The following is a 215,724-nucleotide window of genomic DNA, read 5'->3' as shown; positions in this document are numbered from 1 at the left end:
TCCTTTGTTAAGTGTCTGCAGTCATTCCAGATCCTCTTAGCCCATACACCTATTTACTGTAAAGTCCTAGTAAGGTAACAAGAAAGCTGTTGCAGAATATTTGAATGGCAGTGACACCGAGTTGTGTACCCAGGATACTGCCTCTCGTGTTCTCTCATCTAACTGATTTTCAGTATGAAATTTAGGTTTATGAAGCTCCCTTATTAATTGAAGTCGTAAGATCTTCTTCTTCAGGCCTAAACCTCTTATCATTCACCCTTCCCCACTCACCCTGCTTCTTTCATTTTCATAAAAAAGTCCAGGCAGGGTTGAATTCTTGTGAGCCCTCCTAGAATATAATCTTGGATTTCAAGTTTCTGGGCTCTTCTCAAAGACTGATTATCTAAGGACTGATTATTGCTGTGTGATCTGGCCTTCCAGGTCTCCAAGATCTTTGTGAAAACGATGCAGAATGCTCCCTCTTAGGACGCATTATTAAGCTATTCAGCTTCCTCCTGTTGTCAGATTTATTTTTTAAAGGCTGAACCCTCAGAAATCCTTACAAATGTGCTCATAAACTTAAAATGATGAATTGACTTCAAATCTAGGGTGATTTTATTTTGTTTGTTTCTTTAATCTGCTTTAACTCCTTGAAATATACTAACAATACATATTGGGAGTGTTTTTGCTGACATTTTCTTTCTGTTACATTATTTCTGTCCCCATTTGTGCCTACTATTGCCTCATCCTTAGCGTCAAGCAGGCTATGACTTTAGTGCCTTGGTTATCAAGGCAGCTGATCCTGACATGAAATGCTCCTCAAGGCTTTTTGTCACTCCTGCCACAAATTCTACCCTCATTTGTGAAAAGAATGCTAAAGGCTATTGAGGCAAAAGGGAGAATGTGTGAAAACCAATGTGCTCTTTCCATGACTCCTACTTTAGCATACCAGCAAAACTGCCACTGTGGACATAAACAAACACAAACTTCTGAAATACTTACACTACCTCCACAAGAGAGCTCACAAACTCATCTGACCACAGAACCAGATGATTCACAAAAGGCATAGCCCTACTCCTCTAGGGAACAGGAAATGGGCTCATCTCCTCAACATTGTATTCCAAAATCCGTTTGCTCACTGAGGGGCTGAGATTTAGCACTAAAAGATGGCTGTATTTACTTCCTTTCAAATTTTATAGTTAGTGTTTCCCCATATTTTGAGAAGTTCAGAACTCCTGGTGATCTAATCAGAATACTTCTCACCTGGAGAAGACCAGAGAATGAGCTGGAACTCTAGAATTCTAGTATCCAAATATTCATCCTGTGCAAATTCAAATATGGAAAGATCTACGCACCAAATTAATTAGAGGGAAAGACAACTCTGTACTTGCACCAACACTGGACTTTGTTACTGTATCTATCAAATAAAGGTGAGGCAACTAAGTTTGGTTGAAAAAGCATAACATCTCCCATTTGCTCTTCTGGGCTTTCTGTTTGCTTTGATTTTTTACGACACAGCCTCACTATGTAGAATAGGCTGACTTTGAACTCATTATTTCCCTACCTCAACATCCTGAGTGCTGTTTCAGGTGGGAGCCACTGTACGCAACTAACTCCCTCTGATTCTTGAATCTGAACTCAGGACCTCAGCACTGTCCCTGAATCCTTTTGCTTAAACCTAGAGCTCTACCACTCTGGGGTGTGTGTGTGTGTGTGTGTGTGTGTGTGTGTGTGTGTGTTAATTGGAGAGCTGGCTTCAAATCTCGATCCTCAGATCTCAGCCTCCTGAGTAGCTAGGATTATATGCATGAGCTCCCAGCTTCAATTTGATTCTTACTGCTGATGGCTCAACGCAGGTCTTACAGAGATCCCTGTAAACTCTCAGCTTTTCTCAGTCAAGTCTGTCTCATCACTGGATCATGACCTGGGTGAGGAAAAATCAATAAGAGCAGATGATATAGACAGATTTGATCTACAAAAGGAGGAGGAGAGGATAGAGAAGAAATGGAAGATAAAGAAGAAATAGAGTTATAAAAAGAAGTAGAAGATAGTAGGAAAAATACAGGGAAGGAAAGATTAAAATATGACAAGCATGAAAAAGAGAATATGTGTTAACTCCCTTGATACTGTGGTAGGAGTATTTAGATAGATGTCCATTTAATCATCACTAAAATAATAACAAGGTTCAATATTTCCCCATTTCAGAAATAATAATACAGAATAAAAATATTAACACCAAGTAAATAATAGTATATCAGGCTGGAACTTACACTCAGGTATGGTCTTAATCCCCAATTCTAACCTTTTCTTCTCTGTGGTAGGGTAAAAATGGTCCTCACAGATATCAGGTTTTAATCCCTAGAACTGGTATTTTCCATAGCAGATTTGTACAGATATGATTAAGGAGGATTATTCTGGATTATCTGTATGAGCCTTAAATGCCTTTTATGTATCCTGGTAAAAGAGAGCAGAGGAAAAATTTTCCAATACAAGATAAGGCAGTGTGAGAGAGTAGAGAAAATGGAATGATGCCAGGAAAGAAACTTTCTTTCCATTTTCTTTTTCTTTCTCTCTCTCTTCTTTCTTTCTTTCTTTCTTTCTTTCTTTCTTTCTTTCTTATCTCTTTCTTTCTTTCTTTCTTTGTGAATAGTGGCACTTAAACTGCAGCCTGGGTTCTGTCCCTTAGTTTATTGGCATGAATGGAAAAAAAAAAAATCTATTAATTGAGCTTCCCTTTTTTTTTTTTTGCAGGGATGCTAGTTAATTGGACTTTTCTTTCTGGCATGGCTTTACACACCACTCAGTGCTCAGCTTCCTCAATAGCTAGCTTTACAAGTGGGAGCCACTTGTGCCCAGCTTGACAAGGCTCTTTTAACTCTAGATTCTGCAGCCATTTTCACTCAAGCTAGAGGGACAGTATTTCCTAGTGGCACATTAGAATGCATCTGATTGGTGTAAACATAGTCCTTCATTTGCATAAAGGTCTAGTGTGATTTGTGTGATCACCTTTACACACACACATTTGCAAATGCCATTACTACATAAATGTGCTTTATGACTCTATAAGCTCTTCTTTACAAGTCAGCCAGGAATCACCTTGTTTTATCACCTGCCTGTGTTGCAACATTAGGCATAAGCAGGGTCTTGTTTCAAAGGGTCTTTTGTTTGGTGATGGGGATTGAACTCAGGGTCTTGAGATGCTAGACGATTGCTCTATCACTAGAACCGCATCCAATCCTATGCTCAACCCAGCACATCCCTTTCCTTTATGTTTTGTTGTTAGGATAGGGTCTTGCTGGCTTCTGGTTGACCTCAAATTTTCAATCCTGCCTCAACTTCCCCAGTAGCTAAAATTACAGACATGAACTGTAACTCATGACTCAAATGTTCTATTCTACTCTACTTTCACTTTTAATCATTAGTCAGGTGGGCTGAGCTTGTAACAAAGACAGGAGAGTAGAAGCTTCCACGGAGAAGAAACAAGGGGGCAGGTGCCAGCAGTAGCTGTACTGGCAAGAAGACAGCTGAAGAGTTTCAGAGAATAGAACAGAAATGACAGGGCGCAGAGTCATTGATGGATGGCAGGAGTAGTGAGAGCAGAGAGAATTGAAGGAAAGTCTATGAGAAGCCAGAGAAGAGGAACTGCAGGTCCTGATATTGGAAAAGGTCTAATTCTTCATAGTTCAGGGTCCTAGACACTGGTAGGCACAAGAGCTAAAACACTAGCCACATGAGGGGTGAAGAAGCATTCGTTTCTGCTCCTAACACAATAGACTCAGAGCAATAAGCCTCTAAACTGAGCACTTGGGACGGGTTAATAAGCCCTCAGCTCTCAAGGCTGGTAACTGTAAGCGCCCTGTGTCTGCCAGTCCAGCCCTTAAACCTCAAATGTGCAAGGACCCAGAACTTCTAGCACTAGAAAAATGTCTTGCCTGCTCATGTTTTTGTTTTGTTTTTTAATCTGGTTAAAGCAAAAAGATCCCAGCAGGTAGCCTAGAACTATTGTAGAGTGTAGAGTCCCCGCCCCCACCTCTCTGTCTCTGTCTCTGTCTCTGTCTCTGTCTGTCTGTCTGTCTGTCTGTCTGTCTGTCTCTCTCTCTCTCTCTCTCTCTCTCTCTCTCTCTCATACACACACACACACACACACACACACACACACACACACACACACACACACCTTTTCTTGCCTTCCCTTTAGTGTGGGTGGCTTAAATTCCTGTCGTTGGCCATGAATATAGTGTATTCTCCCCCACACCTCCTCCACCCCATTAAGGCCAGAGTTAACAGACAAGAACACTGCCTAGGGAAGTACACATTATTCCTCTCCCTACTTCCCCCCTCCATCTTCCAACACACAGCTGTCTGTAGACAAACCCTTCCAGATTCTGTGTGTCAGAGTCAGCTGCTTAAGGCAAGGCTCAGGTTTAGGGCCCCAGCTAGCATTGACTAATGTTAAACCCCAAGTTTTATTCTTGCTGGAGAAGGAGGTCACAAAGTGACAAATGAATCCTCAGTTACTTTTATGTGTTTTTAAACATATATTGTGGGAAATTGAACCCCAGCTGTAGTGAGTCAAGTGGGTTTGAATAAAAACTCCACTTACAGTGTAGTGTAGTGAGAGCCTTCAATACCATGACAAAGATTGTAGACATAACAAAGACATAACAAATTAGTTAGCATTACTGGTTATGTGCCAGTAGAGGGTTATCTAGCGTAGGTTTTGAGTATCAAGGTGTAGAAGAAGGATTAAAGTGGAAGAGCCATTTGGAGACTAAGTAGAGGCTAAGATTCTTTAAGAGGATAAGCAGGAGGTAATTTCAGCTTCCAGAAAAGAACCTGTTTTTTAAAATGTGATATCTGGTTTTGGTGAGGTATAAAATGAAGGTAGCAAATAGCTGTGAGAGCGTCCGGAAGGTTCCAGAAGTGTGACCTTCTGTTGAACCTAAACTCTAAGAACTAGTAAAGAACCTATGACATGTCTCCTCTGTTTTTTAATTAATCATATAAAGTTTATATTATTACAGACCAGTGATTTAGATGAGATTCAGAGGCACAAAGAACAATTTCTCCAAAGTCATAGTGTTTGGGAATGATTAAGGAATAAAGTAAATTGTTCTGAGACTTATAACTTATAAGCTGAGATAAATGGGGAGGGCTGGAGAAACAGCATGTGTGGACAGAGAGATGCATTAGAGCTGCATAGCTGCCCTAAAGGAGATTTGTGACTTGGTAGACCTCTGAGACTCCGGAATCCAGATTAGAGACCTCTGTGAACAGATCAGAAATCTGAGCTGATAAAAGCTTCTATTTTAGCCAGGTGGTGATTCACGCCTGTAATCCTTGCTACTCCGTAGGCTGAGATCTGAGGATCGCTGTTCATAAGCCAGCCAGAGCAACTAAAAACTGTGAGACTCCTTCATGGTATTTAGTGTCCTGGCTTGCTTTGAATCTCCATCCTCAGATCTCAGCCTCCTGATTAGCTAGGATTACAAACATGAACCACTGCTTCCAGCCAGTTTGTTATTTTCACACATTCAACAAGCCTTCTGGCAGACCTTCCCAGTTCTTTGTCTTAAACCTAGTAGAAGAAGTTTGAAGGAAAGCAGTTGTTGAAACACTCTGCCTTTCTTGAAAGTTCTCATTTGTTGACATGCCTACCTTATAATTATGTTCAAGCTATTTAGATTACCACTCAGATAGGTGATTTTTTTTCTGTTCTTGAATTGGGTATCCTTCCTTTTCCTCTTCCAGCAGAGGTATTCTATTTCACTAGACACTGAGTACTTTGAAATAAAAAACTTTGCATTTTTTAAAAAAAAATTGTGAGACTCTTATCTCCAATTAATCACTAGAAAAGGGGAAGTGGGACTGTAGCTCAAGGAGTAGGGCAGTAACCTTGAGCTGAAGAGGTCAGGGACAGCACCCAGGCCCAGAGTTTAAGACCCATGACCCACCAAAAGAAAAAAGAAAAAGCTTCTATTTTCCAAAAGAGCCCATGAATGTCCAATCTCCACTACCATGAAGAGTAAACCCCATCAGATTTCACGTTGAAGGAGGAGAAAGAAGCAGATTTTGAGTATGGAAGAGGCAGGGCTGGTGGAGAAGGAAGGAATTTAGGGCTGGAATGGAAGAGTTTCTCGTTTCTGTAAACATGGGAGCTCTGTAAGCTGAGTTTCCTGTTCATATCGAACAGGGGAGAGGAGACAATATGGGAAATGTGATAAAGAGAAACTTCCAGATTCTTTACTAATCCAAATATTTTTTTCAGCCTGTGTTGTTATTAACTCAGATTGCCACTTTTACAATCTGGAATATCTGTTTCTTTTCAACTTCTTTTCTCCCAACGGTAAAAAAAAAAAAAAGCGTCATTAGATTGAAGACAAAAAAAATAAACAAAAATAAAAATGAATTCAATTACAGAATCCTTTATAACCTAATGACAACAAAATGTCAGAAACTTTAAAGGTAAATGCAAGAGTTTGAAACTAAGGTCCCTTTAAAGCTTAAAATCTGATAGGGAATATGAAAGTTTTCAAATATGAAAGTAGTATGCATATTGAACATACTAAATAAACCTAAATAGTGAGGAAAAGGAAGTGGAATTTGGAAATCAAAAACAACATAGATAATGAGATGAAAGTGAGACTTTTCAATGACAAATGGTCATGAATTTAGGATTATAATTCATTCAAACCATGAGCACTTGAGGAAAGAAAAAAGAAAAAAGCTCTTGTGTAGAGGAAGATCCTGGCCAGACTTCCATTGTATTAATAGTAGGGAGTAACTGTGCTATTTACTTCAGAAATCCATTTATCAACCCATTTATTCCAAAGGACTAGGAATAAGTGTTGAAAACTATTACTGAATGGATGGGGGCTTATATACTGGCTAAGATGTAAAACATCTTTATTCCTAGATGAGTTTGCATTTCATTTCCATGTTTTATCTTAGTCCTTTTGCTTTCTAGGGTTACAGAGAGTGTTTGCAACTTCCTGAAAAAAATACGATTATTTCAAAACCCAAAGTTCTAAAAGTTATTTATTTTTTAAGAAGTACTGCATTCAGAATAAGTTGCCTTCCCCAAAAGTTGACAGTATTTGTATTTTCCCAGCTTCTGCCTCGTGTACACAAGCTTAGTGAATAAGAAGACTGCACCCAGCCTGAGCACCATCTTTCCTTTTAACTTTTGCCAATCTGATAAACACAGAACACATCCTTTTAAAAATTCAAACTTCTTTGATTATTGGTGAGAAAGAACATTACATCCTACCACAGAAGCCATTTGATTTCCTGTCTGGTTCCCATTTTTCTGTTGGTCTGATGGGTTTCCCCCCTCACTGATTTATAAGCCCTTGAAAATATTTACATAATAAATATATTAATGTGCTGTGATGACCCGCCCCCTTTCTATCCAGTTCTCCCAAATAGATCCTAGGTGGTCTTTCTGTGATTTTTTTTGTTCTGTTTTGTTTGTTTGTTTGTCAGTCATGGGGACTGAACTCAGGATCTGAGCACTGTCCTTGGGCTTTCTCAAGGCTAGAGCTCTACCACTTGAGCCACAACACCACTTCTAGCTTTTTTCTACGTATATGGTACCAAGGAATCGAACCTAGGTCTTCGTGCATGCTAGGCAAGCACTCTTACCATTAGGCCAAATTCCTGGCCATCTGTGATTTAAGACAAAAAAAAAAATATATATATATATATGTATGTATATATATATATATATATATATATATATATATATATATATATGAGCTGGGTGCTGGTGGTTCATACCTATAATCCTAGCTACTCAGGAGACTGAGATCTGAAAACTGAGGTTCAAAGCCAGCCTGGCCAGAAAAGTACCCATGAGACTCTTATCTGCAATTAATGACTCCAAAACCAGAAGTAGTGCTGTATCTCAAAGTGGTAGAGCACTAACTAGCCTTGAGCAAAAGAACTCAGGGACAGCACCGGGGCCCTGAGCTCAAACCCTACAACTAACAAAAATAGAGATATATGTTAGGTATAATATTTGGGGGTGGTGGTGTTCTTGTCAGTCGTGGGCCTGGGCTCTGTCCCTGAATTCTTCAGCTCAAGACTAGTGCTCTACCACTTTGAAGCACAGTGCCACTTCCAGTTTTCTTGTGATTAATTGGAGATGAGTCTCACCTATTTTCCTGTCCAGTCTGGCTTTGAACTGCAATCCTCAGATCTCAGCATCCTAAGTAACTAGGATTACAGGCTTGAGCCATAGGCGCCCACTGAGATATAATATTCGTATTTTCTGTTTTCCTTTGTTCATTTTGTTTCACATATCAAACTTGGGGTCTTAAGCATGCTAGGCCAACACTCCACTACCTAGCTACATCTCTAGCCCTAGAAATATCTGGGATGTCTATGAGGTGTTGTTTGCAGGAAAGTCTGGAAGTCTGTGTCTACATCTAGACATTTCCATCCACTCAGGAAAGACACACAATAGTTCCCAAATGCCTAAGAGGGCTCGCTATCACCATATGATCATTCTGCCAGAATTTCTATCAGCTCCAGATTCTCATGGCACCAGTGATCACTGAGTGTGCCTGGGCGGGTATGCGTAGGTGAAATATGACTTGAGTTTTCTGGTTGTCACACATCAAGAGTCCTTGTTGCCCTGTCATTGGTCTATAGGGGCTTGGGCTAGTCTCTGCCAAGGTATCAAAAGACAGTAGAGATACTGAGAGAACTCTGGCCTCAGACTAGTGATTTAAAGTACTAGTCCTGATGGCACAGTTCAGAGTCTCCTATCTATCCCTCCTCCTCCTAGCTGGATTTTCTGACTTGACAAATTCCAAGCCAGAGAAAATGAAGGTGAGTAAGATGCAGAGAGGGGTTGTGGATTACAGTATGGCTACTCTTCTGTCCTACTTCTTCTAGAGCCTCACCTGCAGTCCTTTGTGCATGAGTTTTATCTGCTTTCTTCCTCCTTTGTGCTTCATACACCTCTGCTCTCTTTTAGACTTCTTCATGTCTGTGGCTGGTCCTTAAATGTATATAGAGAAGAAAGATCTCTTCTGCTGTGAGATCCTTTCTCTGTTCCTTCTCCGAATGGAGACCATCTAGATCCCTTCTCCCCAGTTGCATCAGCTAGGTCTTCAAGCCTGGGATTTAGAGGAGAGGCTGAGCCAAGTCACCTGAGACAAGGCATGGAATTAGGAACAAGCATGCATTAATTCACACAGTAAAGTTGTCTCTTTCGTATTCTGAATAGAAAGTTATCCCTCACTAATATATGGATAACAATACCTTCTTATTATGCCATAATAATTATGCCTATAACAGCAGCTTTGAAAAGATTTTCACTCTGCTCTGAAATTGACTAGAAATTTACACCGATGCCAAGAGTGCTTGGTACTACTGATATCACAATTTGAAAACATCTTTCAGATGGATTGCTACAATGACCTGAAAGGCACCATCTATGACTACGAGGCCTTCAGCCTAAATGGGAACGAGCGTATCCAGTTCAAGCAGTATGCTGGCAAGCACGTCCTCTTTGTCAATGTGGCTACTTTTTGTACTCTAACAGCTCAATATCCTGGTAAGAAGTCAGATCTCTATGCCTTTGGGACAACGTTTGTGATTTATATTCTAACTCACACTTGGTTTTATGTCCTAATTGTACTCACATGCCAAGGTTGATACTAACAATTAGGTGACTTCATTCTTCAATGTCAGAAGTCAGCAAATGACCAGAGACTGGTGGCTGATGCCTGTAATCATGGCTGGTCAGGAAGCTGGGATGTGAGGACTGAGGTTGGAAACCAGCCTGGAAAAATAAACCTGAGAGACTGTTATCTCTAATTAACCAGCAAAAAGCCAAAAGTGAAGGTGTGATTACAATAGGTGATTATAGTATATTACAGATTTGGGAAAACCTGTACCAGAATACAGGACTTTGGAGAGTATGTCTGTAGACCTGGTTTCAGCCATGGCCACTCACAGCCACTCTGATCTAGAAATGTCTTCCCCTTCCCGGCCTGTTTCTTTCTCTGTAAAATGAAGAACCCCAGGGGTCTTGGTCTGTACTGAGGGTCTCAGACCAGGCTGCCATGCTGTCCCTTTTCTAACCACAGAACTGAATGCACTCCAGGAGGAGCTGAAGCCCTTGGGCCTGGTTGTGTTGGGCTTTCCCTCTAACCAGTTTGGAAAGCAAGAACCGGGAGAAAACAAAGAGATTCTTCCTGGGCTCAGGTAAGCGCCTGCTTGGAACTCAGTAGGGCTCTCCTTGTCCACTTGTCCTGTTTGCAGCCTGATCTTCCATCTTGGGAACCTTCTGGCTTGGAGGGATGGGGGTGGGGTTGATCAATAGGCTCAAGGTTAATTGCAAATTGCCTTTAACTATGACCTGTGTGCTGATGATGTCTCTGATAATGTCCAGAGATTCTCTCCACCCTTGCCTGAGACCTGAGTAGACTGTAGAAATCCCTGGCACAGTGAAACACAAAATAAATCAGGAAGCCCAATGGCCCCGTCTATCCTTATTCCCCTCCCTCCTCTCACCGCCCCCCCAACCCCTCTCTGCCCTTTCTGTGACTTTCAAATCCCAGCCGTGCCATTATAGCCCCTCCCTCATATCCTGTAGCCTCCTGGGAACATTTGGCTTGTTGCAGGTATGTCCGGCCTGGGGGAGGATATGTACCTAATTTCCAGCTTTTTGAGAAAGGGGATGTGAATGGTGAAAAAGAACAGAAAGTCTTCACCTTCTTGAAGGTGAGTGAATTAATGCCCCTCCTTTTCCTTAATGCTCTTCTCTGTTTGTTTCTGGGAGACAGGGTCATGCTTTGAAACCCAAGCTGGCCTTGAACTCACTCTGTAGCTCTGGCTGGCCCTTGCATCCTTCCACTGCCTCCCAAGACCTGGGATTACAGGCATATACCATACTGTACACAGCTTTCCCCTATGGTATGATGCTGCTGGGATTACAGACATATGTCACCGCATACAACTTTTCTCTAACATTCTTTGCAGCTGGTGTGGTGGGAATGGACCCAAGGGATCAGGCCTGGAGTTGGAATTATCTCTGTCGATGAAATCTCCAGATCAGCATAATGACTCACTGCTCCTCTCTTGCCCATTGACACTCAATGGTTCACTCACTTACGGAATATACAATGTGTCTGCTATGTACAAGGCAAGCTAAATAAAAGAACACAAAGATGAACGAAGCAGGCAATCCCAGATAAGATTATCCTAAAGAGCGAGCTAGAAATCAATAGATATAACACCACGTAGTAAGTACCTTATTTGACATTGACTTTTAGACATTGACAATGCCTGCTCTGAAAAGGCCTCAGAGATCATGAGAGTGAAGTATTCCTAAATACTGGACTATAAACCAATACCAGTCCACTGGTAACATGTTTATGTAGTCTCACTCAATAGTAGACTAAAGAAAATAGAACAGTATTAAAGGAGATCTCATAAAGGACTGGAGACACGGCTCAACTAGTTAAGCCTGACTTAGAGTTCAAATCCCAGTACCAACAGAAAAAAAATAAAAGGAGGGTCTCAAAGACATCTAACTTATAAGGCTGCCCTTATAAAATTAAAATATTACCTGTGGGGGGGGGGTATATGTATTACTTTGGATTTATCCCCAGAAATTTGTTCTTGGTAGGCAAGTACACTTTCACTTGAGCTACACCCACAGCTCGTAAAGCTCGTTGGTTTTCTCTTTCTTTCTCTCTCTCTCTCTCTCTCTCTCTCTCTCTCTCTCTCTCTCTCTCTCTCTCTCTCTCTCTCTCTCTCTCTCTTTCTTCTTGGTGAGGGGGTGGTCATGGGGCTTGAACTCTGGCCTGGGCACTGTCCCTGAGCTCTTCAGCTCAAGGCTACCACCCTATATCCTGGGGTCTGGACATTGTTCCCTAATTCTTCAGTTCAGGGCAACTGCCCTACCCTTGAGCCACAGCCCCACTTCCTGTTTTCTAGTGATTTTTGGAGATTAGAGTCTCTCGGCTTTAATTCCCTGGACTGGCTTTGAACCATGATCCTCAGATCTCAGCCTCCTGAGTAGGTAGGATTATAAGTGTGAGCTACTGAGCCCAGCTCATAAAGATCTTTCTAAAATTAAATGATGTTGTCTTAATTTTTTCCTTATTTGGTATAATGTTAATAATTTTAGTCATTCCCCAAAAGATATTGAAATGTTACTGACCTGGGAAACCACATTCTAAGCTAAATCCATCCCTTGGCCTGAAACAAAAATGAAAGCTGCATAACTGAAATAACTTACATGGTGACGTAATTATATGACGGAATTCTGGGGTCAGAAAGAAAGAGAGAAGAGCTTGGTTCTATTATCTGCAAATTCTTGACAGTTGCCATGGTGGTAATTAGGAAAATGTATGGCATTTACTAGAAATCAAAGGAAATAAAAAGTCCAGCACAGAATAGGTAAAAGTGCCTCAGATCATCTGAGAAGAGAAATGATGTTGCTGTCTCTTTTTTCTCTCTCTCTGCTTCAGCGTTCCTGTCCTCACCCCTCTGAGACTATAGGTTCCTTGAAACATATCTCCTGGGAACCCGTGAAAGTTCATGACATCCGATGGAACTTTGAAAAGTTTCTGGTGGGACCTGATGGAGTCCCTGTCATGCGCTGGCTCCACCGCACTGCAATCAACACAGTCAAGTTAGACATTCTGATGTACCTGAAACAACTCCAAAGTAAACAGCAAGGATGAGTTTTGAGCAGAAGCCATCTTGCTTCCCATCTGAAGACTTGTTTTGAAAAAATTTATCTTCTTCACCAGATACTTTTCTAAATGGCTTCCACTTGACTATAAATCGCCTCCATACGGCTGAAGTTTGTACTCTTTACCAAATGGCATTTCTCCTGGAAAGCATATGTGGATGAAGAATACAGAATAGAATCCCTCTGTTAAAATAATGAATTATTTATAGCTGTGAAGAGAAGATGATCCTGCCAGGAGAATGGCTCAGTCTGTCACATCTCCAAGAATACCTTAGCCAATCTGATTCCTCCTCTTTCTACCCTGAAGATGTAGAAATAGTGATGGAGTATTTATATAATGTAGCTTGTGCTTCCTGACATTTTTGTTCCCTAGAAAAATTATGTATTTTCCTTTTCCAGGTCTTCATTTAGGACACTTGTTACTTGCCATTTTCCTGTGGGGATAAGGGAGAAAATGAGAGCACTGATTTAAATCAAGGGAGGCATCACCATGTCATTGAAACTTCCCTCTATTTAGCTTTATACACGCTTTGTGTTATTTCCTGAACTTTAGTGTATTCAGGTTATGCCTGCTGGAAGAGTTTTTCTTTTATCTTTTGAAGATGACATTTTTTTCGTTGAATCCAAAATGTATCAGCTTCAGAACCAACCAGTTACTGACCCAATAAATTGTTTTCTGTAGCATCTAAGATCTGTGTTGTTGTTTTAATCCCATCGTACACTTGAACACATCTTTTATTTATTTATCTTTACTTCTTTTTTGTACTAGTACTTGGGGCCTAGCTTCTGTTCCTTAGCTTTACCAACTAAGGCTAGAGTTCTATCAATTGCACCACAGCACCACTTCTGGCATTTTGGTGTAAGTTGGAGGTAAAAGTATCACCCGGGGCCAGGAGTTTAGCCTAGTGGTAGAGTGCTTGCCTAGCATGCACAAAGACCTGGGTTCATTTCCTCAGTACCACAAACATAGAAAAGCCAGAAGTGGTGCCATGGCTCAAGTGGTAGAGCTCTAGCCTTGACAAAACCCAAGGACAGTGCTCAGGCCCTGCATTCAGTCCCCAGGTCTGGCAAAAAAAAAAAAAAAAAAAAAAAAAAAAAGAAAGCAAGAAAGAGAAAGAGAGAGAGAAAAGAAAAAAGTATCACAAGTTTTCTTGCCTAAGCTAACTTTGAGCTTTGCTCTTCAAAGAAACTCCTGAGTAGCTAGGTGCGAATCACTGGCACTCATCATAACGCCTTCTCTTGCTCAGTTTACCAGTGTTGTCATAATGCTGATTACCCAAACTAACCCATTCAGAATGGTTTGCCTCTCCAGATATCGAGATAGCTGCACCTAATGATTCTGATTATGAGCTGTCTTCAGGGTTTGCCTCAGGCCAGCTTTGGTTCCTGATACCTTTTGTGTTTGTATTGCATCCCAATTTTCCCCTTTGATAAACTCTGATTCCCTTTCTAGCTGTGTATTCTGTTCTCTGACCAGGATAACTACCAAATTCAAAATGGAGCCTCATTCATAGCCCCAGGTGTTAACCCAGAGGTAATGACCTAGAAAGCATTTGGGGAGTAAAGAAGTTGAGCTCAAATTCAGAGCTACACACTTGCTAAGTAAATGTTCTACCATAGAGCTAAATCCTCAATAAATCTATCGTAGACTCTATTGTCCAGGAAGCAATTGTTGGAACAATAAAAATCTCAGAAAGAAGATGCTAAAATTGCACTCTTTAAGCTGAATTATCCACAACCTGGGTACTAATGACAGCAAGCGATGCACAAAACAGCCACAAGCACAAAGTAGCAAATTGGTGGCTCTCTCCTATAATTCTAGCTACTCAGTAGTATGAGATCTGAGGCAGGAAACTCCGGGCAACTCTTATCTCTAATTAGCCTCCTAAAAACCAGAAGTGAGGCTGTGGCTCTAGTGATAGAATGCTAGCCTTGAGCAAAAAGAAGCTTGGGGGCAATGCCCTGAGTTCAAGTCCCTGACTGGCAAAAATAAAAGTAGAAGAAGGGACTATATTGGTGAAATAGTGAGAGGAACCACTCTGCTCACACTGAGTAACTTAAATAACCATTTCTACTTAATCTGTAAACCTGCAGAGAGAAAAGCCTGAAATGAGAAACAACAAATGTGAATAATGGATCTCTTGATATATGACCACAGAAAAATTTCAAATAACTACATTGAAATGAAGGTCTTTAGATTATTGATTTTAGTTGACCTGTACTGCCATGTATACACTTACAATATTTTTTCTATTATTATTATTACTATCACTATTGTTATAATTATGTATTATGTTTCTGAAGGTCTAAAACTCCTTTATTTTCTCAGGTGTCACATGTCTTTTTATTCATTTTAGCCCCATACATCTATTTTATTTTTTAAAGCCTTCACATTGTAATAGATCTATCGTAACCAAGAACTGACCTTTGTATCACTTGAGAATAATGCCACTTTCATTTCTTCCTTTTCAACCACTTTACCTTTCTTCCTTTTTCCTTTCTTTTCTTTTTTTTTTTTTTCCATTTGCCTGCAATAGGCAATGAGTAAAGAATACAGGATGGTCTCGATTGGAAGTGGTGAAAGCTGGCACTGCTAATTTGTCACCAATCTCAAACTGAGTGCTTTCAATACTACATAAGCATATTATAAGATTAATCTTAATTTTTAAAATTACTAAATATGTTATTTGCCATGTTAAAGACATTATCTTCAACTGCAAGAATGCTTGGATATTAGATAATTATTGAATGCTTCTTTATATCATTTTTTCAGTTGAGATAATCACGTGCTTGTTTTATTCCTAATATGCATAATTCAAATGTTTTATTTTCTAATGCTAATCTAAGCTTTCATTCTTGGTATAAACTTGAGAACAAAATGATTAATCATTTTAACATAATTACATGCAGTTCTTTTTTCTTTTTTTTCAGGATAAACCTTCATCTAGGCTCGAGAGTGAGACCGTGTAACTTACCTTGGTTATACATCATATTGTTCTCATGTGTCCGTTTCATCTAAATATTGTAATGCATCTGGCCGGACTCTCCTGGAGAAGCTGGCCTCTGTCTTCTCATCTTTGCCTGTCTTTCTTTTCCTTTCTTTTTTCTACTTTCTGTTTAAAGCTAATTCCTCGGATTTTGAGGATAGACTAACTCACCCAGCAGGGTGGGAGAATGCTGGAGCAGACAGATGCATCATCACGTAGCCCCTACATCTACCTGAATGTTTGTCCAGGTCCAGCGAAACGTGGTAGTGTTTCCTTTCGAAAGAGGGCGGTATTGTAATCGACTAAAAACGACAGCGTTCTCAAAATACAGAAACATGTGCATGTCTGCACTGCACCTATGGAAGAATATGTGGGTCCCCCAGCACGAGGTGGGGGTACGGGGACGGAGTCCTTTAGTGCGGTCGGGCTCCCATTTACTGAGCCACCCCAAGCCACTCGACGAGTACCCGGGCTCCCGCTGCAATGCCTTTCAATCACATCTCATATCATCATCTCTGCAGCCGGGTATCTTAGCAAAAATTGAACACCACACTTTTCTCCCGCTGGCTATCTTCTGGCATGATCTTATTTGAAGTAATGCAATTTTTTTTCTTTTTTAAAAAAAGAAATGTACAAGCGAGTGCTTGAAAACAGGAAAAAGTTGCTCAACCACGAAGGGATTCGAACCCTCAATCTTCTGATCCGAAGTCAGACGCCTTATCCATTAGGCCACGTGGTCCCACGCGGGAGTGGCTGTGGAAAAGTGTTATAAATGTCTTAAATCTTAGCAGTTGGTCCACTATGCTATTTTATGAAACTTTAATAGAATGACGCAATCTTTTAATTTTTACTTTAAGAATTTTGTACTTAATACTCACCAAAGCAAAATAACTTCTCCAACTTTACACCAAAATGGGACAATACAACACGCAAATTCCAAATTTCTAAAGATGCCTCCCCTTTACACAAAACTTTACCCTAAAATTGTGTGAAGCACCACAGTGCCTCTCTCAGACAATACCATTAACCATAAGGAACTAAGGAAAAGCATTAAACATCTCATGGTAATCATGGCTAGCAATGCATGAAACAAGAAAATATCTTAGTACACAAAAAAATGATCTCCAGGATGCTCAATAGTTACAAGTAAAAAAAAAAAAAAACAAATAAAAAAACTAAGAGAATTTGGAACACATAGATAATACCAGGAATTACCATTTCCATTCCTTATAAGGCAGAAGTAGCCAACACTAATTCATACTAAACTGAACATACTCAGAAATGTGTCCACCCTACACAAATTCACCCTATGTGAATAAAATCCCCACATCTTTGTTTCTGAAGAGCATTGCTTTGCAATCTCCCCCCCCCCAGTGTTGTCCTTACTTGTAATAAAACTTTTTCCCCAATTTTATCTCCTAGTCCAGCTTTTCTACCTTGCACCAGGATGAGACCGCAGAGTCAGATATTGTGGCAATCTTAGCATTTGGGAACGTGAAGTAGGAGTGAGAGTTTCTGGGCAGCTTGTACTGAAAAGAATTCCAGATCTGTTTCAGTTACATGGGGAAATGAATCTTTTTCTTTTATTTTTTGTCACAAAAGGTGGTGGGAGCCTTAAAATTATTGGAGGACAAGTCCATGGAATAGATTCGAGATGCTATTTGGTACCCATGAGTTCTCAAAAGTTGCTATAAAAGTGAGCCTGCCCCATGAAATTGCTGAGTTTTTGTAGTCTTACTATTGTGAAGCAGTGGTTAGAACTTCACTAGGGACTAGAACAATGCACCTATCACCACCAGCACCCCAGCCCCCATCTTGAACTTGGAACTTCTAAACAATGAGTTCAGTAAACTTTTCTTTACATTTTTAGCCTGGCCCGAGAGGCTCTGGGAACCTGAGACTTTAAGGTTTGGCAGCACCCCGGACCTCTTCCAAGGCTCACACTGACAGCAGTTTCCCCTCTTCAACTCTGTTGTCTCTATTACCTGTGCTCCTCATTCTGAGACACTCTCTGGAACTCTTCAGCTGCCATCTCACAACTGCCACCATCTTTTCTTTGTTACCTGTAAGCAAGGGGGAACAAAACCCATTGGGAAAAAGCCTTTGATTGTATGTAATGTGGGAAATACCCCAAGTTGTCTTTCAGGTGATTTCAAAAGTGATCTAAAGAGCCTACTTATACAGTGAGGAAAACAAGCACGAAAAGCAAGAGAGTGCTTGTATCAACCTTTGCATTCTTTCATGCAAATGAAGGGCTGTATTTGCGCCAATCACCGCACAGTCAGTCATGCAAATGAAGGACTGAGTTTGCACCAATCATCGTTTTGCTGTACCTCCTGTGGAAGTGCTCCCTTGTGGCTTGGGTGACAATAATTGCCAGAAATCGAACATAAGAACTATTTGAAACATAACTTGGATAGTGCCCGTCTGGAGCCTGAGTCGTGCTTTGGCAGCAAGCGGCTATGGTCTTTATGTAGGCTTTTCCCCAAAGAGTTTGCGCAGACAAACTTTCAGTAACTTGGCTGATCTGATCATCCTCTATTCAAAGCAAAAAAGGCACCAAGGAACAGCTTCTCGGTTGTTATTTAGGTTGTCAAATCACTGTGCTCACCGACGTCTAAGCTTATTTAAAGAAAAAATAAATATTTCAGTACCAGAAGTTATACATGTACATTTCTCGTATGGTATCTGTCGACAAACTGACTTGTAGGCAGATTTTACCTTTAGGTTTAAAATGTTTGTCAGTATACACCAGTTGACACATTTTTACAGGTCCTATTACATCTTACATAGGAAATTCCTATTGCCCATAATCGGGAGGGAGAGAGGAAGGGAGGGAGGGAGAAGAAGGGAGGAAAGGAGAGGGGAAGAAGGGAGGATAAGCAGGAGGGAAGGAGGGCTAAAGCTGGCTTTGGACCGTAAGGGTAGGAAAGGCAGAAACCCGGAGTATAGATTCATTCGTGCCACTAATGTATTAGTTTAACACACAGCCCACAACAAAAACAGCTGAGAGAAAAAGGGAAAGACAGAGCAGGTCGTAAATCACCCTGCTTCTTAGTTTATTGAAAAGCAGCTAGAGCCACAAAATCCCAGAAAAAAAAAAATCTCAAAAATACTTCTTAAGGTTGGTCGCAGTTCGAAGCCACAATTCTGTGACAGTCTCCGGCAGCCATCGGACCGCCCAGCGTTTGGAAAGGCTGGCTCCATTCTCTCTGCCATAGTGATCTAAAGGGGATCAAAGCCGCTTGACTCCTCCACACACTCTCCCGGACAGAAAGTTAAAAAAAAAAAAAAAAAAAAAAAAAAAAAAAAAAAAAAAAACTTTTATCAAGTTAATTTGCCTCTCCGTTCTGTTTTTCAGGGAGAAATTTGTAGATCTTTTAAGTCAGATCTGGGGATCTTTTACGGGCGTAACGGGGCGGGAAAGGAAGGAGCCTAGAGCGGGATACAATAACCAGGGTTTTATATTCTAGAAATGTTTACAAAAAGATACTACACAACGCCAAAGGCCCCACTGGGATTCGAACCCAGGATCTCCTGTTTACAAGACAGGCGCTTTAACCAACTAAGCCATGGAGCCAAACTGTCTGTTGTCTTAGAAAACTACCTTTATTTAATTTCCCATGACCATCATTTGTTCATTGGAGTTTTGATACATTTAAAAATCATCTACTTTAAATTAACTACATAAAGTCGTTTGATTTTTTTTATCTTGTATTATCCACGTGGAAAGGTGCGGAAAGCCCGTGCAAACTGTTTATCCATAAAAAAAAAAAAAGCACCAGACTTTGAGATGCTCCTTTTCCGCCAGAATTGGAAAAGGGCCATCTACCCAGATCCTCTTTAATACCTTCTTTCATGTTCCACAGTATTCCTGCTCTTATCATCCTCCACTCACAGAGAACTCTGCAGCTCCTGATATTTTTTTGAGTCCAGTGATCCTCAGGGGGACCCCCAAAACCACTGGCAAGCTAAGGACTATCTTTTTGTTTCTACTCAGTATTAATATCCATTCTGTTAACATTTCATCATCCAGCAGGAGTCTAACTGTAGGTAAAGCCTGATACATGTGGAGTGGCGTTGGGTAACTTAATGGTGGAATATTCACCAAATACTTCTGATAATCTACCAGGACCACCATCCAGTTCTCTGAAAGGCTCAAGGTGGATCCCTCCCTCAACCCCCAATTGTCGTCAGTGTTTCTACCCGTTGGAAAGAGTGTGTTTTTGAGGAGTGTAGTTTTGAAAACAGAGTTTTGTAAAAGATAAGTCATTCTTTATTGTGAGGAGAAAGAAGATTGGCAAATAACACTATGCAAATTACTCCTAAGTACCAGATGAGGTTAAAGTAATATTAAGCTAAATAGTTGTGGGTCTAAAATGGCCACTGCATGCCCATATGTTAAAGGTTTGGTCCCTAGCCTGGGACCCTACTGAGAGCTATGGAGTCATTCATTCAGTGGGGACCTAGTAGAAAGAAAGTCAGTCGTTAGAAGTATGCCCTTAATTGATATTAGGACTCCTTCATAAGGTGAGCAGCTTTGCTCTAATTCATGCTCCCCACTCCCTCCAACTTGGCCGCAGGTTCAACGTAATCAGGACAACTGACCATGTACCGAAACACCTCCCTTAAAGCTGATCCATTAAGCGATTTAGTCAGAGCAATGGAAATCTCCCTGACAGATAAAGCTGTGCCCCAGCATCATGGAGTTGAGCAGGAGTATTTGCTAAGATGAGCAAGAAACTGGCCTTTTACATTTGAATAGTAACTGTCTTTAGGACTTGCCAGAAGAATTACAACTGTTGCATACATGCTAACTAAAACTGGGTGTGTTCCTTGCGGTTTATATTGTTTCCTTATAAACTGTGTGTGTGTGTGTGTGTGTGTGTGTGTGTGTGTGTGTGGTTGTGACACTGGGATTGCACGGCTGAACCCCTCTCGCCCCAGGTGAGGGCGACCTGAGGAAGAGGGCTGATTCGTCCCCTCGCACACGACCCCATTCCCTCGGCCACAGCTTCCAATCCGGCGCTCAGACCCCGTCCGACGTGGAGAAGCGCGCCGGCGAAACACTTCCGGCAGGAGGCGGGACTCCCCGCCCGCGCGCACAGGAAGTCCTTGCGGGACCGGGAGACTCGCTCACTTCCGGTCCGGTGTGCGCAGGGCGTCGTGGCTCCTCGAGGCAGCCGCGCTCCGCGTGTGTGGACACTTACTGGTAGAATCCGGGAGGCGAACTCTCGGGGACCTACAGACAGACAGTGAACTCAGGAGTGAAGCGAGGCATCTGTCGTGCTGAGGAGGAGTGTCGCGCCCTCAGGCTGCTCTGGGTTTTCCTGGCATGGTGATTAAACCATCTGTGGCCCCCCAGCCTGGCAGCTCTCCTCCCACCCGTCTAAAACGGACCTCCAAGGCATCCCCCCTTCTCCTAGTTAATTGCCAGACCTTCTCCTCCGCTGTTCTCGTTCATTTCCAGCCCTACTCTCCATTCCCCATCACTGTAAGTCAGACTTGGGGGAAAGGATTGTAAGGTCTAGTCCACAGGTGTGAAAACCCAAGACCCATTAAGAAGCTTTCTTCTGAGTAGGAGCAACCACCTCTGCCACAGATGTTTGGAAAAGTGGCCCCAGAGAACAAACAAATAAATTCTGGGTGGATTTTTCTGAGCTCCGTATATTGCTGTGAAGTTATCAGACATTTTCTGCGTGGCCCATGATTCTTCTAGCATTGTACGCACTCAGTCAGGGAAGGTATTTGGAGGTGATGGGGACCAGGCAGAGCTGAAGGGAAAGCATTTAACCATACTGTTGAAGACGGAAGGGTTATAACCTCGGGCTTCAGTCAGAAGAAGTTTGGAAGCACGAAAAGCCTCCTCCAACAAATCCTTACATTCTCATCTTCCCCTTCACCTCCCTGCGCCTTCTGAAGAGTGCTAACAAAAAATAGCAAGTGCCCAGCACTTATTATTGAATGGCTCTGCTTTCCCATTCTCTCCATCTTGGGTCATAATCTACACTTGGGTTGTTACAGGAAGATCAGGGCAGCAAGAGAATTCAAGCAAGTCACCAAACATAAATATGTTAGTGGAAAAACAGATTCAGCTTATACAGTTTATTGTTGGCAAGATAAACTGATAAACCAAAACTTGCCTGACCAGGAGGGCTACAAAACTATGAGGAAGTAACAAGAACCAAAACAAACAAAATCAAACAAAATAGAATCCAAAGTGAGGAAATTAGGGGAAGACAGCAAATCTTTGGTGTCACAACCTTACAGGAAACACAAGTAATAAGAAAGGCATCCAGTTCCCATTTTTTATGGTCAGGGATTCTGTTGTCCTCATAAGTAGTCTGAGGCACCATAGAACATGTTCTGAGAAATTTACTGTTATTGTTGTTGGAGACTGGGACTCAAACTTCCTATCTGCTGCTTTTGTTTATTTGCTGACCTTCTAATCACCTGAGCCATGCCTCCAATCCCCAAAAGGTTTGGTCATTTCTTATTCTAAAAAATGTTTGTATAATTTTTAGAAGAAAAAATGGATGGTAGAGAAATTATTTTAATAAATATTGCTAAACTGTATCCAATAATGGTTTTATCATCAATCTAAAACGCCCCTCATTTATAGGGCCCTTTCCTTGACGTTGGGAATATGTTTTTGCAAAATTTGTAAAAGTATATTTTAATGGTGGAAATAAGGACAATTTCTCTACTCCAATTTGATCCTCAATACTCCATATATAATATTATATTCCTAAGGTCCATTATTTTTCTTAAGGTGGACCCCTGAAGTTGCATAAATTGCAGACCTTACAAAATCTAAATTTTCCACCCCCTTCTCAAAGCGAATTTATGCTCCTAGCATAAGTGAGTGGCAGTCAATGAAGTATAGTGCTCATTGCCTCTTGTGCAACAACACATTAGCTCTATCATCGTCTCATCACTTTGCGGTTGTTCACTATCAAGGATATATTTAACCAAGACTATTCTTCTTTTTATTGTCGGTCCCATGGTGTAATGGTTAGCACTCTGGACTTTGAATCCAGCAATCCGAGTTCGAATCTCGGTGGGACCTCTCCTGGGAGAACCTTTTATAATTTCTGGGTTGACATTCTAAATGTTGAAAAACTCGTTCTTCCACTCCATACATACGCGGTATTTGGCGCTCCTTCACTACACAGAAGCAACAAGTAAGAGCTTTCTAAGTGTACCAAGTACACAGATTACTGGAATATTTGCTGAGAACCTCACCTCCCTGGCATCAGACTCCTCTTCCCAACCCCAGCACCCGCTTCCCTCTCGTCATTTTCTTTGCATTTACGTTTCCACTACTGCCACGTGGATCTTGCAACTGTTCTCCACAGCTCCCAGCCACCGAGCTTATTGGGTCCCCGGTGTCCCAGGCCCCAGATCACCTCCTCAGGCACCTTGAGGAGTGCCCTAAAAGCAACATTGCCACGTGTTGGAGAGAGAGGGATGGGAGGGTAGAACGACCTCTGCTTTGCCGATTCTTCAGAAATCTTATTGCACCCTGCTCCTGCACCACTGACTGCTCCTCCTTCAAAAACTGCCAAACCAGTTCTTCTGCAGACCCCGGGAAACAGGTCCAGTACCCCAGAACCCTCAGTGTTGTAGACAAGAACCGAGTCATAAATAATGCTGATCAAACCTGAAAGGACACTCCGAAAGCAGGAGAGGGAAACGTGGGGGAGAGGGGAGAAAGATTTGCCCCAAAAGGAAAGGAACTAAAGTAGGAAGAAAAACAGTAACAATTGCCTGTGCTTCATACAAATAACCATTCCTATGTCATCAGAATCTTTAAACTGAGTGATCTATTTTCGCATTTATTCCTTACTGGTCATGTTATTTTTCTCTGCAAAACAGAAAAGCAAGTGGAGTCCTCTCATCAAGTCCTGGAATTTATTATAACATAATTCATTAGCACATACTACGAATTAAAACTGGTTACAAAGAGATGTTGTTGCCAATTAGCTCAAAGCTTGTAAAAACAGATTCTGTCGATTCCTGTTATGAGTAGCTTGATTTAACTCCCATGTTTTTTATTAGTCTGTAATTGTGCTAATTGAATTGTGAGGCAAATGATTGCTTTCTTGTGCTAGTTTTTGCTTGTCTTAGCAGATGTGATCCTGTCTTCCACTTTGTTGATGCTGCTGTGATGAAATCCAAGCCAACTATTCTCCCTTTTCTGAATCCTGAGCCCGTGCATGGGGGGAGGGAAGAGGCGGGAGGGAAGGGAGCTCCAGCACTGGTTTCCTACCCCAACGTTGAGTTTTCAGATCCCAGAGTCCAACCCCAAACTTTATGGAATAATACAACAGAAGAAAGAAAGACCAGTCTTCAAACACCGAGAGGATTTCGTGGATATGGGAAGTTTTGTGTGGCAATAGTACAGGTGATTTAAGAGGAAAGTTCTCCTTTGTATAGACCATGTGCCCTCAGAAGGGATTAAATGTTGTTCTCGTAGAAGCTGTCTCAAGCCTGTGTCTTTTGCTTTCCAGGTTACCACATGAATTGGGAAGAACAGACTGAAGGAATTTTGCCCACACTGCTACCATGATGCTATCTGCTATGAGGTAACGAAGTCAGAGGGACCTTCACCAGATTCTGTTCCATTTAGATTTTCAGCTTGGTCAACACTGTAAACTAAATAACTCCCTTATCTAGAAGTTGTCCTGCCTTAGGTATTTAGTTACAGTACTAGGAAAAATAAACTAATATGTTACACGTTTGTATACAAGGATATGGAGAAGTCAAGCAACACAATAGCAAGAAAATGACCTAACTTAAAAGTGCTCTGGACCTGGGCTGTTTCTCAAATGAAGTCATACAAATAGCCAACAGGTACATGAAAACATAACCAGATCAGGGATCATCCAAGAAATGTAAATTAAAATCACCATGGATAGCCTAGTGTATTTAAGACTGACTTTTATAGAAGAATGATAGTTAATGTTGGCAAGGGTGTGGAAGGAAAGAATTTCTTCTGTATCACCAGGGAAAATGTAAATTGATTTAACTACTATAGAAAATTATAAGAAGGCTCTTAAAAAAGCATAAAAATTACAACTGTTGCCGGGCGTGGTGGCTCACACCTGTAACCTTAACTACTCAGGAGGCTGAGATTTGAGTATCAAGGTTCAAAGCCAGCCCAGGTACAAAAGAACTCAAAACTATCTCCAATTAACCTCTAGAAAATGGAAGTGGGGCTTGGCTCAAGGCTAAGGTGGTAGCCTACAGCTGAAGAGCTCAGGGACAGTGCCCAGGCTGAGTTCAAGCCGCATGCCCCCCCACACACACAAAAATAGAACTATATGATCCAGTAATACCACTTCTGAATATATATCCAAAGGAATTGAAATGAACAAAGAGATCTCTGAATTTCCATGCACTGATGCCTTAACTGGGAATCAACCTGAATATCCACTGAAGGATGAATGGATAAAGAAAATGTGGTATAGTTGCACAATAGAATACTATTCAGCCATGAGAAGGATGGAAATTCCGTCAATTGCAACTATGAAGACAAACCTGGGGATCATTATGCTGAGGAAAATAATCTGGACATAGACAATCAAGCACTATATGATTTCACTTTTATATGGAAAAAGTGAATTCATGGCAGTAATGAGTAGAATGCTAGCTACCAGAGGTGGGGGGAGAGTGGGTGGCATAAAATGGAGAATTGTTGGTTAAAGAGGACAAAGTTTTGAATAGATAGGAGTAATAACTCCTAAAATCAGCTGCACACATTAAGGTAAAAAAGCATGAAAAAAAAAAAAAAGCCAGGTACCTGTGGCTCACACCTGTAATACTAGCTATTCAGGAGACTGAGATCTGACGATCACAGTTCAAAGCCAGCTTGGGCAGGAAAGTCCATCAGACTCTTATCTCCAATAAACTACTACTAAAAAAGAAAAGAAAAGAAAAAAGCCGGAAATGGTGCTGTGTCTCAAGTGGTAGAACAGTAGCTATGAGCAAAAGAAGCTGAGGGACAGTGCCCAGGCCCAGAGCTCATGCTCCAGGTCCCAGAAAATAAAAAAATAAAATAATAAAATAAGCATAATAAACATCTGATACTTTCTTAAATCAAGAACATATTATTGAACATTGTAATGCAATGGATTAAGATTAAGGCTCAGAATTCTTCATCCAAACAAATACATGCTGTCATTTCTGATAAACCAAACCAGGATTATATCTCAAATATCACTCTTAGATTTTGAAAACTATTAAAATTACTAAAAGCAGAAATAATTCTATCTTTTCAATGTAATAAATATTGGAATGTAATTTAAGAAAATTAAAATTAAAATTGTACTATGATTTACTTTTCACCTACTAAATGAGCAGAGACCCCCAAATTGGTCAAATACTATATTGAAGGAGGGTAAGAGAAACAAAGTTGTCAATTATTGCTGATTGAGAATATAGATTAAATCTCTTTGGCAGACCATTAGACAGAATCTATAAACATTCCAAATACAAATACTGGAGGACAGAATAAACCTATTTCTAAATAGGTTTCTATTGTGCAAAATGATGTGTATGTGTGCTATTTATTGCGGCATAGTTTTTAACTGTAAAAGATGAAGACAATCCAATTTGCCCAGCCCAGAGCTGGTCATTTGAATACCAGGCATCTTTGGTAAAGAATAGGCTTCACTTTTTTGTGATGATTTGGAGAGATGTAGTAGCAAAAAAAAAGGGCAAGTAAAAGACCAGTGTACATAATAATGTTATTATGTGTGCTATTTCTTTATGAGATAAAAATAGAAATATTGAGCCAGGTGCTTACTTCTTACACCTATATAATCCTAGCTACTCAGGAGGCTGAGATCTCAAGATTGAGTTCGAAACCAATCAGGACAGGAAAGTCTTTGAGACTTTTATTTCCAATTAACTACCCAAAAACCAGAAAGTATGGCTCCAATGGAAGAGTGCTATACTTGAGCAAAAAAAAAAAAAAAGCTCAGAACAGCACTCAAGCCCTGAGTTCAAGGAATAGAACTGGTGCACGCACGCACACACTCACACACATGCAGGCACACACACACAGAGGAATAGAATTATTTATGCTATATAATGTATATTCAAATATTCTTAATGAGAATTTTGGAGGAAATTAAAAATTGCTTATCTGTGGGGAATGCAATGGGTATAAGATGTTTTTGTATTTTTTCTGCAACAATATGAAGTTAAAATTTTAAATAAAAAGAAATATATAGTCCCCTCCCCCACAAGGTCTCAACAAATGGAGATCAGAAGACTATAGATGTAATTAGGAATGATTAATCTAATTAGGAATGGAATATGGAGTACACTTTTCATCTGTCTCAAAGTAGAAAAGCACACTCCTTTTCAAAGCTAGAAATTCTCAGGCCACAGAATGTTTTAAGTTAGCAAATATGTTGAAAAGATGATGTATGGTTAACAATAGCTTGAAAAATAGCTGTTAAGAGTAAGTATATTCTGCAGTGCTTGTTTATAGTACAGGATTAAATTTTCAATTTCTTACTCAAAAGACCACAGACTCCGTGTAAACCTCCATTTAATTATTTACCTGCCTTAATTTACAATTCTGAGTCCTGAAAACTGATGTACAGCACAACAAAGGTGACAGGAAATTGAGAGTCAAAGAGGGATTAAACACATCACAAGGAATAAAGAAAATCACTCCACATCGACGAGGATGGGATTCGAACCCACGCGTGCAGAGCACAATGGATTAGCAGTCCATCGCCTTAACCACTCGGCCACCTCGTCACATGGCTGCTGTGGCAAAATCGTTGTATTCCTCCAGCAGTTTGTTTTGTGCTAATCCTTTTTCTGGCTTAATCCTTATCTAGTCCTCACAACCACACCCAAAAGTGCATCATTTAAAGTACATTTCACAGCAAATGTAGGTTTGAAATGACAGAGTGATTCAATTACTTTGCGAATATGAAGTGAAAAAGTCAAAGCGGTGTGCCCAAGGCCCCAACGTGAAGGCACTAATTAAATACGACCATCAACACAGACAGCATTTCTCTGCGGTTGGCTGACCGCGCTTCCAGCCAGCTGCCCAGTATTCTCGCAGAGACTGGACTCCCTCGGTCCATCGCTGCCCTCTGCATTCGGGAAACCGATTCCCTGCCTCCGACTGAGAATCATCTCCCGGGATTCCAGCGTTCTGAAAGGAGAAACGTTGACGATTTAAGAGAATCATCCCCACTCTGGGATTCCCCATGGTGGTGGAAGGCAACTGTGACCCGGGAAGTTTGCTGGAAGGAACCCGTAGAGGGTTATTCTAAAAACCCTAGCAGCGCTAATGGAAGCTTCTTTACTTTGGAAACATTGTATGGAAACAGACAGATACCTGTGGTATCAAGTTACATAAGAATCCGGCTAGACTTCAGGAGGGGGTGTAGCTCAGTGGTAGAGCGCATGCTTAGCATGCATGAGGCCCTGGGTTCGATCCCCAGCACCTCCACTTGTTTCTCAACGTTGTCCTTTTGTGAATTGCCATGGCTTTTGGAATTGATAAATTAATGCTAAATACTTAATCATCAGCAAAAAGCAGTCCTTGCTGAAAGAAACTGAGGCTGAGGGAAGGTAATTTCTTTTCAAAAGAAACCCTGAAGCAATTTTCAGATCTCTAACTTCAGCTCTCTTCCCCCTACCTAGCTATGCCCAGATCAATTAAAATAATAATAATAATAATAATAATAATAATAATAATGCTATGTAGGACAAAGTCTAGAAAAAACTGATGTCACAGCAGGGGACTCATTTCCATGCTTGGCTTAAAAGAACAGACGTGCAATGAACTTTACAACTTAGGAGGCAGAAGGGGAAAAGGAGGAGAGAAAGTGGGAGTAAACGAGGAAGGGGGTTAACACTGTTTGAAAAGAAATACCTGATTACCTTACTAATGTAACTGAACCTTTCTGTACATCACTTGTACATTAAAATTTAAAAATTAAAAGAAATAGCTAAAGAAATAAAACAGGTGTGGTGGTGTAGGAAATAATAGGAAAAGAAAAAGGAAGTGAAGGCTGAGAAGCCCCTAAAGTCATATCAACCCCAAACCAGGCAGAACTCAAAACACTGCACCCTTTTCTTCCTAAGCCAGTGTTTCCTGTGCACTTTCACTGCCAAACTCAAATGATACTTTTTTTGCTCCAGAAGCAATGTCTCAAGCCTAAGAATTTCTCAAGCATAAGATAAAATTGCTACACCTTGCCCTTGGAGAGAACAAAATCCTGTTGGTTCCTGAGGCCTTTCATGTTTGAAAAACTCATTAAAGTGAGTCTAGATGGAAAAGGGGAAGAAACGGATTTTACAGAAGTTTACTCCGTGCAGAATGAGGCATAACCGTGGGGATGGTGGTACCCCAAATCGGTAAAGCTCCAGAATGCCAAAACTGATAGATGGTGACCACACATACTGCACTTTCAAAAGCAACTGGAACAAGTGCAAAGAAGCAGCTCTGCACAAGATGCTATGCCCATTGCCACCTCCTAGGAACAAAGATCATCAGATCTTCTCTATGACTCAAGCAACGTATGTATATCACACATTTGTCCCTGTCAACCTCCTTTGGAATCTCATTTTCCCCCCTTTATTCTAGTGCTGTGTAGGGCTCAGCTGCAATCTTCCATAAACTAAAATATTGTTTGTTATATTTCACCCGGAATTTGGTTAATCTTCAAGAAATACTAATTTATAAGTAGTAATCTAGAAGTAATCCAATGAATAACCACAACAACAGCAGGGGGTGTAGCTCAGTGGTAGAGCGCATGCTTAGCATGCATGAGGCCCTGGGTTCGATCCCCAGCACCTCCAGGTTTGTTGGAGATCAGCATCTTTTGACAATCTGAGTATTCCAAACTAAGGGAATTACTAGAAAGCTAAAGGGAAAGAAGAAACTAAAAATCAAACTAAAAATCTTCAGTGCTGATAACTCCTCTCCCTCTTTCCCAAAAGCTCTTGGAGCAAACATACCTGTGGTTTCCTTCTGAGTCTCTGTCACCTTTTACTTTATACTTTCTTGAGTCATTGTATATGGACACAGAAGCCCCATTATTACTGTGAGAGAACAGGTGCCTGGAGAACAATAAAAATGCTGCCTGTCATACACACACAAGAAAAGGGAAGCTGTAGAATGGTGGCTTGGATCAAGTGGTAAAGTATCTACTTAGATCACTCAAGATTCTAAGTTAGTCCCTCCAAAAACAAAAGCAAAAAACAAAAAGTATCAAAAGTAAACATAAATGTTAACACCAAGTAAAGTGAGTCAAAATTGAATCGAATTACAGGACACCCTTATACAGCTGATCGCAGACATTTTAGTGATCAAAGGAATAGCATTCTACTTTTATCATTGTTAATGTCATCTGTTTTCTTTTTAATATTCTGCCTTGTATGGATTGTGAGAATACAGAAATACCCCTAATCCACATATTCCACTCACATTTACCTTTCAAGGGTACACAACAGCAACAACAACAACAAAAATCCCTCTGAGTATAGCAAAAGTTGCTATAAAAAAATATTTCTACATCTGATTGGGAGCAGTGACTGACCACTGTAATCCTGGCTACTCAGGAGGCTGAGATCTGAGGATCAAGGTTCAAAGCCAGCCCAGGCACAAAAGGACCTGAGCCTTGGCTCAAGGGTAGAGTGGTAGCCTTGAGCTGAAGAGCTCAGGGACAGCGCCCAGACCAAGCTCAAGCCCCATGATCCAAATATATATATGTATATATGTAAATATTCATATATATTGATATATGTAAATATTTATATATGTATATATATATATTTCCACATGTACAAGGATGTGGTGGGATTTCATTAGAATTCCCCATATATGAAGTGGCTTAAATTCACAGTTAGGATGCCCAAACCTGGAGGTGAATTTTAATATGCAGAATATTTATTAGAGAGTGCCTTGGGGATCCCCATCTCTGAAAAGCAGAGGTGGACCCAGACTGAGTAGGAAAGTCAAGCTGAGATGCAAGCCTAACAGCCCCACAGAACATCCAAGGAAGTTCTGAAGTTAAAGTGGCTCACCTATCCCTCCAATTTGAAGCCTTATATTACTACTCCTTCTGTTACTTAATTATACAGTTTTTGTTGTTGTCTTTGTTTTGAACATCCTTTCACATCTTTCTTAGTTTCTTGTATCTCTGCTGCCTGCTGGTTGAAAGACCACAAGTTGAGATCCATGATCCTATGTTAAAATGTTTCCTAAATTATTATAACTCAGACTCTTTTGCGTGTCCTTTTCATGTGAGGTAATATAGTCACTCGACCTACTGAGTCAATTTTTTTTCTCCTTATATCAGGCTGAGCATCAGACATACCAGCATACCTTGACTATCAATAATTCCGAGCTCAGAACCTAAGAGTGGTTATACGCTCTCACATGAATCCACCTTAGCTCTTTATCCAGCAGGAAAGACTCTTTTACCCACTGAGACTTTTGATTATATTTTTGGGGAATTCCCAGCAGTTTGCTTAAGCATTGATAGTTATTTTTCTGATGTCAATCATTCCAAATGGCTTCTGTTGTGAAAGCTTATCTTTATTGTCTTGTTCAGGATAAAAGCCAATTTGGCAAACATTCATTCTAAGCTCAGGCCTGTCAGTTTCACATGAAACTAAACTCTTCAGTGGCCTTTGTTTGTACAAATCTTTCTGACATTCAAAATCTATAAAATTCACTCAAGTCTTGTACTACCGACTATACAAAACACATTTTGAGACCAGAATTGAAATGTACACAAAGAACAGCCTATCTGTACTAACCTCTGTCATAGCAGTGGGGATGTAGCTCAGTGGTAGAGCGCATGCTTTGCATGTATGAGGTCCTGGGTTCGATCCCCAGCATCTCCATTTTCTTATTGTGTCTAAATCACATCTTACATTCGTATTCTTATATTAAGAAATAAATGTTGGCATTAGAAAAAAGATAGATTGCTTTCAGTTACCAAATCTTCTCAGACTCTAGTTAACAAAACTTTTTGGAAGAAATAGAAAGTGGGGAAAGATGGGCAAGAAAGTTAAACTGAAATAATGTATTGGTTCCTTTCTACCTCAGCCCTTATTTTAACAGACTTTGAACTTTGTCACAAATGTTTCCAAATAAATAAATAAACAAGCAAACATTTCTTCTTTTTAAAACAGATATTTATGTCAACTTTTCTGTAGAAAATGCATTATAGTATATAGTAGAACTAGTATAATTCCTAATGAGTTGTAACTAAGAAGGTGACTAGGAAAAATTGTAGAACAGTCTTTTAGTAAGAAATGGTTTACAGAAATGTTTGGGAAGAAAGAGCAGGGAGCAGTGGCTCACGCCCGTAATCCTAACTACTTAGGAGGCTACCTGAGGATCAAGGTTCAAAGCCAGCCAGGGAACAAAGGGACTCATCTCCAATTAACCTCTAGAAAACGGGAAGTGGGGCTTGGTTCGAGAGTAGGGCGGTAGCCTTGAGCTGAAGAGCTCAGGGACCCCGCCTAGGCTGACTTCAAGACCCATGACCCACAAAAAAAAAAAAAAAAAAAAAAGAAAGGAGAAGAAATTGTTTTTGTTAGCCTTCCTCCCCTTAATTCTTGTTGTAAACTGTTATCAGTGGACATTAATTAGCAGAGGCTAAGAAATGGTATTTCCTAAAATAATTAGTTGAGAAATTTTCTCTTGGAAACAATAAGTGAGAATGGGATATTTGACAAATGGCTAAATTGCAGAGGCCAAGGGGCTCAGTTAACTTTGGTTTAAAACTAGAGGCTCTGCTGGGGGTGCTTTTTATTGATTGATAGCTTAGCATGAGAGTCTGAATTCAATATCCAGCACCAAAATAATAATAATAATAATAATAATAATAATAAAAGACTACATTCAATCAAATACAAAGTATCAATGAAAAGAACAAGGACCTTACATCTCCGAAGATTTAATACTGTAACTTCATAAAAACAAGTACAGATTTGTTTCTCAGCCCAATTCTGCTGTTAGGTTTATTGTGCCCTGCTGGCTTCTCTGCTTTTAAACTGCAAAAACGCCCACGAAAGGCCCCGCTGGGATTCGAACCCAGGATCTCCTGTTTACGAGACAGGCGCTTTAGCCAACTAAGCCACGGAGCCACCTAGCTGCCCGCTTTCCTTTTCTGGTCAAATTGTACCTGATTGGGTGAAATGCCATATTGTTAATTGGAGGGTATTTTTTAAACAGATCAATTTTGTGATTTAAAAACAAAAAACAAAATCATTCCCTTACTGCCCCCAAAACATGTAGCCACACTCAGATAAATAACATGAAAACCGAACTCAGCGTGTCCCGAGGACACAGTAGAATGAGTGGAAGAGCGATGGGGCTGCTACGCGAGTGTATGGATGGACCAGTTTCTGCTGCATCTTCTTGAGGTGATGCAGAAAGATCAAGAGGTTGAATGTTCCAGGGTGGAATGGAAAGTTTTTCTAGCAAAAGAGATTAGTAAGAACCTTTATCAAATGAATGCTATTCTTGGCTGGTTTTTTGCTTAGAAAAACAAACAATCCCCTGAACATTTAAATTTTATGAGAAGTGAGGTTAGTTTTAGGGTTTGGTTAAGCTTGCAGATTTGTTTAGGCTTCAGATTCGTATTAGAGTCAGGGTTAGGGTCTGAATTAGTTTTAGGGATTGAGTGAGCCTTAGGAATACGGTTTCTGTGGGTCAGGAGTTAGGTTTAAATTTCGAATGAGGTGTTAGGCTTTGTATTAGGCCTAGGATTGGGGTTATGTTAGTTTTAGGGTTAGATTTAGGCTATTGCTTAGGGCTAGTGTTACAGCCAGGGTGGGAATTCAGATTTAGGGGTTGGGTTAGCATTATGGATGAGGCTAAGGTTGGTCAGGTTAGGATTAGCCCTTTAATTAGGCATTCAGATGAGGCTCGGGTTTAGGTTCGTGGTGAGATCCAGTGTGCATATTAGGATTCAGTTTAGAGTTCAGGTGAGATGTAGGAATAGGGTAAAGATTAGCATTATGAATGGGGTGGGAATTGACTAAGGGTTAGGGGTAAGGTAAGAATTAGGCATTAGACTTCGGGTTACAGTTAGATTACGTGTGTGTTTAGGCCGAGTGTGGATTAGGGTTAGAGTTAGGTATGAAATTAGGGTTAGGTTTAAGGTTAGCATAAGTGGGGCGCTGTTGTTCAGTGTTCTGGGTTACTGTTAGATGAAAATGATAGAGTTGAGATGAGATTCAGGTTGTAGATAAGGGTTAGGTTTAGATTTAGGATGAGAATTAGGGTTAGAGCATTAGAAATAGCGTGAAGTTGGGGTTAGGGTTATGCTTAAAGTTAGGCATTAGTTTGAGCATTAAGTTTAGGTTTGGGATTAGGTTTAACTCTGAAGTATTGTTAGGTTTAGAACTGGGGTGAGAATTAGGTTGAGGTTAGCTTTATAAAGAGGTATGTGTTGATTAGGAGTAAGGGTTAAGTTTATAATTAGGTGTTAGGATTAGGGTTTGGTTAGGTTTGTTGTTTTGGTATTGATTAAGGTTAGGTTAAGGTTAGGTTTAGGAATAGCATTAGGCGTAGACTTAGGGTTGATAAGTGGTGTGGGTTAACATTAAAAAACAGACATTTTTAAGGTTAATGTTAGGTAAATCTGGGGTTGGGTTTAGGATGTAGCAAGGGTTAGATACAGTGTCAAGGTTAGAATTAAAGTTAGGTTTGCACTAGTAGTAGAGTTAGGGTCAGAGGAGGGGTTACGGTTTGTATTAGTAGTAGGTTCAGGGTAGAATTAAACAACTTGAAACTCAACACTACTGGTACTCTTCCAGAGTACTATCATAAGTAGTGAGAGCAAGTACTCTCAGAAGAGTTCTCCCCTAGACTGTGTGGTACAGCACATCATAATTGGCAGGATTTGTGTTTTAACCCTGTAATGCTAGCTATGGAGGAGGCTGAGATCTGATGATCCTGGTTCAGAGCCAGTCCATGAGACTCTAATTTTTTTCTTTTCTTTTTCTTTTCATATATTTTTATTGTAATTAAGAGAAGGGTTACATTATATTCACCAGATAGAAGGTGCATTACTTCACATACACTGATACCCTTTCTCATGTCTTGGTCCCCATTTCCGTCCCCCCACCCCCACCCCTCATCTTGTTTTCCTCCCTTCCCACTCTGATTTCAAATAACCAATTATGCATATACACAATATATCAGATAACCAGGTGAAATACTGTAACAATATGAGATAACCAAGGGACAGCAAAAGAGATGAGAGATAACAGTACATTAAGGACAATAATCACTCATTATATGGCTTTTGTTTCTATATCCTGGAGGTCCTTTCATTCAGCATCATTCTATATGGCCTTATGTGTCTAGGTTTTGTTCTATTGTAAATCTCTGCTAGGAGAGCCCAAGGTTTCTACTGATTATGACAAATGAGGGAAACCATTGAGCCTACCTTCCTTTGAGTCTGGCTTACTTCACTTAATATGATTTTTTTTCTAAGTCTTTCCATTTCCTTACAAATGGGACAATGTCGTTCTTTCTGACAGCAATATAGAATTCCATTGTGTATAAACACCACATCTTGTTGATCCACTCATCAACTGAGGGGCATCTGGGTTGGTTCCATATCTTTGCTATGGTAAATGGTGCTGCAATGAACATCGTTGTGCTAGTGGATTTAGACTGTCCTTGTTTCTGGCCAATTGGGTAAATGCCAAGTAGTGGAATTGCTGGGTCATAGGGGAGCTCTATGTTTAATCTTTTGAGGAAATTCCACACTGCTTTCCATAGTGGTTGAGGGAGTTTGCACTCTCACCAACAGTGTAATAGTGATCCCTCCTGGCCACATCCCCTCCAGCATCTGTTGTTATTAGTTTTCCTGATCCTGGCCATTCTAACTGGAGTGAGGTGGAATCTTAGAGTTGTTTTGATTTGCATTTCTTTTATGGCCAGAGATGAGACTCTAATTTCTAATTAACCACCAAGAAACTGAAAGTGGAGTCTTAGAGCACCAGTCTTGAATCATAAAAGCTAAGAAAGAGTATGAGACTATAAATTCAAGCTCTAGTATTGGCACAAACTTAAAAAAAAATCAGGAACTGGCAAGGCAAAGCTATGTAGTCTATTTGCTCATTGAAGCATGTGGTGACAGTTGTTTTATTATTATTATTATTTAGTTCAAAATATTCTAAGGACTTTAAGTCTAGGTCAGAGTTACATTGTCATAGGACTCTTTCTAACAAATATTAGGAATAAGGACTGTCCCATGATTTAGCTCAAGGTAATAAAAGGCAGTCATTAGAACATTACACACCACAAACTCATGCTAAGACCCTTAATTCTGTCTTTTCTTGACCATAAGTTGGTACAAGCTCTAGGTCCACTGTCAACTGAGAGAACAAAGCATTAGAGTTGAACATAAGGGGGGGATAGCAGGTAGCCTGGGCTATTTTAAGGAATTTGGTGCTTTCCTCCTGGATTATGTTCTACAAACCTTAATTGCAACCAGACCATGTTCTGCCAATGACTGGAGACTTGACTTGGAGAAAATCAAACACAGTAAAGTTGTTTTCTAAATCCCCTTTATTTACTAACGTGACAAGCTGTCTCAAGTGGGACATTGAGACTAAAGCTCCAAGACAAAGGGAGAGGGGGAGACAGAGAAAGGGAGGGGGTGGAGAAGAAGAGGAAAGAGACAGAGGGAACGAGGGAGGGAAGAGAACAATTTTAGAACCTGTAAACCAGATCTAGACCTCAATAGGAGCGCTCCCTGGTAAGCGCAGGGGCTGAAGGAATACAACATGTTTGCTGAAATGCTCGGGGTTGGATGTTAAAGAAGCGCTGCGTTTGGAAGAACATGGTGCCCGGTAACAGTGTATTTTCTTTCCGAGGAAAATCCGTCTGTCTTTAAATTAAAAAAATGTGAAGACGGAAGTACATCTCCGAAGCTCACCCTCTATTCCAGACCCCAGCATCAAAGCGAAGCGCCCAGGACTCTACCGCGATCACAGAAGCCCTCCGCGTCAACGCTTGTGAGGATGAAGTCGGCTTTTCATGGACACAGCCTGTTTTACTATGTGGATCACGATAGGAGAGCTCTGAGAGCACAGAATAAAATGTTTGAGGAGATGGCTACCACCATAACGGCAGCCACATTCAACTCGGGAAGGAAGTCAATGCTTGATCAGACTGTAACGGAGAAGGTAGAGATGCAAAAAGGCTGGAGATGCTGGGGATCGAACCCGGGACCTCATGCATGCTAAGCATGCGCTCTACCACTGAGCTACATCCCCGCCGCCTGAGAAGTGGGGCTTCTAATCCGCCCTATGAAATGAGACAAAATTTTATGCCTCTGTAGTACTTGGAGGTTATTCAAAATTAAACAAGTGTTACAATGTTCTTCTCCCTACTGAGGGGGGAGGGAAAGAGAGAGAGAGAGAGAGAAAGAGAGAGCGAGAGAGAGCGAGAGAGAGCCATTAAAGTGTGTTAAAATTCGAATGCAAGAAGTCAATCACATAAATGTCATGAAACATCCATCAAGAAGAAACATTCAAGGCAACAAGCTCTATACCGTAGTCCAGTTAAGAATTACTTTAAAAGGCAAATGTAGTTGACATCTGAAAAGTAAAGCCTAGAGGCTAGATTCTGTGGACTTTGCTGCTAAGTATATTAGGTTCTGGACAGCCACTCACTTATCCCGCAAGCATTTGGTTCTTTGCCTGCAGATACATAATGTTGTTAGGCAGTAATATACCCGATTCATAATATAAACCATGGTTTACAAGTTAAACCATGATTCATAAGTTAAAGCATGGTTCTTAATCTTAACAGAACCAAGGCTCTCTCTACAGCAAATAGTTTTGCAACATGCTCTTTAATATCCTGAAATAAAAACTACTCGTACTTAGGGCTGAAGATGTGGTTGAAGCCAAGAAAGGCCCATGTGTTCAAACTCCAGTACTACAAAGAAAAATTCGATATTTACATAGTTTTCCTCTCCAAATCACTTTATGTAAATTAGAACTGGCTTTCAAATAAAAAATAAAATTAATTTAAAATCAATAAAATGTTGTTGTACTTTTCCTTATGGCAAATATTTAGAATGACTTTTAGAAAAAAAATAATAATACAGTCAGCCAGACGCTGTGGCTCATGCCTGTAAGCCTAGCTACTCAGGAGGCTGAGATCTGAGGATCGGGTTTCAAAGCCAGCTCTGGCACTACGAAGTTCTTATCTCTATTAATCACTAGAAAAGAGGAAGTGGGACTCGGGCTGTGGCTCATGGGTAGAGCTGAAGAGCTCAGGGACAGCACCCAGGCCCAGAGTTCAAGCCCCATCATGACCCGCTCAAAAAAAAAAAACAAAAAAAAACACAACAGTGTGACTAAAACAAATACAGGTGAAGGCATATACATTGTGTAGGATGTTTAAATCCAAAAGTCATGCTCTTCTTGTCCAACTGATTTTCAAAATGGTCAACAATTCTTTAGTAAAGTTCCAAAGTTCCTCAATCTTAAAAAGCAGTTATATTCTTGGATTCTCCACTGAAGATGAAAAGTATTCAAGTCAGGAAAAACTAAAAGAACTCTGTGTTTATATATAAACAAAAGTTCAAAACCTAAGGAACTATCCAACCAATTCTTAAAAAAAATAGTAATAAGTGATTAGATTTCCTCTTAACAATGGTGGAGAAAGATGTCATTTTAGTGTGTTTTTAAATGTAGACAAAAGCAATACAACAAACTTGTATTTCAATAGCACTCAGATGAACCAGAGAGAATGCAAGTGCAAAACAGGACTCCTATAAGCCAGAAAATTTGCTTTATTCATTGCACAGAATACAACATTAGTTGAGTACTCTGTATTGTTAAGCAACTTTGTTTTGTTTTTGTTTTGTTGTATTTTGGAGACAGGGCTTCTTCTGTCTCAACTTGGATCACAGGCGTGTGCCACCATGCCCTCTTGTCAGACAATCTGATTATAATTTCTAATCAACTCTCTCTTCCATTTCCATAGGCTATTTCTTAACCTTTACTATTGTCTCAGACCTCTTTCTCTCCATATGATCAGTTCTTTTGCATAAAAACCTTGAGAAAGATAAAGATAGTAATTATAGGGTAGATTCTTGAATACTGATGTGCAAATACCATCTCAATATTAAAAAGGCATGCTACCGGCCTCTCTCCCACCCAGTCCCCACCACTCACTCCCCTGGGGGGCAGGGGAGACTATTTTTACCTACTATTTGTTTTCCACTGAACAGTAGGAATACATACGATGTGATTTAATTGAAGATAAATCATTATTTTATATGCTGCTGTGCTCCTTCTTCCCCGATGTATGTGTAGTGGGATGAATTCACTCATGAATTGTCGCTAAGGCGTTGTACTGCTTTTAACACAATAAATATCGCAGGGAAAGTTTTCCAACGCAGGAAATGGAAGAACAACAGACAACAATAGGAAGTAATGATGCCAGAAAAGTTGAACAAAACAAAAAAGAAAATGCTACTGGAGATGCCGGGGATCGAACCCGGGGCCTCATACATGCGAAGCATGCGCTCTACCACTGAGCTACATCCCCTGCTGCAGCGCTGGCGTTAGGTGGACTTCCTGTATTGTGAAAGCCCGATTTATTTCACATTATCGCAGGTTTCTTCTGGAGGGCTTGCCTTCGAATGAAGCGTCATCCCGATCGCATCCAATTAAATTCCTCCTGGGCCACACCGAACACTCCAAATCCAAGTGTTACGAAGAGCAAACTAGGAGTGTAGAAGCCTAACAACTCTTTGACTAACCACGTTGAATCCCAAACTGAAAGAATTAAGGGATTCCGCCCTTCCTCGTAGATGAAGAATTCTTTTTTCCCCAGTTAAAATCATGAGAAATGAACATTAATTTGTTACATTATTTTTTCCTTATGTAATACCTTTCTTTGGGTTTTTTTTGTGTGTGTGATTCAAATATATTCTTAAAGTCTTTAAAAAAAAATCATGAGAAATGCATCCCACCCTACCCCACCCATCCCCGTTGGTTGCATCAAATAATCAACTGCATCTTCCAAGCTGTCGCTTCTCCACGGGGTTCCAGTTGCAGAAATCGTCCAGGGAAAAGCAAATACGTAAATCCTGTCTTAATCCTCATGCCCGTAGGCTGTGCCCCACACCCCATTCCTCCGATCATCTAGTCCGCCTGACACCAGACCATGTTTCTGGGATTCTTGGCTTCTCAAGGAATCGTAGCTTGTTCTAAGTCTCCCTACGGCGGAGATGCAGTGGACTGAGACTGAACGAAGCTGGACGAAGCGTCTCTGTGGATCTGCACAGGTCAGTAGCTCCGGCCGCCGCTGCAACGACCCATTCTGAACGCTCGCTCTGCCTTAGGCCCGGCTGCATCAGACACAGGCAGAGATTTTTGCCTCTTGGTTCAGAAGTTCTATGGCAGAGGACACTTCAAAAATCGAAATGACAACATCAAAGGCGTGGTCGATGTGGCAATAAATTGATGAAGTTTTAAATATAGCCTCTGTGAAAGACACTGGAGAAAAGCAGAAGAGGAGCCACAATTTTGTAGAAAACATTTGCAAAATGAGTATCTGCTGAAGGACTATATCTAAAACATACAAGGAACTGTTAAAATGAGACATTAGCCAAACAAGCCATCCAATTTAAAATAGGCCATCAGCAGCTATCAGACTGTCCCAAATCTAAACACTGATGACATCAAATGCTGACCCAAATGTGGAGTGGTGGAAATTCAGTCATTGCCAGTGGAAATGCACAACCATACAGCATTTTGGCATGCACTTTGGTAAGTTCTTACAAAGGTAAACAGTCTTACCAGGTGGTACAGCAATAGCATCTGATGGATTTACTCCCAAGAGTTAAAAAAAAATCTATGTCAACCCCAAAAGTTCCACACAAATGATCATCCTGCTGTATTCATATTTGCCCAAACTTAGAAGTGATTAAATTGACACTTTAGTAAGTGAAAAATCAAACAAACCATGGTGCATCCAGGCAATGGATCATTCATTACTTGATCCTGAAAAGAAATCCACTATCGAGCCAGGGAAAAAACATAGAAAATTTAAATACATATTACTAAGAAAAAGCCAATGTGAAACTACTGTAGATTCCAAGAATATGAAAGCTCAAGGAGAGGGAGGGATGAATATGCAAAGCAAGTTAGAATTTGAGAGAAAGAAAATAATACTGAATGAAAGTGAAATGGCAGATATATGGCATACATAAAACATCAAGAATATTTGTCAAAAGGTCAAGAATGAACCCTTAGATATGCTATAGACTTTTAAGTTATGATGATATGCCAGCATAGGTTCATCAGTTGTTACAAACACACCACTCAGCATGAGATGCTAATGGTAGAGACCGGTCCTCTATCACTGCCAACTTCATCCAAAGAGAAGGAAACCGCAAAATAAATCGTTTCCAGTTGTATACTTATTGTAGAAAGTCAATATAAAAGAGAAAGCATCAATAGACATCTCAAGTTTTCAAGTTCCATGTGAGAGTTCAAAAGGCCCCCTAGATGGAGGTGATCATGTACTGCTTATCCTCACTAAATCCACCTTTTCCTCTTCTTGCTTTACTCTGTGTCCTAAAGGACAAGGCACTGCCTTGTCTCTAGCAATAGCAACGTTGGGGGTGACAGTAGCTGCCTCTAAAAGACCTTACTCTTCCTCTCAGCTCTCACTGGGCTTCTTCCTTCTCCATTTCTTTGACCCTAACAGATATGATCGCTTCCCACTTGGCTGGTCTTCTGGTGCCTCAGCACTTTCAGTGTGCATGGAACCCTGGTGCAGCTGTCTAAAGAGTCATTTTATTGAAATCTCTTTTTGTGAGCCATTGCTGGGACCCAGACTAAAATCGTTCTTCAAACTCTATCTGTAGCCAATCCTGCTATACTATCTCTGACATGGCTGTGTCGTTTCTCCTTCAATGTGCAACTGAGTCTGTGTAGTAGGTGTCTCTTTTCTTCTCTTCCTCCCCATCCATCTTGATTCATGAGATAAGTGGTTTGCTCTTCCACGCATGCCCGCCCCAGTATGCTGCTCTTGAAAGGGGGCCATAGCCAATGAAGCCAACTTAATACAGTAGCATGGAGCCAACTAGTACACCCATATGCAGGCTTGTGCACTATTTGTTTTTCTCTGACTATTTAGTTCATTCAGTTCACATAATGTCCCCAAGGTTTAGCCATACATATGTCTTAATTGTTATGATATTTTCAAGTGAATAGAATCATATAATGAAAATGTATTTTCTGTGATGAAAATTCTTGGCAAAGGTTTATAGGTTGTTTTGGAAATAAAGTCTGTGGCAAGGAATAAAATGATATCATTAAGCTTTAAAAAAATAGACCTCTCAATTTTTTTTCCAGTCTAGGAGTTTGAACTCTGGGCCTGGACACTGTCCCTGAGAGTCTTTGTGCTTAAAGCTAGGGCTCAAACCTAGGATGACATTCCAACACACCTTCATTGTAACTTCTTCCAAAACAGCACCCAACTGGCTTCTTTTTCCCTCAGAACATATATGGGTTCAACATATGCTTCATGTGTTCTAGACTTTCCACATACAAGATGTTTGGCATAAGTATGTTTTCTCTTCGGAGTAAGAAAGTGGATTCCACTTTGGAGTAACTCCAAACTTTCCATTGAATCAATGTTTCCATAATGGCATAGAAAAGCTGGATCACAGTGATTCATGAGATATGTTTTGAGCTGTAACTGAAAGCAAGCAGGAAACAGCAGCCTTCACTTCCTGAATATGCAAGAGTTCACTTGGAAGAATTTGTTCCAGGACAATGCAAAGCAATGATTTTTTCTAGAAACAGAGGACATCAGGCTTATTTTATATCAAGATCCAGAGCCAAGTTCAAACTGGCTTTGTCTCTCCACCTCATACTTAGATGCCAACACATATTTGAATGTGAAATCAACTCAATTCTCTTGCTCAGTGTGACTTACTCCTTTTCTGTTTCCTAGTACTTTGGAATCAACTGAGAGAGAAGTTCTCCCAGATCAACAGATTCTAAAACTTTTTCTTAGCAATTTGATGAACCTAAAAAAAAAAGTTTCCAATGGGCAAAGGAGGGCAAACAGAAAAGTAGAAATAAACCCAACTGGAGAGCTAAACAATTCCTGATTTTTTGAGGCATTTTCAGGCACAGTAAGGCATCCAGAATGAATCCAAACCCAGTGTCACTCCAGTTTAAAGTAAGGGTTTTCCATAGGTATTTTAAATGAATCTCCCAATCTTCAAAGGTATGCCTGAAAGAAGACTGGATTTATGCTGTGAAGCTGTATCCCCTGTTGTCTTTACAAACAAAATCTGGAATCCATTTTATGAAGTTATCCCTTCTATCATTAACTATTTTTTCTACCTGGAAACTTACAAATAGAACACTGGATATGTGGGGCTTTTGATAACTCACAATAGGAGAAAGTTGAGTTTAGGGGATTATGGAGGATATGGAGAAGAAAAGGTTTTCCTATCCAGGGACTTGAACAGTAGACCATCAGAGTAAAAGCCTCAAGCCCTACAAGTTAAGCTACCCAAGACACTGAACTGAGTGTTCATATGAAGGTAACTATACTCCATTACTTCATATTTCTCTTCAATTTTAAGAAAACGATCAACTCTTTGTGTACATACCTCCTATTTTCAAGCCAAAAGCTACACACAACAAGCTGCCCTCACCATACCCACTTAATTCCCCCTAGTCTTTCCTCTCCCCCCCCACCAACCTGCCCTCCCTCCCCACCAATCTGTCCTCCCCTTATTGCACCTTAGCCACACTGGTGGCTCCAAAGAGATTTAGATGGCTTAGTGAAATGGCTCACACCTGTAATCCCAGCTACTCAGGAGGCTGAGATCTGAGGATCAAGGTTCAAAGCCAGCCTAGGCACCAAAGACTTTGAGACTCCTATCTCCAAGTAACCACTAGAAAACCGGAAGGGGTGCTGTAGCTCAAAGGGTAGGGCAGTAGCCTTGAGCTGAAGAGCTCAGGAACAATGCCCAGGCCCAGAGTCCAAGCTCAAAGACCAACCAAAAAACAAGAGAGAGAGAGAGAGAGAGAGAGAGAGAGAGAGAGAGAGAGAGAGAGAGAGAGAGAGAGAGAGAGAGAGAGAGAGAGAGAGAGGAAACAGTTCCAAGAGATCTCAACAGTCAAATGAACTTGATGGATGTAAATGTAACCCTTTTGTGTATCATCTTTATAATAATAATAAAAATACAATTTTTAAAAAGCCAACAGAGGGGAGCCAGGAGTTTGGCCTAGTGGTAGAGTGCTTGCCTAGCATGCATGAAGACCTAGGTTCGATTCCTTGGTACCACATACTTAGAAAAAGCCGGAAGTGGTGCTGAAGCTCAAGTGGTAGAGCGCTAGCCTTGAGAAAAATCCAAGGACAGAGCTCAGGCCCTGAGCTTAAGCCCAGGACTGGCAAAAAAAGAAAGCCAACAGAGGGCCATGAGCTTGACCTAGTTGGTAGAGTGCTTGCCTAACATGTAGAAGCCCTGGGTTTGAGTCCTTGGTACCACATACATAGAAAAAAAGCTGAAAGTGGGGCTGTGGCTCAAGTGGTGGAGCACTAGCTTTGAGAAAAAAGCTCAAGGACAGTGCTCAGGCCCTGAGTTCAAGCTCCAGGACAGGCAAAAAAAAAAAGCCAGAGTGGGTGAAAAGAAATGTGAGGTCTTTTCTTGGGACAAAATGTCCTGCATTTTCCCCCCTTGAAGGGAAATCCCTCAGGTCTCCAATATGGCTCTATTCATAGAGAAGGAAAAGATGCAAAGCCTGGAAGCACATTCCTATACTATGTGAGTGATCCACATGCAAACCTGCCATTGTGCATTCAAGCCTGCCATTCTCCCCTTCTCTTAACCCAACCCTGTCCCCACAGCTACCTGATTGTGACTCTGCAAGGATTTTTTGCACCCATACCCCCTAGCTCTACCTCAGCTGTGTTCATAGTCTTCATCCAAAACTCGTACCCGGGTTGTCTTTCATTCAAAATACTAGTTGCAAATGGGGAAAGCTGCACCCTATGCGTTCCTCATCAGAGAAGGCTTGAGATGCCCTCTAGGTGTAAAACGGTGAGCGTTCATTCCCTACCGAGGAATGCCCCAGCTCACTCATCTGCCTTGCCCTCGATTCGTTCGTTCGTTCGGTGGAGAGGTTAGCGTTCTGTATTCTCCTTGGATCTTTCCAACTTTAACCACAGAAGAAGGAGGGGTAGGGTGATAGCGAGGAAGAAGAAGACGAGGAAGAGGAGGAAAAGAAGGAAGCAGCAGCCAGGTCCCTAGGTTTGCTAGACCCTCATTCACTGTCTGGGTTTGGGGCCTTCTCATCACTTGTCTTATCTTCCCAGGCGGCAATTTTCTTGTCTTCTTGGACTCTTTCTGCTTTCCCATTGTCATCTTTTGATGAGAGGAGGAGGAAGTTGGGGGAGGGGGAACTCTGGAGACCAAGGAAATGCTGGGGGATGGAGGGGGGGGGAGGCAAGATCTCCTGGTGATGGAATGTGGGGCGCCCCTGACCGTCTGCTGACCCTCGGGGAAAGAAGGCTGAAGCCAAGCAATGGAATCCCAGTGTAAAATCAGGGTGAAAGCCAGTTCTTTCGCTTCCTGCTCCACCTCATTTCTGGGGCCTTTCTTGCCACAGGAAAAGCCCGGGAGCTCCGATCGCTTGAAAGTTAGCACGAACTCCTTCTTTTCGTCTTTTACTCTTGGTCCTTGTCATGCTTTATCAGGTTTCATGCTAAACTCAGCGTGGCTGTGCAGACATGTTGTTTAGGAAGTAGAGGACCTGAGTGCAGACGGTTCCTCCCCGCTCCCCTTCCTCGTCCCCTCCCCCATTCTTGTCTTCTTTTTGCCAGAGTTCCCGAGGCTGGGACACACAGGAAATCTCAATCTCTAGTAGAAACGAGACAGCGGAATGTGAAAGGCAATCTACCGAACTTCCTTTTTTAAGGGAAGTCATGAAGAAAACAAAGAGTTAAAATGCTCAACTGGAGGTGCCAGGGATTGAACCAGGGACCTTGCACATGCGAAGCACACGCTCTACCACTGAGCTACACCCCCAGTTGCCATTGTAGCCCAGGCCTGTTATTTTTCCCTTGTTTATTTTTTATTCGTTTGTTTTGGCTGAACACAATCCACTGTGTTAAATCTCACGATTCCTGAGCTTAAGGAATAGTATACTGTCTAATGACTTCATTAGAAGAACAATTGGATTCTAGCTGGAAGCACCATTTCTTCTTCTAGAACCTTCCCACTTCTGTTACCTGCTCTACTCACTTGAGACTCAATGAAAGTGACTTACCACTTCCAGGCATGCCCCAAGAAAACCTCCAACCTATGTCAAAACAATACTATCTCAGAGAAAAGCGCTCCTTATTCGGGGATGAGGAGCTTTTCTAGAGCCCCGGATGCTTTGTTAGCATTGGGTTTCCAGCTGCTTCTAAATGCCGGTTCAGACATGCCATGTACTGAGAAGCCCTCTGCTCCCCCTCCACCCTTCATCTTTATCCCGTGCATGAATACTGACAGCCACCAAATGTTTGAAGAACAACACCAAAACTCCATCACCTTTAAATGAAACGACTCCTGCCCCACCCCCACCCCAGGGCAAGGTGGGTGGGGGAGAAGGGGAATGAATGGGCTAGGGAAGACACAGATTGGCTGGAAAACGCCATATAAGCAAACAGCTGATATAGATGTAGCTATTTGAGAAAATGGGAGGGGGGAGCAAAATCAAAGTCCTGGAAGTGTCGAATGCAGTCCGTAGATGAACTGGAAAAGGGAAGCGTTCCTGAATATGCTAAAGTAAGGCAGGTGATTTAGGTAAAAGCAGAGGAAATGGCAGCCTTTCCCTCCCTAGATAGTTTCAGGCTAATATGCAGGATTAATGATCTATATTGATATCAAAGGCTTTGGTCTCTTTTTCCTGAGCTCTCCATGGTCCTCCAATAACATTGCCACAGCATTCAGAGCAGATTTTCATTTAAAGACTTACATACTAAGCAAAAGTGTTAGCTGCTAAAGTAAAAGTTTTGGGGGGGGTCAAAGAAACTTGAAGGTATTCATTTTCTATTTTTCTCCCCTTAGCCTTAAGAATGTATGCAAAAGGATGTTTGTGAATAAGTTACCAATGTCAGGAAGAGTTTACTTTGAGACTCTGGGGAGTTTTAGACCTTCAGTTTTCAACTCTCCCAACTGAGTGACATGAGCCCAAAGCTCCATGTTCAATTGTTGGGTGTGCAAAGTACTGTATGTGGCATTGGAGAGATGGTGTTCCCTTTTCACTTCACTCCGAAGTTGGAATTCAAATCCTGCTACATTTGGTGACAGAGCCTCACCACTGCATTCAGAGTCTGTGGAAGGGACGTGGGGTAATCTGTGGATGGGTGTCCAGTCTCTCCTCTTACACACAGGCGTAATTATAAAAGCAAAAGGCACTGTTAACAAAGATGGCCCAAGGCTAGGAAAGGATGCCCAAGTAATGGAATAAATTGAGTAGCCTGAGTAATGCCAGGCCCTGAATTCAAACACCAAAAATGCCAAGAAGAAGGAAGTGAAAGGAAGGGGGGGGGGGAGGCGGAGAATACGTTTTCATCCTCTAATACTTATTTTTCTTCTCTCTCCCCCTGGTATACTGTGAAGTGAATCAAAGGAATGGAAGGCAAAAACTCTCTTGATGGATAAAATAAATGATGGAAAAAATAGAATAGAAAGTTCAGAAATAAACCTTCAGCTATACCAATAATGAGGAGGGGCATGACCATTAAAGGGAGGAAAAGAGAATCGTTTCAACAACTGGCCCTAGAAAAATTGGATATCCGCTTTCAGGATGATATTGTATTCTTACACAAGACCATGCAAGAGGATGATGATGATGCTGATGATGATGGTGGTGGTGGTGGAAAGCAGACCATAACTTAAAAGTATAGAGTTCTTTCCTATAGCTATAAAAAAAAAGGAACAGTACCGCAGCGGTGAAAACAAGAGACAGCTGGAGGTGCTGGGGATCGAACCCAGGGCCTCATGCATGCTAAGCATGCGCTCTACCACTGAGCTACACCCCCTCCGCTCTAGGTAGGTGTCCTGTAATCATGGTACTGATGTCTTCAGATCTGTTTGTGAGACTTTAAATCCGAAGTTTTGTGTACACAAAGCTCCGCCATATAGGACTCTTCATCTAGAAGTACCGAACTTCTGTTCTAATTCGCAGCTACATATCTCGTGAAAGCAATAGTAGAGGAGGGAAACCCCATTAGAATAATAGAAAAGGCAGCGGAGGTGGAAGAACAGGAGATTCCGGAGCCCAGAAGACGCTTAGCAAGAGGATGGGAACATGCCTAACTCCTCTTAGGGAAAGCAACCTTCAGATCACACGTGGCTAGAACTGCGTTTTCTCCCGAGCATGAGAGAAGTTCCAGTCTTCTCAGCCAAGTAGAATGAAAATCTGGATTCCACAGGAAGATTCTCTTTTGTCCCAGATTGCTGAGGTTTTGAGAGCTGCGTGTGCTTTGCCGGATAAACCGCGGCGCAGGGCCCGCGCGCTCCCTGCTCCCGGTCCCGGATCCTCCTCCTCCGGCAGTCCTCCCCAGCAGCCCGCACCAATCCGACCCTCGCTGGATTCTCATCCAACCTCCCCGACCTGCAGCATTCTCTGGGAAGATTCAGAAATTTAACAGATTCCCCGCACCCCGCGGCGTCCACACGTGGTGATTGCACGCGCGGCTTGAATAAAGGCCTAACGTCTCCTCGTTGCGCCCCAAGGATAGAGGGTTTGAGCACTGTTGGGGAGTCGGGAAGTGCTTACTAAGAGCTAATTTGTTTCACCTTCACATGGCGAGCACAAGTTTTTGTTGTTGTTGTTAGGGACTTTTCGCTCTTTGATACCTGAAGCTTCAAATAACTAGGGGTGCCAGGACTGGGTCAGAGCCGACGCCCCGAGTTTCCAGACGAGGGGGCTGGGCGCAGTGGTTCCACGGAAGTTGTGACTGATTTTACACACACACACACACACACACACACACACACGCACGCACGTTACACCATTTGATGCTATTCCAATCGACTCTTATCTCCCTACCTGGACCGAAGTTTCCTAACTAGCTTTCGTGGCATCGATCTTAGTATGTCGTGACTCCGTTTTGGTGGGTTCCTCTGGGAACCCAGCAGATTATTTAGGAGGGAAGTTGATGGTTTCCGAGACGATTCGTCTGGGAAATGTACTGGAAGCAGTCGTGAAAGGTTCAGTAATTACGAAAAACCCTCCCAGAGTAACTGGGAGCTTCTAGTCCAGAAGGAAAACTTGCACGTTTCAAAAACAGATCAGTTGGAGAATAGATACTAGATGCTGTTATTTCAGCATCGGAACATGGGCAAATGGTATCTGGTGTCTTCAAAGGGAGATGGCTGTCAGCAGGGGGTGTAGCTCAGTGGTAGAGCGCGTGCTTAGCATGCACGAGGCCCTGGGTTCGATCCCCAGCACCTCCATGTGGTATGTGGGCTAAGTTCTTTTGTTTCTACCTTGCTGATCTGCCACCAACAAAGCCATGAGTAAAGGATAATGTCAAAACATATTGCACCTACATTAAAAAAAAGTACTGCCATTAAAAAAAAGTACTGCATTTAAGAACTTAGTACACTGCATTTAAGAACTGAAGAGTTTCATACTTCTTAATAGTGAGCTATTTTACGTTGATTTTTCGTTTTTATTGTCTTGTGTAAGGATCCAACTTCACTGTGCTAGTGGGTATTCAATATTTCTGGGACCATTTATTGAAAACATTGTGTTTTTCTCTTGACCCTCTAGATAAACATGATTTGATAGTATATCTGATGACTTATTTCTGAGCTCTCTATTCTATTTTAGCCATCTTTATCCCATCAAAACAGGTTCAATTCTTGACACTTCCATATTACAAAAGTCACATTTGTTGAGTGCTTTGTCTCTTACCTTCCATTTTTACTATTAGCAGTACACTTAAAAGATTGTTTTAAGACTTATTCATTAGTATATGCTAAAGTTAGTTACTTGGAAAGATCAGAATTCACTTATCTTTAATATGAATAAAGGCCCAACAATACTTTATTCTTTAAGTGTTCTTTTTGGGGGGGCGGTGGTCAATCATGGGGCTTGAACTCTGGGCCTGAGCACTATCTTTGAGTTCTTCAGCTCAAGGCCTACCCCTTGAGCCACAGCACCATTTCCAGCTTTAGGGTCCCTAACTTCCAATTTCTGACAAAAATGGGTGAAAGTAATTACAGCTGGGCTTACCAAAGCAGATTAAATTCACCAGTAATATATTATATGCTTGAAGGGGGTAGTTAAAGAGGTAAAGTACTTGTGAGGTCAAAAATATTTGACAAGGAATGTACTCACTGCCTTACATATGTAACTAGAATCCCTGACAATAAAAAAGAAGAAAAAGAAGAAGAAGAAGAGCTAAAGCATTTGCCTAGCATGTATGAGGTCCTGAGTTTGACTCAGGAACAACAGATATATATATATATATATATATATATATATATATATATATATATATATATATATATAAATCCATACACGAACGAGAGAGCTATGCTGAAATAGAAATGTAAAATACGTATATATATATATATATCTGTGTGTGTGAATGATACATTCAATATTTCCCATAGACTATTCATTGAGGCAAATATGTGTAACAATAAATAACCATAAGCTTAGATTTCTCATAAGCTTTAAGCTTATTCAAAAAAACTTTCTCTTTCTCTCATAATTTTAAAAACATTGATTATAATTAATCTTAGCAGATTTTACTTATAGTTGTTCCATGTAGCTTATTCATGCTTTATTATTATTATTATTATTATTATTATTATTATTATTTCTTCAGTTATTTTAAACTGTTACTGTTTGAATAAACAGTGTACTAATATTATTAACTTTCCTGGACTTATATATATTTAAATTAACTATTCATGTCAATTCTACTATTCTCTCATCATTTTTTAACTTTTTTCACTCAATTATTAAACTATTAAGTCTAATAGTCTTAGATATCTGTTTCTATTTTCTTATGTATACATTTCTTTGGATGTAACATTTAAACTGTTTTGTTAGCTCATTATGGTAAACATCGCCAAGAATTAGTCCACTCGACATACACAGAAAACAACGAATTCTGAGTGAACAATTAATTTCAGGCAACTTCTGAAGCGTTCATAAAATCAGGAGAGATGAAGGGAGAAGGGGAAGGCAACTGAGAGTAAGTATAGTAAAAGAAATGAACAAAAAATATGTTCTGCAGGTTGCCGAGATAGCTCAGTTGGGAGAGCGTTAGACTGAAGATCTAAAGGTCCCTGGTTCAATCCCGGGTCTCGGCAGGACGTGTGTGTTTTACATTACTTTTCCGTTGTGCAGAAACTTCTTAAGTAAACTTTCCTAGTCAACTTAGCAAATTCTTCCTTTCTGTCTTTCCTGTCTCTCTGTCTTTTTTCTTTAAACCAATATTGAACAATGAACCCAGGGCTCTAGAATAGTTAAAAAGTAGTAAGATAGGATAGAGAGGTGTGCGTAGTACAGCAAAAGATGGAAGCCAACACCTACTTACCACCTAGTAACTACTCGGTCTGAGAAATCACCGTCCATACTACAGCAAAGCCAAAAGGAAAGGACGTCGCCTCGCGTCTCTACATACCTGAGTCGGTATGGACCATCAGAAGTCACAGAAAATCCATTTCTATGCTGAAATAGAAATGTAAAATACGTAACATTAGTTATAATATCGTTGAGTCTCAAAACTTTTTTACATCGTTCATCATGTATTTTGGGAATTCTAATAAGGTTTTTCTACAATATTATGTACCTCTGTATTCTCTGATAAAAGGAAACCAAAAACTGTGCTATGTGGGCTCTGTGGCTTAGTTGGTTAAAGCGCCTGTCTAGTAAACAGGAGATCCTGGGTTCAAATCCCAGCGGGGCCTAGCAGGTTGGAAGGTTCCTTCGTTTCAAAGCCTTTTCTGTTTTTTTTCTCTCAAACTCCTTTCCAATACTTATATATTACAGGTAACATCCAGACCCTTTGAAAACAAAACAAGCACATTTCAACTCAACTCTGTACTTTATAAGAGAAACAAAGAGGTTGTACTCTGAAAATAGCATCTCCCCTCATTTTGCGGTATTAGCTCACAGTCCAATCTCTGTAACATGGAAAGAACTAAGAATGGCAAATTAAAGTTCAGAGAAGGTGTGGAGACTTGGGGGTGGATTTTAATACAATGGTCGCCAGGGCTTCTGAGAGTGTAGCGCCAGCTACAAAATGCACAGGCCCAATTCAACTAAAAATACCCAGTGGAGTCCCTCACTCAAAGAGCTTGGGAAAGGTACCATAAAAAATATGAAAACAGCAATCTCTCCTAGCAGATGATTACAATAGCTCAAAACCTAGGTACGTAAGGTCATATAGGATGAGACTAAATGAAAGGATCTCCAGGATATGGAAACAAGAGCTTTATCTTGTGTGGTTGTTATTCTTAAAATATTATACTATTTCTCTTCTCTTTTGTTGCCCTTATGGTTAATCTCATATTGTTACTGTATCTGACTTTGTCACCTGGTATATCATATAGACGTTTATTTGCAATAGGGAAGGGAAGGGGGGAAACAAGATGAGTGGGAGGGGTGGGAGAGAGAAATGGGGACAGAAACATGAGAAGGGGTATAAATGTGGGAGAAGTAATGCACCTACTATCTGGTGAATGTAACTGTGACCCCTCTATACATTATCCCAACAATAAAATAAAAGGTTTCAAAGTAAAAAAGAAAGAAAGAAAGGAAGAGAAAATATCAATCTTCTTCCTTCTCTTCCTCCTTCCTCCTTTCCTCTCTCTCTCTCCTCCCTCCCTTCACCCATGATGGCTCTTTTAGAATTTGCTATTTAACATCATTTTAGTTAAGAAAATTTTAAATTATGAATTTCAGCATAAAGCTTAGGGTTCATTTTTAATTTGCACAGCATTGAAATTAAAATTCAATTGCGATCGCTGTGTTGCTGGAGATGCAAAGAAAGGAAGTCACACACCTCACGCACGGGCTCCCATTGCTCAAGTCCTGTGCTCTGTTCTTCTACCAAATATCAACTCTAAGGCATAAATTGTAAAATATAGAAAGTTTGTAGGGTTGACAGGAATCAATTTAAACAAAAGCTTGCCGAGACCCGGGATCGAACCAGGGACCTTTAGATCTTCAGTCTAACGCTCTCCCAACTGAGCTATCTCGGCTCTCTGTAAAAAAAAAAAAATAACTGGGTGATCCTGGAGGAGATGCACTTGGATTCCATTTACAAGAGTACACAAAATGTTGGGGAGAGAGGATGAGGAAGAATGGACGTTAGTAGCTTATTGAAAACAATTATTGAAGAAATAGGTTTATGGGGATCAAATTCAAAATTTCATACAAAACACTACTTCTGAGCAGCGCTCACCACTAGTTTCTCTTGAAGACACATCTTAAAATGTTAATGTTGCTATTGTTTGATTTAGAAAACCTAATGGTTGGCAGGAGGAAATCCACTGAAATAAATCTAAAATCACTAAACTAGAGCCTGCAGCCTGTATAATTACTACACCAAGAAAGAGATTATGGAATTATACTGCAAGGGACAATTCATCTACTCCTAGAATATCTCCATTCCTGCCTGAGAAGTGATTGACCCAAATGCCAAACCATAATAACCCCGAAAAAATGAATGCAACCTGTCATGTCAGGAAATAGATCACTGGTTGTTTGGAAAAGAAGAGACAGGGGTTGAATCTGAAAACTTCCTCCCCCTCTGATTCTTGCTTCCTTGCCTGCTTTTTTCTGGACTTGCCAATGCTCAGGATATTAGACTGAGAGAAATAAGTCAACTAGAAATAAGAAAAAACAAACTTTTTTCATTTTGCATATAGGATACCAAGGTGCTTTCCTGAACTTAAGGTAAGACACTTTGGTCTTTACTTGTAGATAGCTAGTAAGAAAAAAAAATTTAGTCTAGACTTCAATTAGCCTCACCCCAACCCCCCCCACCCCCACCAAAAAAAAAGGAAAAAAGAGAAAGAAAGGGAGAAATGCTTTGTAAAGAATAGACGACGAGCATCCTTGTTTCTGATGTAGCCTAATGAAGAAAAACAGGATATCTGTCATCCGGGGGTGTAGCTCAGTGGTAGAGCGCATGCTTTGCATGCATGAGGTCTTGGGTTCGATACCCAACACCTCCATGAGGGTTGTCTTTTCTAATACATTCAAACTTCTGTTGTGCTTTTCTGCTTTTAATTTATTCCTTCTGCTCGGATAGAAAGGAAACATGAATGATGCACTAACATGATAATAAAAGAAATAATTCTTACAAACAATGTGATTAGCCAGTTGTTTTTTTTTTTCCGTTTCTGCTATCATTCTACTTATGAGACCAAAGAGGAAAAAAAAAAAGCAAAAGAAAAAAAAAAAGAAAGAAAGGGAATTTGGTTCTAATGGCACATGCCTGGAATTCTAACTGCTGAGGAGACGGAGGTCTAAAGATAACAGTTTGAAGTAAGCCTGGCCAGGAAATTCTGTGAGACTGTTATTGCCAATAAACTACTAAAAAGCCAGAAATGGAGTTGTGAGTCAGGTGGTAGAGCACTAGCCTTAAGCAAAATACCTCAAGGACAGTACCCACAACAGCACAAAGGAAAAAAAGAAATGTATATACATATTTTTTTTAGCCAAAAGAGCTAATCCTGTAGACACAGCAGTGTAAAAAGTTAGGGTGCTGTGATTAGAATTTTTCAGATCCAACGATCTCTAGAAACAACAGCATTTTAGATAGCAAATCAAATGCCTTGAACATGAAACTGTTCATAAGCCTGTATCTCATACCTGCAACAGAACACAGACTGTGAACATTTCTCAAATGGGAATTTGGAAGGAAAGATAGAAAGAAAGAAGAAAGGAAGGGAGAGAAGGAAGGAAGGAAGGAAGGAAGGAAGGAAGGAAGGAAGGAAGGAAGGAAGGAAGGAAGGAAGGAAAAGAGAAACATAAGGAAAGCAAACTCCATGATGTGGGCATTTGGCTTTTGATAGATTCAAGTAATGGAGCGGTCTCAGCATCTATGATATCAACCATCTACTTATCTTCTCCTTTCCCCTGTATCTAGAAACATTGGGATACAGGTGCTTAATACTAGATGTCCAACACAAACTCCTGTAGGCAAGAGACTTTGTCAATAACTCAATCACTGGAGAAGTCAGTTATTTGCTTTAAGGGGTTCAATCTGAACAATATTTAGTGCTGTGTAAATTGAAGGCTCTATAAAATGAGAGTAAAATTAATTGCTCTGTAGATAGCATCTCAATTATTTTAAAGGGTACAGTAGTGTTGGTGATATGTCTAAAACAAACACTGAACAAGGTGTTTCAGGGCAAGGTGCATTCCAGTTTGACTTCAGACTGGATGCCAGTCAGTAGGGTCTGTCATTACAACACTCCCACTGTGACATACATATGCCATATGATTGATTCCCTTTACTGGTTAAAGATGGAAGCATTAAAACACATCATGTAACGGAATTTCAGCAAAAGACTTTTTAGGAAACAAGTCAAGCTTGTAGTCCAAGAGGAGCCTTCCTTCCCCCGCCCCCTTCTCCCTCCTTGCAACAGGCAATGCATTGTGCCTTGGCTAGCACTTAATCACAACACTCACCTCTTAACTCTCTCTGTGTCTGTGTCTGTCTTTGTCTCTGTCTGTCTGTCTGTCTCTCCCAGCATTTTCTATTCGCATTTATCCACACTCCTTCCTTACTGAATTGAGCTTTTGCTCAGGAATCTCAGTCTCATTCTCAGTCCCTCATTCTCAGTCCCTCAGATGAAAATCGCATTGTAGGCTTCTATCTCTTGAGTCTGCAGTCCCTTCCTTCGTCATTAACCAAATTTGCAGAAGGCATTTTATTTCCTCTTGGCTATTACTAAACCATTCTCCAATTGTGCTCTGTCTTTTGACTGAGTGGTGTCAACACAAGAAACAGAAAATCCTTGGTTCCACTATATGGTGGCAATAAGAGCACTCAGCGTGAACTAGTCACACACTGTTTTTATTTTGTTGTTTTGGTTTTTTTTTAATTCCTAGTTCTTTCCTAATTTTGCTTGTAGAAACAGTAAAAGTGGTTGTTCCTTGAGGGTACATGGAGTGGATGCTATTACCTTTCACAGATGGTCTACAGAAGCAATACTTTCTGCTAGCACAGATGCACTGGACACAAGAGCGAAGCCTTCTTGAATCAGCTAGCTAACTGCAAAGCACAACACAGTCTCACTTGTGTTTGGGCCATACACACATTTTTGCTTCAAAAAATTGTGAGCAAATTAAATGAACATGGGCTTTTTAATCATTTCATTTGTCTTTTGTAGTTTGGTGTTGAACAGTAATTATTAAAACAATTCACATTGTTTCTGTACATTATTTTGTATTTTAATGACACTTGTAAGCAGTGGTTAAGGAAGCTGAAAGAAAAACAGTTCGAGACAGAGCATCTTTTCATTTCAGTCTCTCTCCATTGTCAGCCTATTGTGGAAAAGCAGGATTTTCTTACATTTTTTAATTCCTTGGTGACACTTTTTGAATATCCAAATAGTTCTTTGACTTTATTTTTTCCAGCACTCACAGTGTCTCTTGCAAGTCTTCCCCTTGTAAAGGCTTGGCTAGCTCAGCGAACCTTGCATGAGAGCTGCTCGCTAGTGCATGGTTCATTTCCTCAGTTAGAATGTTCGTTGTTAAAGTCAGTAGACTTCACCGTCGCTTCATGGTGGGTTGCTTGCTCAGCAAATGTGAGATTACATTGAAAAAAGAAATTAAAGTTTAAAAGTTGAAGTGGCTGTAATTTCGATGACTTTTTTTTCTGAAAAGCTTTGCAGAAATGTAGTGGAGATGTACCAAAAGCCTCTTGGATCTTTCCCTGGAGACAGTCAACTGCCCCCCTGGGACTTCCAGTCTCCCAAGAGAGCATGTCCCAAATGGACTTTTTGCTATGTTTTCACATATCCCTTCCTAAAAATATCTTTCTCTGCCTAAAATACTGCCAGAAATGGGGGGAGGGAAATGGGGACCAAGACATGAGAAAGGGTATCAATGTTTGTGAAGTAATGTACCTTCTATCTGGTGAGTATAATGTAACCCTTCTATTAATTACAATAACAAATATATGAAAAAAAAAAAAACTTCCAGAAAGATACAAAAGCCAGTGCCAGAAAACACAAAGACAAGGTCTCTGAATGCTCCTGAGGACAGAGATGAAGACATAAAAATCATCTCAAAGGATTCAAGATGTAACCTTAAGACCCAGCAACTGTGGAACTCCAAGAAGAAATAGAAGTCGGTTTTCTTGGCAGGGTTAGGAGCGTGGCTCGGTGCCCACCGCATTGTCAGGCCTTACACTCACCGTTCTACCTTGGCGTCGCAAGGCCTCTAATTCTCCAACAGCTTTCCTTCGCGTAGTGCTGGACTTCCAGACCTAAGCCAGGCTCACTGCAATCCACGAGGCATTGTTGGACCAAACTTCTCACTATGCTCTCTGCTCAGATCGCTAGAGACCGGTGGAGAAATCAGTAGGGTATCCCCCCATCTCTCCCCTCCCCCCATATTGTGCCCCCCCCCGTTCCTCCCCCCCCCCCCTTCTCCTTGTCTTCCGTCTCTTTAATAATGGGAGCCAACGGGCGCCTGCGTGCACTGCCTGGGAATGCGCAGGCTTTTGTTCGAGTTCACGAGCCCCGGGTGGAAGCCATTGAGAGTCTCAAGAGAGTCGGGAGGGGTTCAAGGCCGTGTGTTGTGTTGTGTTGTGCCTACTACGTGTAGGTGGGACTAGAATAGACAAAAATTAAGACAGTCAAATCTATGGCGCTTGAGGAATACATTCGAGTCAGTACGAAAAAAAAAATCAAGTGGAGGTGCCGGGGATCGAACCCGGGGCCTCATACATGCAAAGCATGCGCTCTACCACTGAGCTACACCCCCTTCCCCTGAAGCACCTCGCTCAGTATCGCCCTAGAAGTAAGGTCGGCTTTCCCGCTCAGTACCTCCTTAGAAGTAAGCTCTGTTTTCCGGGAGGCTTCGGATTCCTGAGTTTTACTGGTTTAAAATCTGAAAATGGTTCCTCTGGTAATGCTAAAGAAAAAGTCAGAAGGCATGAACACAACAGATACTTAGGAGGTGAAGGAAGGGTTTAATTGTGAGCAAGGAGAATGAAGACAGGCTTGAAGGGATGAAGAAACAAAAGGGGTGGAAGTATTTGTTTCGAAAAGCATGCAGGTACAAACCTCACAGAAGAAAGTAGAAAAAAGGAGTGAGTTGGACAGGAGGAAGATTGGATGGTGAATTCCATGTAGCCTGAGCTAGACTTCATGTAAAATCAAGGTACCTGTGAGGTATCATTATAAAGATGCTGCACAGCAAACTTAGACACCAGTATCTAGGAATTTATGAAGAATTAATAGGCATCGATACATGAATAAACAATGAATGAAGACTCAAAATTGGTGCTCTTAGAGTTGGTAATCACAAACCTGATATGTACAGGAAAGAGACGCTTAGACAGTTCTTGAACCCTGGGATTTATCATGAGTATATACTATGCCAAGAAACTGGAAAACAAAAATCCAGACATCCGATTTCCAGTGACTGTTAGTCTTTTCTCATTCTGGTTTGTCCATTTCTTTACCAGTGCTTCAAAACTATAATAAAATATAAAATGATATAACACTGGTCTCTCTTGAAATTGCTATAGCATGAGTTGTCTAAGGTGACTGTCCTTTCAATGAGTTCATGGGATTTGGGAATAAAGAAGTATATATGAGAGAAACGTTTCATTAAAAGCAGGATTAGACAATTGTCAGGCAGGGTGTGTGTGTGTGCGTGTGTGTGTGTGTGTGTGTGTACATGCTGGACAAGATCATCTTAGTTATTTAAAGTTGCAAAAGCATCATTATATCATGTTGCACCTGGAGAAAATCAGCTGTAAATTAGTTTCCTGGGAACATGCAAATAAAAAGATATGTTTAAAAAAAAAACAAAACAAAACTGTATTTGCTTCATTAAAAATTGGAATAAAATTAACTATGTTTAACCATCTTTAGACTATTCACCCAAAACCGTATTGAAACATCTTTTGTATAGAAATCGTAGGATGAATTTATTTAGCATAAAATTCCTCTGAGGAATTAAAAGCTTAAATTTGGAGATAGAACACATTCATCTCCTACTCAGGAAACCTCAAAATCTGTAAAGGATATTATTAATCTTGTCCCATTGGCTATGACTTTAATTAGCTACATTAGCTCCTGAATAGCTAAAATTGCCTAGGTCTAAATAGAAAAATGCTTTAAGTACAAAATATATTAAAGAAAATCTTACTTTGTTTGCTTTTTAGTGGGACTGGGGTTTGAACTCAGGGCGGTACTAGCGCAGCTGGTCCTCTATCATTTGAGCCATGCACTCAGCCAGAAAATGATTTTTAAATTGTAAAACATCTCACTAATCTCTTGGTTGGTGGTGGTGGTGATACTGGGGATTGAACCCAGAGCCTCATGCATGCTAGGCAAGTGCTCTGCCACATGAACCCTGTCCCTCAATCCTATCAACTTCACCTTGATTACTTGCTGAGGTAATATTTTGGGTGTCCCAAGTGAATTTAAATACATTGTTAAAGAGAAAACTAGGTGTCCATGCCTGTAATCCTAGCTACTCAAGAGTCTGAGATCAAAACGATAATGGGTCAAGGCCACCCCAGGCAAAATCGAGACTCCACTGCAACCAGTTAAGAATGGGGAGGGACATGGTGGAGCACAACCCTCATCCTGGCTATTTAAGAACTATGAAGAGGAAGATGACTCTCCAAGCAAAAAGCAAAACGTGAGATCATATTTGAGAAATACTGACAGTAAATGGAGTAGTGGGTGTGGGGTGGGTGTATTTAGCTGGTAGAGTGTCTGTCTAGCAAGTGTAAGGCCTTGAGTTCAAACCCAAGTATCATAAACCCAAGTATCATAAGATTATCCTACATTATTACTCAAACAGCACACACATGAGCGCACGTGTGAACGTACCTGTTAACACCATAGCTGATCAGGAGGCTGAAACCTGAGGATCAAGGTTTGAAGCCAGCCAGGGCAGCAAAGTTCATGAGACTCTTATCTCCAACTCATCACAGAGAAAATAATGCCAGAAATGGTGCTAAGGCTCAAGTGGTAAAATGCTAGCCTTGGGTAAAAGGAACTCAGAGATAGTGCCCAGGCTAAATTAAGCCCCAGGATCAACGAATGAATGAATGAATGCCTACATACATCACACACACACACACACACACACACACACACACACACACACACACACACACACACACACATACCTTCTTTGTTTTATTCAATGACACAGAAGTAAAAAGTAGTAGGGGATGGGGTGGAAAATCTTGTCCAGAACAGAATGAGTCACTTCCACCATTCTAGTAATTTAGGACCATGTGCTACAGCTTGAATTGTGGCAACATCTCAAAAGAAAAACCGACCTCCTGTTTCCGCTCGGTTTCGAACCGAGGACCTCTCGCGTGTGAGGCGAGCGTGATAACCACTACACTACGGAAACCCTGGCCGCCTGGTTCCACCTCTGTTTTCCATGATGTGGAGGAGCCAAGTAAGGTTTGTGAATTCTGCTTTAAAATAACAAGAACATTCATCTTAGATAACCCTTAGATGTAGGTACATTTTAAATTTCTTTTAGTTGTTTATTTTCGCCCTCCCCCTCCCACTCTTTGGGCTTCAGGGAAACAAATCTTTCCTTAAACACTCTGCCACCTGGCTACACACCTCCAGCTCACCAATGTAGATAGGGTCTTAAATTGTGGTTTGAAAATTCTCTGCAACATTAGAAAATCTATATCGACCATTCCAAAGTGCCAGCAAGTGGAATTCCTCTCGATGAATGATACAGCAACAATTCAAGAATTTTCAGGAAGTAAAAACTGCTGCTGTGGACAAAGGCCACTTGTAAAGCAAATTTTTAATAAAAACTCCTCTCAGTATGTCTGGACTATTTTTAAACACAATTGCCCATTGAAGAAGATGGGAATGCATTTAGCCAAACTGAGGAGAAATGATCGCTTCAGATTTAAGGTCTGGAGGATTTCCTCCCTAAAATATTTTTTTATTTCCTTAGATTCCTCTCTCTCTCTCTCTCTCTCTCTCTCTCTCTCTCTCTCTCTCTCTCTCTCTCTCTCTCTCTCTCTCTTTCTCTCTCTCCTTTCTGAGACCTGATCCTTCCTAGAGACAGAAAACAATATTTTACCTTACCACCAGCATCCGACATATCCCCACCCTACCCCCCCCACACCCACCACATCACACATAACACACACTGTTCAGTAGGGCTTTTTTTTTCTTCCTGCAGAAAAGAGTGAGGTTGTTAGGGAAAATGAGCCAGGTCCATAAAGACAATGGAATCTGATAGGGGGAGGACATGAAGCAAAAGGGGAATAATAAAGGATATGAAAGAACTAAGGAAAAACAGGAAGGGAATGGAATAAGGTAAATGTAATAGAAGAGGAAGTTACATGTTATATATACACATGTGTGGAAACCTCTCAAAGTGCACTGGAGTTAATCAATAAATACTAAAAAAATGAAATTCTGAGAAAAAAAGAAAGAGGAAAGGATTTATTGTAATTGGGACAATACAGTTCCTTATTTTTATGAAAAACAAATGAGTTTTCCTCCATACTGATTTCAGACCCTGGAGTTCAAGCTCTTGTCATTTTGGACTGGAGGTGTCCTAGTTCCCTGTACTTGATTTCAGCTACTATCGCTTTTCCCATAAATTTTTTCCCATAAATTCGTCATAAATTTAAAGTTAAATAGTGACTATTGAGCTCTAGGGTTTGCCTATCTCTGACAGAAAATAACCAGTTGTTAGACTTAATCGGGGAGAATAATAGGCGGATAATACAGTTACTGCCAAATATTCTGTGGTTCACACAGATAGCTTAATCTGTGACATAAGTTGCAAAACACAAGAAATGGCCTGACAATAGAGGGAAAGTTGTCCAGCAATCTTTCTTAACCTGAAGAAAAACTGGAGGTACTGGGGATCGAACCCAGGACCTCGTGCATGCTAAGCACGCGCTCTACCACTGAGCTATACCCCCACCTGATTGCATAGGGGTTACAAAAACATGTATTTGTGACCATCCTTAAGCTTTTTTTGATTAAATCAAAATAATATTCCTTTCTGATTTCTAATTCTGTTGTTTTTAAATTCTGTATGCTATGCCTTTCTATGTCTTTACAGACATAATAGGAGAAAGATAAATGTAGAAAAACAATACCACTCCTGCTTTATAGTTAGCTACGAACAAACCATCCTGAGGTCTTTTTTCCCCCATTACCTGGAACATACTTCTAGTCTATGCTTTAGCATTTCTCACATACACCATTCTCTTGAGCATTTTCTGATTATAACTCTGTATTTGACTCTTAGAAACTTATTGCTTTATACACCTCTCCCATAAAAAAAAAACTATTAAAAAAAAGAAAAAGCAAACCAAACAACTCTGGAGAGGTGGTTTCCTGATTTCATGGCTGGGTGGTATTATGTCCCAGATTCTGGGTTCAATTCCTAGTACTAAGGAAAAACAAAACAAAATTAAATAAACACACACACACACACTCTCTCTCTCTCTCTCTTTCCTCTATGACTAATTAGTGGTTAGTTTGCACTTAAGACTTCTCCCTCGAGGTAGAAAACTCTGGACCACTTTTAAAGAAGCTGAGGCACCTACTCCGTGGAAACTATTTGTTCTTAGCCTGCCTGATCTCCGTGCAAAAACCTCCTGCATATGAGTTGCATCTTACTCTCATTCTTGAGACTAAAGAGGGGCAGCTTTGTGCCCTTCCAAAACTGCCAAGTTAAGATTCCTCAGTTCCCTATGATTAGCCCACTGTTGTTAGGATATAGAAGTAAAATAGGACTAACGTATTTACTCGGGGTTGTTTAACATAAACAGGTAAATGTCTTCCATGAATCTTGGAATTCAGTGTTGATTGCCCTGGCCTTCAAACTTACATGGAAGACACAGCAAGTAAAACTCGATCACTGTTTAAAGACCTTTGGTTAATACCAAAAAAAAGAAAAAAGAAAACAACTTTCCCTATTTAAAATGTGGCAAAGTACAAACAAACCCAGCTTCCCAGACCACAGTAAAAGTGAGCACAAGATTTATTGAAAAATAATAATAATAATAATAATAATAATAATAATAATAATAATAAAAGACTTAAAAGAAAACACAAAACTTCCCTTCATCTTCATTCATACAGAGTGATTCAGGACCCATGATCAGAAAATACAAAATAATAATTCAGCGACACAAATTCAAGTGAATTTTGATTTTTCTTGCATAAGATTAGAAAGAAACAATTCAAACACAGCCACATATATAGTATGCATCCCTTTAAGTCAAGGCATTCAAGCCTAGTGCTTCTTAGATTTCCATGCCTCCAGGATTCACTCTGTGGACCTAGCTTGGAGCCGAGCTCCGGGGACCGCTCCGAGATGAAGCGTCTGAGCCACGCCTTCCCGGCAGAGGGCGCCGTCGGCTCGGGTACCGGGCAGTCGGTACCGCGCTGGGCTGGTCCCCAGGGCGGCGGTGGGATCGCAGGGAGGGCGTTGCCTGAATCCTCGTCTTTCCATCGCCTTCGCCAACGCAGCCGCCCGGAGTAATGCCCATGCGCTGGCAAAAATAAATAAATAAATGAAAGAGCGGGGCAGCCCCCTTACTGCAGCCAAACGTTGTGAAAATCCATTTATTTTCTGTTTGTGCGAGGGGGGAAAAGAAACCCAAGGAAGGAGCGACCACGGAGCGCAGGAAAACACTGGAGGTGCCGGGGATCGAACCCGGGGCCTCGTGCATGCTAAGCACGCGCTCTACCACTGAGCTACACCCCCTGGCGTGGATGGGCTCTCGGGAATACATTCAAGGCAGAAAGCTGCTTTAAAAAAAAAAAAAATCTTGGAATGATTTCATCTCTCCGCTGCTGTCACTCAGTAGGTCGGGTGACTCGCCTCGCAGAGACCCAAATAATTGGCCTTTCTTGCATTCGTAGCACAGGGGCCTCCCACGCCGTCATTCATTCTGCAATCATTTCCTCTGGCGCCACTCCCGTGCAAACACGAGGAAACGTTTTCTCTCCAGCCCTCACTCTCCCTAGGTGACCCCACTTCTTCTGGGGCCAGGTAGGTCGAAAACCAGACAAATATAGTGTATAGTGGTTTTAGATTTCAGATGTGGAGAGAGGACCGGGGTCGGGGGGTAGAGCTGCTGTGGGCTTCCGAGGAGGAAAGAAATAAGAAGAAGAAGAAGAAGAAGAAGGAGGAGGAGGAGGAGGAGGAGGAGGAGGAGGAGGAGGAGGAGGAGGAGGAGGAGGAGGAGGAGAAGGAGGAGGAGGAGGAGGAGGAGGAGGAGGAGGAGGAGGAGGAGGAGGAGGAGGAGGAGGAGGAGGAGAAGGAGGAGAAGGAGAAGGAGGAGAAGAAGAAGAAGAAGAAGAAGAAGAAGAAGAAGAAGAAGAAGAAGAAGAAGAAGAAGAAGAAGAAGAAGAAGAGGAGGAGGAGGAAGAAGAAGAAGAAAAAGAAGAAGAAGAAACATTCCGACTCACTTTATAAAACGAGAGCAATATTTACCTCAAACTTTGTTTGTTCAGACAAACTAGGGCTTGTGTCCTTAGGCTTGACAGGTGGCCCAGCAGTGGGCGCTCAGCCAGAGTTGTATAGGACACTAGAAACATGTGTGAAAGACTCACATGTATGTGTGACACCCTTCCACACAAGAGCTGGGCTCAAGAAAGAGGTGAGTGTGAACCTGTGGATAATTTTTTGTTCCCTTCCTGTCTCCAAAAAAAAAAGATATTTAATTATCTTTCAGTTGTACAAAATAGGTGGCATATTTCAAAGCAGTTTATGAATCTGGTGCATCTTGGTCAGTGTCACCCTCTCCAACATTCTCGCCCACCTTGTCTCGTCTTTCTAAATGATCTGAACCAAGAGCTTGCGTCTTCAAGTGAGCGGGATCCACAGGCCTGGCCTTGAAGAACTGTCTCAGAGTTTCTACCCCGAGATCAACCTGACAGGATAGTCGAAAATTTACTCCGAGGGAAGTCAGGAGCAGCCACGAGGGGTGAAAAGAAAGGCACGTGAAGTGTCGACACTGCGGGAAGAGAGGGAAACGGGGTGGAGAAGACGAGGAGGGCGCTGGAAAGAGTGGTGGCGGGGGGCCTGTCCTCAGGAAAGGGGTTGTAAACGGAGTTTCCTATGGATCTTGCGTACTTCTTGTTCTTCCATCATGAGGATATACGTAACCTGTGTGATTGGTTTGTTCATTGGGTGCATTGCCTTTTTTTGGGGGGGGGGGTTCTTGAATACTGTCCAAGTCCTCACTTCCAGTCCAGGTTCATCTGTTTCCTGCCTGTGATCAGACAGAGCCCCCCCCCCCCCCGCCCGTACCCCATCCCGCAACCCCCGGGGGGTGCCAAGCCCCTAGAGCACAAATGCAGCTGTACTAAAAGTAAAGGTTGTTTCTGTTTTCCTTGATTTCAATGTGACATAAAACTGATAAGAGGACGAAAAAGATGTAAAAAAAAAAAAAAAAGAGAGAGAGAGAGAGAAAATATGCTGAATTAGTGTCTGCAAACCTCATGTTGGGAAAGAAAAGTGGAGGTGCCGGGGATTGAACCCGGGGCCTCGTGCATGCTAAGCACGCGCTCTACCACTGAGCTACACCCCCTGGCGACCAAAGGTGCCTCCAAATTCCTCTATGACCTGTTACGTCCGGCAGGCTGCGATCCACGCTGCGGAATTCAAGGCTGTCACGTTTGGTCACCCTTGGGAGAGGGCTGAGATGGCGATCTCTGCTTTTAAGCGGGGGAAGAAAATGATTTTTGACAATAAATTTTAAAAAATAAGCAAAAATAAATAAAGTCTTAGCGGTGCCGTGGGGATCGGGGCACGCTGGGAGGGAAGATGGGGTTGGGAGGGACGGGAGAACTGCAATTCGGCCGCCGCCCGTCCACAGTGATGGCTCCCGAAAGTCCCCCGTGGTCAATCTCGGGTTCGAGAACCCACGGGGGCTGCGTGCGTCTCCCGGGATCCCGACTCGGGTGCTGAGAACCTCCGAGACTCGCACAGGGGAAGGCGCACCGCCCGGGCCGCGGGGACGGCGCCCCCTGCCGGAGGAGGCCTGAGCTGCACGCCGGGGAACGCCGAAGGAAGGCGTCCGTCCGTCCGTCCGTCCATGTCTGTCTGTCTGTCCATCCGTGCGTGCGTGTGTGTGTGTGTGTGTGTGTGTGTGTGTGTGTGTCTCTCTCTCTCCCTCCCTCCCTCCCTCCTCTCTCTCTCTCTCTCTCTCTCTCTCTCTCTCTCTCTCTCTCTCTCTCTCTCTCTCTCTCTCTCTCTCTCTCTCTCTCTCCCTCCCCCATCCTCTTCAAATAGGATTATCGTTATAAACCCGTGCTGATGGCCGATTCCAGGACTCTTTTGACACCACCTACCCAACTATAAAGCAAACGCCGAGCACTTCCGACCATTCGCCACGCTTTGGTATAGTGATCAACTTGAGTTTTTTGGAGTAAAATTTAAATCCTTTGCTAAGTTATCTTCTGATCCTCCCTCTCATCTGTTTACGGCTTAGAAATGTGAAGAAGACATCACCTCTCCTTTCATGCCTTCCCCACCCACATCCTACCCCCCACACCCAGTAACTCCAGTCCTGGGCCCTCCATTCTGATTAACCTGGCCCAGGTGAGATAGAAAATGACATGAAATGAGTGGGCCACTGGGGACACTCACACCCAAAGGATGCTGATGCCGTTTGAGCAGGTTTAGGAACAGTATTCCACCTTATCCTTTAAGGAAACATCTGGGTCTCTCTGGTGCTCCCTTATTCCTCTAAAGCAGCCATAAAAACGAGCTGGCCTTCCATATAAAGTAAGACACAAGACACCCGTTTCCTAATAGGTCTTCCCTATGCCAGGAGGAGAGGGATAACCAGAGGCCAGGACGAATCTGGACAGACAGGCCTTATGAAGCTTCCCTCAGCATAGTTCCACCTGCTTTTGTGCACTTTATTCATTCCTACTTATACAGGACCAACTGCTTTTTTCATCAAATCTAAACAAAAAAAAAGGCAGTCTCCCCAGTTCCTTTGTCTCAGGAAAGAAGAGAAAAAAAGCTTACACTAAATTTGTACGATCCTTTTCTTCTTGAGACAGGATCTTGCTACATAGCCTAGGCTATCCTAGAACTCGGACATCTCCCTGCCTCCACCAGTTATGCAATGAGATCATAAGGCATGTGCCACCAGGCCAGGCTTGATTCATCTTTTGTAGTCAGGCCTCAGACATGAAGTAAGGAGTGATTTTGGTTTTTAATTTTTTTCTCTTCTACACCTTCTTCTAAGTGCATTCTAGAAAATACTGGAGAAGTTCCCAATGGATAAATTACCCAAGAAACATAATATAAAAATTATTATCTTGGAGACCCTGAGCATTTACAAAATATCTGAAAGAGGGGCTGGGAATCTTGTGCTGCTGAATTTTAGCATGCGAGCTTAGAAACAAATAAGGCTGAACATCTCCCCATGACCCCTGTATGTTTCCCTTCACAATGCCCTGGGTTCCCACTGTCTCTGGGTTTTCTCCAAGTACTAGACTAGAAGCAAGGTCCCATGCTCTAAAATATGGAAGAAAAGGCAATGGTCCTTATTGTCACAAAGCATGTCAGAATCTTCACCGAAGTCTGATGAAACACCAATTCAAAACACTATCCTCAGGTTTTTTAAGTTTAACCATCTAAAGCAGACTTAGTACTCTGAGGTACACACAAATGAATGTCATTTCAAGTGGAAAGCTACTGAAACTTGCCAGGTCTCCATTGCAGTATTTGAATCAAGGTTAAGCTGTTTTTCTAAAATAATTTGGGATGTTTTTGTGCTCAGGAGTTTATAGATTTGTAAGTAATAGGGAAACACGTGTTATTATTTCATATTTTGTGTTTATCCTGAAATACCCCCAACTCCACTCTGTGGTCTCTCCTGGATTAATAGTAAGGGCCTAGACATAACTGAGAGGTTAAAATCCACAGCAGACACGTTTCAAATGTTGACTGAAAAGTTCAGAGATACAGAAGTTCATCTTCACCCTTAAAAATACAATAGAAGAAAATACTCGGAGAAAAACAGAAAAGAAGTTGTTGAGGAAAAGTCTGTTCAAAAGTGTAGGGTGCAGAGGGAAGACATTTTGCTCAGAATTCATTTTGTTTAAAAAATAGCTTAAGGTGGTCAAGAAACCCAGACTATGTAAATGGTGGTATGACAGCTTTACCGGATGTGTTACATCTTTCTAAGCTATCCACATTTGGTGACCACTGGCTTCCACCCCATTAAAAACTATTGCTCTATGAATTAAACCATAGAGAGTTAGGGGATGACTTCTTGACGAGACCAAAGAAGACGCTGACACAAGCACAGAAGTTCTTCAAGCTCCAGGAAAGTCTCCAAAAAGAGTCCATTCGCTCAGCTCTTTATAAACCAATAGTATTTGTTAATATTATAACTTCTTTATTTTCCAGTCTTAGATTAATCTTTCATTTTTTCCAGATAAACCATCTCTGAAGCCTCCAGATTATATTCCTTTCAGAATCCTACCTTCCAAAAATAAGGATGCTCTTCTGTCCCCTCTGTCTTCTTTTCTGAATGGTTGCGGGTCAATGGCAACTCAAGCTTTAGCCTGAAAAATCTTCCTCCTTACCTTTTCTAGCAAGTCATTCCTTTTTCCAAGACTTCAACGGGTTCACATTTAAACAGTTCTCTACTAATACTTCAATACTTCCTGAGATAGCAGTTTTATACAGTTCTGTAAACAGTTAACTTTTTTTTTTTTTTTTTGTCGGTCGTTGGGCTTGAACTAGGGGCCTGGGAGCTGTTCCTGAGCTCTTCAGCTCAGCTACAACACCACTTCCGATTTTCTGGTGGTTAATTGGAGATAAGAGTCTCTGGGTCATTAGTGCTGGGGCTGGCTTTGAACCGCGATCCTCAGGTATCAGCCTCCTGAGTAGCTAGGATTACAGGCGTGAACCACCACGCCCGGCTGTAAATGGTTAACTTTAAGTAAAATGTAATTACATATAAGTTGGGGTTTTTTGTTTGTTTGGTTTTTAAAAAATCAAGACAGATTGTCACTATTAGGGTTGGAAGGTCCCCCTCCCGTACCTTTGCTACATTTGTTTGGGTCTTACGTGACCAAACTTCCCCATCACTTGGCCGCGTGGCCTAATGGATAAGGCGTCTGATTCCGGATCAGAAGATTGAGGGTTCGAGTCCCTTCGTGGTCGGAGATTTTTTGCCCATCATCATGTTCATCGGATCTTCAAAAAATTGAACAATTTGGATAATACTTAACATTTCATTTATAACGTCTTTTTATCCTTCTGGTTATTATCACTTGGCTGCCGGTTCACAAAAGAGTTTTAACAATTATTTAAACAATACATATGAAATCCCTGCTGGGTGACAAGTGCTACTGCATTGATAAAATCTGATGGATACTGGGAAGAAAAACAGAGAGGAAAAAAAAGGGCATTTAAAGTACTAAAATTTGTTTTGAGTCTTAGGACAAGAAATAAGCAGGAGACTGTGAATTAAAAAGAAAACAGCTCTAAGTGCAGCTCATTGATAATGTCTCTCTTTGAGGCTCTGAGTTTGACGCCTAGAACCTAAAAGCCAGCTATTCCTAGACTTGACAACTGCAGAGGTTAGCATTCATTGAATAAATACATTAAATGCACATTTCTACATTATAAAATATGATACATTTATTATTAATATTCCAATTTTAGAGAGATAGAACTGATGCTTAAAAGATACTTAATTTATTTTGTACAAAGTTACACAATTAATAATGGGTGAATTGGAAAATTAAGCCAAGGCACAGGTTCAATGTTTAAATCAAAGGTTTGTGGAGCTGTGAATATAGTTCAATGATAGAACACTACGCCTTCATTTAATCCCAGAACTACAGCCAGTCAATCAAAGGATTTTTGCCTATGAAAATGATTTAGAGTTTCTTGTATGTGTGAATATATAATATAACATAAAAATTGTCAATTTAATAATTTAAATGTAAAAATGGTACTGGTTGGGCATCAATGGCTCTCAACTGTAAGCCAAGTTATTCAGGAGGTTGAGATCTAGAGGAAAAGTTACTCCCCTGTACATCATCTTTATAATAAAAAGAATTAAAAGTTAAAAAAGAAAGAAAGAAACTGGTCTGGAGTTTCAGTGGAAGGATGCCAGCTGGGTAAATGTAATGATATGAGTTCAAACACAAGCACTCGTTTTCTTTCAGGATTGTCGCATGTGTTGGAACCTATAAACAGGTCGATCACTGGGCCACATCAAAACTCTTGGGGAAATCCTAGGTATTAAACGGTGGTGGGACCTGTAAAGGTACTGTTGGCTTTTTTTTTTTTTTTTTGAGGTCGTGGGGTTTGAACTTTGGGCCTGGGCTTTGTCCCTGAACTCTCCAGGTCAAAGTTACCACCCTACCCCTGGAGCCACTGCACCACTTCTGGTTTTCTAGTGGTTAATTGGACATAAGAGTCTTGTAGACTTTAGTACTCGGGCTGGCTTCGAACCGCGATCCTCTCATCGTAGCCTCCTGCCTGAGTAGGTAGGATTACAGGCGTGGACCACAGCGCCCAGCCTTAGTTGACACTTATATGTCCTGTCATTATCTCCCATCTACGGTCCCCATGGGAGCAGGTTCTCCGACCTCCAACCTCCTAGCGGCAGGGACCTTGAGCTGAGTAACAAACGGATGAGCATATATTAATTGTACAGAGGAAAGGAGACATGCCATGGAGACATTTCCAAATATCTGTGTAATGTTTCTGGATCAGTTTCATTCCCTCCTCTCCCATCTTCCCTCCTCCTAAAACTATTTCGACAGGTTGTGCTCCTCTATCAGACATACATATAAAATAACTGGACCATAATCACCCTCTTTCACTCCCCACTGGCCTTCCTGCTGGTACGTGGGCCCTAAGCCACCACCGGTTTGGTTTTCGCGTGATTCATTGCTAGCACTGCGAACAACCGTTACATTCATTTTTATTTCAGGTGGTGTCCTAATCCTCCAATCATCGGCAATTACGTACTCAGCTCCTTTCAGAGGCACTTTTGCACCAAATCATCTATTAAAGGTGGCTCTTTTTTATTAAATGGAAATTATTCTTGTCATTACAACTAATAGAAGGGTCCCATTATATTCGCCAGATAGAAGGTGCATTACTTAACAATCACTGCTACCCCTTCTCATGTTTTTGTCCCCATTTCCCTCTCCCACCCCAAGGTGGCTCTTAAAACACTCCATTTTCATCAACAAAATCCAGAGCATAAATAATAAGGTAAACCAAAGTCACAAGCCTTCAAGTAAACTTCACAAACTTTCTGCCACCCTATGATTCCTATTTGATTCAAGGGTCGGTTTTGTCTTTCTTTGGGGGGCGGCTGGACCTGGCAGGGCACCTGGTAAGGAAGCACTCTCCCTCTCCCTGGGTTCTGACTGGAGGAACACACCTCGCCGAGGCCAAGGCGAGCGTGGACGGGCGTGATCTGCACAGGAAAGGGGTGAGAGCTCGTCCCAGAACGGTTGAAACGCGGGGAAAAAAAACAGCAGAGGACCTGCTCAACCTTTCCCTAGACATGGCACGACCGACTGACCGACCGACCGAACGACAGCCGGAGTAGTGAGGGTCCCCGGGCGCCCCGGGCTTCCGGACGCCTGCAGGGGAGAACCTGCGTCGGGGAGAACCTGCGTCTGGGAAAACGCAGGCGGGAGTCCCGGCCACCCTCTCCTCCCTCCCGCCGTACCACCGGGCCGGGAACGCCTGGGCCCCGGAGCCTTCTCCAGATCACAACCCCAGCCCACTTCAGCCACTTTACCCCCAAATCTCGCGGTGTCTTAAGCAGATCGCGAGGCTTCCGCTCCTATCCTTTCCGTTTCCGACCAGACTATTCGTTGTCAGTCTCTTAAAAACAGAGATTTGAAAAATATACAGGTACCTAGGGACATAAAGATGCGTTGAACACTTGGTTAGGCACACTGCTCACATCCGTGTTCTAAAACTGCAGGTCAGGACGGAGAAAAAAAGGTTGTGTCAGAAGTGGGATTCGAACCCACGCCTCCATTCGGAGACCAGAATCCCCAGAGCAGGGAAGCGAAGCTTGAGTCTGGCGCCTTAGACCACTCGGCCATCCTGACACCCTGCGAAGCCGGCGAGATTTTTCCCCTAACGTAGATAGCGATCGAGAGCCTTTTCTGTGACGTGTGAGATTTCGTCAGGGCTGTTGGGCCCGGCGGGGACACGCCAGGCACGCCGCCACCGGCGGGTCGAAAAGACCAGCGACTTAGCGAGAGGAAAAAGAAAAGAAATGAAAATAAGAGGGAACAGTTGGTGAGTAAAATGAAATGCCAGCGTCGTATGAAACGACAGGCCCGAGTCTTACACTCTTTTCTTCTCGTCGTGCACAGGAGTGCTCACACATCCCCACTTCGAGATTTTTGAGGAAGGAAAGGAGAAAGAAGGAATAACTTCGTGCCTGGGTGGCTGAGTCGGGCTTTCCGCCCCCCCCCACCGCCCCCCCGGCCCCACGCTATTCCCATTCAATCCACCCAAGCCCCACCCACCCCAAGCCCCACCCCTCACCCAAGCACCACCCCTCACCCAAGCACCACCCCTCAGCTCTACCCCGACCCAAGCTCCACCCCCATCCAAGCTCCACCCCATCCAAGCTCCACCCCCACTCCTCCGCCGTCCAACAGCCAGAGTCCCTCTGTGGCAGTTTTAAAGGGCGAGTGGCGGGAGAGTCCATATTTCAGTCCAACGCAGAATTTTCCAGTTTTCCTCAGCTCTGCGCCAAGCAATTGGCTCTCTGAGCCTGGAGAGACAGAAAGGTTGCATATTTTAACAACGACCCACAGAGCAGAAAATGATTCTTCCAAGTATAGACAGCCCAGACCCAAATGCCACCCAAGAGCTGGACAAACAAATGTACTGTATTGAAATGCAACTGTCTTAACTGTTTAGGGAGTAGAAACAGAAATTTGGACATTTTAATTAGAAATTGTACCGAAGTAGGGGGGGATCCGGGGCGAGAGACACTGGTGGCTCACGCCTGCAATCCTAGCTCTGCAGGAGGTTGAGATCTGCGGATCGCCTTTCAAAAACAGCCGGGGCAGAAAAGTCTGAGCAATAAACTACGCAAAAAAGGCAGGAAGTGGCTGCTGTGGCTCTCGTAGTAGAGCACTTTGAGCACAAAGAGGCTTAGGGACATTGCCCAGGCCCTGAGTTCAAGCCCCAGGACCAGCATACATACATAAATGCATAGTACTGATAGGTTGTTAATTACTTTTGTGCAGGTCCTCAGGCTTGAACTCCACTGTACGTGAGCTTTTTTGCTTAATGCAAACTCCCTATTGCTTGAGCCACAGCTCCACATCCAACCTTTTGGTGATTAATGGGATGTCAGAGTCTCACTTTCCTGCCTGGACTGGCTTGAACATTTATCACATCTCAGCCTTCCGAGTAGCTAGGATTGTAGGCTTGAGTCACCAGGCCTGGCCATAGGTTATTTTTTAATTATCACACACATGAGTTTTCTTTTCTTGTATGGCAAAGGTTCTCTTTCCTGCATGAAAAGAAATCACTTTAGTTTTAGAAGTCCCTAAATAGGTTTCCATAAACTTATCAGTTTTCATGTTATTATTTTTTTTTTTGCCAGTTCTGGATCTTGAACTCAGGGCCTGAGCACTGTCCTTGGGCTTTATTCAAGGCTAGCACTCTGCCATGTGAGTCATAGCACCACTTCCGGCTTTTCTATGTATGTGGTACCAAGGAATCGAGCCCTGATCTTCATATTAGGCAAGCACTCTACTGCTAGACCAAACTCCCAGACTTCATGCTATTTTATTTTATTATTTTTTTGCCAGTCCTGGGCTTGAGCTCAGGGCCTGAGCACTGTCCTTGGACTTTCTCAAGGCTAGCACTCTACCACTTGAGCCTCAGCACCACTTCCGCCTTTTTGCTATGTATGTGGGGTACTGAGGAATCGAACCAGGGTCTTCATGCATGCTAGGCAAGCACCCTACCACTAGGCCAAACTCCCAGCCCGTTCATGTTATTTTTGATAAATTATTTTTTTAAGGGGAAGGAGTACAGTGACCACTGATTTCTCAATAAATCTTCCTTCAAGATATAAAATTTATTGGACTTTTTTTTCTCCCCCATTAGCTATACAAGTACTGGAAGGAAACTAATTATCTATAATTACTTGATTACCTATAATAAATGTTTTATTCTAATTGCAAAGTACCTATTGATTGTAGAAAATATGGAAAAGACTAAGAGGCAACTACTATTAACATCTGATATATTTACACGAATCCTTTCATATGTCACACATGTGTTCATATGTAATATAATACATACACTACTAGCTTCCGTTTCTCTCTTTCCTATTCCTTAATTCCCTTCCCTCTCCCTCTCTTTCCCCACCACTCCCTTCTCCATCCGTCTCCTACCCTCCCCTTTTTTTTTTTCTCCCAGATAGGGTTCAAACTCTCTTCCTGCCCAAGCCTTCTAAGTGCTGCAATTTTAGGCATAATCTACCACTCCCACGTGTTAACTTACTTTTAAAATGAACAATGTACACATTATAAACATAAACATATACATTTTCTAATAAGTATTTAAGTATTCTTTTTTTTTTTTTGAACTCTGGGCATGGGTGCTGTCCTTGAGCTCTTCAGCCCAAGACTACTGTCCAACCTCTTGAATGACAGCCCCATTTCCTGTTTTCTAGTGATTAATTGGAGATAAGAGTCTCAGGGTCTTTGGTGCCCGGGCTGGCTTTGAACCAAAATCCTCAGATCTCAGCCTCCTGAGTAGCTAGGATTATGAGTGTGAGCCACTGCACCTGGGAGTATTCATTTTTGAGCATTAAAAATTAATATTTAGGGCTGGGAGTTTGGCCTCGTGGTAGGTAGAGTGCTTCCCTGGCATGCACAAAGACGCAGGTTCGATTCCTTGGTACCACATATACAGAAAAAGCCAGAAGTGGTGCTGTGGCTCAAGAAGTAGGGTTGTAACCTTGAGAAAAACCCAAGGACAGTGCTCAGGCCCTGAGCTCAAGACCAAGGCTGGCAAAACTTTTTTTTTTTAATATTTAGCATAAGTTTTAGTAATCATTTATCAAACATGTTGTTGAACACTAGGTTCTGTCTTTCTTTCTTTTTTCTTGCCAGCCCTGGGCCTTGAACTCAGGGCCTGGGCCCTGTCCTTGGGCTTTCTCAAGGCTAGAGTTCTATCACTTGAGCCACAGCACCATTTTTGTTTTTTTTTTTCTATGTATGTGGTACCAAGGAATCAAACCCTGGTCTTCGTGCATGCTAGGCAAGCACTCTACCACTAAGCCAAACTCCCAGCCCAACACTAGATTATTTCTAAGTTTTCATTTTCATGAGTAATGCTATAGATAAATTCTTTTTGGCTAGTCCTGGGACTTGAACTTAAGGCCTGAGCACTGTCCTTGGGGGAAAACAAAAAACAAGACTCATTCAAGATTTTAATTTCAACTTTGCAATGAGTCTCTTGACTCTATTTAAATGCTTAAAATTAAATCCAGGGCTGACCCATGGTACATGGTCTACCACTGAGTTACATTCCGAATTGAGCCCCTAAATTTATTATATGAGGTCTGAACATATATCAAAAAGATAAATGTCAAAAAAGGCACAGGGAAGACATGCAGACTGAGGTAACAGCTTCCTCTGATTCCTGTGCCACACACTATCTCCTACAATGCAAAATGTTTCCGTTTTCTGCAAACCTTTAGTTGAACTCCACTTCCTTTTCACTCCTTCTCCAGAGCCTTGTAACTTTTCCAAGGGCAGAAGCCATGTTACCGCAGTGCCCAACACTAGTTAATTGTGTATGTGAGTGAAAGAATCATTGTATTTCAGAAGCAACACACCCATGCCTGGTACACTAAGAACCCTTTTGGGTTTTGCTGAGGGACATACAGCTTCCATCTGTACACTTTGGTATGGATTTGAACCAAACAGCGTTCATTTATCATGGAAGAGCAATCTGTTCTTCACGCCTTCAGGTGGTTGGCAATTATGATAGACATCTCTTAACCATTCATGGAAGACACTATATTGTTTCTCTTTATTCTCTAAACATGTTTCTTCTAGGCTTCCCCTGCTCTTAAGATGTTCCTCTCTAAAAAAAAGCACATAAAGATACACTTACATCACATGTATGCAAACACACCTACAATTTTTGTTGTTGTTGTTGTGAGGCTTGAGCTCTGGACCTGGGCACTGTCCCTTGAGCTCTTCAGCGCAAGGATACTGCCCTACCTTTTGAACCACAGTGCCACTTCCAGTTTTCGAGTGGTTAATTGGAGTCTCATGGGCTTTTTTTTTGTTTGTTTCCCATGGGTCATGGGGCTTGAACTGGGCACTGTCCCTGAGCTCTTCAGATCAAGGCTACCACCCTAACACCCTAACCTTGAGCCAAGCCCCACTTCCCCTTTTTTTTTTTGCAAGTTGTGGGGCTTGAACTCAGGGCCTGAGCACTGTCCTTGGACTTTTCTCAATGCCAGAGCTCTACCACTCGAGCCACAGCACCACTTCCAGCTTTTTTCTAGGTATGTGGTGCCGAGGAATCGAACCCGGGTCTTCGTGCATGCTAGGCAAGCACGCTACCACTAGGTAAAACTCCTGGCCCCCCACTTCCCATTTTTTAGAGGTTAACTGGAGAAGAGCCTCAGGTCCTTTGTGCCCAGGCTGGCTTTGAATCTTGATCCTTAGATTTCAGCCTCCTACGAATGGCTAGGATTACAGGTGTGAGCCACTGCGACTGGCTCAAATGGCAATCTTTCAATGAAAAGTTTACATCTGCCACATCAAGAACCACAAGATGATCAATACTCTCGTATCCTCCACATTCCAAAGGCAACAAGGGCCTTTTGTCCATATTATCAAGAGGGTTTAATTAGATATAGTATCTATATTTTTTGTTCAACATTAATAAAAACCATCATCGTAGATATATCTTCATTCAAATCAGAGGCAGTTTTGCTGAATCTGCTGGTCTTTTGCTTTCTCTGTGGATGGGAAAGGGGGAGTTGACAGTATTAGGGTGTGAACTTAGGGCCTTCTTCAGGAGATGGGGCTGTCTATCCTCTTGAATGGCAATTCTACCCATCTTTGCTTCCTAAATAGCTCGCATTCCAAATGTGAACCACGGTACCCAGCAGCTTTAATCAAGTACATTAAGATGATGCCTAACTAGATGTTTCTAAACCAACTAGCTCTGTTAAATAAGTTACTGAGTACCGGCTCTTCAGTGAACCTTGGCTTCAGGTGTTGTACTTTATTCATATATATCAGAGAATATCTCATATTAGCTAATTTAGCTTCAGGTAAACCCATTGCTATAGACCTTGGTTTTGTTTCCCATTGAATCATCATGAATAAACCAAGAAAGAAGTTATTGTTGCTAAGTGATCTTTTTTCTTCGGTGCCAGTACTGGGGCCTGAATTTAGGGAATCAGGCTCTTGCCTGGTGCTTTTTTTTTTCTTTCATTGTTGGGATAATGTATAGTGGGATTACAGTTACATGTCATCTTGCCTGGCTTTTTTACTCAAGGCTGGTGCTCTACCAGTAATGCTGCACCTCTACCTACTTACTTCATGATCTCTGGCCATAGAACCCCAATGTCTAGAAAGGAATAAGTATTTATAGTTCTGATCTTTCCTTCTCAGATTCATGTACTGGACTTGTAGTTCTATGTTGTAAAGCAAATTCTGCCCACTCTGACTAATTCTAGGAAGGGCTACCATACCTCATTACCAATTAGAATAAACACAGGCCTCAAAATAACATTTTAAAACTACAGGTTCAACCAATACAAGACACCCAACACAACTTTCTCAACAGTAACAAAATAATGATAGGGCAATGAGAAATTCATCACCTCCTTGGAAGAAAATATTGGTCAGAATGGGATCAGACCCATATTGAAAATCCACACCCCACTCTCCATATAAATCCAATCTTCCTAAGATCCAGAAAACAATAGTAGTGTAAACATCCATATTCACTTTATTTTTACATATGGAGGCATATAGCCGAAAAGAAGGATTAAGAACCACCATAGGACTTCCTTAAGGGGACAGGACTTAGCCTTCTAAGTCCAGAATGTTCCAAGGCACACTGGTGACTGGGATGGATCTGTCCCTCTACAGCACCACACTTCAGGAAGGTCACTTTTCCCACCCCCCCCCCCCAGAGGAAATAGGGGGAAAAGTTGCAGAAGGCAGCATATCCTGGAACCTTGTTCCAGAACTGTTCCAGCAATGGTGTGAGCACACCTAGTCACCATTCTGTGAAACAAGATCTAGAAGCAACAGACCATGGCAGGGAGGAAACTGTCCTACATGTGCATTTGCTAACCAAAAATATCTTTCATAAAAATAAAGTTCAGGAGCAGGGTGTGGTAGCTCATGCCTATAATCCTACTCAGGAGGCTGAGATCTGAGGATCAAGGTTCAAAGCCAGCCCAAATACGTAAGACCTTGAACACATAAGACCTTAACTCTTCTCTCCAATTAATCACTAGAAAATGGGAAGTGGAGCTGTGGCTGGGGGAGAGTAGGATGGTAGCCTTGAGCTGAAGAGCTCAGGGACAACGCCCAGGCCCAGCATTCAAGCCCCATGACCCCCCCCCCCCAAAAAAGATAGAGCTGGGTGACACTGTCCTACACCTATAATCAGGAGGCTGAGATCTATGAATCACTGTTCAAAGGTAACCCAGGCAGGAAAGTCTGATAACCCCACCTCTAGCAGGGTTGGGGCTCTTTCTCACCTTTATTATAAAATAACTGAAGGCAAAACAACATATAGGTTTCATTAATGTAGTTAATTAAAGGTAAGGGAAGACTGGAAAAAAAAATCAAGTATATATACTCTTCTGGAAAGTGAAAACTAGAAGGGAGCCATGCTGACTCTTTGTAGTTCCATTCTGTTATAAGAAGTCCAGAAATGATAGTAACACCCTGGATATGATTACTCTGTGGAGCTGAGCCAGGCCAAGCCAAGAAAAATGCATCTTCAGCAGTTAAGTCCAAAGATTATCCATATTCTTTACCCAGTCCTGTTAAGACCAAAAGAGTGTGAAACACTGGAGACAGACATCAGTTTTTTTTCTTTTTATTTCTGGGAAATACTGATACTTCTCGTAACATTTTACAGTTTTCAGGGGATGGGAAAGGATAGTAGAGAACACGGAAAAGGCTAAGGATATCCAGCTTTGATGGACAAGAATTGGCGAGACAAGATGCCTTGCGGCTGGGGAAGGATTAGAGCCATCCAGGCTGGTGGCTTGAGTTCACCTTCTCAAGGGGAAGTCTCCATGGAGTGACTGTGGTTCCCCACATGGCCAGAAAACCCATCAATTCCACTCATGGGGCAGATGACCAGAGGAGCTGCACTCTTCCCTCCCGAGTAACTCAGGCTGAAGTAGGGCCGGACAGGCCCACAGAAGGTAGCGTGTGAGAAAGTAAAGGTGTGACACCTCTCTGTCACGTTGTAGAAGGAGACCTCACCAGCATCATAGTCCAAGAAAATCCCCACCCTCTGGAGAGGGGTCCGCAGGGGGAGGGCAGTCATTGGGGAGGTAAGTGCCCAATATTCTTTCCCATACCACAATGACACTGCCCAGAATCCGTTCTGGGGGGCCGAAGTTACTCCCCCTTTTCTGCACACTGAGTCTTCACAGACACCTATGGTCCACTTGGCTTTATCTCCCACCTCTACCTCCCAATAATGTCTCCCAGCGATGAAACACGGAGATCCCAAGACACAGGGAAACAGATTGAACCGCTCAGGGTTGTCGGGCAGGTCCTGCTGGAGGTAACTGTAGCGCACTTGTCGAAGGTTATCAGAGAGGATCAGGCTGGGGTAGGCTGTATCTGGGTCCAGAGTCACATCCACTGCAGAAACAGAGGGGAGGGTCAGTCTTTTGAAGCCCCACAACCGTTTCTCCTGGGAACAGTAAGAGCTCCCCACTAAAGGCTGTATCCTGTAGGGCACAGTAGCTCACGCCTGTAATGCTAGCTACTCAAGAGGCTGAGATCTGGGGATGGCAGTTCAAAACCAGCCCGAGCACTAAAGTCTGTGAGCTCTTATCTCTAATTAACCACTAGAAAACAGGAAGTTGAGCTGTGATTCCAGGGGTAGAGTGGTGTCCCTGAGCCAAATCGCTCAGGGACAGCACCAGACTCAGAGTTCAAGCCCCACAACCAACCAACCCCCCCCCAAAAGGGGGGGTTGATATATCCATCTTATGATGGATTGTCTTATAATTCTCATTTCAAAAATTGCAGTTAGGGGCTGGGAGTTTGGCTTAGTGGTAGAGTGTTTGCCTAGCATGCAGGAAGACCCAGGTTCGATTCCTAGGTACCACACACATAGAAAAAAGCCCGAAGTGGTGCTGAGGCTCAAGTGGTAGAGCTTGAGCCTTGAGAAAGTCCAAGGACAGTGCTCAGGCCCTGAGCTCAAGCCCAGGAGTGGCAAAAAAAAAAAAAAAAAGAAAATGCAGTTAGATTATCTAGCTACCTTCTGTATACACTGCATATACTAAAATTTTATCTGCATCCACTCTCTTTTACATTTTTTTTTTTTTTGCTAGTCCTAGGGCTTGAAGTCAGGGCCTGAGTACTGTCCCTGGGCTTTCTCAGGACTAAGGCTCTACCATTTGAGCCATAGCACCATTTTTGGCTTTTTCTATGTATGTGGTACCAAAGAATCAAACCTGGGTCTTTGTGCATGCTAGGCAAGCACTCTACCATCAGGCCAAACTCCTAGCCCTCCATTTTACATACATACATATATATTTACTTTCTGGTAGGTCATGGGACTTGAACTCTGAACCTGGGTGTTGTCCCTAAACTCCAACTCAAGGGTACTGCCCTACCCTTAAGCCACAGTGCTATTTCTAGTTTTCTAGAGGTTAACTGGAAATGAGTCTCATGGTTTTTAGTGCCTGGGCTGGCTTTGAACCTCCATCCTCAGATCTCAGCCTGAGTAGCTAGAATCTCAGAGGTACACTGCACGCAGTTAGATTCCTGTTTTTGTTTTTTAAATAAGGCGGTACTAGAGATTGGACCAGAGTGTCACTCTTGGAAGGCAAGTATTCTACCACTTGAGCCGCACACCTAGTCCTGAGGCTAACATGTCTAAAACCTTTCATCTGAAAGCTTTGGCAGCCAGACCTGCCATTATAAACTTTAGACCAGGTAGGGTTTGGCACAGTATCACATAATTGTATTTCCGATTCATACTGCACCTCAATGCACCAATAATTGATATGTGGGGCCCCATATTATGTCCAGGCTCACTCTGAATCTTGATTTTCCCAGTCTCCACCTTCAGAGTAAAGATTATAGGCATGAACTACTCATGCCAGGACTTCCTCAGTTTGTCTTAACTAAGCCATGCTATTATACTATTTTACTTTTAAATGTAAAACTATTAATCAGACACAGTATCTCCTTGGCATTTAGTATTATTGCCTCTTACAATCATGTGGTGTCTTCCTACTTTAAAAGCACTAAAAGGCTTTCATTTGTTCTTATCTTGTTCAGAAAGCAAAACCCAGCCATAAGCTAAATTATTCTCACAAGACTCATGACAAGCTGGTGAAGGTGATCGAGAATTCCAGAACTCTTGGTTCTATTTGTCTAGTTTTACAGACGATTTTTTAAAAAAGTATTATCTTGAGCCAGACAACTGTAGTCGTAGCTATTCATGAGGCTGAGATCCGAGGATCAGGGCTCCAAGCCAGCCTTGGAAGGAAAGTGTGAAATGCTAAATCTTCATCACCAAAACCTATAGTAGAGCTGTGGCTTAGGTGGTAGAATGCTAGCTTTGAGCAAAAACTCAGCTTTCAGGCTGAGTTAAAGCTCCAGGGCCAACACCAAAGCATGTGCACACACAAACACAACTCTGGAAGTGGAGATTGGAAGACACAGGTCCAAAGTAGAATCCTCTTCATGAAGCGGACTCCACACAACAGGAGGGGAAGTACACACAAGCTAGATGTGCATCCCAGGGTGAGGATGGCTCCCTAGGGGAGACATAGTTTCAAGCTTTAACATGAGAAGTGGGATGACTAAGATGCGTAGACTGTCTGGCACTCAAGAGTAAGAGGTGAATACAAACAATCACCCCTGCTTCATGAAAGCATGTTGCCCCTGAGGCTGGAAAGAAGGCAACATAGTATGGTATAATTTCTGTATTTAGGGAATTGTGTGCTTCCACTATAATCCTTAACTCTCTATGGCTTCAGCTCTGAAGCGAAGATTAATAAACATAGCAATGACCAAATTTCTGCCATATGCTACTTCTCCATATGTAATTCAAAGATCTAAATTAAGGTAATTCTCCAATCACTTTTGGTGGTAACTGGATTCATAAGAACTTATTCCTCCTTTCCCTATTATCGTTTTGCTTTCCATCAACCTACCTGAGTACAATTGAGCTTCTCTCAATTCTGCAAGACCAGAAGAAAAAAGAAATTAGGAAAGCCATGCCACTATTTCCGGAAAACATGTGAGAAACCTTGGTTAGTTATATAGCAGTGGTACTGAAATTTTCAGAACTCGCACCACTGTTATTATTTCATACAATATATGCTACTACCATCCACCCAACGACATTAAGGGAAGAAGCTTGGGTAGAATAACCACATGCTCCTGACTGATTAGAAAGAGCAGAAGTAAATGAAACCAAATCAAAGACAGTCACATTTGAGCTAATGCTATCTCCCGTGTTAAGTGGAACTCCACTCTAGCACTCAGAAGGCTGATAGGGGAGGCTCTCCTCCCATTTGTGTTGCTTATGAGCTTATGTGTCTCCTGAACGAAAGTTACTAGATGCCAATGAAAGTATGTATCTTGCCAGGTGCCCATGGCACCTGTAATTCCAGCTACTCAGGAGGCTGAGATCTGAGGATCCGGCTCCAGTTAACCACCAGAAAACTGGAAGTGGTGCCATGGCTCCAGTGATAAGAGCGCTAGCCTTAAGTTGAAAAGTTTAGGGACAGCGCCCAGGCCCAGAGTTCAAGTCCCATGAATGATAAAAACAAAAAAAACAAGACTCAGTAGATGAAATGAGGATGCCACATTAAAAAAAATTATCAAAGATTAGATTATGGGGATTATAATAGGGACTGCTACTTATAAGGATTTTAATGCCATCAGAATTCTTAAGCATTTGTTTTCATATTCAGTTTAATATTCAATAGCTAACTCCTAGAAGTGGTTTGTGTGAACAGAAAACTTTAGATTTAGAAAATTTTCATCCAAACAGCCAACAAAGTTTAAAGAAGGTAGGCACTGTGGCTCACACCTGTAATCCTAGCTACTCAGGAGGCTGAAATCTGAGGATTGTGGTTCAAAGTCAGCCTGGGCACTAAAGACTGTGAGCCTCTTATCTCCAATTAACCTCTAGAAAAGTGGAAGTGGTGCTGTAGCTCAAGGGGTAGGGCAGGAGCCTTGAGCTGAAGAGCTCAGGGACAGCGTGCAAGCCCAGAGTCCAAGCCCCATAATGTTAAAAAAAAAAAAAAAAAAAAGGTTTTAAGTAACATAACATACCATCTAAAAGGTAAACAATATTGTAGTTTTATCAAGTGGCAGAGCGAAGCCAGAATCCTGCAGCCTGATTCCTGAGGTGTGCTATCTTAGCCACTATTAACTCTTCCTGGGCTACTTGGCACCTGTGCCCACAAGCAGTCATACGTTAATCATACATATTTGCTCAAGTAAAATGTAGCCAGGATACTCTGTTCTCTCTCCCAATTGAAGAGCTGCTTAGATAAAACTATTTCTGGATTTCTTTCTTCCTTCATCAATATAGAACAAGGCTATTAAATGGTTAAGTTCAAGATCATACTGGGCTTCACAGTAAGACCCTATCTCACCAAACCAGGGGAAAAAAAGGAGGGGTAACAGGGCGCGGAGAGGAAACAAATGTAAAATAGCAGAAAGCTGGCCAACAAGATCACCCACCATTTCCTCACACTAAGGGTACTCTTCTTCCTAAGAAACACCAAAATCAAAAGCCTCGTTAAACAAGCAAATTTACCTTGGATTTTTTCCATATCTGACTGCATTTTTTCTGAGAAGAAAAAAAAAAGACATTCAGTATACAGTGTTATATCTAGTTGCAAAACAATAATTTGGATAATAAATCCATTTCTTCTCACAACCACACTTCTCTCTTCATATTACCTGTAAACTGTTTCAGACTCTCGGTCAAGAACAGACATTTTTGGGCAAAAATGTGGATTTTCTCTTGCAGATCTGGAGGTGTGATCCAGGGCTCAGGAATCCTGATTCTTTCAGCCCTAAATTTAAAAACATATGTGATTGCTTTCCTCCAATTCTATAACCTTCCCAGGGCCAGGACATAGCTTTGGCTAAAATATCCAACACAGCTGCAGTCCTTAGAACCAGCTATGACAACTTCTCATATCTCCTCCTGAGACTATAATCCTCTAAACCAGAAAAAGAGAGATCTCACTTATTTTCCCCAAAGCACCTAGCTCATAAGTTCACAAACAGCAAGCCTTCAGAAAGGTTTATTAAATTAAATTGAATTATGAGGCTAACCTTGCCAGAAAGCACTAGATTCCATGACAAAGTCCTTGATATTTATGGTGGGCAACTGTCCAGAATCTTCCGGTTCCAAAACATGGAGAGAATGACATCTTCAGACAGATAGGCACTCTGTGGGGGCACGGTACCCGATTTCCTCACCTCTACAAGGGAGTCTATAGCAAAGACCGTTAGTTGTCTACCCAATATCCCTTTCTCCCATCTTTCCTGTTTTATGGCTCATGGCTGGTTAGTCCCCTTATAGCCAGATGTGACCTTGCAACTGGTTCAGGCTAATGAGGTTAAGAACTGTCTTGTGATCAGGGTAACAAAAAATGTGTACAACTTATCTTTCTTCTGGCTAGCATTTTAGTAAGTCTCTTGGTCTAACTGAGGACTGTACCTTAGGAATGCCAGACTGTGAATAGGAAGAAATCACTCTGCAGATTACTGGAGCTACTTTATCAGCTCAGGTGACAGCCAAGCACACACTAACCAGGTGGCAATTTTTTTTTTTTTAACAAATTATGTTTAAACACTAAACCAATGAAATTTTCTGTCTCATATAGCCAAACTCAGTCCTTATTGTCAAAATACTGCTAGGACCTGAGAGATATATTCCCATGTATAAGGTCAGAAGTAGGCTAGTATCAAAAGGAGGCAGGTAGAGGGTTATCTTACACCAGTCATAGAACGTTCACTCCATCCCAAGGACCCTCAAGAACAGCAATTCGATTAGCATGATTCTATCTGCTGAGCACCCAGTCAACCTACCCTGTCTATGAGTCTCTCTTCATCTCCTCAAATGCTCTCATACGATCTAATCTTATTTTTGTAAGAAGGATCTCCATCATTCAAGATTTTACTTTCAAAATCTACCTCAACCCGTAGGCATCACTGTTCTGAACCTGATCTCCTCAAGACCTAGCCCATTTGTTCAGGCCATCCATCCTACAGATGCAACTGTGCCCTAGTGTTCCCTTTTTATTTCATTACAACTTCTAGAGGAAGTGCTCTCACCCTACCTCCACTGCTTTCCCATAGTGGGGACTGAACCCAAGGACCCTCAGTCATAAGAATGACGGGGTAGGGGGAGGGAAAGTAGGGGGGAAAAAAGAGCCATGGGAGGGGGTAACAATGTTCGCAAGAAATTTACTCACTACCTTACGTATGTAACTGTAACCCCTCTGAACATTACCCTGACAAGAGAACTAATGTGCTTTACACTGAGCTCCCCAACTCCCTAGTCTTTCATTATGTAACTCCAGGCTGCTCTTACCTTCCTTAATCATCCTCCCTATCCCATTAGAGGGAGAAAAAAAAAAAGAAAGAAAGAAAGAAAAGACAAGACATAGTGAAACAGAATTCTGAAATGCCCAGGAAGCAAAAACTGTCCTCAGACTCTGCCCAAGTCCTCGCAAGACCCTACCCTCTCATCGATTAACTCTCAGGTTTTCCAAGAGCTGAGCTTTGTCTAGTTCCTTCAGGGACAATCAGCAGTTCATTAAGATGTCCAAATCAAGACCCATCTCCTTTCAGGATTTACAAATATGAGGTATCGTCTTGTGCTTGATTGAACGCTTACAGGCAGATAAAACTGTACCTGCTCAATGTGTCCCCGATGTCCTACAAAAGAAAGGAAAAGGATAACCATGAGAAATTATTCATAAATTGAATTTCCTTTCGTAGACATTCCTTGAAGGTCTAACAATTGGCTGACTCTCCTGGGAGAAACCAGGGCACGAATCCCAAAACATGCCTTACCCACAAGGAGCTAAAACAGGGCAAAGGAAACCAGGATTTTCTTTCTTTCTTTTTTTAAAATTTCAATGTATAGAGGGGTACAGTTTATTAGCCAGATAGAAGGTGCTTTATTTCTTACACATTGATACCCCTTCTTATGTGTTTGTCCCCATTTCCTTCCCTCCACCCCCCAAACCAGGATTTTCTAACTCAGACAATCCAACTCTTCTACTTCAACTGCCTTCCTTGTTTAATTTCACCCATATACAATAGGGAAAGCCCTAGACTTACCACCCTTCAATTCAACGCCTTAATCTTATCATTTTCATTTCAACTGGATTCTTCTTTTACTTTTTCAACAAAGGAAAAATCTCTCATTTCCATCTCCTAGACCAACTGGACTCTTAAACAGACTTCTCCACATGCATTTTGAAAATGCTGTACTAATTTAAGAATCCCCTTTAGAGCGGGGAGCATAGCCTAGTGGTAGAGTGATCACCCAGCATGTACAAAGCCCTGGGTTCAATTCCTCACTATCACATACACAGAAAAGGTGGGAAATGGTACTTTAGCAAAGTACTAACCTTGAGCAAAAAGTGTCCAAGGACAGTGCCCAGTCCCTGTGTTCAAGCCACAGGACTGGAGAAAAGAAGGGATCAGGTGGTAATAAACATTTTAAGCTTCAAGAGCCACCCAATCTTTGTCATCATCTCTCAACACTGCCATTATGGTGACAATGTAGTGATAGATGATACATATATGAATGAATGAGCATGGCTCAATTCCAATGAAACTGAATTTGAGTTTCACAAAATTTTACCAATCATGAAAGATCCTTCAGATTTTTCCAAACATCTTAAAATGTAAAAATACGTAGGCATGCATTGGTGGCTCACACCTATACTACTACTCAGGAGGCTGAGATCTGAGGTTCAAAGCCAGTCCAGGTAGGAGACTCTTATCACTAATTAGCCATCAAAAAAACTGCAGGTGGCAGTGTGGCTCAAACTGGAAGAGCAAAAATGCTCAGAGAAGAGGGTCAAGGATATCATTTTAAGTTATGATTCAGAACTTTGGGGTTAGCCCACCCAGGCCTGCATCTCCTCATACGCCACTTTTTTTTTTGCCAGTCCTGGGCTTGGGCTCAGGGCCTGAGCACTGTCCTTGGACTTTCTCAAGGCTAGCACTCTACCACTTGAGCCTCAGCACCACTTTTGGCTTTTTACTATGTATGTGGTACCAAGGAATCGAACCCGGGTCTTCGTTCATGCTAGGCAAGCACTCTACCACTAGGCCAAACTCCCAGCCCTCATACGCCACTTTTTAAAAATAAAGCCAATCAGTAGTAGAACCAAGTTTGCATAGAACCTGTCAACATGTTGCTTTCATTAAATGTTAAATTTCAAAAAAAAAAAAAAAAAATCTCAGAGGCAGTGCTCAAGCCCTGATTTCAAGCCCCATGAGGAAAAACCAACCAAAAACCCCAACAAAACTCCAAGGTCATACAGAAACAGATGCAGGGCCATAATTTTCTAAACTTTGGCCTATCTTATTGTGTGGGGGGGGGTAGGGGTGGGAAGGGAGTAGAAATGTGTCTGTTGGTCTTGGGGTCTGTACAAAGGACCAGCATTCTTATCTTTCAGTTTTTCTGCTCGAGGCTAGCACTCTACCACTTGAGCCACAGCTCTGCTTCTGGCTTTTCGGGTAGTTAATTTAGTTAATTGAGATGAGTCGTGGGGACTTTGACTTTCCTGGTATGGTTGACTTATAAATTGCAGATCTTCTGATCTCAGCCTCCTGAGTAGTTAGGATTACAGGTCTGAGCCAATAATGCTCAGCCAGCTTTGCTATGTATCTTAAATTTGCCTTCAACTATGTGCGACTCAGGATGGGCTTGAACTTGTGATTATCCTACCTCAGTCTAATTATTCACAGTACAGGAGTGAACTGTCCCAAGAACTCTTATCATCTCAAGTCAATGGAATTTATCAACACCTGTGACTGTGCACTTAACAGCCAGGGCTTCACACTAGAATTTAGGCAAATTCACTTACCCACTGAAGTACTGACCTACTGCCTTATTTCCTCAGGTCAAGCAAAACACCAGGCGCATGCTCATATGCTAAATCACATAGACATCATATCAACTTAGGCCTGGCTGAAATTTCTCTCACCCCAGGCGGGGCATTCCATTCTGGGCCAGTCCAAGGGTTCCTGCCCTGCTCCTCAAGAGACCATATAGTCTGTTTTTTACTTCCTGTTTCCTCATTTAGATCAACAGAAGCCCTGCCTGCTTGCACAACCTCCATTCCCACATGAAGGTTGCAGCATCTCTTCTGCTATGCCTCACTCAATAAACACTCCTCGCTTGTCAAGATGGAGTCTAGCCTGGTCTTTCTCCCCCATTTTCCTAAGTCCCACCACTTAATCCAAGTGCACAGAACAGTACCTAACCCACAGAAGTAACTAATAGGTACCCATTAGCTGTTCTGAGACCCTGAAAGGATTGGAAGTCTGGAAGGCCTTCTCCCAACATACTCTCAGAATACAGTTTCCTGGAACAATCAATCAGGCTAAGCTTAACTGGTATTCAGATTTCTATCCTAGGTCCGGGCTAAGCCCACGCTGTGTGGGAGCCTGGGGGAAGACTATTGTTTGTGCAAACTGTCAGCTGTTTATTGTTTAGCTCTCTTTCCAGGAACAAGGTCATCTGCCACTTGTATAGAAGTAGAAGTTTAGACCTTACTTTCTGCACATGCATCCCAATTAAAAAAACATGGTGAATGGAACCTTGGGATCTGACGCTGGTGGAAGGCCACAGGACTCCTGGTCCCCCAGACCTCAATTCCAGTCTCTGTTATCACCTTGTTCCCAGTCAGGGTAGGTTAAGGAACACTTGGTGGGTTGCAACAAGCTGTGATCTTTCTAGGCTAGACCTACCACAAGCATGCCATACCCGCCTGTACACCAAAGTTAAATCCAAGGACGGCTCAGGCTGAAGCGTCTGCTCAAGTGCTTGTTTTGTGGATGCTGCAGTCCACATGGGGTAATGGAATGAGGAGGGTCCTGGAGTGACTTGTAGTCTAAGTCCCTCAGATCATGAGCAAATGGTCAGTGAAGTTCTAAGAGGTCATGAGCTTTCTGCCCATGACTATACCACTGCTCAGCACATCAGATCTTCCTTCTCCCTTTTTATAAGACAAGACGCGTGATAATCCAATTTCCAGTATGTCTATTTCCCTTCTAACATATCAGAATCTTGCCATGTTCTTGCTACCCCAGCAGAGGTTATTAAGTTGCTGGCTTCTTTCTTTCTTTCTCTTTTCCTTTCTTTTTTCGTGAGTATGTGTGTGATGGGGCTTGAACTCTGGGCCCGGGTGCTGTCCCAGAGCTCTTCTGCTCAAGGTTACCACCTACCCCTGAACCACACCCCACTTCCTGTTTTCTAGTGATAAATTGGAGATAAGAGTCTCACTTCTCTTAGTGCCTGGGCTGGCTTTGAACCTCGATTCTCAGATATCATGTCCTTCTTTCTGCCAGTCTTGGAACTTGAACTCAGGGCCTGAGCACTGTCCTCAGCTTTCTCATGGCTAGCGCTCTACCACTTGTGACAGCACCTCTTCTGGCCTTTGCTGTGTATATGATACCAAGGAATCGAACCCAGGACTTCATGTATGCTACTCAAGCACTCTACCACTAGGCCACCCCCCCCCAGTTGCTTCTTTCTTATAAAGAGACGCTACTTGGCAGCAGAGAGAGAAGGCCACTTTTGGAAGAACTCTCTGAGTCTTACCTGCAGGAGCTCCCTGGTAGGCTGCTGCTGCTTCTCCTCCAGCTGAGCAATCAGGCTGCTGAGGTGAGAGATGTTGCAGGAGAACTGGGTGATGGCACCATTGATACTGTTGTAGATGGCCAAGTCTAGCTCCTCCAGGCGGGCCAGGAGGCGATACTCATGCTCCTTTAAGGAGTGATACAGCTGCTCAAACTCCCAAACAATCTTCTCCCTCTCCATCTGGGTCAGGCTCTGTAGCAATGACAGACAAGAGCAGTGACGAAGAAAGATTCCCGTCTAGAGCCCTGAACAATTCCCCATGACACAACGGTCCCGCGTTATTTCCAGTGTTTACTGACCAGATACAGAACGGCCAGGAACGGAGTCATCCTGGCAATAATTAAGTTCCCTGCAGGAACTCAGTCAAGTGAGAGTGGGGTCTGTGTGCTGCACACAGTCATGGAAGGAGACAGACAGGTGGCGCAGGGTGGCGAGGGGAGCCTGTAGTCTTCAGAGAGGCAGTGCTTGCATAGGACTTGTGGAACACACACTTCATTACATAAGTATGAGCAGGAGGGATCTCTAGGGAGAAGAAATGGCATGGGCAACAAAATGGAGACAAAAGGCAAAGGCTGATTCCATATGGCTAGACTACACAGGTTATATGAAGTGCTAAGAGAAGAAGCCAGAAAAGGTAAAAAGACCTAATCAGCCAGGTTCCGGCAGCTCACACCTGTAACCCTAGCTACTCAGGAGGCTGAGATCAGAGAATCGCAGTTCAAAGCCAGCCCAGGCATGGAAGTCCGTAAGACTCGAAACTGGAAGTGGTGCTGAAGCTCAAGTGGTAGAGCACTAGCCTTAAGCTGAAGAGCTCAGGGACAGAGCTTATGCCCCGAGTTCAAGACCTGATTGTGTTTTACCTCACAGGCAAAGGGGATAAAGACATGAAAGACTGTCACAGAGAGAAGGGATCTGATCAGGTATCCTCTCTCTGTCTTTCAGAGATGCTCCCAACTTCTCTGCCTTAGGCAGTTGGGGTCTGGGAGAGGGTTTCTTATGTACTAACTTGTTTTCTGTTTTTTGAAATACCTATTCTGGGGCTGGAACTCAGGGCCTAGGCTCTGTCCCTGAGCTTTTTGGGCTCAAGGATAGCTAGCACTCTACCACTTGAGCCATAGCTCTACTTGATGGTAAATTAGAAATGAGTCTCATGGACTTTACTGTCTGTGCTGGCTTCAAACCACTCTCCTTAGATCTCAGCCTCCTGTGTAGCTGAGGTTACAGGTCAAGGTTGTGCTAACTTGTTTGACAAAGCTTGTTTGTACTCCCCTTTTCCACACCAATCTCCACTGGAAGAACACCATACTTTACGGTTTTGTTCTAAGAAGTTATATGCCTGGTGTGGTGATGGACGCCTGCAATCCCAGCCTATATAAACCCACAAAGCTAAAAATATTTCCCATGTGTTCCATTCAAAAAGTGTACAAACACTTGTGCAGTCTACTGCTTCTGGCAGCTTTTCTCCACCAACCATTCCACTACCACCCATCTTAAAATGTATACACCATGAACTCTTGCAAAGACACAAACCTTGAAGTATACAATCTTAGAAATACAGAATTAAGGGGCCGGGAGAGTAGCCTAGTGGTAGAGTGCTTGCCCCCAATGCACAAAGCCCTGGTGTTGATTCCTCAGAAAAAGCTTGAAGTGGCACTGTGGCTCAAGCGGCAGAGCGCTAGCCTTGAGAAAAAAAGAATAAGTGTCCAAGGACAGTGCCTAGGCCCTGAGTTCAAGCCCCACGACTGACAACAAAACAAAAACAGGATTAAGCCAGTCATAGATGGCTCACACCTGTAATTCTAACTATTCAAGAAGCTGAGATCTGAGGATCGCAGTTTGAAGTCGGCTTGGGCAGGAAAGTCTCCCCTGAGACTCTTATCTCCAAGAAACTATTCAAAAAAGCCAGAAGTGCTACCATGTACCATGACTCAAGTGGTAGAGCACTAGCCCTGAGCACAAAGAGGCTCAGGGACAGCATCTAGGCACTGAATTCAAGCTTCAGGACCAACCCCCCTCACCCAACACAAAAGCACAAAAAACAATAAATAAATAAAAATAAGTAAATCTGAAAGAAAACTTAAAATTGTTCAACTAATTCAGTGTTTCTCAAAGACAGTGATACTGGTATCCTGACAGGAACAACTCTGCCAGTTTCGTTTGTGGAAAGGCATTAAGGCATTTAGTTGTTGTATTTACTTTTTTTGGGGGGTGGGTCATGGGGCTTCAACTCTGTCCTGGGCACTGTCCCTGACCTCTTCAGCTTAAGGTCACTACTGCCCTACCCTTGAGCCAAGCCCCACTTCCCATTTTCTAGAGGTTAACTGGAGATAAGAGTCTCAGGTCCTTTTGTGCCTGGGCTGGCTTTGAACCTCAATCCTCAGATCTCAGCCTCCTGAGTAGCTAGGATTATATGTGTGAGCCACCATGCCTGGCTGTTGTATTTACTTTTTCTAATCGCTTTGCTCCTCAGCCAAAGCAACACTCAAATTCAATTTATAGGGAAGGAAACTGAAAGCCTGCTGAAGTTACGTCTACCCTAACCTATCCATTACACAGATGAGCAAATTAAGGCCCCAAGAAGCTATGTTACCTTATCTTTTTAATCTACAGTGTCACAGCCAAGATTCAGCTATCCTGAATCTTTTGAAAGGGCTGACCCTCAACTTTGGCAGTTCTCCTACAGGGGACAATACCATGCTGTCTCACTGACAAGATTCTTCATCCATCAGACCTATTTCCAGGCAAGGGGAGCTGGGGTTTCAGGGGATTATGCAAGCAAAGCAGGTGATGGGGCCTAAAGACACTAGGGTGAATTCCCTCAGAACTCAGAAGCCACTACCAAATCTATCCAGAACTGGCAAGTTTTCCTTCCATCCCAATCTCCTAACAGACTTAAGCACTTCCACCACTGTCGAGATCATGGGAGACTAGAGAAGAAAAGTAAAGGTTAAAAACAAAACAAAACAACCCCTCAGAATGGAAGTGGAGGTATGGCTCAAGTGATAATAACACCAGCCTTGAATTAAAAAAAAAAAAAAAAGCACAAAGACCTGAGTTCAAGCCTGGCATAGAACAAAAAACCCTCAGAAGGGAAGCAGTGTCAAAAAGAAAAAAAAAAAAAAAAAAGAAAAAGAAGCAACATTATTTGGCAGAAGTGATTATCTGTAAATTCTTACCAAGAGTTCAGCTCGGGCTTGCTCACCCTGGGCCCGCCGCCTCTTCTTCAAATCTTTCACTCTCTTTAGATGGTCCAGCTGATTCTGAATTTGTTCCTGAAGAAAGCAAAACAGGTTAAGACCAGACACACCTTAGCATCAGCCTGGCTTTTCTGCTTAGCACACATGGAACTCAGACTCCTGATAGCTAGTCTATAGTGAGTCTCAGAGTTAAATGCCAATGGCTCAGCACTCAGGAGGCTAAGATCTGGGGATCACTGTTCAAAGCCAATTGTGTTTCAAGTGGTAGAGCACAAAATCTCAGGCACAGCACTCAGGCCCAGAGTTGAAGCCACAGGACTCACACATACACACAAAAGAAGTCCCTTCTCAGTTTACACTGCTATCCGTGGGAGAAAAGCCCAAAGCACAGGGGAGCATTGATCCGTGCTTCTTGAACGGTGAGGAACCTATCACTGGAAGGATACTGTATGGGTGAGTGACTGGACCAGAAGACTCAAAGTTAAGCTGTAGCTCTTCCAATGGCACATTGAGAAGACGACTTCTCTTATTTTTCTCGAGTGATGTGGGTTTAATGGACTACAAGTATGACAAAATGAGTGAAATGCCAGAACTGAAAGTTCTGCAAACCTTAGGCCATCATCATGCTTGAATACACTCACTCTTAACCATAAACATAACTGTCCTCCAAAAACAACAAAACACATCATCATGCTCTCACTGGATATCACCTTACAACTACTTAATGTTTTTCTCCCCAGTTTAGCTGTGCTTCCAAGGCCTCTGGGTAGCTGATGACTTCTTAGTCTTGACAGTAGCTCTAGAATCCCCTGACCCGTTAAATGAACAGTAAACGAGTTTTCTCATTAGCTACTAGCACACGTGGGTGACTAATGGAAAACCCATGAGGACATGTTTACACACTAAGTGTGTGTACACACAGCCACTCCATGCATGAGTGTGTGGATCAGAGTGACTCGGATGCCCTGTCCATGTCTATGCAGTGGCTTGCACTTCTCTTCTTTCAGTCGGATGTGGGGCTTGAACCCGGGGTCCGGGCTTCACGGCTCAAGGCTCTACCATGGCCCCACTTCCGGTTTCCTGGCGGTTAATTGGAAGGTAGTCTTCACCGACTTCTTCCCCCTGCTCCGACTGGCTTCGAACCGTGGACCCTCGAGATCTCAGCCTCCCGAGTAAAAGCAAGGATTACAGTGATCGATGGAGGTTTACCGCAGCACCTTTTATGTCTAAAGGAGAGAAGAGGCCGTGTTCGAACTCGTCAGCGTGCCAGGAGAGTTGGGAGAGGGTGGGTTGGGGGGGGGAGGGAAGAAGACTTTTTCTTGGCTTCCTGGCCAGCTACAGGTTCTTCCTCCCCAGTCTGAGTGCGGGAGGCTCTGCAGCCGACCGAGAGAGGAAATGACGGCGGTTGAAGCCCACGTCCGGCTCAGCCATTTTCTAGGCGGGAAACACACACACACACACCACAGACACACACACTCACACACACACACACACACACTCGGCAGCCGCCCGCCGGCTCGCGCCTCCCTTTGTCCGGGCCTCGCGCGCGGCGCCCTCACCTTGAAGCCGTCCACCGCCTCCTCGAGCGGCAGCACGCTGTGGCCGCGGTGCTCGCGGGAGCGGTCGCACACCACGCAGATGGGCATCTGGTCCTCCTCGCAGTACAGCTTCAGGGGTTCGCGGTGCTTCTCGCACACGCCCATCTCGCCGCCGGGCCCCGACGGCCGCTCGGTGCGCAGCTGCTTCACCAGCTGGGTGACGTTGGCCAGGTGCCGGTTGGGCCGCATGTGCCGCTGCGGGAAGGTCTCCCGGCACTGCGGGCACGACACGTTGGTCTCGGCGGCGCCCCAGCAGCGCGCCAGGCACGCGCAACAGATGTTGTGGCCGCAGTCGAGCATCATGGGCTCCGAGAAGTACTGCAGACACACGGGGCAGGTGGTCTCCTGCTGCAGGCACTCGGCCACGCTCCCGGAGGCCATGGCGCGGGCCCGCGGGGGCGCACGGGCATGGGGGCCCGGCCGCCGAGCTCTACTCCCCTCCCTACCCCCGGTCCAACTCTTCCTGGTGGGTTCTCGGCTCCCCTGGCGCGTCGCGGGGAGTGGGACGGACGGAGGGCGGCGCCTTCTCGGGCCCGGATTCCCGACCCGAGAGCCCCTACTCCGGAGGAGGGAGACTGGCTAGGCCTGATCCCACTGCCGCGGCGGAGTCCACGCGGAAACACTGCTGCTGCTCCTCCACGCCGCCCTGCGGCGAAAGTTCAGGGGGTGGGGGAGAAGTCCAGGAAAGGGGTGCCGCGGGGGGCCCCCCGGGATCCCAGGGCCAAAGCGCGCAGGGCGCGCAGGACAACGTGGCCGCGTCGGAACGGATCCCCGCCGCCGCGTAGGCCCCGCCCCGGCGCGAGCGGAAGGGGCGGCCCGGGGGGTGGGGCTTGGCCCGCGCGCGCCCAGCCAGTTCTTGGCCTCGGGGTCTGGGTGTTTCCAACTGTCCCGTTCCTGCGGGATCCCGAGGCCCTGCTGCCTGCGCCTAGGCCGGACGTCCCAGTGATGGAACCCTGAGTCCCGAGAGGACAGCTCACTGGAGCTGTAGATGTCCGCTGATCACAGTGGTTATGGGGTGCCTCTGTTCAGCCTCCACCTTCTAGTTCACCAGGTCCGGAGCTTTGGACCTTCTTAGTCTTTTGTTGAGTTTCCTTTTGGTGCCCAGGCCCCAGCCCTTCCACATGAAAGATGGCATTGTGGAGACAGTGGGAAGGAATGCCATCTGGCCTAACAGTGAGGCTGGAGGATGGGGCAGAGCTAGGCCCCTCTGGTATGTGAAGCCCTTTTTTGAATATACCCCATTATGGGCAGTCACAGTATTTAGAATATATATATATACACACATATATATAATTTAGAATATATATAATTTAGAATATATATATATATATATATATATAACTTACTTTCCAGACAGTAACATTTCTGTGTGGCAGAAAGAGAAACCCTGTTCTGCTATTTCCTGTCTCTAGTCAAGCAATTGGTTTATCATTCTGAGACTTCTTTTTTTTCCCTCCCATAAAGAGGGGATTGTGGTTACCTCGCAACGAGGAGGCCTACCTTGTTTTCCTTTTGAAGCATCAGTAAGTTTAGCTGTTAACTTCAATACAATAACAGTTAAATATCCATTGTATTTGAATTGTATTGAGTAGAACCTAAAAATTGCTTGCTCCTTTCTGAAAAAGAAAGTGATGGAAAATCTTCTGCTGGCCCAGATCCTAATAAATAAATGCAGTGCACCACAGCTAATAAGCTTCCATCTCTCATGTTGATCCTCATCTCTGACATGATATTTCCTCTACCGTAGGGTTTTCTTTGTTGTTCTGTCGTTGATCAAGAGAGACTTCTGCTTCTAAAACTTCACTTTAGAGATGTCCATTCTGGTTCTTTCCACCATGGGAAAAAATCTGAGGAACTGTGGAGTGGACAACTCAGAACATGCATCCTCTCTCTTGAGACACACTTGAGTCTGAAATCCCAGCTCCAAATAGTTTGAGAACATTTCTAGTAAAAATAGAGTAGGACTAGAGTTGGACTAATACAACTAGTATTAATTTGAAATAAGATGTTTGGAGAAATTAAAAGATGGTTTTATTGTATTTTGCTCCCAAAATGAGCATTGTAAAACTGCAAAGATGGAGGGTGCCAACCACTAGAAAAGGTTTCCCATCATTGCTTTCTTATTTTAGACATGCAGGTCTGAAGTTGAGCTTTGTTTGTGAGGATTGGTGGTATTACCTTAGCTAGCCCTTCATAATCTCTGGAGACAGCTGATTGGGTGGTAAGGAAGGGTAGAAGAAAATAGATGTATTGGGTGGGTAGAGTGAATAGCAAGGGAAGATTCACACTGGATACTTTTTTTTTTTTTTTGCATTTTTTTATTGTAATTAGTAAAACGGTTACATGATATTTGCCAGATAGAAGGTGCATTAATTCACATACATTGATACCCTTTCACATGTCTTGGTACCCATTTCCCTCCCCCTCACACTGGATACTTTCTATAACTCCCTTCTCTCTCAAATCATTACTGTCTTCCAGACTCTAAATTTAATGGAATGCTATATCACTCAAGTTACCTGTCCATTTTTTTTTGCCAGTCCTGGGGCTTGAACTCAGGGCCTGAGCACTGTCCTTGGGTTTTTTCCTCAAAGCTAGCACTCTGCCACTTGAACCACAGCACCATTTCTGGCTTTTTCTATGTCTATGGTACGGAGAAATCGAACCCTCGTCTTCATGCATGCTAGGAAAGTACTCTACCACTAGGCCAAACTCCCATTCCCCCTCCCCCCATTTAAATTTGTGATACTACACCCATACCTAAAACTGCTGCAACAACATGACAGTTTACAAGTGGTATTTTGTGTGTGTGTGTGTGTGTGTGTGTGTGTGTGTGTGAATTAGTGGTCAAATGAACACAATCATTCTCCTTAGTTCTCTGTAGTATTTTTCTGTAATCCAGGCAGATAATCATCCTTAAAAAGCTACAGTGCTGCTTTTATTCTGTCATGTTTTGCTCACAAATCTTCAAAATTTCTCTTTTGCCTCCAGGACATTGTCTATCCTCTTTAATATACAGGCCTGATAAAGTCAAATGCAATTTTTATTACCAGAATGTTTTGTTTTGAAATAAATTACTATTTGCCATCTTTACCCAGCTTACTATCCCTGTGTGAAACAGTGTCTTCGATTTGTACTGGCCAAATCCAGTGAACCCCTAGTACTGAAAAGCATACGCACAATCCTGGAAGTTATAGGGACAGGTAATTATTTTTCTGAGTAGAACTCCAGTTGCTGGAAAACAAAAATTAGAAATGACAAGTGGGCCTACACCAAATTAAAAAGTTTCTACACAACAAAAGAAACAATTACAAGTACCAAGAGACAACCTACATCTGAGAGAAAATCTTGGGCAGCTATTTAATAGGTAAAGGTTAATATCCAAAATACACAAAGAGGAAAAAAAAACCTGAATAAAAAAAAGAACAAATGATCCAATTAATGAATGTGCAAGAAAATTAACAAGCAGTTCTCAGAAAGATAAATGGCTAATAAATACATGAAGCGTTCACCATCCTTAACTATAGAGAAGATGCATGTCAATACTACATGAAAATTCTCTTACCCCAGTAAGAATGTCATACATCAAAAAAAACAACAAATGCTGGCACAGATGTGGAGTTGAAAATAAGGAGGGCAGGAAGATGGGTGGAAGGAAACCTTATACACTACTGGTGAAGATATAAACTACTACATCCACTATAGAAATCAGTGTAGAAGTTCCTCAAATAACTTAGAGCCTACTGTAATACATTGCTATATTACCATCCTTGGGGATATATCTAAAGGAATGTAAATTACTATGTAAGAAAGACAACTTGAAAACTCATTTTTATGGAGTAAAGTTTATAATAACAAACTAGGGAATCAGTCAAGGTGTCCAATAATAGATGAACAAATAAAGGGGATGTGGTGTATATGTATCATGGGATATTCCACAGTCATAAAGAAAATGAAATGTTATTTTCAGGAAAATGGGGGAAATTGGAGAACAACATGTTGACCAAGATAAGCCAAGTTCAAATGCCAAATAAATGTTTTGATTTATATAAGAAACCTAGAACTAAAAGACATGCATATTTATGGAAAGGTTACATATAGTTAGATAGATAAATATACATGAAATGAGGCTAGACCTGAAAGATATATCTATGGACATGTACATATGTGTCTGTGTGCCTATATACATACACACATGTAAAACATAATTCTAACTACTGGACTATGTAAAAGAATTAGAAGGAAAGAGGGAAAATGAAAGATGGAAGGTAAATAAATTTGAAATATAATGCAGATAGCCGGGCTTGGTGGCTCATGTCTGTAATCCTAATTTCTCAGGAGGCTGAGATCTGAGGATCAAGGTTCAAAGTCAGACCGGGCACAAAAGGACCTAAGACTCTTATATCCAATTAACCTCTAGAAAATGGGAAGGGGGATTTGGCTCAAGGGTAAGGCATAGCCTTGAGCTGAGGAGCTCAGGGACAGTGCCCAGCCTGAGTTCAAGCCCCATGACCTACAAACAAAATAAAACAAAACAAACAATATATACATATATATATATTACAGCTATGTAAACTATGTAGAAAGATGGCATAAAGATAATCAGTGAAAGCTGTTGATCAATAGAGCATTGGGAGGGTGGGGGAAAATAAATTGAGAGATAGGCTTATTGAAGAACACATATGCACATGTGAAATACCATAGTGAAATCCCCTGGTGCAATTAATACACCTAAAAAATATAACAATGAAACAGACTGGGATGCAGAAAGTGGGCACCAGTGGGAGGGAGGAGAGCTAACAAAGAAAGTGAGTAAGGAGGAAGATAGTCAAAGTAGTTTAATTTCACGTGTGAAAATAGCACAATGAAACCTGTCAAAATTGTGTATGTGTGTGTGCTAATCCTGGGGCTTGAGCTCAGGGCCTGGGTGCTGAACTCCTTTTGCTCAGTCTCCTGCATAGCTAGAATTACAGGTGGAAGCCACTAGAGCCTATTTTGAAATTGTTTTAAGGAGGAGTGGGGTAGGGAGAGTGAGATGAAATTGACTGAGATGCATGCGTAGAAATGTCACAGTGAAATTCCCCTTGTAGGAATAGTGTATGCTAATTAAAAAAATGAAATCCAGGAAATCTTTTTCAGTCTTGATCTCATGAGACCCCATGAGGGCTAAGGTATTTTTTGCTTTCAACTCTTTTATCTGCCCATTGCCAACAAATACGTTCCAGAATTAATCTGGGGAAATAGAGAAAACACAAAGCTGCAATACTTGAAGTAAAAACAAGCTGACAGATACATGGAACAGGATAAGAAATGGAAAAAAACAGATTACAACATCAGTAAGAATTTGGAATAAAATAAGGAGCACTTGCAAACTGATTCTGTACTTGAAGGAAATGAGACTATGAATCTTAGCGGGGGGAAGTCCTATCTCATTTTTTATACCAAAACATATTATCAATCAATGAAAGATTTAATTTCAAAGTATCCAACACTGAGCTTTACAGGCTCATGTCTATAATCCTAGGTACTTGGGAGGTAAGGATAGAAGAATCCCAATCAAAGACTCAATAAGAGCCCAAATATGAGACCATGAAAACTGAGCCAAAAAGGGTTCAAGTGGTAAACAAGGTCTTGAATTCATAGACCCAATACAGCTGGCATTGTTGGCTCATGACCTGTAACTCTAGCTACTTGGGAGGCAGAGATTATGAGCATTTCAGCTTAGCCTAGGCAAAAAAAGTTTGTGAGATCCCCCATCTAATAGAAAAAGTTGCTGAACTGCTGCAGGTGGCATTAGTCTGTCATCCCAGCTGCTATGGGAAACACGCAAATAGGAGGGTTGATATCCAGGCTGGCCTGGAGGAAAAACTGAGATCCAATCTCAAAAATGGCCAGAACAAACAGGGCTGGATTGGTGACTTAAAACAACAACAATAAATCCAAAGCCACAGAACCACAAAGATTGGGGGGAGGGGAAGATGAAATTACCTAGAAGGTCTTCCTAAATATGACTCCCAAAGCCAGAAGCCAGAAATAGGTCAAGTAAGATTTTATACAATTAAAAATCAAATGACGTCTCTGGAAAAATACTTCAACACAGGTAAATAATAAAGCAAATCTAAGGGGATATATATATGCACATACACATATTAGTAAATAAGGATAAAGGGGTGAATTTATTTCAGAGAAAATACTCTCACAACAAAAGTAAAAAGTGAAAGAGAAAAAAAATGAGGAGCTGGTGCAAGAGAAAAGGACAAAGGATCAATAAACATGCAAATAGAAGCACTGCTCTACATCCAGGAAAGGGTTAAAAAGGAAGGGAGCAGCGAGAAAGTATTTAATTCAAGCCTGGATTCCAAGGAGATTCCCCTCGAATTGTACAATTACAACATCATTCCTGACTTGACAGAGGGAAAGGAACGTGTTTTGTTCACTTACTGAGATGGCTATGTCCTACTCTTCAAAGAAACTCAACTGAAAGGACAGAGTACCCAAGTCAGTGAGCCGCCCAGGGACCCGGAGAATCGATGCACTGGAGGACACGCCGCCCGAGTGTCAGGATGGCCGAGTGGTCTAAGGCGCCAGACTCAAGCTTCGCTTCCTCCTGGTTGAGGATTCTGGTCTCCGAATGGAGGCGTGGGTTCGAATCCCACTTCTGACACATCATTTTGCCTTTCGCCCGTTCTTCAATCACCTTTTACTTTCAGCACTCCCGCCCCCCTTTCAAGTCGGTTCTTTGTTTTGGTGACTTTTCCAACCTTTCCTTTTCGATCTAAACGAAAACGAATGAGATCTGTCCCGTTCGTTTGTCTTGAATTTGTTTCATAACCGTGCAGGTCGTTTCGCTCGGCACTGGGGCTCGATTGTGATTAACAGGCAGGTTTATGGGAAGGAACCGAGGCATGTACTCCCCACTACAGTCTGGTAGTCCTGTAGGCAACTTGTCCTTTTCTCGTGGCTAAAGGCAACCAAAAAGAAGAGTGCAAAGGAATTCAAAGGCGTTCGTTTTCACGGTGGGAGACTGGAAGGAACTAGGAAAATGGAAGTGGAGAAACTCAATAGGAAAGGTTCCACCGAGATTTGAACTCGGATCGCTGGATTCAGAGTCCAGAGTGCTAACCATTACACCATGGAACCCTTCTTAAGGTAAGGGACACACACTGTCCATCTCAGATTTCTTTATTTGTGTTCTTTGAACGTGAGATGCATAGAACATAATGAAAGATTAAGCACCTCTTTAAAGACAGTTCTATCAATGCTTCTTAACTGACTTAATCCCCTCCCCCCCACCACACAGGAGTATTTCTCCCAAATAGAAAACACTTGTGCTTGGTGTTCATGCAATAGAAATGGCAAATGCAGAGGTGAGAAGGGAAGCAGTTAAGAGTCCTATTATTTCCAGCTACCCAGGTTTCTTTCCCTCCATCTCTGGGGCAGGTTAGCATCTGATCTGTTTGCACCAGGGGGTTTTGATTTGCCTTCATTTCTATCTCCCCAAAAGGCAAACTGGGTTTTAGTTAAAAAGAAGCAAACCAATCTATAATGCCTCCTCCCTCCTGCTTCCTTTATTCATTCTACTGTATCTGCAGAAGATTCTGGAGCAACCTGTGAACACCTTGGTCTTGCAGTCCTGAGCTGGAACTTTTTTTTCCATATTTTTTATTTGTAATTAATATAAGAGTTACATTATATTCACCAGATAGAAGGTGCATTACTTCACATATATTGATACCCTTTCTCATGCCTTGGTCCCCATTTCCCTCCCCCCACTGAGCTGAACTCTTAAAAACCTGTCCTCCATTTCAAAATGTCTTAAATGTAAGTCTAATACCAAAGTCTCATGATTCAGCTGAAGCTCAATCAGTGCTTGTTGTATGAACACAGATGTGAAAGGGTGCGTGAATGACAATCAAGTGAATGAATGAACAAACAAATGAATGAATGTTTAAGGTAGCCCAGCTCTAGACTTCTTGGAGGTTGTGTAAGTCTTGTCTTCTCCTAGGCCTGGAGGCAGGTGTCCTCCGTTTCCTCTTTCCTTACTGCATCCTTGATGCCTAGCTGTAATCTAGAGTTTGTAGAAGCAAGACTCAAAGGAATCTTCCAGGAGAAAGCCATCTGTAAGCTGGAACCTAGAGAATTCAAAGCCAAGCAAGGGGAGGGAAATGGTAGAATACTCCCAGGAAGTCAGAGATGCTTGCCAGGAGAGACCCCAAGATCTCCAGCTGGTAGGATGGAAGGAACCTTAATCACTTGTGGCTAAGTATTCCACAGACTCTCTAACAGCCATGCTACATATATTTCCACATATTTAGGGTTCCTAATGTGAAATGATGTCTGTGGAGATAAAGGAGGATTTCATCCCTTCGTGGTGTAGGATGGACCTGTTTCCAACTGTAAACAGATTCAAGGAGACTCATGGCCATACATTTGCCTTCTTTTGTTGAATAATATAATTTAAAAAAACTGGTATCTGTACTCCTAAATAAATATATAATGTACCAAATTATGTTTTTTTATTAATGAATTGATTTCACCATTATACATTGAATACTTTCAAATGGCGGCAATACAATGGTGAATAAGGGAGCAAATATCATACATATGAGGTGCATATTGACTATTTATTAATTGAAATAATGAACTGCAGCACGTTATGGGTTGGACGCTATTTTGAAGAAGTACATGTTATTTCTGGCCAGGGAAAAATAGATAAGAAAGAAAGGAACTGAAGAATTGAAGGGCGGTGAGACGTGACCATTTCGACCATTAAAACAGTGCAAGTTGGCAGCGGTGGGATTCGAACCCACGCCCCCGAAGAGACTGGAGCCTTAATCCAGCGCCTTAGACCGCTCGGCCACGCTACCACGCATGTACTCCCGTTTTCTCAGCACTTCCCCAAAGGAGATCTCAAGGCTTTGGGTGGCTTACTGTCCCGCCACGCCTCGCCTCGCCCTGGGCTCTGTTCCCTCCAGCATTCTCTGGGGCTCCCGAACACACCCCAAGTTCTTCCCCATAACCCCCATACTTGGTGGTTCTCACAGCTCCCAGGTAGTCTGACACCGAAGAGAAGTCTGCAGGGAGCGCAGGAGGAGACTGGTCAGTGCGCAGGCACAGAATGAAGGAGTGATACCGAGGAACTGATTTCAGGGGCGTCCAGCGTGCCACACCCTCCTCAGGAGCCAACGCCCAGGGGCGCAGTTCTTAACATCCAAGCCTTCTGTGCCTTGCAGGCAGGCAGACAGCGCAGCTTGTCACGAAGCCCTGGTTTTTAGAAGAGGGAAAAGCTGCCGACCAGGGCCGGGCCCGGGACGTCTGCAGAGTCCCCACTCATGGTCCGCCCTTGATCAAGTGTTGGCCCTCGCTTTGTCCCCCTGATTTTGAAAACCTATGACCGAAAGAGATTGACGAGCCACTCTTTGGTGCAAATGTTAGTAGGCGATTTGTCGACGGGCGTCGCCCAGTTGCCTCCTTAGCGCAGTAGGCAGCGCGTCAGTCTCATAATCTGAAGGTCCTGAGTTCGAACCTCAGAGGGGGCAGTGTTGTTTTCTTACTCATCCCAGGAATGGGGCAAACCCTCACCTTTTCTTTCTGTGCTGGGTCTTTTGTCCTGTATGAAAACGTGTCGAACATAATTACTTTGTTGTTGATAGGTTGCTTCCTTTCACCATTCTCCTTGGTTTTTTGTTTGATCACTAGGGACTTGTTTACCTAGTATCATCTCTGGTTACCATAAATGCCCTGTATTTTCTAAAGACCTCTCATCTAAAGTGTACTTTCTGAGCTCCCCTATCCCCTTCACTTTTCCCCTATAAATAGTGTATTTATTTGGGAAATAAGTACTGAAAAAAATCTCCTTCTCTCTTGGTCTCCAGGGGTGTTCTGGGCGAAAGCACTCCAGTTTCTTTTTCCATATTCCGTGGTCTCGCTGCACTGCAAGCTAATTGCTTCAAAGTCACTAGGCCACGTCTGGCGAGACCTTACTGTGCAGTGATTTACTTCATATTTTCACATAATCTCTTACCTAATCCTGACCCATTCATTGCATGACACCAGTATAATCTTTTTAAGTACATCATTCAGATTATGTTGTCCCTTCCTGCATTAAAATTCCCAGGGGCTTCATCCTCCTTGAAGGATCCCATCTGGACTTCAGTTCTAACCCTAGGGTTTGTCAGTGAGGCTTAGTCCTGATTTTCCGTCCACCTCACCTTTCACCTCCATCCTCACATTCTCCCAAGCTTCCTGCCACACAAACACTTCAGTTCTTTCTGTTCTCTGCCCTTGGAGCCTCCCAGAATACTGCAACCAAAATTATGCCCAACTAATTACTTCATATGTTTTCAGGTCTCAGTTTAAATATGACTTCTTGAGAAAAGACTGTTCAAGTCTCTGGAAAGAATTTATCTCACTTTATAATAGTTTCTTGAAAATGTTTTCCTTAAAACTAGTTCCCCCCCCCCCCCCAGTGCTGGGGATTTCTGGGGCTTGGCATATGCCAGAGAAATGCTTCACTACTGAGTAAGCCAGACCTCTCAACTCTGGTTTCAAATAGTGGTATATTATTCTATTCTATTCTATTGTAGTATTTAATTTGGAAACCCAAGTCATAAGATTGTTTATAACGTGTTGGTTTCTTCCAATATCTTGTAACCTGAATTTTCACACTGCTTTTATCCTAGTGGCATTTTAAACAATGTTGGTGTAATTTGCATCAAAAATTGTAAACTCACCAAGGGTAGAGATGGAATTTCTTCCCTCTTGCAAACCCAGGGCAGAACAGAGCAAAGAGCCAGGTCAAAAAAAAATTCTCAAAATCCCTTGTGTGCTCTTTTGTGTTAGGTGTTCTAAAGGTTTCTAGAGTCTAGAGATATATGACCTGTGAGGACGGAAGGAAAGATTGATCAGGTAATCAATCTAACCTTTCTGGTTCAATTCTGCTTTTAGATATTGGTTTATGGTATATTATACACAACAGGAGTTTTTTCCATGATTGATGGTGGGGCAGAAACAGTTGAGGGCCATATTTAAAAGGAGGCAGATTTACAGTAGAACAAAACCTAGATACATAAGGCCATATAGTATGACGCTAAATGAAAGGACCTCCAGTATATAGAAACAAAAGTGAGTGTTGTCCTTAGTGTACTATGTCATCTCTCATCTCTTTTGCTGTCCCTTGGTTATCTCATATTATTACAGTATGTCACCTGGTTATCTGATATATTGTATATATGCATATTTGGTTATTTGAAGTCAGAGAGGGAAGGGAAGAAAACAACAAGATGAGGGGCGGGGGTGGGGGAGGGAAATGGGGACCAAGACATGTGAAAAGGTATCAATGTTTGTGAAGTAATGCACCTTCTATCTGGTGACTATATAATGTAACCCTTCTATTAATTACAATAAAAAATATATGGGAAAAAAGGAGGCAGATGAAGAATTAAAAAGAAAAGAGAAAAAGTAGGGAGAAAGTAAAAAGGGAGGAAGGGAGGGAGAGAGGGAGGAAGGAAAGAAGGGAGGAAGAAAGATAAAGAGCTGTGGAAAATACCAGAACATCTTAAGAACTTGTCTCCACACTAGATTTGATGAGGCACACCTACCTCCAAGAGCCCGGATAGCTCAGTCGGTAGAGCATCAGACTTTTAATCTGAGGGTCCAGGGTTCAAGTCCCTGTTCGGGCGCTAGACTTTTTTTTTTTAAGGTACTTATTCCTGACTTAACCTTTCAGAAAATAGAAATTTGGAATATGTAATGTAGACTAGACAGGTTAAAATAGGTGGTCAGAAACAGCAGGAGAAAATCAAACAAAACTTTAAAAAACAACAACAACAAAACATCTCCCAAGCCATACTCTCATTAATCAAACTATGATATTTTACTTAAAATGCCATACAGCTTTTAATGCGTGAGTAAAAGAAAACTTGTAAAAGAAAACTAACCTGAAAGAGTACATTGTATTAACCTAATTTAGCTGAAAAACAAGTGCACAAATAAGTAAATGGATAGATAGATGGATGGATAAATAGATAGATGGATCAGTAGATGGATGGATAGATAGATAGATAGATAGATAGATAGATAGATAGATAGATAGATAGATGGAGCAAGACAGAGAGAACGTACTATAGCCTCCTTGTAAGGATGGATTTGACCATATGTAGAAATACCTTAAAAGTGAGATAGAAGTTGCTTACTCAAGAGCTGATTGGTAAATGAGTTGAAGAGTTTCTGGCCACCCAAATACAATAAAGTAACAAAGATAAGTATTAAATACAAAGAATAATTTTCATTTGACCACTGAACACTACCCTTGTTTAGGGAAATAGCATGCTGTCACTGAAGTTTTATGTTTCCATCAGAAGCAGCCATAAGACAACCATCTTCATATTTGCCTGGCTTGACAGTATAGCCACCTCTGCTGCCTAGTAACAGAGGCATTTACCAGCTTCCTGTTGTTATTTGCTTTACATTCCAAGTTCACATTCTGACTTGAAATACATACCTCTGACATTTGCTTATTGGAAATCAATCCTGAATTGCTGGAAGAAACAAAAACAAAAACATAAACCTCTTGAATGGATTTTAAAAGGAGGGGAAGAGATGTTGAATTATCTTAAAATGTTCCTTGTTGCATGCTTCCTCCAGTTCTCACCAACATAACTGCTGGGAGTGCTGGCTTAGGCCTAAATACCGACTTCCCCCTTTCTCCCCATTCATTTCACCCAGTTCTAGAGGCTAGTAGTGAGAAATCAAGACATTGGCAGGGCTGATTTCTCTGAGGATTCTTGTTTTTTGACTGTCACATGGCTCTTGATCTTCATTGGGGGATAATCTAAAGCCAGCCTCTGCTAGTCTTCAGAGACTGATGGGAATTCTCTGTGCCATGGTTCTTTTTGTAAGGATGACAGTCACTGTATAGGAGACCTGTCCTATTCCAAAACAACCTCATTTTATCTTATCTACTCATCTCTGCAGAGATATCATTCCAATCAACTCCCATCTTGAGGTTTCAGGAACAGATTTTTTTTTTTTAAATCTGTTTAACCAGTAGGGAGAGATCAGAATGTGTAAGGAGACTGTGACAAGAAAATTTCACACATGTATGAAAGTAAAAAAAAAAAAAGTGAGAGAAAATTGAATAATAAGTTTTCCTTTGTAGACAAATAGACATCTATCTTTTCATTAAAGTTGCGTAGTAGCATGCTGTTATCCTTCAAAAAAATAAATCAAAGTCAAAGGAGTTGGACAAAATGACTTTTTTACTAAGAAATATGGATACTGGATGGAAGTAACACCATCTTGTCCTTATTGCCATTCTGGCATCTTAATAGATGTTGGGGAAAATTTCTTCCTCTTCCAAGAACTCTAGAGTAAGTGATATAGAACTTTTTTTGATCTGCAGCTTTGTTGTGGGTTGGTAAGAGATATAGAGGTGATATTCTTTAAATTGCAGACGTGACATGAGTGGTTAAGCTCCAGGAAGAGCTTTGCTTCCCTTGATTATCTTCTATTGCTCCCCCTAGATGGCTTGCTTCAATAAAACAAGGTTTGCTAGTCTCCATACTATGGAACATCTGCCTTTTATGGGACATCTCTCTGCCTTGATGTATTTGATGTTGTTGTTTGTTGCCTTTATAAGTTTTGTCATAACTGCGTTTGTTTTCGGGACAGGAGTCCGCCCCGCAGTAGCTACCTTTCTAATAAAGACCCCAGACTGGACCACTCAAAGTACGGCCTTTCTGCATCTTGCCGATAAGTTCCCAATAATACACCATGAATCAAGGAGAAGAAATATTGTAGCGCAGGAATAAGGAAGAAAGTTCACAGACTATTTTAGTATTGGGTTATATTAATTCAAGTTTAAAGTAATATCAGTCGTAGGGGATAAAACTGAACTGCCCCCTCTGAGGTTCGAACTCAGGACCTTCAGATTATGAGACTGACGCGCTGCCTACTGCGCTAAGGAGGCAGATGTCAAGGTAGTCTCACTAAATATTTTTAACACTGAATTTTACTTTGCATAAAGTTCATTGTTATTTTTGTAAACTATCTTCCTCTTCCATTTTTCCAACCAAGTATTTTTCTGGAATATTTTAGGGGCTAAACAGCTTCACTAACCTCATGAAGCTGGGGGCGTGGTGGGGGACAACCCACAGTCACTATTGAGCCTCTTTTTGCCCCAGTCATGTCTGAACTGAAGACTTCCCTTCCCCCACTCCTCACCCCATAATTTTGACTTTGATAGCATTGGATTGGTCCATTATCCCTCTTCCCTTCCCCCACCTTTCAAGATCCTTCCCATCTGGAAACATTCAAGCCTTTGCTCTTAAACAACAAAAGCTTTCTCCTTCCATTCCCAAGGACGGATGATCTCATTTGCTTTCTTCCTTGTCAAGTGAATTAGAAAAGGCCTTCCCAAGTCCCACAGGATTTTCAACTCCCTACTTACTGTCTTTCTTGATCATTCCACTATTCATGGGCAGTCCAAAAGAGTCTCTGCCACCGATGGGACGTCTTAGTTTATAGGTAAAACATCAGGGATGTGAAGTCTTTGCTATTCTGTGAGACTAGAGATAATGGAAACAGAAAAGGGTAAGCCATCATTAACCCATTCATTCATATATACAGATATATGCATATATATATTCTGGCTTAGCATTCAAATTTCCAGCTTCTTAGAGATTATTTCCTGGGATTTGAAGTCTGGGAAACTTTGACACCATTTACTGCTCTTTGTATGCCTGGCTGATTGTATCAGAGGATCTGGTTTTCTACAAAATAGCCAGTGATGTCTCAACTGAGCATAGGAAAAAAAAATTAAAGGAAATGTTCTCTCTTTTGTAAAAAAAAAAAATGGCCTTGAATATGAGCTTCTTGGTTTGTATGAACATACAATGACACCATGGGAATCATAGGATAAATCCTTTAAAAAATATATATGTTGGCTAAACCCAATTAGTTCTGGCCCACCTGCTTGCATATTGGACAGTGCAAATATAAATTGTGGCACATTCCTTTAGATCTTGCCTGCTAAGTGGTCCTTTTACATCACAGTGCTACACAGGATTTTGATTTGCTTCAGAAGGATAGTGAGGACTTTCTGGGCTTAGCAAACTTTAGCTTTTAGATTCCTCAAAATGTGTAGAAAAATTGAGTGAGATGTTTCACTGTGGAAACTGAAGGAGAAAGACCTCAAGATGCCTATCATTTTGTCAACCATAGCAAAGATGGTCTGAAGGAAAGCCTGATTGGGGGGAAAATCATATCTCCAAAGTATGAGACCAGGGAGATGTCCTTTTCAGATTTATAAATATTTTGAGAGAGAGGATGTAGAACTTTAATAAAATTGAAACAAATACTTCTCCGTGTTGTCAAAGAAAAAAAAATCATCCAAGATGGTTCAAAATTTAAACAGGCCTTTATTGACCATTCAAGAATTGGTATTGCCTCCCCAGATGATACCAAAACTATATCCCAGGACAGAGAGCAACATGTGATTTGATAGCACTAAATGTGGTAAATACCTGCTTGAGGAGTTACATGGAATTATATTCATTTACACGGTGACTATGTGTTGGCATTCTCTGCATTTGTCTTTCTTGCAGTAGTATGTGTTTAAGAACTCATATCATGTCTGGCTCGGTGGCTCATGCCAGTAATCCTAATTACTCAGGAGGCTGAGATTTTAGGATCGCAGTTCAAAGCCAGCCTGGGGACTAAAGTCTTAGACTTTTATCTCCAATCAACCACCAGAGAACCGGAAGTGCCGCTGTGGCTCAGGAGGTAGGGCGGTAGCCTTGAACTGAAGAGCTCAGGGACAATGCCTAGGCCCAGAGTTCATGGGCCATGACCAATTAAAAACAAAACAAAAAACAAACCCTCATGTAATGAAATAATGTGAGAAAGAAAAGAAAACGAGGGGAAGGAAGAAGAGAGGAAAGGAGGAGGAGAGGGAAAAGAGAGAGGGAGAAAGGGTTAATTTCTAGCACTCCTACAGGCATTTATTTTAGCAAAGATCCCCAGATGATTTCTTTTACAGACTTCAGTCTTTCCTAAATTACAGCTCCTTCCTTTTTCCCTTTTCTCTCTCCCTGTGTCTCTGTCTTTCTCTGTGTGTGTGTCTGCCTCTCCTTCTCTGTGTCTCTCTGTGAGTCTGTATGTGTGTGTGTGTGTGTGTGTGTGTGTATGTTTGCTTCTGTTTCTGTGTCTCTCTGTAAGTCTGTCTGTGTCTGTGTGTCTGTCTCAGTATGTGTGTCTCTCTCTATGTGTGTGTGTGTGTGTCTGTCTCTATGTGTGTGTGTGTGTGTGTGTGTGTGTCTGTCTCTCCGTATCTGTGTCTCTCTGTGAGTCTGTCTGTGTGTGTGTGTGTGTCTGTGTATGTGTGTGTGTCTCTGTGTGTGTGTGTGTCTGTCTGTCTGTCTCTGTGTGTGTGTCTCTGTGTGTGTGTGTCTGTCTCTGTGTGTGTGTGTGTCTGTCTCTCCGTATCTGTGTCTCTCTGTGTGTCTGTGTGTGTGTGTGTCTGTCTGTCTGTCTCTATGTGTGTGTGTGTGTGTGTGTGTGTGTGTGTGTGTGTGTGTGTGTCTGTCTGTCTGTCTGTCTGTCTGTCTGTCTGTCTGTCTCTTTCAAAAGCTGCACGTTTGGCAGCTCCCAAGCAAAGCATCCAAAACCCTGGGCCGGCCGGCGGGCTCGCGTGCGGGGCGTGCGCGTGGCGTCCGCAGCCAGCTGGTTTCGGGCCAGCCACTCGGGGCGGCGGGCGGGGCGGTGGGCGGGGCCTCGCGGCGGCCTCAGCCTCCAGTACGGCTGTGTCGCCCCTGCCCCTCGCCGGGCGCCGTGGCGCACGCCTGTAATCCCAGCTTCTTGGGAGGCTGAGGCCGGCGGATCGAGGGTGCCCGGGAGTTCGGGGCTACGGCGCTGTGTGGAGCGGGCGTCTGCACCGGGCCTGGCACCAACATGGGGCTCCCGGGGGAGCCCGGGGGTACCAGGTTGTCTAAGGAGGGGGGACCCGGCCCAGGCCGGATACGGAGCAGGTCAAACTCCCCGTGCTGGGCGGCGGTGGGACCGCGCCTGCGAGCAATGCCTGCAGTTCCGCCTGGGACATCCGACGAGACCCGGTCTCTTTTCTTGCGTCCCTCTTCTTGAATTTCCCCTCCCCGCTCCATTCATGCTAAATCCTCGCGAGTCAGTCTTGACATGAAGACATCCTCAGCATATGGGAAAACGCAATTCCCAGCCACACAAACACCATCCACGTTTTGGGAAACACAAACTGCAGCCACGACACCGGTCACACTGGCTGAACTAAAAACAGAGGAGACAGCGAGGGCGGAGGAGGCTGTGGGATCCCTCTGGAAAGAGCTGGCAGTTTCTTAAAACCAGACAAAACGTGCAAAGATGGCCACACCACCACAATTGCGCCTCGCTCACCGTGGCCCCCGGAGACGTGAAGACCTGTGTTCACACAACACAATCGCCTGCACACAAACGCTCATCTGGGGACAGCATTGTGCACGGTAGTCAAAAATGGAAAACAACTCAAAATGCCCTTCAAGGAATGGTGATGGACTCCACGGCGGAATATTAGGAGGCAGTAAAAAAGGAACCAAGTGTTGATGTCGTCAGCCGCGTGGAGATCTGCGAGTGCAGACGGCCAGTGACAAGAAAGGACACGCGTGTGCTGGGTCGGGTCTGCATGTGGCTTGAGTCCCACGTTTCGTGGGCTGGACTCAGGGCCATCTTAATACATGGTATCAAGTATTATAATGGAAGCTACCGAAGCCCTCGCTAAAGGCCGGGAGATGAAGTCTTCCCCCCCACTCCCATCTTTATAAAGAACTCATCTTCCCATATTTTGTTATAGCAATGAGAAAAAGACAAATTCAGTATAATTGTATTCATATGGTTGTTTACCTTTTTTTTTGAAAAAAATAGGCTGGCCTAGAACTCTACATGGAGCCTAAGTTGGTCTTAAACTCAATTTTCCGCCTCCTAAGTGTAGCGAAGACAGGATTAATTCTAATCTGGTTAGAATTACAGAAATGAACAAGCAACTCGTGATTGCCAGTGGTTAATGCCTCATGAGGTAGCAGGAAATGCGGGTGGTGGCTTGGAGGCTTGGTTTGGGGAAGCAAATATTCTGTCCTGTGCTTGATTAATGCCAGTATTCAGATTTCCATTTCCGGTTGCAGCTTTGCAAGGTGTTTCCAGTAGAAGACGTCTGGGAAGAGGAACATAGAATGGCACTGTGTGTGGATCTACAACTACTGTAATTATATCATCATCATCATCATCGTCATCAATCATTAATTTTCCTTTTGGAACTGCGGTTGTAACACAGTTCCTCTGGCTGTTTTTGATACTACGTATAATTCTGCAGAGGACATAAACTTATTGATAGTTGCTCCTGAAACAGTCTTCCTGTGAGCTTAGGACTCAGCTCTCCTCCATTCTCTTGTGGCTGTGCTATAGTGCTTTGCCACCCATGACTAGAAATGGTTGTTTCTGAGGGAGGAGTCCTCAGTTTTTGTTTTTGTTTTTCATTTTTTTAAAAAAAGGAATTGCTAGAGGCAGTTGGGAAGTGGCAGTTTCTTGGAATTGGAAGGGAGAATTCAGCAAATAAGGCAAGATGTGGAGATAAACCGCATTTCCCAACCATTTTAGTGGTGGGTGCAAAAATCTGGGAATGTAGGGGTGAGGAAGACAGGGAATTCAGGCCTTGGGCATTCTCTAGTCAGAAGAGGATATGGGGGAGGAAAAGAGACCACGGTGGTGAGTATTGCTCACTTGAACTTCATTTTTCCACATCTAGTTTTGTATTAGAAACTGTCAGAGATTTAGGGGAAAAAGGCTCCCAAGAGGTAGAGACAGAAGTCCTGGAGGATAGGAGTCTGGGGATGATAATTTTGGCTCAAAACACTCCCTGGGAATGAAAAGATACGTTTGGAGAAAAAGGTGAAACTGAACAGAATTCAAACTAAGAAGGAATTGAGTAAAGAATACAAACAAGTGTTTTTTACTTTACCGTATTTAGTAAGACGTTAAATTTAGCATTTAATTACAAGTTTTGTAAAAGCAAAAAGGGAGGAACTGCCGAAACCCGGGATCGAACCAGGGACCTTTAGATCTTCAGTCTAACGCTCTCCCAACTGAGCTATTTCGGCTCCGCCCACGCTAGGCTGAACTTGAGACATAATGACTTTACCATTTAACTCTTGACTAAGTGTTCATGAAGAAAAAGGGAAGACTTTTTAGTTTGATAAGAACTTCTGTACTGATTTTGTTAAATGAATCAATTTACACCAGGTACAACCCACACGTCTAAACAGCAATACTGAGATTATCTATCTACCTGCCCTTCTGAATTACTCTTTCGGGAAGTCCACCATTCTTCATTTCATTCTTAGTTCGGAACTTGGGGATCAATTGTTTTAAAATAAGACTTCATCGTACTTTCTAGGTAAATCAATTACCTGGAACATTCAGCTCATGTAAATCTTGCTGTGCCTTCCCGGTACCTTCCCTGGTGGTCTAGTGGTTAGGATTCGGCGCTCTCACCGCCGCGGCCCGGGTTCGATTCCCGGTCAGGGAAATTTGTTTTTCGGTTTCCCTCCGTCTCAAGTACGAACTTTCAAGAGGTGTCTACTGTGTTTAAAACGTTCCAGTATTAATTATTCCATCTTATCGAAATCTGGGGCTATCTAGTACAGTTTTAAATATTTTAAACGTGTCTGTGTACATGTGTGTATGTTCTTGTGTGTCTAAAGCTTATTTATTCTTCCTCAGGGTTTAGGAACAGGGACATTTTAGAGAGCTGGCGGCACGGGGCGGCGTGTGGCGTCGGATAGAGACCCCCCCCCCCACCCCGGCCCCATTTAACTTCTTTCCCACTGAACTTCCTTTGGGGGTTCAGTTCCTCCCGTCTGTTCTGAAGAAGCACGACTGGGCCTTTTATTTCTCGGAATCTGAGGCTCTTGGGTGGAAGCGATCTGGCTCGAAGTAGCTCCTTGGCTCCTTGCTGGGAAACGTCTCCTCGCCCCCCTCCTCGCTCTCTCTTTTCTGCCATCCGTGGCTCCTCCAGGAATCCTCGCCTTTCCTTCACCAGAGGATCTAGGATAGAGGAGTGGTTCGATTTAGGGGCCCATTCTGCCTTGGCCCACTACCACCCTGACTTTTTTTTTTAATGTTAATTAGAAGTCTAGTTTTAACTAGAAGTCTAGTCTTTTTCTGACCCCAACCTTTACTCCTATTGCATTTCTCAGTGCATTCCTAAATTCCTCCAAGCAGGCCTTTCTAGAGCTACGACACTGGCTGTCTTAGCTGTGTAACCCTAGTATTTCTATTAGGACACTTGTAATTGTGTAATAAACACATAGCCCCCATAGCCCTACAGACGGAATTGACACTTGCAGTCCTGCAGGGGTCAGTGTTTCTCCAGAATATTCTCTGGACTTTGGACACTCACCTGTTGAGTCACTTGCAATAAACGAAACATGTTCACTTTTCTATTTTTTTCTCCTTTTAGTTTGTCATCCAAAAATACAAACACTGGAGAGAAAGATAAGTCTTTGGATTAGTCCCTTGATGGACCAAGATGGAGCTGATGAAACACTGAATGAATATTTAGCCAATGAACACTTAGCAAGAGAGTGTGCTTGTTGTGTCCCTGAAGGGTTCAAGTTGTTACAAGATCTCCAGCCGATCAATTCTGTCACCTCTTCAACTTCCCTTCCTCCCCACAGCTGCCATTATAAATGCCATGATGATTATATTTTTGAATTCCTGATGTTTAATTGGAAAAGGGAGCATGAGACATTAGTTAGCCAAGGGAATAAATGCAGTGTGTATGTGCGTGTTTATATCCCCCCCATATATACACAGCAGTCAAAGAGACTCACATTCACACAGGAGGTGAGGAAAGAGACTCATGGCTCAGGACGTCTGGAGGGACAAGGAAAATGAGGCTTTAGTTAGAGGAAGAGTAGGGATAATTATTTCTTGGGAATACTTCTGTTTGTCATATCCACAAGGAAGTACCATTTGGAAACCGGTAACAGAAGCCTGAAGAGCCACACAAGACTAGATTCCCTCTTAGTCTCCAGAGGGAGCTGTGTCATCCTTACACCTTGATTTGGGCTGGTGATTCTCACAACACCAACAGTAACTCGTGAGCTTCCTTTAGTGCAATCTTCTATCATAACTTGCATAAAGTCCTTTTATGCAAAGTCCTTTAGTCTTAAAGGGAGCTTCTGTACGCAGAAGAGAAGCACAGGGAAAGGACTTCAAAGGATCTGAATCAACTATTTGCTGTTTTTTTTTTTTTTTTAGAGTAGCTCTAGGCCTTTTGCTCCGCCTATTGAATTTATCTGAGGAAGTGTGTGTGGGGGGGGGATGGGGTGGGGGGGGGAACTGCGCTGTCAGAGTTGCGGCTCCCACAGGATGTAACTGCAGCACAAGTGACCACACCATCACCTGAGGATTTCAGTCGGTGCGCGTCCCTTCCTCTCACGTGGAAATCCTGGATAGTAAGGATTTCTTTCTGCGCAGCTTTCGTTTGGGTGAAAATTGGGACCAACCCAGAACCAAGAATGGAGGAAGCTGCATTTACCTATAGGACAAGTATGGGAGACGTTACCTGCCAGGTGTGGTAGCGTGGCCGAGCGGTCTAAGGCGCTGGATTAAGGCTCCAGTCTCTTCGGGGGCGTGGGTTCGAATCCCACCGCTGCCAGGTCCTTTATAGACAGTACGCTTGTTCTTTTCTCTTCCTGAGACTCCGTATTTATGTAGGAATCATCCCAGATGCTGTGGATACCAATAGATAAAGAATTCAGCCAAGATGCTTCCTAGTAATGAAAGAACAAATGAATGTCAGATTCCTGGCGTCTTCCAAACCAATCATTTACGTTCGGGATCAGTGGCTGCTCTTCTCTTCAGCCTTTCCTGGTTGCGGTCCCAGCTACAGGACTGGAAGAGACCCAATGCGTTCCTTTCTTTACTGGCCAGCGCTCTGTGCCTCGGCTCCTCTGCGCAATTCTCCGCATCCCCGGCCCCGGTGCAAATCTCTCTGCGCACTTTGCGCCCGTGTCCCATTGTCTAAGTCTCTGGATTTTGGAAGTTGTTTCCTCCTGAGAGCCTCCCCTGATCTCTTGCTTTCCCTTCCGCTGGTTCCGAGTCACTACTAGGGAGGACATGGCAGGATACAGTCTGAAGGAGCCCTGTGCAATTTGGAGTTCAGCAGGGTTCGCCTGGGACTCCTAAGTATTGTCTTTCTCCACACAAAGCTGTGTGTAATCTTGAACGATGACCTGTACTTGAAAGCATGGAGAACACATGCCTGATAACACAGGCCGGTCACTAAGGGAATCCCAGTGGTTGTGAGATCACTTTCCATGGGTCTGTATCTACACAAGGTATAAAGAAAGGGTTCTGCACTGTTTTCACTGCTAGGCAACCGAGTCTCAATGTTCTGATCGGCAAGGTCACCAACTGGACTCTCAACAATTGGACGTGATTGTAACACCACAGAGAGTCAGTGCAGACCCATACGCTTAGGCTTTGGACCCCAAGAATCTGAAGATATACGTCAGCACAAACATTAAAAAAAAAACCCCAAACTTATTAACATAGAAACTTAAATTGTCCATATTATGTTAGAATTGCTGAATTTCAGAGAGAAAAGTGAATTGAGGAAGGGCGGATTTAGAAATTATAGATTATATATGCTGCTTAACAGTTTATGAAGGAACATGAAATCGGCTCATTTTAAGTTACAAATACAACAGAATTTTTTCTAAGTGTTTATTCTTAAATACGGCTGTAATACTCTTTCATTTACTAATAAGCTTATCTCTTCAAGATGGTGTCTTACATCCATTCCTTGTGGTTCTCAAAGGGAAACACCCTGAGAAAGCAATGGAATTCTGGGTACCTATTCCTAAACTTACTAGGCTTCTCTTCCACGTGGGTCTTCTTTAAAAGACCCACTCAGAGGTGGCTGACATCTGTATTGTTAGATATTCAGAAGGCTGAGATCTGAGGATTGCAGCTTGAAGTCAGCTGGGGCATTAAACTTCCCTAGACTCATTCACCAATTAACAACAACAAAAAGGCTGGCAGTGGAGCTGTGGCTCAAGTGCTAGATAGAGCATCCTAGTCTCCAGCACAAAAGGGACAGCACCTGGGCCCCGAGTTCAAGCCCTAGGACCAGCACCAAAACCCCCCCAAAACAACCCCCCCCAAACCTAGTGAATAGAAATAATGTAGCCCTGAGCAAGCAGAGGCTGTTCTAGCAAGTTATCCAATTTGAGGAGGGAGACATAGGAAAGACCACCAGCATACAGACAGGCAGAGTACTGGGAGACTGGGTCTTAACCATTGGCACCTGAAGCTCTAGCATTTATTGATATGAAGTGATTGAGAAACTATTGGAAGTGAATGTGCTTACTAAAAAAAAAAAATGACTAGAAAGGAAAAAGACACCAGGGATGTCACAGTTAGGGGCCAAGAAAGCAATACTACCCAATACATGAAAACACAAGGGACCAGTCTAACAGATAGAAGGAAAAGTGTTAAGACCAGAATCATTGCACGCAGGCAGGAGTATGATCAAAATACTGATTACTGAGAAGTCTGGGGAAATGATCACTGGAGAGATTTTCCAGTGTGAGCAAGTTCACGGGTTCTCCGGACTCCATGTTTTCTTTTCTTATGTACACTAAGACTCGAGCTCACTCGGAAAGCTTTTCCACACTCCTTACACTGGTAAGGTTTCTCTCCCGTATGAACTCGCTTGTGTCCAATGAGAGCTGAACACTGCCGGAAAGCAGTGCCACACACCTCGCACGTGTATGGCTTCTCGCCTGTGTGGATTCTTTGATGCTGCCTCAGCACTGAACTGTGATGAAAGGCCTTTCCACACTCCTCACATTTGTAAGGTTTCTCCCCAGTGTGGATTCTGAGATGATTGGTCAAGTTCGACTTCCAACTGAAAGCCCTGCCACACTCCGAGCACTTGTAAGGTTTCTCTCCGGTGTGGATCCTTTGATGGATGTTAAGGCAGTGGCGATCTGGGAATGTTTTCCCACAGCCCCCACAGGAGTAGGGCTTCTCCCCTGTGTGTTCTCGCTCATGAGCCCTGCGCTTACTGTTATGGCGAAAGGCTTTCCCACACCGCTCACACTTGAAAGGTTTCTCTTCGCTGTGGATCTTGCTGTGTCGGCTGAGCTCTGCCTTCATACGGAAGGCTTTCCCACACTGGGGGCACACAAAGTGTTTCTCCTGAGAGTGGATTCGTTTGTGTTTGCTTAGGTCTGAGCTCCGACAGAAGGCTTTCCCACATTGGTGACACTCGTAAGGTCGTTCACCAGTGTGGATTCTCGTGTGTTTGGTGAGATCTGAGCTCCCACTGAAAGCCTTGCCACACTTGGCACATTCATATGGCTTCTCTCCAGTGTGGATTCTGCTGTGGATGGCAAGGGCATGCTTGAACTGGAAGGCCTTCCCGCACTTATTGCACAGGAAAGGCTTCTTTCCAGTGTGGATCATCTGATGGATACTGAGATGGCTCCTGGTCTTGAAGGCTTTCCCACAGTCCTGGCACTCGTGGGGCTTCTCCACACTGTGGGTTTTCTTATGTCGGCAAAGAGCTGATCTGCTGTTAAAGGCTTTCCCACACTGAATGCAGCCAAAGGGTTTCTCCCCTGTGTGGATAATCTGGTGCATAGAACACTGCTTTCTGGTCTTGAATGCTTTCCCACACTCATTACACATATGGGGTTTCTCACTAGAGTGCATTCGCTCATGGAGAATTAGATCTGAGTGCCAGCTGAAGTTTTTACCACAGCGAGTACATTCTGGAAGAATTTTAGTGTATGGAATTTGTGGAGAGTCTGGATTGAAGTTTTGCCTACGTGTCTTCTGGTTCTTTTGTTCCTTGAAGGTTGATTCCCCAGAGCCAGCTTCTCTTTCTTTTTTCAGTTTCCTACTTCTGGGCACATCCTGTTGATTGTCTAGCTGGTCATCCGCTTCTCTAACTGTAAGATCTTGGGCAATGACTTCAAGAAGACAGTCACATTTTATGCAGCACACCTCTCTGTTTCCAAAACCCTCTTGCCCTAAACTTGTTTTCTTCTCAAGCCATGTCTCGTCAGTTGACACTTCCATGAGAAAACAAAAGGGACAGATAATAAATGAAAAGGGAGAAGTAATACAATATTATGTGACGAGTAGATGACTTTAAAAAACATAATTTTTTATTGTTATCACGGCGTTGGACAAAATGGGTTACTCATTTCATAATTCAGGTAATATGTACATTTCTCTTTAGGCCAATGTCAACCCTTCCTTTGCCTCCTCTCATTTCCCCCTCCACCAGTTGTAAAGTTCCTTTTCCATATCATGTTTGCTGAATACCATGATTACATCTATTCATTACATTTTTGTCTCTCCCTCCCTCCCTTTATTCCCCATTCCTTTGCAAATGATCTTTTTTTATATTTAAAAAATTGTCAGCATTGGCACAGAGATCAAGTTTATTGACAGCCACCTTGTCACAGGAAAGATGAGAGGTAATGGCAACTCCTCAATAGTGAGTATTCAGTAGACTGATTCACCTACTTACCTGTCAGTCTGTATATGTATGTATTTATTTAGGCAGGACTGGGGTTTGAATTCAGGGCCACCCTTTTGCTAGGTAGGTGATCTACCATTTGGGTCATTCCTCCAACCCAAACTCAATAAACTTCATTACAAAAAAAATCCCATAAGTCTATTCTACCTCTAGAAGCTCCTGGCTTATTGACAGCAGCTCCATAAACCAAATCTACCAACCTAGAAAACTGTTAATGTTCAACTCCTTGTCCCTCTCCTCATTTACTCAAGTGACCTTTTACAAATATTGCCAATGGAGTGGGCTGCAGAAGCGGTGTGAGATGCCACTGCAGGTTCCTTTCAAGTAGTGGTTTTGGACTCTGTGTAGGCTCTATTCCTTCCTCCTCTTCTCCTCTACCTACCTAACAAGTGGGAAGCCCTGAGTTCAAACCCTAGTATGCATAACTGAACACATAAAAAGTATATGAGTAAGTAAATGACTTTCTAGAATTTTGAATGTTCATATTAGATCTTAATTTTAAAAAATATATTTTAATTACATTTCAAATATTTCTCCCTATGAAGTAGGCTACCCAGGTGAGTGACAGAGAGGCTGTCAGAGGGGAGCCAACTTTTCTGAGCTTTTTTTTTTTTGAGGGCCAATGAGATACCAATTAGACAATGATAACACAAGTGTTACTGGATTCTTTTCCCTAAGTGTTCCTTAATGGATTTCCTTTCTGGGACATTCAGGATGGGTGAGCCATCACCAAGTATAAGTATATTCTTTTTTCTCTCTCTTTCTTTTGCCAGTCCTGGGTTTGAACTCAGGGCCTGAGCACTGTCCTTGGGCTTTCTCAAGGCTAGAGCTCTACCACTTGAGCCACAGCACCACTTTCGGCTTTTTCTGTGTGTGTGGTACTGAGGAATTAGACCCAGGTCTTTGTATATGTTAGGCAAACACTCTACCATGGTATATTCTATGACCATTTTGTCCCGTGGAAGATGGCTGGGCACTGGAGGCTTCTCCATCACTTACCAGGACAGGCACAGCTGAGGCACTCCTGATTCTGTGGATCCTGATTACAAGGCTCCATTCTTTGCTCCAGATGGGAGATCAAAGGAGGTTTAGGAAATAGAAGTCCTGATTACAGAGGAGAAAACCAATAGGACAATACAAAACTTTTTTTAAACATATACCTCCGTCTCTTATTTGCATATGAAGACAGGAGAGAGGTGTGCCTTTAGGTAGAGAAAAGGGTTTATTCTGGGACCTGGGAGTATGTAAAAGAACATGTTCAGGGACTTCCTTAGAAAAGCCATTCTCAGAAAGGCAGAGAAGATGATTCTGGAAAAGTCACATCTCAGTATCAGGAAAATGGGTATCTGTACAGAAAGTTTTAGGCTGGTAGAAGGCAATTCTCAACTAGGAGCTGAATATGGTATCAGTGAAGAGAAATTTAGAGTGTTGAGGAAGACCCCATGGAAAATAGAAGGTGAAAAAAGAAACAGGATACTCAAATTCAGAGCTCCAATTTTGGGCAAGATCCTGATGATGAAGAAGAAAGCTATAGCTTTTTTTTTTTTTAATCCTTTTTTATTGGCTGTGGGGCTTGAACTCTGGGCCTGGGGGCTATCCTTGAGTTCTTCAGCTCTACCACTTGAGCCACAGTGCCACTTCTGGTTTTCTGGTGGTTAATTGGTGATAAAAGTCTCACAGACTTTCTTCCCTGAGCTGGCTTTGAACTGTGATCCTCAGATCTCAGCCTCCTGTGTAGTTAGGATTACAAACGTGAACCACTGGCACCTGGCTACAGCTATGGCTTTCAGTAGGAAACCCCGGTGTGCACCAATAATACAGCACTTTTTTTTTTTTTCCCAGTCCTGGGCTTGAGCTCAGGGCCTGAGCACTGTCCTTGGACTTTCTCAAGGCTAGAGCTCTACCACTTGAGCCTCAGCACCATTTCTGGCTTTTTTCTATGCATGTGGTGCCGAGGAATCGAACCCGGGTCTTCATGCATGCTAGGCAAGCACTTTAAATTCCCCGCCCTTTTTGTTTTTTTTTTTTTTAATAAAAGGAAGGGGGAAAGCTCTAAACCAAGTGCAAGGGAGGATCTTACCAAGGAATACCATGTTGTCATAAATTTCCAACATCACATCTTTGTAAAGATCCTTTTGTGAGTAGGTCAGGCTCTGCCACTCCATGTTAGTGAAGTTCACAGCTACATCTTCAAATGTCATGGACTCCTGAAACAAGTTCCTGCTGTTACAGAGAAAGCCCTGTGGCTTCCTCTGAAAGGCACTGTAGGGTGCAGGCGTGCAGAGGTGAAAGGCCTCTTTACTTTGGGGACTATTTGGAAATGAGGTAAAAGGGAGGATGTTTTTTTTTTTATATTGAAAATTAACAAAATATAAAACCCTCCATAAGTGGTTTGTCATCCAATAAAATGTCCCTTACAGGAGGGACCTGTGGATGTGATATAGTCAGAGAATGTAGTAAAAATAAGCTCCTATTTATGAGGCAGGGATAGATTTTCAGGAGAAATGGAAGGGTGTCAGCTCACTTGGTCTTGGTTCAACACATCTGTTCCTGGCAGCTTTCCTTGACTTTCATCCTTAGTTGAGGCAGGATATGGAGGAGTTGGTAGAGCTGAGGAAAGAAAAATAATTCATTAATTTAGAATGCCATTAATGAGATCTGCTCTCATCTTTAACAAACTCAGATGAATCTGCAGCTCTAACCTATAGGGTTGAGTCTACTGCTTAGAGTCTGCAACTTCTCTTAGTGTCAGTTATCAGTTATCAGTTGGGTCAGGCCCTTGGCATGGCAGCCATGCCAATTGCGCCCTCTCTCTTTCTCTCTCTTTTGTTGGTCATGGGGTTTGAACTCTGGGCCTGGGGGCTGTCTCTGAGCTCTTCAGCTCAAGGCTAGCACTCTACCACTTGAGCCACAGTACCATTTCTAATTTTCTAGTGGTTAATTAGAGATGAGTCTCATAGATTTTTGTGCCCAGGCTGGCTTTGAACCACAATTCTCAGATCTCAGCCTGCTGAGTAGCTAGGATTACAAGCGTGAGCTACCAGTGCCTGGCACTTCTCTTCTCTCTTGCTGAATGTTTTCCTCTGGTCTGTTTTTGTCCTATAATAACCATAACCTCTCTACAAACAGATTTAGGAAAAAGGCCAAGTCTGACTCTTAGCTTAAAGACAATCCTTCTTCCTATACTGGAATATGGAAATCATTCTCTCAAAAAACATGGGGAGAGGGCACAGTGAAATGGGGAGAGGTAGCTGGGCAAGGTTGTATATACCTGTAATTTTATGGACAACTGGGAGGCTGAGGCAGGAGGATTCTGAGTTCAAAGCCAGCCTGAAGTGGCAGCTTTAAGCCACCATGGTCTAGATACTGAGACTCTGTCACCAAGCAACCAAACAAAAGCCCAATGTTGAGGTCATTGACTTCTAAGATTCTGGGGTCACCTTTGTTCTTCAGGATCCTTAAACTATACCCTTTGAATTTTTACCAAAGCTTTAATTTAGAACCAAACTGATTTTATTATTTTTTTTCCAGGCATCTGCTAGGTCCCAGTTCTATCTGCCCCTTGTATACAATTTTAACCACTCTCCTCTTCACATATGCCATCAAGAATACTTCTAAAGTTTGACGTCTCATTATTACATCTTCCTTCATTTTCTCCAACGCTTCATGGGAAAGTTTTTGCTCCTTCTTTTTACCACTTTATCTTATTTTTCTCAGGTCCTTGTAATAGAATCTAAAATTTTAAGGGTTTCCAGGAACACTTCCAGAACGAATCTTTCTTCCCTCACCTCCCCTTTCTCACTCCCCAGGGCCCTCTGAATCCCTCCGCTAATCTGAGCTGCCATGGTATCTGTATGTCTCACCTGTATCCTTCAGTAGCTGGGTACCTGGGGATATCGAAAGCAGCTTGCCTGATAGCCCTGGACTCTCTTCCGACAGTGTGACCTATTGCAAGACGTAGTGTGAATTCACTGAAGGTGAGGAGGAAAAAAAAAGGAAGATGCAAGCAACCATAATTCTCTTCCAGAAATCCCCAAAGTGGAGAGAAAATCAGGGGCTCCCTGCATGATATACTCCATAAAGAAATATAACACCCAAGTGTCACCAAGTCAACTAGGAAAACCAATATCCAGGACAAACTCTGCAAGTCCAGGCCCACCATCACTGCCACAACGTTCCTTCCAGGACTCACCTCGGCTTCCTCCTTGTGATGGGCCACGGCCCCTCCTCTTCTTACCTGCTGCATCTTCTCACCCGGGTGACAGAGGCTATCCCTTGGATCTCGCTCTGGATTGGTTCCAGCTGTTGTTCAGCTCCAACGACCGAAACAAGCAATGGCGCGGCTGCTCCAGTAGATGGCACCCTCTCCCTGCGCTGCTCCGGGCGGTGGCCCAGGCCCAGGGCCCGGGCTAACTCCCGGGGAAGGCGCTGTTTGGGTTGAGCCTGGACGTGGGTTGGGGGTTCTTCAGCAAGGTCTAGTCAGGTGTGTGCATTCACATCTTGGTTATTCCTGCACAACTGGAGAGAAGAGGAATGAGACGACGGGGAAAAGAACCACAGAGGAGCTGAAGAAGCATCTCTGGGGGTGGGGGGGGGGAGTGCAAGTAACTGTGCAAGACGCGGGGAAGGTGTGCAAGTAATAGTCTCACGATCGCTCCGGCCACCAAACGGGTGTGTCCTGCCCGCTTTGGCTCTCCCTAAACAAGTGTGTCTGCACTAGTCAACAACTGCATTCTACACGACCGGAGCCCACGAATCCAGGAGCGGATGCTGAAAGGAAAAGGGGGGGGGGGGCTAGGAAGGAAGCAAGAACGGGGACAACGGGGTGGAGGGGACTCGGGGAACCCGCCAGCAACCCGGGGGACCCCAGAGAGGAGGGGGGTCCACAAGATGGGGAGGAGGTGCAGGCGCCTCCCCCTCGCCCTGGGCCAGCTCCTCCAGTCCAGGTAGAAGGGCAGATGTGGATCCAGGCGGGCTGCACGCAGCACACACCTCCGCTCAGGCCACTCTCCGCGGGCACCACTCCAGCCACCAGCGAAGATCTCCACTTCCGAGTCCGCCAATCGCCACTTCCTGCGACGTTCTAGGAACCGCCCGGACTCCCTGGCCCCGCCCCCGGCCCGCCGGGCTCGGGAGGAGGGGGGTGAGGGGTGTGTGTGTGTGTGGAGGGGAGGGAGTGTCAGCTCTCGGGATGGGGGGAGTGGTGGTGGTGCCCGGGCTCGGGGAGCGTGGGAAGCATGCATGTTTGCAGGACTGTGGTCCTGGGAGGTCTCACTGTCGTGGAGGGAAATCTGGATAGGAATGCACAGGTTCTGAGCCAAATCTGTGCCCTCAAGGGGGAAAAAAAATCCTCTAAGAGAATTTGGTAAACCTGCTCAAACGCTGAGGATTTTATAATAAAGGAAACTTACACACTGATGATGATGATGATGATGATGATGATGATGATGATGATGATGGTGATGATGATGATGACGATTATTATTATTGCCAAACGCAGTTTCATGTATCCCGTCCGTTTTCCTTGTTTCAGTATTTTAAAGCAAAACCCAACACATTATTTCAGTTAATTCTCTTAAGCGATGTGGATACTTTTTGACAGAAACACTAGGGCAAAATCCGATATGACTATACACACACACGCGCGCGCGCGCGCACACACACACACACACACACACACACTAGTTACTTTTAAAGGTTAAAGTTTATTTATTTATTTATTGGTAAGGATCATTCTTAGGTAATACTATGTAGTTTCTTCTTTTTTCTTTTCTGTGCGTCAGGAAACGTGTTGTTTTTTTCTCAATCAACCTTATCTCTGATAGTTTCACTCATGAATGCTCTTTGGCCAAAACGACCATTTCATTAGAGGTTGTTAAACTGTCGGTTTTCTATTTCACCACGGTTTTCTACATTTCCAAAGCTAAAATTCTGCTGTAAAGGACTTCTTTTAAACTACTTTAATAACCTAGTCTAATTAAGATACATTATTTATTTATTTATTTGCCAGTCCTGGGGTTTGAACTCAGGGCCTAGGCACTGTCCTTGGAGACTTTTTGCTCATGCATGCTAGGCGAGCACTCTACCACTAGACCACGCTCTCAGCTCCGAGATACATTTTTTAAACTATTTGTTTTGGGCTAATTACGGTGACTCTTGAAGGATTTTCCCCAAACATACTTTTACCTCAACCAGTGTTCCCATTCCCTTTATTTTCTAGGTGCACTGAAAATGAAAACATTTTCTATTCATGTCAATCCGTTTCCCCACACATGGTAAGAGCCCCAAAGGAACCCGAGCTGTGTGTAATTTCAGACAGCAAGCAGTTTCTTAGGGTCAACCTGGCTTGGCTAAAGAGAAGAGCGCTCCACACATCCTAGAAGGGTGAGAAGCCCGTTACCATGGAAACCATGGGGCCGCCCAAAGGTCCTCCATACTAGGTGGCTCGGGTCCCTCAGCTGTGGGTGCGGTCATGGTTTCTTGGACCTCACCTGGAGATACTTCTGGGCTTCCTCTGCCTCAATCCCGGAAAGTCAGGACCTTAACCTGCTGCGGCAAAGCTGGGGAGCTGAGGTCTCTGGACAGGTGGGCTTGGGTGGTGTTGGGGGGAGCTTTGAGAGGGGACCCCGGGGTGGGCCGTGGATATGGATGGTGCCGCCTGCCAGGCATTTTTTTTCCTTTCCTCTTCTGTTTTTCCCTCCTCTTCCTTTAAACCATCCTTTACAATTAAATGTTTAAAATTTGATTAGGCAAACAATTGACTAGAGTGTGTCTATTCTACGTAGATTAGGCCTCATGTGAGTGCTTTATATGTATGAACCAATGTAATTCTCAATTTAGTCAAGTACTTTCTACTATTATCCTTTTTTTTTTTTTTGCCAGTCCTGAACTCAGGGCCTGGGCACTGTCCCTGGACATATTTTGCTCAAGGCTAGCGCCCTGCCACTTGAGCCACAGCACCACTTCTGGCTTTTATAAATATGTGGTACCAAAGAATGGAACCCAGAGCTTCATGCACGCTAGTCAGGCTCTCTACTACCACTAGGCTATGCTCCTGACTCTATTATCCTAATCTTTAGATAGGCAACTTTACAGTTTGAGAAGGTATTATGCTTATTTCTGTTGTCACAGCTGGCACAGCTGGTTAGATGGGTGTAAGATCCTAATTCCAGAGTCCAGTGTCCTTTCCTCAGTCTCCTCCCCATCTACTTCTGCTTGGTGTTGGGATGCTGGCTCTGTGGGAACTTCACAATATTTCCCACGGTGTCTTCTGGGTATTCTTCATCCCTCTTACCCTACTTTGGCCCAAAGCTCTTAATAGCTTCCAATATACAGTGCTTTATTTATGCTATGTATTTATTGTATGTTATCTCAGAGTATAAACTCCACCAGTCAGGGAACGTTGTCATTGGTAGATTGGTGGATTATTCGAAATCCAAACAGAGCTTTGATCTTACCTCTGTGACCACAGAATGTTTAATGTAAATAAACCACAGAGTGTTGGTTTCTATATTTGGCTGGACATCTCAGGGAATATCACGGAAGGAGAAAAAAAATAAATCCCCACATATATACTACTGTCTGGCCTGAGAGTCTGCACCCTTTTATCTTGAGAATGTGAGTGATGTCAGTGCCCAAATTCGTTGTGAATCTGTTCCTTATCATATGGGTCTTGTCACTGTTTCCCATTGTTGACACTGTTTGCCTTCCCATAGGATAGATGCCAGACACACACTCAGAGGAGCCTACAGTAGTATTTAAAACTGCAAGTCAGGTTTGTAACTAGGGAAGTTAAACAAAAAATCCATTTGAAATTGTTTGGGGTAAAGGGTGGACCATACTGTAGAATGGAACCTATTGGTCAGAACATATTGAAGATGTTTAGAAGTGGAACCATCAACCCTCCTTTATTATTAGTATACACTAATAATAAAAAAGTGCAAGACAAATAATAGGCCTTAAAATTTTTCAGCGGCTCCTCATCACTTTTTAAAGAGTGGATTTCACTCCAGAATGCTTAGGAAGTGAGCTACATGGATTAGAAAGAGGGCTTACATCTAACTTCAGATTCCCAAAGGACTACCTGCAACCTGGAACAGCATACTGGGATACCAGAGCCAAAGAAATGAGAACAGACAGGGTTAGTTAACTGGAGACCAGGGGGTTCCAGGATCTCCGGCTCTTAAACCCTGAGCTCCTGGAAGCGAGCCTATGTAGTTCAGTACAGGACGGTTACTATAGGTATGTGCAGAAAACAAGGTAGCACTCTATCTTGTGGTTACAATCGTTAACATGAAACCTAGTTTGTTTACACAGTAAGTTCGAACTCCCTTATTGCTAGGGAGTAAAGGGAAGCTGTGAACATTTCTGAAATCCATAACCATAACATAACCATTCTTATTCCCATTGTCTCAAGCTTCATAGGGTCCAAGCAACTCTAACTTAACCATCACTGGGTCTAGTCAACTGTGACTTAGACGTTCATTTTGTATACATATTTAGCAATGATTGATTTTTGAGCTAATCTCAAGTCATTTAAGAGTAGGGGCAGGACGTGTGGCTCCTGAATCAGCTATACCTATTCAGGCACTAGCATGCTTTGAAAAGTATTTCTACCGAGAAAATACTGCCTCATGGGGTCAGGCTCACTAATTTCTTAAGCCCCAGAGTAGTCTCTGTCCTTTCTGAAGGTTCAAAACTTTGGAGGACAGGACTTTACGTTCTGTCACCCTGCTCCTGCCTTATCAGAGACCTGTTATGGTGGGCTACCACATTGACTTCTGTCCTCTTTCTTTTCCTGCCCCAAAGATTATAGGAAATCATCTGGGAAGGATTGGGATTGTAAACCCTCTACTCCCGTGGTTAGCATCCTCATTTACTACTGCTTCTTTACCCCAAAGACACCAGAAGTGATTTTAAGGCTTAGGTTATTCTGAGAAGATCGTGGAGGTAACATGGGGTATCTCAGGGCTACAACTTAGCCTGCAGCCCCGAAGTTTTAGGGACCAGGGGTGTAGGGAGGAAGGGAGGTTGGAGAATGGAGATTCAGAATGTCAGAGATCAGGGCGCCCCCTTTTTTCAATCACACATTCACAAGATGTTTGAGTCTTCCTGGCTCTCCTCTTGCTCTCCTAGAAAAAATATTCTGAAGGCCATATTGGTCACTATTAAAAAGGGAAGGAAATGTGCAGAAGTCTGGTTGGGAGAAGGAGCGGCAGGCCTGCCCTCTACAACTTTGGCTTTGTTTTTGTTTCCTGTTGGATGAAAAAAACTGATCACAGATGTGGGACTCTCCAGGAGGGGGAGGAAAAAGGGGTCACTGTCACAAGTACCTCTCATTGGAGCAATTCTGCCAGTCACTAGATTGGAAGCACTCTGACGGAAGTGACTTCCAGAAGGGAAGACCTGAAAACGAGGGGAGTGGTTCTCCAGCACCACCGGAGACAATTCCACCGGGAGAGGAAAGATCTTCTGGGACCAACAGGGCCTGTGCAGATCTGGAACAATTATTTCGGTTTATCTTTTTCCAACAGCGCCACCTTGTGTCAATAGGAATAAAAAACAGCACAGGAAACCATCCCATTAAAAGATGTGCCAATGCCGGGAGTTTGGCCTAGTGGTAGAGTGCTTGCCTAAAAGATGTGCCAAAGACTTAAAGAGAATCTTCTCTGAAGAGGAAATAAGAATGGCCTATAGACACATGAAGAAATGCTCAACATCTCTGGCCATAAAAGAAATGCAAATCAAAACAACTCTAAGATTCCACCTCAGTCCAGTTAGAATGGCCAGGATTAAGAAATCTAATAACATGCTGGAGGGGATGTGGCCAGGAGGGATCACTACTACACTGTTGGTGGGAGTGCAAACTCGTTCAACCACTATGGAAAGCAGTTTGGCAGTTCCTCAAAAGACTAAACATAGAGCTCCCCTATGACCCAGCAATTCCACTACTTGGCATTTACTCAATCTTCCAGAAACAAGGACATACTAAATCCACTAGCACAACAGTGTTCATTGCAGCACTATTTACCATAGCAAAGATATGGAACCCAACCCAGATGTCCCTCAGTTGATGAGTGGATCAATAAGGTGTGGTATTTATGCACAATGGAATTCTCTGCTGCTATCAGAAAGAATGACATCACCCCATTTATAAGGAAATGGAAAGACTTAGAAAAAATTATATTAAGTAAGCTAGATTCAAAGGAACATAGGCTCAATGGTTTCCCTCATTTGTCATAACCAGTAGAAACCTTGGGCTCTCCTAGCAGAGATTTACAATAAAGCAAAATGAGGGTTTATAAATATAGAATGATGCTAAATGAAAGGACCTCCAGGATATAGAAACAAAAGCCATATAATGATTGATGTCCTTAATATACTATGTTATCTCTCATCTCTTTTGCTGTCCCTTGGTTATCTCATACTGTTACAGTATTTCTCCTGGTTATCTGATATATTGTATATATACGTATTTGGTTATTTGAAGTTGGATAGGGAAGGGAGAAAAACAAGATGAGGCGCTGGGGGAGGAAAAGGGGGACCAAGACATGAGAAAGGGTATCAATGTATGTGAAGTAATGCACCGTTTATCTGGCGAATATAATGTAACCCTTCTATTAATTTACAATAAAAAATTAGTGAAAAAAACCAGCAAAGAAAATGGCTGTGCAAATGGATAAAAACTCACTTTTGGAATCAGAAATTTCTAGAACACACAGGAAGGAAGAGAGCCCCAAAGAGAAACGCTATGTTCTATTAAATTTTACTACAAGTAAGGGCTGACACATATAATGCTTATACTCAGAAAGAAAAACTATGGGGCACATTTGTCCTCTGGGTTCAAAGACTATTTCTTGCTAACAACAGCAAGCAGAGAGGCTTTTTATGTTTTTCCCATTTGCATTGTCAAAGCTAAATGTCCTCCACATTCTCATGTCAGCAGGGGAAATAAAAAAAAATATATACATGTCGGGGCCGGGAGCATAGCCTAGTGGTAGAGTGCTCACCTAGCATGCACGGAGCCCTGGATTTCATTTCTCGGTACCACATACACAGAAAAATCCAGAAGTGGTGCAGAGCACTACCCTTGAGCAAAAAACAGTGTCCAAGGACAATGCCCAAGTCCTGAGTTCAAGCCCCAGGACTGGCAAAAAAATGCATGGGAGAAAGTTATGTTTTGCAGACCTATGATTCTGTACCTACTACATTTTGTAATTATATAGTTGACAGTGCTGCTTGACTAGTTTTTGTTTTTTCATGTCTTGGGATTGTGTATTATAATGGATCTCTATCTGCCTATCATTTCTTGGTAATTCTCACTTATTAAAAAGTTAAAAAATATTTTGGTAAATGGCTAATAAATGGTCTTTAAGAAAATTGATTACACTTCTGTTGCTAAAGGCCATTATTTCTTTTTTTTTTTTTGCCAGTCCTGGGCTTGAGCTCAGGGCCTGACCACTGTCCTTGGACTTTCTCAAGGCTAGAGCTCTACCACTTGAGCCTCAGTACCACTTCTGGCTTTTTTTTTTTCTATGTATGTGGTACCGAGGAATCGAACCTGGGTCTTCAATCGAACCTGGGTCTTCATGCATGCTAGGCAAGCACTTTAACCACTCGGCCAAACTCCCGGCCCAAGGCCATTATTTCTTTAGTTTCTTTACACCCTGATAGCAGATTTACATTTACTTCACAATTTTGAGGAACATTTGTCCATTTCCAGTACTCTGTTCAGAGCACTCTTTACATCTTTGTTTCTTAAAGTGTAGATCAGAGGGTTAAGACTGGGTGTGATGATAGTGTAAAAGAGAGTTAAGAACTTTCCTTCATCTTGGGACTTGGGTTTCTGTGGCCTCATGTACATATAAATGAGTGTCCCATAAAACAGAGTCACTACTGTGAGATGAGAGCCACAGGTATTCAGGACTTTTCTCCACCTGTTGGTTGACTTGATCCTCATTACAGCTCCAGTGATGACTCCATAGGAAATGAGAATCAGTGACAGAGGTACAAGAAGAAATATAACTCCAAGAGTGAAGACCACAACCTCGATGACTCTTGAATGGATACAAGCCATCTTGATCAACCGCAGGCATCTCACAGAAAAAATTATCCACCAGGTGGTGGCCACATCTTGGCAACTTCAATGTCAAGGAGCAAAGAATTAAGGCACTTCCCAACCCCCCCAACCAGGAGAGCAGCACCATCTTGTGGCAAAGCCCAGGGTGCATGAGGACCATGTAGTGGAGAGGCTGACACACAGCAGCATAGCGGTCATAGGCCATCACAGCCAAGAGAAGACATTCCGTGGCTCCCAGGTCAAGGGCGAAGAAGAACTGGAGCGCACAGCCTCCGTAAGTAATAGACTTTGTTGGGCCCCACAGGTTGACCAGCATCTGGGGGACGATGCTAGTCGTGTAACAGAGGTCCACAGCAGACAAATTCGATAAGAAGAAGTACATGGGGCTGTGGAGCTGGGTGTCCAGATAAGACACGAGGATGATGGCTGTGTTTCCCACCAGAGTCACCAGGTAGAAGATGAAGACAGCCACGGAGATGATGTGCTCCAGGCGAGGTCGATCTGAGAACCCGAGGAGGATGAAGTCTGTTGTGGAACTCTCATTGCTTGTTTCCATGGCCCCTTATGATGTGCTAGGAGATTATGGCATGATAACCAAAGGTGGTGTCAGTCTGCCTTAGAACTGGAGAGTGCTGACATTGTCATGACTCTCCAAAATCACTATTTACATAGTTTTCCTATGTGGAACATCCCTTTTAAGAAACATTTGGTGTTCAGTGCTTATAGTATCGCCGTGTTTACGCATATCCAAAATGGTTCCAAAATATGACGGTAAATTCATCTAGAGTGTATTATGAATCATTGAGAAGGGTTAATATGCTTTGTCGTCTATGGTCCTGTATTTCTAAATTGTGAGATAAAACCAATGCAATTTTTTTTTGGGTCGGTCATGGGGCTTGAACTCTGGGCCTGGGCGCTGTCCCTGAGCTCTTCAGCTCAAGGCTACCGTCCTACCCCCAAACCAACTCATTGTAAGAGAAGGATTATGACAACAAACAAAGCTTTTTTCTTGGCCATTCTGCATCATTTCCAGGCAGGTAATTTAATATAAAAGATAGTTCATAAACCCGAGTTGTCTTTTTGGAGTTAAGCAATTGAATGAGTGCATCTCCTGTTTGCTTTGGAATCTTTTCATGTAAAATCTTTATGGTATTTTGATAAAAAATATATATATACAAGGAATGAAAATTTTACCCAATCACTTTTTTCTGAATATTATATCATATAATCATCTAGACTGAAACTTTCTCTGCCAAATTTTTGGTCATGAACTTCATACCTAGCCTGTGTTTATATTCCCTGTGCGTGAATGGAAAATCAGCTTCATTTTTCAGTCTATAATAAAATGCATTTTTTTTTTGCCAGTCATGGGCTTGAGCTCAGGGCATGAGCACTGTCCTTGGACTTTCTCAAGGCTAGAGCTCTACCACTTGAGCCTCAGCACCATTTCTGGCTTTTTTCTATGTATGTGGTACCAAGGAATTGAACCTGGGTCTTCGTGCATGCTAGGCAAGCACTCTACCACTAGGCCAAACTCCTGGCCTAAAATGCATTTTCTTAAGTAAATCATTGTTGAATATAGTTGAGTTAGAATTTGAACATACTGTAATTATAAAGAAATAATTTTCTTGGTCATTCACATGAGATATGTTTATAGCATTTTATAATAAAAGGACATAAACTTAAGCACTTAGTGAGCTAGGATTAAATGTACAGATTCCAGACTCCAAGAACCTGGCTTCAAATCTTAGCTCCATTGATTGGAAGCTCCCTTTCCTAGGAAATAATTTCAGCTGCCTGAATACCAAGTTTTTATTATGTAAAATAAATGCAGTAATTTCTCTTTCTTCAATGGGAGATTGAGAATGTTGATATTTGTGAAGGCATTTGAGTTTGTTGAATTCTAAAAAGAGAAACTCTATTTTTCTCCCAATTATTCTATATATCCCCTTTCCCTTCCAGTTTTATACCCCTATTTTACCATGATTGTCTCAAGCTAACCGAGAATCTGTGTGTGTGTGTGTGTGTGTGTGTGTGTGTGTGTGTGTGTGTGTGTATGCTTCTAGGCTTATATGGCTTGAATTCAGAGCCTGGGTACTGTCCCTGAGCTTATTTTGCTCAGGCTAATGCTCTACCACAGGAGCCACAACTCCACTTCTGGTGTTCTGGTATTTAATTTTGAGATAATAGTCTCACAGACTTTTCTGACTAGGATGGCTTTGAACCGTGGTCCTCAGATCTCAGCCTGCCGGAGTAGCTAGGATTGCACGCTAGTGTTCAACTTTGAAGAAGTTCCTTCCCTCCCTCCCTTCCTTTCTCTTCCTTTCATTTCCTTCCCTTTCACCTCCCTCCCTCCCTCCCTTCCTTCCCTTTCTAGTAATAGAGCATTTCCTTACTTCAGCGAATTTGAAGACAAATGAACCAAGTATATACAAACATAAGTTTGCGTCCATCAATATTATGAAGATAAAAAGTATCTGAATATGAAGAACATATTTAGCGTATAATTTATTGATGATTAAGCAAGGGATATTATGTGGTAGTCATACAAAGTCCAAACAGGAAGAGAGAATATCAAAAGGGTTAAGACCACAGACACTGGGGTCAGTCTGGGTATTTATAACCACAGTTTGGTTGCTGCCATTTTTTGATGATGTGAACTTGATCTAATCCACTTTTACAAGTCTCAGTTTCCTCACTGACAGTTATCCTAAAAACACTTTCTTTGTAGGGTGGTTGTGTGGCGGACTAAATGACAATCTTAATATAAAATATTTAGCATGATGCTTGAAACATGGAGAACAGAAAAATTCAAAATATATCAGCTGTTATTGAATTAGAATCTTCTATACTGACATGCTTCAATAGTAGTATTCTTCCAAGCTCATATACCTGTCACCTTTTTGTTTTCATGGGAGACCTGTGTTGTCTAGAATGTGTTTCTACCTCTTGTCCTTTGCTGTCAGAGATATCAGAAAATACTTACCGGTAGACAGAAAGATTAGAATCCACTGATTTTCTATGAGGGGAGAATTCACAGTCATCCTGCTTATATGTAGTCCAAACGCACGTGTTTCCCATTAGGCTGGAAGATTCTTCCCTTCACTAATAGTTCAGAAAAGGAATTGGTGAAGCAAAAATTAGATTAGCCACTACCAGTTTATGCTGACACCATGGTTCTATTCAGTGGAGCTCAACTTTAGAAAAAAGTTTCTATTTAATTTGGGTGTTGAGAAAACTTAGATCCAGGACAGGTAAAGTTGAATTAGTTTTGGCTAAATGCATTTCTAGTCTGATATTTAAAATCTTTGGATATTCTATTTATTTTTGTAGAGTTTTGCTAGATTAAACAAAGAGGGCACTGTGTTTGAGGTGGACTCCAAGAACCATGAACACATATTAGGGAAGTATTTATTACAACTCTAAAGGCTACTTTGTTGTTGTGGTGTAGAGCCTGGGGGATTGGTGTCACACAGAGGTGATTAAGGTAAACTGTGATTATAGTCACGTGCTTAGCCAAATAGGAATCTGATAAAACTTCCCTGAAGGCACTGGATTTCATCATCATTTTCCTTTCCTTTTTTGATTTCTCCAGATGAAATTAATTTCAAAGATAGATTTACATAAATAGTATCTTTAGACATGAATTGAAAAATATAAGGTAGAATGTCTTAGAAAACTATAAATTTAGAAAATATTACTATCTTTTAAACACCAGGAAAATGGACTTAGATAAGAGATCTATTAAAATGTGTATGTCTTACAAATGTATCAAATATTGTGTGTTCTAAACTGAGAATTAGTTCTCAAATTGGTTTATGATACTTTCTGTAAAGCAATCTGCTATAACTACAATAAAGGTATGAAAATTGTTATTTCTCCACTATGAAAAAAAATATAAGGTAGAACACATTTAATAGAAATTGGTTTTATTCAATGAGAAAATATCAGAAAGTATTTGATTTTTTTCTTTTTTTTGGGGGGGACTTTCTGTGCATACTTTTTCCTTTTAGGTTTGAGACTGGGGTTTGCTGCTTTCTTTCATTGGCTAATGTTCTATCAACTTATTCACACTTCCAACATCATCATACTTTTCTTGTAAGAGTCAATATATTTTGTGTAGTTGGGTTCTATATATTGTGTGAATGAACACATTACCCTTATCTATCCACTTGTTGATGAATTTTATGCAAATTATAATTTTAGCTCATGTGTAGGGCATTGTGGTAATTTTGTGTATGTCTCTTGGAACACACAAGCAAGAATGCGTTTGTGTGTACTTACAATAAGATTTCTCAGGTTTTTGGAATATATTAATAGTAAACCTGTTAAGTCAATTTCTTCCAAAATGTTAATTTTTTTTTTTTGCCAGTCCTGGGCCTTGAACTCAGGGCCTGAACACTGTCCTTGGGCTTTTTCCTCAAGGCTAGCATTCTACCACTTAAGCCACAGCACCACTTTTGGCTTTTTTCTAAGTATATGGTACTGAGGAATCGAACCTGGGTCTAAATGCATGGTAGGCAAGCACTCTACCACTAGGCCAAACTCCCAGCACCTGTTTAAAATTTTTTTTTTTTATCAGTTTGTCCTACTCTTGTTAAAGAGACACAATCCCACTGAGACTTATATATTCTCCAATATGTAGGCTTTAAATGATTGCCAAGTAAAATGGTGTAGACATAATTGGACTGTGGCCTTTCCCTTCATTTTCTTGACTTCCAATGAGGTTGAATTTATCTTCTTCGTGTTATGTGCAATTTCCATTTTTGAATGAACTGTATTTTATGGCAAGTGAAGTAATTGTATTTGTCTATCCTATTTAATTATATTTTAGGTATGTTAAATGCATATTATCTTTTGTAATTTTCCTAATTACAGTATTTTTATACTGTTTTTAGGTACTTGTTATGTATCCTAACATTGGTTTCTTTTGGTCTGTTGTTTGGCTTCTTACTGCAAACATCTCTATCCAAGTGCCGCTGACACATACCTCCATTCTATCTATGCAGGACGCTGAGACCTGAGGATCTTGGTTTGAAGCCAGCCCAGGCAGAAGTGGAGCTATGGCTCATGTGGCAGAATGCTAGCCTTCAGAAGAAAAGCTAAGGTACAGTATTATATCTTTGAGCTTAAGTCTTAGTACAAACACAAAATAACCACAAAAACAACAAAGATACACTCATAAAACTGCCCTTATAAACTGATATGTTGACTTGAAATGCCTTTGTAAAATTACTTAAAAGTGGGTTAGTGCTCACCTAACATGCATGAAGCCCTGGGTTTGATTCCTCAGTACCACATTAACAGAAAAAGTGGAAAGTGGCACTGTGACTCAATGGGTAGAAGGCAACCAAAACCAAAACAAAACAAAAACCCCAGAAGCTCAGGGACAGTGCCTAGGCCCTGAGTTCAAGCCTCAGGACTGGCAAGGCCTCCTCAACACCACCACAGAAACAATTCTCTAAAGTCAAAACAAAACAAAAACACTCCCTAAAATAAATTGTAGCCTTTCAATTCTATTTCCCAAAGACATTTTCCATATTCTACAGAATTACAATATAAAAAGCTTAATAATTTATTCACTTCATCATTTAACACATTTGTTAAGTATACAATTTAGTAAAGAAGCAATTTAAACACAAAATCCCAAATGAGTAAAAAGTTCTATGTTCACTTTATATGTGTACCTGTACCTCTTTATTTCTATTTTTTTTTCTTTTTGCCTGTCCTGGGTCATGAACTCAGGACCTGAGCACTGTTCTCCGGCTTTCTCAAGGCTAGAGCTCTACCACGTGAACCATAGCATCACTCCCAGTTTTTTTTTCCTTCTATATATGTGGTACCAAGGAATCAAACTCAGGTCTTTGTGAATTCTAGGTAAGCACTCTACCACTAGGCCAATCTCCCGGCCCCAGTCTATTCTTGTTTGTGTTAACATGAGGAACACTGTTCCTAGTAAAATTATAGTAAATGGTGAGCAATCATTAAACAATCTTTAGTAAATAAGATTCTGATGGTAAAGGACAATTTTTCTTTAGTTCTCCACACTTGTACTTCTTCCACCCAGGAACTAATTATTCAACAGTTTTTAACTTCCATATTCTCTTCAGAGCATTCTTTACATCTTTGTTTCTTAAAGTGTAGATCAGAGGGTTAAGACTGGGTGTGATGATAGTGTAAAAGAGAGTTAAGAACTTTCCTTCATCTTGGGACTTGGGTTTCTGTGGCCTCATGTACATATACATGGCTGTCCCATAAAACAGAGTCACTACTGTGAGGTGGGAGCCACAGGTATTCAGGACTTTTCTCCACCTGTTGGTTGACTTGATCCTCATTACAGCTCCAGTGATGACTCCATAGGAAATGAGAATCAGTGACAGAGGTACAAGAAGAAATATAACTCCAAGAGTAAGGACCACAACCTCAGTGACTCTTGAATAGACACAAGCCAACTTGACCAATGCAGGCATCTCACAGAAAAAATTATCCACCAGGTGGTGGCCACATCTTGGCAACTTCAATGTCAAGGAGCAAAGAATTAAGGCACTTCCCAACCCCCCCAACCAGGAGAGCAGCACCATCTTGTGGCAAAGCCCAGGGTGCATGAGGACCATGTAGTGGAGAGGCTGACACACAGCAGCATAGCGGTCATAGGCCATCACAGCCAAGAGAAGACATTCCGTGGCTCCCAGGTCAAGGGCGAAGAAGAACTGGAGCGCGCAGCCTCCGTAAGTAATAGACTTCGTTGGGCCCCACAGGTTGACCAGCATCTGGGGGACGATGCTAGTCGTGTAACAGAGGTCCACAGCAGACAAATTCGATAAGAAGAAGTACATGGGGCTGTGGAGCTGGGTGTCCAGATAAGACACGAGGATGATGGCTGTGTTTCCCACCAGAGTCACCAGGTAGAAGATGAAGACAGCCACGGAGATGATGTGCTCCAGGCGAGGTCGATCTGAGAACCCGAGGAGGATGAAGTCTGTTGTGGAACTCTCATTGCTTGTTTCCATGGCCCTCTAGGAGATATTCTATGGTAACCAAATACAGTATCAGTCTACATGAGAACTGGAAATGATGAAAGTACATTTTACTTACATTTGGTAAATCTTGATCAATTTCTTTTTCATGATTATGAGGTTTGAATTTAAGGCTTGGGCACTGTCCTTGCATTCTTTTTGCTTGAACTCAGGGCCTAACCACTGTCCTTGGCTTTCCTCAAGGCTAGAGCTCTACCACTTGGGCCACAGCACCACTTCTGGCTTTTTCTATGTATGTGGTACCAAAGAATTGAACCTTGGTCTTGGTGCATACCAGGGAAGCACTCTAGTACTAGGCAAAACTTCTGGCCCTGTCCTTGCATTCTTTTACTCAAGGCTACTTCTCTATTACTTTGCGTCACAGCTCCCCTTCCAGTTTTCTTGGTGGCTAATTCAATATAAGTGTCTCATGGACTTTCTTTCCTTTGTTACTTTCAAACCATGATCTTCAGATTTCTGTCTCCTCAGTATCTAGGGTTAAAGCGTGAACCACGGGCTTATGGTCAAACTCTTGTACAATTAATTTGCAATAATGGCAATATTTATACATATGTGTGTATACTTCTTGATTGAATTATAACCAGAAATGTTTTAATTGTAATTGTAATTCTAAATGTTGCCTGTCTCTCTTGAAAGATCAGAACACAAGCTGGTGATTTGTTGTATGTATGTTACAGAGTTTTTAAACTTACTTTCAAAACTTCATATGCAAATGAGAGAATAAATGATTGTTCAAATAGAAAGTAAATACCTGACCTATGTCATTATAACTTCTCTGCACATCACCTTTACAATAAAAATTTTTAAAGAGTAGGCCAGGAGTGTGGCCTAGTGGTAGAGTCCTTGCCTGGCATGCATGAAGACCGGGTTTGAGTCCTCAGTATCACATACACAAAAAAAGCCGAAAGTGGTGCAATGGCTCAAGTGGTACAGTGCTAGCCTTGGGAAAGCCCAAGAACAGTGCTCAGGCTCTGAGTTCAAGCTCCATGACTGGCAAAAATAATAAATAAATAAAAAATACATATGCAAGCTGGGTGCCAGTGCTTTCTCACATGTATAATCCTAGCACTCAAGAGGTTGACATGTGAGGATTATGATTCAGTGCTAGCCTGGGCAGGATAGTATGTGAGACCATTATCGCTTATTAACCACTAAAAAAAAGTTAGCCTTGTAACTGATATCAGATAACAAAGTGAGATATATAAATAAGTATTTACTTATATAAAACTCTGAGATGCTTTTGTGTAATATCCAGGCATTTTTTTCCTTCTGACCTACAGATTAAGTCAATGCAAAATGGCTTCATGAACATAAAATTTGTTTTGGTGTAAAATAGGAGATGTAGAAAACAAGCAAACAAAGCCAGATATGGTGGCTCATTCCTGTAATCCTAACTACGTAGGAGGCTGAGATCTGAGGATCATGGTTCAAAGCCAGCCTGGGCACTAAACTCTATGAGACTCTTATCTCCAATTAACCACCAGAAAAGCCAGAAGTGGCCCTGTGGCTCAAGTGGTAGAGTGGTAGCCTTGAGCTGAAGAGCTCAGAGACAGTGAGTGCCCAGGCCCAGAGTTCAACACCATGACTGACCAACCCGCCTCCCCCCCCCAAAAAAAACCCAAGGCATATATAGTAATTGGCTAATTTATTAGTGACAACAGGAAGTACACCCCTGTGTTCATGTAACTTCTAAGCAGAAAAAGACATTGTCATAAGAGTTAAGACCCCAGACTGGCCTCAAACTTTCTGTGCTTTTTAATACATCCAGCCTCACTATGTAAACTTGAGCATGACGGCTAGTATCTGAGAGTGTCAGTTTCCTCATGTCTGAAATAGCAATCTTAACAGCATCTGCCTTGCCAGGGTGTTAAGAGGAGGATTAAATGATAGACAAAATGTAACATATTTAGGATGACGCTTGATGCACATACAAACAAAAATTCAGAAACTTCCCAAACACACCCGCCCTTGTTGAACTCTGCAGAGAGGAGATCAGAACGTTTGTATTTTACATTTCTTTCACGTTGTTGCTTTTATGTTAGGACAAGTCTTAATCCATTTAGGGTTTGCTTTCTGCATCCCATCTTTTTCAGTAGGAGAGAGCAAAGTGTACTTACCAGGAGTCAAAATGATTAGACTAAACTCTTCTTTTCATAAAACAAGAACTCCCAGGTGTCCTGTTTCTACCTTGATAATCCTTCATTAGTAATTCAGGTAACATGTTGGGAGGAAAACTAATGAAGCTCCCCCAAATTAAAATAACCATTTTTTCCCGATACTACAGCCACATTCACATTTAAATGATATGACTGACATTTTTGTAATTCAAATGTCTGTGTTGGCTGTGGGACTGGTAGCAAGCCCTGACGAATTAGTTTTGGCTAAGTGCATCTAGTATAGATGACGTTTTTCAGGCTCACTCTTTGTGTCTGTAAGTAGCATTAAACTGGCTGATGTATATTCTAGCATGAGCAACACAAGCAGGGTAGTATTTATATTTAAGGCTGAAGGATAGCTTTAACAATATGGCTCAGACTCTGGGGACTGGTGTTCCACAGAGATGATTAAAAACATCCTTAATGTCTGGTTAAGGTCAGAGGTCTAAATAAATAATCAGTTCATGAATACTTTCCTTTGAAGTTTCTCTTCAATTTTTTTATTGTTACAAATGTGTTGTACAGAGGGGTTATTACAGTGAAGTCAAGTAAAGAGTACATTTCTTTTTGTTCTCTCTTTTTCTTTTTCCCCGGTCCCAGTTCTTGAACTCAGGGCCTGAGCACTATCCTTGAGCTTCTTTATGCTCAAGGGTAGCACTCTAACACCTGACCCACCATGCACCTTACAGCATTTGCAGATTATTTTGTTGGAGATAATAGTGTCAAGGACTTTCCTGACTGGGCGGGCTTCAAACTACGATCCTCAGATCTTAGCTTCCCGAGTAGCTAGGATTACTGTTGTGAGGCAAGGGTATGTTTCTTTTTTGGATAATGTCATTCCTTCCCTTGCTTTTTCCCAGTTTTTCCTTACCGTTCTCATCCAAAAATGTTTTTCTTTTCCTTACATTGTAAGCATGTATGTAGATAGCACAATGAAATTCCCTTTTAAAATGAAATGTGCCTTTATAAAAATGTTGAAAGACTATTTAAATGAAATTAATTGCAGACATGAATTTTGGTTCAATCAACAGTATTAGAAAAATTGTTGATTTTTTAGTTGTGTCTGTAGGACAGAAAATATTCAATATTTAAAGTTATGTGAACTCATCACAATTTGAAGTTTGTGGCTTATATCATCACTATTCAATTTTCCTTTTTATTAGCATATATTAATTGTACCAAGAGGTTTCACTGTGATATTTTCATATGTACATGTAATGTACATTGAGCAAAATCATCCCTTTTATTACTTTTTAAATTTTATTAGTGTTTAAAAAATTTTTATTGTCGGGATAATGTATAGAGAGGTTACAGTTACATTTGCCAGTAGGTGCATTACTTCTAACACACTTATACCCCTTCTCATGTTTTTTGTTCCCATTTTCCTCTCTCCACCCCCTCCCCTTTCTATTACTTTTTTTCTCTTTTGAAAACATTTTTTTTTTTTTTTTTGGTGGGTCTGGCCTGGGTGCTGTCTCTGAGCTCTTCAGCTCAAGGCTACTGCCCTACCCTTGAGCCAAGCTGCACTTCCTCTTTTCTTTTTTTTTTCTTTCTTTTTTTTTCATGGAACAACATGGTTGTTTTTTTTATTATACCCATTTGTGTGCAAGCATTCCAAAATGGCAAGAGAAAGATGTTTATTGCTTTACATTCAATGTAATATTTAGGGAATATTTGTTTTTTTGTTTTTTTCATATATTTTTTATTGTAATTAATAGAAGGGTTACATGATATTTGCCAGATAGAAGGTGCATTCATTCACATACATTGATACCCTTTCACATGTCTTGGTCCCCATTTCCCTCCCCCCACCCCCACCCCTCATCTTGTTTTCCCCCCTTCCCTATCCAATTTCAAATAACCAAATACAAATATATCCAATATATCAGGTAACAAAGTGAGATACTGTAACAATATGAGATAACCAAGGGAGGGCAAAAGAGATGCGAGATAACATAGTACATTAAGGACAACAATCATTCATTATATGGCTTATGTTTCTATATCCTAGAGATCCTTTCATTTAGCGTCATACTATATGGCCTTATGTATCAAGGTTTTGCTCTATTGCAAATCTCTGCTAGGAGAGCCCAAAAAGACTTGAAACTCTCATCTCCAATTAACCTCTAGACAAGGCTCAATAGCTATGTGCATATGACTATATACAATGATGTTATCACAATGAATTCCAAGAAATGAAACGAGAGGTGGTTTTTAAAATTTTTTTGTATTGTTTGTCGTTATTTCTCCCTCCCTCCCTCCCTCCCTCTCTCCCTCCCCCTTTCTTTCTTTCTTTCTTTCTTTCTTTCTTTCTTTCTTTCTTTCTTTCCTTCTTTCTTCCTTTCTTCCTTTCTTTCCCCCTTTGGCATATTCCCTTTGTCACTGCTTTTGATTTCTGTATCCTTTGTCTTGTGTATAAATGTATCTGATTTGGAGAAGGGAAGAGGGACAAGGGATGAACCAATTCAACAGTGATACTTCCTAGACACTATGTTGGACATGAACTTTCCAACTTGGGGGAAGGTGACCAGGTGGGGAAAAAAGTAGGAGAAAATGAGGAAGTAACTGTTTTTGAAGACAGTCTAAAAGAATAAATGTGGAAGCCAATATCAACATCCTACACCACATTCAGCATATTGGAAGGGATTGCCATGTTGTTTTTGGCCAATGAGTGGGTGATTATCTACTGTCTGATTCTTTACATTTTAACAATTATGAGGTGATAGAGGAGAAAGACTATTGCTTTTCTATTTGAGCAAGGTATCCTAACAAAATGATAATTTATTAAAATGATAAAAGGGTAGTCTTTTAGTGAAAGGTATCAGGTAACAGAAAATGCCAGTTTTGGCCTGAGAGTGTAGCCTAGTGGTGGAGTGCTTGCCTAGCATGCATGAAGCTCTGGGTTTGATTTCTTGGTGCCACATACACAGAAAAAGCCAGAAATGATGCTGTGGCTCAAGTGGTAGAGCTCTAGCCTTGAGAAAAGTCCAAGAATACTTCTCAGGTCCTGAGTTCAAGCCCCACAACTGGCAAAAAATACCAAAGTTTAAATAAAATTACATTTCTATATAAAAGCTAAATACCAAATCAAGGCAAAAGGATCACAAGTGATTTATTTATTTTATAAACTTCCACTGGAAACAAATATTGCTAAATTTCTCAAAATTCACTCCAGCTCCACAATTCCACAGGTCTATGTAAAAACCTAGTTGGCCTCAAATTAGTCCTGTTTCCTTTCTACTGAAGTTGAGACAATCCTGGAATAAAAATTCCATGAATGAATATGACATAAGTACTACTGTGTTGTCACCATAAGAACTCTGAAATTTGTGTCTTACTCTTTTATATCATGGTAAAGTAGTAACAGGTCAAAATAGTAAAGATCTTTAAGAAAGCCTATTTCTTTTGACAGTACTTGGGTTTGAACTGAGGACCATGTGTTTGTTAGGCAAGAACTCCACCACTTGAATCATGCCTCTGGTTCTTTGTAATTTTAAGGTTATTTTTAGATAGATCCTCATGCTCTTTTGCTCAGGCCTCACCTCTGATTGTGATAGGAGGCAGAGCCAGGAGGATCATTGCCTCCTAAATAGCTTGAATTACAAGGATGAATTACCTTTAAGAATGACGACCTATCGTTTAGAGTCATACTGTATGGTCTTATGTATCAAGGTTTTGCTCTATTGCAAATCTCTGCTAGGAGAGCCCAAGGTTTCTACTGATTATGACAAATAAGGGAAACCATTGAGCCTATGTTCCTTTGAGTCTGGCTTACATCACTTAATATGATTTTTTCTAAGTCTTTCCATTTCCTTACAAATGGGGCAATGTCGTTCTCTCTGACAGCAGCATAGAATTCCATTGTGTACAAATACCACATCTTGTTGATCCACTCATCAACTGAGGGACATCTGGGTTGGTTCCATATCTTTGCTATGGTAAATAGTGCTGCAATGAAGATCGTTGTGCTAGTGGACATAGAAACAAAAGCCATATAATGAATGATTGTTGTCCTTAATGTACTATGTTATCTCTCATCTCTTTTGCTGTCCCATGGTTATCTCATATTGTTACAGTATCTCACTTTATTATCTGATATATTGGATATATTTGTATTTGGTTATTTGAAATTGGATAGGGAAGGGGAGAAAGCAAGATGAGGGGTGGGGATGAGGGGGAGGGAAATGGGGACCAAGACATGAGAAAGGGTATCAATGTATGTGAAGTAATGCACCTTCTATCTGGCGAATATAATGTGACCCTTCTATTAATTACAATAAAAATATATGACAAAAAAGAATGACGACCTTTACGATGAGGTCTTGCTAACTTTTGGCCAAAACTAATTTCAAAGCTTGATCTTTCCAATCTCTAGTTCTCAGGTTGCTGGGATTATATGTATAGATCACTATGCTTAGTTTACTAGACAGACTGAATTGTTTGAGATGGGACTGTGACGATTATTGTTTTGCAGTGTACAATGCATCAATCAGAGCAAACATATGTAATGTCTAGAAAACATCACGAAACATTTAATATACAAAGTCGTCAACTGCATTTGTTATTATTTCATTTTGTGAATGCCATTTTGTTCATTTGTTATTTCCTTTTTGTATAAACAAAATATGAAAATTTTAGGTCTATATTTTGTAACCCTGAGCGCTAGAGCATTAGAGTAGAGAAACAAGACAACCAAAGTAGGCTGTGGAATAAATCCATTCACGTTTATGTTGAGCTCTCCTGTATATTAAACTCTAAGAACATATAGGATGTCCTAGTGATCTGACTATTGTGAAGCCATACAAATAATTGGAGACATAAAAGATCTAAGCACAATGTTTCTAATGTTGCAGCCAAAACAGGATTGTATATAAGATTATATAAGCAGATCTGTGTGATAGGTGGGGTACTTGTTTCAATGAAAGGAAAGATATTTCGAAAGCATACTGCATTGCCTTAGTTGCTTTAATAGTTCCTATGATTTCTGGATCTTCTTCAGCTTTGCAGATTCCTGGTGAACCCTCATGAGCTTCTTCAGTGCATCCTTCATGTCCTTATTCCTCAAGGTGTAGATGAGGGGGTTGAGACTTGGCGTGATGATGGTGTAAAAGAGGGTGAGGAACTTTCCCTGGTCCTTGGAGGCACTATTGCCTGGCTGCAGGTACATGTAGATAATAGTCCCATAAAATATGGAGACCACCGTGAGATGAGATCCACAGGTGTTCATCGCTTTGCGCCGGCCTGCCTTGGACTTCATTCTCAGCACAGCTTTGGCAATGTAGCCATAGGAGATCAGGATAAGGACGAGGGGGGTGAGGACAATGACGATGCCCAAGGCAAAAACAGACATTTCCACTGCGGTGGTGTCCACACACGCTATCTTGACCATGGCTGGCAGCTCACACAGGAAGTGATCCACACGGTCGTTTCCACACCTGGGCAGATTCACGGTGAGGGTACACAAGACTACAGAATTGGTCAGACTAATACTCCAGACCAGGGTAATCATCTTGAGACACAGGTGTGGGCTCATGATCACAAAATAATGCAAGGGCTTACAAATGGCTGTAAAACGATCATAGGACATGACAGCCAAAAGAAGACACTCGATGGAGCCAAACCACATGTAAACATAGAGCTGGACGACACAGCCCACATAGCTGATGGTCTTCTCAGGGCCCCACAGATTAACCAGCATCTGAGGGACGATGCTGGTCGTGAAACATAAGTCTAGGAAAGACAAATTCCTGAGGAAAAAGTACATTGGTGTGTGGAGATGAGAATCCCGGAGAGAGGCCAGAATGATAGCTGTGTTCCCCACCAATGTCATGAAATAGAAGAGGGCAACGACTCCTGACAGGATCTTCTCCAGTTCGGGATGGTCAGAGAAGCCAAGCAGAATGAACCCATGTGAACAACTGTGATTGCTTTGTTCCATATTCCTTCAGAGTCTGCATCCTACACGGAGAAGAGGGGGAGCAAGAGAAGGAGAAGGAGAGTCATCGTAGCAGTAGGAGGAACAGAAGAAGAAGAAATAATTTGTTAATGTGAACTATGTAACCTGCTATAACATAGAGCTAAACAAAGACAGAAATTAGGTTAATATTGCATATTACTGGAAAAATACTAATACAGAAGATGAAAATTATTGTCACGATGTGTCTATTTTAGATTCTCTATCAGTCTGCTTAAGATTAAATTTTATTCTTAACCCTAGAATCTTAATTTTGTGACAAGCAGATTTGAAAGCTTGGAATTGACACAGTTTTTAAAGATGTGGCCTTATGATTTTTTTTTAAAAGAAAGCTAGTTAGCTTGATGGAGTGAACATATTTAAGGAAGCTATTTGGCTAATGTCAGAGTGAAAGAAATAATTCCTGTTTTGGCCACTTGCAAGTGTGTTTTTTTCTTCTTTTGTGCCAGTCCTGGACTTGAAGTCATAGTTTGGGCTCTGTCTTTGAGCTTTTGTGCCCTCCCAATTGAACCACAGCTCCAGCCTTTTATGGAGGATAATTGGAGGTAGCAGTCAAATGGACTTCCTTGTCTGGGATGGCTTTAAACCGTGACCTTCAGATTTCATTCTCGGGAGTAGTTAAGATTACAGGTACCAGTCACTGGTACTGGGCAAGCACTTACAAGTTTGATAGGAAGGTAGATATTATGATATTGCTATCGCCATCATCATCATCTTCATCATCATCATCACTATCATCACTAGTACATGCAACAAACCCATACCCTCACCTACCCACCTACCTACACCCAAAGAGAGCAGAAGAAAGCTTTTGTGGAGATAGATTTTTGACAAAAATTAACTCTCATCTCTTTTGCTGTCCCTTGGTTATCTCATATTGTTACAGTATCTCACTTTGTGATCTGATATATTGGATATATTTGTATTTGGTTATTTGAAATTGGATAGGGAAGGGGGGAAAACAAGATGAAGGGTGGGGGGTGGGGGGGAGGGAAATGGGGACCAAGACATGAGAAAGGGTATCAATGTATGTGAATTAATGTACCTTCTATCTGGTGAATATAATATGACCCTTCTATTAATTACAATAAAATATATGAAAAAATTAACTAACTGAAAACATAAAAAAGTTGAATTAAACAAAATGTCAACCAGCTCAAAAACATGATAAAAAATTAAGGGGAGATATTTGATTGGAAAATAAAAATATCAAACTGGTGTTTCATCTCTGCCCTCTTATTTTCTGAATAGGCATATTGTAAGAAGCTTTGTTTTTTGTTGGCTATGTATTTTAAATATTTTTCTTGAAGATTATGAAGAAATTACTCCAAATTGTAGCCATAGTTCAGAAGTATAGCATTTACCAGGCTAATTGATTAAAAATACTGGTTAAAATCGTTGAGAGTCATTTCATGTTGTTTTGAAAATTATCTATTTCAAAGCAATAATTTAAGCCCAAGTTTTGCTCTTGATTCAGTTTGAAAGAAGGAAAAATAATTTCTTAAAATCGGATGGAGTCTATCATCAAGTAAGTTCTAAAATACCTGAGCAGAGAAATGACTATTTATTTTGAGATACATTAGTGATGTAATTGTGTATAACTTCTAAATACAACAAATGTCATTTAAAAGTATCTGATAAAAAAGGGGAAAATTCTTTTAAAGTTACAGCAAATTTTGTGTTGTGAATTCCTAAATCAACACAGCTTCCCCATTCCTAGCTAAATCCAGGAAGGGCCAGAATTCCTTCTGTTTCATACAAGTCTTCAAGTATTTTTATTATTTTATCTTATCATCTTTAAGTAGTTGTACAAAGAAGTTGCTATTCAACAAAGCAGTTTATGAATACAATGAATCTTGATGAATGTCATCTTTTCATCACTTTCCCACATCAAAATCTGAAGTAAAAAAATCCTTAGATAATTTAAATATTTTACATTAGAAGAGTTATAAAAAAAGAGTTGAAAAAAATCTGAGCCCTTTCTAAAATCTCAATCTTCAAGAAGAAAATACTTCTTTTTACTCATTTCTGAAAAGCTTATCCTTTATATATTTATATCCATGTATGGCAAGATAGACATATAAGTGTTCTGTATACAATTGTCTATAAAATGCAATAGTGGAATGACTTACATGTTCACCAAGAAGAGAACAGTCAAATTGGTCACATCTGTTTCAAATAAGAAAGAAATATTTCAATTTCTTCATCTGCTATTTAATCTGTATACGTCGAATCTGTATATGAAGTTTCTGATCAAGAAATAGCTCCATATTTCCCTGCTATAATAATAGTTTTATCCTTTCCTTTATAATACAGACAAGGGAAGATTTCTCAGTTACGATTTGGTTTTCCTCCTCAGGCTTCTGAGAGGAAATCTGTTGAATCAGCACACATAGGTGTTAAAGTCTTTTCTTTAACTTTGTATAGTTTCCCAGCCCAGGCACATGATGCCTAAAATATATTAGAAGCTAACATTACCACAGTTCACACAGAGCTAACTTGATGTCCTATTTCTCCACCATGCAGAGTCCTCAGTGTGGAAACTCACCCTGGTTAAGCATTTGCCTTCCATGGCTGCTGCTCTCCCATGTTCTCCCTGCTGTGCCACTGCCAACTCTGCTTGCCTCAAAGAGTGGCCAGGTAGAAATTCTCCTCAGGACTCCTCCTTTTTGACCATGTGACTTCAGGTGAGGAGACGAAGCTGTCCCCAATGTTCAGTGCTTGTTTTACCCTTTAAAATGAACATGCAGATGTTCTCTATAATTTCTGGATTATAGAGCAACATAAAAAGCAGGTGCAAAATGTGAATAGGAAGGAAATATAACTGTCAGAGAAGGGAAAAGTGTTCATCATTTTCTTTTTTGTTTGTTATTCATCTTTTTCTAGGTGATAAATGTGTTACAAATAAAAGTATCTTCCTTATTGAATGTCAAACAGGTAATTCCAGTGGCCACAAATCTGGGTGTGTCTAAAATGAAAGTCTGGATTTCCATCATATGAAATGTGCTATCACCCAACTCTTATACATTGTTTTACATGATATCAGCATCTACTTATTACCAGCTAGATCTTTAAGTGTTATGATTATTTCTCTGCTTTCACTTTCAAAATGTGAGCCATTCCAAACTCTGGTTATTTTCTTTCTTTCTTTTTTTTTCCTTCTATTTTTTGTAACATAATCCAAGCTACCACCGTCTTCTAAATTATCCAGATGCCTCTTTCTATATAACTCTAAGCTAATTGCTTCCCTTTTAGCCTAGTCTTCACTTTAACAGTCAAAGATATTGTAAACGAACTTAAGCAAACCAAACCAAATCAAATAACAACCAAACCAACCAACCAAATAAAAGATGTGTTGCAAGCTTGGTGTTGGTGGCAGTACTCAGATCCTGATCTGAAGCCAGCTTGTGAAGAATAGTTCATGAGACTCTTAACTCCACTTAAGCAGGAGAAAATGTGGAAGTGGAGCTATGGTTCAAATGGTAGAATATTAGCCTTGAGCAAAACAAACACAACAACAAAAACCCAGGGACGGTGCCCAGGCTCTGAGTTCAAAGCCCAGGACAGGCATGAAAACTAAAGCAAAACAAGTTGTGGTTCATGCTTTTAACCTCTGCATTCAAGAGGCTGAGATAGGAAGATCATGAGATTGAGGATAATCTGGCTTAGATGGAAAACAAAGAATCAACCTACATTCCCATCTTTTCCTAGTCATTATCATCATACAGGCTGTGTGTGTGTGTGTGTGTGTGTGTGTGTGTGTGTGTGTGTGTGTTTGCACATGCATGCTGGTTCTGGGGTTGGAACCCAGGTCTAGATGCTCTGCCTGAGTTTTTTTTCCATATATTTTTATTGTATTTAATAGAAGGGTTACATTATATTCACCAGATAGAAGGTACATACATTGATACCCTTTCTCATGTCTTGGTCCCCACTTCCCTCCTCCCACCCTCGCCCCTCATCTTGTTTTACCCACTTCCCTATCCTATTTCAAATAACCACATAAACATATATACAATATATCAGATAACAAGGTAATAATATGAGATAACCAAGGGACAGCAAAAGAGATGAGAGATAACATAGTACATTAAGGACAACAATCACTCATTATATGGCTTTTGTTCCTATATCCTGGAGACCCTTTCATTTAGTGTCATACTATATGGCCTTATGTATCTAGGTTTTGCTTTATTGTAAATCTCTTCTAGGAGAGCCCAAGGTTTCTACTGATTATGACAAACGAGGGAAACCATTGAGCCTATGTTCCTTTGAGTCTGGCTTACTTCACTTAATATGATTTTTTTCTAAGTCTTTCCATTTCCTTACAAATGGGGCGATGTCGTTCTCTCTGACAGCAGCATAGAATTCCATTGTGTATAATACCACATCTTGTTGATCCACTCATCAACTGAGGGGTGCCTGAGTTCTTTTGCTCAAGGCTAGCATTCAACAGTTTGAGCCACAGATCCACTTCCAGCTTTTTGGTGGCTAAGTGGAGATATCAATCTTACAGACTTTCCTGCTCAGGCTGGCTTTGAACTTTGATCCTCAGACCTCAATCTCCTAAGTAGCTAGGATTACAAGTGAGTGCCACCAGCACCCAGCTCATATAGGCTCATGTGTATATGTGCCTTTTAAATTAAGGTTGTGCAGACACATAAAAACAAAAATATGGACATTGCTGAGCAATATTTGATACACACATACATTGTGTAAATTTTAAAACATCATAAAATTATGTCTTCTAATATAATTCCTTTATAGTTTTAGAACTTAATTTTTTTAGAATTTAATTTTGAAACATACAGAATCTCGCTGTTATCTACAGTCACCCTAATATGCAAAAATACACTGAGTTTTTTGGTTCTAAATGTAGTTTTGTAGCCATTGGTTAACCTTTGATTATTCTCCTTCCTATCTTTCTGGAAAGAGTAACCAGCGTTTGTATCTTGAGTAACATCCCATGGTCTTTGTCTTCCTGTGCCTGGCTCATTTACCTTAACAAAAGAATCTACATCTTGGTCATGTTGCAAATGGCAGCAACATTCGTGTGTCTGAAGAGTGTTCTATAGCATACATGCACCAATTTGCATATCTGTGAGACTCTTTCTTTTTTTTTTGCCAGGCCTGGGGCTTGAACTCAGGGCCTTGGCACTGTCCTTGGGCTTTCCTCAAGGCTAGAGCTCTACCACTAGAGAAACAGCACCACATCTGGCTTTTTTCTATGTGTGTGGTACCAAGGAATTGAACCCGGGGCTTCATGCATGCTAGGCAAGCACTGTACCACTAGGCTAAACTCCAGGCCCCCCAATTTGCATATCTGTTCATTTGTTTATGAACAATTTGTTTCTCAACAGACACTTATTTTGAGTTTTGAATAATGTTGCAATCTATATGAAAGTATAGAAGTCTGTCAGACATCCTTGCATTTCTAAGTCAGTAGTGGGACAGCTCTGTCATATAGTGGTTCTCTTCTCAATTCTTGAATACTTTTCATAGTTTTTTGAAATGCCTGTGCAGTTTAAATCTTTTCACTGACAGTGTACATATTCTAATTTCCTTTTATTTTCTCAGATTTGCCAACTCGTACATTTGGTTCCTTCCTTCCTTCCTCCCTCCCTTCCTCCTTTTTTCCTTTCATTTCCTTTACTTTCTTTTTTGCTGGGACTTGAACACAGGGCCTGGGTACTGTCTCTGAGCTTTTGTGCGAATTGCTAGAGCTCGGCTACTTGAGGCACAGCTCTGCACTGGCTTTGGGTCATTAACTGGAGATAAGCCTGCCTGGACTGGCTTTGAGCCATGGTTCTCTGATCTCGGCCTCTTGATTAGCTAGGATTTCAGGCATGAGCCACTGTGCCCAGGCTCCTTCGCCCCTTTTTAAAGTAGGTTGTAAATTTTCTTGCTGTTTAATTTTTTATATTTTGATATTTTTTGACCTGACTACAGATACAATCTCATTTGTTTTACTTTGCTTTGTGGACTCTACTTTTTAGGTTAACTAAAAAAAATTATGGCCAATACCAATGTTATAGTGTTTCCTCTGTGTGTTCTACTAGCAGTTTCACAATTTTGAGTTTTTGGATTAGGTTTTTAATCCATTGTTTAGTGAGGTAAGGGTGAAATTCCATCTTTGGCATGTGAGTAAGTCAGTTTCTCAACATCATTTTATTGGTAACATTGTACTTTCTTCATTGAGTGCTATCAGAACATTTTCCACGCTTTTCTTTCCTTTTTTCCTCTTTTCTTTCCTCTTCCTTTTTCTATTCTTTTCCTTTCTTTTCTTTTCTTTTTCTTTTAAGGAAGTCATTAACTGCTGAGCATTGGTGACTCACCTGTAATCCTAGATATAGATTTAGATTTCAGGAGGAGGAAATCTGAGGATCATAGTTCAAAGCCAGCCTACCAGAAAAGTCCATGAGACTCTTATTTCAAATTAACCAAAAAAGTTGCCAGCACTGGTGGCTTAAGCCTGTAATCTTAGCTATGAAGAAGGCTGAGATCTGAGGATTGAATTTTAAAGCCAGCCTGGGCACCAAAGTCCATGAGATTCCAATAAATGATCAAAAAAATTCAAAAGTGGGAGCTGTGGCTCAAGTGGCAGAGCACTTGTCTTGAGCAAGAAAAGCTTAGGAGCAGTATGAAAGCTCAGAGTTCCACCCCAGGACCAGCACATACACACACACACACACACGCACAGCCAGTAGTACTAGCTTTGAGCATTAAAGCTCAAAGATAACCTCCAGGCCTGAGTTGAAGCCCTAGGATTAGTATACCTACACAAAATAATCATTAACTGTAAATACATGGATTTACTGTTAGGTTATCTTCTGCTACTTTCTGTTCCCTTAGTCTAGCTTTTCCCCCCTTTTATATGTTGTTCTGATTGCTGTACTTGCTGTATTTTCCATCAGGTGTTGTGATCCTCCTTGATTTTCTCTTTTTGTGTAACTTTGGTTTTGCTGTTAAGGATCTGGCAATGGTTCTGTGACAGATGTTTCTGAAGCTTTGGTAGGCATGACAAGAAATCTATCGACAGAAGAAGGTGATCTGTAGCCTTGCACAGCCTTAACTCTTGCAGATGCTAGGTGGATATCTGTAGATATCTGTTAAGTCTACATTTGATATAGTGTGTCCTTTAGAACCTTCTCCATTTTTGACTTGGATGGCCTATTTTTGAGAGGGACAATGTGATCATCCACTATTATTCTGTAAGGGTTTATTTGTGTGTCTATGTTCAGTAACAATTGTTTAATTAAATTGATTGTCCTATAATTCAGTGTGTAAATTATTTTCTTTTGATGTATCATTTCCTCTATTAATATCAAATTGTCTTTGTGTTTTCTGGCTGATTTCATTTTGAAATTTTTTTCCTTCCCTCCCTTCCTCCCTCCCTCCCTCCCTCTCTCCCTCCCTTTGTTCCTTACCTCCTTCCTTCCCTCACTCCTTCCTTCCTTTCTTTCTTTCTATCGCGCGCCGGCCCTCGCCCGCAAGGATCCGACACACGATACAGGTTGCAAGAAGCTTCTTGATTCTCCTGGTTCTCCTTCTTCCTCTCTTCCCACCAATAGGAATTAGCCACCCCATATACTCAGCCAATCATCTCTTGCCACACACAGTGCATGCACGCCGCACTCTCTCGATCACGCAGCAGGATGGAGGCCAGCACGCTTCCGCACATGCGCAGCGCAGGCTTCCGCTAAGCAGTAGGGGCGCATGGGCAGCCACGCCGGATGGCGTCAGACCTCCACTTCAGGAAGTGGAGGTATGGCTGCGAGGTCTGCGTGCCGCTTCCCACACTTTCTTTTTTTTGGCAGTCTTGGGTCATGAGCTCAGAGCCTGAGCACTGTCCTCACTTGAGCCACAGCACCACTTCTGGCTTTTTCTCTGTGTATGTGGTACCAAGGAATGGAATCCCGGTCTTTGTGCATGCTAGGCGAGCACTCTACCACGAGGCCAAACTCCTGACCCTGAAACTTTCTTTTTCATCTGTAAGTACTTTTGCTTGGTTTTGGGCAGTATTTCCTGGGAAATTTCTCTTTTGTTTTCCTCCCCATACTCTTAAGACTTTGCCCTTTGTCAGGAAGATGTGTTTCCTATAAGCAACTAAATTGTTTTATTGAAAAATCATTTATTTATTTTTTTTGAATTTTTTTTATCCTTTTAGCTCACACTTCTCAGTCTACACCCATAATTCTTTCTCTTTCTTTCTTTTTTTTTTTTTTTTTGCCAGTCCTGGGCTTGAGCTCAGGGCCTGAGCACTGTCCTTGGACTTTCTCAAGGTTAGAGCTCTACCACTTGAGCCTCAGCACCACTTGTGGCTTTTTTCTATGTATGTGGTTCTGAGGAATTGAACTTGGGTCTTTGTGCATGCTAGGCAAACACTCTACTACTAGTCCCAAATCCCGACCCCTATACTAATTAATAATCCTTAGGTTTGATCTTTCACAGTGTCTGAGAAGTGCTGTGAGTTCAATTTTTTATTTATTTTTTTCTTAATCTAAAACATCACTTGGTGTTTAAGTCCCGATAGTCTTTCTTTTGTTTTCTCCAATTTACTGGAGAGTCTTCCAACTGATTATTCTACTTTCCTTAGCTTTTTATATATAAAGTTGCAATCTGATTCTTTTTCAGGATTTTTATATATGTTGAATTCATCTTTCATATTTTGCCTTTTATTCAGCTAATTTGAATTCTCTTGGAAATTCATTGAGATATGTATTTGTACCATTGTAACTCATGAAAGTATAATTCTTTTGTAAACATTATTAATTTTTTGATTATTATTAAATAATAATGTCTGGGCTCTTACAGTCTTATAGTAGAAGTGTTCTCATTATTCGGGAATTCCCTGGAATGAGGGAATAGCTCAGCTACTACCCAACTTTCACCCACATTGTGAGAGCACCAGGTACCATTCAGAGAGAAAAAATGTAGGTAGGAATCTCTTGTAGTTCTTTGTTTATAATTGGTGTTATATAAGGATTGTTGGTGATATTGGCTCATATAGTTTTCTCTTTCTGTGCTGCTTACATCTTAGAAGCTTTGCTTCTTTGAATGATAGAATTTGCTTCTGGCAGCACAAAACTTTTTTTAGAGTATGGGCCAGGTAGGTTGTCACTTTCTGCACAGGTCTCCTGCTTGTGTCCCAGTGGACAGTACACATACCTACATCATATGTCTCCACATCAGAATGAGAGTTGGAGGACCAAAGAATGTACAGAGGCCTGCAACTAATGGCAGAGAACTGAGGGATTTGGGTCTTTTGTCTTCACATTTCAGTTCTTTAATTAATTGCCTGGTGAGGCCTATCACCTGTGGAAGGAGAAGGCCTGGAGAGGTTGAGTAATTCGCAGTTTCTGCATTCAGAGTTGTTATCTCTAGGCCATGCTCCCAGCCCTATGATTATTCTTTAAGAGTTGTATAAATGAGTTTAAATTCAACATGTCAGTTTATGAGTACAAATCAACTTGTACTCAGGGGTTCCTGAGATTCACAGAGACATGGTTTTCCTTGCTTTGCAGGTACCTAGAATTTCTCAATTTCAAGCCTTGTTTTGCAACAAATGCCTAAGGCTAAAAGACAGTCGCTGTAAGCTAATTAAAAAAATAAAAAGCAGCCAGGTGCAGTGGCTCACGCCTGTAATCCTAGCCACTCAGGAGGCTGAGATCTGAGGATCAAGGTTCAAAGCCAGCCTGGACACAAAAGGATCTGAGACTCTTCTCTCCAATTTAGCCTCTAGAAAATGGGAAGTGGGGCTTGGCTCAAGGGTACGGTGGTAGCTTTGAGTTGAAGAGCTCAGAGACAAAGCCCAGGCCTAGAGGTGGGTTGGTAGCCTTGAGCTGAAAAGCTCAGGGACAGTGCCCAGGCCAAGTTCAAGCCCCATGCCCCACCAAAAAAAAAAAAAAGTAAATATTGAACAGTTTAAAATGCTAATATTTGCATAGTCACTTACCTTCTTTTATTCTGATGTTTTTATTAGTCATTTATATATTATTATTTACATTTTATTTTGAAGTGTTTTGTTAGCATTGCTAGTATTTTATTATGAAAATAATACCAATAAAATATGAAAATAATACCAATAAAATGAAAGATTTCTTTGAATACAATTATAAAAAAGTAGTTTTTGTGACAAGTCTGATGGAGTCTAGGTAAAACTAAGTTTATAAGCAAGGTATTATTATCTAGAAGAAATAGATGGTTATTGTAAAAATAGAGTAACTTTACCATTCTACCACTAGGCCAAACTCTTGGACCTGAATAACTTTTTTTTTTTAAAATTGAAGAATCTGATTGCTGAAAGATGAATATAAAGGAATTGATATGGGCTTTTATCCAAATGACCACACACAAACACCCCTCCCACAAACCATACTAAAGCTATCAGCACAACCATGTTCATTACAGCATTATTTACCATAGCTAAGACATGGAACCAACCCAGATGCCCTTCAGTAGATGAAGGGATCAAGAAAATGTGGTATATATACACAATGGAGTTCTATGCTTCCATCAGAGAGAATACATTGCCCCTTTCATAATCAAGTGGAAGTGAAGCAAGCCAGGCCCAAAGAAATGTAGGTTGCATGGTTTCTCTCATTTGTAATAACTAGAATATACCTATGATATTCTTAGCAGAGGATCATACTAGCTCAATGTAAGTTTATCTGATCCATGGAAGGAAAAGGGAATTATAGAAACAGCAGGACATGGGGCTGGGAGTTTGGCCTAGTGGTAGAGTGCTTGCCTAGCATGCACGAAGACCCAGGTCCAATTCCTTGGTACCACATGCATAGAAAAAACCTGGAAGTGGTGCTGAGGCTCAAGTGGTAGAGCTCTAGCCTTGAGAAAGTCCAAGGACAGGGCTCAGGCCCTGAGCTCAAGCCCAGGACTGGCAAAAAAAAAAGAAAGAAAGAAACAGCAGGACAAAGAATGAACTAATGCAACAACGATACTTGCTAGTCACTCTGTTGGCAACGAACTTTACAACTTGGGGGGATGGGAAGGAGAAAGTGGAAGAAAATCAGGAGTTTACTGTTCAAAAGGAAATGTACTTATCATCTTATTTATGTCACTGTAACTCCTATCCCCATCCCATTAATCACTTTTACAATAAAAAAGAATTGGTAGTATTTGTTTTAGAGACATTAAAGTCATTGTTTTAGAGTGAGATGATTATAAATTCAGTGCATTGGTATGATATAAATATATATACACATATGTATCTGTATAGGTGCAAGTCTGTGTATGTGTGTAGCTTAGTAAGAATTAATGCAGAAAGTATAAAGTTGGACAACAGTAGCCTCTGGATATACTTCTAAGCTACACTGTCCATAATCATCTTCCCACAGTGAAACAAATGTGCCTTTCAAAACATGTTTTAGCTTCAGATTACTGGTCACTGTGAATCTGACTATGTATCCTGTGGTCAGTAGAAGGATAGAGAGTAGGAACAAGTGGGCAAGGGCGATTAAAAGGTATTCTGCTGGAGAAATGACTCTAAATTTGCTTCTGAAAATTTCCTTTTGCCATTATGCTGGAAGCTCCGCAGAACCCACACTGCGGGACTTCACATCTTGTTCTCAGTGGGCTCATTATCTCTCAGACTGCAAATTCTTCAGTTAACCAGAACATTCAGTTTCCCCTCTCTCTTGAAACTGTTTTAAGGAAACAGCACAAATTAATGACTGGATATGAGTTTGCTAACTGATTCTTAGAGAAAGGGTATATCTTAGAGATCAGTAAATTAAATTTCCCAGCTTATTCATGTACATCAAAAGCTCTATTACAATATGTTAAAAATAATTTTAGGGATAGGGCCCTAATGCCCAGGGCCAGAGTTCAAGTCCCATGACCAACTATATATATATTAAAATTATATTCTTGCTAATATCTGACATTGCCATTGCTATTGTGCTTTTGGATTTATAGTCAAAATCCTTGTCCAGACTCATGACCTAAAACTATTACTTTATGCTTTCCTCTAGAAGTTCTATAATTGACAGTCTCAGGATTAGGCTTTGGAATCCATGTTGAATTGATTCTTTTGCATAAAGCATGAAATGGGTTCTGGTTTCATTGTTTTTATGAGGCTCTTCAGTTTTCCCAATACTATGTATTAAAAGACAACCCTTTCTCCAAAGTATGGTCCTGTTATCTTCAACAAGTTTTATAAAGGCAAGTGCCAATGGCTCAAGCTTGTAATCCTGGCTACTCAGGAGGATGAGATCTGAGGATCACAGTTCTAAGCCTCTATGAGACTCTTATCTTAAAAAAAAAGGAGTGGCACTGTGGTTTAAGTGGTAGAGTGCAAGCCTTGAGCCAAAGAAACTCAGGGACAGTACCTAGGCCCAGAGGTCAGAGCCAGAGTTATATTCTTCCTGTATTTATTTATCTGTGTTTGAATATAAGTGGGTAGAGACACACACAGATCTACACAGAGACACAGGAAGAGACAAAAAAAGATTATCAGACTTTTTATTTAAAAATATTTTATTGTAAAGGTGGTGTACTGAGGGGTTACAGTTACCTAAGTCTGGTAATGAGTATATTTTTTTTTGGACAGTGTCATCCCCTCACTCATTTTCTCCCACTCTTTTCTTTTGAGATAACCTGTCTTTTGGTCATAGGGATATATATATATATGCTTTAATTTTATTGAGTTTTAATTTTAAAGATCGCTTATTGTAAATATTTTGTCATTTGAGTCTCATTTCAACTCATTTTTTGTCTTTTTACTATACTTATTAGAAATAATGAAATATGTGACATCTAAGAATACAGTACAACATAAAAGGATGTATACAAGTTTAGGAAATGATTTACTCAATTTAATTCACATCTGCCACTCATCTACTTATCAAATAATTGAGCATTAATTTACTTCTTCCCTCAAATACAGTTAGCAGGTTTTTGTGTAGTGCAGTTATGCTGAAGTTTGCACTTCTATTGAACATATACAGACTTTAAAAAGGCCATTATATCCTAAACAATACAGTATGACAACTATGGCATAGGATTTACATTATATTAGATACAGCAATCTAAAGATGATTTCAGGCATGTAGGGCAATATAGGTAGTTTTAAAGCAAATATATGTCATTTCATATAAAGGATTTGAACATATATAGACAGGGGCTCTATTAAGAGTCCTGGAACATTTTTCTGACTCCTAATGAATGATTTCTGCTGTTCAAATGTCCAGAGTATTGAGTAACTGAATGAGTTATTTTATGACACATTTGAAGACAGTGTAGACTTGCTACCAAGCTATTCTGATTTGTGAACTAATTAAACATTAGAATGCTTTCCATAAAGAATTGTGTCCCAAGGGATAGTCTCTGTTAAATCATCTGGGAGAATGAATGAGTGTGTCTGTGTGAAAAACAATGCCCAAGAGGACTCAGGCATAGCACATATTACAACACACACATGAAGCAGTTGTCTGTTACCTTTCTAATTCATAATTTTATCCTTTTGATAGTCATTTCAACAAAAAGGCTAGGAAGTTTGATGGTACTTCTCAAATTCTTATCTGTTTGCTATTGTTTCTCCATCTTCTTGAGTATGTAAAACACTACTGAATTCCTTTATAAGTCCTTTTGATGAATTTATATTTCTCAAGATAAGGTAAGCAATAAGATGTCTGTCAGAGTCATGCATTCTCAGAGAAGGCTGGAATGGGTGTTGATTTTGTTACATACATATGAAAGGTGAGGAAAATGACATTTCTGGAACCCTTTTCAAAGTCTGGAAATATCTAATAGTTCTCAGAACAACTAGACTTCTCTTAGTCGTTGATTGATCTCTGCATCTTAGAACAATCTTGAAAGCATTTCCATTTCAATCAGCACAATCCTGAGAAATGACTACCAGGATGAAGTAGTAATCTCTCACTTAATTATGTGACAGATCATAGTGGGTTTCGTGATACTGACTTCAACCCTAACAATATATGCAAATCCTCCATTGCCTATTTTTTTCTGTCAAAAGGCTGGTTTTCACAAAGGCTGGACATTATTGATTTCAATCTAATTCATAGCTGACAATATAACTCTTGTTTTTTTTTGTTTTCTTATCAGTCATGGGGCTTGAACTCAGCCTGGGCCCTGCCCCTGAGATCTTCAGCTCAAGGGTAGCGCTTTACCACTTGAGCCACAGTGCCACTTCTGGCTTTCTGGTGGTTAATTGGAGATAAGAGTCTCGTGGACTTTCCTGCCCAGGCTGGCTTTGCACTGAGATCTTCAGATCTCAGCCTCCTGAGTAGCTACTGGGCCAGGGCTGAAAACAGAACTATGTAGGTATGGAAAACATAAATTCTCTTTGGTTTTGACCAAGTCTTTAGAATTTAAATGGGAATTTGGTTTCTTTCTTCCTTCCTTTCTTCTTCTTCTTTTTTTTAAAATCTTAATAGTAATTTCCTGCAGTTCACAAATTGATTTTTAGTTGTTGATCATTAGTGGGCATTAATAATGGATTTAAAACCCACTCACTAAGCTAAAATTCCTATGAGACAGATAAATAAAATAAATGGTAATATTGAAAGAACAAAGGCTAAATGTGTAATTTAAGTATTTAGGCCAGAAAAATATAAACACAAAATTCTTTTTTTAATTATTAAAACCTTTTTATTAAAGCTGAGTTTTCATATTATATTTAAAATGCATGTTCCACAGATAAGTAGTCAAGAAAAGAATCTCTATATGCCACCATTGGCACATAAATTAAAGAACATAGTTAAAATTAAGCTGAATTTTTGTATGTCATAGATACATATTGATTTACTGTATAGATCAGTATCTATCTAAAGGCTATATATCCTATCATAAACCTATATGTCTATATAGATATATTTATATCTCTAAATTCATGTCAGTGACCTGGATCACCTCAGTATGGTCATTGCTCTTGTATTGTTTAGATCAAATACCTACATAGCAGGGAGACCATGAGCCTTTTATTCCTTTGGTTGAGGCTTATATCACTCAGTATGATTTTCTCTAGTTCCATCCACTTCCCAGCAGATGTCATTATTTTATCTAGTCTGGTGGCTATGTAGAATTCTATTGTATATATGCACCACAGTTTTTGTACTCAGTCTTCTGTAGTGGGGCATCTGGGTTGTTTCTATCTCTTGGCTATTGTGAAGAGTGTGGTGATGAACATGGCTGAGCAGGTGTCTTTATCCTCTCTTGGGATATGGTGCTCTGGGTAGATGTCTAGCAGTGGTATGGCTGGGTCATAGGGGAGGTCTATGTTTAGTTTTTTGAGGAACCTGCAAACTGCTTTCCAGAGTGATTGTACTAGTTTATATTCCCATAGCAGTGCAGTAGGGTTCCTCTTTCTCCACATCTCTGCCAGCATTTGCTTAAACACAATTCTTAAATGTGGAGGAAAATATGTCTGTGTGATCCAGCTCTCTCAACTGATAATTTAGGGAACTAGTAGGAAATTAATCTGGGTGTGGTAATGCATTCCTATAGTTCCTGTACTGGCTTCTGGCTGATGACAGAGGATCACTTGAGTGGATAAATTCAATACCATTATGGATAGTGAGAACCTGTTTCAAAAACAAGAGTATGTAAATTTCCTATTCAATTCTGAATAGCTAAGATAGATCTCTGAACACCAGAGTTGTCTTAATTTCCACGACAAAATGTTGACTATGCCTTTTTAAAAAATGGATTCCTGATTTTCTACTCTTTCTATTAATCGTACCTCTAACCTTGAATTCTTTTTAATGTTCTAGCACTGCCTAGCCACAGCATTCCTGAGGAGCCATGAGATTCAATGCCCTCAGGACACAGCTGTGCGAACAGGGCTTGGAAATTGAAACCCAGAAACTTCATTTTAACAACCTTTTTTTTTTTATTGGACAATGAAGTTTGAAAAATGAAAACACTGGCATATCTTTTCCTGTGTGATCCCCATTTAGTCCCTCTTAGCTCAAGGACTCCTTTCTTGTCAGTCCTCTATTCAGAGGAATAAACTGAGATTCAGAATGTTTAGCTCACTGGTGGCAGGGAACTCCGTCTAATTTATGGTACCTTTTCTCCTCATCCTACTCTGAGAGGATGCCTTTAGTGAACGACAGTCACCCCGGAGAGTTCATTCTACTAGGCTTTGCTGACCGCCCATGGCTGGAGCTTCCTCTGTTTGTTCTTCTTCTGGTCACATATCCCATGGCCTTGCTGGGAAACGTCGCCATCATCCTGGTGTCCAGGTTAGACCCCCGGCTCCACAGCCCCATGTATTTCTTTCTCACCAACCTCTCCTTTTTGGACATGTGCTACACCACCAGCGTCGTCCCTCTGATGCTGTTCTGCTTGAGGAGCTCTAAGAAGACCATCAGCTACACTGCGTGTGTGGTTCAGCTTTACTTCTACAGCACCATGGGGGGTTCAGAAAGCCTGCTCTTGGCCACCATGTCTTTGGACCGCTATGTGGCCATCTGCCGACCCCTGCACTACCCTCTCCTCATGAGCCAGCGCACCCGACTCCTCGCAGTGAGCCTCGTGTGGCTGGGGGGGATGGCTTATTCCTTCTCTGAAGTCACGGCTACCTTCCAGTTGCCCCTGTGTGGTCACAATCAACTGGATCACTTGGTGTGTGAGATTCCAGTTCTGATCAAGACGGCCTGTGGGGAAAAGGAGGCCAATGAGCTTGCGCTGTCTGTGGTATGCATTTTTTTATTAGCTGTTCCTCTGTGCTTGATTCTGGCTTCTTATGCATGTATTGGGCATGCTATATTGAAGATGAAATCTTCTGAGGGAAGGAAAAAGGCCTTTGGAACATGTTCCTCCCATCTCATTGTAGTCCTTTTATTTTATGGTCCAGCCTTTAGCATGTACCTTCAGCCCCCCTCCTCCATCTCAAGGGACCAGCCCAAGTTCATGGCTCTCTTCTATGGAGTGGTGACTCCAACCCTCAACCCCTTCATCTATACCCTGAGGAATAAGGATGTGAAGGGGGCCTTAGGCAGCCTGGTGAGGAGAATCTTCATCTCCAAGTGAAAACCTGTAGGCTTAAAATGGCATTATTTAACAATTATACCAGGTTGATATGGATTATTCCAACAGCACATGCTTGTCTCACAAGTTGTTTTCATTTTCCTCTAGAAGTTGTAAAAATTATGCCTTTATGTTTATATTGACTGAGTGATCATTCATCAATATATTACTCAATCTCTTTATGTTTATGTTCTATAAGATCTTTCGTTGTTGTGTTTTGTCTTAATTCCATTGTGTCCTGATAAAATATCAGGTTATTTCAGTTTCCTTAAAATGTTCAAGACCTGCTTGTAACTTAAAATATGGTCTATTTTGGGGGAAACCTTCATGAGCTTCTGAGAATATTTGCATTTTCAGCTATTCATTGGAATATTCTTTGACCTGTACATTCTTGGGTATTTGGCTTTAAAAAAAATAAAGTAATACCTTCAATTATGTCCCTTTTTTTTTTGTTTTGGATGGTGGCAGGATTTGAACTCTGGGTGTGGGCATTTCCCCTAGGTTCTTTAGCTCAAGGATACTGCCCATCCCCTTGAGCCACAGCTCGACTTTTGGTTTTCTGGTGATTAATTGGACTAGCTAGGATTACAGGCATGAGCCACTGCACCTGGTGCTTTTTGTATTTTTTAACATGAGAGACTTTTTTTAAAAAAAGTATATTCATCTATTTGTTAGAGTTTTAAAATAATTTATCTATATTCTATTGAAGTTCAATGAGTTTTCTAAAGCTGATGTGTTAAACTTAAGAGTTCACCCATCCTGGTTGCTCTATCTAATTGGTCTTTGGTATTTTATTGGGTTAGGTTGGGTTATGTTTTCCTAAAAATGCTTGGTGTTTGACGCTGTATGCTGCTTCCTACATAGTGAAGAATTAGGCATTTATTCCAGTATTTGTAGTCTGGCTTTGTTTTCTGTCCATTTTTCTAGTCAAAACTGTTTTCTCTGAGCCTATAGTCACTTTCATTATCCCAGCTATTCTTGCTGTCTGCTCACCATGTCTTGTCTACATCCCAACACTAGAGGGCAACCCAAGGTCAGATGTCTCTCCTGTCTGAAGTTATGGTGCCCTTGAGCAACCAGCCTGTTTTCAAGTGTGTGCCTGACAAATTGGCTGTTTCAGAGACTCCACCTATAGGCACTGGCTTGCCTTTCTTCACTCTTGTGAAGATAGTTTTATACATAAAGTTGTTAAAATGGGTATGTCTTTAGAGCTATAATAACTGCAGTATCTTAGTCATCATCTTTCCAATCTTCCTTGATTGGAAGATTTAATTCACTCATATTCAAGGAACTTACTGATCGACAAAGACTTGCTACTATCATTTTGTTCATTATTTTCTGGTTGTTTGGTCAATATTTTGCTCTGTTGTCTAGTTTACTCAATAGCTTGTCCAGGACAAAGAACAATTTAAGAAGACAGTTATAAAAACTATAACCAATTTTGATATATATATTATTAATACAACTATTGCCACATATGCTTCAGATTATTTTATATATGTATATGTGAGATTAAGACAAAGATAATTTCAACTAGTAAAAAAATAAGGTACTATATAACATAGACTGTAGTTTTGGTTTGAGACCAATTTGCGGTTTTCGTTTGTGGCTAAAGCCTTAAACTCAGGATTTCCCTTCCTTTGCCTGTGTTTTGGGATTTGCAGAGAAAATTTTACAGAATAATAGTGGATGATCACATTATCCCTCTCAAAAATAGGTCATCCAAGTCAAAAATGGAGAAGCTTCTAAAGGACACACTATATCAAATGTAGACTTAACAGATATCTACCTAGCATCTGCAAGAGTTAAGGCTGTGCAAGGCTACATGTCACCTTCTTCTATCGATAGATTTATTGTCATGCCTACCAAAGCTTCAGAAACATCTGTCACAGAACCATTGCCAGATCCTTAACAGCAAAACCAAAGTTACACAAAAAGAGAAAATCAAGGAGGATCACAACATCTGATGGAAAATACGGCAAGTACAGCAATCAGAACAACATGTAAAAGAGGGGGGAAAAAGCTAGACTAAGGGAACAGAAAGTAGCAGAAGATAACCTAACAATAAATCCATGTATTTACAGTTAATGATTATTTTGTGTAGGTATACTAATCCTAGGGCTTCAACTCAGGCCTGGGTGCTACCTTTGAGCTTTAATGCTCAAAGCTAGTACTACTGGCTGTATGTGCATGCGTGCGTGCGTGCGTGCGTGCGTGCGTGCGTGCGTGTGTGTGTGTGTGTGTGTGTGTGTTTATGTGCTGGTCCTGGGGTGGAACTCTGAGCTTTCATACTGCTCCTAAGCTTTTCTTGCTCAAGAGAAGTGCTCTGCCACTTGAGCCACAGCTCCCACTTTTGAATTTTTTTGATCATTTATTGGAATCTCATGGACTTTGCTGCCCAGGCTGGCTTTAAAATTCAATCCTCAGATCTCAGCCTTCTACATAGCTAAGATTACAGGCTTAAGCCACCAGTTCTGGCAACTTTTTTGGTTAATTTGAAATAAGAGTCTCATGGACTTTTCTGGTAGGCTGGCTTTGAACTATGATCCTCAGATTTCCTCTATCTGAAATCTAAATCTATATCTAGGGTTACAGGTGAGTCACCAATGCTCAGCAGTTAATGACTTCTTTAAAAGAAAAAGAAAAGAGAAGAAAGGAAAAGAATAGAAAAAGGAAGAGGAAAGAAAAGTGGAAAAATAGGAAAGAAAAACGTGGAAAATGTGCTGATAGCACTCAATGAAGAAAGTACAATGTTACCAATAAAATGATGTTGAGAAACTGACTTACTCACAAACCAAAGATGGAATTTCACTCTTACCTCACTAAACAATGGATTAAAAACCTAATCCAAAAACTCAAAATTGTGAAACGTCTAGTAGAACACACAGAGGAAACACTATAACATTGGTATTGGCCCTAATTTTTTTTTTAGTTAACCTAAAAAGTAGAGTCCACAAAGCAAAGTAAACCAAATAAGATTGTATCTATAGTCAGGTCAAAAAATATCAAAATATAGAAAATTCAACAGCAAGAAAATTTACAACCTTCTTTAAAAAGGGGCGAAGGAGCCTGGGCACAGTGGCTCATGCCTGTAATCCTAGCTAATCAAGAGGCCGAGATCAGAGAACCATGGCTCAAAGCCAGTCCAGGCAGGCTTATCTCCAGTTAATGACCCAAAGCCAGTGCAGAGCTCTAGAAATTCGCACAAAAGCTCAGAGACAGTACCCAGGCCCTGTGTTCAAGTCCCAGCAAAAAAGAAAGAAGTAAAGGGAATGGAAGAAAAGGAGGAGGAAGGGAAGGAGGGAGGGAGGGAAGGAGGGAGGGAGGAAGGAAGGAAGGCACCAAAGGTAAGAACTGGCAAATCTGAGAGAAGAAAAGGAAATTAGAATATGTACACTGTCAGTGAAAAGATTTAAACTGCACAGGCATTTCAAAAAACTATGAAAATTATTCAAGAATTGAGAAGAGAACCATTATATGACAGAGTTGTCCCACTACTGAATTAGAAATGCAAGGATGTCTGACGGACTTCTATACTTTCATATAGATTGCAACATTGTTCAAAATTCAAAATAAGTGTCTGTTGAGAAACAAATTGTTCATAAACAAATGAACAGATATGCAAATTGGTGCATGTATGCTATAGAACACTATTCAGACACACGAATGTTGCTGTCATTTGCAACATGACCAAGATGTAGATTCTTTTGTTAAGGTAAATGAGCCAGGCATAGGAAGACAAAGACCATGGGATGTTATTCAAGATATGAATGCTGGTTACTCTTTCCCGGAAGATAGGAAGGAGAATAATCAAAGGTTAACCAATGGCTACAAAACTACATTTAGAACCAAAAAACTCAGTGTATTTTTGCATATTAGGGTGATTGTAGATAACAGTGAGATTCTGTATGTTTCAAAATTAAATTCTAAAAAAATTAAGTTCTAAAACTATAAAGAAATTATATTAGAAGACATAATTTTATGATGTTTTAAAATTTACACAATGTCTGTGTGTATCAAATATTGCTCAGCAATGTCCATATTTTTGTTTTTATGTGTCTGCACAACCTTAATTTAAAAGGCACATATACACATGAGCCTATATGAGCTGGGTGCTGGTGGCACTCACTTATAATCCTAGCTACTTAGGAGACTGAGGTCTGAGGATCAAAATTCAAAGCCAGCCTGAGCAGGAAAGTCTGTAAGATTGATATCTCCACTTAGCCACCAAAAAGCTGGAAGTGGATCTGTGGCTCAAACTGTTGAATGCTAGCCTTGAGCAAAAGAACTCAGGCACCTCTCAGTTGATGAGTGGATCAACAAGATGTGGTGTTATACACAATGGAATTCTATGCTGCTGTCAGAGAGAACGACATCGCCCTATTTGTAAGGAAATGGAAAGACTTAGAAAAAAGTCATATTAAGTGAAGTAAGCCAGACTCAAAGGAACATAGGCTCAATGGTTTCCCTCGTTTGTCATAATCAGTAGAAACCTTGGGCTCTCCTAGAAGAGATTTACAATAAAGCAAAACCTAGATACATAAGGCCATACAGTATGACACTAAATGAAAGGGCCTCCAGGATATAGAAATAAAAGCCATATAATGAGTGATTGTTGTCCTTAATGTACTATGTTATCTCTCATCTCTTTTGCTGTCCCTTGGTTATCTCATATTGTTACCTTGTTATCTGATATATTGTATATATGTTTATTTGGTTGTTTGAAATAGGATAGGGAAGGGGGTAAAACAAGATGAGAGGTGAGGGTGGGAGGAGGGAAGTGGGGACCAAGACATGAGAAAGGGTATCAATGTATGTACCTTCTATCTGGTGAATATAATGTAACCCTTCTATTAATTACAATAAAAAATATATGGAAAAAAAAACTCAGGCACAGCATCTACACCTGGGTTCAAACCCCAGAACCAGCATGCATGTGCAAAGACACACACACACACACACACACATACACACACACACACACACACGGCCTGTATGATGATAATGACTAGGAAAAGGTGGGAATGTTTGTTGATTCTTTGTTTTCCCTCTAAGCCAGATTATCCTCAATCTCATGATCTTCCTGTCTCAGTCTCTTGAATGTAGAGGTTAAAAGGATAAACAACAACTTGTTTTGCTTTAGTTTTCATGCCTGTCCTGGACTTTGAACTCAGAGCCTGGACACCGTCCCTGGGTTTTTGTTGTCGTGCTCAAGGCTAATATTCTACCATTTGAACCATAGCTCCACTTCCACATTTTCTCCTGCTTGTGGAGTTAAGAGTCTCATGAACTATTCTTCACAAGCTGGCTTCAGATCAGGATCTGAGTACTGCCACCAGCACCAAGCTTGCAACACATCTTTTATTTGGTTGGTTGGTTTGGTTGTTATTTGATTTGGTTTGGTTTGCTTAAGTTCGTTTACAATATCTTTGACTGTTAAAATGAAGACTAGGCTAAAAGGGAAGCAATTAGCTTAGAGTTATATAGTAAGAGGCATCTGGATAATTTAGAAGACGGTGGTAGCTTGGTTTATGTTACAAAAAATAGAAGGAAAAAAAGAAAGAAAGAAAATAACTCTACTCCTAAGCTCCTTGAGCTGATTCAAAACTTTGGAAGGGTAGCAGGCTATAAAATTAACCCTCAAAAATCAACTGCCTTGCTATATGCCAACAGTGAGAGGAACGAGGCAACAATCAGGAAAGCAACTCCTTTTGCAATAGCCTCAAAGAAAATAAAGTACCTAGGAATTAGCTTAACTAAGAATGTAAAGGACATTTTGATGAAAACTTTAAAACTCTGAAAAAGGAAATTAAAGCAGAGCTAAGGAAATGGAAAAACCTTCCAAGCTCCTGGATTGGAAGAATCAACATCATGAAAATGACAATCTTGCCAAGGGCTATCTACAAATTCAACGCAATACCCAACAATATCCCAATAGCATTCTTTAAAGAAATAGAAGAGGCAATCCAAAATTTCATATGGAATAATAAAAGACCCCGTATAGCAAAAACACTTCTTAGCAGAAAGAAGAGCGCAGGAGGAATTTCAATACCAAACTTTAGACTCTATTACAGAGCAATAATTATCAGAACAGCTTGGTACTGGCACAAGAACAGGCCTGAAGACCAATGGAATAGAACTGAGGACCCAGATATTAAACCACAGACCTATGGCCACCTAATCTTTGACAAGGGAGCCAAAAAAATAGAATGGAAGAAAGATAGCCTCTTCAACAAGTTGTGCTGGCAGAACTGGTTAAGCACCTGCAGAAAACTAAAGTTGGATCCTTCTTTGTCACCCTGCACTAGAATTAACTCCAAATGGATGGAAGACCTGGAGGTAAAAGCTGACACACTGAAAACTTTACAGGAAGGAATAGGAGATACACTAAGCCTCCTTGGCACAGGTCAAAACTTTCTTAATAAAGACCAAGAATCACAACAAATCAGAGAAAGGCTGGATAAGTGGGACTGCATTAAACTGCAGAGCTTTTGTATGGCAAAGGACATAGCTAGTAAATTAGAAGCCTACAGAGTGAGAGAAGATCTTCACCAACCATACAATGGACAAAGGCCTCATATCTGAAATATATCAACAGCTTAAAAAATTAAATCACTCCAAAACTAATCTCCAAAGTGGCAACCATCCCATTAAAAAAATGGGCCAAAGACTTCAAGAGAGTCTTCTCTGAAGAAACAAAAATGGCCTATAGACACATGAAGAAATGCTCAACATCTCTGGTCATAAAAGAAATGCAAATCAAAACAACTCTAAGATTCCACCTCACTCCAGTTAGAATGGCCAGGATCAGGAAAACTAATAACAACAGATGCTGGAGGGGATGTGGCCAGGAGGGATCACTACTACACTGTTGGTGGGAGTGCAAACTAGTTCAACCACTATGGAAAGCAGTATGGCAGTTCCTCAAAAGGCTAAACATAGAGCTTCCCTATGACTCAGCAATTCCACTACTTGGCATTTACCCAACCATCCAGAAACTAGAGCATACTAAATCCACTAACACATCAATGTTCATTGCAGCATTATTCACCATAGCAAAGATATGGAACCAACCTAGATGTCCCTCAGTTGATGAATGGATCCACAAGATGTGGTATTTGTACACAATGGAATTCTATGCTGCTGTCAGAAAAAACGACATCGCCCCATTTGTTAGGAAATGGAAAGACTTAGAAAAAATCATAATAAGCGAAGTAACCCAGACTCAAAGGAACTTAGGCTCAATGGTTTCCCTCATTCATCATAACCAGTAGAAACCTTGGGCTATAATAGCAAAGATTTGCAATAGAGCAAAAACTTGATACATAAGGCCATATAGTATGAAGCTAATTGAATGGACCTCTAGGATATTGAAACAAAAGCCATATAACAAATGATTGCTGTCCTTAAGGTGCTATGTTATCTCTCATTTCTTTTGCTGTTCCTTTGTTATCTCATATTGTCACAATATCTCACTTTGTCATCTGATATATTGGATACATTTGTATTTGGTTACTTGAAATTGGACAGGGAAGGGGGGAAAACCAAGAGGGGGGGCGGGGGGGAGGGTAATGGGGACCAAGACATGTGGAAGGGTATCAATGTATGTGAATTAATGCACCTTCTATCTGGCATGTAACCCTTTTATTAAATATAATAAAAATATATACATATAAAAAGAAAACCAGAGTTTGGAATGGCTCACATTTTGAAAGTGAAAGCAGAGAAATAATCATAACACTTAAAGATCTAGCTGGTAATAAGTAGATGCTGATATCATGTAAAACAATGTATAAGAGTTGGGTGATAGCACATTTCAAATGGTGGAAATCCAGACTTTCATTTTAGATACACCCAGATTTGTGGCCACTGGAATTACCTGTTTGACATTCAATAAGGAAGATACTTTTATTTGTAACACATTCACCACCTAGAAAAAGATGAATACCAAACAAAAAAGAAAACGATGAATGCTTTTCCCTTCTCTGACAGTTATATTTCCTTCCTATTCACATTTTGCACCTGCTTTTTATGTTTCTCTATAATCCAGAAATTATAGAGAACATCTGCATGTTCATTTTAAAGGGTAAAACAAGCACTAAACATTGGGGACAGCTTCGTCTCCTCACCTGAAGTCACATGGTCAAAAAGGAGGAGTCCTGAGGAGAATTTCTACCTGGCCACTCTTTGAGGCAAGCAGAGTTGGCAGTGGCACAGCAGGGAGAACATGGGAGAGCAGCAGCCATGGAAGGCAAATGCTTAACTAGGGTGAGTTTCCACACTGAGGACTCTGCCATGGTGGAGAAATAGGACATCAAGATAGCTCTGTGTGAACTGTGGTAATGTTAGTTTCTAATATATTTTAGGCATCATGTGCCTGGGCTGGGAAACTATACAAAGTTAAAGAAAAGACTTTAACACCTATGTGTGCTGATTCAACAGATTTCCTCTCAGAAGCCTGAGGCGGAAAACCATATTGTAACTGAGAAATCTTCCCTTATCTGTATTATAAAGGAAAGGATAAAACTATTATTATAGCAGGGAAATATGGAGCTATTTCTTGATCAGAAACTTCATATACAGATTCGACGTTGTATACAGATTAAATAGCAGATGAAGAAATTGAAATATTTCTTTCTTATTTGAAACAGATGTGACCAATTTGACTGTTCTCTTCTTGGTGAACATGTAAGTCATTCCACTATTGCATTTTATAGAAAATTGTATAGAGAACACTTATATGACTATCTTGCCATACATGGATATAAATATATAAAGGATAAGCTTTTTAGAAATGAGTAAAAAGAAGTATTTTGTTCTTAAAGTTTGAGATTTTAGAAAGGGCTCAGATTTTTTCAACTCTTTTTTATAACTCTTCTAATGTAAAATATTTAAATTATCTAAGGGTTTTTTTATTTAAGATTTTGATGTGGGAAAGTGATGAAAAGATGACATTCATCAAGATTCATTGTATTCATAAACTGCTTTGTTGAATAGCAACTTCTTTGTACAACTACTTAAAGATGATAAGATAAAATAATAAAAATACTTAAAGACTTGTATGAAACAGAAGGAATTCAGTCCCTTCCTGGATTTTGCTAGGAATGGGGAAGCTGTGTTGATAATAAAAATTTATTTAGGAATTCGCAACACGGAATTTGCTGTAACTTTAAAAGAATTTTCCATTTTTTATATTTAGAAGTTGTACACAGGGGGTGGGTGGTGGGTGGGGGAGAGGGTGATGGGTACCAAGACATGTGAAAGGGTATCAATGTATGTGAATTAATGCACCTTCTATGTGGCAAATATCATGTAACCCTTTTATTAATTACAATAAAAAAACAAAAACAACAAGAAAAAAAGAAGTTATACACAATTACATCACTAATGTATCTCAAATTAAATAGTCATTTCTCTGCTCAGATATTTTGGAACTTAGTTGATGATAGACTCCATTCGATTTTAAGAAATTATTTTTCCTTCTTTCAAACTGAATCAAGAGCAAAACTTGGGCTTAAATTATTGCTTTGAAGTAGATAATTTTCAAAACAACATGAAATGACTCTCAACTATTTTAACCAGTATTTTTAATCAATTAGCCTGGTAAATGCTATACTTCTGAACTATGGCTACAATTTGGAGTAATTTCTTCATAATCTTCAAGAAAAATATTTAAAATACATAGCCAACAAAAAACAAAGCTTCTTATAATATGCCTATTCAGAAAATAAGAGGGCAGAGATGAAACACCAGTTTGATATTTTTATTTTCCAATCAAATATCTCCCCTTAATTTTTTATCATGTTTTTGAGCTGGTTGACATTTTGTTTAATTCAACTTTTTTATGTTTTCAGTTAGTTAATTTTTTCATATATTTTCATTGTAATTGATAGAAGGGTCACATTATATTCACCAGATAGAAGGTGCATTAATTCACATACATTGATACCCTTTCTCATGTCTTGGTCCCCTTTTCCCTCCCCCCTCCCCCCACCCTTCATCTTGTTTTCCCCCCTTCCCTATCCAATTTCAAATAACCAAATACAAATATATCCAATATATCAGACAACAAAGTGAGATACTGTAACAATATGAGATAACCAAGGGACAGCAAAAGAGATGAGAGTTAATTTTTGTCAAAAATCTATCTCCACAAAAGCTTTCTTGTGCTCTCTTTGGGTGTGGGTGGGTGGGTAGGTGAGGGTATGGGTTTGTTGCGTGTACTAGTGATGATAGTGATGATGACGATGATGATGATGATGATAGCAATATCATAATATCTACCTTCCTATCAAACTTGTAAGTGCTTGCCCAGTACCAGTGACTGGTACCTGTAATCCTAAGTACTCCCGAGAATGAAATCTGAAGATCAAGGTTTAAAGCCATCCCAGACAAGGAAGTCCATTTGACTGCTACCTCCAATTATCCACCATAAAAGGCTGGAGCTGTGGTTCAATTGGGAGGGCACAAAAGCTCAAGGACAGAGCCCAATCTATGACTTCAAGTCCAGGACTGGCACAAAAGAAGAAGAAAAAAAAACACACTTGCAAGTGGCCAAAGTTGTGCTGAATGGAGCCTTCTCTATGTTACTTTCCTTTGCAGGGAGATTATCTTCCTAGAATCAGTGCTAGGTACCTCTGGTAGTGTCCACTGGTCATCTGACTAATGCTGTACATTTTGGCAGCTCTGAGATGCTCCCATGAGTCTAAAGGCACTGGGTCTGCACAGAACATGGGAGGGACACTGGGCTCCTTCCTTCAATAAGAGAGTCATGTTTTACATTACTTTCAGCAAACTGAATATGTTCCTTGTCATTACTTAGATTAAAAAAAATCACATTTCATGTTCGTGTACCACGTAACTACCACCACATTCAGCTCAAATCCAACACCAGTTGACATTTTTAATGTAAAATAATGCTGACTAGTAACTGAATGTGATTTTTTTTATGCTTGTATTGTGCCTTTTGTCTATTAAATAATATATTTTTAGATATAGAGCATGTTTTGGATAGTGTGGCGTGGGGATAGGGCGGTAGGTAGCCTTGGGCTGAATACCTCAGGGACAGCGCCCAGGACAAGTTCAAGCCTCATGACCCACAAAAAAAAAAAAAAAAGGCTCAGAGACAGCACCTCTAGATCCTGAGTTCAGGCTCCAGGACAAACACACACACACACACACACACACACACACACACACACACACACACACACACAGAGAGAGAAACAAATGAAAAATGTGTTTATGAAAGGAATGGAAAGTAGACGCTAAGTTTTAAGTGTGTGGATGACAAGACCTCATTGAATAGGTCAGGCATGAGAGCAACCTAAAGGGGAAATGTTACCATCAGGATCTAGAAAAGAGATTCTTTGGAGTTTGGATCAAGGTAATGGTGGTGAACTCTCTTAATTGCTTTGTATTCAAATTTCCAACACTTAGGGATAAGTATGGGAAAACAAGAATTATTACTTTCACTCTGACATTAGCCAAATAGCTTCCTTAAATATGTTCACTCCATCAAGCTAACTAGGTTTCTTTAAAAAAAATCATAAGGCCACATCTTTGAAAACTGTGTCAATTCCAAGCTTTCAAATCTGCTTGTCACAAAATTAAGATTCTAGGGTTAAGAATAAAATTTAATCTTAAACAAACTGATAATCTAAAAGAGATACATTGTGACAATAATTTTCATCTTCTGTATTAGTATTTTTCCAGTAATATGCAATATTAACCTAATTTCTGTCTTTCTTTAGCTCTATGTTATAGCAGGTTAGATATTCACATTAACAAATTATTTCTTCTGCTGCTGTTCCTCCTACTGCTACAATGACTTTCCTTTTCCTTCTCTTGCTCCCCCTCTTCTCGGTGTAGGGTGCAGACTTTGAAGGAATATGGAACAAAGCAATCACAGTTGTTCACATGGGTTCATTCTGCTTGGCTTCTCTGACCACCCCGAACTGGAGAAGATTCTGTCAGGAGTCGTTGCCCTCTTTTACTTCATCACATTGGTGGGGAACACAGCTATCATTCTGGCCTCTCTCCGGGATTCTCGTCTCCACACACCAATGTACTTTTTCCTCAGGAATTTGTCTTTCCTAGACTTATGTTTCACGACCAGCATCGTCCCTCAGATGCTGGTTAATCTGTGGGGCTCTGAGAAGACCATCAGCTATGTGGGCTGTGTCGTCCAGCTCTATGTTTACATGTGGTTTGGCTCCATCGAGTGTCTTCTTTTGGCTGTCATGTCCTATGATCGTTTTACAGCCATTTGTAAGCCCTTGCATTATTTTGTGATCATGAGCCCACACCTGTGTCTCAAGATGATTACCCTGGTCTGGAGTATTAGTCTGACCAATTCTGTAGTCTTGTGTACCCTCACCGTGAATCTGCCCAGGTGTGGAAACGACCGTCTGGATCACTTCCTGTGTGAGCTGCCAGCCATGGTCAAGATAGCGTGTGTGGACACCACCGCAGTGGAAATGTCTGTTTTTGCCTTGGGCATCGTCATTGTCCTCACCCCCCTCGTCCTTATCCTGATCTCCTATGGCTACATTGCCAAAGCTGTGCTGAGAATGAAGTCCAAGGCAGGCCGGCGCAAAGCGATGAACACCTGTGGATCTCATCTCACCGTGGTGTCCATATTTTATGGGACTATTATCTACCTGTACCTGCAGCCAGGTAACAGTGCCTCCAAGGACCAGGGAAAGTTCCTCACCCTCTTTTACACCATCATCACGCCAAGTCTCAACCCCCTCATCTACACCTTGAGGAATAAGGACATGAAGGATGCACTGAAGAAACTCATGAGGGTTCACCAGGAATCTGCAAAGCTGAAGAGGATCCAGAAATCATAGGAACTATTAAAGCAACTAAGGCAATGCAGTATGCTTTCTAAATATCTTTCCTTTCATTGAAACAAGTACCCCGCCTATCACACAGATCTGCTTATATAATCTTATATACAATCCTGTTCGGGCTACAACATTAGAAACATTGTGCTTAGATCTTTTATGTCTCCAATTATTTGTATGACTTCAGAATAGTCAGATCACTAGGACATCCTATATGTTCTTAGAATTTAATATACAGGAGAGCTCAACATAAATGTGAATGGATTTATTCCACAGCCTACTTTGGTTGTCTTGTATCTCTACTCTAATGCTCTAGTGCTCAGGTGTTACAAAATATAGACCTAAAATTTTCATATTTTGTTTATACAAGAAGGAAATAACAAATGAACAAAATGGCATTCACAAAATGAAATAATAACAAATGAAGTTGATGACTTTGGTATATTAAATGTTTCGTGATGTTTTCTAGACATTACATATGTTTGCTCTGATTGACGCATTGTACACTGCAAAACAATGATCGTCACAGTCCCATCTCAAACAATTCAGTCTGTCTAGTAAACTAAGCATAGTGATCTATACATATAATCCCAGCAACCTGAGAACTAGAGATTGGAAAGATCAAGCTTTGAAATTAGTTTTGGCCAAAAGTTAGCAAGACCTCATCGTAAAGGTCGTCATTCTTTTTTGTCATATATTTTTATTGTAATTAATAGAAGGGTTACATTATATTCGCCAGATAGAAGGTGCATTACTTCACATACATTGATACGCTTTCTTTTGTCTTGGTCCCCATTTCCCTCCCCCTCATCCCCACCCCTCATCTTGCTTTCCCCCCTTCCCTATCCAATTTCAAATAACCAAATACAAATATATCCAATATATCAGATAATAAAGTGAGATACTGTAACAATATGAGATAACCATGGGACAGCAAAAGAGATGAGAGATAACATAGTACATTAAGGACAACAATCACTCATTATATGGCTTTTGTTTCTATATCCACTAGCACAACGATCTTCATTGCAGCACTATTTACCATAGCAAAGATGTGGAACCAACCCACATGTCCCTCAGTTGATGAGTGGATCAACAAGATGTGGTATTTGTACACAATGGAATTCTATGCTGCTGCCAGGAAGAATGACATCGCCCCATTTGTTAGGAAATGGAAAGACTTAGAAAAAATCATATTAAGTGAAGTAAGCCAGACTCAAAGGAACATAGGCTCAATGGTTTCCTTCATTTGTCATAGTCAGTAGAAACCTTGGGCTCTCCTAGCAGAGATTCGCAATAGACCAAAACCTAGATACATAAGGCCATACAGTATGACTCTAAACGAAAGGTTGTCATTCTTAAAGGTAATTCATCCTTGTAATTCAAGCTATTTAGGAGAAATTGATTCTCCTGGCTCTGCCTCCTATCACAATCAGAGGTGAGGCCTGAGCAAAAGAGCATGAGGATCTATCTAAAAATAACCTTAAAATTACAAAGAACCAGAGGCATGATTCAAGTGGTGGAGTTCTTGCCTAGCAAACACATGGTCCTCAGTTCAAACCCAAGTACTGTCAAAAGAAATAGGCTTTCTTGAAGATCTTTACTATTTTGACCTATTACTGCTTTACCATTATATAAAAGAATAAGACACAAATTTCAGAGTTCTTATGGTGACAACACAGTAGTACTTATGTCATATTCATTCATGGAATTTTTATTCCAGGATTGTCTCAACTTCAGTAGAAAGGAAACAGGACTAATTTGAGGCCAACTAGGTTTTTACATAGACCTGTGGAATTGTGGAGCTGGAGTGAATTTTGAGAAATTTAGCAATATTTGTTTCCAGTGGAAGTTTATAAAATAAATAAATCACTTGTGATCCTTATGCCTTGATTTGGTATTTAGCTTTTATATAGAAATGTAATTTTACTTAAACTTTGGTATTTTTTGCCAGTTGTGGGACTTGAACTCAGGACCTGAGAAGTATTCTTGGACTTTTCTCAAGGCTAGAGCTCTACCACTTGAGCCACAGCATCATTTCTGGCTTTAGGGCTGTGTATGTGGCACCAAGGAATCAAACCCAGAGCTTCATGCATGCTAGGCAAGCACTCTACCACTAGGCTACACTCCCAGGCCAAAACTGGCATTTTCTGTTACCTGATACCTTTCACTAAAAGACTACCCTTTTATCATTTTAATAAATTATCATTTTGTTAGGATACCTTGCTCAAATAAAAAAGTAATAGTCTTTCTCTATCACCTCATAATTGTTAAAATGTAAAGAATCAGACAGTAGATAATCACCCACTCATTGGCCAAAAAACAACATGGTAATCCCTTCCAATATGCTGAATGTGGTGTAGGATGTTGATATTGGTTTCCACATTTATTCTTTTAGACTGTCTTCAAAAACAGTTACTTCTTCATTTTCTCCTACTTTTTTTTCCCACCTGGTCACCTTCCCCCAAGTTGGAAAGTTCATGTCCAACATAGTGTCTAGGAAGTATCACTGTTGAATTGGTTCATCCCTTGTCCCTCTTCCCTTCTCCAAATCAGATACATTTATACACAAGACAAAGGATACAGAAATCAAAAGCAGTGACAAAGGGAATATGCCAAAGGGGGAAAGAAAGAAACAAAGAAACAAAAAGAGAGAGGGAAAGAGAGAGAGAGAGAGGGAGGGAGGGAGGCAGGGAGGGAGGGAGGGAGGGAGAAATAACGATAATACAAAAAAAATTTTAAAAACCACCTCTCGTTTCATTTCTTGGAATTCATTGTGATAACATCATTGTATATAGTCATATGCACATAGCTATTGAGCCTTGTCTAGAGGTTAATTGGAGATGAGAGTTTCAAGTCTTTTTGGGCTTTCCTAGCAGAGATTTGCAATAGAGCAAAACCTTGATACACAAGACCATATAGTATGACGCTAAATGAAAGGATCTCTAGGATATAGAAACATAAGCCATATAATGAATGATTGTTGTCCTTAAGGTACTAGCTTATCTCGTATCTCTTTTGCTGTCCCTTGGTTATCTCATACTGTTACAGTATCTCACTTTGTTACCTGATATATCGGATATATTTGTATTTGGTTATTTGAAATTGGATAGGGAAGAGGGGAAAACAAGATGAGGGGTGGGGGTGGGGGGAGGGAAATGGGGACCTAGATATGTGAAAGGGTATCAATATGTGAATGAATGTACCTTCTACCTGCAATTATCATGTAACCCTTCTATTAATTACAATGAAAAAATATGAAAAAAACAAAAAAACCCAAATATTCCCTAAATATTACATTGAATGTAAAGCAATAAACAGGTTTCTCTTGCCATTTTTGAATGCTTGCACACAAATGGAAATAATAAAAAACATGTTGTTCCATGAAAAAAAAGAGAAAGAAAAAAAACTAAAGGGGCTTGGCTCAAGGATGGGTCAGTAGCCTTGAGCTGAAGAGCTCAGAGACAGCACCCAGGCCAGACCCACCCAAAAAAAAAAAAGTTTTCAAAAGAGAGAAAAAAAGTAATGGAAAGGGGGAGGGGGTGGAGAGAGGAAAATGGGAACAAAAAACATGAGAAGGGCTATAAGTGTGTTAGAAGTAATGCACCTACTGGCAAATGTAACTGTAACCTCTCTATACATTATCCCGACAATAAAAATTTTTTAAACAATGATAAAATTTAAAAAGTAATAAAAGGGATGATTTTGCTCAATGTACATTACATGTACATATGAAAATATCACAGTGAAACCTCTTGGTACAATTAATATATGCTAATAAAAAGGAAAATTGAATAGTGATGATATGTCACAAACTTCAAATTGTGATGAGTCTGGCTTACTTCTCTTAATATGACTTTTTCTAAGGCTTTCCATTTCCTTACAAATGGGGCGATGGTGTTCTTTCTGACAGCAGCATAGAATTCCATTGTGTATAAATACCACATCTTGTTGATCCTCTCATCAACTGAGGGGCATCTGGGTTGCTTCCATATCTTTGCTATGGTAAATAGTGCTGCAATGAACATCGTTGTGCTAGTGGATTTAGTATGTCCTTGTTTCTGGACAATTGGGTAAATGCCAAGTAGTGGAATTGCTGGGTCATAGGGGACTTCTGTTTAGTCTTTTAAGGAATTGCCACACTTCTTTCCCTAGTGCTGACACGTCATTTTTACGTGTGTCATTTCTTACTCATGTGCCTTTTTGACATGTATTTTTGTGGACATGCATGTCAGAAATGACACATGTGCCAGTGATACTAACATGCATGTCAAGTCTGGCACGTGTGTCATTTCTGACACATAAGTCTTCTCTGGCTCATGTGTTTTTCATATCTGCTTATGTTATTCCTATCTGCTTAGGAGTCTGAAATCTGAGGATTATTGTCCAAAGCCAGCCTGAGCACTAAATCCAAAGTCCATGACACTCTTATCTCTGATTAACAACCAGAAAACTGGAAGTGACATGCTATGTCTCAAGCAGTATGGTGGTAGCTTGAAGGGCTCAAGTGCTCTGTTGTGTAGCAACTCCTTTGTACAATTACTTAATCATAAAAATTTAAAAAGGAATCTTGTTGAAAGTTGCCTGAACCTATGCTTTATTCTGTTGATTATAACATTAATGATAAATGATTAAAGTAAAAATACAAAACACCACCGACTTACATGTTAATTTTTAGAAAGTCTTCTGAAAAAAGGAAAAACTTTCTGTGGACTGAGGTTAGTAAGCTTACAAAATTCAATACACTTTAATAGCATAATAGCAAAGAACACATTGCAAAGAATGTTCAAAGCACCAAGCTCTTCCACTGAGATATGAATCAACTCATCAAAGCACTTAATTGGATTCATTCAGTATAGGAATGCCATTGGTGAATGGTTGCTACACTATTTTTACAAGGAATAGACAAATCTAATGAACTTATTTTTTATAGAGCCAATGTTCAAACTCCTTAACACTGTTACGATATCAACTTGAAGCCAAGAAAAGGAAATTGTTTTAATACTTCTTCATAAATGTGTACATAACCTGATGAATATTAGCTGAGTTTGATCCATATCTTAAGTTATTTTAAAGAATGTAGGAAATGGGATATGTGTTTCAAGAATATATAGGATGAGACTTGTAAGATAAGAATAAGTCATTAGAGAGACCCATATAAACCTTATTGAAAAATTATACGATTCAATGTCCACAGTTGTCATTTGGAACTGATGACTCTCCTTCCCAGTCTGCCTAAAGCCCCTTTGACATCCTTATTCCTCAGGGTGTAGATAAAGGGGTTGAGGGTTGGAGTCACCACTCCATAGAAGAGAGCCATGAACTTGGGCTGGTCTCTAGTGATGGAGGAGGGGGGCTGAAGGTACATGCTAATGGCTGGGCCATAAAATAAGAAAACTACAATGAGATGGGAGGAACATGTTCCAAAGGCCTTTTTCCTTCCCTCAGAAGATTTCATCTTCAGTATGGCACATCCAATACTAGCATAAGAAGCAAGGATTAAACATAGGGGAAGGGCTAGCATAAAAATACATACCACAGAGAGAATGAGTTCATTAGCCTCTTTTTCACCACAAGCAGCCACTAGACCAAACTCCCAGCCCCCATCTCAAACTGTTTTAATACAAATAAGAAACCATGAATCATATCTCAGTTAGACCAATGATTCCTATTATCAATTTCCTGTCTGTCTCTTTCTTTTCATTTCTATATTTCTAATACTATTCTTTACATTACTATTTATGTACTACTCCACATTGTCAAAAGAGTTTATAATTATTTTCATAAATTTATCTGTTCTCTGTGTATACTAAATCTTAAAGTCTACTCCACTATTCCTGAAAGCATAACGTCAACAACTACAAACTGAATTTCCCATTCAGATATATAAAATTCATTTGGCATTTCTGTATTGTTAAATATTTAAATTATTTGACTTGTCCATTATAAATAATACATAAAGAATTCAACACACACGAATCCAGCTCAAAATGTCAGCCTATGTTCTTAAAAATTGTATTTCTGGCTCAATTTATACATTTCTTAGAAAACCTAAACATTAATACACAGTGTCAAATGGCACTGCAAAAATTGTGTAGCATTCCACATTTGCACAGCCTCTGTACATAGCACATGAGAGTTCATGGCCCTTTCCTAACTCTGAGTTATCTTTTAAGACATTTGCCAACTTGAGTACAGAAATATTATCTGGTTCTTGTTTTATTACTTAGAGTACTTTAAAGAGTATTTATTTTTCACGTGTGGAAAATAAATGATCATAAATATTTAATTTTCCTCTTCCATACACACACACACACACACACATTTTCTAGATGAATGATGGAGTATATTTACTTGCCCTATTGTATGCACACTTGGTTGCTTAATTTGTTTTCCCAACAAAGTACAAACAAAAAATGTGTGGGTGATGAACTTAAAATCTGTGTTTTCTCTCTCTCTACCAGTCAAAATGATGTAAGAGACTTCCTAGTGACTCTGAGCCAGATTGATAACAATGTAGAGCTCTACATTGATAGACAAGTAGCACCAGTGAAAAGTAAACTTTGATTATTTCCAGCAGCTGGAAGTTGAGAAGTTTTTATTAATGAGGTCTAACATAGCGTGTACTCCTAATTATAGAAGGTTGTAAGACTAGTGGGATTCTCATGTCAATGAAATACAGAGTAAGAGACACCACATAAGGATCAGGGGCCTGGTATTGAACATGAAAGCCAGTGGGTCCTAGTGGCTCACCTGTAATCTGAGCTACTCCAGACGCCGTGTGCTAGAGATAGTGGCTCAAAGTCAGCCTTGGCAGGAAAGCCCATAAGATCCTTAATCTCCAGCGAATCATCAAAAGGCTGGAAGTGATGGGCCAGGAGTGTAGCCTAGAGGTAGAGTGCTTGCCTAGAACGCACAAAGACCTGGTTTGACTCCTCAGTACAACATACAAAAAGAAAGCCAGGAGTATTGTGTGGCTCAAGTGGTAGAGCCCAAGGACAGTGCCAAGGTCCTGAGTTCAAGCTTTTGCTATGAATGTGGTACCGAGAAATTGAACCCCTGGTCTCTGTGCATGCTAGGCAAGCACTCTATTACTAGACCAAAATCCCAGCCCTCCCTAAAGATTTTTAATAACAACTATCTACCTGGAATTTGCATTTGCTAGGTATTCAAATTAATTTAGATATAATTGAAAGCATGTAGGAGAATATGTGTATAGGTTGTATGCAAATGTGCTATTTTATATAAGGAATTAAGACTTTCTGGATTTCCCTAACTAGGGCCCTAGAATCAATTTCCCCATAAATAAATCCTACTTAAAGTTAATGTTCAATGTCATGCCTCTCTGAAATAGAAAAAAAAATTTAGAATTTATCTGAAGCCATGAAAGACCCAAAGCAATGTGGAGCAAGAACAGAGCTAGAGTATCAAACACCTGGCTTCAAAATATGCTGACAAGTACAAGATGCAATAAAGCATGATAAATATAAACAGATACAAAAGCCAAATGGAAAAACCAGAAATAAGTTCACACGCAATCAAATAACTTTTGATCATCTTGACAAGAGTGTACATACGAGCAAAACCATATTCCTTTAAAAAGTGGTACTGGGAAAACTAGATATGTGCAGATACATGAATGATACTGGATCCACTGCTCCTCTCATAAACAAAAATCAATACAAAATGCATTAAAGTCTTAAACAACAACAACCAAAAGAAATTCTAAAAGTACTAGAAGAAAACACAGGAGAAATACTCTGTGACACTGATCTCAGCACTGGACCATGATGTAAAAGCATAGGCAACAAACAAACAAAACATAGGTCATATATAAAGTGTCCACACAGCAAAGAAATAATCAGCAAAGTGAACAGACTGTCGACAAAGTGAGAAAAAGAATTTGCCATCTGTTTGTCCAATAAAGAAATAGTAGCTACCTGGTCCCTTACACCTAGTAATAAGTTACTTGGTGGTTAGAAAAGTCATAGCTATTAAGGGAAGATAGAGTTAGTGCTCTACTTCATGAAAGGTGATGATTGTTTAAAATCGTGTTAGGGAAAATAGCTAGAAAATATTTTGAATATCTTTATCATAAATAAATGATAAACTAGATGATAGATAATTATTCTTAGCTAATCAACACACAGTATATATTACATTCAAACACCATACTGTACTAATTATATATAATATATTGTATATAAAATATATAATATAATATATAATAAGAATAAGTGAAATATTTGCATTTCTACATAGATAAATAAGTAAAATATAAAGTGGTCAGTGGCAAGAAATTGAAATCATTTAAAAACACATCAAACAATAGGAGACATTTGCTTCCAGTACAATTCAATACATAACTAATTGTACTTTTTTTTTTTTTTTGCCAGTCCTGGGCTTGAGCTCAGGGCCTGAGCACTGTCCTTGGACTTTCTCAAGGCTAGAACTCTACCACGTGAGCCACAGCACCACTTCTGGCTTTTTTTTATGTATGTGGTACCAAGGAATCGAACCCGGGTCTTTGTGCATGCTAGGCAAGCACTTTAACCACTAGGCCAAACTCCCGGCCGACTAATTGTACTTTTTATAAAGAACTCTGTCCCAAGGAACATTCTCTGTTAATTCAACTGAGACAAACATATATAATGGTCTGTTAGAAAACCATTCCCAAGCGATTTTAGAAATAGCATACAAATAGAAAACACAAAAAGGAATTACACGTATTTTCTAGTATGGTCTTCAAATATCATGTCTTTTCTTTTTGAAACCCTTCATCACCTGAAAACAAGTAAGTTTTTAAGCTAATTCTTAAATATTAGACTCATCTACATGGTTAGGCTTCTTAGTTCACATATGAAAAATTGTAATAAATTTCATCCTATATGCTTGAAGAATAATTATGAAAAATGGAAAGTAAAGTGATTAGTTTTATAGATTGTACATTTTTTCACTGACTTTCCTTGTTGTCTTTAGTAGTACAAATGAATTACCCTTTACCAGAGCAGTTTATGAATACAGTGCGTCTTGATCAGTGTCATCTCTTTTCAGCATTTTCACCTGTCCCACCTCTACCCACCCTTTCCCTCACTCTTCTTAATTTTGTAGGAGATACACTTTTTGACTACATTCTCCCCCTCTTCTCTTTATCTACCCTTTACCCCTTGACCCCACTCCATCCCTTTAAAGAACCCACTCCCTGGTGTTTATTTTGTTGAACTTTGCCTTTGCCTTTCTAAAGAATTACACTGAGTTCTCACTTGAGTCTACTGGATTTCAGTTAATACATTTGTGCACACTTGCCCAACACCCACTGTATTTACTTATGAACATCCTTAAGAAAGGCTCTATTGTGCAGATCCTGGCCCTTAGGATGAATGTGAAAGACCGAGAACATTTCATTTCGAAGGATCTTTTCTAAACTTAGAAAATAACTACTTCAGTGGCTTGTTGAACAAGCTTATTTCTTTTCATGACATATTCTCTTTTTGATCTCTCACAACAGGAAAATCACCTAAATTTAATACTTTTATTTACAATCATGAATCAGAGCAGGCTCCATTTGATAAAATGGAATAAAAGCTCCCACTGGACAAGAGTAGCATTGTGATTGTTGTAAGATAAGCAAGGGAATAAAGCAATATACCAGATCAAACCAAATTAGTCACTGAATGCCATACAAACTAAAGTTTTGAAAAGCAGACAGATCCTCAAACAGATCAGCAGTTGTTAAAATGTGAGTTTAATGTCCACCTGAGTTGGCAGAATAAGAAAATCCTCTTTGGTTTTTACATTATAAAACCACCACCATCATCATCATCACCTTATACAGACTGACTTTAACCAGTTGTCTTTCAAACGTCCTGTTTCCTCCTTTTTGTTACAAAATGGATGGTTCATTATTGTTATCCAGTAAGCATTATTGAATAAAGTCTATACTGATTCATAAACTGCATAGAAAGCTATAGAGCTATAACTAAATATGTTATCATTTAATCTTTGGACAGGAGTGATGATCTTTCTCAAGAAAAAGCTACAAGTAACCCAGTAAATAATAAGGAACATAATTTAAAAACATAATAATTTAATGAAATTGCTGAAAGAATAATTTACTGATCACAGCCATTAATGGTAAGTATAAATAATTATGAAGAGTTCGTAGAGGAAAGTCTAGAATTGCTCTAAAATTTTGAAAGATAGCTGGGTGCTGTTGGTTCAGCTAGTCAGGAAGCTGAGATCTCAGGGTCACAGCTCAAAGCCAGCCTGGGCATAAAAGACCCCATGAAACTCTATCTCCAATTAACCACCAGAAAACCCAAAGTGGTGCTGGGGCTCAAGTAGTAGAGCACTAGCCTCTAGCTGAAGAACTCAGGAACAACACACAGGCCCAGAGTTCAAGCCCCATGACTGACCAAACAAACAAAAAACAAATGAATAGGCAATAGGTGTCATAGATCAAATATAAAATAATGTGGGGAGATTTGGGATACCTAAATATTTATTTTTGCAATTTAATTCATGTCATGATCATTTCATATCCCAACTGCAACATAGAATTTTTACCATATAAACAGGCTGATAAATATCTAAACATTTGCTACAATAACATCTTGAATAATATAAAGTAAGTTGTATGCCTATCATACACAAAACTCTGGGTTCTCTTCCTAGCACTATAAAAAAAAAAGTTAGGTCCAATAGATCAGTCATGCTCATTCAGAAAACATGATTAGAGACGTTCTCTGTTTTTTAATCTTGAAACTAGTCTAAACTTTTGGGCTGGATATCTCATTACTTCCTATAAGGCATTCACAACTATTTGCTATTTATAAATTTCTCAGTGAGTATCAGGATATAGGAATGAGTGATTACAGTGAAATATACAGAATGAATTTTATTTATCGTAAGTTTTGAGCAGGTATTAAGAATACAAACCTTTATGGAGATATTTGACAGAGATTGCTAGGATTCTTTGGGATCATTACGGTTATTGGACACTTCTGTCTAGGATATTGTACAATCAGACATGCACTGATATTGTACAATCACACAATTGCACTGAGTCACTTTGTGTGGCATGTCACAGCATAGTTTTGAACATTCAGTGAAAAAATATCAAAATGTGCTTAGGAACCATAATAATTGAACTGGCTTGCAGAGTCACTTAAAATTTTGTCTCTGAACGCTATCTTTACTTTCCATCCAAAGATCACACTGAAGATGTGGCTTTCATGAAGCACTTCACCATTAAAGGGTTTGTACAATATATTTTAAAACCTCATTATTTAATATAATTGCCTCTTTCTTGCTGAAAAACAAAGGAATATGTATGTCCTTAAAATGTAAAATAGCTTGTGGATCTGAATAACTCTGAACTGAGATATTGGTTTATCCAATTACCTTGTTATCTAATTACCTGGAGTTCACAATTCCAGGCTTAATTGTACATGGTCAGTGGTCATAATACTGCCACCTCCTGTTTAAAAAATAACTAAGAAAATAAAATTCCTATAAGTTATATGAATTTATTCAACTTCAATATATAAAATCAAATACTCAAACTAAGTAATCATGCAAGAAAAAAATTACATGGAAGTTAAATCTTTGAGCTTGGAAAACCTTCTGATTGTTTTCAACTGCCTCTATTTGTAAGGGAGTAAAATGCTAGTTGAAAGTTTTCTGAATATTTGTTCAGTTCCAAATAGCTTAGTAGATTAAGAACAAAGAATGTTTAATTCCCTATGGATGTAATTATTGCACTGAGTGACTGAAATTGGACAGTATTTTTTTTTAAATTTAATTTTATTGTCAGGGTGATGTCAGAGGTTACAGTTACATATATAAGATAGTGAGTACATTTCTTCTCAAACATTGTTACCCCCCTATACAGTATTGTCTCTTTTTTGTATTTATCACACAATTATTAAAGCACAATTATTCCCAAATTTTAGGAGATATTTCATTACTGTTCCATTTCTTTTTTATTTTATTTTATTGTTGGGGTGATGTATAGAGGCTACACAGTATTTTCTTAAAATGTTTTTGATACCTTCGTGGTTTCTTCTATGTCTCCTCAATAATTTAACAGTACAATAGTCAACATGCATGGCACACCTATTCCATAAAATGCCTGAGTATATGAAGTAATATTTGGGCTGGGAACCGTGGCTTCATGGTAGAGTGCTTGCCTAGCATGCATCAAGCCCTGGGTTCAATTCCTTTGTACCTTATAAACAGAAAAGGTAAGAAGTGGTGCTGTGGCTCAATTGGTAGAATGGTAGCCTTAAGCAAAAGAAGCTCAAGGACAGTCCCCAGGTGCTGAGTTCAAGCCCCAGAATTGGCAGGTAAGAGAGGGAGAGGGAGAGGGAGAGGGAGAGGGAGAGGGAGAGGGAGAGGGAGAGGGAGAGGGAGAGAGAGATCAACTGCGTATCGTCCTAATTTTTATAAAGTCCAAGTTTGCAAAACATTTTTGCCAGTTTTCAAAGTCCAGTAACTTCTTTTCATTCAATCTCAAACAAAATATCATGTCAATAGATTTATTATACAGAGGAATAAATTTCACTTCAGAGTATCGATGCTATTTGTTGAAGGCAGCAGATTTTAATTGCTAGTGTTTCAAAAAGAAATGAGATGGGGCCGGGAGTTTGGCCTAGTGGTAGAGTGTTTGCCTAGCATGCACGAAGACCCGGGTTCAATTCCTCGGTACCACATACATAGAAAAAAAAAAGCCGGAAGTGGTGCTGAGGCTCAAGTGGTAGAGCTCTAGCCTTGAGAAAGTCCAAGGACAGGGTTCATGCCCTGAGCTCAAGTCAGCACTGGCAAAAAAAAAAAAGAAATGAAATGAGTTGGTGCGAGACCACTGATACTATTTCCCAGAGAGTCATGACAGTCTATCTTCCATCCTTGGATAAGAAATACATAATAGCGTATCACTGTGCCTCATAACTTCTTCTTCTTTCCACTTCTGTACCACAGGAAAAGCAAAAAGCAAAGATGGCATTCATTAATGAAAGTCATCCTCAGGAGTTCATTCTGTTAGGTTTTGCTGACCTGCCTTGGCTAGAACTTCCCTTATTTGCAATTCTTCTGGTAACATACCCTATCGCCATGATGGGAAACGTCGCCATCATCCTGGTGTCCAGGTTAGACCCCCGGCTCCACAGCCCCATGTATTTCTTCCTCACCAACCTCTCCTTTCTGGACATGTGCTACACCACCAGCATCGTCCCTCAGATGCTCTTCAACCTGGGAAGTTCTAGGAAAACCATTAGTTACGTGGGGTGTGCACTTCAGCTTTACTTATTCAGCACAATGGGAGCCACAGAATGTCTTCTGCTGGCCATTATGTCCTTTGATCGCTACGTGGCCATCTGCAGACCTCTGCATTACAACCTCATCATGAACCAGCGGCTCTGCATCCTATTCGTGTCCATTCTGTGGCTGTGTGGATTGACCTATGCTGTATCAGAAGCCACTCTTACATTACAGTTGCCCCTGTGTGGCATCAATCAACTGGATCACTTGTTGTGTGAGATTCCAGTTCTGATCAAGACTGCCTGTGGGGAAAAGGATGCCAATGAGCTTGCGCTGTCTGTGGCATGCATTTTTATAATAGCCGTTCCTCTATGCTTAATTCTTGCCTCCTATGCTACTATTGGGCATGCTATATTGAAGATCAAGTCTTCTGAAGGAAGAAAGAAAGCTTTTGGTACATGCTCCACTCACCTCATTATAGTTTCCTTATTTTATGGCCCAGGCATTAGCATGTATCTTCAGCCCCCATCTTCCATCTCAAGGGACCAACCCAAATTTATGGCTCTTTTCTATGGAGTCGTCATTCCTACACTCAACCCCTTTATCTACACCCTGAGGAATAAGGAGGTGAAAGAGGCCTTAGGTAACCTGGTGAGAAGCATCTTTAGTTCCAAATGACAGCTCGTAAACATTCAGTGAACTTATCTGGACTTCCTTCATGACTCATTTTTGTTTCATAATCTAATCTCATGTAGCATATTTTCTGAAAAATATGGAATATTTCTAATAATCATTTGAGGATGGTGTTCAGATAATAAGCAACAAAATGGGATCACCTTTGTGGAAATATGTGAACATAGTTCTGTTCTGGCTCTTCTTGCTCAAGTAGTGATTAAGTTTCACCTTCGAAAGCACATCATTCACAAAAACATTGGCTGATGTTTGTATACAAAGCCAAAAACAAACTGCAGTCTGTATGATGCTAGAATGCAAAGAATCATGAATTTCATACATTATCTTCAATTACCTGTCTAGTATTTTGCAAAGAAGACATTACTATTCTTTTTTAACACTTGTTTCCATTTCCTGAAACATATAATTCTTGCTTAATGAATGAATATGGTGTATTTATGCTTACGTAATATATACTGAAATATTAAAATCAGTTGAATAAACAGAATGAATTGAATATTTTAACACTTCTTTAAAATATCGTAAGAATGAGCCCTCCAAATTAGTGAGAATGATGGGAAATGTTTCTGCGCATGAATTTGAACAGGCAGAATGCATTTTGATCCAAAAAGATCAGTACTAGAAAGAAAGTATGGTTCTGGAAAGAAAAGCAGCTTGCTTACTTTAGTGAGTAAATTGAGTAACTATTTTTATTTAAATTTGGGGGTTCAAACAACACACTACACTGTAATCATTGATTAAAAGTACTAAGATTCAAAAAAAAATAAAAGTACTAAGATTCAGTGTAAGAACTAAAACACCACTTTATTTTTGTGCTACTCCAAAATCCTTACGTCAAGCCTTAACTTCCAACACAATTGCATTAAGAGAGAAATATACAGGAGATGATTATTTCATGAGGACTCCTCACTTATAAATGGGATGAAGGTCATTATGAAAGTGGGTTGACACAGTTTTTCCTTGCATGTCCCTCTACCATCTGCCAAGTGAAATCACAGTGCTCTGGGCCTCAGAAAGATGCAGCAGTGAGTTACCATATTGGAATTGAGACTGGATCCTTATCTAGAACTGTACAAAGTAAGTTGCATATACATTAATCAGTTTCTGTTATTTTGTTACAGCAGAACAAATGGACTAAGAAGATTAAAAATGTAAACAAATATTGTACAAAATTGGCTATAAATTATTGGAGAAAAAATTATGGACTTGGAGGTTAGATGGTGTGAAGTTCTTGTGTTTAGAATTCCACATACACATAGTTAAGAAATGAGCACTAAGTTTGATACAGGTAGTGCACACCTGCAATCCTGGATACTTGTGAAGCCAGGAACAATAATATTGCCATTAGAAGCTTGCTAAGGCAGAAAAAATTAATCTCTAGTGATGAAAATAGTAAATATGTAGATTGGTAGACAGATGATATATACATACATACTTATATACATACATAGGAACGTGCATACAGGTAGAAGCCATAATATTCTAAACCTCATTTTTTTCATAGTTGCACCAACAGTTACAAGGCTACTAGTTCATCATCCTATTCTGAGAGGATGTAAATAAATGTAAACCAGGACTGTAATCAGCATGATTGCTATTAATTCAATGTATTTTCAAACTGTGGTATTCAGAATTCTAATACCCTGGTGGAACCCAAGAGGCCACAAGAGCATAAATATTGAGTAGAGAAGCACTAGATTACTGGAACAAATACATGTTGGATTTTGCATGAAGAAAGGATAGTAAATAGAAATAGATAAATATCATAACTTGAAAAGGAAATACTTTATCAATATTACTATTTCAGTATGTATTTTGACTAAATGCTCAGATTTTTATCTGAACAGATTTAAGTTATTTAAGTCACATAAACACAAAATGCAACTTGAATGTGCCATGAATATTCAATAAGTCATTTAAGAATGTATTCATCATCTAAAGTCCAAACTTCCTTATATTTGTTAAGATTTTAACCTCACATAAATTTTTTTACTATTTGAAGGCAGTGAAAAATACTTTAAATTTCTAGGTATGTTAAGGACTAAACATCATCATAACAAGATTTAACTATTTTACAAACATAGGGAGCTAATGCTCCCTTTAGAATCACTTTATTTCACACAATATCCATCACTCTTCATTTTGTAACACCACACCTCCCATAGAACAGCCATCAAATTGGATATGAACCACATTATGTTGATATTTACATTTCCTTAACCCTTCCATATTGATTTGCTTTCAATAGACTCTACCAGTTTTACACTTTTGTAAGTTCTACTTGATCATGAACTATAGAATGCAAAAAAGCTCAAAAACAAACTCAGGAATATGTTTTGGGGACATTCAGTATATATAATTCCCCAAAATTGAGAATTAAACATATTTTCTAGGGGCAGATACAAATCTTCTGTTATATATAGAAACCTTATAACAGAATATGACTCACTCCCTCTGTGTGTGTGTGTGTGTGTGTGTGTGTGTGTGTGTGTGTCCTTCTGAGAGAACATTGTAATAAAGAACAGGTATAAGCCGGGTGTGTGGCTCAGGCCTATAATCCTAGCTACTCAGAAGGCTGAGATCTGAGATCGAGGTTTAAAGCCAGCTCAGGCACTAAAATCTGTGAAACTCTTATCTCCAATTAACCACCCCAAAACCGGAAGTGGCACTGTGGTTCGAGGGTTAGGGTGACAGCCTTGAGCTGAAGAGCTTAGGGACAACGCCCAAGCCCAGAGTTCAAGTCCCATGATTGACAAAAAAAAAAAAAGAACAGGTATGAGAAAGACCATTCATAAATATTATAAAGCTGGCATGAGTTAGTGATTGTTTCACACACTTGGTATTCAAAATCTTACATAAACTTTTAAGAACCCTTGAAGACACATATTATCCAGTGTTGAGGAACAATGAAGTTGTGCTTCACTGATTATTTTTCTTCCTTTCTGTGCATTAACAAATATAAATGGGATAAATATAAATGGGATAATGTGATTTACTATAGTAAATCATTTCCAATCAACCAGCAAATTGCTATAAGTGGAGCTATAGCACAGAAGCTCAGAGACAGAGTCCAGGCCCTGAGTTTGAATCTCAAACTGGCACGTATACAGCAAAAGTACTTAGTCTAATATATCATACTATGAGAATTAATGAAAACAAACTATTCAGAGATTTCTGATTCTATTTATTCAAATTAATTCATGTTTTATTTTGTACTGTTTGTGTATTTATTTACCTCTTTGTTTATTATTATTGTCTTGCTTTAAAATAAAAATTTAGGGGCTAGGAATGTTGCTTAGTGGTAGAATGCTTGCCTAGCATGCATGAAGCCCTGGGTTTGATTTCTCAGTACCACATGAAACAGAAAAAGTCAGAAGTGGTGCTGTGGCTCAAGTGGTAGATTGCTAGCCTTGAGCAAAAGAAGCTCAAGGACAATGCCCAGGCCCGGAGTTCAAACCCCAGAACTGGAAAAAAATCAAAATTTAGTGTTTTGTGAAATTAAATGCACTTGTTCCCCTCCATTTAACATGAGATTTGCTCTGATCCTCTAACCATTAAGTAACTAATTGTACAGAAACGTTTTCATTAACACCGTTTTCCCATGGAACTCTCTCCGCTGTCTCCTCTGGGATAAAGATACATGAATGGCCTATGTGAAATAATGCCCAAGAGATCTCAAGAAAATTCATACTAATAATGTGCCATAAAGCATTCTTGCTGTCTTCTACTGTTGTCTTGCTAACCTCCTACCCACCACAGCTACTGTATTAACTGAAACACTAATGGTTCTGAAGCCAATTCTTAAAGATGCATCTGTGGACCGTAGTTTCTTGAACTGAAAAATCCAAGCATATTCCTTTGGTTCCTTTTTACTGAAGAACCTTTATAAAATAAGGTAAGAAAAAAACACTTGTTTTTAAAGCTTAAACATTTTGAGGAAGGTATGATTAAGTGTAGATCAATGTCTTATACAAATACACACATAAAGAATTTTTTTAATTCACCAAGTGTGCACTAAACTTTGGAAATACCAACTTAGTGGCTTTGAGAATGCCGTGAAATAGAGAAGATCAAAACTGCCCGGTGGCTAGAAGAATATAATCTGACACCCTTTACAACTAAGTGACTTACAGAGCAAGGAAGCGATGTTTCAATGGTAATTGTTAGAGTTGATATACAGAGGATTTATAATTACATGAATCAGGAAATGAGTGATGAGTACAATTCTTTTTGAACTGTGTCTCCTCTTCTGTCACTCTCTCCAAGTTTTTCCTTCCTGTTCCCACCCAGAAGACATCCTGGTCGTTTTCCAGATAGTGTCTAGTGAACAACACTGATGTAGTTGTTCATTCTTGTTCCACTTTCTATGCGCCCTCTCTTACCCTCTCAAATACAAACTGACAAACAAGACAAAAGCAAAAGAAAGCAAGAACAGCAACAAAGGCAACTAAAAAATGTCTCATTTCCGTTTCTTGGAGTTCATTTTATAGAATATTATTTTATATGATCATTTGCACACAGCTTTTGAGCCTTTGTTCACCACTCCTATGCATATTCTCCTTTGGTCTCAAGTGTGTGACTATCTAGAGTCCTATATAATTTATCATGCTCCAGTGTATATGTGTGTGTATATATATATATATATATATTTAAACCATTCTCTGTGTTTTCTTGTAGATTTATAAGCACATTCTAGTTACCACAAATGAGGGAAACCAGACAGCCCATGTTTCTTTGGCTCTGGCTTACTTCATTTAATATAATTTTTCCAAGTCTTTCTATGTCCTTACAAATGGTACAATATCATCCTTTCTGATAGATGAGTAGAATGCTTTTGTGTATATGCACCATATTCTATTTTATTTCTTTCTTTTTTATTGTTGGGATAATATATAGAGGGGTTACAGTTACATTTGTCAGGTCTACCATATTTTCTTGATCCATCCATCCACTAAAGGACATCTATGTTGATTCCATATCTTGGCTATAGTAAACAATTCTGCGATGAACATGGTTGTGCTAATGGCCTTAGTATGGACTGGTTTATGGTCTATTGGATAAATGCCCAAATGGTGCTGGCAAAAATGCAGAAAACTGAAGCTAGATACTCATATATCATCTTGCACCAGAATCAACTCTAAATGGATCAAAGACTTCAATGTAAAGCCAGATACTGTGAAAATATTGTAGGAAGGGGTAGGGGAATCCCTAGGCCTTCTAGGCATGGAGCAAAACTTCCTAAATCACGATCCAGAATCATAACAAATCAAAGAAAGACTAGATAAAAAGGACTGCATCAAACTGAAGAACTTCTGAGTGGCAAAGGACAGAACCAGCAAGATAAATAGAAAATGGGATGTAGGTAGCTCAGTGATAGAGTACTTGCCTAGCATATGTGAAGTCCTGAGTTTGATTTTTAGCACCAAGGAAAAAATTAAAACAGAACCCTTCTTTAAAAAAAGATAACTAGGAAGAACAGAATGGGAGAGAATCTGCATTAGCTATGCAACAGATGAGAAGGGCCTCATATCTAAAATATCCAGGATATGGAAACAAGAAGTTTATCATTGTGATTGTTGCTCTTAATGTTATTTCTTTCCTCTTTTATTCCCCTTATGGTTTATCTCGTGTTGTTACTGTATCCAACTTTGGTACCTGGTATAGTGTTAAGCCATTCTCAGGAGGCCATCTCTACTATGCCAAAGGCCTAGAGACAGAAAACCATAGCATCCTTTTAACTATCCCTTGGCTGGTTTTTGTAGCAATAAAAAGGAAAATAAGGCGCCAGGATTTTGGCCAAGTGGTAAGGTGCTTGCCTAGCATGCACAAAGACACGGTTCAATTCCTCGGTCCAGAAGTGGTGCTGAGGCTCAAGTGATGGAGTTCTAGCCTTGAGAAAGTCCAAGGACTGTGCTCAGGCCCTGAGCTCAAGCACAGGACTGGCAAAAAAAAAAGGAAAATAATTGTTTTTTGGGAGTTTCCAAAGTATGTTTACATGGACTTTTCATTCAATCCTCAATAAAAGCTAAAGCAATTATCCACTGCCAGGCTTGTTGAAAAGAAGAAATTCACCCTAGAATGAATAGTAATTGGCATACATAAATCATATTAGTATTAGTAGCCCCACATATTTTTGGATCCCTTCTTCCATGAGTACATAATGGAGGCATAAATCATGTTATATCCCTATTCATGACTCTCCCTTTTTTTTTCACATCCTTATTTTAGGTGAAACAAGTTGGAAAAAATGTCAGCTATTAATGAAACTCACCCTGAAGAATTCATTCTACCAGGCTTTTCTGAACAACCCTGGCTAGAGCTTCCTCTGTTCATTCTTCTCCTGATAGCATACCCTATGTCTATAATGGGAAATATCACCATAATTCTGGTGTCCAAATTAGACTCCCAACTCCACAGTCCCATGTATTTCTTCCTCACAAATCTCTCCTTTCTGGAAATTTGTTACAGCACCAGTGCTGTCCCACAAATGCTGTATAACCTGGGGAGCTCTAAGAAGACCATAAGCTACATTGGATGTGCAGTTCAGCTATATTTCTTCAGCACAATGGGAACCACAGAATCTCTGCTCTTGGCTATTATGTCTTTTGACCGTTACTTGGCCATTTGCAGACCTCTTCACTACCCCCTCATCATGAATCACTGCTTCTGTACCCTACTGGTGTCCATGGGGTGGCTGTGCGGAACTATCTATGTAGTCTTTGAGGTCACTGTCGTATTACAGATGCCCCTGTGTGGCAATAATAAGCTGGATCAATTGTTTTGTGAGATCCCAGTTCTAATAAAGACTGTCTGTGGAGAAAAGGAAGCTGCTGAGTTCGAACTCTCTGTAGCATGCATTTTTATAGGGGTTATTCCTTTATGTTTCATTTTTGCTTCCTATGCTAGTATTGGACGTGCTATGTTGAAGATAAAATCTTCTGAAGGAAGGAAAAAGGCCTTTGGGACATGTTCCTCTCATCTCATTGTAGTTTTCTTATTTTATGGCCCAGGAATTAGCATGTACCTTCAGCCTCCATCCTCCATCTCTAGAGACCAACCCAAGTTCATGGGTCTCTTCTATGTGGTTGTGACTCCAACCCTCAACCCCTTCATCTACACCCTGAGGAATAAGGATGTCAAGGGGGCTTTAGGAAAACTGGGCAGGAGCATCTTCTGTTTCAAGTGACAGTTTGTAGACAAAAAAAATGTACTTAGTGGCCAGGAGCACTTTAGCCTACTGCTAAAGTTCATGCCTAGCATATATGAAGCTGTGGGTTCAATCCCTCAGTACCACATATACAGAAGAAGCCTGGAGTGGTGCTGTGGCTCAAATAGTAGAATGCCAGCCTTGAGAAAGTCCAAGGACAGTGCCAAGGTCCTGAGTTCAAGCACCAGGACTGGCAAAAAAATGTATTTAACAATTAGAATGGATGTTTTGGTTTTATTTGTCATAATTCATTCTTGTATTATACTATCTCGTGTTACATACTATTCTCATAAAATATACATTTCTTATATTATTGAATTCTAATAAAGTATTATTCACATAATATTTTTAGGATGACTAATTCTAGTCTTCCCATATACTGAAATAAGTATGTACCAGTTTAAAAATTAAAACAGCCAGGCACTGGGTTTTTGCCTATAATATTAACTATTCAGGAGGCTGAGATTTGAGGATTATAGTTTGAAACTAGCCCCAGCAGGAAAGCCTGTGACACTTTCCTCTCCAATTAACCACCCCTCTCCCCCCAGAAACAGAAGTAGAGGTATGGCTCAGTTGGTAGAGTGCTAGCCTTGTACAAAAATGCTCACGGACAGCTCCCATGAACTGCTATAAAAAATGAAAAACTAGTTCATTCTTTCAACCTAATCTTCACAATATTTGTCAATGGTTTTCCATCACTTGAGAAACATTCCATCGTTAGAGAATTATGAGTATAACTTTGGCTACTCTTCATGTTCTGGCTGCTTGGAATAAAGCATGAATCCGATCTTGTAGTAGCTCTCCAGTAGATTTGTTTAGTCCACCAGGTTGACTATAGCTAATGGCAATATGCTATTGACAGAGTCTAAGTGAATATGCATGTTTTCAACACACACACACACACACACACACACACACACACACACACACACACACACAAATCAGCCCTGTGAAGTAATGCATACGTTAACCATTTGATTTATTCACTATACAATAATCATGTTCTCAAAATACTGTTTCACACATGGCAATGATAAGTGATTTCCTTGACAATTGGCTTAGTGGTAGAGTGCTTGCCTAGCAATTCCTCGGTACCACATGAATAGAAAAAACCTGAAAGTGGTGCTGAGGCTCAAGTAGTAGAGCGCTAGCCTTGAGAAAGTCCAAGGACAGTGCTCAGGCCCTGAGCTCAAGCCCAGGACTGGCAAATAAATAAATAAATAAATAAATAAATAAATAAATAAATAAATAAATAAACTGAAATAGGGAAAATGATCTCAATTTACAATAGAGAACTGTGTCACCCTGTACACACACCAAACTACTTATGGAGGCAAGTTTAATAAAGGAAGCATTTACAAATTAATAGGAAAAATTGGGGACACCGGTCAAGTCTTTTCATAGATATCATTAATGAACTGCCTTGACGCTACCAATATTGGGGCGCTTGTTGCCAAACTAATGCCTAGAATGACAAAACATATATTGGAAATCAGATCCACAAGGCCACCTAGTGTACCAGTGACCATTGGTTGAACAACAGAGGAAGCTTGGTATGTTTTGGCTAGGAAGCCATACCTCAGACTCACTATGCTCTACCCTCTAAATCTCAGATGAACACATCAGAAATCAGAGATTGAGAAAGCCTATTGATTCACCCTTCTGAGAACACAGTATAGAAACTATTTATTTTTTAAGTATGGAAGCCCAGGGACCAGGAGTGTGGCCTAGTGGTGGAGTGCTTGCCTAACATGCAGGAAGCCTTGGTACTACATACATACAAAAATCTGAAAGTGGTACTGTGGCTCAGGGGTAGAGTGCTAGCCTTGAGAGAGCTCAAGGACAGTGCCCAGGCTCTGAGTGCAAGTCCCAGGAATGGCAAAAAAAAGTATGGAAGCCTATTTCTTTCTAAAATGAAGTCTAATTTTGCCCCAATATACCAGATCAAACCAAAATGCAGTCACTTTTGCTAAAACATTAAGATAAATCAGTCCAAAGCAGCCCAGTTTCTCCTGAAAAGGTAAGATACTGGTCTGTTTGACATAATGAAAAAGGACTATGTGCTCCATTTTACCCTCCCTCCATGCTCACCCCCAAATAATAACAATCTAAAGTGACAGGAATTAACATTTTCTGTTGTTTTATTTCCTTATCCCCCAACTTGAAAAGCCCCTTTTTTGGCCAGGAATTGCCCTTTCTGGTTTTTGGTTTGGTTTGGTTTGGTTTTTGGTTTTTGGTTTTGTTTTGCTTTTTTTTTGCCAGTCCTGGGGCATGAACTCAGGGCCTGGGCACTGTCCTTGAGCAGTTTTTGTTCAAGGCTAGCACTCTGCCACTTTAGCCACAGAGCCACTTCCAGATTTTTCTGAGTATGTGGTACCAAGGAATCGAACCCCGGGCTTTGTGCATGCTAGGCAAGCACTCCACCACTAGACCACATTCCCGATCTGCTCTTTCTGTTTTGAACAATGGAAGCTTTACTGAATCACAAATTATGAAAAAGGTAAATAGGTCAGTTGTTATTGTAAATAAATCTGTTATTTTTGTCCCTTCACAAAATGTATATCATATTGGGGAAAAAGAACAGCTCTAGTGCATGACAGAGCATCTGAAATAGTGGGAAATGCCAGCAAATGCACAATGTTGTAGAATATAGACTCCTCGAGTACAAATGACTATGCTGAGATAAGGAAAAGAAATCACAGCTCCAAGGAAGAAATTATACAAAGGAACTCTTATTCATACCCACTAAGATATATACTTGACTTCATTTTTCAATAGAATATACTCATGAATGTTACATGCAATTTTTGCATCTCAGCGTCATCTACAAAGTCAACTAATACAGTATACATGTGTGGGAACAGATACAGGAGGAATAGGGAGCCAATTTCTTGATGGTTCTGGAATTTTAATTCAGTTTCACCATTGTTAGAAAAATAATTGATTGGTTGATCCATGCCTCCAGTCCTTCTTTACTCTAGTCATTTTGGATACAGGGCTTTATTTTTCCCTCAAACTGACAAGAACTCATGAAAGATTCCCTGGAGAGATCATTGTATGAGGTTTTGCTAGCCTACCTTGGCTAGCACTCCTGTTACTCTTCTAATAATATAATGCCATGGCCATGATGAGAAATATGGCCTCATCCAGGTGTCCAGATTAGACTTTCATCTCCACAGCCTCATGTTTGGAAACCTGTGTTATACCACCAGTAGGTCCCTCAGATGTTGTCTAACCTGGGGAGCTCTAAGAAGACCATCAGCTACATGCGATGTGTGGCTCAGTACGTTGGGAGCTATGGAATATCTGCTCTTGGCTCCTCTGTCTTTTGATGACTATGTGGTCGCCTGCAGACCACTGCAGTATAGCCTCATAGTAACCAATGCTCCTGCATCGTATTAGAGTCCTGACTGAGTGAAGTTCCCTGTGCTGTCTTTCCAGGTCACTCTCACATTCCAATGGTTATTTAGTTGCAATAACAAACTGACCCATTTGTGTTGTGAGATTCTGGTTCTGACAAACATTGCCAGTGGTGAGTTTGAAGGCCAATGAATTGCTTTCCCAGTTGCATACATTTTTATAGCAGCTGTCCCTCAAAACTCAGTTTAAATTTCTTGCAGTTCCTTACAGTATCATTCTTTTTGATGGATGAGTAGAATTCCATTGTCCATACATACCATATTTTGTGGATTCATTCATTCATTGAGGGCCGTCTGGGCTGACCCCATATCTTGGCTATGCTTAAATAATACCATAATAAATATGGTTTGTAGCTTTAATGATACCTTGACTGTACTCTATTGTATAACTGTCCAGAAGTGGAATTGGGATAAGGGAAACCTTCATTCTGCTTTCCAGAATGGTTAAACGAGTTAACTGGAGATAAGCTATCCAAGCTGGCTTCAAGCCACAATTCCCACATTTCATGTCTCAGTCTTCTAAGTACTTAGGATTACAAATGTAAGCACCCAGCACCTGACCTATTATTCTTATAATTCCTCAGCATCCAGCTATCATAAACCCTCTTGAATTAAGTAACCTTCATAATCCTAAACTCTAGTAACAAAATTGAGCTACTAGAGAACAGGGTGATTGAAAAACCACTCAGGACAACATAGCTGTGATTCATAGCTTTCTGTGTTTATATCCAAACTAAAATGACTATTTGTCTTTATGCAATACTAACATAGAATAGCTTAATTGGTCCATAGTAATTAATCTATCATTATATATCGTAGAATTTTAGTTTTTATTTGCCTATATATCTGTGTGAAAATTTTTAGACATTTCCTAGCAATGAGTCAGTCTACCAATTCAGTTTCCTAGTTTTTTCAAGGACCATTGGTTCAAAGAGTTGTGCAATACCAGATGGCCTGGAATTTTTCAGAGGAATTCTGGATTTACAGTTTATTCTCATGTAGAATAGCATGACTTTTCATCCAGTAGTTTTTTTAGATCTTAATTATATCAGATTTATCACTAAAATCTTAATAACTTCCCACTTTAAAGTATTTATTTCACACTTCATGCTGAATTCACAACATATTAATTCAACAGCATGTAATTCTTCCATCCATTAATTTATTTTATCTTAGATTTCACTAATCTCATGAGCTAGTTTAAACTTTTTGGTACTTCTAGCTATGTGTTTTAGCACTTTCAATTGCAGCAAATTTCATACTTCTTACATCCAAATTGTCAGCAACAGGTACTCATATTGTTTAACCAATACATAACTATGTATTATAATGTTTTCTTTTTCAAGTTTAATCTTCTTTTCCATTTTTTTTGTCAGTTGTGAGACTTGAACGCTAGGCCTGGGTGTTGTCCCTGAGCTCTTCAGCTCAAGGCTGCTACCATACCCCTTGAGACACCGTGCCACTTTGGGTTTTCTGGTGGTTAATTGGAGATAGGAGTCTCATGAACTTTAGTGGCCGGGCTGGCTTTGAACCACAATCCTCAGATCTCAGCCTCCTGAGTAGCTAGGGTTACAGATGTGAGACACCATGCCCAGCTACTTTTTTTTTTACTTTTATAAGATACTTCTTCTTATTTGAATTTATACACAAAAAAATTTTCAGGTAGTCAAAATTCATATCACTTCCTAGTTCTTTCACTGGTTCAGAAGACACAAAATACTTCAAAGAAATTACTCAAAGCTCTTCCCTTTTTTATTCTGTTCCTTTCAATTTTAGCAATACTTTCAGTAGTTCTCCACACAAAATTACTGCATATCATATGTTCAGCAAAAAATGTACCTTGCAAGGAGCAAAAGCATCCATATACATTGAAATAAAATGCATAGAACACAGGGTGTTTTTTTTCAAAGCTATGACTGATGGACAAGAAGGATCTGTACAGACATGCTGCTTCGCGATTTGGGATGAAATATCTCAAGTGACACATGTAGAAAACCTCCTAGAGAATGCTGGTAATGCTTTTATGATAAATTAATTACTTATAATTAAATCATGTTATTTTAAATAATCAATAGAATCATATTCAATTTATATTATGAATATTTTGTTACTTAGTAAAGTGAATTTTCCACTGTTTGCTAACTCAAATAGAATTTTTTAATTATTTTACCTTGTGCGATATGAGCTCTGGGCCTTTTGCTTGTGATCTTTCTTGTTTCTAGCTAATTTTGAGAGACAGTCTCATGTTTTCTGTCAAGATGGACTTTAATGAGAATCTTTTTCTCTGCTTCTTAAATAGCTAGAATTACTAGGTCACACACATGCAAGACTTACATCTTATTTGTAAAATATTCACAGCAGAATGACATAGTGATGCAAAGTAGCTAAGTACAGTACTAACTGATGTGATTCTAGATCACATACACAAGAAGACACATTTTAAGAGAAGAACAAGGGCTTTATAATAAAAACCTGAGTGTTAAAATTTTAAATTAATGTTTACAAACTTTTGCTTTGAATGGGACATGCTCCTCACCAGCTTACATACTGCCCCCTTCACGTCCTTATTCCTCAGTGTGTAGATGAAGGGGTTGAGGGTTGGAGTCACCACTCCATAGAAGAGAGCCATGAACTTGGTCTGGTCTCTAGTGATGGAAGAGGGAGGCTGGAGGTACATGCTAATACCTGGACCATAAAGTAAGAAAACCACAATGAGATGAGAGGAACATGTTGCAAACGCCTTTCTCCTTCCCTCAGAAGATTTAATGTTCAGTACTGTACGTCCAATGCTAGCATATGAGGCAAGTATTAAGCACAGAGGAACAGCTAGTATAAAAGTGCATACCACAGACAGTGTGAGCTCACTAGCCTTCTTCTCCCCACAGGCAGTCTTTATCAGGACTGAAATCTCACATAACAAGTGATCCAGTGTATTTGTGCCACACAGGGGCAGCTGTAACGTGAAAGTGGCCTGTGACACAGCTGCTATCACTCCACACAACCACACAGTAGACACCAGTAGAATGCAGAGGCGCTGGTTCATGATGAGGGTGTAGTGCAGAGGTCTGCAAATGGCCACATAGCGATCAAAGGACATAAGAGCCAGCAGCAGACATTCTGTGGCCCCCATGATGTGAAAGACATAAAGCTGAACCGCACAGCCCATGTAGCTGATGGTCTTCCTAGAGCTCCCCAGGTTGAAGAGCATCTGAGGGACGATGCTGGTGGTGTAGCACAAGTCCAAAAAGGAGAGGTTGGTGAGGAAGAAATACATGGGGCTGTGGAGCCGGGGGTCTAACCTGGACACCAGGATGATGGTGATGTTTCCCATCATGGCCAAGGGGTATGTGAGCAGAAGAACAATGAAGAGAGGAAGCTCCAGCCAAGGTCTGTCAGCAAATCCTAGTAGAATGAACTCCTCAGGGTGACTTCCATTAATAAGAGTCATTCTCTTCAGTGTTTTTTTTTCTTCAGTTTTTTTCCTACAACAATTGGGTAGCATTAACAAAGATAGCATAGAGAGAGAGGACAAAGCTTGACATGTAAGCAACATGACATATAAAATGGAATGGTAACATCAGTCTGAAATTCCACCAAGGATCTGCCACCAGACCCTGACACAAAAAATTAAAGCAAATTAAATAAGGAATGCAGTCCCTTCTCACAGAATTTCTTCTTCTGTAGGCAAGTATGTCAATAGCTGAAGTACTAAGGCAGTGGTAGTATAAAATAACATAAGGGGCGGGGAGTTTGGCCTATGGTGGAGTCCTTGTGTTGCATGCACAAAGACCAGGGTTCAATCCTCCCGTACCACATACATAGAAAAGCTGGAATGGTGCTATGGCTCAAGTGGTAGAGCACTAGCCTTGAGGAAAGCCCAAGGACAGTACTCAGTCCTTGAGTTTAGTCCCCAGGACTGGCAAAAATAATAAAATAAAATAAAATAAGAAGGACATAATCAGCAAAATAGATGTGGTCACTTTGATTTAGTTACTTGGAAAATTATATCTTTTCAAAAAAAAGTATGTCTTCTATACAGGGAAAGAAACTGAATTTAGGGGTAAGGGGGAAGCTATGTCGTGTATTTTAAACTAATTTTAAAAACTAATTGTGTCTTGTTTGCAGAATTGCTAGCCACCCACTAATGTTGAACATTGGAAATCTTAAGGCCCTAAACATTCTTCAAGGAGAGTTTATTTTTGCATTATATACTTCTCCATAGTTATTTAGCCAAACATTTGATGTCTAATATTTTATGTTGAATTTTCATTGCTGATCTCTTCTGTGGATAATTTTATGAATTACATTATTTTTTCTCATTTCATGTATTTTTTTTGTTTATGTGTCACTGAGAAATTGATCCCAAGGCCTTCTGCATGCTAGGCAAGCACTCCCTGCCACTAAGCCACATTCCTAGCCATTTCATTCATTTTTAAATAGTTATTATAAAGGGGAATCACAGAGGAGTTACAGTCACATAAGCCAGATAGAGAATGCATTTCTTCTTAAACAGTGTCACCCCTCCCCGTATTCTAAGTTCTTGCCTTCCATCCCTACCCACAAGTTTTGTATAGTTTGTTTTCAACATAGTGTCTAGTGAGTACCACTCACTGGAAGGAAGGAAAGAAGGAGGGAAGGAAGGAAGGAAGGAAGGAAGGAAAGAAAGGAGGGAGGGAAGAAAAGAGGGAGGGAGGGAGGGACAAAATGTCATTTGTCTATTTTCCTTTATTGCTATTTCAAAAAAGTAAAAAGTTTCTGTAGGGTTAGATAGCATCTCATGGATGATATTCACTTTTACTCTTGTAGGCAGAGATTTCATTGTCCCAGACTATATTTTGAAGCTACAAGGTAAAATTTCCTTACTCTTTATTTTCAGAAATTCTCAAGACCCTTCTGGGAGTTGCTATATCTTACACTATTTTTAAAATAAATATTCTGTTCTTCTAAATAATTAAATATAATTCAAATATCAGCCAGTTCTTTATGCCTTAAGTTAGATATTGTGATCTTCAATGAACATAGCACTTTGGGAGACTCCAGAAAGCTTCAGTGTTCTAAGGATGTCACCTAAAATACTGTATCCCTCTACAAATTGTTTGAGCCCAATCATCAAAATGTAATGTGCACACAGTCAATTTAAAATAATCTCTGACCTAAATTATTTTCATGCATATTCAGTTTTGTTCATGATATATAAAATAAAATATAGTGTTTATTAATTTGATATGAAATAACACCTGTGTAACAGACACATTGTGATATATACCTACTATGAGTTCATTTAGCATGGTTAGATTCTAGTATCATAAATATGCTAGCTTGAGTCACCCACTGACTTGTTAAAATAAATTCAAAACTTGAATATCCAACAAATTTTCTATAAATCCTTTGATCTAACCCTAAAAATGGTGTTTATTCAGAATGCCTTAGCAGCAGCAAATTTGTATTATTTGAGAGGCTGTTGTTTGTTTTGTTTTGTTTTGTCAGTCCTGGGCTTGAGCTCAGGGCCTGAGCACTGTCCTTGGACTTTCTCAAGGCTAGAGCTCTACCACTTGAGCCTCAGCACCACTTCTGGCTTTTTTCTATGTATGTGGTACCAAGGAATGGAACCCGGGTCTTCGTGCATGCTAAGCAAGCACTTTAACCACTAGGCCAAACTCCTGGCCCCATTTAAGAGGCATTTTATATTACTTATTTTTTCATTATTAATTTATTTATTGTTATTATAGAGGTGGTATATGGAGGGATTACAATTACATGAATGAGGTAATGAGTATTTTCTTTCACACAGTATCTTCTGTTCCCTTACTCTCCCCTGGTCCTCCCTCCTGTCACCACCCACAAGTTGTGGAGTTCATTTTCATCAGTGTCCAGTGAGCTCCACTACTGCACTCACCCTTTTCCCCTTGAGTTCTGTGCCCTCCCCACAATGCTGCCAACGATGTACATTTAAACACACCGCGCATAAGGGAAAGGCGACAGAATCATCAAAAACTAAAACCTAAGCAAACAGGTCTCTTGTCTCCGTATCTTGAAGTTCATTTCAGTACGTATATTATTTCATATAAATATAAAGGGGCACCTAGGCATTGACCCTTTGTGTTTTATTAATTACCTTATTAAGAGCAGTTTTGTTTGCAAGTCAAGCTCCCTTTGTGCTTTGCCCCTCCTCTTGGTATTTTCCCCCCAGATTTTCTCTTGTAGTTTATATAAAAATCTATAATTCTACCCTTGGATTTCTTCTGTTTCATGGTTTTCTTCATGATATTTCATTGTGTTTAGTTTTGAATTCCATCACTTTTGAATTTTCCATTTCCAGTGACTTTTTAATCACTATATCAATAAATAAAAATCTATTCATCCAGGAATATATGACATTTTTTCAATAAATCACCTGGCTGTAACACTTTGTTTGTATTTACCACACATTTTTTATTCCATTGTTCCTCACTTACACTTAATTTTCATCACACAGTATTTCATTTATACTTGTAACACATTTTAGCTTCATAAGTTGTAAAGCATAAGAAGAAGATATAAAAGTAATGTTGAGAATGTGGCTTTTGAATGAAACATATAAATCTATCCATCAAATTTCGAAAATGCATTTTAGAAACTGAAATGACTGAAGACTTCATACATTGAAGATTTAGCGTTTTGTTTCTAGGGAAAACAGCACTTACTAGAACTTAAATATTTTTAAGTGAGAGACTAAGAAAAGATTATAAATAAAAGTGAGTGTACGTGGGGCCGGGAGTTTGGCCTAGTGGTAGATGCTTGCCTCGCATGCACAAAGGCCAGGGTTCGATTCCTCAGTACCACATACATACAAAAAAGCCGGAATGGTGCTGAGGCTCAAGTGGTAGAGCTCTAGCCTTGAGAAATTCCAAGGACAGTGCTCGGGCTCTGAGCTCAAGCCCAGGACTGGTAAAAAAAAAAAAATAAGTGTACCTAAGAGCCATTGAAAATGAAGTTGTTCCAAAGTTTAGAAGAGGATCCCTGAAATACAATGCTATTTCTTTTTCTTAAAAAATATTATTTCTGGGGGCCGGGAGTTTGGCCTAGTGGTTAAAGTGCTTGCCTAGCATGCACGAAGACCCGGGTTCGATTCCTCGGTACCACATACATAGAAAAAAGCCAGAAGTGGTGCTGAGTCTCAAGTGGTAGAGCTCTAGCCTTGAGAAAAGTCCAAGGACAGTGCTCAGGCCCTGAGCTCAAGCCTAGGACTGGCAAAAAAAATATATTATTTCTGTTTGTTATCTGTAAGTAGTTGTACAAAGGAGCTGCCATTTAATAAAGCAGCTTATGAATCTAATGTATTTTGTTCCGTGTCACCTCTTCCAACATTCTCACCATCCCTCTCCTCCCGTCCCTCACCTCACTGTTCATAATTTTATAGGATATACATTGAATTCTTAACTGCATTCTCCCCTCTCCTCTTCATTCATCTATTCCTCTCCTCTTGATCCCACAGTCCCCTTTTAAAGCACCAGCTTCTTGGTATTTAATTTTGCAGAACTTTGGTTTTTTTAACATATGCCTTAGGCACTGTGATCTGATTGCATCCTAACCTTCCCTGAGGATGCATGGCCCTGGAAAACAATGGTCTTTTTACTCACCTTATTTTAATAATCTTCAATTAAAATATGAAGGAACATACTTGAGTTGTTCAAACTTTAAGAAATGCACAAGGAAATTTGATAGAGTATATACTAAGTAGAAAAATGCTTAGTGAAGGAAGGCAATATAGAAACAACTCACAGAGGTTTGTTAGGTGGTTTTTGACTGCTGTGCCTGAGGCCCCTTGAGCATGGTTTCTTCATAGGACACTCACCAATTCCTCTTCCAACAAGACAGATCCTGGGAATAGAACTCTCTGTGGAAATGCTTTCTGTGCACAATTACGTATCTGCTGGACTGAGTGAGCAGCAAGTATCTTCTGATGTTGGATGTGTTTTGAAATAAACTGATTCAATTTCCCAGCACACTGAACACCAGCTTAAAAAATAGTGTGCATGAAAGTGAGCTTAGAGGATAAGCAATTCTGACGAGTTTAATGAGAATTTCTTGAAAAGGAAAAGTATTTTGTACAAACTAGATTTGTTTTAGTCATAAAATGATTACAGCATGAAAATGAAGTTGAAAGTTTCTTGTCATACTATTCAAGATCATTAACTTTCTGTTTCTGTCTAGTATCCTTTCATCAAAAAGGTAACGTACAGAGGGCTTGTAACTACATGAGTCCCATAATGAGAACATGTCCTTTCATACTGTATCTTCTGTTCCCCCATTCTCTCTCAGTCCCTCTCCTGTCTCCACCAATCACTTAAATAGTTCACATTCATCAGTGTCCACTGAGCTCCAGTGCTTCCGTTTTTCATCCTTTTTCTCTTGACTTCTGTACACATTACAATAGTTTTATAATATAATAGTAAGGCAACTAATAATTAATACTAAGTATTATAATAACTAAATACTAATGAATAATGTTGATCTTGACAGGCACATTGCTGTGTATAAGCATGCCTAACTTTTGAATAAAACCGGCATCGGTGAACAGTACCTAAATAAAAGGAAAATTCTAAAAATTAAAAACCAATTTCATTCAGTGAATTTCATAATAATTTCCATTATAGCTCCCCAGATTAATTCAGGAAGTGATAAAAATCCTTATCTTCCCTAAGAAAAGTCCTAAGTAAAAACCCTGTTTAACATATCACATTATGAGAATTATACATGGTTTGAAAGATCTGAGCCCTACTTTACATATATATATTCAATATGTAAATAAAATATATAAGTTATGCTTTATATTTATATAAAAGATGGAAATATGTGATAAATAAAAAAATAAATAGAAAAGGCTGTGTTGTGGCTCAAGTAGTAGAGCTCATGGACAGTACCCAGGGCTTGAAAAAGCTCATGGACAGTGCCCAGGCCCTGAGTTCTAGCCCCAGGACTGACAAAAAAAGAAGAATTTTTTTCTAGATAGTAAATGCAGTACAAAATTAAATTGTTTTCCCTACTGAATATCAAATGTAATTCCAATAGTCTCATCTCACTCACACCTAGAACTGTAACAAACAGCAGAAATCAGGATATGACTAAAACGGAAGTCTTGATTTTTATTTATTTATTTTTTTTGCCAGTCCTGGGCTTGAGCTCAGGGCCTGAGCACTGTCCTTGGACATTCTCAAGGCTAGAACTCTACCACTTGAGCCTCAGCACCATTTCCGGCTTTTTCTATATATGTGGTACCAAGGAATGGAACCCGGGTCTTCCTGCATGCTAGGCAAGCACTTTAACCGCTAGGCCAAATTCCCGGCCCCTGAAGTCTTGATTTTTACCATATGAAATTTGCTATCACCCAAGTCTTATTCATTGGATCACATGACATCAACATCAACCAATTACTAGCTAGAACTCTAGAAGCTATCCTAATTCTCTGCTTTCACGTTCAAAATGTAAACTATTCAAACTTGTAGCTATTTTCTCTGTTTCCATTATTATTAACATAAACCACACCACTCTTTTCTGAATTACTTAAATGCCTCCTACCAGTTATCCCTAAGTAATTTGCTTCCTTGTCAGTCTATCCTTCTCATTGTCATCGAAAGTATCCTAACCAAACCAAACTAAATCAAACGAAACCAAAATCAAACACAAAAATGCATTGTATAATCCATGTTTGTAACCACCATCCTCAGAAGACTGAGAGAAGAAGATCAAGAGTTAAGGACAGAATTGGGAATGTGGCTTAATGGTAGAATACTTGCCTAGCATACATGAGGCCCTGGGTTTGATTCCTTAGTGCCATAGATACAAAAAGTAAAGAAAAATTAATTAAAATAAAAAAAGATATGAGGGGGTAGAGGTGTGAGTTAGTGGTAGAGTTCTTTCTTAGCATGCCTGAAGCCCTGGAAAAAAAATTCCTCAGTACTACACAAACAGGAAAGGCTGTAAGTGGTGCTATGGCTCAAGTGGTAGAGTGCTAGCCTTGAGCAAAAGAAGCTCAGAGACAGTACCCAGCACTGGAAAGATAAGAGACAGACAGACAGACAGACAGACAGACAGAGGCAGAGACAGGGAGAGAGAGAGAGAGAGAGAGAGAGAGAGAGAGAGAGAGAGAGAGAGAGAGAGAGAGAGAGAGAGAGAGAGAGAGAGAGAGAGAGAGAGAGAAAGAGACAGACAGAGACAGAGACAGAGAGACAGAGACAGAGACAGAGAGAACACACCATAGGTCCCCATGCCACCATGCGAGGCTTTTTGATAATGACCATTTTAATTCACATGAGTTAATACATCAACATGGTTTCAGATTTTACTTCCCTTATGATTAGTGATCTAGAGTTTTTTTCAAACATCTGGCCATTTGTGTTATCTTCTTTTAAGTCATACCTACTCAAATCCTTTGCCTATTTTTTTCTGTTCCTGGGACTTCAACTCCAGGCCTGGGCTCTGTCCCTGAGCCTCTCTCTGCTCAAGGCTAACACACCACTGCTTTTGCCACATCACCACTTTCAGCTTTTTCTGAGTAGTTTATTGTATACAAGAGTCTTGCAGACTTTCCTGCTTTGGCTGGAAAGTAGCCTTTGTAGCTGTCTTTCTTCTAGATTCTGTGTCTTGCTAACCAAGATTCCCTAGTTGTGCTCAATTGTTACTGTCAATACCTCAGAATGTCTTGGCGTCAAACTGTCATTGATGCAAACTGCACTGCCCAGAGGCGGCTCCTTGAATCCGAGCACTCCGTCAGTTGTGACCTCAATGCCCTGTTTCTGTAGTGATCATTAGACACTGGGATGTGATCTTGCCAGAGAGAGGACAGCCACCAACCACAAGTGTGGGAGCCTATAAATGCTGAGCCATTAAATCTAACGGAGAATGGCATAACAATTACCATACACGAGGATCTTCAAGGCACAAGCTCTCAGTTGCTTAAACTTCTCCATGTCAGAGCCCTTCGCTCTCCAAAATCACCCCCTGTGGCCCTCTTTCTACAAGATGCTGTGCTGGTATTCCAGGACTCTGGAGATGCCATTGCTCTGGTCCCCAGTACAGCTCAGTCTCAAACTCTATTAGAAGAAGACATCACAGCCCATCCACAGCTCCTGGAATCTGAGTGTTCCACAGTCTCTGAGCTCAGTACTCAGGTCTCTATTTCTGAAGTTACCTTGGAACATTAAAATGTGCTCTCACCAGGAACGGCAGGGTTGTCTACCAGAGTCCCTTCACTTTTCAAGCTTCTGTCTGATTAAATTTCTCAACTTATGCTCTCCATAATCACCTCTCCACCTGCTAAATGTTATATCCAGATGTTCCGTGATTCCTTGAGCCAGGCATGTTCTTTATTTTCAGTTTGAGCAGGTCAATCTAGACCAGTGAGCCCACTGTTGCTAGGGGGCCTCGCCACACACAGCAATCTGAGCCATGCGGAATAAAAAATTGTCCTGTCCAATGCTAGCTTACCATGCTGAGTGACTCACTGTCACACTAAACGCCACTGTCACACTAAATTTCTACTAGAAGAAATGAACTGCGAGTGCAAAAAAAAAAAAGATAATGAATTCTTTTTTTTTGTTTTTTGTCAGTCATAGGACTTGAACTCTGGGCGTGGGCACTATCCCTGAACTCCTCAGCTCAAGGCTACTACCCTATCCCTAGAGCTACAGCCACTCCCTGTTTTCTGGTTATTAATTGGAGATAAGAGTCTTGCAGACTTTAATGCCTGGGCTGGCTTTGAACTGTGATCCTCAGATCTCATCTCCTAAGTTCCTATGATTACAGGCGTGAGCCACCATGTCTGGCAAGATAAAAGATTCTTAACCAAAAAATTTGATGGATGAAAGATGAACAGGAAAAGAATTGGTAGATGCTGAGTGCTGATGGCTCACACCTGTAATCTTAGCTACTCGAGAGACCAAGAGCTGTGGATCACAGTTCAAGGCCAGCCTGGCAAGAAAGACCATGACTTATCACCAGAAAACTGAAAGTGGTGCTGTGGCTCAAAGTGGTAGAGCACTACTCTTGAGCAAAAAAATGCTCAGGGACAGTGCTCAGCTCCTGAGTTCAAGTCCTAGGACTTTAAAAAAAAGAATTTTTCGTATCATTTGTTTTTGGAGACATTAAAGATTTAGAAACATTTAATATGTTATAATGTCTTAGACATTTTAATACAATTAATGCTAAAAGTATAACTGGACAACTGGAGTCATATTGTCTATAATTATCTTCCCACAGTGAAAGAAAACCATCCATAAAAACCACATATAAGTTACAGAGTTAAAGTTCACTGTGTCTCTGTAACTTGTGGTCAGTAGAAGGATAATAGTAGAAGCAAATGGCCAAGGGATAGTAAGAGGAACTGAAATGTTCTACCAGAGAAACTACTTTAACTTTCCTTTTTCCATTATGCCAGCAGTTCCATTAAACACACAGTAGAGTTCCCCATATCATGGGATTGCTTGTCTTAGTCTCACTGGACTCATTATCTCAGAGTGCAAATTCTTCAGTGAACCAGATCATTTTATTTTCTGTCAGTCTTGAAATAATTTGAAGGATTAATGACTGGATCTGAGTTTACTAATTGATCCTTAGAGAAAGGGCACATTTTATAGATCAGTTAAGACTGGCAAAATCATTTTTCACTATGTATCCATTTTCATCAATGATCCGTTGTATTTTTTAAATAATTCTATTTTTCTTAAATATTTTCTTCCTAATATATGCCATTTACATAAGCCTGTATTTTTGGACTTATATCCTTGCCCAGAGTTAACATCAGGAGGTTTTCCTTCATATTTTCTTCTAGAACTTTTACAATTGAAGGTCTTTATGAGTAAGCTTTTAAATCCATGTGATGTTGATTCTTTTGCACATAGCATGAGATGGGGTCTGATTTCATAGTCTTTATGTGGCCATCCAGTTTTCCTGAAGGCATTTACTAAAGATAATGGTCCTCATAACTGTGTCCAAACTTACAAATCAAGTAGCTTGATGTCTTCACTTTGTTCTTTTTAATCAGATTGTTTCAGCTATTTGAGCCCTTTAATGGTTCCATATGAATTTTAAGAATTCTAGGAAGAATGACACTGGAATTTGGAAGTAGTTTTATCTGTAGATGCTTTGAGGGATTTGTTGTTGTTGTTATTGCTGTTTTTCTGCAAGCGAGCATAACAGGGAGCTTGAATTCAGGGTCTAGACACTGTCCTTTAGATTTTTTTGTTCAAGCCTAGAGCTTTACCACTTGAGACAGTGCTTCACTTCTGGTGTTTGGTGGTTAAGTGGAGATAAGAGACTCATGGACTTCCCTGTCCACACTGGCTTCGAACCGTGATTCTCAAATCTCAGCCTCTTGAGTAGCTAGGATTACAGGCAGGAGTTACTGGCATTTCATTTCATACCAAGTTTTAACCATTTTAATTCACCTATTCTGTGCACATGGCATTTCCTTCTGTTGTATCACATTCAATTTATTTCCTCAGCTTGCTAAAGCTGGTCTATTTTTCTAATTTCCCAATCAT

General features: G+C 40.8%; 10 protein-coding genes, 34 non-coding genes and 1 pseudogene across 52 annotated transcripts; 20 read left to right on the top strand and 25 right to left on the bottom strand.

Moving 5' to 3' along the window:
• Positions 1-8,727: 8,727 nt before the first annotated feature.
• Positions 8,728-12,686, top strand: Gpx5 (glutathione peroxidase 5). 2 transcript variants are annotated; one of them, XM_090356216.1, is made up of 5 exons: positions 8,728-8,814; positions 9,391-9,544; positions 10,080-10,197; positions 10,617-10,716; positions 12,471-12,686. In XM_090356216.1, exons 1-5 carry the CDS (start codon positions 8,728-8,730, stop codon positions 12,684-12,686), a joined length of 675 nt encoding a protein of 224 aa, XP_090212342.1. The 2 variants fall into 2 exon arrangements, with proteins under 2 accessions (XP_090212342.1, XP_090212343.1); XM_090356217.1 differs by lacking the exons at positions 10,080-10,197; positions 12,471-12,686 and having other exon boundaries at positions 10,617-10,678.
• Positions 12,687-16,350: 3,664 nt separating this feature from the next.
• On the bottom strand, positions 16,351-16,423 carry Trnar-ucg (transfer RNA arginine (anticodon UCG)). Its single transcript has one exon. It is a non-coding gene; the product is annotated as a tRNA-Arg (tRNA).
• A 2,767-nt stretch (positions 16,424-19,190) lies between these two features.
• On the bottom strand, positions 19,191-19,264 carry Trnat-ugu (transfer RNA threonine (anticodon UGU)). The gene has a single exon. It is a non-coding gene; the product is annotated as a tRNA-Thr (tRNA).
• Positions 19,265-22,681: 3,417 nt separating this feature from the next.
• On the top strand, positions 22,682-22,753 carry Trnaq-uug (transfer RNA glutamine (anticodon UUG)). The gene has a single exon. It is a non-coding gene; the product is annotated as a tRNA-Gln (tRNA).
• Positions 22,754-27,380: 4,627 nt separating this feature from the next.
• Trnas-gcu (transfer RNA serine (anticodon GCU)) lies at positions 27,381-27,462 on the bottom strand. Its single transcript has one exon. It is a non-coding gene; the product is annotated as a tRNA-Ser (tRNA).
• A 634-nt stretch (positions 27,463-28,096) lies between these two features.
• Trnaa-agc (transfer RNA alanine (anticodon AGC)) lies at positions 28,097-28,168 on the top strand. Its single transcript has one exon. It is a non-coding gene; the product is annotated as a tRNA-Ala (tRNA).
• Positions 28,169-29,451: 1,283 nt separating this feature from the next.
• Trnaa-agc (transfer RNA alanine (anticodon AGC)) lies at positions 29,452-29,523 on the top strand. Its single transcript has one exon. It is a non-coding gene; the product is annotated as a tRNA-Ala (tRNA).
• Positions 29,524-31,503: 1,980 nt separating this feature from the next.
• Trnaa-ugc (transfer RNA alanine (anticodon UGC)) lies at positions 31,504-31,575 on the top strand. The gene has a single exon. It is a non-coding gene; the product is annotated as a tRNA-Ala (tRNA).
• A 1,177-nt stretch (positions 31,576-32,752) lies between these two features.
• On the bottom strand, positions 32,753-32,826 carry Trnat-cgu (transfer RNA threonine (anticodon CGU)). The gene has a single exon. It is a non-coding gene; the product is annotated as a tRNA-Thr (tRNA).
• A 4,080-nt stretch (positions 32,827-36,906) lies between these two features.
• Positions 36,907-36,978, bottom strand: Trnaa-agc (transfer RNA alanine (anticodon AGC)). Its single transcript has one exon. It is a non-coding gene; the product is annotated as a tRNA-Ala (tRNA).
• A 2,218-nt stretch (positions 36,979-39,196) lies between these two features.
• On the bottom strand, positions 39,197-39,268 carry Trnaa-cgc (transfer RNA alanine (anticodon CGC)). Its single transcript has one exon. It is a non-coding gene; the product is annotated as a tRNA-Ala (tRNA).
• Positions 39,269-45,713: 6,445 nt separating this feature from the next.
• Positions 45,714-45,785, bottom strand: Trnaa-cgc (transfer RNA alanine (anticodon CGC)). The gene has a single exon. It is a non-coding gene; the product is annotated as a tRNA-Ala (tRNA).
• Positions 45,786-47,716: 1,931 nt separating this feature from the next.
• On the bottom strand, positions 47,717-47,788 carry Trnaa-agc (transfer RNA alanine (anticodon AGC)). Its single transcript has one exon. It is a non-coding gene; the product is annotated as a tRNA-Ala (tRNA).
• A 1,348-nt stretch (positions 47,789-49,136) lies between these two features.
• On the top strand, positions 49,137-49,208 carry Trnaa-agc (transfer RNA alanine (anticodon AGC)). Its single transcript has one exon. It is a non-coding gene; the product is annotated as a tRNA-Ala (tRNA).
• A 1,802-nt stretch (positions 49,209-51,010) lies between these two features.
• On the top strand, positions 51,011-51,083 carry Trnaf-gaa (transfer RNA phenylalanine (anticodon GAA)). Its single transcript has one exon. It is a non-coding gene; the product is annotated as a tRNA-Phe (tRNA).
• Positions 51,084-51,609: 526 nt separating this feature from the next.
• On the top strand, positions 51,610-51,683 carry Trnat-agu (transfer RNA threonine (anticodon AGU)). Its single transcript has one exon. It is a non-coding gene; the product is annotated as a tRNA-Thr (tRNA).
• Positions 51,684-52,906: 1,223 nt separating this feature from the next.
• Positions 52,907-52,979, bottom strand: Trnaf-gaa (transfer RNA phenylalanine (anticodon GAA)). Its single transcript has one exon. It is a non-coding gene; the product is annotated as a tRNA-Phe (tRNA).
• A 906-nt stretch (positions 52,980-53,885) lies between these two features.
• On the top strand, positions 53,886-53,957 carry Trnaa-ugc (transfer RNA alanine (anticodon UGC)). Its single transcript has one exon. It is a non-coding gene; the product is annotated as a tRNA-Ala (tRNA).
• Positions 53,958-57,651: 3,694 nt separating this feature from the next.
• Positions 57,652-57,723, bottom strand: Trnaa-ugc (transfer RNA alanine (anticodon UGC)). The gene has a single exon. It is a non-coding gene; the product is annotated as a tRNA-Ala (tRNA).
• Positions 57,724-60,272: 2,549 nt separating this feature from the next.
• Trnav-cac (transfer RNA valine (anticodon CAC)) lies at positions 60,273-60,345 on the bottom strand. Its single transcript has one exon. It is a non-coding gene; the product is annotated as a tRNA-Val (tRNA).
• Positions 60,346-61,828: 1,483 nt separating this feature from the next.
• Positions 61,829-61,900, bottom strand: Trnaa-agc (transfer RNA alanine (anticodon AGC)). The gene has a single exon. It is a non-coding gene; the product is annotated as a tRNA-Ala (tRNA).
• A 1,727-nt stretch (positions 61,901-63,627) lies between these two features.
• On the bottom strand, positions 63,628-63,699 carry Trnaa-agc (transfer RNA alanine (anticodon AGC)). Its single transcript has one exon. It is a non-coding gene; the product is annotated as a tRNA-Ala (tRNA).
• A 1,759-nt stretch (positions 63,700-65,458) lies between these two features.
• On the bottom strand, positions 65,459-65,530 carry Trnaa-agc (transfer RNA alanine (anticodon AGC)). The gene has a single exon. It is a non-coding gene; the product is annotated as a tRNA-Ala (tRNA).
• A 3,529-nt stretch (positions 65,531-69,059) lies between these two features.
• Positions 69,060-69,132, top strand: Trnar-ccg (transfer RNA arginine (anticodon CCG)). The gene has a single exon. It is a non-coding gene; the product is annotated as a tRNA-Arg (tRNA).
• A 2,824-nt stretch (positions 69,133-71,956) lies between these two features.
• Positions 71,957-72,062, bottom strand: Trnal-caa (transfer RNA leucine (anticodon CAA)). Its single transcript has 2 exons — positions 72,025-72,062; positions 71,957-72,002 (listed from the first exon to the last, which is right to left on the bottom strand). It is a non-coding gene; the product is annotated as a tRNA-Leu (tRNA).
• Positions 72,063-79,068: 7,006 nt separating this feature from the next.
• Trim27 (tripartite motif containing 27) lies at positions 79,069-95,456 on the bottom strand. Of its 3 annotated transcripts, none has more exons than XM_090356187.1 (8): positions 94,859-95,456; positions 93,279-93,374; positions 90,064-90,294; positions 86,131-86,153; positions 84,162-84,277; positions 84,016-84,048; positions 82,397-82,423; positions 79,069-79,862 (listed from the first exon to the last, which is right to left on the bottom strand). In XM_090356187.1, the coding sequence occupies exons 1-8, from the start codon at positions 95,276-95,278 to the stop codon at positions 79,267-79,269; spliced, it is 1,542 nt and encodes a 513-aa protein (XP_090212313.1). In that variant the 5' UTR covers positions 95,279-95,456; the 3' UTR covers positions 79,069-79,266. The 3 variants fall into 3 exon arrangements, with proteins under 3 accessions (XP_090212313.1, XP_090212315.1, XP_090212314.1); XM_090356189.1 differs by lacking the exon at positions 94,859-95,456 and adding an exon at positions 94,517-94,773; XM_090356188.1 differs by lacking the exons at positions 93,279-93,374; positions 94,859-95,456 and adding an exon at positions 90,402-90,591.
• Positions 95,457-101,454: 5,998 nt separating this feature from the next.
• Trnal-caa (transfer RNA leucine (anticodon CAA)) lies at positions 101,455-101,561 on the top strand. The gene is made up of 2 exons: positions 101,455-101,492; positions 101,516-101,561. It is a non-coding gene; the product is annotated as a tRNA-Leu (tRNA).
• A 404-nt stretch (positions 101,562-101,965) lies between these two features.
• Trnaq-cug (transfer RNA glutamine (anticodon CUG)) lies at positions 101,966-102,037 on the bottom strand. The gene has a single exon. It is a non-coding gene; the product is annotated as a tRNA-Gln (tRNA).
• Positions 102,038-103,682: 1,645 nt separating this feature from the next.
• On the bottom strand, positions 103,683-103,764 carry Trnal-aag (transfer RNA leucine (anticodon AAG)). Its single transcript has one exon. It is a non-coding gene; the product is annotated as a tRNA-Leu (tRNA).
• Positions 103,765-104,363: 599 nt separating this feature from the next.
• Positions 104,364-104,436, top strand: Trnam-cau (transfer RNA methionine (anticodon CAU)). Its single transcript has one exon. It is a non-coding gene; the product is annotated as a tRNA-Met (tRNA).
• A 2,069-nt stretch (positions 104,437-106,505) lies between these two features.
• Trnak-uuu (transfer RNA lysine (anticodon UUU)) lies at positions 106,506-106,578 on the top strand. Its single transcript has one exon. It is a non-coding gene; the product is annotated as a tRNA-Lys (tRNA).
• Positions 106,579-108,793: 2,215 nt separating this feature from the next.
• Positions 108,794-108,866, bottom strand: Trnam-cau (transfer RNA methionine (anticodon CAU)). The gene has a single exon. It is a non-coding gene; the product is annotated as a tRNA-Met (tRNA).
• A 2,851-nt stretch (positions 108,867-111,717) lies between these two features.
• On the top strand, positions 111,718-112,015 carry LOC150048084 (signal recognition particle RNA). Its single transcript, XR_016539366.1, has one exon.
• A 1,966-nt stretch (positions 112,016-113,981) lies between these two features.
• On the bottom strand, positions 113,982-114,054 carry Trnaf-gaa (transfer RNA phenylalanine (anticodon GAA)). Its single transcript has one exon. It is a non-coding gene; the product is annotated as a tRNA-Phe (tRNA).
• Positions 114,055-114,410: 356 nt separating this feature from the next.
• Positions 114,411-114,482, top strand: Trnae-cuc (transfer RNA glutamic acid (anticodon CUC)). Its single transcript has one exon. It is a non-coding gene; the product is annotated as a tRNA-Glu (tRNA).
• Positions 114,483-116,536: 2,054 nt separating this feature from the next.
• Trnal-aag (transfer RNA leucine (anticodon AAG)) lies at positions 116,537-116,618 on the top strand. The gene has a single exon. It is a non-coding gene; the product is annotated as a tRNA-Leu (tRNA).
• Positions 116,619-117,604: 986 nt separating this feature from the next.
• Znf311 (zinc finger protein 311) lies at positions 117,605-125,589 on the bottom strand. 5 transcript variants are annotated; one of them, XM_090356177.1, is made up of 7 exons: positions 125,511-125,589; positions 124,711-125,036; positions 124,382-124,463; positions 123,043-123,128; positions 122,599-122,725; positions 121,518-121,622; positions 117,605-120,045 (listed from the first exon to the last, which is right to left on the bottom strand). In XM_090356177.1, exons 2-7 carry the CDS (start codon positions 124,762-124,764, stop codon positions 118,532-118,534), a joined length of 1,968 nt encoding a protein of 655 aa, XP_090212303.1. In that variant the 5' UTR covers positions 124,765-125,036; positions 125,511-125,589; the 3' UTR covers positions 117,605-118,531. The 5 variants fall into 5 exon arrangements, with proteins under 5 accessions (XP_090212303.1, XP_090212302.1, XP_090212306.1 ...); XM_090356176.1 differs by lacking the exon at positions 125,511-125,589 and adding an exon at positions 125,128-125,297; XM_090356180.1 differs by lacking the exon at positions 125,511-125,589 and adding an exon at positions 125,128-125,297 and having other exon boundaries at positions 124,756-125,036.
• Positions 125,590-132,186: 6,597 nt separating this feature from the next.
• LOC150048079 (olfactory receptor 2W1-like) lies at positions 132,187-133,153 on the bottom strand (annotated as a pseudogene).
• Positions 133,154-138,298: 5,145 nt separating this feature from the next.
• Positions 138,299-139,607, bottom strand: LOC150048078 (olfactory receptor 2W1-like). Its single transcript, XM_090355385.1, has one exon. The coding sequence runs from the start codon at positions 139,605-139,607 to the stop codon at positions 138,672-138,674; it is 936 nt and encodes a 311-aa protein (XP_090211511.1). The 3' UTR covers positions 138,299-138,671.
• A 6,863-nt stretch (positions 139,608-146,470) lies between these two features.
• Positions 146,471-155,296, bottom strand: LOC150048077 (olfactory receptor 2W1-like). The gene is made up of 4 exons (XM_090355383.1): positions 155,192-155,296; positions 150,313-150,495; positions 149,897-149,933; positions 146,471-147,748 (listed from the first exon to the last, which is right to left on the bottom strand). The coding sequence occupies exon 4, from the start codon at positions 147,726-147,728 to the stop codon at positions 146,766-146,768; it is 963 nt and encodes a 320-aa protein (XP_090211509.1). The 5' UTR covers positions 147,729-147,748; positions 149,897-149,933; positions 150,313-150,495; positions 155,192-155,296; the 3' UTR covers positions 146,471-146,765.
• Positions 155,297-163,716: 8,420 nt separating this feature from the next.
• On the top strand, positions 163,717-164,795 carry LOC150048076 (olfactory receptor 2B11-like). Of its 2 annotated transcripts, XM_090355382.1 has the most exons (2): positions 163,717-164,444; positions 164,605-164,773. In XM_090355382.1, the coding sequence occupies exons 1-2, from the start codon at positions 163,842-163,844 to the stop codon at positions 164,683-164,685; spliced, it is 684 nt and encodes a 227-aa protein (XP_090211508.1). In that variant the 5' UTR covers positions 163,717-163,841; the 3' UTR covers positions 164,686-164,773. The 2 variants fall into 2 exon arrangements, with proteins under 2 accessions (XP_090211508.1, XP_090211507.1); XM_090355381.1 differs by having other exon boundaries at positions 163,717-164,795.
• Positions 164,796-173,427: 8,632 nt separating this feature from the next.
• LOC150048075 (olfactory receptor 2W1-like) lies at positions 173,428-177,903 on the top strand. Its single transcript, XM_090355380.1, has 2 exons — positions 173,428-173,465; positions 176,649-177,903. Exon 2 carries the CDS (start codon positions 176,669-176,671, stop codon positions 177,629-177,631), a length of 963 nt encoding a protein of 320 aa, XP_090211506.1. The 5' UTR covers positions 173,428-173,465; positions 176,649-176,668; the 3' UTR covers positions 177,632-177,903.
• Positions 177,904-182,828: 4,925 nt separating this feature from the next.
• On the bottom strand, positions 182,829-205,652 carry LOC150048072 (olfactory receptor 2B11-like). Its single transcript, XM_090355379.1, has 2 exons — positions 205,074-205,652; positions 182,829-183,188 (listed from the first exon to the last, which is right to left on the bottom strand). Exons 1-2 carry the CDS (start codon positions 205,650-205,652, stop codon positions 182,829-182,831), a joined length of 939 nt encoding a protein of 312 aa, XP_090211505.1.
• LOC150048074 (olfactory receptor 2B6-like) lies at positions 190,625-191,563 on the top strand. The gene has a single exon (XM_090355378.1). The coding sequence runs from the start codon at positions 190,625-190,627 to the stop codon at positions 191,561-191,563; it is 939 nt and encodes a 312-aa protein (XP_090211504.1).
• On the top strand, positions 197,826-198,764 carry LOC150048073 (olfactory receptor 2B6-like). The gene has a single exon (XM_090355377.1). The coding sequence runs from the start codon at positions 197,826-197,828 to the stop codon at positions 198,762-198,764; it is 939 nt and encodes a 312-aa protein (XP_090211503.1).
• Positions 205,653-215,724: the final 10,072 nt, after the last annotated feature.

The sequence above is a fragment of the Megascapheus bottae genome, chromosome 22 (genome assembly GCF_031878675.1).
Source record: "Megascapheus bottae isolate mThoBot1 chromosome 22, mThoBot2.hap1, whole genome shotgun sequence".
Lineage (NCBI taxonomy): Eukaryota > Metazoa > Chordata > Mammalia > Rodentia > Geomyidae > Megascapheus > Megascapheus bottae.
This window is presented reverse-complemented; position numbering and strand designations above follow the sequence as displayed.

Excerpts from the sequence above, each read along its gene's own strand:
- LOC150048076 (XM_090355381.1), top strand. The coding sequence starts at position 163,842 with ATGCCTTTAGTGAACGACAGTCACCCCGGAGAGTTCATTCTACTAGGC.
- LOC150048074 (XM_090355378.1), top strand. The coding sequence starts at position 190,625 with ATGGCATTCATTAATGAAAGTCATCCTCAGGAGTTCATTCTGTTAGGT.
- LOC150048078 (XM_090355385.1), bottom strand. The coding sequence starts at position 139,607 with ATGGAAACAAGCAATGAGAGTTCCACAACAGACTTCATCCTCCTCGGG.
- Trim27 (XM_090356187.1), bottom strand. The coding sequence starts at position 95,278 with ATGGCCTCCGGGAGCGTGGCCGAGTGCCTGCAGCAGGAGACCACCTGC. Across the intron at positions 86,154-90,063 it reads CTACCAGGGAGCTCCTGCAG|GACATCGGGGACACATTGAG; the intron begins GTAAGACTCAGA and ends TTTCTTTTGTAG. Across the intron at positions 84,278-86,130 it reads ATCGGGGACACATTGAGCAG|GGCTGAAAGAATCAGGATTC; the intron begins GTACAGTTTTAT and ends TTTTAAATTTAG.
- LOC150048072 (XM_090355379.1), bottom strand. The coding sequence starts at position 205,652 with ATGACTCTTATTAATGGAAGTCACCCTGAGGAGTTCATTCTACTAGGA. Across the intron at positions 183,189-205,073 it reads CTGCCTGTGGGGAGAAGAAG|GCTAATGAACTCATTCTCTC; the intron begins GCTAGTGAGCTC and ends GGTGAAAAAGAG.
- Gpx5 (XM_090356216.1), top strand. The coding sequence starts at position 8,728 with ATGGCACAGTTCAGAGTCTCCTATCTATCCCTCCTCCTCCTAGCTGGA. Across the intron at positions 10,198-10,616 it reads GAGATTCTTCCTGGGCTCAG|GTATGTCCGGCCTGGGGGAG; the intron begins GTAAGCGCCTGC and ends GGCTTGTTGCAG. Across the intron at positions 10,717-12,470 it reads AAGTCTTCACCTTCTTGAAG|CGTTCCTGTCCTCACCCCTC; the intron begins GTGAGTGAATTA and ends TCTCTGCTTCAG.
- LOC150048077 (XM_090355383.1), bottom strand. The coding sequence starts at position 147,728 with ATGGAACAAAGCAATCACAGTTGTTCACATGGGTTCATTCTGCTTGGC.
- LOC150048073 (XM_090355377.1), top strand. The coding sequence starts at position 197,826 with ATGTCAGCTATTAATGAAACTCACCCTGAAGAATTCATTCTACCAGGC.
- LOC150048075 (XM_090355380.1), top strand. The coding sequence starts at position 176,669 with ATGGAACAAAGCAATCACAGTTGTTCACATGGGTTCATTCTGCTTGGC.
- Znf311 (XM_090356177.1), bottom strand. The coding sequence starts at position 124,764 with ATGCAGCAGGTAAGAAGAGGAGGGGCCGTGGCCCATCACAAGGAGGAA. Across the intron at positions 124,464-124,710 it reads ATCACAAGGAGGAAGCCGAG|GTCACACTGTCGGAAGAGAG; the intron begins GTGAGTCCTGGA and ends GTCTTGCAATAG. Across the intron at positions 120,046-121,517 it reads CCTCAGCTGTGCCTGTCCTG|TGTCAACTGACGAGACATGG; the intron begins GTAAGTGATGGA and ends TTCTCATGGAAG.